This window comes from Puma concolor, chromosome C1 (assembly GCF_028749965.1).
Source record: "Puma concolor isolate L17-30 chromosome C1, mPumCon1.1.hap2, whole genome shotgun sequence".
Lineage (NCBI taxonomy): Eukaryota > Metazoa > Chordata > Mammalia > Carnivora > Felidae > Puma > Puma concolor.
Genome location: NC_141674.1, coordinates 24,581,616 through 24,824,305, shown reverse-complemented (window position 1 = coordinate 24,824,305; position 242,690 = coordinate 24,581,616). Strand labels below are relative to the sequence as shown.

At 43.7% G+C, this 242,690-nt stretch overlaps 5 protein-coding genes, 1 long non-coding RNA gene and 1 pseudogene across 15 annotated transcripts; 3 read left to right on the top strand and 4 right to left on the bottom strand.

Moving 5' to 3' along the window:
• The first annotated feature begins 26,121 nt into the window (after positions 1 to 26,121).
• On the top strand, positions 26,122 to 44,024 carry SYNC (syncoilin, intermediate filament protein). Of its 4 annotated transcripts, none has more exons than XM_086716335.1 (5): positions 26,122 to 26,223; positions 33,107 to 34,247; positions 40,572 to 40,696; positions 40,874 to 40,950; positions 42,283 to 44,024. In XM_086716335.1, the coding sequence occupies exons 2-5, from the start codon at positions 33,342 to 33,344 to the stop codon at positions 42,291 to 42,293; spliced, it is 1,119 nt and encodes a 372-aa protein (XP_086572461.1). In that variant the 5' UTR covers positions 26,122 to 26,223; positions 33,107 to 33,341; the 3' UTR covers positions 42,294 to 44,024. The 4 variants fall into 4 exon arrangements, with proteins under 4 accessions (XP_086572461.1, XP_086572460.1, XP_086572459.1 ...); XM_086716332.1 differs by lacking the exon at positions 26,122 to 26,223 and adding an exon at positions 27,556 to 27,840; XM_086716334.1 differs by lacking the exons at positions 26,122 to 26,223; positions 40,874 to 40,950 and adding an exon at positions 27,554 to 27,840.
• Positions 43,471 to 64,334, bottom strand: RBBP4 (RB binding protein 4, chromatin remodeling factor). Its single transcript, XM_025935107.2, has 12 exons — positions 64,177 to 64,334; positions 63,443 to 63,590; positions 58,647 to 58,792; positions 52,030 to 52,203; positions 51,565 to 51,680; positions 51,287 to 51,447; positions 51,064 to 51,190; positions 50,849 to 50,926; positions 48,981 to 49,057; positions 48,817 to 48,874; positions 48,616 to 48,726; positions 43,471 to 44,478 (listed from the first exon to the last, which is right to left on the bottom strand). The coding sequence occupies exons 1-12, from the start codon at positions 64,190 to 64,192 to the stop codon at positions 44,413 to 44,415; spliced, it is 1,278 nt and encodes a 425-aa protein (XP_025790892.1). The 5' UTR covers positions 64,193 to 64,334; the 3' UTR covers positions 43,471 to 44,412.
• A 218-nt stretch (positions 64,335 to 64,552) lies between these two features.
• Positions 64,553 to 87,753, top strand: TSLIG1 (tRNA splicing ligase complex subunit 1). 5 transcript variants are annotated; one of them, XM_025935116.2, is made up of 7 exons: positions 64,570 to 65,074; positions 74,956 to 74,980; positions 75,510 to 75,631; positions 75,850 to 75,932; positions 76,910 to 76,962; positions 79,189 to 79,225; positions 81,933 to 84,019. In XM_025935116.2, the coding sequence occupies exons 1-7, from the start codon at positions 64,978 to 64,980 to the stop codon at positions 82,017 to 82,019; spliced, it is 504 nt and encodes a 167-aa protein (XP_025790901.2). In that variant the 5' UTR covers positions 64,570 to 64,977; the 3' UTR covers positions 82,020 to 84,019. The 5 variants fall into 5 exon arrangements, with proteins under 5 accessions (XP_086572466.1, XP_086572464.1, XP_025790901.2 ...); XM_086716341.1 differs by having other exon boundaries at positions 64,950 to 65,078; XM_086716339.1 differs by having other exon boundaries at positions 64,960 to 65,074; positions 75,489 to 75,631.
• A 6,806-nt stretch (positions 87,754 to 94,559) lies between these two features.
• ZBTB8A (zinc finger and BTB domain containing 8A) lies at positions 94,560 to 164,395 on the bottom strand. 3 transcript variants are annotated; one of them, XM_086716336.1, is made up of 6 exons: positions 164,312 to 164,395; positions 163,950 to 164,050; positions 150,502 to 150,605; positions 108,849 to 109,672; positions 105,151 to 105,320; positions 94,560 to 98,634 (listed from the first exon to the last, which is right to left on the bottom strand). In XM_086716336.1, exons 4-6 carry the CDS (start codon positions 109,669 to 109,671, stop codon positions 98,302 to 98,304), a joined length of 1,326 nt encoding a protein of 441 aa, XP_086572462.1. In that variant the 5' UTR covers position 109,672; positions 150,502 to 150,605; positions 163,950 to 164,050; positions 164,312 to 164,395; the 3' UTR covers positions 94,560 to 98,301. The 3 variants fall into 3 exon arrangements, with proteins under 3 accessions (XP_086572462.1, XP_086572463.1, XP_025768247.1); XM_086716337.1 differs by lacking the exon at positions 150,502 to 150,605 and having other exon boundaries at positions 164,312 to 164,389; XM_025912462.2 differs by lacking the exon at positions 164,312 to 164,395 and having other exon boundaries at positions 163,950 to 164,182.
• Positions 107,515 to 233,476, top strand: LOC147577902 (uncharacterized). The gene is made up of 2 exons (XR_015254591.1): positions 107,515 to 107,552; positions 233,297 to 233,476. It is a non-coding gene; the product is annotated as an uncharacterized LOC147577902 (long non-coding RNA).
• Positions 184,209 to 185,226, bottom strand: LOC112871295 (DNA sliding clamp PCNA-like; annotated as a pseudogene).
• On the bottom strand, positions 210,743 to 236,467 carry ZBTB8B (zinc finger and BTB domain containing 8B). Its single transcript, XM_025912643.2, has 4 exons — positions 235,983 to 236,467; positions 228,911 to 229,926; positions 217,235 to 217,413; positions 210,743 to 213,784 (listed from the first exon to the last, which is right to left on the bottom strand). Exons 2-4 carry the CDS (start codon positions 229,884 to 229,886, stop codon positions 213,467 to 213,469), a joined length of 1,473 nt encoding a protein of 490 aa, XP_025768428.1. The 5' UTR covers positions 229,887 to 229,926; positions 235,983 to 236,467; the 3' UTR covers positions 210,743 to 213,466.
• Positions 236,468 to 242,690: the final 6,223 nt, after the last annotated feature.

Here is a 242,690-nt window from a genome sequence, read left to right as displayed (position 1 = left end):
CCTGGAATCAGGGGATTCTGAGAATTCTTTCCAGAACTCGGACGGTATTGACGGTTTGCTCTAGAGACTGAGGCTTCAGACGCACCTGAGACCTGTGACCGACAGTGGGCCTTCCTCGGCAGGCTGGCGATTGAGAGTCACCCCATCGCTCCTTCTCCCCAACTCTTTGCACCTTCCCCCAGTGTCAACCCTCAGCGTGGAGCTGGGATCCGTGCTTCGTGGGTTCTCGCCTCACCCTTTGTTGAGGGGAATGAGGACAGTGGTGCCTCAGTGTACCTGTGCCTAGGTTTACCCTTGGACTTCGCTGTCAGGCCCCAGAGCATCCCTGCCTGGGCCTGGATTCCCACTGAGATGCTCAGCACAGAGCAGGGCTGATCTTGGGCTTGATAAACTCACAGTTTCCAAGGTGCTTTGAGATCTGTAAGTAAGAAGTGTGACTAAGGGAGCTCTTAGGGAAGAAAGCCTTTAAGAATCGTGAAAATGCTGTGCTCATATCCTCCAGGCCCCTGGCTCTGGCTCTTTATTATAGCTGACCCAGCACTTTTAAATCATCTGATCCCATAACAAGCTATGAGGGAAGCAGCGTGGGGAGTTTTACTCCCGAAGTACAAAAGGGAAACTGAGGCCAGGAGGGGACAGTGATTGCCCAACAGCATAGAGATGGTCAGCAGCAGAGGAGTCAGAACCAGCAATCTAGGTCCTGTCTCTGCCTGGTCCCTAGGACTAGAAATTGCCTGAGGTCCAGCCATGGGTTCAGTGGTCTTGAAGTCCCTCCTTGGGCCTGAAGAAGGGCATTGTGGTGCCTCCACCAGTTAGAATTTGTCTCCATCCACCCAACCTGACTCTGAACACATAGCTTTCTCCTGATCCTAGTCTCCATGAGGGCAGAGATCCATTTGTTTGGGCCACCCACTCCAGTCAGCCCTGGCATGGTGTAGACAGCACTCACTCTAACATTGAAAATAATTAGAGTACAGAGTTTGGCCTCCCTAACCTGCCTTAGCCCCTTGAGTGACCCCAGGGGCTCAGCTGTGGCAAACGTTGAGGCAGATAACTATCATTGCTAGGCCTCAGTTTCTCAACTAGCCACCATTCATTAAGGACCAGCCCACATCCCAGAGCACCCCTTCTGGGTCAGGCACTGGGCCAGGCACAGGGATCACACTGGGCCCTGTCCTCATGTCCTCTCTGCCCAGCCCAACGCTAGCCCTAAGGACCCTTCCCCTCTCTCACTTGGTAAGAATCAAAGGAGAAGTGTTGTAAGCAAGGCTGAGACTCAGAGAAAGAGTGATGTACAGGACCTTGGCCTGTTGGATAGTCTAGAAGCATTGGGAAGCATAGGGAGGGGGGAGGAAGGCAAACATACTCTGGCTTTGGGAAGGGGCGATCAGGAGAGGAACATTGATCAGTCTTGCCCCCCACCAACCCTTTCAGCACCTCCTTCCCGGTGGCCAGGACTGGCAATATAGTTTGTAGGGGCCAGTGCAAAATGAAAATGCAAGACCTTTTGTTAAAAACATTATTAAAAATTTCAAGAAGGCAGGGCACCTGGCTAGCTCAGTAAGTGGAGCATATATGTGACTCTTGATCTCAGGATCCTAAGTGTGAGCCCCACCTTGGGCCTAGAGCTTACTTAAAAAAAATCTTTTTCAAGAAGGCAACAGCAGACCAAGTGTGGGGCCTTTCTGACATCAGGGCCAGGTAGCGGGGTGTATGAAGTTGGCCCTGCCAGTGGCTCTTATAATTCCCCAGCAAAGTCTCCCCTCAAACCACAACTTCCCCCCAGGGGCGCTGGCTGGCTTAGTTGGAAGAGCATGCAACTCTTAATCTTGGGGTCTTGACTTCAAGCCCCATGTTGAGCACAGAGTGTACTTAATTTTTTTAAAAAACTTTTTCGAGAAAAAAAAAAACTTAAAAAAATACCCACAATCCCCAGGAGTCCGCTCAGAGATTAAGTCCCCGATTTGGAGGTGGGGAAGGAGAGGGTAGGGAGAGGTCAGGGTTATTTTTCTTTCCCTGCTGTTAACTCCAACAGCCAGACATTCTCCCTTCCCAACTCCAGCCTGGGCTGCCCTCGGACCAACAGCCCCAGCTTTCCTTCTTGTCTCCTGGCCTAATGGACAGACATGCTTCCGAGACACCCAGAGAGGACTAGCCTGGGAAGGGCTAGCCTGCAACCCTGCCCTCTAGCTTCATGACTACTCAGCTCAGCTGAGTAGCCCTGTTTGCAGCTAAGGAAACAGACTTCCCAGCAGCCCCTGTCAGCAGGGCCCAAAGTCCATCCTGGAGCCAGTCTGTCATCTGACCAGGCAGGAAGCTGCAACCCCAGGGAGGAACCAGCAACAATCAGGCTTGGGCAGCTGCCCCCAAGGCCCTCCAGCTTTGCCCTCTCTGTTTTGGGAAAACCCAGAACCACCCTGATGTTGCCCTCATACCCACCGAAGACTCCCTCACCACCTCCCCACCGGGAGACCCGCCTCCCTTAGGCTCCAACTCTGTCCCCTGCTGGGCCTGGCCTTCTCACAAACTGAAGACTGGGCAGCCAGGCCAAGGTGTGGCTGAGCCTGCCTCATTTTATGGGGGACACCAGGAAGGAAAAGAGCCTGCAAATCGCACAGCCTAGAATAGGAGCACCTGTGGCTCCCCTCAATCCTTAGACCAATTGGAGGGGCTGAAATTATAGTGCAGGGAGGAGAAATTCTGCAGTCAGGATGTTGGGTGGTTCATAATATTCCTATTCCATGGACAAGACAGCCAGAGAAGAGATGGAGTCACTTGCCAACAGTCACACAGTTACCTCTGGGCAGAGGTGGAGTTTAAAACTGGCTTGCGTCCACGTGTGTTTGTTTGCGTGTGTGTTTTCCTAACTGAGCGCTTGCTTTATGTCAAGCCTCCCTATCCCATGCCAGCTGCTTGCAAGGATAGGCAGTTAAAACCCCTGGAAAAAGAAAAGTACTTATCCTGGGGCCTCCAAAATGTTCAGCTTAACTTTGAATGCCCTTGGATGCGTTTTTCAGGGGAAAGGTCCACAGCTTTAACCAGATTCCCAAAGAGGTTCCTATTTCAGAACGAACTAAGAATCCACCTTTGATGCTTTCCAGTGGGAGGATAAGATAGAAAGAGGCTCCCTGCCTGATGCCCTCATCCCCTCTCCTCCCTAACCTGGGGGTGGGGGTGGGAGGAACCAAGCAGGTCCTGTCCACTGTGGGCATTCCTGTGTCCCCTCCTCTGGCCGCTGGCACCTGAGGCAGCAGAGGTCTTCTTTGATCTTCCCAGCACCTCTTAGAATCGGGTCCTAAGCCGATTTGCACCCATTTCCCCTACTGGCTTGAGAGGCGAAATAACACCCAAGGTGCTTGTGATGGGTGGCTGGAATGAGACAGAGCCTTGTGGGATCCTCCTGGCTCTAAGTTGGTGCCAGCTCCTAGGAGGCTGAGGAGGGAAGAGGGGAGAGCGAAAGAGGAGAAGGAAAAGGAGAGTGAGCAGGGGAACAAGAGAGGAAGGAGAGGTAGCTGTTGCTGCTGCCCAGGCTCCAGTGTGGAACAAATTCTGATTCCCTTCATTCTTTCAACACACATCTCCTGAGCTCCAGCTGTGTGCTCCAGGCTCCCAGATGTGCCCAGTTAGTCTGTGATCTGATCGCCACTCTCTTTTAGCTTGTCCACAGTGTGGAAAAATGGTTTTCCAACTTTTTCTTTTAGCCTTAAATTTTTATTTTTCCCCTCAAACAAAAGCCACCTGAATTTTGTCTGAGAGATAAAATGGATAAAAGCAATGTTTTGTACGTATAAATTTAGTTTATAAATCAACTTATAACCTTTCCTTGCCACGGAGTGAATCAGCGAAAACAGTGATGACATTGTGATGGACTAAAAATTTGAAACCCTAGTTATAAGTGATGATTTTGGTTTTCACTGACAGTATTCAACTTACTCCTGTGGCAGTTTGTTTTAATAAGTAATTAGAAAGTACTGCACCTCAGGGGCACCTGGGTGGCTCAGTCGGTTAAGTGCCCAACTCTTGATCTCAGCTCAGGTCATGATCTCACAGTTCATGAGTTCAAGCCCCACATGGGGCTCTGCGTTGATGGCAGACCTGCTTGGGGTTCTGTCTCTCCTTCTCTCTGTCTTTCCCCAGCTTGTGCTCTCTCTCTCTCTGTCAAAATAAGTAAACTTTAAAAATTAAAAAAAAGTTGGGGTGCCTGGATGGCTCAGTCGGTTAAGCATCTGACTCTTTTTTTTTTTTTTTTTTTAATTTTTTTTCAACATTTATTTATTTTTGGGACAGAGAGAGACAGAGCATGAACGGGGGAGGGGCAGAGAGAGAGGGAGACACAGAATCGGAAACAGGCTCCAGGCTCTGAGCCATCAGCCCAGAGCCTGACGCGGGGCTCGAACTCACGGATCGCGAGATCGTGACCTGGCTGAAGTCGGACGCTTAACCGACTGCGCCACCCAGGCGCCCCAAGCATCTGACTCTTGATTTTGACTCAGGTCATGATCTCACAGTGCGTGGGTTTGAGCCCCACATCGGGCTCTGCGCTGACAGTGCAGAACCTGCTTGGGGTTTTCTCTCTCTCCCTCTCTTTCCGCCCCTCCCCCATGCTCTTTCTTAAAAAAAAAAAAAAAAAAAGTTACCCTAACCTTGTTCTCTTCTCAATCCCGCCACTAACTTGCTGGCAGTCCTCAGGTGAGACACTTGCCCTTTCTGGGCACCAGTTTCCCATCTGAGCGTTCTATTTCACCTAGGAAAGTAGTGCGTGTATGGAGTATTTGAGTGTGTTGGGGTGTGTGCAGGGGTGCTGTGCACATATGCGGAAACTTCATTACTCATCCTCGCTGCCTACCCCCTTCCCAGAGCTGGGCCTGAAGAAGGGTCCACAAAACCACTGAACTGCCCAAGTTCGAAGGCAGAGGCAGGTTGCCATGGAGACGTGCTTTGTTTCCCAACTGTCTGGCTGCATCTGACAAGCACAAAAAGCCAGACCAGATGGACACTGACCTAGGCCAAGAGAGCAGGGATTTCCTGACCCAAGATCCACAGGGCTCACTGCTTTCCAGGGAGAAGGGTTCAGTTCTCAGTTCTCACCCCCACAACAGGGGGGTGACCAGCGTGACCTGCCAGCTGATGAGGCTTCATGTAGGGGGCTGCTGGGTGGGGCCCTCAAGGTGTTTGCAGACACCCACTCCACCAGTCCTAGGCAGCAAGCCTGGCCCTGTGCCCCAGGGCTGGGCCAAGAGGGAAACACCCACACTTGGGGCCTTCAAGAAGCTGGGAGCAGGGTCAAGATCTGCGGGCAGAGGCTCCCTGCCCGCGATCAGAGGGAAACAGCCGGATGTGGATTCTCCGAGAAACCACCCACAATCCACAGAGGCCTGCACACACTGAGACACACTGAGACACAAACACAGGTGGACACACCCGCACGCACACCAGTTCACACCGGCATACCCAGATATATGGACGCACGTACTAAAGCACAAACCCAGACCTACATTAACCAATCATCTAGGTACCCATAAACACTCAGGTACACTGCAACAGAACTGATGTCTAAACATACACAGATACAGAGACATACTGAAACACAAATGGCTACACAGACGTATCATACACATACACACACGCACACGCACACACACACACACACACACACACCCAAACATACAGACATGCCGATTCAGACACACACGGATACACAAATACACACATTCCCAGAAGCACAGACCCTCATACACAGACATCCACTGGCACAAAAACAGAACATTCACAGATGCTCAGGGGCCCATAAACCAGAGAGAGATATCCAGAAGGCCCTGTTATACAAATACAGATGTAAAGAGATAAACAGTTACAAGTAGAAACACAGATACACAAATACCCAGCACAGATCCAGGCAAGGGGAAGAGAAGGGAACTAATACCTGGTGAGGGTCAATTCTGCACAGGCAGCATGAAAGGAGTTTTATCTGCGGGATCCTTCAAAAATCCTTCTGGGAGCACCTGGGTGGCTCAGTCGTTTAAGCGTCCAACTTCGGCTCCGGTCATGATCTCGCAGTTCATGGGTTCGAGCCCCTACATCGGGCTCTGTGCTGACCGCTCAGAGCCTGGAGCCTGCTTCAGATTCTGCGTCTCTCCCTCTCTCTCTGCCCCTCCCCCACTGGCTCTCTGTCTCTGTCTCTCAAAAAGGAATAAAAACGTTAAAAAAAATCCTTCCAACAACCGGTGAGTTTGGTAGCAGTATTCAGGCTCCTTACAAATACGATAATGTAGAATACATAAGTGTATACAAGGCCCAAACAATGCGGAAGGAAATGGGATAAAATGGGAAACTGGCTCTTCACCCACATCCCCCAGGCCACCCAAACACTGGTAATGCTAGTGGGCAGTGTATACTTTTTCTATGCACTTACCTACAAGCATGTAAAGATACTACAAGTCGGAACATTTTCCTTAAAACCAACTCAGAGAGTTTAAGAAATTTGACCAAGATCATACAGCTAACTTAGCAGCAGAATCAGGATTTGGATGTAGCTCTGCTTCACTCCAAAATGCTCTTTCTGCTGCCTCAGCCGACAGACAACCACACGTTCACAGGCAGACAGATTCACAAAGGGGAGGCCCAGGCCCAGGGGCAGGGGGAGGGGTGGCACCTCTGGACTGGGGAGGAAGGGAGGCCCTACAGGCCCTCAGCCCCGGATTGCTCTGGGTCTTATGGTCGACTCTTCGAGCTATAGGCGTTGTTCCTATAAATTTCTGTTAAGGAGCAGAGACTGGAACCTTTGATTCATTGACCTAGGTGAGCACCAGGCAGGTGACTAAGTGATACAGGGCTCCAACACCCAGCACGATCAGATCACCCCAGCTTCCTCCAGTTTCCTGACCCCTGCCTCCAACCTCAGTCCCTTCTCCACATGCCCCCAGGGGAACTTTTCTTTCTTTCTTTCTTTCTTTCTTTCTTTCTTTCTTTCTTTCTTTCTTTCTTTCTTTCTTTCTTCCTTCCTTCCTTCCTTCCTTCCTTCCTTCCTTCCTTCCTTCCTTCTTTCTTTCTTTCTTTCCTTCTTTCTTTCTTTTAATGTATATTTTATTTTTGAGAAACAGAGAGTGGGAGCAGGGGAAGGGCAGAGAGAGAGTGAGACAGAGGATCTGAAGCAGGCTCATCACCAACAGCAGAGAGCCCCCGATGGGGGGGCTGGAACTCAACAGGTGGTGAGATCTTGACCTGATGCTTAACCAGCTGAGCCACCCAGGCGCCCCCAGGGGAACCTTTTCTAAGGCTAAATCTGGACTTTGCCCTTCCTCTGCTAAATCCCTTCCTGTTGTCTCCGGGGTAAATCCCAGCCTCTTAGAAACATAGAGCCCTTCAGTCCCGGGACCCAACCTGCCTCTCCCCATTTTGCGATTTGGCAAAGCACTTCTCCTCAGGACCAGCTCAAATGCTGCTCGTGTTGAGCCTTCTCCAACGTCCCCATGCAGAATCCCTCCCTGCCTCCAGTGCCTACGCCCACCCCTACTCCCACTCCCAACCCACAGAGTTTGCCCAGCAGACATCACCTCAAGATTTAAAATCATCACCACTGGGGTGCCAGGGTGACTCAGTCTGTTAAATGACTTAATTCCTGCACATGTCATGATCTCATGGTTCGTGAGTTGAGCCCTGCATCAGGCTCTGCGCTGGAAGCCTACTTGGGATTCTCTCTCTCCCTCTCTCTCTCTCTCTCTCTGTCCGCCCCCCCCTCCCCTGCTTGCACTCTCTCTCTCTCTCTCTCTCAAAATAAATAAATAAACATTAAAAAATGTTTAAAAATCATCACTACTGGGGCGCCTGGGTGGCTCAGTCGGTTGAGCGGCCGACTTTGGCTCAGGTCATGATCTCGCAGTCTGTGAGTTCGAGCCCCGCGTCAGGCTCTGTGCTGACACTCAGAGCCTGGAGCCTGTTTCGGATTCTGTGTCTCCCTCTCTCTGACCCTCCCCTGTTCATGCTCTGTCTCTCTCTGTCTCAAAAATAAATAAACGTTAAAAAATTAAAAAAATAAAATAAAATAAAATAAAAATCATCACTACTGATAGACTGACCAGCTTCCAGGTCTTGCCCTAAGTACTTTATATAATCATCTTCCTTAAACATTACAACAGCCCTAGAGAGATGAGTATTGTCCCCATTTTATAGATGGTTAAATGGAGGCCCAGAGACGTTAAGTCCCTTCCTTCCAGTCTGATTTTCCTGAAAGTCAGTCCTTGATCAAGCCACATACAATCGCATTATGGCAAACATGTTTATCTCTGAATCTCCAGTGCCTGCACAGGCTTGGTTGGCATAGTGAGGAATGGCTCAGTGAATGGATAAGAGACGATAGGAGACAGATGCCTCAGTTGGTTAAGCATCTGACTTCAGCTCAGGTCTTGATCTCATGATTCATGAGTTCAAACCCCACATCGGGCTCACTGCTGTCAGTGCAGAGGCTGCTTCGGATCCTCTGTCCCCTTCTCTCTGCCCCTCCCCAGCTCATGATCTCTCTTTCTCTGTCAAAAATAACTAAGCATTAAAAAAGAGAGAGAAGAGACATGTTAGGGGGCTGGGACACCCAGCGAGGGCCCCTGCTAACTGGGATTCCCCAGGAAGTCACTGAAGACAAGAGTTCCCTCAGGATCTAGCAGTGTTGCCCCTGCAGTCCGGGGACATCTGCACAGACCCTGCTGGGGGAGCAGATGTCCTCAGCCTCCTCCACATGTCCCTTCAGTCAGAGTTTGGAGCCAGTGTGTTATTAAATATTTACTGTTTCCCACTCTGCTCAGCTTGGTGCCAGGCCCTGGGCGGGGGGCCAGAGAGCAGGGGATACGGAACTGTTTACAGTTAATGATCACCTACCAGGTGGCACAGAATTCTCCCAACAGCCCTGCAGGTTGGGTTCTCGGCCCTATTTCTGCAGCTGGAGAGAGAGGTGAGGCTCAGAGAGGGAAGATGCTGGTCTCCTATCACACAGCCAGTGAGAGCCAGCATCTAGAGTCAGGTGTGTGCCCATGTTCCAGGCATCCTGTACCCCACCCCCAGCAGGGAGGATGTGGGCCCAGCTCAGAGGAGACTCAAGGAGGCCATTTCTGAGGTGGGGCTGTGGCTGGAACACAGCCTGCCTGGCAGATTGTCTACAATAACAACAGCTTGTGTCTGTGCAGCACTTTCCCTTCCATTAGCTCGTTCCGCCCTCCCCAACATCCCCTTGGGTGCCTATTATTGTCTCCTTTGACGGATGAAGAATGTAAACTCAGTTAGGTCAAGTGATTTTCCCAAGGTTGCACAGCCTGTGCGTGGCAAACTTTTGAACACGAACCCTCCTCCGGGGTCTCCCTGCTACCTCCACTTCTGCCTCTTCCCAGCAGTCCTCCATGCTGCCCCAAGGGAGCTCTCGAATGCAAATGTGAGCTTCTGGCTCTAAAGACACAGCCAGTCTCTGCCCTCTCACACACCACACTGCCACACCTTGGCCAGGAACTGATTCCTGTGCTCTCTTTTGTCTACTTTTCAAGCTCTTACTCAGCCTACAAGTGCCAACTCAAGCGCTACCTTCTCTAGGAAGGCTTCCTGGATTGGTTTCCTTCATACAAACCTCTAATACAGCAATTATCTCATTATATTTAATTGCTCATCTGTCTCCCTCAGCAGACTGTGAGCTCCTCAAGGGCAAAGACAATGGTTTTTCAAGTCTCTTCATAGCATGGAGCTTTGTAGTCTTAGTAAGCACTTGTTGAATGAATGGATTGGCATCCCTGAGGGCTGGGCCTGGGGGAAGCTGGTAGAGCATTCATGGAAATAGGGACATCAAGAAGAGAACCTGACGGGATGCCTGGGTGGCTCAGGTGGTTGAGCACCAGACTCTTGGTTTGGGCTCAGGTCATGATCCCAGGGTTGTGGGATCAAGCCCCAAGTTGACCATTGAGCCTGCTTAAGATTCTCTCTCTCTTCCCTGCTCACACATTTTCTCTCTCTCTCTAAAAGAAAAAGAGAGAGAGAGAACCTGGTGTTTGGGGAGGAAAAGGAAAGGATGAGCGTTTGCTTGGAACCTGAGGTGTCACTAGGACACGCCTGGCAGTTAGGAGTTGGGAGTGAGGTGGACGAAAACTGGCCAGGAAGAAAGGATATTAACAGTAATGGAGGGGCGCCTGGCTGGCTCAGTGGGTAGTGAGTGCCTGTGACTGTTGATTTCAGGGTATTGAGTTGGAGCCCCATGTTGGGTGCGGAGATTACTTAAATAAATAAAACCTAAAACAAAACAAAACAGTTCTGAATACTTGCTATGTGCCAGACCCAGTGCTGAATGCATTATGGACATTATCCCATTTGATCCCCAAGACATAGGTAATACTAAGCCGTTTGTTGGAGGAGAAAATTGAGGCTCAGAGAATTAATTTATCGAAAGTTACACAGCTAGTAAAGGGCAGAGCCAGGAGTGGAGCACAGGTCCATATGAAGTCAAAGCCCATTCCTTCTCCATACGCTAGACTAGGAAGGACTGAGCTTATCCGACACACATGTGCATGGGGGTGGGGGTGGAGTGGGTGGGAGTAGGAAGCCCAAATGAGAGAGGGAACTGTCCAAGAGATAGGGAAACCAGCAGGGCGGTGTCTCAGGCTAAGAAAAGAGCTCCAAGAAGGGCCCCAGCCGTGCCTACTGTTGCTGAGAGATCAGGCTGCGCTGGGTGCAAGATTTGGCAACTAAGAGACAACCTTCCAGATTGCTGCTTCCACGTGCTTCGAGGAGTCAGTAAAAGGACCTGCTGAGTGGGAGGTGAGGAAGTGGAGGTGGTTGGCTGGGAAGAGGAAGAGAGAACAGGGAAGGAAGGGAGCACCCGGTGCGTATGTGGATAGGAGGGTAGGGCAAATGGGTTGGGGCTGGCTTGGAAATATTGGGGAAGGGTTGTGAGCAGGTGGAAGGAGGAGGGGGTGAGCAGATGAGCATTTCAGGCTGAGCCAGCCACTCTCCACTCAAGGGCACCCTCCACTTCTTCCTCAACATCGTCCCACCCACCCCCATGCCCCCCCCCCCCCCCCCCAGCATGGCTTGGCCATGCTATCCTCATTCCTCCTTCTGTCTCCCTCCTCCACTCTGCCCCCACTGCTCCCCTGAGTTTGCTCAGGACCAGCCACCCCGACCTCCAATCTGCTGTCTCACCCTCCCTGGCCCAGCCCGGTGAGGCAGGCAGGGAGGAGTTTCCAGGCAGGAAAGGGCTGAGTCACTGGCCACACATCTGGTCTCAGATCTTGATACCCAGCTGGAAGGGGTAGGAAGGAAGAGGCTCCTCCCTCCCCCTCCCTCCCACAAGCTCTCCTCACGTTGCCTGCTGGGAGGGGCAGGCTGGGAGAGGAGAGCCCCTGCTCTACTAATGACCAGAATTTGCTGGGCTGCTTTACTCACTCTGGATCCTTTACTTCTGTGACCACCTCTTCTGCTCAGAACAGCCCTGAAAAGTAGGGTTTGTCATCTGTGTTTCACAGGTAAGAAGATTCAGAAACAAAGCGGCTTGGGCAGGGCCACACAGATTTGGAGAGCTGGTCTAGTGGTGTCCCCTTCCCATGCTCTGGGCACACAGAAGGGGGTGGTGTTTGGAGACAGTGAAAAAAGATGCCCAGGGACTCCGGCACACTAGTGGGTGATCATTGCAAAAGCTAGGCTGGAGGAGGCACTCAGCCCATCCTCCTGCTAAAATGGCCCCTTCCCAAGGGTGCCTGGCTGGCTAACTCAGACGTGTGTGCAAATCTATATCTTTGGGTTGTGAGTTCGAGCCCCACGTTGGGTGTAGAGATTCCAAAAAAAATTTTTTTTAACTTAAAATCAAACAAATAAAATGGCCCTTTCCCAAAGTCCCAGTGGAGGGAAGACCTTCCTTTCTCCCCCACGCCCGGCTCTGTCCTTGGCTGCTGTTGGCTCAGCTCTGAGCCACCCCTACCTCATTCTTCTGTGTCTTTCCTTCTCTCCTCACTTCATGCCGAGAGGAATAGCATAGCAGGAGCCTTGGCAGGAGGTGGTACCCTGCTATCCTGCATTCTGCAAGGGCACAGTGTCCCCATTGTCCTGAGCAGAGAGGTGTCTGGGTCCTGGGGAGAGGTGGGAGAATCATGCCAGGCCTCTGCACACGTCCCAGGCCGCTCAGAAACCTTCTCTGGGGTGCAGGCTGCTTTTTCACAGCACATTTAGTGTGACCTTGGGCAAGTCATTTCCCCCTAATGGGGCTTCCCCCTTCTATTATTCAGAAGAACATGGAAATCAGCACTTCCATAGACCCAGACCATCCCTGATATTAACTTTTAATTGATTTAATTGTGTTTACTGTGGCTAGAGTCACAGCTGTGCCACTAGTTATGTGACTTTGGGGCAAATTTTTGGACCTCCCTAAGTCTTGGTTCCTTCCTCCTCTTTTTTTTTTTTTTTTTTTTTAATGTTTTTAAGAGAGAGACAGAGTGTGAGTGAGGGAGGAGCAGAGAGAGAGGGAGACACAGAATCCGAAGCAGGCTCCAGGCTCTGAGCTGTCAGCACAGAGACCAATGATATGGGGCTCGAACTCACGAACCGTGAGATCATGACCTGCACTGAAGTCGGATGCTTACCGACTGAGCCACCCAGGCGCCCCTGTTCCTTCCTCTTTAAAATGGGAATAACAGCAATAATAGTACCTCCTTCCCAGGGTGATTGTCAGGATTGACTTAGATAATGCCTAAGGCAGGAACCACATGGTGGTGTTTAGGGGAAAAAGGCTATTATTTTTTTTATTAAAATTTTTTTATATTGGGGCACCTGGGTGGCTCAGTTGCTTGGGCGTCAGATTTCAGCTCAGGTCATGACCTCGCGGTTCCTGAGTTCGAGCCCCGCATCGGGCTCTGTGCCGACAGCTCACAGCCTGGAGCCTGCTTTGGATTCTGTACCTCCCCCTCTCTCTGCCCCACCCCTGCTCATTCTCTGTCTCTCCCTCGCTCTCAAAAATAAACATTAAAAAAATTTAAAAAAAAATTTTATATTTATTTTTGAGAGAGACGATGGAGTGCAAACAGAGGAGGGGCAGAGAGAGACACACACACATGCAGAATCTGAAACGGGCTCCAGGCTCTGAGCTGTCAGCACAGAGCCCCGATGCAGGGCTCAAACTCCAGACCAGAGAGATCATGACCTAGGCCACAGTCAGACACTTAACCAACTGAGCCACCCAGAGGCCTCAAACTAGTATTATTATTAAGAGACTTCTGATTACAAAATGAATTCATGCTCAAAGAGAATCTGGGAAATGCAGAAAAGCACAAAGTCATTGATAAAAGTCACCTGCAATTCCACCCAGAGCGACCTTTTAGTCCCTCACCCTCCCAGGGGACTGACCCATGTGCTTCTAGGATGGGCAGGTAGCGTCGGGATGGATATAATCTACATTTCCTGCATCCTCTCTGGGCCTCAATTTCCCTATCTGGAAAGGAAAGGGTTGAACTACTCAGGGAAGACAAATTTATTTACTTGTTTGTTTGTTTGTTTATTCATTCACTCATTCATTCATTTATTAGATGTTTATTTATTACTGAGCCACCCAGGCACCCCAAGGGAAGACGAATTTAATTGCACATGCTAACTGCTGCTCAAATGAGTGCCATGCTCAACTAATCATGTCTGCCATGGACACAGAAGGGGGTGGTAATCTGCAGATCCTGTGTAGCCGTGGTGTAGGGTCCAAGAAATCCCTAAGAATCACTTCAGTTTGGGGGCACCTGGGTGGCTCAGTCGGTTAAGCATTCGACTCTTGGTCTTACCTTAGGTCTTGATCTCAAGGCTGTGAGTTCAAGCCCCACACTGGGTGTGAAACCTACTTAAAAAAAAAATCACTTCAGTTTTTAACATTCCAAGAACATTTCCTCTTCTGGTTCTACTCCCTGTTCTAACTCCTGGCTTCCTCTGGGGAATGGGGAGAAAATCCTGGCCTCTTCTCCCACCCCAGGCCTGGAGGTCTAGTACCCAAATAGCTCCCATGTAACATTCTGCATTGTCGTACCTTCTGTTTAGAGCCCAGCTAGGATTCTCCTCAAGTCAGACTCCGAGCAGGAGAGGGAGGAGAGTTTTGAGTTTTTCCTCACTAAAAAGGAAGTATGCAAAATAGCCATTCCTCACCAGCCCAGGCTTGGACATTTGAATATTGTAAGATCCTGGGGCGCCTGGGTGGCTCAGCTGTTAAGTGTCAGACTTAACAGCTCAGGTCATGATCTCACCGTTCACCAGCTCAGGCCCCGCGTCAGGCTCTGTGTTGATCAGAGCCTGGAGCCTGCTTTGGACTCTGTGTCTCCCTCTCTCTCTGCCCCAGCCCCTCCCCTGCTTGTGCTATGTCTCTCTGTCTCTCTCAAAAATAAACATAAAAAAATATGTATATATTAAATGATCCTTTAGCAGCCCCTTCAGGTTTTTAGACAATAGAACCTGAATGGATGGGCCCCGGGGTAATCCAGCCCTCCTTGCTGGTGAGAAATAAAGGACAGTGCCTGAAACACTCATGTGAAAGATTTAAAACTGGCTTTATTTCTGGTATGATGGCTATGTGAGGAGGACCTGAACTCAGTAAGGGGACAGAGACCCAGAAAGAGCTAGGGACTCTCTAGGGATAGGGGCTGACTCAGTCAAGGGGGAGGGCCTCTGTAAAAGGGATGGTGACTCAGGGATGAGGAGGGTGTTGGGGAGGGGGCAGAAGGGAAGGAGTTTCCTGAGAAGTCTCAGGAATCTGCTATGTGGTCCCAGTGCTCATCCTTTTCTTCCCCTCCCAGTTCTGGAAGCTTGCCAAGGGCTGTAACCTGAGGGGCAAGAAGGAGCAGTCCTCGAGGTCCCGGGATAGGGCCATCCCAGGATTCCAAATGCCTTCCTAGAAGTTGCTTCCAGCCTACAGAATCCCAGAGGTAGGAGGAAGCTCCCAGGAAGGTCTCCCTTGCCCTCCATGGCCCCAGGCCATTCCTTGCCTCTCTCTGGCTGGCTGCCCAGGGACTCACTCCCAGCCCTGGCTTCCTAGCCTCTAAGGCCTCACAGTCTGGTGCTCAGGACTGTGGTATTGCCTGTCTGGGTCCCTTCCTGGCAGACACAGGTCTCCAGCTTCCCTCCAACTGTTCGGAGGAGTGCCTGGCACCAAGGTGCCCAGCCATGTCCCTCACAGTCATGCTGACTATAGACCCTAGGGTAGGCTCGGGGGCCTGAGCCACATTAAGAAGGGATCATTGAGTTAATTTCCCTAGAGCCTTATGTACCCATTTCTTTTACCTCAAGCCCTCACTGAACTGCTGTCCTCTCACTGAACCCCCATCATCTCACTGGCCCCCACCCTCTCACTGGGCCCCACCCCCTCACCGATTCCCTATCTCCCTAACCTAACCTTATTTGTCAACCTCCAGTTCCCAGATGGGACACTGAAAGTGCAGCCCTGGGACCTGTGTCATGCCCACGTGGTCCCTGGCCATAGCCAAACCAGCCACATCCTGTCTTCATGGTCCAGGGAGCAGGTCGTGAGATGGAGGAGCTAGAGGCAAAGGGATCAGTAACAGCCTGGAAGGAGAGCCCAGCTAAGGGCCTTCTCGGTCAGCTTGCATAGCGGCTCTGGGCCTGCTCCGCCAGCGGAACGAATGCTGAGATGATGCTGCAGGCAGAGAGGCAGTTCACCCTTTGGCTGGCCAGGACCCAAGCCAGGGACTGGAACACAAGAGCAGGCATTGGTCCCTCCCTGATCCCCTGAACAAGAGCTGCACTGTGCACACCCCTCCCATTCCCCTACCCCGCCCCTCAGGCCAGGACAAGGTCAGGCAGGGCCACCCATGGAGGCCGGAAACAGGAGGACAGCCAGGCAGCAAGGAACAAGGGAGAGAGGCTTTGAGTTCCAGGATCAGGGATACACAGACAGACCTGCGGGCAGAGAGAGTCTGGGGTGGCAGGGGTGGCCACCAGGTGTTCCAAATGTGTCCAGGACACAGAGGAGCAGACCCATGTGAGAGAGACCCAAGCCCATGGGTGCAGCAGCAGGGAGATTGATTGATTCTGGAGATAAGGACGACCCTGGACAAGGACACGGGATTCACAGGCCCCACCGCACAGCCACAGCCTTCAGCAGAGCCCCAAGGCTCCTTGGCTGACCTCATTCACTTGTCCATCAACTGAGTCACTGCAACTCAACACTGCCAGCCCCGTGTTGGGCACTAGGGGGAAAGAAGTGAAAAGGCACTGTCCCCAGCTTCATGCAAGCAGCTGAACCCAGGATCTAGATTTAAGGGAGTTGTTTATGGGGCACCTGGGTGACTCAGTCGGTTAAGCGTCCGACTTTGGCTCAGGTCATGATCTCACAGCTCGTGAGTTCGAGCTCCGCATCAGGGTTTGTGCTGACAGCTCAGAGCCGGGAGTCTGCTTCCGATTCTGTGTCTCCCCCTTTCTCTGCCCCTCCCCTGCTCACACTCTGTCTCTCTCTCTCAAAAATAAATAAACATAAAAAAAAAAAAAAAAGGAAGGGAGTTGTTTATGCTCTAAGGGCCCGCCTTGCCCATAGTTCTCTCTAAGGGTCTCTTAGGTCATCATACTCTGAACCAAGTAACCTAACTGCCCTGCCAGTTAAGTGGACCAGAGGCGACCAGTGGCCCCTGAAGTGGTCTGGCTGAAACTGCCCTCCAGGAATCAGACTCACTGATTTGGGGAGTGAGGGAAAGAAGGCTGGGAACGGGATCGTTTCATCAGGAGCTCAGGAACAAGCACAGCAATGACATGAGGCAGGAAGAACATCAGTGGAGGCCCTGGACGACGGAGCCTCTGTGACCAACGGTGTCAAATGTGGGAGTATCGGGCACCTGCAGCCAAGGCAAAGACCAGGTGTCCGGGTCAGTGGACCTGTTCTGCTTCCTGAACACCCGTGGGGACACTGTGAAGCGGGGACATGAGGGGCACCCGCCCTGTCCTCCTCAATTCCCCAAATAGCCTTGCCATTGAGCTGTCTCCTCAAGCACTTGCCTAAGCATTTCTCTGGTGCTTGTCATCCAGAGGAGCCAAAGGAGCATCGTCTCTCACATCCCTGCCTCTCTGGCCTCCTCCCGGCCAAGCCAGCCCTGCGATCCAGAGGGAGCCACATCTGGTAGCAAGAGCCCTGGACTTCAGTCCACAGATGAGATTCGAGTCCCGCTTTCACCACATATGCGTCTCTCTCGGAGCGCCTGCTTCCTCATCAGAAATGGGAGTGGTGCCTGCTGCCCCAGGGGCTGTTGGGAGAATGAAAGGAGATAGTGGATGACGAGAGGCCGCTCCAGCCTCCCCAACCTTCACGCTCCCTCTGGCCCCGGGATTTCCATCCATCTGGGACCCCAAGCTCCAACCAGACTCCCTCAGGCTGGGTTGGGGGCTCTAGCCACCTCTCCTAGAGCCTGGGGTTTTGATCTAGAAGAGAAGCCTCTGGGGGACAAAGGTCAGAGGCATTGTGGCATTTCAAACACTTGTGACCAGCCAGTGGGGAGGCTGCTCAAGTCTGGGTCCACTTAGTCACATTTTCTGTCACATTTTCTGTCAACCCGGTGCCTCAGTCCAGGGGAAGAGGCCCCAGGCAGGGAGCTGGACTCTGGTTAGAACAGGAAGTCCTATCAGGCTGTTGTTGGGACTCACATGAGACTGTGTCACCTCAGCTCTCGGTGTGATGCTGCATAGGGACTGTCTCGAGCCACCTTTCCTCATTTCTACCCATATCTCATCATCTTTCTGCCTTTCTTGCGAGGACTAGTGGCCGGTCAGCCTGGTTGGCGCCCCCACCCACTAACATGAGCCCTGGAGCTAGAGAGCTAGAGAGATCTGGGTTCAAATCCTAGCTCAGCTGCTTCCTAACTGTGTGACCCCGGACAAGCTGTCTCGCCTCTCTGAGCAAGACGGGAGTGACCAACATGACAGCATGGGAAGGGCCAAGCAAGTGGCTGGAGGGTTCCCTGAATGTCAGTTCCCTTTCTCCTTCCCAGGTCCAGGGCCCTGGGCTGGGGCCATCGGTGGGGCTGGAGGAGGCCGGGGGCCCCACCCTGGGCTTTAGGAATCATGGGATTAAACACATGTGCCCACTATGTGACCTCCAGCAGGTCACTGCAGTGCTTTGAGCCTGTTCTCACGTCAAGTGAAAGATCACTAGAACATGCGTGGCTAGAACTAAGTCCCCCTTGTCTGGTCGCAGAAGGCTGCCTGGAAGAAAGGACTGAGACTCCCTTTGAGTGGGAGGAGAGCAAACTGGGCAAGAGGGGGACTGCCCTTGAAGGCAGGAGGCCTGGGGCGGGGGGGGGGGGGGGGGGGGGGGGGGGGGCAAGGATAGCAGGGAGGTGAGTCATCAGGAAGTGGGGGGCGGGGGACTGGGCTGTTCTGAAGGTTGGGCAGGCTCTGTGCTTCCATGGGTCAGGGGTCAGCTGGAGGGGTCTGCTAGATGTGGACGCAAAGGCTCACACCTATCCCAGAGGACTCTGCTAGCGACACACAGTCACACACACACTTGTCCACGTGGTCACACAAAGGCACTCTGGAAACACTCAAACAGGTCCACACACTCCTGTACACTCAGGGACACCCACAGTCACCCACAGACACGAAGACACACACAAGAGACATTCACCAACGCATCCACATGCCTTTTACACTCAAGTGTAAAAGTATATCCACAAGTATATCCACACACACGCACACATTCAGACATATTCACGCATGCTCCTGCACACAACATCCACAGACAGAAGGGCAAACGCACAGGCGCACGCACTTGGACCCCCTGGTGCACTCACACAGATGCCGAAAGGGACACACTCAGACACAATCATACTCACTCCTGCACACCCAGGACCACTCCCACAGGCGCAATGGCAGCCGCAAAGACGTGCACACCCTTCGCACATTCTTGCACACCAGCGTGTACACTTGAGTCAAAGGCACGCACCTATTGTGTACCTGCTCCTGTACACTCTGGAACATTCAGACATCCTCACAGGTACACACAGGCTAGTACCGTCGGGTAGACTCACGCGGAGCCTCCCTCACCCACCTCTCCAGCCATTCCCCCAATCGGCAGCTAACTGGGCTCAGCCCTCTCTCCCCACCCACTTCCCACCGTCCTCTGGGGCCTCCCGGGCCTCCCTCCGGAACTGGGGGAGGGGACGGGGCGGGGCTCGCCCTGCTGATGTGGCAACTCGCTCACCTGCGCCCGGGCTGCACCCTGGCCAAGAAAGGCTTGATGGAGCGGGAATCCCAAGCGCTGACCCCATCCGGTCTCTGCCCTGGTTCTCAGATGCGGAAAGTGAGACCCTCAGAGGGGGGTCAGATGGTGAACAGGACTTGAATCCTGGACTCCAGTGCCAGGAGCCCAGTGGGGAGGGGATGCTCGTGCTGGGCACCGGGACCAGGAAGACTGGGCTCCAAGGCCTTCCTCCTGCCTGCCCTGGCTGGCTGCCTGTGGATCCTGCCCCTCCTCGGTGTTCCCAGTCTCCCCAGCTGGCATTCCCGTCCTCTGGTCCTTAGGCGCTGTTTGTCTCCACAGCCAGTACCACGGTCCAAGCCAGAAACCTGGCCACGTGAGGCACGCACGGAGAGTCACTGCTTCCTGTCAAATAGATCTCCCCGGTGTTCCTCAAACCTGGACAGGAGGCTGCCTGTGCAAGGGGGAAGCCCAGCTTTGCTACGTCCCAGCTATGTGACTTAGGGCAAGTCACTTGCTGCCTGAGCCTCAGTTTCCTAGCTGTAATATAAATGGGGTGATGGTCTCCCAAGAGTGGATTGGCGAGGGAATTAAGGAACATAATAGAGGCAGCATGTGCCAGGGCCAGGCCCAGGGACTCTGGACAGGTTTGGGGAGTGAATGGAAGACTTCTGACGGGATTACCAGGACAACTGACCCAAGCCCTCTCACTCCCCGCTGGAGCCTCACTGATCCTGCTGATGTGCAGTGTGGTCTGCTGTTAGGTTTGCCGCTGCTTCCAAAGCCCCAGCAGCCCCACCCAGCCCTAATCATTGTACCCTGGTGGGAGGAAGGCCTGGCTGGTGGGCAGGTGGCAGGGGTGGAGAGGGGTCAGGGAGAGTCAGCCACGCTCCTGGGAGCCACCAGTCTGATAGGGGAGATCCAGCTCAGCTCTCCTCCTGCAGCTTAATCAGATTCCATTCTGTCTTTGGGTCTCCAAGCCTCATTAGTGGGGGAGATACTGCCCTTGCCCCAAGGATTCCCAGTTGGCCGTGGGAGACAGACTGTTCCAAGAGCTCTCAGGCTGGTGGGGAAGAGACTCCCTGGCCCAGCGCCTCAGACTAGTTGGGGAGATATAACACTTCCCTTGGGATTCCCAGTCTGATGGGGGGCAGGCTACCAGGCTGGTCAAGGAGACACGACATTGTTCTCAGGGACCTCAAGTCACAAAAGAAGAAAGTGAACACATACGTAGGATACAAAAGTACGTAAACACGGAAAAGCAGAAATGAGCAATAGACGAATTCAGCTTTGTGCATATGTCTCTTGCGTACGATTCTTTGTGACTGTGCGTGCATGTGACTCCGTGTGTGACTGTTGCCTCTGAGTATGTGCTTCTGTTGCCGTGACTGTGCACATACCTCTGAGCTGAGGCTGCTGAGGAGGCTCAGTGAGTGGACCCAGCTGGGCCGAATCACTCATTCCCTGGACATGCATTTACTGAGCGTGCACTGTGTTCCGACACTGGGCTAGGCCTTGTCGTACCATGGAGACCCCGACAGGGTTCCTGCTGAACCTTGATGGTTCCTGCTTTCAGGGCATCACTATGTAATGGGGGTAGACGGAACATTTAAACAAGCAATTCTTTTATGCTGTGACCTGTTTAGAGGAAGTACAGGGGGCAGCAGCAACATAGGGGAGGGGGATTTCCTAGAAGGTGGGATATTTAAACTGTGCCCTGAGTCACAGGCATTAGGGCTGGGGAAAGGGCTTGCAGGTAGAGGGAACAGCATATGCAAAGGGTGCTGACCTGGGGGGGAGAGAACCCAGGAAAGATTTCTTGGAAGAGATGACTGGATGGGTTTTTGGGTTTTAGAAGAGCTAGGCAGGCAAGAGGAGGGCCGTAGCTTCAGTTGGAGGGTTGGGGTGGGGTGTAGTGGGAATAGCCAGGGGACATTTTCTGGCCAGAATCTGCACCTGGGGATGGAAGGACAGTGTCCAGAGGAGCCTGGGGGTTTGAGGGGAAGGGGCAACTCCAAGGAGAGGAGATGCTGCTGGGTGGTGGGTTTAGGGATGAGCTCCTGGACTGGTCTCTAGACTGTGCGAGGAGAGAAGGAGAGAGAGAGAGCGGGGTGGCGTGGGGGGGGGGGGGGGAGGGAGAGAGAGTGCACCAGGGAGGCCAAGGGAGCCTGGTAAAAGCCCCCCTCCTCCCCGTGGACCCTCAGTTTGTAAAGGGAGTGTAACAATAGCTCCTTCACAGGGAAGAGGTAAGGATTACAGTAAATGCACTTGCCCAAGCTGCTCTCAGTGGGCTCTCCAGAAGTTCATTTATTCCTCCCAAGAACTATATTATTATACTTTCTCTTTTGGAAGCTGAGGAAGCAGGCGCAGAGAGGCCCAAGGTTGCAGAGCACAGGGTGAGAGAGAGCGGGCTGGATTGGAACCTGGTCTGAGTCTAAACCTGGCTTGTTCCCTGGAGTCCCACAGCCTCCAGCACGCAAAAACGCCTCTTAAATCGGTAACCACTAGTTACCAGTGGATCTGGTGCTATTACTATTATTGTTGTTTTTTGTTACTTATGACCTTGATGCCAAAAACATTTTGATTCAGCTGGGGTTCGGACCTCCCTGCCACCCGCGCGCCCTCATCCCCCAAAGCTCCGGGCCCAGGCGACCCGGCGCGGCCGCTGTGGGAACAGCCACCCCAGAGACCCGGGGTCGGTGTGGTGGCACCCCCTGGAGGCAGCGCTCGGAATCGCCGCAAGAACCCGACCCTTAAACGCAGGTCCCCCGTGGGCGCTCAGCACCAGACCGAAGACCCCCAGACAGCAGCTCCCGAGCAGGGAGGAAGGAGGAAATAAAGACAACATTTACCAAGCGACTCTTGTGTACTGGGCAAGGTGCTAGGCATTTCCTCTCCATTTTCTTCTGGCACACCCACTCAACCTCATTTCCCAGCAGTGGAAGCTGAGGTTTGGAGAATTTATAACAACCAGGGATGCAGAACTGGATTTGAATCCAAGTCTGTGCCACACCTGGGCTCCTCCTGGGTAAGTATGAAGAGCAAAAGGCCACCGGACACTCACTGGACTTAAGATCAGCCTCAGGAGGTCACGCATAGTGACAATGATGATGATAAAAAGTAATTCAAGTCATTAATTGAGGCAGTACACGGAATTGGACTGCCAACTTTTTCTGCCTGTGTGACTTGAGTCAACTAAGTTGCTAACCAATCTGAGCCTCAGATTTACCATTAGTAAATGAGCTTAATTACAGGCCTTCTGTTTGGGGCTGTCATTTTGAGATCCTTTGCAATAATGGAGATAAAATGTTTAGCTTAGCACCTGGCCTGTAGTAGGTGCTCAGGAAAACAACTAATATAATTTACTCATTTGGCCATTATTTACTGAAAACCTAGGGGGCTAAGGGATGCAACAACAAAGAAATATAGAGGGGTGCCTGGGTAGCTCAGTCAGTTAAGCGTCCGACTCTTGGTTTCGGCTCAGGTAATGGTCTCATGGTTTGTGAGTTCAAGCTCCACATCAGGCTCTGTGCTGATGGTGCAGAGCTTGCTTGGAATTCTCTCTCTCTCCCTCTCTCTCTGCCCCTCCTACTTTTTCTCTCTCTCTCTCAAAATAAATAAACTTTAAAAAAAAGAAAGATATTGTTTTGCTTTATTATTAAAAAAATTTTTTTTAATGTTTTATTTAGTTTTGACTGAGAGAGAGCTAGAGCATGAGCGGGGGAGGGGCAAAGAGAGAGGGAGACACAGAATCCGAAGCAGGCTCCAGGCTCTGAGCTGTCAGCACAGAGCCTGATGAGGGGCTTGAACTCACAGACCGCAAGATCATGACCTGAGCCGAAGTCGGACACTCAACCGACTGAGCCACGCAGGTGCCCCAATATTGTTTTGCTTTAATGACTTCCTTGTCTCTATGTTCCTAGGATCTAGAACATTGTCTGGCTTAATAAATGTTGGAAGGAAGGAAGGAAGGAAGGAAGGAAGGAAGGAAGGAAGGAAGGAAGGAATAAATCAATGAATGAATGACATACTGCAGTAAGTCAGTCCTTGGTTGTAGTTTTGGGGAGAGTAAGAGGGAGAAAGGAGAGTTTTTTAAGACAGAGAGAGAGCAAGAACAGGGGAGGGTCAGAGAAAGAGGGAGACACAGAATCTGAAAAGGCTCCAGGCTCTGAGCTGTCAGCACAGAGCCTGACGCGGGGCTCGAACCCACGGACCGCGAGATCATGACCTGAGCCAAAGTCGGACGCTCAACTGACTGAGCCACCCAGGTGCCCCAAAGGCGAGTTTTTTAAATAATAGTTAATATTTCTTGGACACTTAGAATGCATCCAGTACCAGACTAAATGCTTTTTGTGTTCTCAACTCATCCTCACAGCAAACACATCAGGTAAAAAATATTATCTGGTTTTACAGAGACGAAAACAATCTGTGAGGTAGAGTGGCTTTCCTAAGGTCCCACAGTGACTAACTGCAGAAGCAGGTTTTAGGCTTGGATTTGTCCCTGGGCTCCCTTGAAGCAGTGGGCTCTTCCTATCCTCCTCCCACCTCTAGATGGGAGCTCTTGGCACACAGAAACTCAGCAGAATGGCCTCTACCTGCACCAGTAATAATGGGGAATGTGCTACTCTCAGCTTTTGGAGCAAGTTCACTCCACCCGCTCGTGTGTTGAACCTCACATTTGATCGCTTTTCACAACAATCCTGTGAAGAGGATATTAACTGATCATTTCACGGACAGAGAACGGAGGTTCAGCGAGGTTGGCTTCCCAAGGTCGCAGAGGCACGTTCTGGAGTGTGGCGGAGGCTGCTGCCAAGACTCCGCCCCCTCTGCGGCCCCCTGGTGCCGCTCTCTACTTCCAAGCTCCTCCCCCTGCCAGTAATGCCTCCTCCCCTTCCTCCACTCTCAGCCCCCTCGCTGCCCCGTCCTCTTGGCCAAGGTAACCACCGGCCTAAGCCTGAGTAAGGTGAGCTAAGAGGGACCTCTTGGGTTGGGCTCCTGCCCAGGGTGGTGGCCAGGAGGTCACTGTTCACCTAGGATGGAATTTTGATCAGTTTACAACTTTTCTGATTCTGGTTTTGGTTGGGAATTTAGAAAGAAGGGCTTCCTGAATTCTCTGCCAAGGAAGGGCTCATCTTCCTTCAGTTACTTTCTTTCTTTTTTTAAATTTTTTAATGTTTATTTTTGAGGGAAAGACAGAGCATGAGCAGGGGAGGGGCAGAGAGAGAGAGAGAGAGGGAGACACAGAATCTGAAGCACGCTCCAGGCTCTGAGCCGTTAGTACAGAGCCCTATGCGAGGTTTGAACTCTTGTGAGGCAAGATCATGACCTGAACTGAAGTCAGATGCTTAACCTGGTGAGCCACCCAGGTGCCCCGGTTTAGTTCTTACCTTAGGGGTCTCAGCAGGAGAAAGGGAACACAAAGCTTCAAATGGAAGAGTGTTTAATGAAGGAACTATTCACAGAGGTGTGGGCAGGAATGGTGAAGCACCCTGGGGCTCACAACTGAGGGATGGTATCCACCCCCCCCCCCACCCACCCACCTACCCCCGCCAAGGACCTGACAGGCAAGAGGAGAGAACCTTATTAATGAACCTGGTGAGCGCGTTGTACCCATGGGTGCAGGCTGCCGCACAGGAGCTGTGGCTCTCTGTGGAGGAACACAGTAACTGGCAAAATCACAGGGGGAGGTGGATGTTAGAAATATCTCAGTCTAACTCCCCTCCTTCGCACTGATCTTAGACACTGTCAGTGTCTCCTATTAGCCAAACTCCACCTGAAACTGTAAGGCAAGGGGGCCAGGTAAGACTGTCAGCTAGAGTCAGCCCCAGAGCAGAGAGGCACGGAGGGTGGCGGTTAGGCAAAGAGCAGCCAACCCAGGGCCTTCTCTGCTCTTTCTGGACTTGGCTTTGTAGAGGGGCCGAGAAACAGAGTGGCTATGCCTGTCTTTCAAAGAAGCCTGTGCCGGACATCAGCACCCTTTCTCCTCCTTCCAGGTCCAGGTTACTCTGTTTGTGAGGTTGTCCTGCTCCTGGAGTTCATCTGTCCCATCCCTGGCTTCCCTGGTTTTCAGTGCGTAGCACTGAGTCGGCATTATTCTCTGCATGGGTCTGTCTCCCCAGACAACAGTTCTTGCATCCTCTACACTGTGAGCTCTTTGCAGGCAGGGGCCTGGGCCAAATTAGGCCGTTTGCCCTGACACAGGCCCTCGCACAGGCCGAATGCCGCCGTATGCCAAGTGAACTGAGTCCTGTGTCCTCACATACCTCTCTCAGCCTTAGTATATGCAATCTGAGCACATGTGAATGTCTGTTTCCCTAAGTACACAGGGGCTTCTTGGTGGTGAGCAGCAGAGGCTTTTTTTTTTTTTTTTTTTTGAGATCCTGTTATGTACCAGGCCCTATGCTGGGTCTTGGGGACACAGCAGGGGACAAGACAACGCAAAGTCCCTGCTCTCATGGGGCTTCCATTCTAGTGGGGAAAGCGGAAAAGGAAGGAATGGAAAAGAAACAACATTATTTCAGATGTAATCCGTGCTGTACAGAAAATAAGGCAGTGGGATAAATAGTAACTTGATGGACATTTATGCTGGGGGGCAGGGACATCAGGGAAGGGTTTTCTGAGGAGATGGCATGTAAGCAGAGACCCAAAGAAGAGTAGAAGCTGGGATGTGAAGGGTGTTCGACAAGACAAGTGGGAACAGCATAAACTAAGGTATGCAGGTGGAAGTGCTTCTGGGACCCTGAGAGATTTGGGGTTGCAGCCTAAGGAAGGCTTTAGGGAAGGTTAGAAGGGGTGAGGAATTCGGCTTTGGGGACAGCCCAGGGCCAGCTCCTGGGCTGGGCGGGGCAGGGGGGGGGTGTTGGAGGGGAAGGGATAGCCCTTCTTAAGGCCACCCTTGCGGCCTGTTGCCTAGCACCTACAGCAAATAGTGCTGCCGCAGGCCTCACCCTGGCTCCCTCAGCTCCTCTCTGAGTGGCAGCAGCTGTCAAATGACCAGCAGCTGAGGCTTTGCCAACCTCCTCCTCTGGAATATTTTAGGGGTAAGTCAGAAAATGACCAGCCGCCTCCTTAAAACCCGGCTTTTTCTAATGCATGCCTTACAAGGGTGTATTTGGCTACCCTGGGTGTTAATCTCTCACCCCCTTGCATTAGACAGAGAGATATAAATACACAGCCACAGGCGGCACCCTCAGATACACAGATTAGTGAACCTGTCGGCAAGCCCCAGGTCACACACAGAGGACACGCCAGGCATGGCCCTGTGAGCACCCACTCGCATACTAACACGCATCAGCCCTAGTCCCTCGAGGGCACACAATCACTCGCAGGCCCATACACATGCCCCACAACACAGTCCCAAGAGTCCACAACCGCGGATCCCCACCCCTAACAACCACTCTCTACCCCGCGCCCCAAGATTATACAAGCCCCCAACCCTATGCCCCCACACAGATATGTACCCCACAGTCGTCACAGAGTCACACACGGGCACACAATCCCACCATCTCCCCCTCCACATACACAACCATGTGGTGTTCACACCGCCTGCAGTGGGCACGTTGATCACAACACACAACCCACACGCATTCAACACCGCGCGGCACCATTGCCCCACCCCCGCCCCACACTCAAGGCCTCTCTGATTTAACACACATCCAGCCCCTCGCTCTTTACAGTACACAGCATTCTTGTGCGGTTGAGTCAAAGACCTCCTCAGACAGAGAGATTAAGTGGAAAAAAGGCATCGGAAGGGAGAATGCCGGAGGCCCAGGTCTGGGAAGGGGCCGGCAGCTTCTGGCTTAGGGAGAAAGACTTCAGTGTTGAAATTTGACCCTGACTCTAATGGGCTAAGGCCTTGGGGGGAGGGGGCACGCCTCGGAGTGGACAGAGGAGCGGCTGGGTCGGGGTGACAGGTGGAGCAAGCGGAGGGACCCCAGGAAACCCCGCAGCGCGGGGGGTGGACATCGGTGTTAAATGTGGACTCGACCTTATAGGCTTAAGCCCCTCCCACGCAGTCCTCCCACCGCCCTTCCCTAGCCCCCGGCAACAGGCTCCCGACTATCCCCAAACGCACCGGGTGTGGCCGTGGCCCCTCCTCCCCCAGCCCTTCGGGACAGCTGCGGGGCACCGCGCTCAGGCCTCCCCTCCCCCTCCCCCTGCGCAGGTGGGGCTCGCAGGACGCCGAGCTGCGCGCGCTGGGGTGCCTCAGTCCCCCCACCTCAACCCTCTGCCCCGAACCCAGGCAGGGGAAGTGCTCCTCTGGGGCTGCAGAGCCGCCCTCCTCCCCTGCCCCCCCCCCCCCCCCCCCCCCCCGCAGCTGGGACCCTTGGAAGGAATGAGTGGAGAGAAAGAAGGTTCGGGAAGATCTCAGGGCCCGCGGGTTTGGGAGACGCCGATCGGCCACCCCCCACCTCCGCCCCCGGCCGCGCGGCCCGCTCCCTCCTCCCGCGGGCGGGAGCTGGGGCCAAGTGGGCGCGCCCGGCCCGGGGCGGGCGGGATCCGGTGTCGGCGGCAGCTGCCAGTGCGGCGGGCGCGGGCGCGGAGCGAGCGGCCCGCGGGGCCGGCTATTAATAACGCGGCCGCCCAGCCCGGGGTCGCGCAGCCATGGCCAGCCCGGAGCCCCGGCTCGATGGGGACGGCGCCGCCCAGGCCGCGAGGTAGGACCGCGCAGGGCCCGAGTCGCCGCGCTGGGGGGAGGGGGCGCTGGACGAGCCCCCCGCGATCACCTTTCGCCTGGCTGGGGGTGGTGGGCCAGCCGGGGTGCGGCGCGGGCACTGGGCGGAGCCACCGGCCAAGGGAGATGGGGGAGGCCCGGGGTCCCGGCACCTCCGTTTGTCTGTGGCTTTTTATAGCGCCCCCCCTCCCCTCCGGGGCTGGGTGACGATTAACCCTTTCAGACTGGTGGGCATCCACCGGCAAATGCCCCTGGGCCAGAGTGGCCAAGGACGCTTCTAGCTTTCTTTCATTCCTCACCCCAAATGCGACTGGAGATGGAGGCCTCCAGTTGCTGAATTCGCTGTGTGGAAGGGACTTGGTGCAAGGTTGGGCAGCTGCCAGCTTGGAGTTAAGAGCCTGTTCGGGCAGCTTGCTGTCTCCGGTCTGAGGCCTGGAATGGGGGGTGGGGAGGGTCTTAGGAGGGCCTTGGTCTTTGGCTCCCCCCCCCGCCCCCCCCCCCCCCCCCCCCCCCGCCGAGAGAAGGCCCGCCCCCAACCATCCACTCTGTCAGCTTACCACTGGTGACCGGGAAAGAGCTGTGGCTCAGGGATTTGGGGCCAGTAGGGAGTATTTCTGCCCCAGGTCAGACCATAGCCCCGAAGAGGTGAAGGTGCAAACACACACACCCCACACCCCTCACTGTCACACACAGCACAAAGCTGAGTACAGTTTTGCACATACAGTCACCTGTGCTGCCATATGCATATACAGATACACACAGAGTCAGACACACACCAACGCATGCCTGCAGCATGTCACAGACACTCCTTGCCACAGCCTCGATGTGCAGAGTGGGAGCTGCTGGAGTCCTCTAGGGCCAGGGTCAGAGCAGCAGAGGGAGGCTGCTTGGAGTCCAAGGAAGCCTGAAGTCAGGGGCCCCAGCTGAGCTGGCTCCCTTGCCCCTCGACCTCCCATACGGTATTTTCCTCAGCCCCTTAGAGAGAGGCAGCTGTGTGAGGGCAGCACCGAGCAGAGGCCTGGCACTGTGGGGGGCAACAGAGGCAACAACAGTGTGTGATAAGGGCGCTGCCTGGGAGTCAGGTGGCCGGGGTTCTACTTCCAGCTTTGCCACTTGACTTTGGGCAAAGTTTCCTCCTTGGATCTGAGTCGGTTTCTTGCCTGCCTTCCTTCTACAGAGCCCCACCCTGGGATACACAGAGAATGAGAACTGTACTTGTCCTTAGGAAATGGACTCTCAGGGGACACGGACACGCTCACTGCTGTAATAGCACTAAGTGCAAAGATGAGCTGCACACAAAGTGCCTTGAGAACACAATAATGGGTTTGTCTGCGAAATGCTTCACAGGGGAGATGAGTGGGGCTTGAAAGACGAATAGAAATTTACGAGTAGGTAAATAAGTATATATATATATATTTTTTTTTTTTAACTTTTTATAATTAAAAATTTTTAATGTTTATTTTTGAGAGAGAGAGAGAGACAAGAGTGTGAGCAGGGAAGGGGCAGAGAGAGAGGGAGACCCAGAATCCAAAGCAGGCTGCAGGCTCCTCGCGGTCAGCACAGAGCCCAATGCGGGGCTCAAACCCACAAACTGTGAGATCATGACCTGAGCTGAAGTCAGATGCTTAACCAACTGAGCCACCCAGGCACCTCCCCCCCCCTTTTAAAGTTTATTTATTTTTACAGAGAGAAAGAGAGTAGGGAAGGGGCAGAGAGAGAGGGAGACACAGAATCTGAAGCAGGCTCCAGGCTCTGAGCTGGCAACACAGAGCCCGACGTGGGGCTCGAACTCAGGAACCGTGAGGTCATGACCTGAGCCAAAGTCGGATGCCTAACCAACTGGGGCTTAACCAACCCAGGCACCTCTAAATAAGTATATTTTGAATGCTCTGTGCCAAGCTCTGTTGGACCTGCTGTAGCTTTGTACCTGTTTTAGAACTCATGCCTGTTCTGGGAACACAGTGATAAAAGGAGCAGCGTCCAGCTTTGGAGCCAGATGCCATCTTCTCCAGCCTCTACCACTTACAAGTTGTGGAACCTTGAGTGAGTTCTTTACTCAGTGCTTTGGTTTCCTCATCCACAAAATGGGGGTAACAGATGAGCATCATATACATGAGTATTCATGTAAAATACTTGGAATACTGCCTTGAACACAGTTACGTCATTCCAGGGTGGAGAACTCAGCAGGAGCCTGTGAGGGCCGTCTGCTGGGAAAGCAGGGGCTCTGTTGAGGATCAAGGTGGGTCTGGCCGGCTGAGCAGGTGCATCCTTTCTGGTGCTACGAGCTCTACCTTTCCAGGTGGTGCAGGATTGTTCTCTCATCAGATGGTGTACAAGGAGCTGTATTTTCTGAGCTGGATTCTTTAGACATAGTGGGCTAGGAGTAGGAGGTGTAAAAGTGTTAACACATGCTCTGGGTGGGCGGGGGCGGGTAGTGTGAGATGAGCCTGGAAAGGTATGTTGGGGCCGCATCTTTAAGGGCTTTGAGTCTATGCTAAGCAGCTGGCTATTTGTGCATGAAGTGATGCGACACGGTTATGTTCCAGTGAGCTGTGGCACTGTAGGCAATAGGCTGGCATGAGAAGGAAGAATGCCCGTTACAAGGCTGGCACATGAGTGCAGGTATGCGATGACTTGGAGTAGGGCCCTGGCAAGGGGATGAGGAGGAGGTGGAGACTGGAGACTTTCTGAGATAGGTCAGTTCTCAGTGAGTTGGCGATGTGGGGGAGGAAAAGAGCTGTTTAAAGATTATTTGCCTCAAAAATAGAACTACCCTACGATGCAGCAATTGCACTGTTAGGTATTTACCCAAAGGGGACAAAATGTAGATTCAAAGGGGTACCTGTTTATTGTACAAAGATTCAAAGGGGTACATGCACCCCAATGTTTATAGCAGCATTATCAACCATAGCCAAACGATGGAGAGAGCCCAGATGTCCATCAACTGATGAATGGGCGAAGAAGATGTGGTATATATATGCAATGGAATATTACTCAGCCTTCAAAAAGAATGAAATCTTGCCATTTGCAACGACATGGATGGAGCTAGAATGTATCATGCTAAATGAAATAAGTCCATCAGAGAAAGACAAATACCATAGGATTTCACTCATGTGGAATTTAAGAAACAAAACAGATGAACATATGGGAGGCAGGGAACGAAAAGAGAGGGAACAAATCATAAGAGACTCTAAATGATAGAGGACAAACTCTGGGCTGATGGAGGGAGGGGGGATGGGCGAAGTGGGTGATGGGTATTAAGGAGGGCGCTTGTTGTGATGAGCACTGGCTGTTGTAGGTAAGTGATGAATCACTGAGTTCTACTCCAGAAACCAATAGTGCACTGTATGTTAACTAACTAAAATTTAAATTAAAAAAAAGAAGGGGGGGGTAGATTATTTGTCTCATCAACCTGCTGTATGGGGATGTGCTTCTCTGAGCTGGAGAATACAGGTATAGTAAGCCCAGGGAGAAGGATAATTTGGGGGAAGTTGAGTTTGAGGTGCTAGGTGACACCAGGTGAGAGAGATCAGTCTTTGTGGTAAAGTGATGGGAACAGACAGGGTGATGGTTGAGGCTGCCTTCAAGCTTTTAGATTTCGGTGCAGGTGCTTGGGTTGCGTGAAGCCAGTGATGTCTGGGGCCTGGTGAAGCCACACTTGTGGTTTCCAGAGGGCCACCATGAGACACAGAATGGGGAGCCAGGGACTCCTGGGGGTGCTAGAGAGGAAGATAGAGTGAGTACACAACGATTGAGAATAAAAGTAATCTGTAGGGGGAACTTGGAGCTGAGACCTAGAGCTTAAAACCTGGACACAAGTAGGCCTTTTCAAGACAGATGACTTCATTGATACATGGGGCTTTTCATTTATGCTTTCTGTCTAAAATAAGTTTCTCGTAAGCTACACTCACATTTAGATTGTTTTATAACTGGTGCTCATGGAGTATGAGTTTCCTTGAGCAAATTACTTAATCTCTTTTCACCTCAGTTTCCTGATCTGTAAAATGGGGATAATAAGTATGACTACCTCATAAAAATGTTATGAGGATTAAATGAATTGGTGTACGTAAATCATTCAGAACTGAGCCTGAATGATATTAGATTCAGATATTAGGACCTTTTTAAGTGTAATTTATTGTTATTATTTCCGTGGTATTTTATATTTTCAAAGAATTAATTGCCCAGAGATCCAAGGTAGGTAAGATGAATTGAAACAGGAAGGACCAAAGCCATTTGAAGGCCAGAGAGGCAGGAGAATATTCCTTAACAGAAACTGGTTAAATTAGCAGGCAACTGGCAGCCGGGTTAAGGAACTTCTCTGTCAGAATCACAGAATCTGAATTCAAGAGCCTTTGACAGGCCAGAGGATGGGCCAATTCTAACAAGATGAATGTTTTTACAGGAACAAGAGATGTGGTTTAAAAGCACTCAGTCGGTTAAGCATCTGACGTCAGCTCAGGTCATGATCTCGCAGTGAGTTCGAGCCCCACGTCGGGCTCTGTGCTGCCAGCTCAGAGCCTGGAGCCTGCTTTGGACTCTGTGTCTCACTCTTTCTCTGCTCCTCCCCTGTTCGTGCTCTGTCTCTCTCAAAAATAAGTAAACATTAAAAAAGTTAGGAAAATAAAAGTACTCAGTGTGAGACAGTCTTAAAGGCTTTTAGTCAAACTCAGCATTTGCCAGTATGATTGAGCTGCCCTCTATCGGCAATATTGGCCTTATCAACAGAAACATAGTGTCCAGAGCTCAGAACATACCTGGATACTGTTTCCAATACCCACCCCCAAGGGACAGTGACAGTTTGGAGCCGAGTCAGAAAGAAGTGACCCAAACGAGGAGGGCACCGGACACTTTGGCATGCATGGAATAATCGAAAGATGTTAGTTTTCTTTAGGTGTTTAAAGAACTTGGCATGGGAAAGTAGTTAGATCTGTCTGATTCCAGAAAGAGGAACCAAGTCCAGGTAAAAAATTGCAGAGAAGGTTTTACTTCAACGCTAGAATTTTCTTATGACAGTGGAACGATGTGAGCTTCCTGGCCTTAAAGGTATGTAAGCAGAGGCTAGACGCTGACGTCATGGGGATGTTGTCAGGGGATCTGAGCCATGGGTGTATGGGGGTAGGCTGACGGAGGGGGAAGGAGCAGACAAGTGCCCTCTGAGATGTGAGAGGCCGAAAAAAGCCCGATGGCTCCCGTCAGGAACCATCCCGGGATTGTGGCTGCCCTCTGACTTTAAGTCATTTCTCTTGCAGAGAAACAAGAACGGAAGCCAGTTCTTCTCTCGAAGAGAACTCTGAATCCCCGCGTGAGGTGGGGACTTTGAACCCAGAAGTTACTCTGTCTTTGGAGGGGACCTTGAACTTAGAGGACATTCTCTACCTGGGGGACACAGGTGACCTCGATGAGACACTCTATGTGGAAGAGACGGAGAAGCCTGAGGAGGCACTGTATATCGAGGAGACCAGGCAACCAGGGGAGGCCCTGGAGATGGACGAGCCTATGAAGCCAGAGGAGATACTATATGTGGACGAGCCCACGCAGCCAGAAAAGACCACAAGCCCAGAGCAGACCAGTTCCGGGGAAGAGACGGTCACGAGCGAGGAGAAACCCAGCCCTGAGGAGAGCCTCCAAGCCGGGCCTGGTCCCAGCACAGACAGCCTGAGCATAGAGGACCTGGAATTGCTAGAGGAGCGTTTCCAGCAATGTGTCCAAGCTGTGGCCCAGCTGGAAGAGGAGAGGGATCAGCTCATCCACGAGCTGGTGTTGCTCCGGGAACCAGCCCTGCAGGAGGTGCAGCAGGTCCATCAGGACATCCTGGCCGCCTACAAACTGCACGCCCAAGCAGAGCTGGAGAGGGACGGGCTGAGGGAGGAGATCCGGCTGGTCAAGCAGAAGCTGTTCAAGGTGACGAAGGAATGCGTGGCCTGCCAATACCAGCTCGAGTGCCGCCGGCAGGACGTGGCCCAGTTTGCCGATCTCCGGGAAGCGCTGACCACACGGGCAGCCCAGCTCTCGGAGGAACTGGCCCAGCTCCGGGACGCCTATCAGAAGCAGAAGGAGCAGTTACGGCAACAACTAGAAGCACCTCCCAGCCAGAGGGACGGGCACTTTCTCCAGGAGAGCCGGCGGCTCTCTGCCCAGTTTGAGAACCTCATGGCAGAGAGCCGCCAAGGCCTGGAGGAAGAGTATGAGCCTCAGCTGCTGCGGCTCCTGGAGAGGAAAGAAGCTGCGGCCAAAGCGCTGCAGAAAACCCAGGCCGAGATCCAGGGGATGAAGGAGGCTCTGAGACCCCTGCAAGCAGAGGCCCGGCAGCTCCAGCTGCAGAACAGGAACCTGGAGGACCAGATCTTGCTCGTGAGGCAGAAACGAGATGAGGAGGTTCAGCAGTACAGGGTAGGCCCCCTGGGCACGGACAGTTAGCCTGGGGCAGGAAAAGGTGACCGGAGTCACAGGTCTCGCGGCCACTTTGAAGGAGGCCCTCCTACATGCAGGAGGACCTGCTTACTCCTCGGGGCGGCCGCTCCTTTACTCCACTCTTCATCCCACCAGGTTAGGCCGGCGCTCCGGGCTGAGAGTGTAGGCGGCGCCCTGACACCGACCGTCACCCAGTCCCCTCGTTAAGCCTCCAGATCAAGTGTTCTCACTTTCATAGATGAGGAAACAGGCTCAGCGAGCTGGTGGTTTATGAACCCCGGCCTGGCCAATCGTGAATGTTTCCATGCACTTTCCACGGCACAGTTTTCCAATTCTCGGTGAATCGTGCTTGGGTGCAGGGAGCAAGAGGGGGATGAGGCGAGGTGGGATTTTCATTCTCTCCCTCCCTGCACATTCACCCTCAAGTCCCACCTAGCTGATCTCTGCCTTGGAACTTCCCAGTTTTAAAACTGGGATGAGGGGCGCCTGGCTGGCTTGGTTCAGTAGAGCGTGTGACTCTTGATCTCGAGGTCATGAGTTTGAGCCCCATGTTGGGCATAGAGATTACTTAAAACAAAACAAAGCAAAAACTGGGATGAAATCTATGAAGCTCTATTCCTCATTTTCCTTCTTTGTGCATTGTCACCATTTCACTTGTATTCCAGTTACTTCTGATTAAGTGTGAGCCAGTTCTAATCCCTTTATAGAACAGGGTGGGATATAAATACAAAGTAAAAACACAATTTTGTCTCTCTCCCACGGACTGGGAGCTTTCAGAAGGAAGGGAGCATTGCTTTCCTTTTTTCTGCCACTCGGGCTCAGAGGACATCAGTTAAATGCTGACTGAAGGGCTGCTGGCCACTATGAGGGGACCACAATGTGGTGGTTCCTTTCAGAGCAGTATTTTCATCTTTTGAAATACATGTTCCTTTGGATAAGCTTAAAAAGTTCCAGAGATTCTGATACATCCTTCAAGGAACATATCCTCTGTTGAAAATGGCTGTATTCACTTCGCTCAAAATTTTGTCAAGCTTTCTGTAGTTTGTATTATGAAAGCAGTCCCCTCCCCCACTGCAGCTTTCTAATTGGTTCAGTCTAGTGAAAGAGGATCTTTTTATTTTTTGGGCATAAAATGTATCCTTAAGTTGTACTCAGACAGACATTACATTAATAATTATAATCCAGGGGAAAGAGCAGCATGTGATTGAAGAGAGGTACAGGTAAGAGTGCTATAGGATAATGAAATTATTTTTAGTCATCCATTAAATCAGACAACACTCCATGGAAGAAGCGGTGTTATTTGAGCTAGGTATTAAAATATAGGCAAGATCTAGACCAGTGCTATCCCAAAGAAATATGCAAGACATAATATAATTTAAACCTTGCTAGTAGCCATACTAAAAAAATAAAAAAAATAGGAGAGTAATTTTAATATATATATTAACTCAACATCTGCAACCTGGCTGCATATGACAGGTGAAAAATTGAAAGGTGAGTGGAACTGTAAAGGTAGGTTGGGGCAGATCATGTTGGGCTTTTTTTTTTTTTTTTTTTTTTTTAATTAGAGAGAGTGAGTGTGTGAGCTGGGAAGGGGGGCAGAGAGGGAGAATCTTAAGCAAGCTCCACACTCAGTGTGGAGCCAGACGTGGGGCTCAATCCCACAACCCTGGGATCATGACCTGAGCCAAAATGAAGAGTTGGATACTCAATTGACTGAGCCACCCAGGCGCCCCAGGTCATGTCAGGACTCAGAAATCCAAACTAGGGAGTTTGGATTTCATTCAGTACTCAGTTGCATCAGTAAAGGTATTTAATCAAGCGAGTAACATAATTGCTTCTCTACTTTTAGAAAAAGTACGGGTGGCAGTGTGTAAAATGGGCTGGAGACCTAGAAGCTAGGGGACTAATCAGGAAGCTACTATAGGTAAGAGGAACCAATGTGGGAATACAAGGAAGGGGAAGGATGCAAGAACAAATGCAGGATAATGTGGCCACTGAATGAAGGGGGCAGGGGTGAGAAGTCACAGAGGGTGTCAAGATTTCAGACAAGGCTAACTGGGACAGTGGTACCATCAACAGGAAATCCTCTGGAGGAGTTTTTGGACATAGTGTTAGGGTTGTAGAATTGCCCCTGCCCCCCCACCCGCCCGTGATTTTCATCACTGTGCTGGATTTCAGATTTGCTGATTGGTACAGCTTTCCAAAGATCATTCTATGAAAAATACTCTTGATGGATGTCTCCTATTGCTTTGTCATAAAGTAGCAATCAAGGTCCTAGTAAGCAAATTCTGCTTTGTGAAATGGCTCCCCAGACTTGTTTGCCAAAGGTCACTTACGGCATCTACTTTTCGAGGGTGCACTTCACTCTGGCAGTTGTACACTCTGCCTCTTTCATCACCATCATCTATTCATTCAACAAATATTTTCTACGCCTGCTTACCAAGTGCCAGGCAGTGAACTGTGTGCTGGCAGAAGAGATGAGATGAGAAATGGGGGAGATGGGTAGTTCCTGACCTCAAATAGTTTATAGTCCAGGAAGGATACCAGATATAATGAACATATTGCGTAAAATCAAAGACACTTGATTTTCAGATGTACCCTGATCTGAAATGTTAAAATGCGAAAGCCATAGAATCAGTGAAATCATTAATATTCTTCAAGTGATAAACACTATAACAGTAGTAGGAATAAGGCACTGTACCAATGAAGTACGTATAATTACCCCTGCCTGGGGACACGGAGGGGAAATTTCCTAAGAGTTAACAATAGCTACCATGTACTTTTAGTTTTTTACATGTATTAATACATTTAATCCTTACCTTTCTGTGAGATAGCTATAAATTACTGTCACTGTATGAAAAATGAGAAAACAGAAACCAGACAGACAAGTCAAATCATTTGTTCAGGAAGTGACAGAAGGAGGATTCTGACCCTGTGCAATCTAGCCCGAGTTCACATTCAACTTCCACAAGGCGTTTGAACCAAGCCTTGGAGAATAAATTCGTTGGGTAGACAAGGGAAAGAGGCATTCCAGGCAGAGGGAATGACTTACACAAAAGCATGAAAACATAAAAAGGCATGTTAAGGGAAGTGCGCTCAGTGTGGCTGGATCCTAAGAATGTGACTAGATAGATGTGGCTGTAGACGTAGATTGGGACCAGACTGAAGGATTTTCCATAGTCTTCAAGTCAGTGGTTTTCAAAAAAAAGGTTTTCTCCAAAGCCACAGACCCTTTTCCCCAAACACAACTTGATATAGAATGCCAGCATGTAAAACAGGTAAAAGTGAGCTACTTTCTAACTGAGGCAAGGGCACTTCTATATGGCTTTCTCCTGGGGTTTCATGGAAAACAGTTTGAGGAGCCACTGAAGAGCTCCACAGACAAGATGGCAACAACGCAGTTGTAAAGTATGAATTTTCTAAGCCAGTGGCACATCCTGGCTTACTTCCTGTCTGGGAAACTTCAGACCAATGACTTCACCAGTGACTCTGCTCCTTCACTGTAAAATGGGATTAGTAATAATACACATCATAAGGCTGTTGGAAAGAATGAATTAATCTTTGTAAAGTACTTGCACATAGGCACGTACTTTTAAAAATGGTGGCATGTAGGATGGATTGAAGGAGCCTGGAAAGACCACTTAAGCCTTATGAGGGAGAGATCATGTGAGATATGTGAAGTAAAATATTTGGGTAGGATTTGGGGACTGGTGCAGTGGGTGGTGTGAGGAATTTGCTGAGAATGGTCTTCAAGTTTTTAGATGAAATTGGTAGGTCGTGAATGCGGGATTATAGAATGTTTACTATCTACGTGCTTCACATCCAGCATTACGTGCAGGGTGCTGGACAGGAACCTACAAGCTGGGAGTTACACAAGAAGAAAAAAGATAAATAGTAATGTAATATAGCAGATGCTGTTTAGGGGACAGAAATGGCAGGAGTAAAGACACAGAGATCTGTGAATTTGTCAGGCTAGAGCAGCAGGCTAGAACCAAGAAACGTCATGCAAGCCACAGATGTCATTTACAATTTTCTAGTAGCCACATTAAAAAAAAAAAAAAAAAAAAGGTAAGAAACAGGTGAAACTAGTATTTTATTTAACTCTGTATATAAAAATATTTCAACATTGAGTCAATATCAAAATTTGAGGAATTTTACATTGTTTTATATGCCAAGTCTTAAAAATCTGTGTAGCTTTTACTTAGGTACATGTGGATTCAGATTAGCTGCATTTCCAGTACTTATTAGCTACATGTGACTAGTCGTGGCCTCCCTGCCACACAGTGCAGGCTAGAGGAAAATGTCCATCTGAAAGCGCAGTGGAGGTTCTAATTAGAGGTAGGGGTCAGACTAAAGGGGGTCTGAATGCTAGACTGAAGAGGTGGAAAGTCTTTGAAAGACGAACACGATAAAGCAGTTTTAGAAAGTTAATCTTGTGGTGCTACATGATTAAGACCGGAGACTGTCTTTAACGCCAGTCAGGGTAGCAATATTTGTTTCATTTTGTAACGTTGCTCCTCCTGGTCAGTTTATCATTGATGGTACAGACTGTCTTCCCAAGCGTGTACTTTTAGGTCTCACCAAAATACAGCTTTGCTAGATGTCGAAGGGAGGCTTGGGGAATTGGGGCGCAGAGGTTTGCAGGTGCTTCCCTCCAGAAGACAGGCTTAGATGGCAAGGCCGCATCTCTGTGTGGCACCAAAGTATGGCTAAGGCACTAAAAAAAGGCCTTTTGACAAGGTTGACCAAAGTCGAAATTCAGCCAGAGTATCAAACGCTGCAGAATGATGTGCCATAGGTATATGAAGGATGACTTAGAGAACAAATTATTGGGATCCTTCTAATAACAGCATGTACCTAAACTGGATTCCTGGCTCATTATTCTTCAAAATCTGAGGTGAAGTCATTACCCCTTTAAAACAGGCCTTCCAGCTGCAACCTTCCCTTCCCATCTCCCTCATGCTTCCTAAGGATCCATGCCAGCTACCAACTATGCCAGAGACGGATTTGCTGACATCTTCCTTACCTCACTCCTCAGGCATTAATCCTGGGCAGAGACAGTTTACAGAATATATCCTGTTTGGTTTGGGCAGAATGGGAAATGGACAATCATCTTAAGGCTCCTGAAGGCCTCTGGGGCATATAGCTTCTTCATCTTCCAACTTAGCACTTTGGAACAAATTCAGTCTTTTTGTGTAACAAGTAAACAGTATACGGTTATAAATTAACAACTAGGATAGCCAACATCCTAATAAAGCACCTATTTGCATATGATGTTACAGAAGTACTGGGCAGAGCTATTTTGGACTTCAAGGAGGTTCAAATACAAAACTTGTGTTTAGTCTTTCCTGTAAACAACTGGACTTCCAATAGTTTTAACGCTCTTAGAACTACATTTAATAGCCAAGAATAAGTGGGGCGCCTAGGTGGCTCAGTCAGTTAAGTGTCCAACTCTTGATCTTGGCTCAGGCCATGATCTCATAGGTCGTGGATTCAAGCCCCACGTCAGGCTGTGCTGATGGTGTGAGGCCTGCTTGGGATTGTCTCACCTTCCCTCTGCCCCTCCCCTGCTTGTGCTGTATCTCTCTCAAAATTTTGGCTCAGGCCATTACCTTATGGTTTGTTGGTTTGAGCCCTGCATCAGGCTCCGTGCTGACAGTACAGAGCCCGTTTGGGATTCTCTCTCCCCTTCTCAGTCTGCTCCTCCCACACACTCTCTCTCAAAATAAACAAAAAAATAGTTAAGAATAACTGCATACAAAGACTTGATTTTTTTTCCAAAGTAGGCTCCACACCCAACGTGGGGCTTGAACTCACAACCCCAAGATCAAGAGTCGCATGCTATACCGACTGAGTCAGCCAGGCACCCCCAAGACTTGGTTTCTTTTAAATTGCTTTAAGTTGCAGGATGATGTAAAAACTGATTATCCTGATAGAAATAAACTCGCACAAAGCCAGAGGTCCATAAAACTCTCAGCACACTGACTAGAGGACCAAAATTCTCCCCAACACTTCTTAAAACTGCAAAACAAACAAACAAAAAACCATCTGAGCACCCACCCACCCATCCTTTGTAGGATTCTATTAAGCAGTAGTCTGCCAGTATAGACAAGACTCCTTTCTGGTCACCATTTTCGTAAGCAGGATTACTTTGTCCCAACATTTCTTTGAACCAGTTTCTCAAACTATACTGGCTTGAAGATTAAACAACATCTAAGAAAGTGCTTTATAAACTGTAACGGGCAATGCCAGTTTTTTTATTGTTCTGCTCACTAGAGATGTTCTTGACCCTCTCACCTGCAGGAACAGCTGGAGGAAATGGAAGAACGACAAAGGCGGTTAAGGAATGGGGTACAACTCCAGCAACAGAAGAACAAAGAGATAGAGCAGCTAAGGATCAGCCTCGCCGAAGAGCTCTCAACTTATAAGTCAGTTTTTGCTGCTATTCAGATCTTAACTGACACTGGCTGAGGGGATGGTGGGGAGGGAGATGTTGCTCAGGGGAAATTTCACTTAACATGGAAAAGCAAAAAAATGACTTGGGAAATGATTTCCAAACTGTGCTCATCCAGGACAAATGGAAAATGGCTTTCTTTTTTTTAAAGGGCTATGCTATCCAAGAGCCTGGGACAGGCTAACGCTCCCACTTCTCAGACAGGTGGAATCGAGACACAGTCTCAAGGTGATCCTTGAGGGTACAAGAGTGGTGTTTGCCTTGTTGCTGCTTTCCTAACTTAACAATACTAATGCCTGAAAAAAAAAAAAAAAAGTGTGTCAAATGACAAGTCAGTTAGGAATAACACATACCTCCAGATTGCCCGATTTAAGCATTCAGCAGTCACTTGGAATGTTTCTGTTTCTAGCAGGACTCAAAATATGCCCTAATTATCACTGGGAATTCTGTAAGAGGATGACACATCTAGGGGCTCTGTGCATCACTTTCCTTGGCCTATTCTACCCCATCAGCTATTCATAAAGTTTCCTTAGAATAGCAGAGAAGACAGTTATACTACCTAATTCAGACGACAAAGGAGGCCAGAAGGCTAAATATGGAAGTTAAAACAAAAACAAAAAACTCAAGTAGGTATTGTTTTAGCCTGAGGGACAGAATTTATTTTTAAAGTTTATTTTGAGTGACAGCAAGCAGGGGAGGGGCAGAGAGAGAGGGAGAGAGAATCCCAAGCAGACTCTGCACTGGCAGCACAGTGCTGGACACGGGGCTCAAACTCACGAACTGTTAGATCATGACCTGAGCCAAATCAAGAGTCGTATGCTTAACCGACTGAGCCACCTAGGTGCCCCAAGATTATTGCTTAATATGTGAAACAAGCAACACGCCTATCCATTGATTTTTTTATATACTAATATGTTCTTATATTCCTGATAAAATCCTAGATTCTCTTGGATGAAGACATTAAGGATAAAAAAGGTCTATGTTAAGTTGTATACTAGACAGATGCCCATAAATTTAATTTTTACTTTCTAGCTAGTCTTGTGTCTTAGATACAAACTCACAAATAACAGTTACAACCAATACTTTTCGTAACTTACTAGCATTTTCTTTTACCATGTTTTACCTAGGAGTAACTGATTACGCTTATTGTTTGGGAGATTAGAGAACCTTGTAATTGAGGAAAATGGTATGTTAAACACCTTTGTGTGGATCAGATTAAAAGTACAATAGGGAAGGAAAGGGCAACGACTCATCTTAAGAAATGAGAATTTCAGTCATTGTTAACACCCATGCAAGGTTAACCTGGGCAGAGAAAATTTCTAGCTAGTCCGTCCCATCACCACCACATAGGTTACCATTCATTCAGTTTCGCAGGTAAGAGGCACCCTAATAGGCATTTGGAGGGAAATGCATTCCTAATCATATGTAAATCACACTCTAGCAATCTCTCCCCAACTTAGCCCACACTAAGTAAACTTCGGAAGTTGTGATGAACTTCATGCTGTATTATTTCAAGTTGCACAAAATATAAACTTATTTTTTCTTTTCTCAACTTTACAGGGGCTGTTTAGAAACATATGGCCAAATCTGCAATCCAGAAACAGCAACACAAAACTTCTTAGCAAAGGATCACTAAGTACCCTCTGGACATACTTTTTTTCCAAGAGAAGGGAGTGCCAGGGACTTGGCAAGCAATTCACCCTGGGAAAGTTACAAATACTGGCTGACCTGTTTAAAAAGATTCTAAGGCTGGCTGGAGGCAGAACACCATCAGTCAAGGCTTAGGTGGAGTCTATTTCATAGGCTGCTGGTACCAAGCTAAATGCACTTAGCAACGGAAAAAGAAGCCTTCTGTTCTCCAGCAGCAACCCCCACGTGCAGAGTAAAGGATGGATGTATGGACACACTTTACTGTTGTGAAGAATGTATCTTGCCTTGTGTTGGCCCAAAACAAAAACCTTTTTTGGAGCACAGGTAGGGTCAAAAAGGCAGCCGATTTTCATTACATGGGTTTACAATTTGAATTCTTTTGTGCCATGAGTATTAGACTTTAAAATGAATCCTTTTACAAAGTTTAAGTCTGTGCAGACTCATACAGTTTACTCCTAATTCTGTGAAGATAATTTTCGCTATACTCTAAAAGAACTACTGACTTGGAAAAAAGGAACCAATCCAGATTTGAACCTAAAGGTTAAGAATACTCAGATTTTCCCAAAGACTGTGTCTCATGAAAATGATTCTGGGTCAGAGTGATCTACTCAGTTAAATTGAGTGCCTGGCAAAGAACCAGGCATTTTATCTGGTTATGGTACTTGGTGATAAAGGCTTTCAAGAGCCTATTTTTTCTAACCTCTAAGTACAGACCCCAGTGAAAAATATACTGGGGAGATTCAACCTCTCTATGGGAAAAGGTTCAAACACCTTTTCCAAATTTAAAATTTGCCTTAAATGCTCTCTGCCACATTGCCTTTGACAGTCTTGAAAGTCCATGTAGCTCTCTAGAGAGACTTCAAAAAGATGTGATTTTATCAAAGACTAATCCTGTGCCTCTCGGGTTCAGCATTTTATGTCTTGCACTTTCCCTGGGAAGGAGTGAACCTCTTTTCTCTAGCTCTGGGTCTATTATATTTAATTCTGCTCTTGATAGTCAAAGACCAGAGACAATTACTGTCCTCTGAACAACCCTTCGAGAAGCCAGACTGGTGTTTGATGAATGTTATGTACTAAATAAAACCCATCAGCATGGGGTTACGTAGAAAAGCAATTTATTCCATTATAAGCACTTACACAGTTAGTCATGGAGAGTAACAGGCCTGCTGGTGAAACAGGTCACCCAAAATAGAGATGGTACCAAACTAGTGGTCAAGGACTAACTCCTTTGGGAAAAAAAAAAAAAAAAAAAAAAAAAAAAAAAGCAACTCTTATCCAGGATTAATTTAATTTTAAAAACAAATACAAGCTATCAATTCACTCTTCTCAACTCAACTGGACAGTCTACCTGTGGTATAACTGTCAGGTAAAAACATACATCTTTACAACTTGGTGGTCCCAAGTTTTTTAAAAAAACCATTTCACAGAAAGGAAAGAAATATGAAAACAGCTCAAGAAATACACTAACAAGCAAAAATATATGGGGAAAGAGGAACACATAGGTTTGACTTAACTGAAGAAACAGGGGAGACTGGTCTACATAGGAAAATGTGCATCCTGGAAAGTCAGGTGTGAAGATTTCAGAAGAGGAATTTATAGGACTTCAATCTCCCCCATTTCCTGAATAAAAATGACATCGTGTGGTATTTATACTCCATGGCTCAGATACCTACCTCACTTGGCTCTATTCCTTCCTCACTTTAGCCTTAACTTAAAGGAGTCTGAAAAACTTGGGGATACAGCCTAAGAAGAAAAATAACCACACACAATATTCCCCTTTCTAAAGTGGCTACTTTAGACCTTTGTTACTAGAAAATTCCTGAAGAAAATTTAAATAGAAGTCTGTGGTTTTACTGAATCAAGTCCCCCAGTTAATATTTAGAAAACACCCTCTGTTTGGGCTAGTAACATTGTTGATGGTACCTATCTATCATAGAGGGATAGCCAAACAAAGTCTGTGTCTCAAAACCAGTGTTAAATCAATCTCAGGGTTGAGAGGAAAAACAGGGGAGTCTAAAATCACAAGAAGTGCAGACATATCTAGGACCCTTGTCCTTCTGGATCCACGCTTCCTTCAGGGTCTTCATCATTATAAATGTTCTCTGCCTGCCCAAAAACAAGAAACAGAGAAAGGGCATTTAGTAAACATGGAAGATATTTCTTGAAGTTAAAGTTTCAAAAACAGATCAGGCCAGAGACAGAGACTGAACCAGAGTCTCTGTAGCAACTATTCAGCTCTGCAGTTGCTGCATGAAAGCAACCATTGACCATCTGAAAATGAATGGGTATGGCTATGTTCCAATAAAAACAGGCAGCTGGCCCACAGGCCAAGTAGATTAGGACATTCCCACAAAACTGAAGTATGGTTACTGTTTGTCTTCACACTCAACCTTCAGGAGTCCTTTTATTGGACGTTAGTCACAAGAGTCAAAAAGTAAAAACGACAGGGGCGCCTGGGTGGCTCAGTTGGTTGAGCGTCAGACTTCGGCTCAGGTCATGATCTCACAGTTTGTGGGTTCAAGCCCCGCATCAGGCTCTGTGCTGACAGCTCAGAGCCTGGAGCCTGCTTCAGATTCTGTGTCTCCCTCTCTCTGTCCCTCCCCTGCTCGCACTGTCGCTCTCTCTCTCAAAAAAACATAAAACATTAAAAAAAAATTATAAAATTAAAAAAAGTAAAAACACCACAAATGCCCATCAAATGATGAATAAAAAATGGTATGTGGCAATAAAAAAAAAGGTAGTCACATATTGTATTATTTAGTTTATAGTAAGTGTCCAGAACAGGCAAATCTGTAAAGTGGACTGGGGATTGCCTACTGCTGGGTGGACTGGAGAAAAATAGGGAGTGATGGCTAATGGGTATGCAGTTTTTCTGAGGAGTAAATTACTGTGGTGACGGTTGCATGATTCTGTGATTACAGTAAAAAATAAGCGTTCATTAAGAGACCCCCCCCCGCCACCATGGGTTTCAAATCTCAATTTATGAATATTTTTAAAAGAAAATTGCTCTAGGGGCGCCTGCGTGGCTCAGTTAGTTGGGCGTCCAACTTCGGTTCAGGTCATGATCTTGCAGGTCATGGGTTCGAGCCGCACATCGGGTGCTCTGCTGTCAGCATGGAGCCTGCTTCAGATCCTGTCTCCCTCTTTCTCTCTGCCCCTCCCCTGCTTGCGCATGTGCTCGCTCTCTCTCAAAAGAAATGTAAAAAGAAAAAAGAAAACTGCTCTAGCATAAAATAAACTCTACTTCTATTATTTGATGAAAAACTTGCAGCCAAAGGCATAATCTTAAATACAGAAAATACTTTTATTTGGGGAAAGTTAACTGTTCTTACTTAGCATCTACTGTGCACAAATCACTAGGCTAGGTGCTGCAGAGGATGGGACAGTCTTATCTTTAAAAAGCCTGTGATCTGACTGCAACAGGAACGTATACGATTTTGTAATGTTTTCTGACAACGAATGTGTAACAGTCTTTTTCACCCAAAGGTGTCTAACAATTCAATTCGATCCTGACACTAACTACACCTAGAAGTAGTGTCAGACTCCATAGGTTTAAGGGCCTGGTCCCACAAGATGATAATCCTCACTTCAGAGGCCAGTGTCAAGCCGAGTGCCCAGACTAACCAGGTACTTCTGTCCAACTTGCCTATAAAACTTGGGGGTTTCCACAGGCTGCCCTCCCACCCCCTGCCATCTTAGATTTGATAATTTGCTGGAATGACTCATAAAATCATGAAAACTTTTATTTAGTATCAGCAGTTTACAACTTAAAACTCAGGAATAGTCAAATGGCAGTGATGACCAGGGCACGGTGAAAAGGGAGCACAGAGCGTCCATGCCTTCCCTAGGCAGCATCGATCTATTTAACAACTTGGAAGCTCATTGCATCGAGAAGTTTTATAGAGGCTTTTCAAGAGTCTTTACAGAGCGCAATCCCCTCTGCTTGTGGGTGGGAGGGACTGAAAAGTTTTCCAATCAACTCTTCAGTCTTTTGGGAGCCCAGACCTATCCTGAGGCTATCCAGTGGCCCTAAGTTACCTCCTTAGCCTAAACTCAGGCGTGGCCAAAAGGGGCTCTTTATAAATAGGAATAGAGACTTCTACCACTCTGACAATCCCAAAGGTTTTAGGACCTCTGTGCTAGGAACCTGGACAAAGACCAAATATTTATTTTATAATTCTCCTTTTCTTTTACCACAATTCTAAAAAAAAAACAAGTAAAGAAAATACCTGGCCTGCCTGAAGATGATGTAGTTCAACCTACCACAACAATCCCATGGGAACAACTAAAGTATTTTTAATTTAAAGGCTATCCAAGGCAGACTATTTCACTTTTCCGTCTTTAATTTTTATATTAATTTTATGTGGGTACAATACAAGGAAAAAGGTGAGCCAGATTTTCTGTTTACACATATAACACATAATTATTACTAAAAGGAATAAAAAGAAATAAAAATACTCCCTAAATATACCAACCACATTTTGACAAACAGCCTTCTAAACAGTTACACATAATTTTTAAAAAATGTTTATCTTTGAGAGTGCACGCATGCAGGCGCACCCAGGCACCCCTAATTAAACACTAGCTACAATAATTTTAACATGAGGGATTACAGCATGCCATTGTTCTACAACCTGCCCTTTTCCTACTTAAAATGTCATGGGTATCTTATAAAAACAAAGCACATTTCTTTTTGATACATAATATTCCAAAGTACAGATACACCATACAATATGTTAATCTCAGGAGCACCTGGGTGGCTCAGTCAAACATTGGACTTCCGCTCAGGTCATGATCTCATGGTTTGTGAGTTCAAGCCCTGTGTCCAGCTCTATGCGAACAGCTGACAGCCTGGAGCCTACTTTGAATTCTGTGTCTCCCTCTCCCTCTGCCCCTCCCCCACTCACACTATTTTAAAACTAAAACAAACATTTAAAAAAATCTGTGGTAAACACATAAAATTTACCATCTTGGAGCACCTGGATGGCTAAGGCAGTTAAATATCTGATTCTTAATTCTGACCCACGTCATGATCCCACAGTTTGTGGGACTGAGCGTCAGGATCAGGGCTGACACCACAGAGCCCGCTTGGGATTCTCATTCTCCCCCTCTCAGCCCCTCCCCCACTTGCACACATGCTCTCTCTCCAAAAAAACTTACGAAAAATATCTTAAATTTACCATCTTAACCACTTTTTAAAAGCATTTCATTTTTGAGACAGTGTGAGTGGGGAAGGGGCAGGGGACACAGCAGATCCAAAGTGGGCTCTGCACTGATAGCAGTGAGCCTGATGCGGGGCTTGAACTCACCTAACCAGGAGATCATGACCTGAGCTGAAGTCAGACACTTGACCGACTGAGTCACCCAGACAGCCCCCATCTGAATCATTATTAAGTGTACCGTTCAGAGGCATTAAGCCCATTCACCTTATGTCCAACTATCAACCACCATCCATCTCCAGAAGGCAAGTGTTTCTAACTCTGCTATATATTAGACATCATAGTTATCTTTTATTAAATTCCAAGCTCTCTGGAAATTCAAAGAATTCACCTCAATCACCTCCAACTGGGGTATAAAGGGCAGGGATGTTTTCAGCATCTACTAAAATTTCACGGAGAAATGATAGTATTTGATGCTGTGCCACTGTGGTAGGCATGTGCTGGGCATGTTCATAAGCCACTTCAAAGGAATGCCATTCTCAAAGATTCAACTGCCAGCAAAGACGGGAAAGCAGAAGGCAAGCCAACAGCAAGGAGGTTATTATAGTCTAGAAAGTAGTAGTAAGAATCTGACAAAAACTAGGGTGTGTAGTAGAAACAGGAAAGTAGGTATGTAAGTGTGTATTCTGTAAGAGGAGTATAGATATGACCCTGCAGACAGACAATGTTAAACCTGGTAAGTGAACTAGACTTAGAAGTCTAGTGATAATAGAAAACTCTTGAGTTTTCAAGTTGGAAGAGCTGGAGAAGACACTAGAGCCATATAGGAAACAGGAAAATCAGGAGGAAAGGGGAGTAAGGTAAAGGGGGAGAGAAGTTTGGTTTGAGTCTGAAACACCACTGGGACAAGAAGATAAAGGTAACAAGCAGACACTTGAAAATGATAATGTGCAGCTAAGTACTAAAGTCATACTCAGGAATAAACTGACCAGAGAGGCCAGTGGTATTCATTAAAGTCTATAAATATGAAGTGACACTACATCTCATTTACCTAACCTCCCCCAAATAAATGATTAACACTTACCATTTGCCAAACCTGCATGATATTATCTTCTGATACAGAACAAATCACCCAAGGTTCATTGGGATTCCAGGAGAAATCAGATATCTTGGCAGTGTGACCACCATGAATAAACTGCAAGAGGGAGAAAAACAAAGATATGAGGAACAGATAGAGGACAATAAATACAGACTATTTCAATACTACTCGGTGTGCGTAACATACCAACAATTCTGGTGGCCCATCTTCTGCATCTTCTGGGGATTGTTCCTCTCCAATTTTACTAGCACAAGAAAATTTTTATAAGTTAAAACATTTATCCTGAGTAACTAATTTGGGAAAGTATAAATAAAGTTAACTCCACAAAAAGTAACTAACACAAGATTTACCTTAAATCCCAGACGTTCAGTCTGCGATCAGTACCACTGGAAGCCAAAATAGTCTCATTGTGAGGCGACCACTGAACCTATAGTAAGAATGAAGGAAACAGAAAAGCATTTAGAAAATTCAGGGAGGGGGCACCTAGGTGGCTCAGTCAGTAAGCGTTCGACTTCAGCTCAGGTTGTGATCTCACGGTTCATGAGTTTGAGCCCCACGTCGGGCTCTGTGCTGACAGCTCAGAGCCTGGAGCCTACTTCCGATTCTGTGTCTCCTTCTCTCTCTGTTCCTCCCCCACTCACGTTCTGTCTCTCTCTCAAAACACAAATAAACATTAAAAAAAAATTTAAAAATCGAGGAGAAAATACCTAAATTATATTTAACAATTAAAACATTTTGTAAATAAAAGAAGAAATCAACGTATTTTAGATGTTATAAAACTTGACAGCTAGATAATATTGTTTCTTATATGGAAATAATCTATCACTAAACCTAGGAAGTCAGCTTTTGTTCTTTTTCACTTTACATGTATGTATTTTAAAGATTTTTAAACTTTAAAGTAGGCTCCACACCCAAAGTGGGGCTTGAACACACGACCCCAAGATCAAGAGTTGCATGCTCCACCAACTGAGCCAGCCAGGTGCTCATCTTCTATTTTTGAGGATCTGATCTTATCTATTCTTACTAATTCTGGCTTCTGGCTGAATGTAATCCAATTCTGACCTTAGAACCAAAATGCAAAACACATACACACAATCTCTATTTTCTCAAATACTTACTATAAATTCAGCACTATAAAACTGATAAAAAATGACTCCTTACAATAATGACTTTATTAAAGTTAGCTACTACACACACAACAAAATCACATATTGTTACACTGTTTGATAAGAAAGTCCTAGGTTCACGGTACGGATAAGAATGCATTAGTGACCAATACTTAGGGAGGAATTTAGACATACTCCTGGGAAGAATACCATTTTCAGGCAAGGACAAAAAGACAGAGTAAAGACAAAATGTTCACTGAAGAGTCTGAGAGTAGAAAATAAGGTTAAGTGAGACTAAGTGCATGGGAAAATGGCTCACCTAGAGACTAGTTCAGAGGCCACTTTCACACAACCAAAATTAAATTTGACCACTTTTAGGTTCTTAACACTTGACCATCTTTTATTATGGGGACTCTAAATGGGCCTTTCCTTGCTATAGAATTGTAAGCTCTTTGACGGCAAAGACTAGAACATATTCCTCACAGTTTCCCAGCAATAAGCTTTGAACATAGTGCAACATTTCTTGACTGAGTCAGTTTTTCCAGATTAAGAAAGGAGCTTAAACTCATGAGGCAGGAAACATGGGAGCTAGCACTTTAGGCTTCAACTACAAAATCAACAGACATGGCAAGTCCTGGAAATAAGGTAAGACACAAGGGTCAGAGACAAGAATAAAATCAGACCCTAATTTTCCTTCTTTTTTTGTGGTTTAATTTTTAAAGTTTATTTATTTTGAGAGAGAGAGAGAAAGAGGGAGGGAGGGAAGGGCAGACAGGGAAAGAGATGGAGAATCCCAAACAGGCGTGGAGCCTGACGCGGGGCTTGAACTCACTAACTGGGAGATCATGATCTGAGCCAAAGTCGGACACCTAAACGACTGAGCCACCCAGGCGTCCCCAGGCACTAATTTTCTTAATACCTCAAGAATATAAGTGGCCAATGACCAGTTTGAGGAAGTATAGAAATAACAATCCCAATTCCTACAGAGATTAGCATAAACATGTAGAAGGTTTTTATTATTTATAGTAATGGGATAAGCCACAAGTGTGCCTACTCACACATCCAGGTTTTCCTTAAAGAAAAAAAAAAAAAAGCACATTAGTTTCTCTTACTTGGAATATTTCATCCTTATGTGATTCAAAGGAATGCAACTTAAGTTTCAGATTTCTCAGATCCCACAAAGCAACGGTCTACATACAAAAAGGAAAGCAAGAACAATCAATTTTTTTTTAATGAGAAGAAATTCCGTAACTAAAAGATCTCTGTGCATTCAAAGGAAGCCAGAGAAATTCACCCTATGTTTTTTCTTAAAATAAAACAAACTGACCTTGTCAGCTGATCCTGTGGCAAGAATGAACTCACTGTAAGGATTGAAAGATAGGCAGTTCACTTCAGCAGTGTGAGCATCAACTGAGTGGCTTGGTTTGGAAGTATTGTTTGAACGAGTATCCCAGCTTTGATAAAAAAGAAAAAACAGGAAAAAAGCCTAAAATAGGTAACAATATAAAACTTAGATAACAAAGAAGAAATTAAAACACGATTCTACTCACATCATAAGTTTCTGATCATCAGCAACTGACCCAAACAAAGACTCATGGAGCAGATGCCAGGAAACGTCTTCTACTACTGCTGTATGCCCTGTAAAGATGGTCTTCGCATCCACAACTTTTCCTTCCTTTGGAACAGCACTGATGTCCCAGAGGCAGATGGTCTTAAATGTAAAATTAACTATTATATAAATGGAAGATTCTCACTTTCCCACACACCCCAGAAAAGAAACCAACTGATAACTAGCCCAGATTTGCTTCAAAATGGGAAGGATACGCACATGGTCATCTGAAGCACTAAGTAAGTGCCCACTGAGATTTGGGTTCCAAGAAAGCCCATAGCCTTCCTTCTGATGTCCACGGAGACGCAGGTCGGGGTTGCACTCTCCAGAAGGGTCTGCAAAGTAACCGACATATCAAGACTATCCAGAGCCCACTTCCTCCTTGGGTCTACTAAACATAATGGAATTTTGATCAAGAGTTCGAAGGCTCTTCATATCTACAGCGATACAGACCCATTATGATCAAAGAATGCTTAAAATTAAAATGAGCATCACTCTATTCTGTGTAAAAAAGCACTTTTTTTCCCCACCTGGGTAAGAAGAATGAAGAATACCCACACATACCAGTATAAATCACCAGTATAAATTATACAAAGAATAACAAGCAATTAAATTCCAATTGAGTGGAGCAATGTATTCCCACAGCGACTCATTATCTGTATTTGAACTAAAGAGGGCAGGTACCTGGTTTGGAAGGATGTTTGGTATAGTCAAAAACAAGAACATCGCTGGATGGAGTCTTTGTTGCAATGATGCAAGGGTTCTGGGGCATATAGCGTGCCCTGTTTACTTCTCCTTCATGGTTGATCTTGATCTCTATTTCAATTTTTCCACTAACTGAGCCAAAACCTCCAAATTCTGTAAATAAGAAATTGCAAATGAGGACAAAGCAAGAGATACCCTATGTCACTCAAATGATGACACAGGCCAAGTTTGCTTTTTATCAGCAAACTGATGTAAGAGAAGTAATCTAGACATTTGTCAGTAGTATAAAGTGTTTTCACACCTTTTATTGATTCTTATTGCAATACTACACAGTAGGGAACAGTTAATATCCTCAAAATTTTTACAAAGAAAAACAGAAATCTGGAGTACCTACATTAATGTGTTCCTAGTGACATGACTTTGGCAGAACCTAATGTGAATCCCCATTTTTTGATTCCCAGTCTAGTATTCTTTCAGCCATAACTACACCAACTCTGGAGAGTTGTATAATTAATAAATATATATGCTATCTAAAAGTAGGAACACTATACCAATTCCACTTCAAAAGTAGGTTCTTGGGGTGCTTTGGTGGCTCAGTTTGTTAAGCATTCAACTTCAAGTCAGGTCATGATCTCACTCACTGCTGTCAGTGCAGAGCCTGCTTCAGATTGTCTCCCCCTCTCTGTCCCTCCCCTGCTGGAGTTCTCCCTCTCCCTCTCTCAAAAATAATAAACTAAATCAAAAAGCAGATTCTCAAGCAATTAAAAAAATTTTTTTAACCTTTATTTATTATTTTTGAGAGGCAAAAAGAGACAGTGTGCGAGCAGGGGAGGGGCAGAGAGAGACAGGGAGACAGAATCCGAAGGAGGCTCCAGGCTCTCAGCACACAGCCCAACGTGGGGATCAAACCCACGAACTGTGAGATCATGACCTGTGCTGAAGTTAGACGCTTAACCGAATGAACCACCCAAACACAGGTCAATAATCAATTTTTAAATCTCACTTAAAATACCGAAAGTGCTGAATAAACAGAACCTAAGTTACTATTTTAATGAATATTAGAGTACACAGTATGCCAGGTACTAAAGAGTTCTTCCTATACCATTTATTTGAAGACCTAGTTTGGAATGTCCTTTCTGAAATACCATCACACCATTATCTTTTCCCTATACCATTTCTTTTAGTCCAGTGACAAAACACAGAGCCCAAGAGGTAGTTTCGTTTTCCTAACCCCCACTTACATATGCCAACCATGATCCTTGGCTGAAATAAACCAGGCAAAGAATAGATAAAAACATTTCTTATTCACATTTGACTACTGTATGCACTTAGTTCTCCCAAGTGTCACCATAAAATGTGTAACAATATAATTTGTGATTATGTAAATCTTGGCAAAGCAACATATAAACAAACAAAGGTAGTTAACTATCAGTTAACTATCTTAGAATAAGATATCTAAGTAAGAGTCGGATGTTGGCCTAACTGCCACTTAGCTTAGTGATTTGGGGGAAGACCTTCAATTTCTCTGAGCCTCAAATACTTTATTCATAAAGCAAAGCTGTGAAATTAACTTGTAAATGAAAATGCTGTCAAAAGTACTGTTACTAAGTGTTACACTTTGGAGGACAAAAAAAAAATTTTAAGTTTATTTGGGAGGGTGGCAGGGAGAGGGAGAATCCCCAAAAGGCTCTGTGCTGTCAGTGTTGAGCCCAACATGGGGCTTGATCTCATGAACAGTGATCACGGCCTGAGCTGAAACCAAGAGTTAGACAGTTAACCAACTGAACCACCCAGGTACCCCAGGACAAAAATCTTTTTAAAAAGCAAGGATATAGATGGGTAATATGGCTGGCAGATTAGATAACTTTCAACTTCCAAGTTAACTTTTAGACGTTGAAATGCAAATGTTTCATACAGGCTAAAAATCTAAAAATAAAAGCTCAAAATAGACACTAAAAGAGAAAAAAAAAAAACACGTTAAATGAATTTTCCCCCAGAACTCTAGACCATGAGCATCTATGATGTAAAAAAAGAAGGCATGATAGGATGTGATTGCAAGGAACTTTCAGTCCAAACACACAGAGATAAAATGTTAACTACAGATGACTATGACAAAAAAGCAGAACTACCAGAAAACAGATACCAATAACAAGGGAAGAACAACAGCTGGCACAGAGTCTGCAGAACAAGGGTATTAACTACAGAATGTGGGGTATTTTGGTGTGGGATACATACTAAACAGAGGAACTCTCTAACTGTGGATAAAGTACAGTAATAAGTCAGCTTAGAGGATTCACAATTGAGTTTTTGTAAAGATGATGGTTTATCAACTTAAAAAATAATTAGGGGTTCTCAAGTTAAAGCTGGTATATGAAAGGCCAAATCTGAAATAGGAAAGATTGAGGTATCAATGTACAATAATTAAATGGCTATCAAAGTCCAGTTATATTTCTATTTTGTTTGCTTCTCTCCATATAAAATGGTATTAAAAAAACTTGAGCTATAATGCAGTATAAGTGCCTAGTTTGACAAATTTTTACAAATGTATACCCTAGGAAAACCACCACCCAGATCAAAATACAGAAATTTCCAGCCTCCCAGAAGGTACTATTGTGTCCCTCCCAGCCAGTATTTTCCCCAACGAACTAGGTAACCGGCATTGACTTCTACCTCTAAGCCACTCTTTCAGCCCATAAAAACCTTTTCACTATAAAGAGTAAACTCTAATATCCGTTAACTATCTCATCATGATTTAATAACAGTTTATTATGTATAATTCAGACAAAAGACTAAAGATATCTTAAAAAAAAAATTCCCCAAATAAGTTGCTAGAAATGAACTTGATATTGGACGATCTTGGTAACAGAGTCATTTAAATGTAAATTTTAGAGGCACCTGGGCGGCTCAGTCAGTTGTGACTTTGGCTTAGGCCATGATCTTACAGTTAGTAGGTTCAAGCCCCAAGCCCTAAATCCCACAATGGGCTTTGCGCTGACAGAGTGGTGTCTGCTTCAGATTTTGTCTCCTTCTCTTTGCCCTTCCTCTGCTTGCTTGTGTGCACTTGCTCTCTCTCAAAAATAAGTATTAATAAAAATTTTTTACATCTAATCTGTTTTATAAGGGCTTAAAACGTGACTATAGCCAGGCTGAACCTAATATAAACACAAATTATTTTAACGTCAAAACAAGACTAAGTCAGTTTTTAGTTTTCACTTTGGAAGTTCAATTGTCTTTTGAAGCTATCTGACATCAATTACCTAAAACCAAATGGGGTCAAGTGGATGGTAACTCATTACAATAGTTCAATCTGAGAGTCCAGGACATTTCATCTGAGAGTGAGAGAGACTAGTAACTATCTACTTCACCACCACCTAAGAGACACTATGATATTATGTACTTCCATCATTGTTAAGACCATATGGAGAGAAGCCTATCCAGTGATCTGAAGATGGGGGGGTGGGGGAGGGAGAGGGAAGGGAAGTAAAGAGAAGAGGGAGAAATGGGAGATAAGCTATGTAACCTTAGGGCAAGTTACGAAACATCTATGAGTTTATCAGTTTCCTTGTGAGGATTAAATAGGATGATTTATATAGTGGTACAAATATAATTACTGGTATTTTAAGTTGTTTCTCCATAAGTAAACATTAATTAAGGGGGATGAAGCAAAAATTGGCTTGATGCTGTTCAAAAAACTCAATTACCAGAAAAAGACTTGAGTATATATGTTAAAAAATGCCACTTCTAAAACCAGTGAAGAAAATAATTTGCCAGCAAATGGTTTTTAAAAAATTGCTGGGGTGCCTGGGTGGCTCAGTTGGCTAAGTTTCCAACTCTTGATTTTGGCTCAGGTCTTGATCTCAGTGGGATTGAGCCCCTCGTGGGGCTTCGAGCTGACAGTGCAGTGTCTGCTTGGGATTCTCTTTCTCCCTCTCTCTCTGTCCCTCCCCTGCTCAGGCATGGGATCTCAAAATAAACAAACATTAAAAAAAAATTTTTTTTTTTAAATACATAAAGATAAAAAATTGCTAACCACTTAGAAAAATGCTTAGATTCCTACTCCGTACCCAAAACCAAAACAAATACCAGGAAGATTATAGTTTTAATGGTTAAAACATAAGTACCAGAAAACAACAGCTAAATATTTAAAAAATCTTGGAATGATGAAGGCATTCAAAGAATGACACAATATCTGAACGACATCAGAGAAAAGTTGGACAGGTAAATCCAATGTTGCCGAGGGCATGGAGAAACATACAAATACGATTGCTATTGGTGGGATTGAATGTTTTTTGGAGGGCAGTTTTGCTCTGATCGGCCTTCCACTTAGAAAATTTATCCTATAATGGGGCGCCTGGGTGGCTCAGTTGGTTAAGCATCTGACTTCGGCTCAGGTCATGATCTGTTTGTGAGTTAGAGCCCCACGTCGGGCTCTGTGCTGATAGCTCAGAGCCTGGAGCCTGCTTTGGATTCTGTGTCTGCCTCTCTCTCTGCTTCTGCCCCACTCATGCTGTCTCTCTCAAGAATGAATAAACATCAAAAAAAAAAAAATTAAAAAAGAAAAACAAAACTTATTCTATAGTAAAACTATAAAGGACATATGGTACAAGTACCGTTTTTGAAGTCCGAAAATTGGAAACCACCTAAATGTCAAATAAGGGATAATTATGACACACTATATAACCATCAAAAGGAAATTATGTCTAAACAAAACAAAACAAAACAAAAAAGGAGCTATGTCTTACACAAAAAGATGTTCAAGATACATCAGGCCAGAAAAGCCTATTCTATGCTGTATCCCTAGTACCAAGGAAAAACCCTGGCATTCAGTATTTGCTTTGATTTTTAAAATAATTTATTACATTACCCATCAGAATATTGCTTTGTCACTAAACCAAAAATCCTATTTCAAAACAACTTATCTTCATTTTTTTAAAGATTTTAATTAAATTTTTTAATGTTTAGAGACAGAGAGAGAACACACGCAAGTGAGGGAGGGGCAGAGAGAGAGGGAGATACAGAATTCAAAGCAGCCTCCAGGCTCTGAGCTGTCAGCACAGAGCCTGATGCAGGGCTTGAACTCCCGAACCGTGAGATCATGACCTGAGCTCCAGTCACATGCTTAACCGACTGAGCCACCCAGGCGACCCACAATTTATCTTCATTTAATAAAAAGGAAATTAATGCTCAGAGAGGCTAAATGATTTATCCAAAACCACACAGCTAGTGAGAGGCATAACAGGATCTCAAGCCAAAATCTTCGGATTCTTAGATTCAGTGCCCACCCCCCCCCCCAACACTAATGCTTATCAAGAAAATAACTTCCCAATAATCATATCACATATACTTGGGTCAGTGACACAAAATCATGTTTGCAGATCATTACCTTAAGAACTTACTACTTTGCATTCTGTATCACCTTAAGGCAAATATGGAGTAATCAAAGGATTAACTGAACAGAACGATCCTGGCAAATAACTGGAGGGAGCTCAAAAGAACTTAGATAAAAAATGGATTCTGCTAGTCAGGAGAAATCTAAGGAAAGAAACATTAAACATCCATTTTTTTTAAAAGATTGCAAATCTCAATGAGAGTATATCTTTTACCTCTTGGTACTAACTTGCGTTCAAGGGTAACAACAAAGGTAACTCACCCATTTCCACCTCTACTAAAAGGGAAAAAGTATTTAGTTAAACCCTTAGGTCATCTCCTAAAAATAGGATACAATTAAATGGCTCATTTAATTTTTATATACATATCAAGTGCCATGGTTGTCATTTCTACCACTTCAATCTGAGAAAGCGTAATTTAAGCCAGTGTTTCTTAGTCTTTTTTCCCCAAGAAACAAGATGTTTTATAAAACATCTTTTCTGACACTCTTGATGAAATTTTAATACCATAGATACCCTGTATATTTATGTACACCATGCACATCTGTGCTTTACACATTTAAAGAATTAAGATGGTTTTCACACATCCCACTCTCTGAGAACAAATTTTCATCCCCTTGGGGGCAATTATCTCCCAAGATGAGAATGCATGCACAAAAACAGAAATGGTAGACTTTTGGGGCACCTGGCTGGCTCAGTCAATAGAGCATGCAACTCTTAATCTTGGGGTTTTGAGTGTGAGCCCCACGTTGGGTGTAGAGATTACTTAAATTAAAAAACAATAAAAAGGGGCACCGGGGTGGCTCAGTTGGTTAAGTGTCCGACTCTTGATTTTGGCTCAGGTCATGATCTCATGGTTCATTAGTTCGAGCCCTGCGTTGGGCTCTGTGCTGGCAGCATGGAGCCTGCTTGGCATGTTCTCCATACCACCTCCCCCCCAAATAAATAAACATAAGGAAAACGACAACAACAACAAAAACCTCCTTAGTAGAGAGAGGTTTATAGAAAAGGCACAGAACCATGTTATGTGTTAAGTAGCTCTTCTGAGACTTAATATCTGTACTGCAAACCCAGGCTTTCCAAAGCTCAAAATCTTATTACTAACTTGACAGGCTAATTTATCAAACTTAACATTCGTTTCATGATACTTCAAAAATATAAAAAATATAACCCACACATTATTCCTTCTTTTGTTTTTAAGATTCCTACCTCCTTTCTCACTATCGTAGTGGGAAGCATCAAACTGAGCATCATCGTTAGGGAGCTGCACACTGGCTATCACAAGGTGGTTTTGTTCATCCGACGTGTGTGTTCCCAGGACAAGTCGATGAATGCTGAAGTCTTTCCCTTCTGGTCTGTTAACAGCAACATATGGTCACTATTCAAATTAGCAACGCTGATAGAGACAATGAAGTAGTGATATACATTTTCACGCAAAAAGGCACAATTATAACCAGGTTTTGAGAGGACAAAGTCATTATGAGCCACATTTCTAACTTTAAAAAAAATTTTTTAACGTTTATTTACTTTTGAGAGATAGACAGCATGAGCAAAGGAGGGGCAGAGAGAGAGGAAGACACAGAATCCAAAGCAGGCTCCAGGCTCCAAGCTGTCAGCACAGAGCCCAACGCGGGGCTTGAACTCATGAATTGTGAGATCATGACCTGAGCTGAAGTCGGACACTTAACTGACTGAGCCACCCAGGCACCCCTACACATTTCTGACTTTTAATGTATCTTCCATAGAGAAGACTACATAGCACTTAATAGGACTACATAGCACTTCATTTTCTTGACAAAATATTTATAATTACTTTGGGTAAAACATCTAACAGAATAAAATGTGAATTAATTTCTCACCCTCCACAATGGGTTGGAGGTAAACAAAGTAATCGCTGGGTACACTAACACTTCAGGTTACTTCATTAATTTCATTAAAAGGTATAGGAAAGAAAATAATTATTAGATAAACTAATTGTTCAAATATTTACTAAGTGCCTAATCAGTGACACATTGTGCCAAAAACTACAAAGTACAAAAAATGATTAAGACATGATTCATGCCCTTAAAAAACCAGGGGCAATTAATCACATATACAAATAATTAAAACACAAGTCAATAAATACATGAAACGTACATAAGAATATGAGAATTTAAAAATAAATAAATAGGGGCGCCTGGGTGGCTCAGTTGGTTAAGCAACTGACTTCGGCTCAGGTCATGATCTCGCAGTTTGTTGAGTTCGAGCCCTGCGTCGGGCTCTGTGCTGACAGCTCAGAGCCTGGAGCCTGCTTCAGATTCTGTGTCTCCCTCTCTCTGCCCCTCCCCTACTCTCGCTCTGTGACTGTCTCCCAATAATAAATAAACACTAAAAAAAATTTAAATAAATAAATAAGATTGCTTCTGGAATTATTCATGAAAGAGGTGATACTTAAGCAGATATCAAAATGAGAGATAAAACCTAGAAGAGACAAGGGTTTTGAAAGACAGTATTCCAAAGAAAGGGAACTGAGCAAAGGGCAGGTCTACAAAATGCCAGATATCATGTTAAACACTTACAAACCATGCATCAAAAGATGAAGATGAACTTGAGGTTTAGGAAAATTAGGCAACTTGCCTAAGATCACACAACTACTAGAGGGGCACCTGGCTGGCTCAGTTGGTAGAGCATATGGCTTTAGATCTTGGGGGTCCTGAGTTTTAACCTCATGTTGGGTGTAGAGATTACTTTAAAAATAAACAAAAGAACTCACACCTACTAGGACCAACATCCCAACTGACTTTGGACATGGCAAAATGGAAAGAGAAGGCTAGAAAGCAGATTCTAGGGTACTGAGTGCCACCTTAAGGAATTCAAGACTCTATACTATAGAGGGAACAAAGGACCATGGAAAATTTCTAAGGACACAGCACCATTTGAATTATCACAGGAGGATTAATCTGACAGTGTAAAGTAGAGGTTCTTCAAGTGTGTATCAGGACCACCAGCATCAGCATCTAGGAACTTCATCCAGAAAGGCAAATTAAATTCTCAGATCCACTCCAGACCTACTAAATCAGAAACCTGGAATGCAGGGCACCACAATCTATTTTACAATCCCTCCAGCTGATTACAATGCATGTTAAAGTTTGAGAACCTTTGGTCTAGACAAGAGATATTATACAAATGTAATTCACTGAGGCTTACAAATGAACCATCAAGTGGAGAAAGAGAAAAACCTAGGAAATGTCAAACCAAAGTCAAGTATGATAAAGAGAAATAGGAACAATAGGAGAAAGCCGATTGGGACCTCTATGGAAAGAATATACTCAGTTTGGAAAATGTCATGTTGGGGAACCCAGTAAGATAGTTCAGAGAAGACACCAGTAGGCTGCTGAAAATTCAGGAAGAACTCAGAAATTGGGTCTAGAGAGAACCAATAGAAATTCCTCTGCACAGAAGCAATAGGCATCTATATGCTACATAGAAAAAGTAGAGGAACGAAAAGAGAATTGTCAACACAAAACTGGGAATGTCTACATTTAGACGGCTAAACAAAGAACCACAGGAAGTGGGGGAAAAAGATACTACAGGACTATAGTAGTATTTTTTTTAAAAAAGGATATGAATAAACACCATCCCCACAAGAAAAAAAACAAGAAAAACACCAACAGACACAAAATACTAAACACTAAGCCAATAGGTATGCTTGCTTCTAAGTAATCCTCGTCTTAAAAAAATTAGCTTTGGGGCTCCTGGGTGGCTCAGTCGGTTAAGTTTACGACTTCAGCTCAGGTCATCATCTCATGGTTTGTGAGTTTGAGCCCTTGCATCGGGCTCTGCACTGACCAGGCACAACTCTCTATCCCCCCTCCCCCACTCAAAATAAAAAAACTTTAGTCTAATCCATTGCTTTCTAAATTGAGCTACTAACTACATTATATAGGAAGGTTTTTAAAAATATGGTTCCAGAATGATTTAGTAGGTATGCAGTGGCCAGTATCTGAGATCCACTGTTCCAATATGATGCATGCAGCTCATGATTGTGGAATCACCATTCAACTATTTTTCATCAATTACTCTGCCACCAGCTCCTAAATGGTTTGAACTACCATTGAGAACTCCTGACAGAAATGGCTCCACTTAACCTGAACTCAAGTAATTCTGATGATCAGTTAAACATGGGAATTCCTGGTCATGACAAAGCTTCTGACTCTAAATTTCTAGGTATTTTTTTTTCTTTTTTTTTTTTTTTTAACGTTTATTTATTTTTGAGACAGAGAGAGACAGAGCATGAACAGGGGAGGGTCAGAGAGAGAGGGAGACACAGACTCGGAAGCAGGCTCCAGGCTCTGAGCCATCAGCCCAGAGCCCAACGTGGGGCTCGAACTCACGGACTGCGAGATCGTGACCTGAGCTGAAGTCGGACGCTTAACCGACTGAGCCACCCAGGCGCCCCTCTAGGTATTTTTTTAGAAGTTCGTTAAACATCATTAGGACAGATCTCCTCATTTTTAATGCCACTGTGAAGGTAGCAGCCTTGTTCTTAAGTCATTAGTAAAATTTGTATCAAATTTTATTACTTGTTGAGCTGAAACATGGCCTAATTAACCATATTCTGCAAATATCTTGAATTCTAAAAACATGAATTTTGAAGAAATGGAGTTACTTAATACAATGTAATTTTTAAATGCTATTCTGAAAAGTGAAACAGTTTTATAATAGAAAACCCATTATTCCAACAGGCACACTGGTTTTTATAAAACCTTGTATTATTTAAATTCACCTTCATCTTTGCATTGTTATTTCCTCCTGGGAGCCTTTCAGGATACCCTAAATTGAGGTGATTTTTTCCTTCCTCTGATAATTTTATCTGTGCCACTCTCATGATAATTATTTTTCACTGTAATATAGTAGCCCCCCTCCTTCAGTTTGGTCAACTACAGTCCCATCCGGAAGCAGATGATCTTCCTTCTGACTTAACATCAGGTCAGTAGTAGCCTAATACTTCATCACAAGGCCCATGTCATTCACCTCACTTTATTTCATCACATGTGCATTTTATCTTCTCAACATCACAAGAAGGGTGAGTACAGTGAGAAATTTTGACAGCAAGAGACCAGCTTTTGTTATGGTATATTATAATCATCCTGCTTTATCATTAGTCTCTTATTGTGCCTACATTGTTTAAACTTTGTCAGTTATGCATGTATAGGAAAAAACGTAACACATAGAGTTCAGAACTATCCATGGCTCCAGGCATCCACTGGGGATCTTGGGCCATATTCCCTACAAATAAGGTTTGGGGGAGGGGAAATCTTCCATACCATATACACAAGGAGTCGAGGTAGGGAAGGTGACTTATCTCAATTTGCACACCCTGATATGTGGCACCTACCAGACCCTCAATAAATCTAAGCTAAATGAAATATTTTATCCTCTTAGAGGTAAGTTTCTCACGTGTAAGACACACAAGTGATTAATCTTTCACTATGCATAATTCCCTTATATAAAAACCATCCCATCCTCAGGTGTTAGTTCTAAATATCCTAAGTATCTCCGTAAAACTGCTCTTAGCACATGTATCTATAATTATTAGTCTACACCAGCCTCTTCAACTAACTAGACATGTGCTCCTTGAAGGCAGGTACCATGTCATACACATCTTTGTACTAACCAGCTACTACCTATACATTCAAACGTTTTCCTGAAAGTACTAGAATGACCCATCATGGCATTTTTTGAAAGCTGACACGTTTTATATTATTTGGCCAACTATAGTTCTAACAGGCTATTCATTTCATATCAGGAAAAGAAAACAAATTTTCCCTTATCAGCTAAGTTGCAAAATTATTTTTACGTTTTTATTTATTTATTTATTTATTTATTGGCCTAGAAAAAAACGTCACCAAGAGGCTTTGATCACGTGCCCTCTCCAAGAGACTGGCGGAAAATAGGGAAAATCAATGTGAGAAATCTCCACTGAGGAGGACACAACAAAATAACGTTCAAAAGATTCACGTCACCTGGTTACATCTGGAAGCCACTGTGCAGTTAGGCTAGGCCACTCCAGAGCATGGGTCATCACCAAATCGTAAAGAAAAGGGGTGTTCTTTTTCCATATTTTGTACTCTTCGTTGATCACACGTTCTTCTACTGCGTCATCAAAGGCTGCTAAAAAGTTAAAAACAAATTAAGTTAGCAAACACAAATGGAAACGGAGGAAACACTTCCAAAGCTACCGGCACAGCTCGAATCTGAAATGGAGATTTGCCTCAATCTACCCCAGGAGGTACCGACCCCCCTCCCTACCGTCGCGGGCCCGCAACCACTCTCGGGCCAGTCACTCCGTTAGGCGTTGGGGCGACGGCGTCGAGCTCGGGAGCACGCTCCGGTACGCGCTAGGTCCACGGAGCCGGCGAGGAGGCCCGAGCACCGGCCTCTGGGATAGGGAACGGCGTAGGCACTCCCGGGAGAAGCGGGCCAACCGACAGGGAGCGCGGGGAGGGACCAAACAGCCTCCGCCGCCGTCCCCCCCCCCCCCCCCCCGCCACTCCGGCAGCTCCACGCCGCGGCGACAGGCCTCCGCGCCGCTGGAACAGGCGCGCCGTTAGCCCGACTCGCGGGGCGATTTCTCCTCACGCCTTCGATGGTGGAGACAACACTCAAGAGTCGGGCTTGCCTTCACTGCTAGGCCCTGTCGAGGCTGCGGCGCCAGCCCGGCACCCCCGCCCTCCTGGGGCAGCCCCAGCACCCTCACCTTCCTTGTCGGCCATGGCGGGCAGGCAAGCCGGGGGGATCCCGGGGTCGAGCGTTGCGGGAGGGGCGGGGAGGCTACGGGCGCTCGCTCGGCGCGCGCGGCCTCTATTGTTTCCTGCTGCCCCTGCGTGAGGGCCGACTCGCGCACCTTCGCGCCAACACTGGCCAATCCGAGCGCAGCGAACCGTGGGGTGGGCGGGGAAGCCGCGTTCGCAGCCTATCCAGACGCGCAAAATCGCTTTCTGCGGGGCCCAGGAGCGCGCCCCACCCCTGCCCCCACTCGGCCGGGAGCCGACTTCCTTCGATTGCGCGCGCGCGGAGCTGGTGGGAGGGCGCCCGCCGGGTCACGTGAGATGTTTAGTCCGCACTCTACAGGGGGCAGCCATTTTCTTAAAGGCTGTTCAGCTCGCGACAATTTCAGAGCACTGACGTGAAAAATCTGGGATGCTTTCGGGTCTAGTTATCAACTCTGGGAATGAGGCAGAAAGAAAACACATCTACCACTCAGGCATAGGAGTGTCCAGCTCAAGTGTCTTACTACTTCCAGGTCCCCCAATTTACTTGTTTCCTGGGTTCTTAGAAGTGATGAAGCAAACGCAGAAAATAGGGCCTAAGCCTATTAAAGACGTTTTTCCACCGGCGGGTCCTAGGCCAGGAGTCTTAGGGTATAAGTACATCTGGGTGAATGGAGTCCTGGTCCTTTAAGGGTGTGTGCCAAGGGGCGGAGTCTAGAGCGGAAGTTGTAAATCAGGGCTGAAGTCCGGCTAATGAAGGGCGGAAGTGGAGTGTCAGGGTTGTAATTATGGCGCAGGAAGAGGAAGATATTCGAGATTACAATTTGACTGAAGAGCAGAAGGCAATCAAGGCCAAGTATCCTCCAGTCATTCGGAAATACGAGTGTGAGTAGGTGGCTCAGTTTTCTCATGCCCTCTTTCCTTGCCCAGGTCTTCTGGCCTCTCCGGCTTTACCCCATTAGGTGCTTCAGGCGTGATCCCATTTCGCCCTGTATTGTAGGTACGAGTCAGGGGGATGCTGGAGGAAAAACCCACCTGGTCTGAGAGTCGGGAACTGGGCTGCTGCGTCTACAGTCTTTTGAACTCTTTCTTCATATACCTAGTCACATTTATCTTGTGGGAATTTTATCAGTGTATTCTAAAGATAACCATATTTCTAAGCATTTGCGGTTGTCTCCCCTACGTATCTCCCAACAGTGGGATGGTTAGAGCAGTGAATATACTTGTGCATCCTTTGTTTTGCACGTGTGCAAGTGTATCTGTAAATTTCCAATGTTACGTTGCTTTGTCAAAGGATATGTGCATTTTTAAGATTTTTATTTATTTATTTATTTTGGAGGGAGGCAGAGAATCCCAGGCAGGCTCTGCCCTGTCAACCTCATGTTGGGGCTCAGTCCCATGAACCGCGAGATCATGACCTGCGCCAAAATCAGGAGTCCCACGCTCAATAGACTGAGCCACCCAGACACCCCAAGATATGTGCATTTTTAACTTTAACAGTTTTTGCTAAATTGATCTCCAGTGATGTTGTAACAGTTTATACTCTCACTGTCATTATGTGAGCGTGCTTTAGTCCTCACACTTCCGCCCATTTACTGCATTACCATACTTTGTCTTTTCCAATTTAAATATTTTGTGATATTAGTTGCATTTTAATTTTTTTTAACATTTATTTATTTTTTGAGAGACAGAATATGAGCGGTACAGGGGCAGAGAGACAGGCAGACACAGAATCCGAAGCAGGCTCCAGGCTCTGAGCTGTCAGCACAGAGCCAGACATGGGGCTCAAATTCAGGAACACAAGATCATGACCTGAGCTGAAGTCAGATGCTCAACTGACTGAACCACCCAGGCGCCCTGGCATTTTTCTTATTATAAGTGAAGTTGAACATACTTAAGTATTTTTGGAGCTATTTGTATGTCCATTTCTGGGATGTGTATATTCATATTTTGAACCCATTTTTCTATTGGATTGTTGGTCTTATTTTACTCTGCAGAAATTTATTTTTATGTAGTGAAATTTATTAACCCTTTTTATGACTTCTGGGTAGTCATACTTAGGAAGGCTTTGTCCACTCTAAGATTGTAAAACAATTCTGTGTTTTCTTGTACATTTGGAAATGAAAACTTTTTTTTTTTTTAATTTAAGTAAGCTCTGTGCTCAGTGTGGAGCTTGAACTCACCACCCTGAGTTCAAGAGTGGCATGCTCTACCAACTGAGCCAGCCAGGCGCCCTTGGAAATGCAAACTTACATTGAAGTATAATATACAGAAGAATGCACATACCATAAGTGAATGTTCACACACTGAATACACCTGTATACCTAATAACCATGTGGATAAACAATATTACAGCATCCTGTCTTATGCCCCTTTCCAATCACCACAGCCCTCCCCACTGCTCCCATTATCCTGACTTTTTTTTTAAAGATTTTATTTTTAAGAAATCTCTACACCCAACATAGGACTCGAATTCACAACCCTGAGATCAAGAGTTGCCCATGCCACCAATTGAGCCAGCCAGGTGCCCCCCATTAACCTAACTTTTAACATCATAGATTAGCTTTGCCTGTTTTTGTTTTTGTTTTTTTTTAATGTTTATTTATTTTGAGAGAGAGATAGAGAATCCCAAGTAGGCTCTACACTGGGGCTCAAACTCACAGTGAGATCATGCTGAGGCAAAATCAAGAGTCAGACGCTTAACCGACTAAGCCGCCGAGGTGCCCCTATTTTTTAATACGTTGTAGGACACTCTCCCCTCACTATTGGCCCCTTTCCTGCCATTCTTGTTTTTTTTTTTTTTTTTTAATTTTTTTTTTTTTCAACGTGTTTTATTTATTTTTGGGACAGAGAGAGACAGAGCATGAACGGGGGAGGGGCAGAGAGAGAGGGAGACACAGAATCCGAAACAGGCTCCAGGCTCCGAGCTATCAGCCCAGAGCCTGACGCGGGGCTCGAACTCACGGACCGCGAGATCGTGACCTGGCTGAAGTCGGACGCTTAACCGACTGCGCCACCCAGGCGCCCCATTCTTTTTTTTTTTTTTTTTTTCCTGTATGTAGATAAACATCAGCTATGTGTAAATATATACAAAACTAGTATGATGACTTCCATCTGCACATCACCCAGCTTCAGCAATGATCAGTTAATGGTTTACCTTTTTTTATCTGTACCCTTATACCTCTATAGGGGAGGAAAAAAATCTTTCTCCTATACCCATCATAGGTACATTGGCTGGGGCCCTACAAATCAGTTAGAAAAAACAAACTTATAAACACATGTGTTGCACATTCACCTGGAAGTATTGTTTTTTAAGTTTATTTATTTTGAGGGGTGCCTGTGTGGTTCAGTCAGTTAAGCGTCTGACTCGTGGTTTCGGCTCAGGTCATGGTCTCACGGTTCATGGGTTTGACCCTGTATCAGGCTCTGCGCTGGCAGTGCAGAGCCTGCTTCGGATTCTCTCTCTCTGCCCCCTTTGCTCTCTGTCTCTCTCAAAATAAATAAACTTAAAAAACATTTTTAAAATTATTTTGAGAGAGTGTGTGAGTGAGTGGAGGAAGGGCAGGGAGAGAGAAAGAATCCCAGGCAGGCTCTGCACGGTCAGCCCAGCCCAAAGTAGGGCTCAAACTCCCAAACAGCTGAAGTCAAGAGTCGGTTGCTTAACCAACTGAATCACCCAGGTGCCCCTCACATAGGAGTATTCAGTGATGAGTAACTCAAAGGGCTGGTTAGAACTTGAGCTTATATAGCGTCTTAACAGGAGCAGTAATTTTGTAGAGAAATGACAAGACAAAGGAAAAGCATTTTGTACTTCTGGGGCGGCCAATTGTGGGATGATAAATATATAGAAAACTAATGGAAGGTGAGGGCTAGTTAGGAAACTTTATTATGTAGATTCCTCTGGTGCTGACTGGGTGGATAAGGGTCTAGAGTTTTCTTTTTTTTTTTTTTTTTAATTTTTTTTTTTTAACATTTATTTATTTTTTTGGGACAGAGAGAGACAGAGCATGAACGGGGGAGGGGCAGAGAGAGAGGGGACACAGAATCAGAAACAGGGTCCAGGCTCTGAGCCATCAGCCCAGAGCCCGACGCGGGGCTCGAACTCACAGACCGCGAGATCGTGACCTGGCTGAAGTCAGACGCTTAACCGACTGCGCCACCCAGGCGCCCCTAGAGTTTTCTTTAATGATTGATTTCTGTCCTTGCTGATAGGCAAAGGGGAGCACCTTTATACATTTATGTTTTAGACATGTAGTGGGAGGGCAGAGAGTTTTTCTTGTATCTTCTCTCATTTGTCTTCAACTCAAAATAATCTTTATACCTGAGTGGCATATTTCTAGCTACCTTTCACCTCCTTTTCATTTATTTTAAAGTAAACTGCAGATAGGGGCACCTGGCTGGCTCAGTAGGTAGAGCATGTGACTCTTGGTCTTGGTGTTGTGAGTTCTAGCCCCACAATGGGTATAGAGATTACTTAAATAAATAAAAACTTTTAAAAATAAAATAAACCACAGATAAAAAATACTATTGGTATTTTGTCAATCATATTAATTATAAATTTAGGGAGAATTAAAACTTTAATATTTATATTAGGATTTTTTTGAGGAATGGTGTATGCCTTTCCATTTTTCAAATCTTGTGTATCCCGAGAAGGTTATTTTTAGGTATTTCATCTTTTTTGTTTCTTTTCCTTTTTAAAAAAATACTTATTTATTATGAGAGAGCGAGTGAGTGTGGGTGGGGCAGGAGAAGGAGAGAGAGAATCCCAAGGAGGCTCCATGCTGTCAGTGCAGAGCCTGACATGGGGCTCTATCTCACAAACCAGGAGATCATGACCTGAGCCAAAGTCAAGAGTTGGATGCTTAACTGAATGAGCCACCCAGGCGCCCATCTGTTGTTATTTATTTATTTATTTTTTTTACAGTAATGTCTTTGGCATTGTGGGACTCAAACTCATGACCCTGAGATCAGGAGTCACGTGCTGTACTCACTGAGTCAGCCAGGCCCCCACACCTTTTTTGTTTCTGATGTAAATGATCTTTTCTGCCCTGATATCATCTCTTGTCTATCCTGTTATTGACTATAATTGTGAAAGCTGCTGAGTTGTATAATTAATTTTTTACCCTGCATCCTTATAGTATTCCCTTATAGTTAGTATAATTTTCAGTTGATACCCAAGAGTATCCAAATTTTTTTCATCGTACACTTTGAATTTTGTGTGTTCAACTGTATTATAATAACACATGCATTATAAAACTCTGTTTTCTTTCCTCTAATACCACTTCTGACGTCAAGTGTGTGGTTTCTCCACATCAAGCAGTTTTCCAGTTCTCTGACACCAACTTGGGTATCAGTCAATTCAATTCTGTTCTGATCCTAACTCCCTGGAATTAACACAGACCCCACAGTTTAAGGGCTGAATTGCACATGAGTGCTTCCACTTCATATGGCAGCCCCAAATGGGGTACCCAAGCTACCCACACTTCTGCCTAACCAGTTGCAAATTCTGGTGTTCCCATGCATTCTCCTCCCACTCCTCCTTGGGCTCAAGTTCAGTAATTTGCTAGAACAATTCACAGAACTCAGGTAACCATGCTTTACTTAGGTTTACCAGTTTATTATAGGGGATCCAACTGAGGAACAACCAGAAGGATGCCATGCATAGAGCAAGGTATGGGGAGAGGGTCTGGAGCTTCCATGCCCCCTCTGGGCTTGTCCTCCTAGCACATGGATGAGCTCACCAATGGGATGTTCTCCAAATCTCTTTAAGAGTCTGTAACTCAGTCTCCTGCTCCACCCTCCACAGGCCAGGCACTCACACCTGGTGGTGAGGGGGTGGGGCTGGAAGTTCCCGCCCTTTAATCATGATCTTCCTGGTGACTGCCCCATTCTAAGGCTATCTAGGGACCTTACCCTGAGTCACCACCATAGCATAGATTCAGGTGTGGACAGAAGGTAATAATTAATGAATAACAAAACACTCATCACTCAGGAGAATCCAAGGGTTTTAGGAGCTTTGCCAGAAACCGGGGACAAAGACCAAATATATATCTTTATTACACCACAGAAACATTCAGTAAATATAGCAATTAAGAATGAGAGAAAAGGGGCTCCTAGGTGGCTCAGTTGGTTAAGCGTCCGACTCTTGATTTTGGTTCAGATCATGATCTCCCCATTTGTGGGATGGAGCACTGTGTTGGGCTCTGTGCTGGGAGCCTGCTTAGGATTCTCTTTCTCTCTCTCTCTGCCCCTCCCCCTGCACACGTCCTCTCTCTCAAAATAAGCATTAAAAAGAATGAGAGAAGAAAAATAGTTTAACTTTTTAATTTGTTGTACAGAAAAAACTTTTTGCTCAAAAATCCTGTTAATATTTTTATGTTTCATGATTGTATCTATGGAGAGGATCATATATGAATTACATTAATCTATTTCCTAATAACTGAATCCATGCATTCCAGGAATAAATCCCTCTTGGTCATACTGGATTCTACTTGGCAACATTTTGTACAGTCTTTGAATTGATGTCATGTGAGATTAGTCTGTATTTTCTCCCAGCTTCATTTCTTTCCATAGACCACCCCCAAATCTCTCCCCAAGCTTTTCCTGTAGCCCTGTTTTTTCCTTTAAGACTGTGTAGACAACCGTGTAGTTGTCATCTTATTCATTCAGCAATATGATTGAACACCTGTTGTGTATCATGCATTGAACAAAAATTGGAAATAAGAGAATGAGCAAACACGTACAGAGCACCCTTAGTCTTTTGGCACTTACAATGTTAAGTCTTGTTTCCTTTGGGAATTCAGTCCAAGTTAAGTTTATTTCCTAGTCTCTCCTATGTTTCAGTTCTCAAAGTGTGACCCTTGGACCCCTGGGGTTCCCCAGACCCTTTCATACGATCTGTGATGTCAAAAAACTTTTGCAATAATACTGAGATACTTGCTCTTTCGCTGTTGGTATTTGTGCTGATGGTGCAAAAGCATTGGTAGGTACACCTGCTGTCCCCTTAGCACAAATTGAGGCAACACCAAACTGTACTGGTAATCACTTTATTCCTTAACCACTACGTACCTAAGGTTAAAAGAAAAAATCATTTTCACTTAGAGATGTCCTTGATGAATCAGTAAGGACTGTCAGTTTAATTAAATCTTGACCAGTGAGTACATGCCTTTTTAATGTTCTGTGAAACAGAATGGGAAATGTGCATACAGTGTTTCTGTTGCTTGTCAAGGTATTGATGATTACCTTGAGGAAAAGAACTTGTGTAATTGAGTTGTGAGCTGGTTTTTTGTTTTGGTTTTGTTTTTCATGGAAGACCCCCCCCCCCTTTGTTTTCCTCCAAAGAAGGACTGAAAGCCAGGTCACGATCTCGCGGTCCGTGAGTTCGAGCCCCGCGTCAGGCTCTGGGCTGGTGGCTCGGAGCCTGGAGCCTGTTTCCGATTCTGTGTCTCCCTCTCTCTCTGCCCCTCCCCCATTCATGCTCTGTCTCTCTCTGTCCCAAAAATAAATAAAAACATTGAAAAAAAAATAAAACAAATAAAACAAATATACGTATATATGTAATTTCACTTCATATAATTAAATGTGTCGACATTACCTGTATAAATCAATGAACTAATATTTTTTCAAAAGACCAGTGCTTTGGTGTTATACCATCAGGCACAGATAAGATCCGTTCTAGGCACAAGATAGAGTTATGGATTTTAATGTTACAGAGTATGAAAATTCATTATAACAGCTTCAAATTCCACATTGCATGTTTCTAGTTTCGGTATAGCATCATGGAAGTTTATATATAGTTTTGTGAAAAGCTATTAAGATACTCCTCCCTTTTTCTCCTACATATATGTGAGGTTGATTTTATGTACGTGTTTCAACTAAATCAATATATTGCAACACGTTGAAAGACATTCAAAATACTTAAACGATGCCACTCTTCTCACTAAAGTTTTGGGGAAATATGGTTATTTTTTATAAAGGTATGCAATTTATGTTTAGTGAAATGGGTTTGTTTTTTATTGATTATTACTATTTTCTAAAGATTTTATTTTTAAGTAATCTCTATACCCAATGTTGGGCTAGAACTCAATCCTGAGATCAAGGGTCACATGTTCTACTGACTGAGCCAGCCATGTGCCCCAATTTTGTTGTTGTTTTTAAATGAATTAATAAGTATTTAAACGTTTTTTCGTTAAAATTTCTAGTATGGTTAACATGGACAGATACAACACATATAAATCAAACCTTTTTGGGATCTTCAATAATATTTGAGTAAAGGGTTCCTAAGACCAAAAATTTGAGAACTACTGGCCCATAGTAATCTGTCATTGTTCTTTCAAATTGTTTTTTAAAATGGAGATATAATTTACATATGGTAGAAGTGCTCAGATCTTAAGTGTAGAGTCTGATAAGTTTTGATAAACATATATATCCATTTATGATTGAAGTGTATTATACATTGGATTGTAGAACATTTCCATCACCCTAGAAAGTTCCCTTTTGCTTCTTTTCCTATAAGCCCCCCCCCCCCCCCGCCATGTCCTTACTTTGAAGCAGTTTGGATTTCTATTACCAGAGCATAATTTTGCCTAAAGTTTCACACAGTATAGATTCTTTTATGCCTGGCTTCTTCACTTAGTATCAAAGATAAACACAGCCAGACATTAAAGTGGTGAATGACTTTTTTTCAGTAATTATAGTAAAAGAAAGAATTGAGCTCCATTCCAAATTTTGCAGAGGTGATGGGGCCTTTTAAAGGGAGAATTGAGAAGAGGGGAGAGCAGGGGCCTCATAGATTCAGAGAAGTGAAAAATTACAAACAGTTAGTCTGCGTAAATTCGATTAGGCCTGCAGGATTTGGTAGCAGGCAGTTACGGAAGTTAGGATTCGATCCTCCCACTGAGACCAGGAGTCCTTTATGCTGATTACATTTCAAAGGAGTGGCTCTGGAGTCCTTGAGAAGGACCCTGCTGAGTTGTAAGAGATAAATATTCACAGTTGTAAGTCCTTTATAGTAAATGCTTTAAGAAAGGGAGGTTAAGGGCCTATTGTTAGGTTTTGGTTGGAATGAACAATAAATTCTCCTGTCTGTGTAGCTCTTTCCCCCCCAGCAGGTAATCTAATGCTTTGGGGCCTGGGTGATCCTTGGAACTAGGCTTATGCTGCTAGAAGTCCAGCTGTGCTAAAGTTTGATCACTCTTGTCACAGAGGAGTTTGGATAGAGGTGTTACATGCTGAGAGTTCTGCAGTTTTCACTTAATGTTTTTGAGATTCATGTTAATGCATGAGTCAGTAGATCACACCATTAAAAAAAAATGTTCATTTATTAATTTTTGAGAGAGAGAGAGTGCAAGCAGAGGGGGGAGGGAGGACAGAGAGAGAGGAAGGGAGAGAATCCTAAAAAGGCTTCTTGCCATGAGCGCAGGGCCTGTCGCGGGGCTCAGACCCATGAACCATGAGATCATGGCCTGACCCAAAACCAAGAGTTGGATTCTTAAGGAACTGAGCCATCCAGGTACCCCAGTAAGTCACACCATTTTATCGCTGAGTAGTATTGCATCGCATCTTTATCTGTTCTCTTATCGGTGAACTTTCGGTTTTTCATTTTGGGGAATCCACTGCTGTGAGCATTCTGGACACATGCTTTCATTACTCTAAGGTTAATACCTGTCATTTTCTTTTAACTTCTTTATCATCTCTGCTGGTCATCTCTGGTGCCTAAAACATATTAAGTCCACAGGAATATTTTTGAGTGACTTGGAGAAGAATTTGAGCCTTGAGTGTCACCAAAAAACTATGTGTTATGGTACAAAATCTACTACACTGGCACTCAGGACGTCTCAATTCTAGGCCCAACTTTGCCTCTAAACAACAGTAGTCTTTAACAAGTCCCACGATCTCTTCGGATTTCAGGTTTCTTCTTCTTTTTAAAAAAAATTTTAAAGTAATCTCTACACCCAACATGGTCTCAAACTCACAACCCAAGGTCAAGAAGTCACGCGCTCTACAGATTGAGCCAGCCAGGTGCCCCAGTTTTCTTCTTGTCCGTGAGGGAATTATATTAAATGAGCTGCAAGGCTTCCTTCTAGCCTGACTATTCAATGATCTAAGTAGGAAGAACTGACAGAAGTCATGATACCAGTGAAGAGTAGACTGAAATGTTGGGATAACAGATCCAGTGGGAGTTTGCTGTAGTAGCAGGTGTTGCTTTCAGGTGTTTCTGTGGGGATAATCAGGAAGAAGTTCATAAACGTCGTGTTGAGTTTACTTTTTTTTTAAATTTTTTAATGTTTGTTTACTTTTGAGAGAGAGAGAGAAAGCACGAATGTAGGGGCACAGAGAGGGAGACAGAGGATCTGAAGCGGGCTCTATGCTGACAGCAGAGAGTCCGACACGGGGCTCCCAACTCAGTGAACCGTGAGATCATGACCTGAGCTGAAGTCGGACACTTAACCGCCTGAGCCACCCAGGCGCCCCTACTTTTTTTTTTTTTCAATAATTTATTTATTTTTGAAAGAGAGAGCAAGAAGAGGAGGGGCAGAGAGAGAGGGAGACAGGCTCTGAAGCGTGCCTGTGCTGACAGCAGTGAGCCTGAGGGGGGCTCGAACTCTTGAACCCCGTGAGATCATGACCTGAAACAGAGTTGAATGCTCAACTGACTGAGCCATCCAGGCACCACAGAAGGATAATATTCTTAATAATGAACTAGAGTTTCTTGTGACTTGCAAGTCAAGTTCAATGACATATGTGTTTTTCCCTCTCTCCCTCAGATTTGGATCATACGGCAGATGTCCAGTGAGTATACCTGCAATTTATGTCTTTGAAATCATGTTCTTAAATAGGAAGTCCGATGTTTTAATCTCGATGTCCCTAATTTTATTTTATTATTTATCTATTTATTTTTTAAAGTTTATTTATTTTGTGAGGGAGGGAGAGAGAATGTGCACACAGATGCACACACAACCCAGGGAGGGACAGACAGCGAGGGAGAGGGAGAATCCTCTCTGTCAGCACAGAGCCTGACGTGGGGCTCAGACCCACAAACTGTGAGATCATGACCTGAGCTGAGATCAAGAGTTGGACACTTAACCAACTGAACCACCTAGATGCCCCTTGATGTCCCTAATTTTAATTTTCTCTTCCTATTTTCGTTCCTTTACAACATGAAAATGATGGTTTAAAAGAACCCAGTTTCTGTGCCATTAAATTGATTGCTGCCTTCGGTTTTGTATTTACCATGCTAATTTTGTTTTGACTTTGCTGTCAAGTTTTCTCTCTTGCTCTCTTGAATTTTATTACACAGGGCATAAATGTATTTCTTTAGGTTACATGCGTGGGGAGATACTCTGGAGGAAGCATTTGAGCAATGTGCAATGGCCATGTTTGGTTACATGACAGATACTGGGACTGTGGAGCCCCTCCAAACACTAGAAGTAGAAACCCAAGGTAACCAATTTGTTTTCAGGGAAGAAATTGTTATGCAAATGTGCAGTGTTGTACATGATTTCAGTATATTTTCACAATAAGAGCAACTAAATTATGAGCTTGTTCTTCCTCTTTTCAGCTAGCCTAAGAAATTCATTACACTTTTAAATTCAAACAAGTTTTTAGAGAGGAGAATCATTAAACATCATACTGTCATGGTTCTTCTTGATCCTGTGTAGGAGATGACTTAGAGTCTCTTCTGTTTCACTTTTTGGATGAGTGGCTTTATAAGTTCAGTGCTGACGAATTCTTCATACCCCGGGTAAGCAACGGTTTTTCTTTTTTACTGAGCAAATGGGTTCTAGTTCAGATTTTAAGAGAACAAATGATTGAGAATAGAATGTGTGATGCAAAACCAAGCCATACAGATCCTAAGATGATACTGATTTGTAGAAAACAGGGACTCCTTGGTTAATCTGCCTTTGCCTATGTATATGCATCTTGTAATATTTAGATCTCTTACCATATACTTGTCACTAATCAGGATTGTGTGATAAGAATGCACCTGCTGTCTTTACCCACACTTTTTATGTCTCCCTAGTTTGAGCTATATTTATGTCCATCCATATGTTCCTTTGTCCCATGTGAAATTTAGCAACTCTGCCATGTTGGCCTAAATTTAAAAATTGCTGTCAGTTTTCCTTAACATGAAAAAGGAAAATCCAAATGGAGATTGCCTGTTGCCATCAGCCTCTAGAAGGGAATCTATCTCAACATCACTGTTACCTAACACACAGCGCCTTGCTTCCTTGCTTCCATAATCACTCCATTTTCTCCCTTCCCAGCTATGCTACATACACTCTTCTAACTGGTCCCTGTCCTGCAGAGTTCAAGAGCCTACAGTGTTAGTTAAAAATGGGCCAAGAATGATTGAAATCCTGTATCATTCTATTCTATTTTACAGAGAAAGTTCTTGACTCCTGTTTTTAGAGTGTACATTTTTCAAGAACGTTTCTCTTCACTATATAAGAAAAAAACCTTATTTCCTTGAAATATATTTAGTTTGTTGTTCTACTTTAGTTAACATTTTAATTTTCTTTAATTCAGGGAAGTTGTACATTGTTATTTTCTAGGAAAGGGGACAACCTAGACATATTTTTGTTAATTAAAGTATAATTGACATACAATATTATGTCAGTTTCAGGTGTACAACATAGTGTTTTGACAGTTATTAGACATGTTTTAGTAGATGGTCTATTATGAACATTTTTTTTAATTAAATTTTCTTTTCCTCTTTAGGAAGTGAAGGTACTTCATATCGATCAAAGAAATTTCAAATTACGGTCAATTGGGTATGTTTTGAAGATCTTTTTAAGTAACAAGCCATGAAAGATGTTAAAATTATATTCTTCACTGAACGTACTGGGCAGGAAGAAAGAAATGTTAAGTCAGAGGTCCCATTGCAGCCCAGTGGGCCTCTGCAGATTAAGCTTTGTGAACCCTAGGAGCAAGGGCTTTGGTCCTTAGCTTTGGAAGACCAGAAATGTGTCAGAACAGAGTTAATTTTGGTTCTTAAACCTGATTCCCAATTTACTGATTTTTTTTTTTTATGTTTATTTATTATTGAGAGAGAGAGAGAGAGTGCAAGCCCAGGAGGGACAGAAAGAGAGGGAGACACAGAATCTGAAGCAGACTCCAGGCTCTGAGCTGTCAGTACAGCAGAGCCCAATGCAGGACTCGAACCCACGAACTGTGATCATGAGCTGAGCCAAAGTCAGACGCTTAACCAACTGAGCCACCCAGGCGCCCCTGGTTTGTTTTGTTTTGTTTTTAAGATTTATTTTAGAGAGAGTGTGAGTAGGGTAGAGGGGCAGAGAGAGAGAATCATAAGCAGGCTCCATGCTCAGTGTGAACCCCACTTAGGGCTCAGTCCCACAGCCGTGTGATCATGAACTGAGCTGAAATCAAGAGCCGTATACTCAACCAGCTGAGCTACCTAGGCTCCCCTCTTTTAGGTTATTTCTATGTAAAGCCTATTTTTTCCACTTCATGTTGAATTTGATTCATTTCTTTTTTCTTTTTGTAAAGTGAGGTCTTTTATTCTTCTCCCTCCTTTTTTTTTTTTTTAATGGGTATGGAATCAGCCTTATCCAAGGGTATTTAGCTAATAAATGGTTGAACAGAAATTTAAAACTGTGTTCTTTTTACTACTAATACTGCTTCTCCAACTGTGATCTCTAGCCACATTCATCTTGAAGGGAGAGAAGATACTTATCCCGGGTTCTAAGAAAGTACCCTTCTAGGGCCTTCTATGCACAGACCATGGACATTTTCTCAAAAGTTATAAAATAAGAGCATATTACAGAATGTAGTATTTTGCCTCTGTGATACTCAGGCCTACTTTCTCCAGTGGGAGATAGTATTTAAATCATTGTATAGCCTTAATGGGGCGCCTGGGTGGCGCAGTCGGTTAAGCGTCCGACTTCAGCCAGGTCACGATCTCGCGGTCCGTGAGTTCGAGCCCCGCGTCGGGCTCTGGGCTGATGGCTCAGAGCCTGGAGCCTGTTTCCAATTCTGTGTCTCCCTCTCTCTGACCCTCCCCCATTCATGCTCTGTCTCCCTCTGTCTCAAAAATAAATAAAGGTTAAAAAAATAAAAAAATAAAAAAATTTAAATCATTGTATAGCCTTGAGTACAGTGAAAATTTTGAACATGCGGCTGTATTTATTTATTAAAAACTTTTTTTTAATGTTTATTTATTTTTGAGAAAGAGACAAAGCATGAGCAGGGGAGGGGCAGAGAGAGAGGGAGACACAGAAGCTGAAGCAGGCTCCAGGCTCTGAGCTGTCAGCACAGAGCCTGATGTGGGGCTTGAACTCACTGACCGTGAGATCATGACCTGAGCCGAAGTTGGCTGCTCAACTGACTGAGCCACCCAGGTGCCCCTATTAAAAACATTTTTTAATGCTTATTTTTGAGAGAGAGTGCAAGTGCATGAGTGGGGGAGGGGCAGAGAGAGGGAGACACAGGGGCAGAGAGGGAGATGCAGAACTACAAATAGTCTCTAGGCTTCATGCTCTGTGCTGTCAGCACAGAGCCAAATGCGCGGCTCTAACTCACGAACCACGAGATCATGACCCGAGTCGAAGTTGGACGCTTAACTGACTGAGCCACCCAGGTGCCCCTCAAACTGAAATTTAAAGCCCCTTATCCCTCCCATCTCTTTTGGCCTTCTCATATCTTAACCACATTTATAAGATTTATTTTAAAATATGTAAAGGGAGGGGCGCCTGGGTGGCGCAGTCGGTTAAGCGTCCGACTTCAGCCAGGTCACGATCTCGCGGTCCGTGAGTTCGAGCCCCGCGTCGGGCTCTGGGCTGATGGCTCAGAGCCTGGAGCCTGTTTCCGATTCTGTGTCTCCCTCTCTCTCTGCCCCTCCCCCGTTCATGCTTTGTCTCTCTCTGTCCCAAAAATAAATAAAAAACGTTGAAAAAAAAAATTAAAAAAAAAAATATGTAAAGGGAGAACAGGTATTAAATCCTGGAAGTCTAAATCATGTTTTAATTTTCCTTCTCAAGGTGGGGAGAAGAATTTTCATTGTCCAAGCACCCTCAGGTATGTTTAAATCCAGCCATTAAAAACATTTTCTACTTTCTTACCATAAAGTTAGTATATGCCAGTAAACTTTAGTGAGTTCTAATAAATTGGTGTGAAGTAAGTGGTGAGTTTTCCTCAGGCTTCCCTGACCATGTTATGTTTAAGCGCTGATTCCACGCATCTGATTTGGTGGATTAGGAGTCAGCACTTGGGCTCCAGGGTCAAGTTTGTTATAGGTTTTTATGGGGTTTAAAAGTCCCTTTGCCTTTTCAAGCTTCTGTATCTCTTCCTGTGATGAAGGTTTTAGACTGAATGTTCTCTAAAGTACCTTCTACTTTCTGTGCTTCTCCGGATTCTGTATTTGCCAACCTGTATGACTCCACTCTATACCAGTCAAATCTGTATATAGGAATAGGGGGAGGCAAATTTTTTCTGTAAAGGGCTAGATAATGTTTAAAGCTTTGTGGAACAAGAGTGATAGAAGAACAATATTTAGCTCCTTTATTGTATCACTATAGCCACCATAGACAATACATAAACGAATGAATGTGGTTGTATCCCAATAAAACTTCATGGACATTGAAATATCAATTTCATATCGTTTTCAAATGTCATGAGGTATTCTTTTGTGGTTTTTTCCCCCCCAACCATTTAGACATGTAAAAACCATCCTTAGGTGGTAGGACTATACAAAACCAGGTGGCAGCCTGGGTTTGCCCTGTGATTTGCAAGTTGCTGATCCTTGTGTTTAGGCCAAAGAGACCTAAATGAGTTGAGGGTGACTGGGAAGTCCTGGTTGCTTCTAGTAACTGCAGTATCATTTCTTCAAGCACAACATAATGAAATGAAGCCTGATGAGGGAACTTTGGGAGAGAAGCTTAAAAAGAGAGAAACCGCTAGAAGGGAGCATGTGAATTACAATACAAACGACACGTGGAATTTTCTTTTGAACATCTTATGTGTGAGGTATATATTAGACATCTAAATGGAAATGTCTCATAATAGGCATTTGCCTATAGGATGTCTTATTCAGGAGATAGCTATCTCTGCAAACATAAATCTGGGAGCCACCACTGAGCAGAGGATATCTATAGCCATAGGATTAGATGAGATTATGTCGGAGGGAGTATAGATAAGAGAGAGTATAGAGGGGACTGAGCCCTGGGGTACTAAGTTTGGAAGAGACAGAGCCAAAAAGTAAAAGACAAGGAGAACCTCATGAAAGGGAGCAAAAGAAGAGGGGGTGCCCTAAAGCCAGATATCTAATGATCTTGAGACCGCTCAGAGGTTGCGTAAGATGAGGATTGAGAATTATCCATGGGTTTACTAATCAGTGGAAAGATACATGGGTCAAAGAGAGAATGAAAGATAGGAAAGTGGAGGCAGTGTATTGAGACAGTTCTTTTGAAGAGTTTGAAAAGGGGAACAAATAGAACAATACTAGCCAGAGGGGAATGCGGTTGGAAAGGGAGGAGTTTGTGTGTGTGTGTGTGTGTGTGTGTGTGTGTGTGTGTGTGTGTGTGTCTTGTTTTAGCTACAAGGTTTGTAAGCACCAGCGTAGGCTGTGTGGAAGTGATCTAGGAACTTGGGGCAAATTGATCATGCTGGAGAGGAAGAGAATAATTTCAGAACAAAGACCTTAAGTTTTGGTAAAGGGGGGTGTGGGGTGGTGTGTTCAGGTACAGGAGCTGATCTTCTGATAGGAGCAGGGACGGGCTGTTCATTGTAATAGGAGGAAAGGCTAATGTGAGTACGGATGGAGAAGATAAGTCACTTCTTACTGATTGCTCCTGTTTTCTCTAGGAGGCCTGGTGTGAGGGTGAGAATGAGGGAGGAATCCTAGAGGTGAAGATGGAAAGTAATTGTTTCAGAGACTGAGCAAGGGAATTTAGTGGCAAATGTAGGATGACTAGTCAGTGCTGAGTGCCCTTTTGAGATTGTGGATGTGATTTAAAGTGACACCACTTAGTATGGTGTGTGCTGCCGTAGGCAGAAAGTTGAATTTGATTTAGGTTGTGGTTTCACCGGGTGATTATGGCGGAGGGAAAAAAGCAAAGGTGGGTGCCATTCAGATCCATCTGGGAAACGTTCAGATTTCTTTTGTGCCATAGAGCTAGCAAATGCCAGTTGCCTATTGCTGGCTCTGTTTTGTGCTGCAAAGAATTATTGTAGATTCTTTTCTAGAATGGGAAGGAACCAAGAGAACATCTAATCCTGTGGTTTTAAACCAGGGCAGGCGAGGGGGGATTGTCATGTATCAGAAACATGTGGAGAGAGAACCCAGGAAGTAAAGTGAGTTGGCACCTGAGGAGGAGAGGAGTCTGTGTTCCTAGGCCCCAGGTTAGACTATAAGGAGGAGGTCCCGAGAAGGAGCTCTGAGCCAGACCGTAGGAAAGCTTTGGGCTCCTTGACTCAGTCCACTTGGTAAATGAAAAAGGGGATGCTGGAGAGGTCAGCCAGCCTCCTTATCCAGGTGGAAACAAAGCCAGGATTAGAGCTTCATCTCTTACCTCCCAGTCAGCGCTCTTTCCCTGTGCACATGTGGCTTCTCATTTTTACCGGATGACTGTACAATGCTGTACAAATAACTGCTTGTATCACATGAGTTTTTAGTTTTTCAGAATAATAGTAAAATTTGGCCTTTCTGCCTATTGTTGTAGAGTTACTGATCCTGAGTTTGATTTTCATTTTTTCCTATTTGTTTTTTCTCTAACCCCAACTTTAGGGCACTGAAGTCAAGGCAATAACGTACTCAGCAATGCAGGTCTATAATGAAGAGAAGTCAGAAGTTTTTGTGATCATTGACATTTAAGATACCAAAAAAACAAGAAGAACCCCCTCCTATGAAGAACTGTTTTTTCTCTTCTTTTTAAGAAGCTACCATGATATAAATTCTACAGTATCTGTTGATATATGGAGATTTGCAGAACAGAACTTTTTTTTTTTTTTTTAATGTTTGTTTATTTTCGAACCAGAGAGAGTGTGAGTGGAGAAGGGACAGAGAGAGACAGACAGAAGATCCGAAGTGGGCTCTGCACTGACAGCACAGAGCCCGACGTAGGGCTCAAATTCATGAACCGCAAGATCATGACCTGAGCCAAAGTCAGACACTTAACCAACTCAGCCACCCGGGCGCCCACAGAACAGAACTTTTTAACTTAAAGTGTGACTTTCAGAAATGGAACATCAAGGTGCAGGTTTGGTCCGTGTTACGCAAATACTCAAACTTTAAAGAATTCTTCAGGTGGCAAGTATGGCTTCTCATCTCTTAGTCCCCTGCTGTAGTAGCACCCTTCTAGTGAAACGTCCTGCCTGGTCCCCAGAGGGACCAATGGTGTCAGCAGCAGCCCAGGATACTCTTTGAACCTTCCATAGTCTTATCGAATTCAGTTTGAAAAAAAAATAATAATTTGAGAAATCCTACAACCAGGACTTTGCTTTTTTCTGAATTGGTTAACACATATATTTTCTGTATATACATTAAAGAGAAGTTTTGTTTTAGATTTCCTGTGGGACAGAGCCATCCTGTATGCCACTCGGTTTTCTTAGAAGAAATAATTATAGTTGGAACAGTTGGAAGACTTCTGTAGAAAGAGTCCTGAGTTTCTCTCTTTCTCACTGTTTTAAAGCACTAATGTCTGGACACTTTTCCTATTTTCTCGTAAGAACAAGTCAGTGCCCTTACAAATGAGCCCCTTCCAGGAGTGCCTGGGTGGCTCGGTCAGTTAAGTGTCAGACTTCAGCTCAGATCATGATTCTCACTGCAGTTCATGGGTTCGAACGTTGTATCAGGCTCTGTGCTGACAGCTTGGAGCCTGGAGCCTGCTTCAGATTGTGTCTCCCTCTGTTTCTGCTCCACCCCTAGTCTCACTCTGTTTCTTTCTCTCTCTCAAAAAATAAATAAACATTAAAAAATTTTTTAAATAAAAAAATGGGCCCTTCTAGTGTGATTTTATATTAAAGCCCATATATTTATACAGTTGGAGAAGAAAAGTATTTTACATTTCTTTGTGTTTTTCTAAGTTCTTCATTGTGGAAAAAAACCACGTTAAAAATGACCTAAACTTCTCAAAGTAGGCAATGTAATGAAACTGCTTCTGTTTGATTTGCAAGATTATTCTGTTCTCTATTCATTGATTGAGGTATTTGTTGCCACCACAAGAATTTGCAAAGTTGCTATTTATTCGCACATACAGGAGAAAAGATTGCCACTGGGTGGTGCCAGATACCATTACAGCATGCTAAACTTGACCTAAAACGAAATGGTGAGCTTCCGAAGTGTTCTCAGCACTGTATCTTTTGCTAGCTCTCTAGAAAATAGAGCTAATGGAGACTAGGCCAAGAGCCTACCATTTGAATAGTAGTTCTTGCAGTGAATACATAGCAGGATCACTGGGGTGGTGTTTCTTCCCCTTCTTTATTTTGAGGTACATTTTGTTTATTTGAATTGTGGCCCTCTAAGCAAAAACTGTCTAGAAGAACCTCTCTGCCTTTTGTCAGGGTGAATTTCCAGGCTAACCCAGGTCCCTTTTGTTCATAGACCCCTTTGTATATCATGTGCTATTTGGGACATTGATTGTGAAAATGAGCAGCGGGATATTGTGAGTCCAGTGGAAGAGCTGAATCCAGAATAAGAGCTCTTGGGATGTATTAAGCCAAGTAGGGTATAGTCTTCACTGGGAAAAAAAACGGGTAACCGCACCTCTTACCACCAGTGCTGTGTAATGGGGTTCAGTAAAAGCAAGTCAGTTTTAATTACACAATACGAATTCTATTTCCTTTTATTTATAATAAATTTATAATTTATTAACTGTTTTATGTGAATTTTAAAATGCAGTTTGTGGGGCGCCTGGGTGGCGCAGTCGGTTAAGCGTCCGACTTCAGCCGGGTCACGATCTCGCGGTCCGTGAGTTCGAGCCCCGCGTCGGGCTCTGGGCTGATGGCTCAGAGCCTGGAGCCTGTTTCCGATTCTGTGTCTCCCTCTCTCTCTGCCCCTCCCCCGTTCATGCTCTGTCTCTCTCTGTCCCAAAAATAAATAAAAAAAAAAAAAAAAAAAAACGTTTAAAATGCAGTTTGTGGGGCGCCTGGGTGGCTCAGTCGGGTAAGCATCCGGCTTCGGCTCAGGTCATGATCTCGCGGTCCGTGAGTTCGAGCCCTGCATCGGGCTCTGTGCTGACAGCTCAGAGCCTGGAGCCTATTTCAGATTCTGTGTCTCCCTCTCTCTCTGGCCCTCCCCCATTCATGCTCTGTCTCTCTCTGTTTCAAAAATAAAATAAACGTTTAAAAATAAAAAAAATAAAATAAAATGCAGTTTGTGTTAGGGGTGCTTGGGGGGCTCAGTCGGTTGAGCGTCTGACATTGGCTCAGGTTATGATCTCACAGTTTGTGAGTTTGAGCCCCATGTCGGACTCTGTGCTGACAGCTCAGGGCCTGGAGCCTGCTTCGGATTCTGTGTACCTCTCTCTCTGCTCCTTCCCTACTCACACTCTGTCTCTCTCTCAAAAATAAATATTAAAAAAACTTTTTCTTTTAAATGCAGTTTGTGTTCATTTTTATGCCAAAATGAAGATACTCAGTGGAAGGAAAATGAGTATGTTAACTTTTGTGTGTGAAGTTGGCATTCTTTTTAATTTTTTTTTTTCCAACGTTTTTAATTTATTTTTGGGACAGAGAGAGACAGAGCATGAACGGGGGAGGGGCAGAGTGAGAGGGAGACACAGAATCGGAAACAGGCTCCAGGCTCCGAGCCATCAGCCCAGAGCCGGATGCAGGGCTCGAACTCACGGACCGCGAGATCGTGACCTGGCTGAAGTCGGACGCTTAACCGACTGCGCCACCCAGGCGCCCCTGAAGTTGGCATTCTTGACCCAGCAGCAGCACACAATTTATTTGTTCATTTTTGTTTTTTTATTGAGATGGTCGTACAGTCTCCCCTGCCGCCCCCGACTCTTTTAGTTTCAGCTATGTCTTGGCCTCGGGAGCATATTTTTCTCCTACCGTATAACATTCCCACTCATTGTCACTTTTGTGTCTTATTCTCCTATCTGGGCTGTCTTGCCCCTTTCCAAAAACATGAACAGCGCATCCAGTGCCCAAGGAGTCACAGAAGTAATGAGAGTGAACTGTGGGTGTTTGGCTGAAGATTTATGCAGTAGCTACGGGGGCAGCTGCCTCACAGCTCTTGCCCTTATTGCTACTGTGAATACAGGCCTAGCGCTGCACTTTTCGTGACACTCCACAATTGGGATTTTTATGTGAAAGTCCCAAGTTTGGGGAAAGAAGAAAAAAAACTACTACAGATCATCACAATGGGAAAATGCAGGCTGAATCTCGTCCACAGGTTGCTGGTTGGAAAGTCCTGATTTAAAGCACAGCTCAAGGGGCGCCTGGGTGGCTTAGTCGGTTAAGCGTCCGTTGATTTCGGCTCAGGTCATGATCTCACAGTTTGTGAGTTCGAACCCTGCCTCAGGCTCTGCTAAGGAGCCTGCTTGGGATTCTGTCTCCTGATTTCTCTGCCCCGCCCCCATTCGCACACGATCTCTCAAAATAAAAACATAAACTTCAAAAGAAATATTAAAAAAAAAAAAAAAGCTCAAGTCCCATTTTCTTGAGGCCTTCCTAATATTCTAGCCTTCTGTGGTCTTTATGTCTCCCTAGTTAGCTTTAAAGATTTGCAGCCTTAATGTTTTAATTGTTCAGTGTTTGCTAGCCTCATCCCTCTAAACAGAAGGAGTGCTTCCCGATGGCACATAACGGATGGTCCATCACCGCCTGGTGGTCTCTGGGTTAAGCATCTTGGAACTGCATCAAACTCAAGCAGAGCTTGAGCTCTGAGAGATCAGCTCCTTGAGCAGATCTACAAAAGCGTAAGATTGCAAGTCACAAGCCTCAATTTCTAGCCCTCACTCTGCTGTCTAACCTTGGACCTGCTTCCCCATCTGCATGTTATAAGTGTTAGTGGGGCACCTGGGTGGCCCAGTTGGTTGAGCTTCTGACTTTGGCTTAGGTCATGATCTCGTAGTTCGTGAGTTTGAGGCTCACATCGGGCTTGTTGATGTCAGTGCACACACTGCTTCGGATCCTCTGTCACCCTCTGTCTCCCTCCTGCATGGGCTCTGTCAAAAATAAACATTTAAAATAAGTAAACAAAACAAATGAAATGGGAGTGTTAGTGATTCCTGAACTTCCCAGTTTTAAGTTTCTGTGATCCTGTATACTGTATTTTAAACAACCGAGCTGAGAACGAGCAGGTTTCTGCAGTTCTGTTTGTTTAGGTCCAAAGCACACCCATCAGCATCTTCTCATTCACTCTTATCAGACAGCCTTTGTTGTGAGTATGGCTGGATGTGCTCTGATGGCAGCGATTTGCCGTAATGGACATTCCATAGTGGCATGGTGACCTTTTCTCACTGGTGTCTCTCCCTCCCAAGTGGGCTAAGTGGTTATCTGTCTCTGTGACCACTTTGCCAATTCTCTTTCCACTTTGTTATTTTGCCACTTGGGCTTTGGAAGAAAATGTTCAAGAAGGGTGGAAAAAGAACAATTTATACCCTCCTCAAGGTGGGGCATGTGCACTGAGTGAACTAGAATTCTGGCCCGTCCGCACCTCTGAAGTCTGAACTTCAATCAGAAGGCTTTGAGGATTCCAGATTGAGACCAAGGATTCTGTTTCTTCATCTAAGAAACCAGGGAATTGGAAAGGATGTCCTCCAAAAGCTTTCAGAGCAAATATCCACAGAACTTAGTGACTATAGTACTTTATCAATGTTGTTGCCCATCTAATGTACTATAAATAATTTTTATTTTGTTACCTATCAAATGAACGATGTCTAATTCTGGACATGCAAGAAAGTACTCTTAGGAAAAGGGCCAACATATTTATTTTGTCATAAACGCATATCCAGGACTGGTCTGTGTGAGGTATTTTCCCAAGTGCTTTCAGTATGTTTCCCATTTGTCCTTACAGTATTTTTTTCTTTTCTTCCTTTTTTTAGAGAGCGTGCACATGAGTTGGGGAGGGGCAGAAGGAGAGAGAGAATCTTAAGCAGGCTCTATGCCCAGCGCATGGGCTTATGACCTGAGCCAAAATCAAGAGTCAGACGCTTAACCGACTGAGCCACATAGGTGTTCCATGTTCTTCCAGTATTTCTATACGTGATATCTGCATTTTACAAACATGGAAATTAGTAACACCTAGAACCACCTGGCTATATGACTCTCTTCATTGTCTTCATACCATATCCTTTAATATATAACAAATCACATTTATGTAATGATCCTCTGAAGTTAGTATAGCAGCCATCACTCACATTTTATATATAAGGAAACACTTCATGTTTGGGTGATATTTCTAAGGTACAACCCAAAAAGAGATCACTGACAAAGATTGTGCCACTTTCTCTGACATTTATTCTGAAAGTTCAAAAGTTAATGTTATTTAGCAGAGACATTTGAACTATAGAAACGTCTGGTTTCCTAGGACAAGACAGTAAAGAATGGTGGATTTCTACTGTTTCTTCCCACTGTCAAATAAATATACAACTGTGTGTGTGCGTTTTAATTTATACCTATATATTAAATTTTTTAAACATTTATTCATTTTTCAGAGACAGAGCATGAGTGGGGGAGGAGCAGAGAGAGAGGGAGACACAGAATCCGAAGCAGGCTCCAGGACTGCTATCAGCACAGAGCCTGACGTGGGGCTTGAATTCACAGACTGCAAGATCATGACTTTAGCTGAAGTTGGATGTTTAATGGACTGAGATCCCCAGGCGCCCCGATATCTATATATTTTTAAGTAGATTTCAGACCCAATGTGGGGCTCGAACTCATGACCCCAAGATCAAGAGCCGTATGCTTCACTGACTAGGCCAGCCAGGCCCCCAAGTGTGTTTTTTAAACTGCTTCCAAGTATAACTGTTAAGGTCATTAGAGTCATGGATTCTGACGCTGACTCAGTCATTCATGAATGGTATGACTTCAGGAAATTTCCTTAACCTATCTGAGGCTTAGTCTCCTCAACTCTGAAATGGTGAGGATGACTACTGACAGACCAGGTTGCTGTGCAATACCCCAGCATCACTGGGGTCATTAAGAATCTTATTTTGTAAATGAAAAAAAAAAAGAGTAATTTTGGAATTACACTTGGAGCTGTGGACTACGCTAGCGTTATTTTGAGGGTTTGGACTATGTTGTAAACAGCACAAACCAGAGCCAGATCACTGGGGTCCCTGAACAGTCCTGGTAAGCCACTTACTAACTGTCCACTTTGGACATGTTGCTTTACCTCTCTGCCTTAATTTCTTTATTTGAAGTGATGATGATAGTACTTGTAGGATTGTTAAGAAGATTAAGAAATATAAATAAAGGACGGCACATGACACATAGTAAATGCTCTGTGAGGGCTAGTATTATTACTTTGACGAGAATAATAAATGCTAACAGCTCCTTACTTTCCTCCTTACTAAAACAGTCCACAGTGTTTGGTTAGGGAGTGTCACCAGCCTAGAGACAACCCTGGTAGCCGGTGCCATTCTGCGAAGGTCTGTGTTTATGAAGAAGGGCAAAAAAGCCGCTTCTTTCTGCTTCTCCCCTCTCCTGTTTTCTCTTTCGACTTCATTTTCCTTCCTGCTTCTCTACGCCAAGTTTTTCCTGTTTTTCTTTCTTCCGTATGTCAGTTGAGCATCCATTTTCAAAAGCTGTGCCCATCTCTTTATGCCAAACCAGTTGCCCTTCTGAGGCGCTCCCTTCCGCTCGTCCCTTCTGGGTTTCCTTGTAGCTCACAGCATTAAACATTCAAGGGTGTATCACAGGAGAAGGAAGATGAGCCAGTTATTGGGTGACTTTGTTTCTGCCTTTATCATTGTTCCCCTAGGCCCTCCAGAGCCCCTCTCAGGACCAGTGCAACTCACCATCACCAACCAGCTAAGTTTACATAACTCTCCAGTTCTGCCCTTTGATTTTTTACCCAGATTGTTTTTATAACTACTTTATTGAGATATAACTCTACCATACAGTTCACCCACTGAAAATGTACAATTCAGTGGTCTTTAGTATATTTTCACAGTTGTGCAACTGTTGCCACAATCCATTTTAGAACATTTTCACCCTCCAAAAAACCCACTACTTTTTTAAGTACACTCCCCACCCTCCTGCCTCCCAGCCCTGGGCAACCACTAATCTACTTCCTGTTCTTTAGCTCTGTGTATTCTGTTGCCCAGATTCTTACCTGCCAATCCTGTCCTTTTTTGAAATAACTGGAAACTCACCTTTTAACGTTTATTTATTTATTTATTTAATTTTTGGGACAGAGAGAGACAGAGCATGAACGGGGGAGGGGCAGAGAGAGAGGGAGACACAGAATCGGAAACAGGCTCCAGGCTCTGAGCCATCAGCCCAGAGCCTGACGCGGGGCTCGAACCCACAGACCGCAAGATCGTGACCTGGCTGAAGTCGGACGCTTAACCGACTGCGCCACCCAGGCGCCCCTGGAAACTCACCTTTGAGAAGCTATTTGGACTCATCCCACCTGCTTGATCCCAACTTTCCTGGGTTCTCTGATTTCCAAAGAAATACTTAGACTGTGTTGTAAATATTTGGATACATTGCTGCATAAAGTCCCTTAAATAAATATATGTAGTCACAATTCTGCTTTATATACGTTTTTTTAAGTTTATTTATTTTGAGAGAGTGGAGGAGGGGCAGGGAGAGAGAGAATCCCAAGCAGACTCCGTGCTGTCAGCACAGAGCCTGACACAGGCCTTGATCCCATGAACAATGAGATCATGACCTGAGCTGAAATCAAGAGCCCACGCTAAACCGACTGGGCCACCCAGGTGCCCCTATACCTTTTTTAAACCTTCTTCTTCTTTTTTTTTTTTAATGCTTAAAAAAAATTTTTTTTTAACGTTAATTCATTTTTGAGAGATGGAGAGAGATAGAGTGTGAGCGGGGAGGGGCAGAGAGAAGGGGAGACACAGAATCTGAAGGAGGCTCTAGGCTCTGAGCTGTCAGCACAGAGCCCGATGTCAGGCTCCAACCCATGAACCATGAGATCATGACCTGAGCCGAAGTCAGATGCTTAGCCAACAGCCACCCAGGCACCCTTGAACCTTCTATCTTTAGTGGTCTGTTTCAGTGACACTTAATCCAGGTTTTCCTGGATTCCAAAGCTCCTGGCGCCACGCTCCTTAGGAAGAGATCCTTAATGTCATGTTTTCATATCCAAATTCCATATTTCTTATTTCTATCTTTGGCACCCTTAGCCTCCCACTCCCCAGACTGCAGCTGTCTTGGATTCCTCTTAGACTTCTATTCCCTGCACTCATTCCGTGGTTATATTGATGTCCTTTCCATTCGAGGCATAGCTCAAAGCCAGCTTTCCTTTTCTTTTTAAATCAGCACGTTATTTGTATGTTGGGATGAATGGCCATTTTTGTTATCTATATTCGTTTTTGTGTAAAAACAAGCGTAATACTCTCCCCACCCAAATAATTTGTCTCAACTCCACCTAGGGATCCGTGTGTTTGGAGGAGGCTGCAAATGGTAGATGTTCAGGTATCTGTTGAACGGACAAATTGATACGATTCTGGCAGTTGGTACTTTTCTACCTCACATCATCATTGGCCGTATGTACGCCTCCCCACCTGGAATGTAGTGTTCCTCCACCTTTTTCATTTCATTCCTCTGCCTTGCACGTGACAGGGTTCCCTGAGTCATTATAAATGCCCAATCTCCCAATATATACTTAGAAGCAGGAGCCAGAGCCTCTGCTTCCAGTTCCGTCTGGAAACTTCCCGACTGTGGTCTTCCCTAAGCCTGTTTCTTCATCTACCATAATAGCACCTACCTCACAGGGCTGGATCGTTAAAACATTTGTTGTTCAATGCTTCTCTTAAAGAGTTATGACCCTCTAAAAATTAAGGGAACGAGGGACGAGGGGCGAAGAAATAGAAAGGGCAGGTACGCCGGATAAACTGGAGAACAGCAGCGAGGTCCTGGCTGAGTCTGACCAGCAGGGCGTTCTGGAGTGGCAGGGGTTTCGGCCAACAGCGGGTCCGGCTCCGCCCCACGTGCCTTTGCCTGGCTGCGATTGGCTTAGCTGCGGAAGCCTAAGACTCTCATTGGCCGCCAAGCTCTGTCTGTCCAAGCCACCTGACCGGCGTGCGCAGCGGCCTCGGTAGACTGTTCCTGTGTGAGGGTCCCGAACTGGCAAGCGGGGAAGCGCCTGGTCGCAGACCTCGCAACAATGTAACCGGAAGTCGGTATCAAATGGACTAGCTGCCCCTGGCGTGGCCACGACTTTCGGCATGCACATGTGGGTGTGCCACCGCGTGGGCTCAAATCCCTGCTGGGACATCAGTCAGCGTGGCTTCGGAGTCAGTCATTCACCTTCTCAAGCCTCAATTTCCTCCTGAGACAGGGGAAACTGAAGGACTTGATAAAATCTGCGTTTCGTTCCTTTTCCTGCTCCTATTCTTGCTAGGACCTGCACCCCCACTTTACACATGTCTCATCGTGCAAATAGCATATGTCCTTGTAAGGGACAGGGAGTTCATGATTTCTTTAGAATAGATAGCATCTAAGGAAGGACCAGGTGAGAATAACCAGCGGAGGCTATCGTATGCGTATTCCAGACCACTGGCCTAGACAGTTCCAGGTCAAGACCCCCTGGCTCCAAAGAATAACTCCTGGGCCCTCCTCTTTGTTCTAGCTGGTTTCTGGATGCCTGCGAGGAGTATACACCAGATCACAATCCTCAGTAAAAAACCCAGACCCGCAGCAAAGACGAGGCTCTCTCCTTTCTGAGTCTCCCACTCTACCTGCACTCTCTCCATACCTTCAATAAACTCTTTCACCTCCTGCTGGCTCCTGTTTGATTTCTACCCTTGCGTGCATCCAGGGACCCTCTTGACTGGTTCCCTGGGATCCCCTCTGGGTCCTCACCAGGGCTGCCAGCATCACTTTCAGTCATAAACAGGGATGGTGCCAATGCCTACCTCAGAGGACTGGGATCCAGTAAGCACTCGGGAAATGGGGGCCCTTTAATCTGGTGCCCACTTTGCAGACCCTTACGTTTTTCCCCTAGAATGTAGTCTTGGGGTGTCTGGTAGGTCGCGGGCCTCTCCTGGGGTCTAGCTGCGGGACTCTGTGATAACTTTCCAGGAAAAGCATTTGTGGGAAAAAGCAGGACTGAAAAGGAAAAGGAAGGTTCGTACTACTCACTGCTGTACTCCTCCCTGAAAAGAAGATATAAAACCAAGCCGTTTACCCACCTGACTGCGAATAAATGTCGCTGATAGTTAGCAAGAAAAAACAGGCTTTCATTTTTTAACATGGCCCCCAAATGCTGGAGCCTTCTAGTGCTAATGCTTATAGGTGCCGCTTTTCAGGGTTGTGTTCCTCATGGATTTTTTTCCTCCAGGGAAAAAAAAAAAGTTTTAAGTCAATTCAAAAACGCAGCAAAAGGCACAGTATCTAAGCATTTAACCTTTTGAACTAAGCAAAAAAGTGCCACTTCGTTATTGGATAACATTCTTTTTTTTTTGTAGGGGACCAAGCAAGGGAGTGTGTGTATACTATACTGGTGAAGGGATATACCCATAGTGTTTGAATCGCAAACACAACCTTAAAGGTGGGAATGAGGATGATACTCTACTCAAGTCTTCTCATTAAAGAAAAAAAAAATTTAATGGTAATACTTGAAGAATAAGGAAGAAAATTACTTTTGTTTCCTAATTTGTCCTCAGCCTTCTTTAAATAACACATCTTAGTATTGAATCCTACCTTTCCAGTATGACATTTAACTTGAATAAAAAATGATTTAATTCAATTCACTGATGGAATTCTAATGTGTAGCAGTTAAGTTCCATAGTGCTTAGAGAGTGTTCTGGTTCCTTCTTCAAAAACAAGACATAATTTCAAGATACCGTATTTCAGTCACATATTCCTAATGTAGTTTTTATTAATCTGAAGTACTGTGTGAATTCCCAGAATGCAATACCCATAATCAAATAAAACCCAAATGTATCCCAAAGTAAAAATGGACTAGTTTAAGACTACCCAATAATTTAGAGTGTTATTATTTGTCCTAATAAAAACTTTAAGGAAACATATACGGTATCTTGACATTTCACAAAAATTAATATCTTCCTTTCAGATAAGGTTGAGAACCAGTAAGCTGGAAGGTCAAATGGTTCAAATGCCCATTGAGGCAACTATAAGGACAGAGGGAAACCTTGAACAGGGGTCCTATTTTGCACAAAAGACACTGGGAAGATTTTTTAAAAATACCTCATCAAGGTCCCATCTGCCAAAGATTGTGATTTGCTTAGGCATCTGTGTTTTTAAAAGCTTCAGAAGTGGAGCGCCTGGGTGGTGCAGTTGGTTAAGCATCCGACTTCAGCTCAGGTCATGATCTCACTGCTCATGAGTTCAAGCCCCGTGTTGGGCTCTGTGCTGACAGCCTGGAGCCTGCTTCAGATTTTGTGTCCCCCACTCTCTCTCTGCCCCTCCCGGCTCATATTCTGTCTCTCTTTCAAAAATAAATAAACTTAAAAAAAAAAAAAATAAAAGCTCCATAAGTGATTCTAATATGCAGCCAAGGCTGAGAACCATGGTCTAGGCAGAAATGTTCCCCTTTCTCCCCTTAAGGGTTGAATAAATATAAATGTAAATGTAAATATAAAGTTACTCTTTAATGAAGAAATTTAAGTGGTTGTAAATAACATTAGCAAGGGATTAAAAGATTTTCCCAATGGGAAAATCAAGCAACTATATAATGGATTTGTATATCTAGAAATCTGAAAGAGCAAAGCAGAGTATAATAAATTCCTAGATATACTTTATAAGCTGTATTCCATTTAACAATGTTTGTAAATGATCTATCTAATCAAGTCTAAAGGTAAAGAGATGACTGGCATTACCCTGGTCACTGGTTTCCAATCTCAAGGTGGTAAGTATCCAATGGCTTTTGAAACGGATGTGAAAAAAAATAAAGAGATGGAGAAAAGTGTTTATCCTATTTCAGTATTGAAAAGCCTCGAAAAGTTAAGAGGCCCTTGGCTTCTCTTGTGTGTGGTTTACCACTTATTAACATACTTGACTTTTTGTTGGCATCAATACAAATTCCGTAGGGAAAAGACTAACATGTTTGAAGACGAAGTGTATAGATCCTCTGTGGATTTCATTTTTCTGGTCTATTCATGGCTCCATTAGCATGAATAGTTAAGAAACTCCTATATCAAAATAAAATATTAATTATACTTCACAATATATAAAGCCACTGGCTAAACAGTGCTGTTTCTGTGATAACCTGAATTTTATCATTAAAACTCTTATAACTAAAGTCACATCCTTTACATAATATTTATTCTGTATAGGATTTATCCACATACAATGACGTCAACTTTAAGACAATTGACTATTATTTGTAAAAGGCATCTTATAAAATCGAGTAATACACAACACACCTCAGTGAATTAAGCTGATATTCTAGGATTCAGAAAATCCGATCATTCTAGTTCCTATTTTTGCCATTGTTTCACTGGGTTGTCTTAGGGAGGTTGCTTTACTGTTCTGTGCCTCAATTTCTTTACCTTTCATGTGAGAGAACTGTCCTATTTCATACATATGTAAAGAATAACATAAAAATTATTAAATACTTTGTAAATATAAAATGCTATATAAATGATAAATAGTAATACTGATCCACTCTAATATAAAATAACATAGAACTTTCCATGTATAATCTAAAGTTTGGTCCTCCAGTACCTATTATTATCAGCCTTCCCAGTTAAATAATCTTACACTATGTCACTTTTAGTGATTTTCCACAGTATTAAATTTCCATGGTATTAATTAATTTAGGATATATATGTATATATAGGATATATATGTATATATAGGATATATATATATATATATATATATCCAATATGAGTGGAAGTTTCGATATATCTTAGCATGACTTAGCAAAATAACTTTAATGAATTCAGTCTGAGCTCTTAAGTAACTGACACACCAAACTTTCTTCATCCATTAAGCAATGACTTGGTGGCATAAAAGCAGTAACGGTGCTTGTTTTGATTTCATTAGTCAAAAATACAATGTTGAAAAATTTGTTCTTCAAAAGACATGCTAACTATAGAAGGAATATTGTACAGATGAAGGCTGTGATCTGCTGCTCTAGGAGACCCTGTGATTACCAGTTTATCAGCACGGTGAGTAACAGAGGTAATGAAGTAAGACCGCAATGCTCAAAGGGAATTCAAAAAGTTCCCTGGTTCCAAGGTTTTCAGTACCGCACTCCTGAGCTCTGCAGAGCTGTCTGGTGAAAGGCTCACAGAGGGCTTTAACAAGAGCAGCTCTGATTTTAGGGTTTCGCCCACCTTAAATGGTGGGCTTCTCTCTGAAACAATTCATTTGAAGAAAGGGTTTCTTGGGTTAAAAAAAAAATCTTTTAAACCACCGATCTAGTCCATTTTGCCTCCTCCAGCCACTAGGCACGACTGCGGTATTGCTTTATTTTGCAACACTTCTTCCCATCGCCACACACTCTTGAGGACCACACAGTTAGAAAGGCATTCACCAGCTGATAAACAGCATTACTGTAAGAGCAAACTTTGTTCTAACCAACTCCCGCTATTTTGCTAATATTAAAAAAAGAAAAAACCCTTGGCATAAATTAAGCTTACATTAAGAGATTACACCCCTATGTAACATTTCCCCACATTTAAAAGCCAAAGACTTTTGTTTTCTCAGAAACCATTACTGGACAGTCTCACTCTGGGAAAGAACTGGTCTTTAAAGTCTTCGATACATATGCTATGATAACTGCAGTTATTATTTACAACTTACAAACATGTCACAAATTTTTTTCTTTTAGGATACTAAAATGGTAGGATAGATGAGCTGTCTAGTTTGATGAGCCTGATGGCTGTTTTGTGGGGATAGCTTGTTGCTTGTTATAAACAATGAGAAAGCATTATTTCAGACAAGGTGCTGGTGGCACCGTGTCCAGTGGACTTTGCTGACATTCATGCTGATGTTCGCATGCAGAAGAGAACAGCATAAAAGAACATTTAGATCACAGACTAAAGTGCATTAGAGCATACACATGCAAGCACTAATCATCCTCATGAATAAAGCTCCCATCACTCATTTTTCCTCTTGGCTCCAAGGACTAAAAAATCAGATAATAATTTTAAAAGATGCTACCATCTGGTGAGACTAGAGAATGACAAGTGTTCCCTCACTCATTTGGATATAACTTCATTGTTAAGACTCCTGATTCAGGAACAGTCATGTTGGGAGCACAATGAACTCAGTGCATACCATCCAGTCTTGAAGCGAATGGAAATTTACCGTCAGGGGAATCTTGAAAAAAGTCTCAGCATTAAGTACCATAAAACAAAAACAAATGGTTAGTCATCTATTTATAAAAAATGTCTTAGAAATTAACCATTTTAGCCCTCAACTTGTATCAAAGGACAATCACTAATGAAAGAATGAGAGAAAGAATAAAATGAAAAGGGTCATATTGACATATGTTATGACATTTAGAAATATAGTATAATTTGATAGAGAGCCTCTCTCAATCAAAATTAAATCAGATCAAGCTTAATTGTAATAACTTGCAGTGACCTTTAGTAAGGTCAGGTTTTTTTGGCATTTAGATTTTATCTTCAGAACTAAAATAATGCTTCTCCAATTTAACTGTACGTTTAGAATGTTTCCTAATTCATACAGGGGAGGAGTTGAAACTCACCTTTGTTTCCTTGGGGAAAAGTTTGTTTTGAAAAATTACATAAACAAGATAAGTAAAAATGCTTAAAGCATCTAAGAGAAGAATTGGTTCAAATAGTGTTATATATAAAATTTACATATAAATAACTTGACATTAAAAACATGTCAAAAGACACTGTAGGGACATTACTGAGCACTCTTGGATAACTCTAGTTCAAGTTATTATATGTTGTTAGAGATTATTAAATTCTTTCATGCTTTCTGATAGGCTTCTTTTTCTAATTACTGCAGATTGGTGAGGTTTGACTTTAATTCTCTGCCATTTCCAGAGACAATACAGGGAGAGACAGTTGGAAGAGGGCTGTGTAAAATCAAAACCTGTCCGTCACAAGTCCCAAAGCTTAAACTTTCTGACCTTAATTTCGTCATTTGCAAATCAGAGGCAATTAATATTTACCTTGCTGATTAAGTGAGAAAATGTGTGAGACAGCACTTTAAAAACAATAGAGCAGAAAAATAAATGTTAGAAATCATTCTTAAGAAGTGGTAACCTCCAATTTTCTTGTGTATCGTTTTTTGTTGTTTTTTTCTCCTGTAGAGAGGAAGAGGATTACATTGTCAGATCTTCACAAACTACCTTGACTTTTAGGCAGTATTAGTTCCTGCTTTAGAAAATGAGGTCTGTATGTAATCTCTAGTCTGCCTCTACTTTAGGTTTTTGTTTTTTTAAAACAACACGGACTACGTAAGAGTAATTTTTAACTTCATGACAAAACATTCAAATATGAATTGTTTCAAACATTTTTGATTTGTCTTCTGCCATGATCCTAAAACAATATGTAGCATATTGGGATAATGATAGGTTGTTTTAGATCTGAAATTAATAGAAAGACTTATCAGTTCAGTCAGATTGGGTGCCAGACCCTTAAATGTGCTCTTACCTGGTTCCCTGTGAAAATTCAGTATTCATAGTTTGTGTTTTTGCAACACCTTGAAATTCTCTTACATAAGGTTTGGTTGTGGTAAATTTATTTAAAATATTTTCTTTGAGAAAACTTTGCTAAGTAGATCTTCCAGTATTAAAAGGGGGAAAAAAAAAAGAGGATTAATTGTTCATCCATCATGCCAACTCAAGCTAGGTCTTCCTTTCCGGTGCAGCAACATGTTTTAGGGCAACAAAGTTCAGAATGGATACAATGACCTGTTTGGAAAGCATGCAAGTTATATTAGGTCATTACTTTTAAGTCAGTCTGATAAATTTGTTAACCAGACTCTGACCATGGAAAGAGAGATACAGGAAGTCAATGTAAGTTGCATACACACCACAGCTCTGTGGGGTCACACATCAGCTACCTAATGTTGGGTTTTATTTCCTTTTCTTCTTCTTCTTCACTATCATCAACCTGTTGTATGACCAGATCAGCAGACCCATCCTCTACAATCTCCACGTATGATCTATTCTCATCTTCACTCAAGTGCCATCTGGAATCCTTATCTCCATCTGATGGGGACATAAGATGCTGTTCAGCTTCCAAATCAATGGGGAGGCTGTCTATGCCAACTTCAGCAAGGCACTCGTTACAGAGTCTGTAGCGCCTGGTTCCTTCCTGGACCACTTGCCCTGTTAGATCAGTCACGTGGCGTTTGCATTTTCTGCAGATTAGTTTGCATGCCTGGTGAATCTGTGTAGAGATTTAAATAGCGATAAAAAAAAGATTTTTCAAAAGCGGCATAGTTCAAGATCTCGGTACCAGTGCATAAACTTAAGATGTCCAAAACCAAGCACTAATATTAAAATTAACGTCTAATTATTAGAAAAAGATCACAGGTTTTGATGATAAACTGACGTCACAAATAAATACCAACTTTCTCTAAATGATGGCTATAACATTTTTATGATTAATATCACATGCTTAATAATTTCACATATCCCTTAATCCAACAATATTTTGATATCTAAGGTAACAAGGGACACCTTCCAGAATAATAATAATTGCAAACACTAAATATATCACATGTACTATTCTAATGACTTTATATACCTTAATTTTGGTGAGGGAGAAACCTCTTGTTTTGTGTGTTAATTTATTATTATCAGCTAGAGAAAGAAAAATATATTGTCCCAAATTTAAGTTTATCGAAACATTTTTTTAAAAAAGATTTTATCTTTGGGGCACCTGGGTGGCTCATTTGCTTGAGCATCTAACTCTTGATTTTGGCTCAGGTCATGACCCCAGGTCATGATTTTTGGCTCAGGGTTGTGGGATTGAGCCCCACATCAGGCTCCACACTGAGCATGAAGCCTGCTTAAGATTCTTTCTCTCTCTCTCTCTCATTCTCTTTAAAATAGAATAAAAAATATACAGGGTGCCTGGTGGCTTAGTCAGTTAAATGTCTGACTCTTGATTTTGGCCTAGGTGATGATCTCACAGTTTGGGAGAGATCAAGCCCCAAGTTGGGCTCTGCACTGACAGCACGGAGCCTGCTTGGGATTCTCTCTCCCTTCCTCTCTCTCTGCCCCTCCCCTGCTTGCTCATGCTCTGTCAAAATAAATAAATAAACTTAAAACAATAAAAAAAAAAATAAAACTGGGGCACCTGGGTGACTGAGTCAGTTAAGTGTCCGATTTCAGCTCAGGTCACAATCTCAACGTTTGTGAATTCAAGCCCCTCGTCAGACTCTCTGCTATCAGTGCAGAGCCCGCTTTGGATCCTCTGTCTCTCTCTCTTTCTCTGCCCATCCCCCACACTCTCTCAAAAATAAAAAATGAGACATTAAAAAAATATATATATATACACATACATATATGTGTGTATATATGTGTGTGTGTATGTGTGTGTATATATGTACATGTATATATATATAAATTTTATCTTTAAGTAATCTCTACACCCAACGTGGGGCCCAAATCCACAACCTTGAGACCAAGAGTTGCATCCTCCACTGACTGAGCCAGCCAGGATACGTATTTTTAGATAGAAGGATCTCTTGTCACTTCTATTAATGAAAGATCCTGTAGAAAGAGGACTAGACCAGGAACTGGAAGGCTTGGGTTCTAGCCCTGCTTTTGTCATTTATTAACCATGTATCTTGAAGCAAGTAACTGAAAACAATATAAACCTGCTTCCAGGGTGATAGTCAAAATATCTAACAACTAGCAAGGTAGAAGTACCACCCAAACAGAACGGAAGCCTGAAAATCACAATGGACATGGGTTCAAACAACAACATATGTCAAAACAACACAGGCTGCTTGCTATGTGTCAGCCTATTATTATCCCTGCTTCCTTCCTTAACAACTAGTGGAAATACAACTCGGGTTGTGAGAACCAAATGAGTTAATACGTGTGAAGTTGCTTTAGAAAAAAGTTGTAAGATGAGTAATTATATAATTATACTTATTAATAAGCAGATTTCTTTCTTTTTTATTTATTTTTGAGAGAGAGAGGGTGCAAGTGAGTGGCAGAAAGAGATGGTGAGAGAATCCCACAAGAGGCAGAGAGGGAGAGAGAGAGAGAGAGGGAGAGAGAGAGAAGTGGGGCTCACCTGAAGCAGGACCTGAACTCACGAACCGTGAGATCATGACTTAAGACGAAGTCAGATGCTTAACTGACTAAGCCACCCACATGCCCTAAATAACTTTCTTTTTTTTTTTTTTAATTTTTTTTTTCAACGTTTATTTATTTTTTGGGGGGACAGAGAGAGACAGAGCATGAACGGGGGAGGGGCAGAGAGAGAGGGGACACAGAATCGGAAACAGGCTCCAGGCTCTGAGCCATCAGCCCAGAGCCTGACGCGGGGCTCGAACTCACAGACCACGAGATCGTGACCTGGCTGAAGTCGGACGCTTAACCGACTGTGCCACCCAGGCGCCCCAATAACTTTCTTTAATAGCTGTCAGAGCAGAGATTATGGGTTCTACTTTAAAAATCACTATAATTAATATCATAATGTTGAATTAATATTTATGGCATATTCATTTAGATAAAATCAGAACACTATGGAAGTACACCACCAAACACAAATGGCCAAAAACCCCAAGAAAACTAATGCAGTGTGGTAAAATATCTAAGAAAATGTATAGGACTACAACTCAGTATAGTTATTATTTTCTACTTAACTCCTGACATATTAATCAGTAAACATTGAAAGTACACAATTTGAGTGTACTTTATTTCTCCTGAAATAGTAATGTTATGGGTATCATATGTGGTACTGTTTTTGTTAGAAAGTTCTGGCACAGATACATGTTCATCCCCCATCCCTTCAATTCCAATATGATTATGAAGTCAAAGAAATTAAATAAAACATTATGTTAAAATTGAATATATCATCATGAATTAATTTTTTTTAACTTTTTTTTTTTAATGTTTTTATTTATTTTTGAGACAGAGAGAGAGAGACAGAGCACCAGCTGGGGAGGGGCAGAGAGAGGGAGACACAGAACCCGAAGCAGGCTCCAGGCTCCGAGCTGTGAGCACAGAGCCCTACGCGGGGCTCAAACCCATGAACTGTGAGATCATGACCTGAGCCAAAGTCGGACACTTAACCGACTGAGCCACCCAGGTGCCCCATGAATTCATTATTTTAAAAACATATATCTTCCAGCTCTGTCCACTGAAATAATCTTTTTTTTTTAATGTTTATTTTTTTTGAGAGAGAGAACGAGCAGAGGAGGGGCAGAGAGAGAGGGGGACAGAGGCTCCTAAGTGGGCTCTGCGCTGACAGCGGTGAGACCAATGTAGGACTCGAACTCACGTACTGGGAGATCATGACCTGAGCTGAAGTCAGACGCTCAGCCGAATGAGCCACCACAGTGCCCCTGTCCACTGAAATAATCTAAGGGGAATGACACCATAGTAACAATGAGCACCCCAGGTGTCCAAAGTTTGGTTTCTAATTTCATTCCCCATTAAAAGGACCCACAGGTCTTTTGAGAAATGGCTGATTCCAGTTTTGTGACAGGGAAAATACAAGGTGAGCGTAGGGAAATTTGGGGGCCAGAGAATAAGGCCACCTTGAATATTTAATGGACTTATGACAAAGGGACACAAGAACCAGTTTCAAGTCGTCCAACTGGACAAAACTGAAAAATTTGAGTATCAAAAAGAATAATAATTGTTGTGGTCCCAAACACAATGAACCAATGAAAATTCATGAGACTGTATGCTATTTAGAAAAAAAATAAAGCCAGAAAAAACTCATATTACCATTTGAAACTGCTATTTAATCAACTCTTTATTTTGAAAATTGATAAAGGGAAAGAATTAAATATTTATCCTGTTTCTCCTGTAGTAACTGTATGTCAAAGTAACCAAGTAGTTCCAGGTGATGAGGGAAGGTTTTACTTTATAGAATTCTAGCTAATAATGTAGAAGAAATGATAAAATCAGTAAATCATACCACAAGTAAAATTAATAATTTGGGCAGAGTTTATCAACTGCTGTTAATCTCATTAAATGAATGCTTGATGAAGAAATGGATATAGCATAATGCCAAAATAGTTCCACATAGATTCCTTTCTAATCACGTGGTGGCATCTTTAACTGCTCAACGGTGGGATCATGGTATCATTACCTAGCTTAGTGACCAATCTTTTTTTTTTTTTTTTAACGTTTATTTATTTTTGAGACAGAGAGAGACAGAGCATGAATGGGGGAGGGGCAGAGAGAGAGAGGGAGACACAGAATCGGAAACAGGCTCCAGGCTCTGAGCCATCAGCCCAGAGCCCCACACGAGGCTCGAACTCACGGACTGCAAGATCGTGACCTGAGCCGAAGTTGGACACTTAACCGACTGAGCCACCCAGGCGCCCCTCTTTTTTTTTTTAATTTTTTTTAACGTTTATTTATTTTTGAGACAGAGAGAGACAGAGCATGAATGGGGGAGGGCCAGAGAGAGAGGGAGACACAGAATGCGAAGCAGGCTCCAGGCTCCAAGCTGTCAGTACAGAGCCGGATGCGGGGCTCGAACTCGCAGACCGTGAGATCATGACCTGAGCCGAAGTCGGACGCTCAACCAACTGAGCCACCCAGGTGCCCCGGAAAGTATTTTTCTTGAATCCATTAAGACTTTAGATAAAAATTCTAGTTTATAGAAAATTCAGGGGGGAGAGAGGAACAAACTAAATGACACCATGTGGAAGCAAGCAGAGAAATCAAGAGGTAGGTTATTTTATAAAACAATTATCTTGATATCTCAAGTAAGTCAGTGTTATGGAAATAAAAAGGGTGGCTGAGAGTACTATGCTCTCTTAAAAACATATTTAAGGGACTTAACAGTGAGATCCCTGGGTCCTGAATTGGATACTGGCTTGGAAAAACCAGCTATAAAAGGTATTGGGAGACTACAGGGAAATGCGAAATTGACCTGGATGTCAAATAAAAGTTTACTGAGATGGCAAGGTAGATTATTCACGAAAGAGAGCAGGCTACAAAATATCACAAGTAGTATGATCTAATTTAGTTAGAAACAACCCATATATATGCATGTGATAAAGTGTTAAGAAAGGTATATTTCGGGGGCGCCTGGGTGGCGCAGTCGGTTAAGCGTCCGACTTCAGCCAGGTCACGATCTCGCAGTCCGTGAGTTCGAGCCCCGCGTCAGGCTCTGGGCTGATGGCTCGAGCCTGGAGCCTGTTTCCGATTCTGTGTCTCCCTCTCTCTTTGCCCCTCCCCCATTCATGCTCTGTCTCTCTCTGTCCCAAAAATAAATAAAAACGTTGAAAAAAAAAAAAAAGGTATATTTCGGTGGTGAAAATAAAGTATTTTATTTTTCTTATTTTTACTTTGTTTAATACTTTTTCATTGCTTTAAATAATAAAAGGTTGTTTTTAATTTTAAAAAACCAGCTTCATAAGGTTAATGAAGGTAGAGATTTTGTCTGTTTTGCTCACTCACTGATGGATACCTAGCACTGAGAAAAGGGGCTGGCGCATAGGTGCTCAGTATATATTTGCTGACTAACTATAAAGCAATGCATGAAGAAATTGCCTTAAGTGACCCACTGTCCTTTATTTAGTATTTATTATATTTATTTATTTGTTTGTTTATTTATTTATTTATTTTAACGTTTATTTATTTTTGAGACAGAGACAGAGCATGAATGGGGGAGGGTCAGAGAGAGAGAGGGAGACACAGAATCTGAAACAGGCTCCAGGTTCTGAGCTGTCAGCACAGAGCCCGACGCGGGGCTTGAACTCACGAACCGCGAGATCATGACCTGAGCCAAAGTCGGTATTTATTATTTTTTAAAGTTTATTTATTTATTTTGAGCTAGGGAGAGAGAGAGTGAGCACAGGGGAGAGGCAGAAAGAGAGGGAGAGAATCCCAAGCAGGGTCTGTGCTGTCAGCACAGAGCCTAATTTGGGGCTCAATCTCACAAACTGTGAGATCATGACCTGAGCCAAAATCCAGTTGGATACTTAACCAACTGAGGCACTCAGGTGCCCCAATCCACTGTCCTTTAAAGCTAAAAGGAGATCATATAAATGGAATAAAAGTATGAGTAATACAACAGATTTTGGAAAACATTCTTGCCTCAAGATGAACAGCAGAGTAATTTTCCAATGTCCTTACCTTATTAACCCACCAGAGCACTGAACAGCAAATTCCCTGAGATTTCTGACTGCTGACAATCCTGTCCCTAGCTGGAAGTGGCTCAATCTCCCACCTTGCTCCCTTCCTTGAGGAGACTACAGATAAACTAGAGAGAGACTAAAAAGGGAGTATAGTGGACAGAGGTTGAACAGTAGAAACTAGACTGAGATCCTTTCAGAAAAGGATTCGAGAACCACTAGCAGAGGCTGAGTACCTGAAGTAGTGACTCTGACCTAGACATTCAAATATCTTTGCTTTACATCGTCTTCGGCTCTTGAAAAGACCAGTATACAAAAACATATTAGATTTTAAATGAATTATAATATATATTCCAAAAAATAAATAAAAAACAAAAAAGTAAAATGGATATTCAAAAGACTATCTCTTACTTCAAGGTCTCAAAGGAGAATTAAAAAATGTATATATATTATATATTAAATTATGCATCACATGTAAAGGAAAACCATTAAGTTGGAAACATTTCCAATATGGTAGAATTGTATGAAAAGATTTCCCGCAGTAAATGAGATTTAGTAAATCCTAAAGCAGATAAATGCGCACATTTCTTAAGAAGTAAGATGATGAAAAATTATATACATACAGTTCGGAAATGGCTACTTAGATGGTCCAGCCTGCTAAATCTTTTCCCACAAGCTTGACACGGATAGGGCCTTTCTCCCGTATGGCAGCGAAGGTGGCGCTTGAGGTCTGCTTTCCGCTTCACCACGTGTGTGCAGTACGGGCACTTGAACCGCATCCTGGGCAGATCATCTGTCAGGAGACAGTCTGATTAAATTTCTGGAAAGTTCATCATAACAATTGTATAACACGAAGAATCCCAAAGGAGTTGGTGAGTCCCGTCTTCGAAAGGCAGGAGAAAAGGAGAAGGAAGAAATTGCGTTTATTTCTTTTATTTCTTTTCCCTTTTTTTTAATTTTAATTTTTTTATTTTGAGAGAGAGAGAGAGAGAGAGAGAGAGAGAGAGAGTGCAAGCAAGCAGGGGAGAGGCAGAGGGAGAGGGAGAGAGAGAATCTCAAGCAGGCTCCACACTCAGCACGGAGCTGGACTCGGGGCTCTATCCCATGACCCTGGGATCGTGACCTGAACGGAAATCAGGAGTCAGTGGGCCGCTTAATTGAACCATCCAGGCGCCCCAAGAAAGAAGTTTTATTAAGACTAGATCATTAATGTGATCCTGAGTCCAGAACTGTAACTTCAGTATTTGATATATTTACAAAGTCAGGGTTAACTGACTCTCACCCTTATCTTTCTACTCAGTGTTGTAGAGTCACTAGATTTGAAATGTCAAAAGGTGGTGCTGGATTTTAAAACTGGAGATACAATCCGAAGTAAAAGTATTTAATATGATAGCTTTTAAGTGACTTTTTTATTTACCTATTTTTATCCTCTTGCCTTTTCTTTTCATACACTTGTAGTACTTTTAAAGGTGAAAAAATGACAAGCATATTTAATTTTTTTGTTTTAAAACTCATGTATTCAAAAGAAAAACGATAAAAAAGGGCGCCTGGGTGGCTCAGTCGGTTAAGCATCTCACTTCAGCTCAGGTCATGATCTCACAGTTTGTGGGTTTGAGCCCTGTGTTGGGTTCTGTCCTGACGGCTCAGAGCCTGGAGCCTGCTTTGGATTCTGTGTCTCCCCCTCTCTGTCCCTCCCCTGCTGGCACTCTGTCTCTCTCTCTCTCTCTCTCTCTCTCTCTCTCTCTCTCTCTCTGTTAAAAAATAAATAAATATTAAAAAAAAATTTTTTTTAATAAAACTGTATTCAAGGGGTGCCTGGATGGCTTAGTCAGTAGAGCATGCAACTCTTGATCTCGGGGTCATGAGTTCAAGCCCCATGTGGGGCATAGAGATTACTAAAAGCAAAACAAAACAAAACAAAACATATATATACATATATATATAATTTAAAAAAATAAAACTCATATGTATTCAAGATGTTAGTTATGATTGGAGGCAAATTTCAATTTAATAGCTGTTAAATTCAGCTGTTCATTACTGAAGTTAGGTTAACATAGCCTAGAATTACAGAAGTACAGAGCATAAACAGAGAAAAGATCAGTCTTTTGCTGTTTTAAAACTCAATAGAGATTTCTCATTTTTGCTCTGTTACCACTATGCCTTGGTCAATGGTCAGAGCTCAGCAGGACGTTTAGTAAGCTCTGTAATAGGATATAATTTCATGTCTTTTCAGGTTAGTACTACAGAAAAATGTGGTTAGTAAAGATCAATCCGGTTGCCTATTATTTTTTTTAATGTTTCTTTTCGAGAGAAAGCGAGCGAGCAGGGGAGGGGCAGAGAGAACGGGTCAGAGGATCAGAAGCGGGCTCTGCACTGGCAGCAGTGAGCCCAATGCAGGGCTTGAACTCACGAACCTTGAGATCGTGACCTGAGCCAGTCAGACGTTCAACCAACAGAGCCACCCAGGCGCCCCTTGGTTGCCTATTATTTTAAGGTATCTTATCTACACCTGAATTGTTTGTTGTTGTTTTTTTTTAAGTTTATTTATGTATTTAGAGAAAGAATGTGCATGTGAGTGAGCACGGGGGAGAGGCAGAGACAAAGGGACAGAGAATCTCAAGCAGGCTCCGTGTTGTCAGCATTGAACCTGATGATGCAGGGCTGGAACCCACAAACCGTGAGAAAATGACCTGAGCTGAAATCAAGAGTTGGATGCTTAACCACTGAGCCACCCAAGCACCCACAACCGAATTATTTTTAAAAATTTATGTGACAACCCAGGAAATGTGAATACTGACTGGCTATTTACTGATGTTAAGAAACTGTTAATTTTGTTTAGGTACAATTATGGTATTGTAGTGGGTTTTTTTAAAAGACTGTATTTTAGGGACACTTTCTGAAATATTTACAGATGAAAACTTATGATGTGTTATATTTGCTTAAAAATAATAAAGGGAGGGATGCTTAGGTGGCTTAGTCAGTTAAGTGTCTGGCTCTTGATTTCGGCTCAGGTCATGATCTCATGGTTTGTGAGATCAAGTCCTGCATTAGAGCCTGCTTGAGATTCTCTCTCTCCCTCTCTCTCTGCCTCGCCCCCACTCAGGCTTTCTCTCTCTCTCGCTCTCAAAATAAATACACTTAAAAAAATAATACTAAAGGGAAGGGTGAGAAGTAGTGATCCAGATGAAACAAGATTGACCATGAGTCGGAAGTTGTTCAGACTGGGTAATGGGGTACATGGAGGTGAATTATGCTATTCTCTTTACTTTTTTATATGTTTGAAATTTTCCTAAATTAAAAAAAATTCTAAATATATAATCTGAATCATAATCAGTAGGAGTTTCATCTTATGATTTTCCTTTAAATTCACATGTAAACTATTAAGCAAATTTGCTACTTGATTAATTAATTTGCTGCCTGATTATGACATGCATTTCTGGGGCACCTGGGTGGCTCAGTCAGTTGAGCTTCTGACTTTGGCTCAGGTCATGATCCCACAGTTCATGGGTTCGAGCCCCACATCGGGCTCTGTGCTGACAGCTCAGAGCCTGGAACCTGCTTCTGATTCTGTGTCCCTCTCTCTGTGTCCCTCCCTTACTCACAGTCTGTCTCTCTCTCTCAAAAACAAATAAACATAAAAAAAATGACATGCATTTCTAATCCCTGTTCTCTATGGCAGGGAGGGGAGAATTACTGAAACCAACAACCTACATAATAATGTTTCTGCATTTTACTACTATCATAAAAATGAGATGTCTCATATTATTGTTGCATATAGGATTACAGTGTCAATGCTATGGGTTGTGTGTTTTTTTTTTTTTTTTAATTATGTATTTATATCTCAATAAAATCAGATATAGTTTCATTTCTGGTAGGTCTTGGGTCTGTGAACCTTTGTAAGTTCACATGGTTGCTCTGTTTAACTTTTCTCTATAAAAGTACTCCTCCTGAGTGAATATTCAGAAAAAAAATAACCTATTTAAAGTGAAGCTATGCCCCTTAGGGATTTAAACCATTTAGAAGAGAGCTTTACACACTTAACAGTGATCTAATCATCTGTTGACACAGGTTTGGAAATCTTGGCTTTGTACCTCAGAAGTCTGTTAAGTCTTGACTATTCTCAAATTTAGCCAATATTATTTTTAGTTAAAAATTTAAATTTATGTCTTATACAATAAATTTCATTAGAGAAGTAGGACTTAAAAAAAACCTCTTGGTTTAACTGCCTGTAACACTTCAAAGTAAGGGCATGTTGAGATAGGACTGATTTGGATAGGAGTCTTAGAAACTCATTGAGAGGACTGATGCTTTTTTGGGGTACCTGGAAAGCTTCTGGATGTGACATCAGATCCTGGACCATACGGATAGCCAACAGGAGTAGAGTCCATGTCAGCATCAACTTGTGCTTGTTCTTCCGACTGGGAAATGTGGCCGGAAGAATCCGATGTCCGAGCTTCTCGTTTGCTAGACTTATAATGAGCAACTTCAGAAGGCTGTGACAACCTCCAATGTTTGGACTTTTTAATGGAGTCTTTCCTTTGTTCATGCTTGGCCAAAGGTTGTTGGGTGTTCCTTTGGGAGGCTGGATGGTAATTATACTTGCTCCAAGATTTCCCACTTATTATACCTGTTCCTTGATCTGGGCTTAGGTGAGAATGTGGAGAACCGCTTTCTTCTTGCCAGCTACCACTATAAAAGGAGGAACGTTCTATACCGTTAGAATTAGCATCTTTATCGGAGAGACTGAAATAGCGATCTTTTTCTTTCTCGCTAATGTCTAGTGAAGATTTAATAAAGGTCTTACATACACTAATGACATCAGTCATCTGAAGGAAGCTAGCAGCTGACATCACTTCTATGACATTCTGACCAGTAAGAGAGAGTTTGCCGGAATAGACGAAGTCCAGGATAACCGTAAAAGTGTCGGGGGAGAAAGCCTGAAATGTAGCTGTAGTGGGTTGACTGGTCTCCTTTGAATTCTGAGAAAGAAGCATTCTGAAATAGCCACTGCTAGCAAATAATACATTTCGATGCGCTTTGAAGACCTTCCCTTCAACCAGAATGCTGCAATCACAAAAGACATCTTGCCTGCGTTGTTCGTTTAGTTGTTGCAGGAGGTGGGACTGGTGAGAGGAGATCTCCATGCTGGAGGGAAAAAGACACGTGGTTAACCGAAATGACACAGGCAACTGAAACAGCCATCAGAAACCTCTCTCTTGTTTCCACTGAAAAACACTTTCTTGGAGAATACAGTCTCCAAAACACAGGAGATTACTTAGTACTGTGCTATTAGTTACGTGATTCGGGGACAATTATTTGTTCAGTCACCAACCTTTACTGAGTATCCTCTATGAATCAGGCTTTCTGCTATGTGCTGAACTGAACAGGCTTGCTTCCTGGGTTCATGCAGTGTTCAGTCTAGAGGGGGACCAAGAACTAAGCAAACACTCACGTGAAGTCACAAATGACTTGCCAAGGGCAAAGACAGAAAGACAATGTTGTGAGTAGAAGAGTAAGTCAGTCGAGATTGGGATGGAGAGGGTTGGGAACACCTCCCTGAGAAGTAATCTTTAGGCTGGGACCTCAAAGGTGAACAGGAGGGGCGCCTGGGTGGCGCAGTCGGTTGGGCGTCCGACTTCAGCCAGGTCACTATCTCGCGGTCCGTGAGTTCGAGCCCCGCGTCAGGCTCTGGGCTGATGGCTCAGAGCCTGGAGCCTGTTTCCGATTCTGTGTCTCCCTCTCTCTCTGCCCCTCCCGTTCATGCTCTGTCTCTCTCTGTCCCAAAAATAAATAAACGTTGATAAAAAAAAAAAAAAAAAAAAGGTGAACAGGAATTAGCCAGGGGAAGAATGAGGGGAAAGATTACAGCTTCCAGCAAAATGGTGATCTATGGGCTCGGGTTTTGATAAGTAACAAGTAGGAACCCTCTAAGGACCACGACCTCAATGAAGAAAGACTAGTAAACTTTGCCCATAAATCCCTGGCAAAAAAACAAAGAAAGTTTGTCTTTGTGGGACTGGGGGGGGGGGGGGGGGCGGGGGGCGGGGGAAAGTACCTAGGTGAGATATCAAACCTTTTGCTTTTTAATTTTTTTTAATGTTTGAGAGACAGAGAGCAGGGGAAGGGAAGAGAGAAAAGAGAGACACAGAAAAGACAGACACAAAGCAGGCTCCAGGCTCTGAGGTGTCAGCACAGAGCCCGACGCAGGGCTCAAACTCACGAACCTCGAGATCATGACCTAAATCCAAGTCAGACATTTAACCGACTGAGCCACCCAGGCACCCCCAACCCTTTGCTTTTTGAGGTTCTGGAATCCAAATTGATTTTACCTGTTTGGTGTGGCAAACCACAAGGTGAAATTTTAATGTGAAAATTAGTCCTGGGCTGGTAGGGCCCGTTGGGCGCCTGGCAGAAGTAAATGCAAAACCGCTCAGGAGGGGTGCTCTCAGGAACCAAGCCAGGTGGGAAGTAAGCTCTGCTTATGCTGAACTCAAAGTCATTCCCTTCTTCATATAAAGTGGATAGTTTCCAATATTGGATCGTCATGGTGCCTAATACCTCTTATCTTAAAAAGAAACAAGCAAACAAAACCTCCCTTGGTTTCACAATCCACCTCTGGCTACTACTCATTTCTCTACAATGGTTTTAAATTTTGTTTTAAGTAAACTCTACACCACACATGGGGCTCAAACCCATGACCCTGCGATCAAGAGTCGTATGCCCTACTGGCTGAGCCGGCCAGGCGCCCCAGCTTACTACTCATTTCCCTGCTCCCTTCACACAAAATTCATTGAAAGCGTGTTTTGGTTTGCTCTTTTCACTTGCCGTCTTCACTTCTGTTCTCTATCAGGTTTCATCCCGATCCATCAAAATCATTTTTAAAAAGCTCATTAGTAACTTGCATGTCAAATCCAATGGCCATTCCTTTGTCCTCATTTTACTGAGGCAGTGGGTCCTTCTCTTCATCCTCAAACACTTTCTTCACTTGATGCTGGGACACCAACTCCTCCATGGTTTTTCTCCTATCAGCCACTCCTTCTCAGTCTCCTTTGCTGGGTGTTCATTTTCCTAATCTCTCAGTGCTGGGGGATTCCGGACACGCTACCCTAAAATATGGCACCTTGGTGTATTGAATATTTTTTTTTTTAATTTTTTTTTTTCAACGTTTATTTATTTTTGGGACAGAGAGAGACAGAGCATGAACGGGGGAGGGGCAGAGAGAGAGGGAGACACAGACTCGGAAACAGGCTCCAGGCTCTGAGCCATCAGCCCAGAGCCCGACGCGGGGCTCGAACTCACGGACCGCGAGATCGTGACCTGGCTGAAGTCGGACGCTTAACCGACTGCGCCACCCAGGCGCCCCTTGAATATTTTGAACAAAAGAAGTTTGGGAAAACAGCAGAAGCAGAAAGGTCACTCTGACACCCCCCTCCCTTCTCCCCTGCAACAAAAATAACCCTACTGTGAGAGGTGCCCTCCGTATACCCAGAAGAAAGAGATTCCTTATCTCAGAAAACAAAGGGACGCTGAAAAGAATGTGAACAAACAGGCTTTGGCGAGTTCCCCCCCCCCTTACTAAATTTATCTCCTACTCCTTGACCTACGATATTCCTCCACGACTGTCCTGTCCGCTCTTCATCCAACCTAGCATAAAAATATACTCAGTGTCTGTTTCTTCCGGTCTTCATTTCCTTATGAAGGCTTCTGGGTCATGTAAAACTTACATTAAGTAATTTGTTTGCGTTCCTCGTGTTAACTTGCTTTTGTCAGTTTAACTTCCAGACCCAGCCAGGAAGACGGTCAAGGAAAAATTTTCCTCCCCTACAGCTGGAAGGTCCCAGGCCTCAGGGCTCAGACCTCTTCTCTACTTAACACTATTCTCTGGGTGAGCCCATCTGGTCTCATAGTTTTAAATACCATCTTTGAGCTTATGACTCACAAAAAAGCCTCCAAAGGCCCCCCCACCATCCAGCCTCAAAGTTATGACCTCAAAGGCCCTGCGTGATGGGCACCTCTCGCGTCCGGGTGTCTCTCTGCCCTCATCTGCTCTGCTCTGTCCCTCACATGCCACATTCCAGCTACACAGGCCTCTGCCCATTCCTGAACATTCAAGGCATGTTCCTGCTGTGCAGCCCTTGTCTTGGCCATTCTATCTGCTTGGGGATTCTTCTCCCAGATATACACATAGCTCACATTCTCACATTTTCAGGTCTCTTTTCAAATGTCACCTTATCAGAGATCTTTCCTTTACCATCCTATATAATCACTCCCTTCTGTTCTCTGTCCCCTTGTTTACTGTTTTCTCCTACTAGAATTTAAGGTAAGAGAGCAGAGACTTGGCCTGCTTTACTTATGTATCCCTAGCTCCACACGATACGTGCTCAATCAGTGTTGCTGAATGAATGAGTCAAAAATGTTAAAACATACAAGGGAATCATTCTTTATAAAGAAGAATCAGCAGGTGGAACAAACAGGAGAATAGGAACGCCAACAATTTTAGAAAATAAAAACCCAAGAGACTATTAAATAAGCCTTTTTAAGACGGTCGAAGAGATAAAAGAGAATAAAAAGTAGCAAATAGTCATGAGCATAGACGCTAGAGCCGGGTAGCTGGATTTGGAATTCTGGCTCCACTTAATAGCTGTATGAACCCAGGCAATTTATTTAACTTCTGTATCCATTTCCTTACCTGTAAAATGGAACAAAAAAATAGCACTTCTTTCATAGGATTATTGTGAGGATTGAATGAGCTGAGGTACACAGAGCACTCCAAATTATATGTTGGGACATGTAAAAAGTACTTCATAAATGTTAGCCATTCTCCTTTTACTTTTATTATTATCCACAAAAAAAAGAAACCAGTGGGGGGAGGGGCGGGAAGAAGAGGTAGGTTTGAGGGGGAACCAAATGGATTTAATATATGAAAAATACAATCAATGAAATTAAAACACCTCATGTTGCAAGATAGCAGCTGCCCCATCTCCAGCCTGATGTCCACATTCCTGGCAGGGAGAGGAAAAGACAAAAGACAATTACCAGCCCAGTTTGTCTTCTTTTTTTAATCGGGGCGGGGGCTGTGTGGAATGGCTTTCCTGGATGCCTCACCCAGGGGACTTACACTTGCAATGCAATGGCCAGAGCCCTGTCACTCCCATTAACGGTATATATCAATTACTACTTCTCATTTCTGTCAGAACTTAGTATTATACTTTTTAATTTGTCAATCTTTCAAATATGCAATGGTATGTCATTGCTTTTATTTGTGTGGATCGTACAATTAATGTTTATTGACTGTGAGTCGGAGAATTTCTTGCTCATTACAGTGTTGTTAACTAACACTGTATAACAACTAACTAACTACAAAAAACAATGCCATACGATAAGTATTTATTTAGCTCACATGCCTATGGGTTGGCTAATTTAGGCTGGACTTGTTAGGGCAGCTCTGTGATCTTGCCTGGGTCCACTCACATACCTAGGAGTCAGCTGATTTAGGCAGCTTGTCCAGGTTAGTTGTGTTATTACATGGTCTCATACCTTCCTCCTGGAACCAGTTGGCTGGCTTGGCCAATTTCATCTCGTGATAATGGCAAAGGTACAAAAGACCAAGTGGAAATATATGAGACCTCTTATGGCTTAGGCTTGCAAGTGGCACACTGTTACATCTACCATATTCTAATAGTCTAAAGCAAATGCCATGGCCAAATCTAAAGTCAAAGGAAGAAATATCTCGTGCTGCGTGAGTGGGAAGAACTGTGAAGTCACACAGCAAAGGGTGTGAATATTGGCAGGGGATGATGAACAGGGGCAATAATGCTATCTACACAATAACCTTTCTTATTTTTCAAGTTGGGTTGTCTTTTTTTTATTTATTTATAGATATCCTTTAAATAGCCAACATACTAATCCTTCATCAGCTATATGCTTTGCAAGTATCTTCTCCCAGTCTGTGGTTTGACTTTTTAACTTCACTTAAGGTGGTTTTCATTAAAAAGAAGCTTTTAGGGGCACCTGGGTGGCTCAGTCGGTTAAGCGTCTCTTAATTTCGGCTCAGGTCATGATCTCACAGTTCATGGGTTCGAGCCCCGAGTCGGGCTCCACGCTGATAGTGCAATCCTGTGTGGGATTCTCTCTCTCTTTCCCATGCATGCTCTCTCTCAAAAAAAAAAAAAAAAAAAATGGGGCGCCTGGGTGGCGCAGTCGGTTAAGCGTCCGACTTCAACCAGGTCACGATCTCGCGGTCCGTGAGTTCGAGCCCCGCGTCGGGCTCTGGTCTGATGGCTCAGAGCCTGGAGCCTGTTTCCGATTCTGTGTCTCCCTCTCTCTCTGCCCCTCCCCCGTTCATGCTCTGTCTCTCTCTGTCCCAAAAATAAATAAACTTTGAAAAAAAAAAAAATTAAAAAAAAAAAAAAAAGAAAAAAAATTCCTGTTTCAAGGACATAAAGATATTTTTGAAAGTTCTGTTCTTCACGTTTAAGGCTTTAATCTATTTATTTTGCATGTGGTATTCTAATTTTTTTCATTCAGGTAACCAATTTTTCTGGCACTATTTATTGAATAGTCTATCCTTTCCCCATTAATTTGTAATACTATGTCTGTTATACATTTAGTTTACATAAATTCATGGATCTATTTCTGAGCCCTTTGTTCAGTTCAGTTGGTCTATTTGTCTATCTCTGCAGTAATACTTCACAGTATTAATTGCCAAAACTTTAAAATGAATTCCCCCATCTAATTCATCAAATAACATTAAAAAGAAGTGTCTCTTTCTACTTCCATATAAATATTAGGGTAAGTTTATCAAGTTTCACTAAAAAAAAAAAAAAAATCCTATAGGCATTTATTTTGGAATTGAATTTATAGATTATGGGAAAACTCACATCTTTATGATATTGAGTCTTATCATCCAGGAACATAGTATAATTCTCCATTTATTTAGGCCTTTTTTTTGTATTCTTCAGTAATGTTTCCTTCTTTTTTCTTTCTTTTTTTTTTTTTTTAATGTTTATTTATTTTTGAGAGACAGAGAAAGAGAGAGCAAGCAGGGGAGGGGAGGGGAAGAAAGAGAGGGAGACAGACACAGAATCTGAAGCAGGCTCCAGGCTCTGAGCTGTCAGCACAGAGCCCGACTCAGGGCTCGAATTCACGAACCGTGAGATTATGACCTGAGCCAAAGTCGAATGCTTAACCAATTGAGTCACCCAGGAGCTCCCCCTTATTTTCTTTATTAAGATCTTGCATATTTTTGTTAGATTTATTTATATTGACTGAATGGAAATGCTCCTAAAATTTCAGCATTAAGACTGATGTTTAGTATAGGCGTTTGATGGTTACCCTTTTGTTTCCAACTTGCTAAAAATTTTTATCATAAATGAGTGCTCAATTTTATTAAATGCGTATGTGGTATTTACATTTTTTTTCTTTCTTAATCTGTATATTAGTTTCCTGGAGCTATTGTAATAAAGTACCATAAACTGGGTGACTTAACACAACAGAAGTTTATTATCTTGCAGTCTGGATGCTGGATATCTAAAACCAGATGTCAGCAGCGCCATGCGCCCTCTGAAACCTGTGAGGGAGGAATCCTTCTTTGCTTCTTCCTAGTGTCTAGTGAAACCAGGAGTTCTTTGGTTTGTGGCAGCAAAACCCCAATCTGTTTCCATCTTCACATGGCTGTCTTCTCCCTGTGTCTCTGTGTCTTCACAAGGAGCTCTCTCCTTGTGTCTTCACAATGTCTTCTTATAAGGACATTAGTCATTTTCTACAGCCATTTTTTAAAAGTAAGCGCTAGGCTTGACATGGGGTTTGAACTCACAACCCCGAGATCAAGAGTCACACGCTCTACCGACGGAGCCAGCCAGGAGCCCCAGACATTAGTCCTTTTTTTTTTTTTTATTAAAAAAAAATTTTTTTAATGTTTATTTTTGAGAGAGAGAGAGACACACACAGAGCGGGGAGAGGGGCAGAGAATCTGAAGCAGGCTCCAGGCTCTGATCTGGAGCAAAAGGACATTAGTCATTTAGGATTAAGGGCCCATCCTACTCCAATGTGACCTCATCTTAACTGATTACCTGTGCAACAACTGTATTTCCAAATAAGGTACTGCAGGTTGGCACTTAGACATATCTTTTGGGGGGAACACAATTCAAGCCACAACAATCATTAGTATATTACATTTTCTGGGTGTTGAATTATCTTTGCATTCCTGAGATACTTTACTTTTGTTTTTCTACCGAATCAGAGACTTTTGAAAAGACAAATTTTCTGCTTTTTCAGCACAGTCTCCAATAATATTAAGTGAACTTAGTGGGTTGAATACTGTCCCCTCAAAATTCATGTCTACTTGAAAAAAAAAAAAAAAAAAAAAAAACAATTCATGTCTACCCGGAACCTCAGAATGTAACCTTGTTTGGAAATAGGGTCTTTGCAGAAATAATTGGTTAAGACAAGGTCACTGGATTAGGATCTCCTGTCCTTATAAGAAGAGGAGAGGACACATAAATACAAAGAAGAAAAAAAAAAACCCTTGTGAAATAACAGGTGGAGACTGGAGTCATGCAATACTAGTCAAGAAATACCTCCCCCAGAGGCTGGAAGGAGTCTCCTCTAGAGCCTTCAGAGGGAACACCTTGATTGATTTCTGACTTCCAGCCTCCAGAACTGAGAGAATACATTTTGGTTGTTTTAAGCAACCCAGTTTGAGGTACTTCGTTATAGCAGCCCTAGGTAACCAGCACACACTGCATGAAATTGCCAGGATTTAACCATTCTGACCAATAAAAATAGTAATTTCGTATAGTGGATCTAAACTCTTGATTTTAAATGAACTGATGAAAGGGAAAATATTTATTTCTGCATTAACAGAAGAAGCTGCAGCCCTTTAAAAGCTGTGATTTTAGGGGGGCCCGGGTCGCTCAGTTGGTTAAGCGTCTGACTTTGGCTCAGATCGTGATCTCTCAGTCCGTGGGTTCGAGCCCTGTGTCAGGCTCTGGGCCAACAGCTCAGAGCCTGGGAGCCTGCTTCGGATTCTGTGTCTCCCTCGCTCTCTGTCCCTCCCCCACTTGCACTCTCTCTCTCTCTGTCTCTCAAAAAATGAATGTTAGAAAAAAAAAATTTTAATAAAAAAAATTTAAAAATAAAAGCTGTGATTTTAATTCTTTCAGTGATGTTTTCGTTTACCAGCCTGTTATACAACTTCCCTTCCATTTACTCATTATTCTATTCTGACTTCTTCCTCTTCTCATTTTTCTGGCAATTGCTTCCCACAACTTTTCTTGAGAGGATCACCTCTTCATCTCTTTCAGTTCTTATGGTTTGGGATATACTGACTTGACTCATCACTCCAGAGGTCAACCTGTGACCTAGACCTGACAAATCGGGGCACTGCATTCCCATGGCCAGTTACTGGCTTGAGGATGGACACACCAAGCAAAGCAAGGAAAGGAGGTTCAATCAAAGTGAATCCTAGAATTTTTACTGGAGCAACTGGAAAGAAGACCACTCCCGTGAGGATGTAACCCTGGAGTTATATATTGTAGATGTTCTTTCTGCCACCATGACAGAGCCTCCATGAGAAAGGGCCAACGCTGAGGAAAGCAGAGCAGCGAAACAGAGAAAGGCCAGATCCCACTGACATCATTCTGTTTCCTAGGTTGGTAATTTTTTTTTTTTTTTCTGTAAAGGGCCAGGCAGGGAATATTTCAGGGTTTGTGGGTATGAGATTATTATTTATAATAAATATATGTTTTTGACTTTGCCAATGGTCCCTGGCTCATTGCTTCCCAAACCCTTGTAATTTCCTAAGCAATAAGAGCAATAAAAGCATCTTTTAAAAAAATGTTGATTTATTTATTTTGAGAGAGAGGGAGAGAGAGAGAGAGAGCACGTACATGAATGGGGAGGGGCAGAGACAGAGGGAGAGAGAATCCCAAGCAGGCTCCACGCTGTCAGTGCAGAGCCAGACGCAGGGCTCGATCTCACAAACCGTGATCATGACCTGAGATGAAATCAAGAGTTGGAGGCTTAACCAACTAAACCACCCAGGCGTCCCCAAGAGCATGTTTTGTTCTCATATTTGGTCTTTTATCCTCAGTTCCCGAAATCACTTCAGAGCCATAAAGGTGCCACGGGTGTCTTGCTATTCACAAAAAAAAAAAACCCTTTCAACAACAGCTGAGTTTATGTTAATGAGGTGACTCTTGGAAGTTCCCTAAGATGGTGGGGGGGTTGTGCCAGGAGAACCAACCATTACATTAGATTAATTAGACTAGAGGTTTGGAACTTTCAGTCCCTCCCCATGACTTCTGGGAAAGAGGGGAGGGGCTGGAAATTGAATCAAGCACCAACAGCCAATGATTTAATCAATCACATCTATGTAATGAAGCATCCATAAAACCCCGAAAGGACAGGGTTCTGAGAGCTTCCAGGTTGGTGAACCAGAATGCATCCACTTGTTGGCCCCAAGCTCCATGGGAAAGAAGTTCTTGCATTTGGAACCTTGCCCTATGTATCTCTTCATCTGGCTGTTCACCTGTATCCTTTAATATCTTTTGTAATAAACTGGTAATCTGGTGAGTAAACTGGTTTCCTTAGTTCTGTGAGCCACTCTAGCAAACTATTCGAACCCAAGGAGGGGGTCCTCCAGTCAGTCAGAAGCACAGGTAACAACCTGGACTAGTGATGGGCATCTGATGTGGGGGCCATCTTGCGGGACTGAGCCCTTAACCTGTGAATCTGATGCTATCTCCAGGTAGACAGTGTCAGAACGGAGTTGGATTAGTCTTGGAGAATTGCTTGATTTGGGGTGGGAAACCCACACATCATAGTGGGGCTCTCTCTCACAACTCCCCAGCTTCACCACTGTATTACTCACTTCTGCCACCGTGGCACAAAAGCAGCCATAGGCAACGGGAGAAGCAATGGGTAGAGTAGTGTTCTAATAAAGCTTTATTTACAGAAATAGCCACAGGCTGCTTTTTGCCAACCCCAGTCCTAGTCCCAGCAATGCCTTAAGCTATATCTATCCTTGGACTTTCCAGTTACCTGTCCCAATAAATGTCATTTTCCTTAAGCCAGCATGAGCTGGCTTTCCTTTTACTTGTAACCAGAGAATCTCGCTTTATAAGTTATTTCTGAAGGTTCTGAATTCTTTGATCACTTTCTTCTAATTATTAGTGCAGCTTTTCTTTTAAAAAAATGTTTTTTAACGTTTTATTTATTTTTGAGAGAGAGACAGAGACAGAGACAGAGCAGGAGCAGGGGGAGGAGCAGAGAGAGAAGGAGACACAGAATCCGAAGCAGGCTCCAAGCTCTGAGCTGTCAGCATAGAGCCCGATGTGAGGCTCAAACCCACAAACTGCAAAATCATGACCTGAGCCGAAGTCACACGCTTTAACCACCTGAGCCACCCAGGAGCCCCAGTGCAGCTTTTCTTTAAAATCTACTCCTGATTCTGAAAGGAATCAAAATTGATTTCATAGAGGAATGATTAATTGACATCCAACACATTGTCAGTTCTTTTTCAGACATGAAAGTGTTTTATACAGTTTTAGTGAAAAGTGAATTCCGTGGAGGAAAAATGTTTTGTTTGTTTTTTTAGTTTAAATTTCAGTCAGATACTGCTTTCTTTTCTAGGCAACCTGTAGACGTTCTAAGTGAGCTTCAGTATTGTCACGTGTTGCAAACGGTAGTCACTCAGGCTCCTGAGAGTTGATAGGGAGTGAGAAGATGTTTAACAGTGAAAGCAAAGTAGAAAACTGTCTCCTGACTGGAGACATCTGAGCACTGCCTTTGACAAGTGGAAGGAGTAACAGAGGACCTCTGAGGGAGAAGGCTGAGGCCTGGCAGAATGACCAGCAGCAGACTGTGTCAAAGGGCAGTCATAAGACTATTCCCTAAAGTGAAATATCCCACGTTGGCGGCTGAATTCCCATGCCATGTTCTCCCGTCTTGAAAGGAGGCTCTAATTCCAAGATAGGATTAAGAATAAGTTTAAGAGCCTTAATGAAAAGACTCCGATAGATAAAAGGGAAAAGGCAATTCACACGCATGTGTGCGCGCACACACACACACACACACACACACAGGACCACAACCAGGTAACACACATATGGCAGGGAGAGCAAGAGAACAATCAAGGGTGACCCTGAGGCCAATGGCGTGGTACTGGCAGAGTGGAGTTACCGTTTACTGAAATGGGGAAGACTAGGAAAGGAACCCGTGGGGGCTGGTCTCTGCAGCTCAAGTTTGGACATGGTAAGTTTAACATGTCCTGTTATCCATCCAACAAGAGAGAAAGGGTGGGCGGTTGGACATACGAGCAGAGGTGAGGAAATAGGTCCAGGCTGGGGATGGGAACTGGGAATCAGCATTTGAATGGTATTTAAAGTCATGAGACTAGATGTGATTACCAAAGGAGGCAGGCCACATAGAATAGAGGTGAGCCCCTGGCCCTCTGACATTTAGGGAATAGAAGGATAAGGATCAAGCAAAGAAAGATGCCAGAGAAAAACCAGAAAACCAGGAAGACATCCCGGAAGTGAAGAAAGTGCTTCAAGGAGAAGCACTGGATGGATCAGTAGTGTGTGTGTGTGTGTGTGTGTGTGTGTGTGTACACACATGCACATGTGTGCATGTGTGCATATGTGGTGTGTGTGTGTGTGTGTGTGTGTGTGTGTGATGTGCATGTTTGCATATGTTGTATGTGCCTGTGTGTGTCTATGTGTGTGCACGTGTGTATCTGTGTCCCTGTGTTGGGGTGAGTTTCACAGAGAATGGGATGGAGGAGAGAGTACATACAACTCTTTCCACAGAATTTTGCTGTGAGGTGAAAGGATAAGGCAGATAGTGATAGAAAGGGGAGGTGTCATCAAGACTGAAGAAGAATTTGAGTACTCTGGAAAGAAAAAATTCACTGAAGAAATAAATTTCCAGATAGGGCAGGGAGGAATGAGATTGAGAACACATTAAAATGGTTATTGTTGAAAAGGATTAGTGAGGGGTGCCTGGGTGGCTCAGTTGGTTGAGCGTCTGACTTCAGCTCAGGTCACGATCTCGCGGTCCGTGAGTTCAAGCCCCGCGTCAGGCTCTGGGCTGATGGCTCAGAGCCTGGAGCCTGCTTCCGATTCTGTGTCTCCCTCTCTCTCTGCCCTTCCCCCATTCATGCTCTGTCTCTCTCTGTCTCAAAAATAAATAAAGGTTAAAAAAAATTAAAAAAAAAAAAAAAGGATTAGTGAGGGGTAGGAGGACAGGATACCTTCTTCTTTGCAACAGAAAGAGATAATGAAAAAGTGTACAGATCTCTAAAGGAAGATGATATCGGGGCTCATTTCCGATGCCTTTGATCTCTAAGTAAAATAGCATTATTTGTGAAAACGATGAGGATATGGGAAATTTGGTAGAATTACAGTAGTTAACATAAAAATGTATATCTGATGTTTAATCTACTCTGATTTATACTTTCCACTTAAATCACAAATCACAAGATTAAAGTATAACAGCATGAGCCCAGCTTACAGCATAGTAATACTCAGCAAATATTTAAGGGATTTCTACTGGTGAAACTGTTCCATGGATAGACTACAGCAACTGACAGGCAGGAGAAGCTGCCATTTTTCTTTAACCTACCCATCTTTGGCTGAATACATTTGTTCTTTGCCCTTGTAAGTAAGCAGGGCCTTCATAACTAAGGCAACTGATTTTGGTTTTTGTACTGGTTATCTACCTATTGTTTTTAAGCCCCCAAACTGCCTTTTTATATTCTGCTCTGTTTTTTTTTTTTAACTTTTTTAAAATTTATTTTTCAGAAACAGAGAGAGACAGAGAATGAGCAGGGGAGGAACAGAGATAGAGGGAGACACAGAATCCGAAGCAGGCTCCAGGCTCTGAGCTGTCAGCACAGAGCCCGACGCAGGGCTCGAACCCACGAACCGTGAGATCATGACCTGAGCCAAAGTCAGTTGCTTAACTGACTGAGCCACCCAGGTGCCCCTGTTTTTTTTTTTTTTTTAATTTTTATTTATACTTGAGAGAGAGAGACAGAGCATGAGCAGGGGAAGGGCAGAGAGAGAGGGAGACACAGAATCTGAAGCAGGCTCTGCACTTGCTCTCCCTGCCATATGTCTGTGCTGATGGCTCAGTAGGTTCTGAGCCATCAGTATACAGCCTGATACAGGGCTCAAACTCACACAGCATGAGATCATGACCTGAGCCGAAGTCAGATGCTTAACTGCCTGAGCCATCCAGGCACCCCATATTCTGCTCTGTTCTGATGGGGCTGAGAGTCTGCAAACTACATTACCCAGTATCTCTCACCAGCTGGCTTCCTGCAGGATAGGTACAATGGGACTTGGAGGGCTGGAGGAAGAGGGGAACTCCCTGCTCTAGCTCTCACTGTTGCTAGTGGTTGCTGTAGTGACAGCTGGGTGGCAAGATTCTGGACTACAGCAGCTCAGGCAGATGTGGAATCTTTCTGGTGGTTCCAGCTCTCATCGAAGTGTTACCTCTCAGCGGATCCTGGACTGTGTCTCCAAAAGTGTAGCAGCAGGTATATGCTCAAGGGCTCCAGCAAGGGTATATGCTTCAAGGGACATTAGCAGCTTGTGATCCCTGAGTATTATTTCCTTCTTTTTGTTCTCCCAGCCCCCATCCTCATTTGTGCTCTCCCACACCTTCCCACACCTGTATAATTTCCAAAGTATCTTTGTCTGGAATATCTAGAATGGCATCTGTTTTCTGGATAGGACTCTTACTTTATAACCTGGGTAACAGAAAAGGTCCCAGGAAATAGAATCTCTAAAATAGGGCTTGGGGGTTGGTTTGCTGTTTTGAGCTTGAACAGAATAATGGCCTTATTGCCAATGAAAAACAGAAATACTGGTAATCCATGTCCTGTAGTGGCATTCTGATTACTTGTCATCATTTGTTTCAGGTGAAGTCCTACTGAAGCGAACACTTTGGGAGACTAAGTGGCTGCTCTATCTCACCATGACATTAGTAATGATGACTACAAGGACACATCAGGTGAGCTGCTTCTGACTGTACTGGAGCACTTACAGGAAGGAAATGACAAGCTCCAAGCTTTAAACTCAGCTTAGGGCGCCTGGGTGGGTCAGTTGGTTAAGCATCCGACTTCGGCTCAGGTCATGATCTCACGGTTTGTGGGTTTGAGCCCCACATTGGGCTCTCTGCTGTTAGCACAGAGCCCACATCAGATCCTCTGTCCCTTTCTCTCTCGCCCTCTCTCAAAAATAAATAAACATTTGATGGGGTGCCTGGGTAGCTCAGTTGGTTAAGCATCGGACTTCAGCTCAGATCATGATCAGGAGTTTGAGCCCCACGTTCGGCTCTGTGCTGACAGCTCTGAGCCTGGAGTCTGTTTTGGATTCTGTGTCTCCCTCTCTCCCTGCCCCTCTCCCTCTCTCTTTCCCTCTCTCTCTCAAAAATAAATATAAGCATTAAAAATTTTTTTAAAATAAACATTAAAAAAAATTTAAAACTCAGCTCAGGTCAACCATTAGAAAACCAGAGAACTTTGACAGGGACCTTAAAGGAACCTCTGTGAAGCCACAGGGTAGATATAGCTAAAAATCAGACACTAAATGTAATTGTGTGGGTTGTAAAATTGCAGCCTAAGTTGATTTTACATCTGACCAAGTCTCTTATATGATGGGTGCTGATTGTGAAGGAGACCCTGGGACTGGGAACATTTGAATAGATTCAGACACTCTGAAAACCTGGAACTTGTAAATTCCCATGAGCCTCCCTTGTCAGGAAGCAGCCTCTCCTTCGTCTGAGGAGACTAGCCTTCCCTTTCTCGAAGACTCTGTAATAACACACCAGAGGGAATTGCCCTGCAAGAGGATGCAATTTTCCTCCAAACACTCCTCACCACCACTTATTGCCACGGACCATAACCAGAAGCAGCATTTCTCCCGGGGAATAATGAAAAAAATATCATATGGGAGGAGATAATTTATAAAACCAAAACTATTGCAAGGTTTTTCTAATTTACCTTGGCAAACACGGGAATATGTTTAGTGACGGATTCTGAGGGTTACCATGTTGAAACAGGCTGGATTTATTCATAAGGCCGCACTGGATTTTATGTGTTAGTTCAAACACTTAGGAATGGCTCTAAAAATTCGTGTCAAGGGCAGACCACAACTTGAACTCAAGGGTGGACTATTTTCAATGAAGCTGAGATGCCAGAACTCCTGCCATAATGTGGAGGAAGAAACCCAGAGATCCAGATGACACTTCCTTCACTAAGAGAATGCAGCTGTCACCTATAGGATGGAAATGACAAAGGGAGATGTCTTCACTGAAATGAGGATGACGAGATCCCAGAGTGGCAAAGGCCAAGTGACAGTGGTTAAATGCCAGAGACAATGTGTACACAATTACCATATACACAGCAGGAGTGGGTCTTTGGTGATGGCTAGTTGACCATGTTGTCTCTAAGAATTATCCAGATGAACAGCTTCCTAAAGTGTTAAATTGACCTCTATCACCAAAAAGCCAACAAACAAAAGTAAAAACAAATAAACAGAAATTCTAGGTCTCTTGAGCAAGAATCTGAGCTGGTTTGCCTTACTGGGGGCATGACAGCCTGTCATGTATACCACAGACCTAAACCAATGTACAGAACTGGATGTGTTGAACCTTTGATCAGAGAAGGATACTACACTACCACGAGTGCGTACTGGAACATTTCCTCCCTGTCTTCCTCAAAGAGACCTGAAATAATGTCCTGGTAAATGATGTCCTACTAAATGAATGTAAGTGAAACCATGTACTAGGATGACTGAAGACTGAGAAAGAGTAATATCTAGAGCTCCGAGGGATTGCTAGATATTGGTTCTGAATTGATGTTAATCTCTGGGTACCCAGAACAGCATCGTGACCCACCAGTGTAGGCAGGGGCTTATCAAGGTCAAGCGTTGTGATCTTTCCATTGGAACAAACTGGCATAGTAGCCAGCACCTGGGATACAGCTATTGACTTGGAGAGATGTTTTCATCTCTACATGGATTAGCAAGAACATGAGCTGCAGTTTGCTCTTACCTGTCAGGGACAACAGTTCACACACTGACAATGTCGTCCTGACTGGACACAACGAGCAGAAAGCAGCAACTATCCTAGGTGTCTTAGTAGGACAAATGCATGCCAGAAGGTAGGAGACAAAGACCCTGAAGATTGAGGGTCCCGCCTCCTTGCTGAAATTTTTAGGGGTCATATGATCTGCGACAAGTTGGGATTAGCCCAATATAAAGTGAAAGACAAACTGTTCTACCTTATGCCACCCACCACAGAAAGAGAGGCAAGTTGCAGGAATCTTTTGGTTTGGGAGCAACATTACGCCTCAGTCTAGGAGCTATTCCAACCTATATCTCCTGAGTAACTCACAAGATGGACAGTTTTAATTGTGGCCCAGAGCAAGGAAAGATTCTGCAGAAGGTCCAGGCTACAGTGCAAGTTGCTCTGTTACATAGGCCTTATGACACAGCAACTCCAGTGGTGTTAGAGGATGCTTTATGGCACCAATGGCCATCCCCAGTAGAGGAATTATGGCCCTTAGAATTTGGGAGAAAATTCAATACTTCTTGTATTGAATTAAGGTTCTCCAGAAAAAGAGAACCAATAGAATGCATACCCACATACATACATACACACACACACACGTATATATAAACATACACGTACACACACATATGTATATATAAGATTTATTATAAGGAATTGGCTCAAATGAGTCTAGAGGGTAACAAGTCCAAAAATCTGCAGTTGGCAAGCTGGATGGAGTAGTTCCAGTCCAAGACTGAAGGCCTGAGAACCAGGGGAGCCAATGACGCAAGTTCCAGTTCAAAGGCTGGCAGGCTTGAGACCCAGGAAGAGCCAATGTTTCAGTTTGAGCCCAAAGGCAGGAAAAAACCCAAGTAGTCAGCTCAAAGTAGTCAGGCAGGAAGAAATACTTTCTTACGTGGGAGAAGATGAGTCCTTTGATCTATTCAGGCCTTCCACTGACTGGATGAGGCCGACTCACATTAGGGAGGGCAAACTGCTTTCCTATCAATTTCAATGTTAAGTGCATCCAAAATCATTCTCACAGAATCACCCAGAATAATGTTTGACCAAATTACTGGGTACACTGTAGACCAGTCCAGCTGACACGTAAAATTAACCATCATACCTCTCCACCAAATAACTATTCTCCTTTTGAAAAAGAGCTTTTGGAATGCCACCAGGCCCTCTTATTAGAGCTTGATGCCTGACCATGGACATCAAGTGGGTATGCCTGAGTTGCCTATCATGGGTGTTCCTGACGTACCAAATTATACATTTGGGCATGTGCAGCAGCACTTCATACCAAGGTCAAATGTTACGTACAAGATTGAACTGAATAGGTCCTGAATCCAGAAATAAGTTCATGAGCAGGGGGCCCATGCCACAGTTCCTACTCCTAGTACACTGCTGCTTTTCCACCACTCACACATATGGTTGTTGGGTTCCTAAACTAGCTGACTTAGGAAGAAAAAGTTGAAGCGTGATTTATAGATGGCTCTGTGTAATATGCTGGCACCAGCTGGAAGTGGGTGGCAGAAACATCATAACTCCAATCAGGAGTGCCCCTGAAAGACACTGGTAAGGAAAGTCTCCCCAGTGAGCATCTGGTGGTCCACTTTGCATGGCCAAAGAGATAGACACAGGCACAGGTTTTACCTTGATCCATGGACAATGGCTAACAAATTGGCCAAACAATCAAGGATTTAGAAAGAATTGGATAGAAGGATTGGTGGCCATGTGAGGAAGAGGCATGGGGAAAAGGCAGGTGGATATACCTCTTGGAGCAGGCACAGAGTATAAAGTTTTAGAGCTCAGGTGAATGTTTACTAAAGGGTACCCACTTCAGAGGAGGCTTTCAGAAATCAAGTGGACAAGGCGACCTATTCTGTGGCTGTCAGCTGGCCTCTTTCCCTGGCCGCCATGAAGCTTGCCATCTACTCTGCCACCCAGAAGCAGCTCGCCTGATAAAATGGTAGAATAACCAAGTGAATATTCCATTATGACCCCATCTGAGGGATGACAGCCTGAGAGATAGGCGTGCTATCCAAATGGATGTGGTTGGGGCGCCTGGGTGGTCCAGTCAGTTAAGCAGCTGACCCTTGATGTCAGTTCAGGTCATCATCTCATGGTTGGTGAGATCAAGCCCTAAGTCAGGCTAGGGCTCCATGCTGACAGCTCAGGGTCTGCTTCGGATTCTCTCTCTCCCTCTCTCTCTGCCTCTCCCCCATTTGTGCGTGTGCACTCGCTTTCTCTCTCAAAATAAATAAATAAACTAAAAAAAAAAAACTGCAAATGGATGTGGAATATGCTCTTAACCACTGACCAATATATAATGCTATGTTTTTCCATGGCTAGAAATCAAGGGATGGGAGTGCTTTCACTTTTATCTCTAATAACCCATTTACAGAATTTTTGCTTTCTGTCCCTGCCAAGGTCTTAGCTCCCAAGACAGGAACACTTCCAGCAGGGAAACATCACATGATTCTAATAAATTTGATTATGACTGACCTAGAAAAGGAATTAACATCACCCATTTTGGAAGTGGGTGAGGACTTTTTTTTTTTTTTTTTTTTTTTTTTTGGTATGAAGGATAGTTACATATTGTAAAACAGACTCATGAATTTATTTAGAATTTTAAAGATGGGAAGAGTGATGTATATAGATGCCAAGTTGCCCAGAGGGTGGACTGTGCTGGTCATTTACATGTTGTCTCTCAGCTCAACACGTGCCCTGCTCTACTCTACTCTCTGATGGAATTGGAATTCTGCAAATGACATTTCCTGGGCTTCCTTCCTTGCAGCTGGCTTCCGGTTCAATTCTTTCAATAGGAAGCACGATAGGAGGTCAGTAAAAGGAAAAGAAGTTTCCTGTTTTACACTTGATCTTAGCCAAAAGGCCGAGAAGCAATAGAAATGTCCTGTTTTGGGGCAGTGGAAAGGCAGCAATGGCTAGTGGCTGATGGCTGGTGTAGTGGCCTAGGGTTGGGTGATTCTGGACTCCACAGCCTTTCTATCCTTTGGTCTTTCCATCGCTGATAAAAGTGGCACCTGTTTGGCAGATCCAGAACTGACTGTGACAGCATCAACTACACAGCAGCCAGCACAGGCTCGTGGGCTCCGGGTCAGGGACACAGCAGCTTCTGATGTATGATTAGAATCCTTCTTGCTCCCTCTGGGCCCTCCTTTCCATTTTGCTGTTCTAGCCCTTCTAAGACTTTTGGAACCAATTTCATATATTAAATTCACTCTCTCTGAAATACCCAGAGTGTTTCTGTTTTCCTGAGTAGACTCTGACTGATAACATTTCTAGGACCAAAAATAGATAAATCAGCTGTCTAAGGAAAGGATCTATCCCAAGACTTTCCCTTCTGGACAAGTGACATATAATCTTTCCTCTCAGTGTCTCTCTTACCTTTTATTTCTTAGAAACAATTGTAGCCAATTAGAAACTGCATTTATTTTTGTTCTTAACTTCTTTAAGCAAAATTTTAAACGCTCTCCAAAGCAGAACAGATAATACAAGGGGAGCCTGGGTGGCTCAGTCGGTTAAGCATCCGACTTCGGCTCAGGTCATGATCTCACAGTTCGTGAGTTCGAGCCCCATGTCGGGCTCTGTGCTGACAGCTCAGAGCCTGGAGGCTGCTTCAGATTCTGTGTCTTTGTCTCTCTCTGACCCTTCCCTACTTGCACGCGTTCTGTCTCTCTCTAAAAAATAAATAAACATTAAAAAAATAAAAAAAAAAGGATAGATAATAAAAGGAGTGCTTATATATGTACTATCCATCTTTAACACTGATCAGTTTTTCTAACTTTCTGTCTTCCCTCTGCCTCCACTCCCCCCCTCCCACCAATAGTTAAAATAACATCACAGGCATTAAGTCATGTCACCCATAACTTTTCAGGTGTACTTTTTTACATGATCCTCCTTCCATGTCTGTTATTATACTCGGACTTCTGCCATCTTCTGTGTGCACAGCATGCCTCTCTTCCTCAGCGACCCCCTGAATGCATGACCAGACTGGTCAGTCTGAGTCCTCCTTTGGTTGTGTCATGGAAATTAGAGAATGAAGTTCTCACTAGAGGCCTTAAGAATCATAAAAACCTAGGATTACAAAAAGTTACCTTCAAGAAGTGAGAAACCCACCTGAGAGTGATGCTAACACAGAGGAAGGCCAGACAAAACTGTTTTGGAGACAGTCCTGGTAACATTATTCTAACTCCTAGACCCAGCTATGCCTAAAGCCAATACTCTATCTAGATTTTTAGTAACAAGAGTCAACAGATTTCCTTATCTACTGAAATTTGAGTTTTTATAATGTGACCAAGAATCATTTATTCCTAATTTGTGACACTTTCCAAGGCTGCAACTATAGCCCATTCAAGAACAGTCTATTTAGGGGTGCCTGGGTGGCTCAGTCGGGTAAGCATCCAATTTCGGTTCAGGTCATGATCTCACGGTTCATGAATTCGAGCCCCGTGTCAGGCTCTGCACTGACAGTGTGGAGCCTGGAACCTGCTTCTGGTTCTGTGTCTCCCTCTCTCTCTGTCCCTCTCCCCTCACGCTCTGTCTCTGTCTCTCAAAAATAAATAAACATTAAAAAAAAAAAAAAAAGAATAGTCTATTTAGCAGAGAGAGGGGAGCCTGGCTGGCTCAGTTGGTTAAGCATCAGATTCGGCTCAAGTCCTGATCTCAAGGTTTGTGGGATCGAGCCCTGCAGCGGGCCCTGCACTGAACATGGAGCCTACTTGGGATTCTCTCTGCCCCTCCCCCACTCACATGTTCTCTGTCTCTCTCGAAATAAATAAACATTAAAAAAAATTATCAGGGGTGCCTGGGTGGCTCAGTCGGTTAAGTGTTCAACTTCAGCTCAGGTCATGATCTCATGGTTCATGAGTTCAAGCCCCCACATCGGCTCTGTGCTGACAGCTCAGAGCCTGGAGCCTGCTTCAGATTCTATGTCTCCCTCTCTCTCTCTGCCCCTCCGCCACTCATGCTCTGTCTCTATCTCTCAAAAATGAATAAACATTAAAATTTAAAAATAAATAGATAAATAAGCATTTAAAAAATGTTTTGTTTTTCCCTTCATACCCGCTGAAGTCCTGCTATCCCTACAGACAGAGTTTCCTTCAGCTTGGTTCGTTCATAGCTGTGAATCGTTTCTTTGCAGGCCACAATAACTTTTATGATGCCTTCCATGATGTCAGAAGTCTTCCACCAATCTCTAATTAACAGCTGACAAGTTTTTTGAGGGTGTTTCCCTAACTCAAGCCACTGTAAAATATCCATTTCAAATCCCAAGTAATATTTGTGTTTAAAGGAACCTTAGCCTTAACACTTGCAGACCTGTGATAAGTCATTATGGGTCAAAATCATTCAGCAACACATGAAATAATGACAGAAGGTGAGACCATGGCCTAGGAACACAAACAGATTAGTGAGGTCTCTCAGACTCAGGAACAGTCTGTTAAATCAGCTCTCATTAGTGCTACCTGTATTGAGCAGACTGAGCAGTTATTTTAAAAACGCATTACCTACAAAAAAAAAAAAACAAATAAAAATAAAAACGCATTAACTACAATCCAGTACTGTATCAAATTTATAAATATGAATGTATTTAGAGGTGAAGAGCACTCTAAAAAATTAATGTTCAAGGAGTTATGTCTCTAATGAAGTTTCTTCCACGTTTAATGTAATCCAGATTCTAGCTAATAGTGGGCTTCAAAATCCAGAAATTACTTTATAAAAAACAATGAATCACTTGGTTAGAGATTGGGGACTTTGCAGTCTCATTATATGCCCAAAGACCCAGCTGTTTCGGAATTCTCGTATGACCGTGTCTCCAGAGCACAGGCAAACGAGAGCTACTAGGCTGGAAGAAACGGGACATACTTGGGGCTATGGCATACAACTGCCAAACCAAGACACCTGGGAATATTGCTAGAAAAGCATCAAATCAATACCCAATTTTTCACTATCATATCCTGTCGGTTAAAATCTAGTAAGTCCTCCATTCTCATCTGAAATGTGGTCATGGGGCATGACTTTACAACTTTTCGCTATTATAAATGATGCCACAGCAAATACGCTTGCACACAGATCCTTGAGCACTTGTGAAATAATTTGGTTTCCAGAAGTGGAGTCGCTGAGTGGGTACAGAGTACCTTCCCAAAATATTTTATCAATTTATATCTTCACCAACACCATTTGACAGTGTCTGTTTCCTCCAACACTTTCATTAACTCCAGATATTGTCCTTTTAAAGTCCTTTCCCATCTACCCTTGGGGAAAAATACCAGGAAAATATTAATAACATTATTTAACATTGGCCTGGAAGTACTAGCCAATGAATTCGGCAAGATAATTAAATATACAGTATGGATACTGGAAAGGATGAAACAGCTATTGATATTGCAGGTAATATTATGTATCTTCAATGCAAAAGTGGGGCACCTGGAAGGCTCAGTCCATTAAGAGTCCGACTCTTGATTTCAGCTCAGGTCATGATCTCAGGGTCATGGGATTGAGACCTGCATCAGGCTCCCCACTGACTGCAGAGCCTGCTTAGGATTCTCTCTCTTCCTCTTTCTCTGCCCCTACCCCACTCATTCTCTCTCTTTCTAAAATTAAAAAAAATTAATGCAAAAGTAAAATTAGAAAACTATTTTCATGGATTCTTTTTTTTATTTGAGAGAGAGAGAGAGAGAGAGAGAAATAACATGAGCAGAGGAGAGGGGCAGAGGGAGAGAGAGAGAATCTTAAGCAGGCTCCACATTGAATGCAGAGTCCAATGTGGGGCTTGATGCCACAGTCCTGGGATCATGACCTGAGCCAAAATCTAGAGTCAGATGCTCAACTAACTGAGTCATCTAGTTGCCTCTAGAAAACTATTTTCTAGAGTAAAATTCTTGGGCTTTTGCCATGTTGGAGTAACTGGTACTACACTTGGCATTTTGCTATAAACAATTAGAAAACTGAATGAAATACATGAGAAAAATGTTTGCAGGCAATAAAAAACGGCAAAGTGGGACTATGATCCCTGAGAGAAGGGCATCAAATGAGGTCAGCTAATCACTTTGGCTCTCTGGATTGTGATACAGGGAAGGGAAATCAAAATGGACTGAACAGAGGTGTCTTGCTGGCTCAGTTGGTAGAGCATGTGACTCCTGATCTCAGGGTTGTGAGTTGGAGCCCCATGTTGGGCATGGAGCCTGTTCAATTAAAAAAAAAAAAAGTGGGGGGGCAGGGAGGGAAGGGCAGGGCACAAAATGAACACAGTTAGTGTTCAGGAGGGCTGTGGTACCTGGAAATTATAGGGTAAAGTGACAGAGGAGGCAACTACACAGGCAAAGAGGTCAATAAATCTATACAGGAATATTCTACCTCTGTGCTGAACACTCATCCGTGCAGGTGTAGTGTGAAACTTCAGGACTCTGAGTAAAGAACTACTGTGGGCCGAAAAATTCCCAGAGCTCACGAGGAGTTAGGAAACAATTGAGTTTTGACCAGCCCAAGTAAGAATTCTCTGCTGAACACCCAGGGCATTAAGTAGAGACCCCAGAACAGTAACACCTTAGTAGAAGAAATAACTTAACAGTATTCTAGAACTGCCCCCAAAGCTCAAAAACAGGCCTCAAATCATCAGACTGATCCCTTAACAACTAAACTATCAAGTAAACCAAAATTTGTAAGTCTTTAAAGACAACGAAATTCAGACACTCAAAAAACATTTACTTCGTTCATCATTTCACCAAAAATTACTAGACATATGAGAAAGAAAAAAAGAAGAAGAAAAAAAAATCATGCTAAAATCAGAAGAAATGTATGAACAACTAATCTTTGACAAAGCAGGAAATAATGTCCAATGGAATACAGACAGTCTCTTCAGTAAGTGGTGCTGGGAAAACTGGACAGCAACATGCAGAAAAATGAACCTGGACCACTTTCTTACACCATACACAAAAATAAACTCAAAATGGATGAAAGACCTAAACGTAAGACAGGAAGCCATCAAAATCCTAGAGGAGAAAGCAGGCAAAAACCTCTTTGACCTCAGCTGCAGCAACTTCTTACTCAACACATCTCTGGAGGCAAGGGAACAAAAGCAAAAATGAACTATTGGGACCTCATCAAAATAAAAAGCTTGTGCACAGCAAAGGAAACAATCAGCAAAACTAAAAGGCAACCGACAAAATGGGAGAAGATATTTGCAAATGACGTATCAGATAAAGGGTTAATATCCAAAATCTATAAAGAACTTATCAAACTCAACACCCAAAAAACAAATAATCCAGTGAAGAAATGGGCAAAAGACATGAATAGACACTTCTCCAAAGAAGACATCCAGATGGCCAACGGACACATGAAAAAATGCTCAACCTCACTCATCATCAGGGAAATAAAATCAAAACCACAATGAGATACCACCTCATGCCTGTCAGAATGGCTAACATTAACATAACAACTCAGGCAACAATAGATGTTGGCGAGGATGCAGAGAAAGAGAATCTCTTTTGCACTGCTAGTGAGAATGCAAACTGGTGCAGCCACTCTGGAAAACAGTTATGGAGATTCCTCAAAAAATTAAAAATAGAACTATCCTACAACCCAGCAATTGCACTATTAGGTATTTACCCAAAGAATACAGGTATGCTGTTTCGCAGGGGCACATGCACCCCAATGTTCATAGCAACCCTATCAACAATAGCCAAAGTATGGAAAGAGTCCAAATGTCCATCGATGGATGAATGGATAAAGAAGATGTGGTATATATATATACAATGGAGCATTCCTTGGCAATCAAAAAGAATGAAATCTTGCCATTTGCAACTATGTGGATGGAACTAAAGGGTATTATGCTAAGCAAAATTAGTCAGAGAAAGACAAATATCATATGACTTCACTCATATGAAGACTTTAAGAGACAAAACGGATGAACATAAGGGAAGGGAAGCAAAAATAATATAAAAACAGGGAGGGGGACAAAACATAAGGGACTGTTAAATACAGCAAACAAACAGAGGGTTGCTGGAGGAGTTGTGGAAGGGGGGGATGGGCTAAATGGGTAAGGGGCATTAAGGAATTTACCCCTGAAATCATTGTTGCACTATATGCTAACTAACTTGGATGTAAATTAAAAGAAATAGTAATAGCAGGTTATGAATGGCAGAATAATCCATGAATGTGAAGACATAACAACAGGACTTATCAGATGTCTAAAAAAAAAAAGAGAGAAACTGACAAAAAATGAACAGATCCTTAGTGACATGTGGAACAATATCAAATGGTCTAATATGTAATTGAAGTTCGGAAAAAGGTGGAGGCAGAAAAAATATTTGAAGAAAAGATGAGAAACAGAAATATACTTTACTGTACATCAGAAGTTGGCAAACAAGTAAATATTTTTTGCCAAAAGGCAAAAAAGACAAGATAGTAAATATTTTAGGTTTAGAGGCTAATGGTTTTTGCTGCAACAACTGAACTCTGCCACTGTAGCACAAAATATGCCATAAACAACATGTACATGAATGGCTGTAGTTTGACTTATAAAAGGAGACAGGGATCCAAACTTGACCCTAAGGCTGCAGTTTGCCAACCCCTGCTATATACGAGGTGGTATAATATGAGATGAGTAATAAGTAAAATGCATACTGTGATGAGGGAAAATGCATATACTGTAACCCCTAGAGCAACCACTAAATGTAAAACAAAGAGATTAAGCTAATAAATTAATGTGAAGATAAAACAGAATACAAAAATTACTCAATATTCTTTATTGAGGCAGGATAAGGAAAAGTCAGGAAAATACAGGAAAGAAACAAAGACAGATCACATAAACAGAAAACAGAAGGATGGTATATTTAAATCCAACTATGTTGATAATTATATTAAATGTAAATATTCTCAACTACACTTAAAAACATTATCAGACTGGATGAAAAATGACCAAATATATGCTGTCTACAGGAAATGCACTTTAAATATAAAGATACAGATGTTAAAAGTAAATAAATGTAGGGGTGCCTGGGTGGCTCAGTCGGTTAAGCGTCTGACTTTGGCTCAGGTCATGATCTCACAGTCCATAGGTTCGAGCCCCACATCAGGCTCTGTGCTGACAGCCCAGAGCCAGAAGCCTTCTTCGGATTCTGTGTCTCCCTCTCTCCCTCTTTGCCCCTGCCTTACTTGCACTCTGTCTCTCTCTCTCTCAAAAATAAATAAACATTAAAAAAATTTTTTTAAGTAATCAACTGTTAAAAAAAAAAGTAAATAACTGTAAAAAAGTATACCATAAACACACTAATTATAAGAGAGCTGGAATGGTTATACTAATATCAGACAAAGTAGACTCAAGAAAATACCAGAGCTAAAAAGAAATTTTATAATTTAAAAAAATTAATGCATTGAGAAAATATAACCGAAAGTATGTATGCACCTAATAACAGGAGGTCAAAATATGGAAAGCAAAAACTGGCAGAAGTGAAATGTTGAAATTCATGTTTATTATTGTATATTTCAACACTACTCTCTCAGTAATTGATAGAAGGAATAGCTGGAAACACTGATAAGGATATAAAATACTTGACCAACACTATCAACCAACTTGACCAAATTGACATTTATAGAACACTCTACAGAACAGCAGCAAAATACACATTCTTTTTAAGTGCATTTTGAATATTTACCAAATAGACTACAGACTTGGCCATAAAACAATTTTTTAATATATTTAAAGATTGTAATCATACAGAGTATATTCTCTCCCAACATGGAATTAAATTAGACATCAATAGCAAATGAAAATCTCCCAAATTTTGGAAATTGAAGATTAAACTTTCAAATAACCTAGGGGTAAAAGAAATCATAAGCAATATTAGAAACTGTTTTGAACTGCATGAAAACACAACATATGAAAATTTCTCATTCATAGTTAAAGCAGTGTTTAGAGGGAAATGTATAGCTTCAAATGCTTATATTAAAAAAGAAAAAAGATCTAATACCCAATGAGTTAAGTTTCTACCTAAGAAGCTAGAAACGGGAGATCAAATTAAACCCAACATAAGGAGAAGGAAGAAAATTAAATAAAGACAAGATCAGAAATACATGAAATAGAAATTGAGTAAATGACAGAAGAAAATCAATGAAACCAAAAGCTAGTTCTCTATATCAATATCAATAAATTGATCACTAGCAATAAAACTGATACCAATATTAATTAAATTTATCAACTTCTAGTTTGACCAATTAAGAAAAAAAAGAGGGGTGCCAGGGTGGCTCAGTCAGTTAAGCATCCAGCTTTGGCCCAGGTCATGATCTCACAGTTTGTGAGTTCGAGCTCCCCATCAGGCTCTCTGATATCAGCGAAGAGCCCGGTTCAGATCCTCTCTCCCCCCTGCTCTGCTACCTCCCCACTCACATGCTTTTCCTCCCTCCCTCCGTCTCCCTCCCTCTCTCTCTCTCTCAAAAACAATTGAAAAAAAAAGAAAAAAATTACCAATAGCAGCAATAAAAAAAGGAAACACCATTAAAGATCCTACAGACATTAAAAGAGCAAAAACAAAATACTATGAACAACTCTGTCAATAAATCCAACAATTTAGATAAAATGAACATTTTTTTTTTAATGTTTATCTTTGAGAGAGAGAGCGCACACACAGGTGAGCAGGGAGGGGCAGGAGGGAGAATCTCAAGCAGGCTTTGCACTATCAGCACAGAGCCCAATGTGGGGCTCAAACTCACAAAGGGTGAGATCATGACCTGAGCTGAAATCAAGAGTAGGACACTCAACCAACTGAGCCACCTTTGTGCTCCATGAACACATTTCTTAAGAGATACAAATATTCAAAACTGATACAGGAAAAAAAAATCTGAGTAGCCATGTATCATTGAAAGAAACTGAACATATATGGGAATGCAAGCTGGTGCAGCCACTCTGGAAAACAGTATGGAGGTTCCTCAAAAAACTAAAAATAGAACTACCCTACAACCCAGCAATTGCACTACTAGGCATTTACCCAAGGGATACAGGTGTGCTGTTTCGAAGGGACACATGCACCCCCGTGTTTATAGCAGCACTATCAACAGTAGTCAAAGTATGGAAAGAGCCCCAATGTCCATCGATGGATGAATGGATAAAGAAGATGTGGTATATATATGTACGTATACACACACACACACACACACACACACACACAAAATGGAGTATTACTCGGCAATCAAAAAGAATGAAATCTTGCCATTTGCAACTACATGGATGGAACTGGAGGGTATTACGCTAAGCGAAATTAGTCAGAGAAAGACAAAAATCATATGACTTCACTCATATGAGGACTTTAAGAGACAAAACAGATGAACATAAGGGAAGGGAAACAAAAATAATATAAAACAGGGAGGGGGACAAAACAGAAGAGACTCATAAATACGGAGAACAAACTGAGGGTTACTGGAGGGGTTGTGGGAGGGGAGATGGGTTGAATAGGTAAGGGGCACTAAGAAATCTACTCCTGAAATCATTGTTGCACTATATGCTAACTAATTTGGATGTAAATTTTAAAAAATAAAAAAGGAAATTAAAAAAAAAAAGAAAAAAGTCAACACATTAAAAAAAAAAGAAACTGAACATATAATATTAAAGAAATTGAAAATGTAATTGTAAAATCTGCCTACACAAAATAAACTGCAGGCCCACATGGCTTCAATGTTAAATTCTATTAGACATTTAAGTAAGACATAATACCCATCCTATACAAACACTCAGAAAGTATGGAGAGAGGAAAACTTTCCAACTCACTTATGAGGCCAGTATTACTGGTACCTAAACCAAGACACCATAAGAAAGAAAACTAGAAAACTACAGAATAATATCCTTTGTAAACAGAGACACAAAAAATCCTTAACATTATATTAGCAAATCAAATATATAAAAAGACTGTAGCAACTAAGGGTTACTCCAGGAAGCCAATACAGTTAAACAGTTGAAAATCAATCAGCAAAATGCACCATATTAACAGAATAGATTATAAACAGCTGTAGAAAAAGCATTTGAAAAATTCAACACACGTTCATGATAAAAACTCTAGTAAAACAAGAATAAAAGGGAACTTCCCCAGCCTAGTAAAAAGCATTTACAAAAAGCTAAAGATCAAATAAATGCTTTCTCCTCTAAGATAGGGAACAGGGCAAAGATTTGTGCTCTCACCACTTCTATTCAACATTGACCTGGAGGTCTTGGTCAATGTAATAAGATGAAAAAGAAATAAAAGAAGATGAAAAGGAAGAAAAAAACTGTTAGTGTTTACTCACTGTACAAATGAGTAAATCCCAAGAGCAATAATGTACATAGAAAATCCCCAGAGATCTGGGGTGTCTGAGTGGCTCAGCTGAGCATCCAACTCTTGATTTCAGCTCAGGTCATGATCTCACTGTTCGTAAGTTCAAGACCCATGAGGGGTTCTGCACTGACAGCATGGGTCCTGTTTGGAATTCTCTCTCTCTCTGCCTCTCCCCTTCCCCTGCTTGTGCGCATGCACTCTCTCTCTCAAAATAAATAAAATAAACTTAAAAAAAAAAAAAAAGATCTACAAGAGTCTTCTAGAACTAACAACTAAATTTAACAAGGTCACTGGATATAAGGTCAACATATAAAAATCATTTCTACTTCTATAAGTTAGTAATGAACAATTAGAAACTGAAATTTAAAAAAACAATGCAGGGGCGCCTGGGTGGCGCAGTCGGTTAAGCGTCCGACTTCAACCAGGTCACGATCTCGCGGTCCGTGAGTTCGAGCCCCGCGTCAGGCTTTGGGCTGATGGCTCAGAGCCTGGAGCCTGTTTCCGATTCTGTGTCTCCCTCTCTCTCTGCCCCTCCCCCATTCATGCTCTGTCTCTCTCTGTCCCCAAAAAAATAAACGTTGAAAAAAATTTTTAAAAAAAAAATAAATAAATAAATAAATAAATAAACAATGCATTCATAAGAACATCAAAAACATGAAACACTTAGGAATCAATTTAATAAAATATATGCACACTGGAAATTACAAAATGGGTGAGAGAAATGTCAAAGATCTAAATGAATGGAGAGACAGGCTGTGCATATGAATTAGAAGACCAAAACATTAAATATGTCAATTTATTCAAATTAACCTATGGAATCAATGTAATCTCAATCAAAATCCAAAAAGGTTCTTTTTGTGGAAATTACCAAGCTCATTCTAAAACTAATAGAACATGAAATGGACCTAGAATAGCCAAAACAATGTTAAAAAGAGTGAAAGAGAACTTGCCTTACCACATTTTAAGATTTAATATAACTACCCTGTAGTTATATTAAAGAGAATTATATTAAATTTAATTAAGAAGACAGTGTAATATTAACATTAGGATACACACAAAGATCAATGGAATAGCATAGAGTACAGAAATATGCACACAAATATATTACCAATTAAGTTTTTTAGTCAAGTTCATTTTATCAAAAATTTTAAAAGGCACCACAATAATTCAATGAGGAAATAATACTTTCAAACAAATGGTGCCAGAATAGCTGAGTATACATTACAGGAAAAAATGAAACTTGACCCTTACTTAACACCAGACAAAATTTTTTTTAATGTTTATTTATTTTTGAGACAGAGTGCGAGCAGGGGAGGGGCAGAGAGAGAGAGAGGGAGACCCAGAATCCACAGCGGGCTCCAGGCTCTGAGCTGTCAGCACAGAGCCTGATGCAGGGCTTGAACCCAAGTCGGACACTTAACCGACGGAGCCAGCCAGGCGCTCCATAAATTTTAACTCAAAATGGATCACAAAACTAAATGTAAAGTTAAATTTCTAGAAGAAAACATAGGAGGAAAAGTTCAGGACCTTGGGGTAGGCAAAGATTTCTTAGCTCACAAAAAGCATGGGCCATAATGAAAAACTTGATGAATTCTGCTCTTTGAAAGTTACTATTAAGGAAATGAGAAGCCAAGCCAGGAATTAGGATAAAGTATTTGCAATACATATATCTGACAAAAGACATGTATCCAAAATATACAAAGACCTCAAAAAAAAAAAAAAAAAAAAAAGGTGGGGGGAGGCACCTGGGTGGCTCAGTCCATTGAGCTTCTGACTTTGGCTCAGGTCATGATCTCATGGTCTGTGAGTTCGAGCCCCGCGTAAGGCTCTGTGCTGACAGCTCAGAGCCTGGAGCCTGCTTCAGATTCTGTGTCTCCCTCTCTCTCTGACCCTCCCCTGTTCATGCTCTGTCTCTCTCTGTCTCAAAAATAAATAAACATTAAAAAAAAAAAAAAAGAACTCAGTAAGACAAACTACATACATTTCCTAAAAGAAGATATACAAATTAGTACATGAAAAGATGTTTAACATCACTCTTCATACAGGAAATGCAAATTAAAACCACAATTAAATATCATTATACACATACTACAATGGCTAAAACTAAAAAGATGGACAGTACCAAGTGTTGACAAGAATGTGGAGAAATTGGATCTCACCGCTGCCGGTGGGAATATGAAATGAGACAGTCACTGTTGGTTTTTGTTTTTTGTTTGTTTGTTTGTTTGTTTTAATTTTAGAGAGAGAGAGTATATGCACAAGTAGGGGAGAGGGGGAGAGGGAGAGAGAAAGAGAGAGAGAGAAACAGAATCCTAAGCAGGCTCCATACTCAGAGTGAACCCTGACTCGGGGCTCAATCCCACAGCTCTAGGGTCATAACCTGAGGCGAAATCAAGAGTCGGACACTCAACTGACTGAGCCACCCAGGCGCCTTGGGACAGTCACTTTGAAAAACTGCTTAGCAGTTCTAATAAAGTTATACCTACTTTTGAGCCAATGATTTCATTCTTAAGTATTTACCCACAAGAAATGAAAACATACATCCACAAAGAGACCTGTCCAAGAACTGTCATAGCAGCTTCATTCATACAAGTCCCCAAACTAGAAAGAAAACGTCCATCACTTGGTGAATAGCTAAATTGTGGTTCATCCGTACCATGGAATAGTACTGAGCAATAGAAAGGAACAAACCTCTGATACACACAATGGCATGAATGAATCTCAAAAGCATTAGCCTCAACAAAAGAAGCCAGACACAAAGGAGTACATATTGTGCAATTCCTGTTACATGAAAGTCTAGAACAGGCAAAACTAATCCAGAGTGACAGAATTAGGAGATTAATAGTTGTCTGGGGTTGGGAGTGAGACAGACAGGAGGGTTTAACTACAAAAAGGCATAAGGGGGGGTGGGGAAAGACATGAGGGAAATTTTGTGTGACAGAAATGTTCTTTCTCTATCTTACTTATGGGGACTGTTACACGTGAATGTATGTCAAAGCTCATTGAACTGTACCCTTCAAATGGGTGCATTTTATTGTATGTAAATTACACCTTAATAAAGTCAATTGAACACAAAATCCCAGAAACCAAAGAATTTGGTAAGATAACTAGTTATAAAATTAATACAGAAAAGTAAATAGCTAGTTTGCAGATACAATGGAAGATCCCTTTCACGAAAATAATTGAAACTAAATATTTTAATCAGAAGCATGCAGGAAGTTTTTCACAAAAATGGCAAAACCCTACCAAGGATTGTAAGTGAACACTTGAGTAAACAGACTACTGTATTCACTTCACTTCCTTGCTGGTCTCTGCTTTTTCCAAAGGGATCTACTCAAACCTAAGTCAGAGCGTAGCATTCTTCTACTCAAAACCTCCAAAGGCTTCTATCTTACTAGGAAAGGAATCCAAAATCTTTTACCCTGATCTAAAAGGGTTGCAAGATGTCTTTTCCTCCTACCTCCATCCCCACCCCCAGCACCAACCTCATTGGTTTTGATGTTTCCCAATGTGCCAGTTCACTTCTGGTGGCCCTTATCTCAGGAACACTCCTCACCTGGATCTTCACATAACTTGTTCCCCAACTTTATGCAAGTCTTTGCTTCAATGTCATGTTATCAGAGGTTATCTTAACAAGCCCATCTGCCATATGGGGAGGAGTTCTACTGTATCACTATAGCTCACCATAGCTCAGTGGCTGGTATCAGAGAAACTATGTCCTAGGAGGCATGGTTTAGAAACCAGGGGAAAGGATGCAAAGGGAACATGACGGCTGTCTTCCAATACTGAAGGCCAGTTATGTGGAAGAAGTAGAATTATTCTTTTAGTCGCTCCAATAGACAAGTCCTCTGGACCAATCGCTAGAATGCGCTCCCCTAAAGGGTGGAGACTCTGTTTTGTTCACCCGAGCATCCCTAGTACAGAGCATAATGTCTGGCACACAGGTGTTCAATCAGTGTTTATTGAGTGAACGTTCAGTGTGGTTCTGAAAGCCAAAGTGGACCAAGGATGGGACTAAAGGGAGCCAGAGTTTCGCTCAATGTGAAGAATAGCTTTTGAAAAATGAGAACTTCAGGGGCGCCTGGGTGGCGCAGTCGGTTAAGCGTCCGACTTCAGCCAGGTCACGATCTCGCGGTCCGTGAGTTCGAGCCCCGCGTCAGGCTCTGGGCTGATGGCTCAGAGCCTGGAGCCTGTTTCCGATTCTGTGTCTCCCTCTCTCTCTGCCCCTCCCCCGTTCATGCTCTGTCTCTCTCTGTCCCAAAAATAAATAAACGTTGAAAAAAAAAATTTTTTTTAAAAAAAAGAAAAATGAGAACTTCATGGGATTTGTTGAGCTCAGGTATCCTGATCTAGTGCCTTCATACCTATATGCCAGCAAACTGAGGTGTGGTTAAGTACTAAGCCAACGGTTATCATATTGCTTGTCTCAATCCATTAGTGGGTTTTGAAATCAATTTAGGATTTTAAAGAACACAGAGTAGAATTTAAAATATTAGGGCTTATTTCAAGTAGTAAGAATTCTTTCATGAGTTTTTTTGTTTCAGATAGAGAGAGAGAGTACTACGCAGAATCACAAATATGTGTGTACTGGGTCATGATGTAAAATACATTTCCTCCTGCGGGTTTGGTAAAACAAATAGAGAAGTAGTGGATTAAGCTGTTCAACAACAGAATTTGCCCCCTTGCAAAGTAATGAGTTCTATATTTCTGCTGTAGTGGAGGCTGAGTGTCCCTGATTTAGGATGAATGCACTTGGGGAGAGGTGACACTGCATAATTTCAGGAATTTATATTTTTTCTTTATATTTGTCCACATTTTCTGAAGTGATTATCTATGTTTTTTAAGGCAATTGCAAGTAGTTTTAAATAAAATATATATACAACATATTTGAAAACAGAAATTAGACATTTAAAGGAAATGAGATGATTTCTAGACACTTAAATTTAACAACATTCGTTCTGGAATCCAGGGCAAAAACAAACAACAGGGAAAACAAATGATTTATCTAGTGTTCACATCACCCCCCCAGTAAAAATGAGCATTTTTGTGCCACTGACTTCTAGGAGGAATTTGTCACATGAATCCTTATATAAGGACACTAAATGTCATCATAGAGAATATTTGGACTAATACAATAAACTTCCTAATTGGTCTCCTTGCCTTTTATCTTTCTCCCTTCAATCCACCCTGAAGTATGTTATCTTTCTGGATTCTGCTGCTTAAAATTCTTTAATAGCTCCTTCCTGCCTGCTGGATAAAATCCCTATTTCTATGAATGGATTTAATACTCTTTGGGACCCAGCTTCTGTCAATCTCGGCATGCTTATCTCCTACCACCGACCTCGCCTCCCATCCTTGAGCTACATGCCAATTCCCAGACACACAGTACCCTTCAGGCCGCCCAGCTTTTGTACATATTGTTCCTGTGCTACAATAAAACCATCCTTCTCAATCTGAGAAGCTCTCATTCCTCCTTCAGAGTCAGCTCAAACAGAGCCTCCCTTGGGGGCTTTCCTGGACTTCCCTGGGCTGATGTTAATTTCAACTTCCTCCACACTCCCTCCAATGTACCTTATACATGTACTTCGTGGCAAGTGCTGGATTGTATTGGTCTATCTTTTTTTTTTAATTTTTTTTTTTAACGTTTATTTATTTTTGAGACAGATAGAGACAGAGCATGAACAGGGGAGGGGCAGAGAGAGAGGGAGACACAGAATCTGAAACAGGCTCCAGGCTCTGAGCTGTCAGCACAGAGCCCGACACGGGGCTCGAACTCACGGGCCGTGAGATCATGACCTGAGCCGAAGTCGGATGCTTAACCAACCAAGCCACCCAGGCGCCCCTATTGGTCTATCTTAAGGTGCTTCCCTGCTACACTGTAACATCCATATGAGCAGAGATCATGTCTGTGTGTATGCCTGGCCTTAGTTTAATGTTTGTTATGTTGGAGGCATTTGATAAATATTCTCACCAGTGTCCTTACTGAACTAACAAAGATTCTTCACGCGACTTTCCCTATACGTTGCCTCCGAAGTCAAGGACATCTTATAATGAATTTAATGAAAACATTTCAATGCAAACTAAGCTAGTATGTTTTAGTACCTTGTTCTTTGGAATTTTATCTTGACATGGGGCTTAAGCTGATCAGCTATCGCCCTTTTTTGTGTCTCCACTGTATACTCTATATAACTTTGTTGTGACATCCATAACATGGATACACAGATGCTGCAGAGACCAGCAAGGAAGTTAATACAGTTAATACACTAATTTGTGTATCTGTCTTTCCCTGTAAACTCTTTGAAGCCAGGCAGAGTCATATTCATTTTCTTTTCTTTTTAATTTTTTTAAATGTTTATTTATTTTTGAGAGACAGAGCGTGAGTGGGTGAGGGGCAGAGAGAGACAGTGGGAGACCCAGAATCCAAAGCAGGCTCCAGGCTCTGAGCTGTCAGCACAGAGCCCCACACGAGGCTCAAACCCACAAGCTGTAAGACCATGACCTGAGCGGAAGTCAGACTCTCAACTGACCGAGCCACCCAGGTGCCCCCTCATTTTCTTTTTTTTTTTAAATCTCTATTTTATGGTACAGCATCTGGTCCATAATCTGTACTCAGTAAAACCTTGTGGTGATAAAATATATCTATCTGTTTCAGTCTAAAACCTAGCATCTGGATAGAACGTTCCAGTAAAGCCAGCAAAAGAACAAGGATACCCACTAATACCACTATTATTTAACACTGTTCTGAAGGTGTTAGCCAAGGCATTTAACTTGAGAAAGAAACTAGAGAAAGGACCACTGGCAAGTAGGAGGTAAAATTATCATTATTTGCAGATATTATTACTGTATACCTGGGAAATACAACAGTCTCAACTGCAAAATGATCAAAAACAAGTAGAAGGGAAAGAGATTATAAAATTAATATTAAAAATCACTAACTTTCATATATACAAAAAGACACCCACATTAGGTAAGAGATATCATGGAATAAACGACTCCCATTTACAATAGCATCAAAAATACGAAATACTAGGAATAAATTTAACAAGAAGTGCACAAGACTCATAATATGAAGAAAACACAGGGACACAAAAGAAGACTATCGAAAGCCAAGCCTTTCAAATTGGAAGATTCGACATGTTAAGATGTCAGTTCTTCCTAAGACATTTTGTAATAACATGAGCATCATAAAAACACCAGCAGGTTAGTTTGAGATCAATGCAAGTTGATGCTAAAGTTTTATGGAAAAATAAACACACAGGAATAGCTAGTTAAAATTCTGAAAAAAGAAGAACAAAGAGGGGGTGCCTGGGTGGCTCAGTTGGTTTAAGCATCCAACTTTAGCTCAGGTCATGATCTCACGGTTTGTGGATTCAAGCCCCGCATCAGGCTCTGTGCTGACAGCTCAGAACCTGGAGCCTGCTTCAGATTCTGTGTCTCCCTCTCTCTCTGCCCTTGCCCCACTCATGCTCTGTCTCTCTCTCAAAAATAAATAAACATTACAAAAAAAGAATAAAGAGAAGGAGTTAGCACCAACATCTATTCAATTATATTATACTTCCTCGGTAAAGAAAACTGTGGTGAGGGAGATAAAGCAAAAGACCAGTGGAGTATATTTGGAACTCCAGAGTGCCTGGCTGGCTCAGTAGGTGGAGTGTGACTCTGGATCTCGGGGCTGTGAGTTCGAGCCCCACATTGGGTGTGGAGATTATTAAAAGAATAAAATCTTTTTTTTTTTTTAATTTTTTTTTTAACGTTTATTTATTTTTGAGACAGAGAGAGACAGAGCATGAACAGGGGAAGGGCAGAGAGAGAGGGAGACACAGAATCTGAAACAGGCTCCAGGCTCTGAGCTGTCAGCACAGAGCCCGACGTGGGGCTCGAACTCACGGGCCGTGAGATCATGACCTGAGCCGAAGTCGGACGCTTAACCGACCAAGCCACCCAGGCGCCTCAAGAATAAAATCTTTAATGGGGCGCCTGGGTGGCGCAGTCGGTTAAGCGTCCGACTTCAGCCAGGTCACGATCTCGCGGTCCGTGAGTTCGAGCCCCGCGTCGGGCTCTGGGCTGACGGCTCAGAGCCTGGAGCCTGTTTCCAATTCTGTGTCTCCCTCTCTCTCTGCCCCTCCCCCGTTCATGCTCTGTCTCTCTCTGTCCCAAAAATAAATAAACGTTAAAAAAAAAAAAAAAATTAAAAAAAAAAAAAGAATAAAATCTTTAAAAATTAAAAAAATCCAGACATACACCCTACTTCAGGTGGGAATTTAATAGACAATAAGCCTGTCATAAAAAACAGCAATTTTGGGGCGCCTGGGTGGCGCAGTCGGTTAAGCCTCCGACTTCAGCTCAGGTCACGATCTCGCGGTCCGTGAGTTCGAGTCCCGCGTCAGGCTCTGGGCTGATGGCTCGGAGCCTGGAGCCTGTTTCCGATTCTGTGTCTCCCTCTCTCTCTGCCCCTCCCCCGTTCATGCTCTGTCTCTCTCTGTCCCAAAAATAAATAAAAAAACGTTGAAAAAAAAATTTAAAACTGAGCAATTTAATAAATGGCACTGGGGCAATTTTAGATTTCCAGAAAAAAAAATTAAAGTGGATTTACAATTCCCATCTCATACAAGGATAAGTTCCATATGGATCAAACATTTAAGTGTGAAAACAAAGCCATAAAAGTTCTAAGAGAAAATATGGAAGACTACACAGTGGGAAGGGCCTCTGACTCAAAATACAAAAGCCATAAACACTGATAAAAAAAAAAAATTTTTTTTAAGTTTTATTTATTTATTTTGAGAGACAGAGATAGCATGAGTGGGGGAGAGGTAAAGAGAGAGGAAGAGAGAGAATCTCAAGCAGGCTCTCCACTGTCAGCGCAGCGCCCAATGCAGGGCTCAAACCCATGAAACCACGAAATCATGACCTGAGCCGAAACTGAGAGTTGGACGCTTAATTGACTGAGCCACCCAGGTGTTCCCCCCGCCAAATTTTTTTTTTAAATAAAAGATTGATACATTTGATTACATAAAGATGAAACATGAATAGCAAAAAAAAAATAATAAAAAAATACCACAAGCAAAGGCATAAGGCATATGACAACATGGTAAAAGAGTCTATCAGAGAAAAGGGTCATCTCAATACACACCAAGCTTCTAAGAAATTGGCAAGTAAAAGAACAATAACCATGAGACAAAATGAGACAAAGGACAGTCCCCAGGAAAAGAAATATGAATGTCCCTTATCATATGAAAAGTATATTTAACCTTGGTCATAAAATATGAATGCACATTAAAACCACACTGATGTATCATTTTTTCCCCTCTCAAGGCAGCAATCCAATCCAAAAATGTGATAATATTTATAAAAATGTGGGAAAACAGGTACCCTCAATCATTACTGGTGGGAATGTAAATTAGTATGACCCCTTGGAGGTTAGTTTGGCAATAGCTCTCAAAATTACGAATGCGTATCTTTTCTGACCAAGCAATTTCACTTCTGGGGATTTATGCTACGGGGCCACTGGTACATAATCAGAAAGACACACGTATATGGTTATTCACTGAAGAACTAACTGTGACAGTGAAGGGTTAGAAAAATATCCATGAATAAGGGATAGCTATATGGAAAGATGGCTATGACACATAGTTAAGTTTTGTAAAAAGCATAGTTAAGTTATGTATATATGTATACATACACACACACACACACACACACACACACAGGAAAAAAATAAGCAGAGACTCTAAACAGATTAACAAGAAACGCAGAACAGTGGTTGCCAGTTGGAGTGGAAATGGGATCTGGGAGACAGGAAACAAGAATGGGAGGGAGATTTTATATGTAAGCTTTTAAATATTTTGAGGTTTGAGTATTAAAAATATATTCAAAAATAAAAAATTTTAAAGTCTGTCAAACATGGGTGAAATATTAAGCATGAGTCTTACATTTAGCCAGATCTAGGTTGTAATTCAAGATTAAGATATTTTGGAAGTTCTCAGAGTTAAGGATATTCTGTGTCTGTACTTAAGTCAAGATGCATGTGCTAAATGAACAAGCATGGAAAGTCAAGAGGCTGTATTTCTGGGGGAGAGAGAGAAAAAGAACCCAGCCATTTCCAAGTGAAAGAACAGCTACTTTATTGGCAACTGTGGATCTGGTTAATGGCTTGAACACCGTGATGATAGCAGGAATGGGAAGGAAGGAAAAGATGAAAAATTCTTCAATGGGAAATAAATCCACTGGTCTTGATGGCTGATTGAAAAATCCTACTACAAATGTTCACTGCAGCCACCCAGATATTTTGTAACTTATTCAATTTGCCAGATTGTACCAGAGGGTACCACAATTTGTCATTGGCTGTGGAAGGCTAGAAAGCTATAAAGAGAACGTGGGGATTCTTTTAATTTTTTTTTTTTAACGTTTATTTATTTTTGAGACAGAGAGAGACAGAGCATGAATGGGGGAGGGTCAGAGAGAGGGAGACACAGAATCTGAAACAGGCTCCAGGCTCTGAGCTGTCAGCACAGAGCCCGACGCGGGGCTCGAACTCACGGACCACGAGATCATGACCGGAGCCAAAGTCAGCTGCTTAACCAACTGAGCCACACAGGCGCCCCGAGAACGTGGGGATTCTTAAAGCCTGGGGGTTTGGTAGTATCACTAACAGAAATTAGGAAGTCAGGAAGAAGAACTTATTTACGGGAAAAGGAATGGCTTTGGTTTTAAGTTCATCATGTTTGAGGTGAATGGGAAATCGGGAAGCGACGGCCATGGGGCCACTGGAAATGCCGATCTGAAGCTCAGGGGGTAAGTCAGACTTGAAGACAGAGAAGTGGAAGATCTCGGCAAACAGGGATGGAGGGGCTCACAGGAAACATGGGCTGAGATGAGAGCCTGGAGGGCTGCCCTCATCTGTGGAGTAAGATGGGGAATCGAAGCCAGTGTCACAGAGAATTACAGGGGGAATCAGGACGGCATTGCAACCGTGAGCCAAGGTGTGGAGTTTCAAGAAGCAGTGAAGGGGTCAACCCAACGGGAAGTAAAAAGGGCCACAGACAATAATAGCAGAAGCACAATATATTGTCTTCTTTAATCCTCACACACAACAACCCATCAGGTAGGTGGTATTATTCTCCCCACAGAAAAGGGTATTAACCCAGACAGTGACTCCAAAGCTGCAGGATGTAATTTCTGAGCTATACTCCTGCCCAAGTGTCAGGGGAAGAGCTGAGAGATCTGACACTAGCTCTACTACTCAATTGGCTCTGTGTCTGTGGACTCACCTTCACCTTTCTAGGCTTCATTTCCTTCTCTGCAAATTGAGGGGATGGGCCTACATAATCTCCAGCTCTAATATAATATGAATCTTTGATTAAGGCAGAATGGAAGGTATACATACACAAGAGAGGCAATGGATTAAAAATTTAGCAATAAGTGAACAGGGAGACCCGGCCAAGAAAATCAGAATGCTGAATGTTTTATACAGTGACTTTTCAAGCAATAAATCCATCCTCTGACATATAAAATCTATAGTTACGAAATTCTACTTTCTGTCTATATATTTAAGTTAGATACAATATCAAGAATTAAAATTGTTCATACCTGCAAATTTATGAACGCTGCTCTTGAAACCCTGCTAAGTCAATTGAGTGGAGTAAAAAAGGGAAGGTTCCAAGTCAAAAACACTCTGTATATGAAGGTTTGTCCTGTAGAGAGAGCAAATAGCTATTTACAATGTACTTTTACATTATAAGAGACAGAAACATCTGCTAAGGTCCTTAAAAGATACTTATTGAAATAAATTACATGGCAGCCCTTATCAGGTATCACTTTTGAGCATGTAAAAATAGATAATCGGCACAGATGATTAATTAATGGAAATAAATAAATTTGTATTTCTAACGGAAACCTTAATATTCAAATCTGCAAGAAGAGAGCTCTGATATTAAAATGTATTATGGCAAATTGAAAGCAGACACACTTTTTAACTGTGACAATAAAATAAACTTCTTTAGACAACAGCTGTTCGAAGGCAGGCCAGCAGATGAGATACTAAAACAGCAACACATGTCTTATTACCCTTTGCCTCCAAGTGGCCTAATATGATTTGCAAGAAAACCAAACAGAAGAGCTTTAAAGATTCAACTTGAAAAACGCAACATTTCTGGAAAACTGTATGGTTGCGGGAAGTGGGGAAACAAAATATGTTCAGAAAGCCCTACTACAGTCACCAGATCTTTTATAACTTACTCAATTTGCCAGATTATACCAGAGTGTAACACAATTTTTTTTTCCTGCCCCTCAGGGTTCCCTGAGTGTACCGTAATTTGTAATATCAGTTGTAACAATGTTATAAAATGTTCAGTTTTTATTCTATTCCAAACCTTTTTCATTACCAAAAAAAAAAAATTTTTTTTTAATCGGTTTGATTATGTTTTTCATTGACCATGAAGTTTTGTTAATCAAAGAGAGTGTCAGGCTTGGTGTCCACAGGCAGTGGAAAATGAACTTGATGCTTTCTAAACCAATCAGTTAAGAATTCTTGCCAAAAAATTTTTGCCTAAAGTAATGGAATCACTTTTTAAGGTAATATCTTTTTTTTTTCTGATTATAAAGGTATTATATAATTACAGAAAATTTAGAAAATACAGGCCAGTAGAAAGAAGGAAACAAACTGAAATAATTTTTAAATGAGTATCCTGAAAACACCACCAGAGAAAGAAGAACCGTTCAAATATATTTAAATTAGTAAAGCGATTGCACGTCAACTACCCACTCATGAGGAGGTCTGAATTCTGGCAACTTAAACCATTCAAAACATTGCTGCCTCGAGGCTTACAAAAATCTTTGAGGAGAAAACTGTAGTTGGGGGAACAAAATTATTAATTTTTGAAAACAACTCCTTCCTACACTAAAAGCTCATCTATCACCCAGCCCAGTGAGCTAGGAGGACACTCAGTAAAGGGACTTCCTGTGAGAGCTTTACTATTTCAACAAAGGTACTTAACAGCACACGAACTAGTACTGGGTCTGTACGGTGGAAAGCAAAAGTTGATTCTGTAGCTTTTAAAGAGCGCTGATTTCCTTTTTTTCTCTTAAAAAAATTTTTTTTAGATTCTTTATGTATTTTTGAGAGACAGAGAGAGAGAGAGAGAGAGAGAGAGAAACAGCATGAGTGGAGGAAGGGCAGAAAGAGAGGGAGACACAGAATCGGAGGCAGGCTCCAGGCCCTGAGCTGACAGCACAGAGCCCGATGTGGGGCTTGAACTCACAAACCGTGGGATCACGACCTGAGCCGAGGTTGGACGCTTAACCGACTCAGCCACCCAGGCGCCCCAAAGAGCACTGATTTCTGAATATAGTCTGTGCCCGAAACAGTTTTTACATATGGATAAAATATCGTTTTTAGGGCTAACCACCACGTTCTACCCTAACAGATATATATATATATATATACATATGTATATGCCCAACATGGGGCTTGAACTCACAACCCTGATATCAAGAGTCACATGCTCTACCGACTGAGCCACCCAAATGCCCCTACCCTAGCAGATATTAGTTTGTGTATTAACCTTCAGCATCCTTTATTACTTCCTTTTGGTAAATGAAAAGTACATTTCCCAGACTCCTTTACAGTTGTTTCCCCATGTGAGATAGGGTCCATCCATCAGATGTTCTTCTACGAGATTTGGAAGGCAGAAATGAGGCGGGGACCATCTTTCTGCTGCTTAGGCATTAATGCTGGCAAGCACATTTATGGAAACACTGGATTTTCCTGCAGCAGCCTTCCAGTCTCCAGAGCGTCACTCATGGCTGTTTAGACATAAGTTGGGTGGAGACAACCGTCACCAGTTGGTGGGTGCTGAGGGGCAGTTTGGGGATAGCAATTTCTTGACCCTTGAACTGCAGCTAGCAATGTCATCTGGAACTTAGCAGTGCTGTGGCGGCCTCCTGATGCCCTCCCCTAAGGAACCTGGTTGGCAGTCTGGTTCTGGGAATGATTTCTGCAGGCCCAGCCTGGAGCCCATTCCTCCCGGCCTTTCCAGGGATTTTGTAAGCACTCAATTCCCTTTAGTAAACGAATTAAAACACTGGTGTGGTGTCTTTTTCCTGCAAAAGGGCCCAGATGGCATATTAGGACATCGCTTGCCTCAAAATTTAAGCAGAAGGGTGAGTAGTCTGTCTGTGAGCAGCAGTACTGGGTAGTGTGCTCAGGGGTACAGGCTCTGGAATCAGACCATCCAGGTGCAAATTCTGGCTCTGCCACACACAACTAGATAACACAGGAAGTTAACTTCCTAGAGCCTCAGTTTCTCATTCTATAAAATGGAATAATAATAATAATACCTTCTACAGTTACAGGACAGAGTAAATGAGAAGATCATCTAAGTAAAGTGCTTACAACAGTGCCTGGCTTATAACAAGCCCTTGGCAGATGTTAGCTATGATTATAGTAATAATAATAAAATCACTATTATTAATTACGCAGACCGCTTTAAAACACTTTTTTAACTGAGTTGAAAAAGTAAACAGTTTATAATTTTCCTACCATACATTTTCTTGTGGCCCGTAAAATGCTAACTTATACAAAGGTGGACACAGGAAAAAATGTGACTGAGTCCATCATATTTGTACCCAGAGAAAGTGATCTTCCCCAAACCCCAGGATACATGAAGATCGCAAAACTCCATTCTCACTGGGCAACTAGTTAAAGCTACTCTAACTAGCTGTTGTAGACCTCGCCCTAAGGAAGAGCTATTCTTTAAAAACAATTGTTGCCATTTTCCCTTTCAAATGTTACCTCATTAATTATGCTCTGGGAACCTGGGTGTTTGCTATTCAGATTTTCTTCGGCTTCAGTTACCAGATCATTGACAAACTAAGATATTTGAAGTTACACCGTGGTGATTTCATATACATATACACTGTGAAAGGATTCCCTCCATCTAGTTAATTAACAAATCTGTCACCTCACATATCTGTCATTGATTTTGGGGGGTGTTGGGGTTTGTTTTTGTTTTTGTTTTTGCTTTTTGGTGAGAACATTTAAGTTCTACTCTCAGAGCAAATTTCAATTAGGCAATACAGTGTTATCAAGTATAGTCACCACATTACACTACAGATCTTCAGACCTTATTCACCTTAGAGCTGAAAGTTCCTGCCCTCTTACCAACCTCTCCCTATCTCCTCCACCCTCCAGCCCCTCACAACCACTTTTCTAGTCCATTTGTACAAGTTTCACTTTTTTTTTTTTGAGATTCCACATTTAATTGATAACATGTAGGGGCGCCTGGATGGCTCAGTCGGTTGGGCATCTGACTTCAGCTCAGGTCATGATCTCATGGTCCATGAGTTCGAGCCCCGCATCGGCTCTCTGCTCAGAGCTCAGAGCCTAGAGCCTGCTTCCGATTCTGTGTCTCCCTCTCTCTGACCATCCCCCACTCACACTCTGTCTCACTGTCTCTCTCAAAAATAAATAAACATTAAAAAAAAAAAAAAAACACTTTAAGTGATAACATGGAGCATTAGTCTTTCTCTATCTGGCTTATTTTACTTACCATTAATGCCCTCTGGGTCCATCCATGCTGTTGCAAATGACAGGATTTCTTTCTTTTTCATGGCTGAATGTTATTCCATGTTACGTATCTGTATCAGTATCTATATCTATATCTACATTTATATCTCACATCTTCATACCCATACATTTGTTAACACTGAGCTTGTTTTGTCATTTAGATTTTTAAACTTATTACAGAGATTTCATGAGAATAGGATCTATACTCTCCATAAGATTTACAATCTGAAAGTTAAAATTTTAGTGTTTAGGGGCACCTGGGTGGCTCAGTCAGTGAAGCGTCTGACTTCGGCTTAGGTCATGATCTCGCAGTTCGTGGGTTCGAGCCCCACGTCAGGCTCTGTGCTCACAGCTCAGAGCCTGGAGCCTGTTTCGGATTCTGTGTCTCCCTCTCTCTACCCCTCGCCCACTCACACTGTCTCTCTCTCTCTCTCTCGAAAATAAACATTAAATTTTTTTTTTCTAATTTTAGTGTTTAGGCTTAGGATACTATTTTAATGTACATATTAAGAAAGTCTTAAAAAATAAAAAAAGGCCTTAGATAAAATTATGGCCTTGTTTGGTTTGCTAGTATCTTCTTTTTTTCAGAGAGAGAGAGAGAGAGAGTGTGTGCGAGTGGGGGAGAGGGGCAGAGAGAGAGAATCTTTTTTTTAACATATTTTTTTCAATGTTTATTTATTTTTGAGAGAGAGAGAGAGAGAGAGAGTGCAAGCAGGGCAGGGGCAGAGAGAGAGGGAGACACAGAAGCTGAAGCAGGCTCCAGGCTCTGAGCTGTCAGCACAGAGCCCCACGCGGGGCTCGAACTCACGGACTGTGAGATCATGACCTGAGCTGAAGTTGGATGCTTAACCGACTGAGTCCCCCAGGCGCCCCAAAAGATAATCTTAAGTAGGGCCCCATGCTTAGTGTGAAGCCCCACGCAGGGCTTGATGCAGTGCTCGATTCCACAACACCGCCAGGATCATGACCTGAGCCAAAATCAAGAGTCCCATGCTCAACTGACTGAACCACTCAGGCATCCCCCTCCCCACCGTTTTTTTTTTTTTTTTTTTTTTTGGTTTGCTGGTATCTTCTGTTGATGGAAACTACACTGTAGATGTAGATCTTGAAATAAAGCTTCTCCCAAATATCCTGGAACCATAAAAAACCCTATGTTGCGCCTTATCCAACAGAACCAGTGAGACAGAGGGAACTGAAGCAGACACAAAGGTATTTGCTGTACCCTCGATGGTTCAGATGCTGCTGAGATCCAAGGAAGGATTCAACAGCAGTGGAGACTTTCTGAAGGGTTAGGGGAAAAAAAAAAAAAAAAAAAAAAAAAAAAAAAAAATGGAAAGAGAGCAACTTCAACCTTTGATTGAATACTTTCACCCTGTTCTGAACTCCACATAGCTGTATATGCTTTCTTCTCTAATTTTCTTAAAGCAAAACTCTTTTATTCTATTTTTATGAGAAGGAAAGATCCTCAAACCGAAAGGATAAATGTATTTATTCAATACATATTTATTGAGCACCAACTCTTTGGCAGTCTCTCCCTGACTCTGGGAATACAAAGATGATGACACATCAAAGGTCAGTGCTCTGGAACACCACACTATCTATGGAGACAGAGAGTCAGAGAAAGAGAGAGACAGTGAGGAAGAAAGAAACTTTTTTTCATGTGTATTTATTTTTCAGAGAGACAGAGACAGAATGCGAGTGGCTTGGGGCAAAGAGAGAGGGAGGCACAGAATCTGAAGCAGGCTCCAGGCTCCGAGCTGTCCGCACAGAGCCCGACGCAGGGCTCGAACTCACAGACTGCGAGATTATGACCTGAGCCGAAGTTGGACGCTTAACTGACTGAGCCACCCAGGTGCCCCTTAAATTTTTTTTTTTTAATGTTTGTATTTATTTTTGAGACAGAGCAAGACAGAGCATTGAGCGGGGGAGGGGCAGAGAGAGAGGGAGACCCAGAATCCAAAGCAGGCTCCAGGCTCCCAGCTGTCAGCACAGAGCCAGACGCGGGGCTCTAACTCACAAGCTGTGAGATCATGACCTGAGCCAAAGTCAGACGCTCAACTGACTGAGCCACCCAGGCACCCCAAGAAAGAAACTTTTAAATAAAGTCACAACACAATGGAAAAAATACAGTAAAACCTTGGATTGCGAGTAACTTGTTCTGCCGGTGCTCTGCAAGACGAACAAACATTTCTAATAAATGTTAACTTGATAAGTGAGCAATGTCTTGCAATACAAGCAGTACCTGACGCTGAACATCTCATGATCACAACCGAATCAATGGTTCTCATCTCTCTCTTGCGCACTCTCTCTCTCTCTCACTGTGGGATTGTGGGTGATCATCTCCCATGCTCAGATGATTGGTCTCAGGCCGCAGTGTTTGACAGCAATCAGTGATTTTTCAGAACGTTGGGAGGTGTCCACAACAGGCACTCGTGTATTTTTTGTCACTTCAAAGCACCTATGGACAACAGTCCTCTGCTTTTCCATACAAAAGTAAGCTTAGGAATGCTTTGCTTCATTCTAGGTCAGGCTGCCTGCTGATATAGACCCTCTCCTCTGCTGCCTTATTGCCAGTTACATTAAATACAGTAGATGACAAGAGTTTATTAATACTGTACTGTAGTCAGCATCCGTGTGAGCGTATACAATGGCCCCCATGCAGAAGAAGGGTGAAAAGAAAGGCGGTGAGAAGAAGGAGGTGATTATGGTGGAAGTGAAGAAGGAAATCACTGAGAAGTACGAACGAGGTATGTGAGTGGCCAAAATTGCAAGATTTGATGCCTATGGCTGCATCTCCTCTGCAGAAGAGGAGGAGAAAAAGGAGGAGGAATCCCTCACTTCAAATGAGATTAGGGAGATGTGCAAAACGTGGGAAACGGTGCAAAATTTTGTAGGAAAGCACTACCTGAATAAGGCAGTAGCAGTGGCAGTGATGAATCCGTTTAAAGTCAACGCAATGTCACATTTCTGCGAAATCCTCAAACGGAGGCAAAAGCAAGTGTCACTGGATAGGTTCCTTGTTAAAGGTGCGTGAAAAGAAAAAGATTCCATTGAGCCAATAGATAGCAGTGATTCCGTCAGTGATAGTGAAAGTCGTCCTCCACAATAACCCTCCTCTCTCTTGTCTCTCTCACACCAGCCCTGAAGGTTTTCAGAGGTAAGTGCAGGTTAATTTGTTTATTTTTCTGTATATTTTGTACTTTCTTCTTTATTATTTGGAGGAGGAGTAAAAGTTCATTCATGAAAAAGAGGACACAAAGGACATTCCAGATACAGCACCAAGGGCAAAGGCACAGGCAGGTATTCAACAGCATGCCTTCTTCGGGGATGATAAGAATGTTGCTGTGGCTACAAACTTAAGGCCTGTGGAGGGATAGTGGAAGATAAAAAGAGAAAAGCATGTAAGCAACAGATCCTGAAGCGCCTCCACTTTTGCAGGTTCGGGGCACTTTTGAAGGATTTTAAGAAGAGTGACATGATTATAGGCCTACCAGTGACTGTGTGACTTAGTCAAGCTACTTTACACATCAGTTTCTTCTTTGTAAAATGAGGATATTGACTGTTAAGAGGCTCTAAGGAAGTCTGTTAAGAGGATTAAATAAGATAATAGCTAAGATAAATAAGATTCATAGAATAAGAAATCAATTAAGACAAATAGTAACAAGCACATAAAGATATGTTTAACATCATTGGCCATTAGGGAAATGCAAATCAAAATCACAGTGAGATACCACTTCACATCCACTAGGATCGCTACAATACACACACACACACACACACACACACACACACACACACGTGTTGGCCAGGATGTGGAGAAATCAGAACCTTCAGACACTAATGTGGGAATGTGAAATCATGCAGCCATTTTGGAAAGCAGTCTGGCAGTTCCTCAAATGATGAAACATAGGGTTACCATGGGACCCTGCAATCCCACGCCTAGGTATGTACCCGAGAGAAATAAAAACATATGTCCCCACAGAAATCTGTACACAAATGTTTATAGCAGCATTATTCAGAATAGCTACAAGGTGGAAACCCAAATGTCCACCAAGGGGAAAATGGAATATGCATACAATGGAATGTTATTCAGCCTTAACGAGGTTTGGAGTATGGGTACATGCTTCCAATAGGGATGAACCTTGAAAACATGGGGTGCCTGGGTGGCTCAGTTGGTTAAGCCTCCGACTTCAGCTCAGGTCATGATCTCACGCTCTGTGGGTTAGTCCTGCATAAGGCTCTGTGCTGACAGCTTGGAGCCTGGAGCCTGCTTTGAATTGTGTCTCCCTCTCTCTCTGCCCCACCCCCGCTCACATTCTGGCTCTCTATCAAAAATAAATAAACATGAATGAATGAATGAATGAATGAATGAATAAGGGGTGCCTGGGGGGCTCTGTCAGTTGAGCATCCCACTTCAGCTAAGGTCATGATCTCATAGTTCTCGTGGAACCAGGCCTTGGGCTCTGTGCTGATGACTCAGAGCCTGGAGCCTGTCTCAGGTTGTCTCCCTCCCTCCCTCCCTCTCTCTCTCTCTCTCTGTCCCTCCCCCCACTCATGCTCTCTCTCTCTCTCTCTCTCTCTCTCTCTCAAAAATAAATATAAAAAAAAAAGAAAACATTATGCTAAATTAAAGAAGCCAATCACAAAAGACCACCTTCTATAGGATTCAATTCCTATGCAAGTCCAGAATGGGAAGATCTAGAAGACAGAGAGTAGATAAGTGGTTGCCTGGGGCTAGGAGGAAGGGTTGTGGGGAGGGGGATGGGCTGAGTGGCCTTAGAGCTAAAGGGTAGAGGGTTTCCTTCTGAGGTGAAGAAAATGTTCTAAAATAGACCGTGGTGGCAGTTGTACATATCTATGAACAGACGAAAAATCGTTGAATTTTACCCTTTAAATAGGTGAATTTTATGGTATACAAATTGAATTTCAATAAAGCTATATTTAAAAATTACTTAATCCAATGACTCCACTCCTAGATATACACCCAAGATAAATACAAACATTTGTCCTCAAAAAAGCTTGTACACAGATGTTCACAGAGGCATTATTCATAATAGCTCATAGAAACAACTCATATGTCCATCAGCTGGTGAATGGATAAGCAGAACGGTCACATCCATACAATAGAACATTATTAAGCCAAGAAAAAGAACAGAAGTACTGATACTTGCTACAACATCGGTGAACCTTAAAACCCTCTAGCCAAGTGAAAGGAGCTAGTCACAAAAGACCATATATTTTATGATTGTATTTAAATGAAATGTCCAGGGGAGCCTGGGTGGCTCTATCAGCTATCCTTCGGCTGGGGTCATGATCTTGCAGTCTGAGATTGAGCCCCATGTCAGGCTCTGGGCTGACAGCTCAGAGCCTGGAACCTGCTTCGGATTCTCTATCTCCCTCTCTCTGCCCCTCCCTCTCTCCCTCTCTCTCTCTCTCAAAAATAAATAAACGTTAAAAAAAATTTAATAAATGAAACGTCCAGAATGGGCGGATAGGGACAGGCCAGGTTAGTGGTTGTCACAGGACTAGGGAGATACAGCAATGGAGAGTGATGGTTAATGGGTATGAGGTTTCTTTATATTATGGTGAAAATGTTCTGGAATTTGAGGGTGGCAACGGTTGTGCAACTCTATGAATACACTACAAACCGCTGAATTACATACACTTTAAAGGGTGAATTTTATGACCTGTAAGTTATACTTCAATAAAAATAGCTTGCGAGAGAGAGAGACAGAGATAGAGAGAGAGAGAGACTCAAGCAGGCTCTTGAGAGAGAGAGAGACAGAGAGAGAAAGAGTGAGCACAAGCAGGGGAGAGGGGCAGAGGAAGAGAGGGAATGAGGGAGGGAGGGAGGGAGGGGGGAGAGAGAGAGAGAGAGAGAGAGAGAGAGACTCAAGCAGGTTCCACGCTCAGCGCAGAGCCCAACTTGGGACTCAACCCAAGGGCTCAATCCCACTACCCTGGGATCATGACCTGAGCCAAAAGCAAGAGTCTGACGCTCAACTGACTCAGACACCCAGGCACCCCCAAATGGCTAATATTTGAATGTTTACTTGGCACTGTGCTAAACACTATACACTTATTGCAGTCCTCACAACAGCCTCAAGCTGTGATCCATGATGCACACTGTATAAAGAAACTGAGGCATGCGGAAAATTTTTAAAAACTTCCAAGATTGCACAGGATCAAGTGAACAGAGACTGGAATTCTGGCTGACTGACCCTAAACCAACAACCCTGAGTTTTGCACTCTTCTGTCCAGGGAGTATGCACAAGACCCAGCCTGCAGCTGGGGCTCAATAAATATCAGGTATTATTGTTACAATGATTCCATTTGTATTACCAGAAGAAAACTTGAGAGGGCATGGAAGAGAAAAGGTGGGAGAGGCAGGCCCAGGGAGACCAACCAATTTAAAAGCTTAACGCAATGGTCAAAGCAAGACATGGTAAAGGGGACTACACTAAGACAGGCAGTAGAGACATAGGCAGGAGCAAAAACAGCAACTTTTACAGGACAATAGGAATTGTCCTATAAATTGGGTTCAGTTACGACTTGGTAATATTTACATCCACAGGACATTAACATAACCTACATTCATAACTGTACTCACATCATTAAGAAAGCTTTAAGTTACTTTCAAAATATGTGATTCAGTCATGGAAATGGGTAATATGTTTCAAATTTTCTTCTCTTGGTAGATTGACCCTATAAATTGAAACAGCAAATTACATTAATTCATGTGGGACATCCAAAATTCAACTGGAAATATTTTAGATATCTATAAAAGAGATAGAGTTAAATATCATAAAATCCTAAGAATATTAAAGAAATCTAGATTCTCATTCAGTTGAAAGATCTTTAAACAGGTGAATGGAAAAGTCAATTACATGTTTTAAGAACCAAAGTTCAAATGTCCTTGGAATAGAAGGAAAAAAACACATATTTTATGATTGAAGATTTAGGTAACAAGTAGTGTATTAAGACTGTGGGCTAGAAGACCATCTCTTTTAAGATATATAATCATTAATCTAGAATTGAGTGTGTCCATCAGGGTCACCAAAATAAATCTCATTAGCCTCCCTAGCAAAAATTCCTGAGTCAAAGAATTTGGGCTAACTAGCACGGTAATTGTATTCTTTGGTGAATGAACATCTTTTAACCCTGGTAAGATTTAGAATGAAGTATTAAAATGTTTAAGAAAATCAAAACCATAGCTGGAAAAGTCTCATTGAGAAGTTGGCATTTAAGTCCAAAGGAGGTGAGATAGTCATGTGGTATCTAAGGGAAGAGTGTTCAGGCAGATGAAGGGCGAAGGCTCTAAGAAGGAGCAGGCAAGGAGGACTGGAGGAACATTAAGGAGGGCTGGAGAGAGCAATGAGAAATGGAGCCAGAAAGGAAGGGGAGATGGTGCGGCCAGAAAGACATCACGGGACCAATTTCTACAAGGCCTTGGCTTTTACTATGAGTAAGATGGGGAACCACTGAAAATGGGGAGGCACTGACCAATTCTGAACAAAGAAGTGACAAAAACTTCCCTCGAGAGGATCAGAAACTTACACCAAATCCTTTAAATATAAACATATAATTATATCACTGAAAGGGCTAAACCTATTAAACAGAAACCCAGTTTTATTATAGGAAATAAGACTGAAATTATATAGGATGAATCAAGTATCAAGGGGTCAGAAATTTACATGACCTGGAAAGAGCCCAGGTTTTCAGGATGCCTTCTGCTGACATCTTAGAGTCTAACCTACCCATGCCTATTTGCCCAAGGGCTGGGGGTTAGATTCTCCCTTCCCATTTACCACTGGTGTGGCCAGGGAGATTCCCAGAAATAGATACCTGATCACCGGTTATCAGTGAAGAACTCTTGCTTCAGGGGTTCCACAAACCCACCCATATTTGCAGCTTGGGGAAGATAACCCTAGAGAGGAAGTTTGAGCCTTGGTTCTTCTGCTGAGGATTTTGGAGGTTTTTTTTTCTGATAAAGATCAATTAAGGTTTTTAGAGCAGGAAAGCAAAGTGACTGACTTGCTTTCCAGAAGACTCTGGAGGTGCCTTTAGGAGGGAATGAAGAACAAGAACAGGAGGCAAGGGTGTTGGGAGGCTGCCATCGTTCACCTTCTGGTTTAACGGTTACATTCTGCACATAACGCATTTCCTCATCTGGAAAGTATAATAACCATCGACCTAACTGGGTTGCTGTTTTATGTGAAATTAAGTGAAATAATTCATATAGGTGAAGGCACTCCATTTACTAAAGTTCCACAAATAGAAACGTTTATTGAGAACAGAATACTGACGTGTGTAGTTAGAAGCCCACTAGGTGGGAATCTACTGCTTCCAAAGACATCTTAAATGAAAACTAACACAAAATGTTACATATCGATTATATCTTTTTTTTTTTTTTTAAGAGAGAACGAAAACCTAACACTTCTTGGACAGATGTGGAGTCTGCCTAGGAGCACAATCAATGCTAAACAAGCGCATTTTAAGGGGAAGGGGCCAAACCGCTAACTTACAAAAGAGGCAGTCTGCACATGGGTAGAAGGTGCGTTTGTGCGGTTCCGTCATAAGCCAATAATTATGGCTCAATATGTGTTAGGTGTAGCAAGTCTGCCTTCGGTTCTGAGCCCGGATCTGTTGCATCACGACATAAAACCAAAGGATGGAAGCTGGAGGAGAAACTCGGACTACTGCCTAGGGAGCCACCTTCCCAAGGAAGCGCCCGGGACGCGGGGGAGCAGCTCCGGGACCCCGGCCCGCCCGCCCCCCGCCGCCCCATTGGGCGGACCGCCCGTCACTCGCCCCGCAGCCAGAGTCCGGCCGGCCGCCGACCCTCCGGGAGTCCGCGGCGCCCGACGGCTCCACACACGCCGGGCACCGTCCCCGCGCCGCCTTCCCGCCGCCGCCGCCGCCGCCGCCGCCGCCAGGAGGCTCCGCGCGCCTTCCCGCCTTTCCCCGCGCCGCGGTCGGGCCGGGCCCGGGCGGGCGGGCGGCGCGGCGGGCGCGGGCGGCGACGGCGCGGCCATTGTCCCGCAGCCCCTCCCGGGCGCGCAGGAGGGGCTGGCCGGGCGGGGCGGCCGGGCGGCCGCGGAGAAGGGCGGCCTCGGGGTCCCGAGCCGGTGCGCCCCGGCGCCGCCCGCCTCTCCTCGCGGGCCGCCGTCCCGAGGCCGGGGGTCCCCGCCGCCAGCCGCCCGCGCCGCCTTTGTGACCGTCCCCAGCCCCTCGGAACCGGCGCGCCGCCGCCGCCGCCGCCGCCGCCGCCGCCGCTGCGCCCGGGGCTGCAAATGGCGCCCGCCCGCCTCTGCGCCTCCCGCCGCTCTCCCGGCCCGGGGACGTCTGGGGGCGCCGCGCCCGGGCCGCATCCCGCCGCCGCCCGCCCTCCGCCCGCAGCGAGGCTCGCGGCCCGTCCCGGCAGCCCCGACGCCCCGCCCGCCCTCCGCCCGCGCCGCGCGCAGCCACTTACCGCGGGCCGCGGCGCACCGGCGGGTCGCGCGCGCGGGCTCGGGGAGGATTCCTGGTCTTCGGCAGGGGAAATACCCACTTTCGAAGCCGCTCCTTTGCGCCCTAAAACAAGTAGCCCCAACGTGAGAGAAACAAAAGGTATTTGCTGACGTGGGCGTTGGACAGAAACGCCCGAGGGCTGGGGACACAATTAAAGGGGCAACGCACAGATTTCAGGCACCAACCAGCAGCTTCGCCCACTCCCCCTGCCCTAGCCTACACCCCGCTGCACCCTCCAGAGGCTCTGGGGTGCCCAGGTTCCCTGGCAGTTGACTACAGAACCATTATTTAGGCAGGAGCTTAAATTTTTAAATTGTACTTTACGTTGAGAAAGGCGCCTCCGGAGGGCAGAAGGGCTGGATTTCTAGGATCTGGAGAATTTGGTTTAGGAAAGAGGGAGGGATTTAGGCGTGCCCACAATTACTGTATAAGTACATGTGACATTATTGTACTTAAGTTTAGCAACGTCAAATATAAGCGATTTCCACGGAATTTTACCCTTTATTGAGGCACTCGTTTGGGTCGGGGATAACCTTTTCTAAACCTCTACAGGTCGCAAGCATTTTATTTGAAGAGGAAAACCCAGAGAGTCTGAGATATGAGAAAATCTCTCTTAAGTTCAGAGAAAATATAAAAGTAGTAAAAATAGCAGGTTTTGTGTTTTCCAATACAAAGATTCATTGGACATCAAGACTTTCCGAGGACGTATTTATGACCCTAAGTACAAACAGGTTAAATATTTGCTAAAAATCTTAAATCACTGAATTTTCACTGCAACTGCAGAAATATGATTTCTGCAGAAACATGAATTCTGTAGATTAGTTTCTAGTTCCTTATGCTGGGTCAGGTACTGAAAAGCACCATGATGTAATAAAACTGGGGGGGAAATGTCAAAACCTTTAGTTTTTCGATGGCTTCCTCTCCTAAGTGATAGTCATATCAGGCAAAGTTTATTGCCTTGGTTCCAACAACAATTAGCTATGCATTTTGAAGATCATATGTTCTATGAGAGGGATACAGAATATCCACAACCAACTCTTAACGTCACTAACCTATTACTCTAGAGGTGTTTTGCTATTTAGCTGCCTATCCTCACATTCTGAACAGGTAAACGGAAACATGTTCAAAAAGGAGGGTTGAATGTACTCAAAGTACTCTGCAAGCATCCCCATTGAGAACTCGCCAAGAAAGACCTGGGCGTTTTTATAGCAAAAGGTTTTATTTCAGCCTTCATTCATTAAAACATGCAAAGGCATTCTACAAACTTGTTCCTCAAGAGAGCACGTCAGGTGGGTGATAAACTCTTTGTTCCAAGGAAGAAGTAATGGGAATTTTTTTCCCCTCACCTTCTTTCCCCCTCCTAGCTTCTGAAACTTGTTTATATATTTGGAGAATTCCTTACGTTATGATTAATTGGTGAGAGGTAGATTCTGCCTTCTGCAATAGAATCTGGAAGTGCCAGTGTCTTGCTCTCCCAGAATCCCTGCAGCTAGGACAATGCCCATGGACTACACTTTGATAATCAGATGCATGCACCAGGGACTTTGAAGAGGGAGCTATGACACCAAGAAGCAGGAACCTCAAAGAAGCTTTCCGTGCAGTGGTAACAGCTACAGCAAGGTAGTATCTCCAGGTGTTGTCGTGGCAGGACTGTTAGTGGCAGCATCCACATTATCCAAGGTTAGTGCTCTCAGTGGTGCCAGCTTCCATGTCTCTGCTTGCTGAGAGCAGTTGTTGGTATCCTCACCAGGCCAGCCCTGTGGTATGATTTGGCTATTGTCTCTGCCTGCTTAGTGTAGACTCCAGCCCCTGTGCTCTGCTCTGCCTGGAACTCTGGGAACTTTTAATCCATTCATTTCTGCTTAAATCAGCCAAGGCCAGTCTGTGTGCAACTAAGAACCCTGACTGGTACAAAATGTTAAGAAGGCATCTGGACATAGGGCATAGAGCTTACTAGATACAATAGTTAGGGATAAAGTGTTGTCACTGATGTCACACGGATGGGAATTAGAACCATGGATCTGGATAGAGAGAGAATACAAAGTGAGAAGAGAAGAAGAAGACTTAGAACCAACCTGCAGCCGCTTCATCACCCAATGGCTGGTTAGAGGAAGATGAAATTGCAAACGACACCAAGAAGCAACTAGAAAGGAAGGAAAAGGCCTGGGATAGCGTGGTGTCATAGAAACTAGGAGAGGAGTAACTCAAAAATGAAGAACTAAACAATAGTGTTAAATACTTCTCTTAGCAGTCTAAGAGAGGGGCGCCTGGGTGGCTCAGTCGCATAGGCGTCCAACTCTTGATCTTGGCTCAGGTCGCGATCTCACGGTTTGTGAGTTTGGGCCCCAAGTCAGACTCTGCGCTGACAGTGTGGAGCCTGCTTGGAAGTCTGTCTCCTTCTTTCTCTGCCCCTACCCACCTTGTGCTCTGTTTCTCTCAAAATAAATAAATGAGCTTAAAAAAAAAAAAAAAACCCTGTCTAGGAAAGTGTCTATTAGATTTAATAACTTGGAGATCATTGACTTCAGAGACTTAAACTTGAAAGAAAGGAGTAAAATCCAGATAAGAGGAATAAGTAGGGGATTAAAAAAAAATAGGGGCGCCTGGGTGGCGCAGTCGGTTAAGCGTCCGACTTCAGCCAGGTCACGATCTCGCGGTCCATGAGTTCGAGCCCCGCGTCCGGCTCTGGGCTGATGGCTCAGAGCCTGGAGCCTGTTTCTGATTCTGTGTCTCCCTCTCTCTCTGCCCCTCCCCCGTTCATGCTCTGTCTCTCTCTGTCCCAAAAATAAATAAACATTGAAAAAAAAAATTAAAAAAAAAAAAATAGAGGTGATGAGAATAGACAACTCTAGAGAGAGCTGGGTAGAAAGGGTATGTTCCAGTGCCGTGTAACAAGCCAACCCAAAACTCAATGGAATAAAAGAAAGCTATATCATCATGCTTACGGACGGATTCCACGGATCAAGAATTGGACAAGTGACAGCAAGGATAACCGATCTGTGTTTCACGGTGTCTGGAGTCTCAGCTGGGAAGACACAAATGGCTAGGCGTGACTCGAACTGCTGGGAACTGGAATCATCTGGAGGGTTCTTCACGCACAGGCCTGGCACCAAGATTGGGATCATTTGAAAACTGGCTCTGCTAGGACTGCTACCTGGAGCACCTACGCATGGCCTCTCCATGCGGCTTGGGCTTTTCGCAGCATGGCGTCTGGGTTCTGAGAGGAAGTGTTCTCACAAGAGAGCCTACCAAGGTGGAGTATCCAAGAGAACTAGGAAGGAGCTGTGTGATCTTTTATACCTATCAACAGAAGTTACATTGCCTCACTTGCCATATTCCATTGGGAAAAGTAGTCACAACCTACCAAGATTCAAGCGGAAAGGGACCTAGCTGCTATCTCTTTAACAGGAAGAATCTCAGAGAATTTGGGGACATGTTTTGAAACTACTGCAGGCAGGGGCTCCTGGGTGGCTCAATCGGTTAAGTGTCCAACTCTTTTTTTTTTTTAAGTTTTTTAAATGTTTATTTTATTTGAGAGAGAGAGAAAGCATGAGTAGGGGAGGGGCAGAGAAAGGGAGACACAGAATCTGAAGCAGGCTCCAGGCTCTGAGCTGTCAGCACAGAGCCCGACGTGGGGCTTGAACTCACGAACTGTGAGCTCATCACCTGAGCCACCCAGGCACCCATAAGTGTCCAACTCTTGATCTTGGCTCAGGTCATGAGTTCACAGTTCATGAGATTGAGCCCTGTGTTGGGCTGTGCGCTGACAGCCCGGAGCGTGCTTCGGATTCTGTGTCTCCCTCTCTCTCTGGTCCTTCCCAGCTTGTACTCGGTCTCTCTCAAAATAAATAAACATTATAAAAAAAAATCTATTATAGGGGCACCTGGGTGGCTCAGTCAGTTAAGCATCTGCCTTCTGCCCAGATCATGCATGATCTCATGGTTCGTGACTTTGAGCCCTGCATCGGGTAAACGTGAGCCCTCATCGGATGAACATGAGCCTGCTTCAGGTGAGCAAGAGCCCCTGCTTCAGGTGAGCCCCACTTCTCCCTCTCTCTCTCTCAAATAAATTAAGTAAGTAAGTAAGCAAATAAATAAATAAATAAATAAATAAATAAATAAATAAATAAAACTATTAGCAAAGAGAGAGGGTATTAGCTAGAAGACAATATGGTAAAAGACTTAAAAATGTGTTTAAATGCTAATGGAAAGCGTGAAGACAAAAGAGATTAAATATACAAGAAGAATAACTAATAGTGGCTGAATTTGTGTAATTGAGGGAGAAAGAGATCAAAATCTCAAACAGAGGAGCAGCGCCTAGATAGGAAAAGTGAAAACTCCACTCCACTATCTCCATTGGAGCTAGAGGGCAAGGACAAGAACATGGATAGTCATGGTGGTTTTAAAAAATTTTTTTATGTTTATTTTTGAGAGAGAGAGAACAGAGCATGAGCAAGGGAGGGCAGAGAGAGAGGGAACACAGATCAGAAGCAGGTTCCAGGCTCTGAGCTGTCAGCACAGAGCCCAACACAGGACTTGAACTCACAGACGGTGAAATCATGACCTGAGCCAAAGTAAGACGCTTAACTAACTGAACCACCCAGGTGCCCCTAGTCATGGTGATTTTTTAATGCTTACATATTCTTTGGCACTGTTCCCTTCAAGACGTTAATCCTAATTCCCCTCTGCATGAGTGTGAGCTGGACTTAGTGACTCACTTCTATAGAATAGAATAAAGTAGAAATGATAGTGTGTGATTTCAGAGTCTTGGTGATAAAAGCAAAACAGCTTCCTGCTTGTTCTTTCTCTGTCTTGGATCTGTTGTTCTGGGAGAAGCCAGTATCCTCAGGTGTCCATGGAGATGAACTGAGGCTTTCTGCCAACAGCCATGAGAGTATGCCACCTTGGAATGGATTCTCCAGCCCCAGACAAGCCTTCAGCAGACTGCAGTCCCAGCTAACAACTTGAGTGAAACCTTGCAAGAGACCCTGAGCCGGACCAACCAGCTAACCTGCTTCCAGATTCCTGACCCTCAGAAATCTTGTGAAGTAATTAATATTTGTCCTTTTAAGCCATTAAGTTGTGGGGGCAATTTGTTATGCAGCAATAGATAACTTATACACATTGTCGTACCTAAAAATGCTACCATAACAAAAACCTAAAAAATGTGACTTTGGAACTGGGCATTGGGGGAAAATGGAAGGACTTTGAAAGATGAGTGTTAATGAAACTTGACTCTTTCAAAAAATATTAGAGTCCTGATGGCCTTTGAGGAAGCTGCCAGTGAGGGCTTGAAGGAAAGCCATACAAATCTGATTGGACACTGAAAGAAAAGGGGTCCTTGTGATGTGTTGGCAGAAATTTAGCAGCACTATTGCCTGCAGTAAGGTGAAAAGTGGAAAATGCACCTAATAAATCAGGTAATCTAGCTAAGGAGATTCCCAAGCAGAATGTTGAAGGGGCTGCCTGGTCTCTTCTTGCTACTTGTAGTAAAATATGGGGGCGCCTGGGTGGCGCAGTCGGTTGGGCGTCCGACTTCAGCCAGGTCACGATCTCACGGTCCGGGAGTTCGAGCCCCGCGTCAGGCTCTGGGCTGATGGCTCAGAGCCTGGAGCCTGTTTCCGATTCTGTGTCTCCCTCTCTCTCTGCCCCTCCCCCGTTCATGCTCTGTCTCTCTCTGTCCCAAAAATAAATAAACGTTGAAAAAAAAATTTTTTAAATATGAAAGGAAAGAGATAAGGTAAAGGAAGGACTATTTGACAAAAGGAAGCCAGAATTTTCTGGTTTCCAGAACTTTCTGGAAAATTCCTAGCCTCTCCAGGTGGCATATGGTGCTAAAATTAAGAAATGGCTTCTGAGCAAATATTAAATCCAGGAAAACACAGTCCAAAGGTGAAGTGAAGGGAGTAGCATTAAAATCCTTTGCCAAGATCTAAGAAAGATTGAAGGTATTACCTCAGAGTATTGTTCATTTAGATAAAAAGCCCTTTAAAGATTTAAGGATGCGACTCAGGGACCCTCACTTAAAGAGTTGGATTCCTTTTTAAGTTTATTTATTTATTTATTTATTGAGAGAGAGAGAGCAAGCAGGGTAGGGGCAGAGAGAGAGAGGGAGAGAGAGAAACCCAAGCAGGCTGTGTTGTCAGTGCAGGAGCCCAACTCAGGGCTCAGTCCCATGAACCGTGAGCTCATGACCTGAGCCCCTCAAACAGTAGAATTCTAAGAAACTTAAGCTTACTGTTCCTCAACAGAAGCTCAAGGCAGAGAAGGGTTTATCTTGAAGAGATTTGTGAGGATACCTTTTCTCTAATGGAGTGAACTTCAAGAAGATTCGCGAGAGCCCCATGTTTTTCAGAAGTGTTTGGAAGAACGCTGCCCACTTGGACTGAAAGGATCAGAGGCAATACAAAATGAAAAGACACCTTATGACCCCCAAAATTCTGCTGGTAGAATGCAATCTGTGAAAACTACATAGTTGCGGGGCGCCTGGGTGGCTCAGTCGGTTGGGCGGCCGACTTCGGCTCAGGTCATGATCTCGCGGTCGGTGAGTTCGATCCCCGCGTCGGGCTCTGTGCTGATAGCTCGGAGCCTGGAGCCTGTTTCAGATTCTGTGTCTCCCTCTCTCTGACCCTCCCCCATTCATGCTCTGTCTCTCTCTGTCTCAAAAATAAATAAACGTTAAAAAAATTTTTTTAAAGAAAACTACATAGTTGCAAATTGGAATTGTTTCCCATGCAAAAGGAAGGATGACTCAGAGGGCAGAATCAAGAGCCCAGAGAGTAGAACCAAGAGCCATGGATGATTAACCCCAGGCCTTGAGTTCTAATCAAGGAATTTCCAACATTTGTCCAGATAGATTTCAGAATTACTATGGACCAGTGATTGATTTGTGCCTGCATTTTCATCCCTTTTGAACAGGAATGTCCATAGTGCTTATCCCATATGTACCACGACTGCCAGTTGGGTAAGCATGAAACAGATAACTTTTCTCTTTAGTTCCTGGGTCTTCAGATCAAGAGGGACCATCTTCAAGGAGCTGTATTTAAGGAACTATACCCTTGGGAGTTACTGTAAGATGTGGATTCACATGAGAGACTGGATGACATGAAAATTTTACCTAATCCCTAAATATGAACAAGGGATTAATGGGCAGAAAGGAAGGGTATATATTTTCTGAATTGGGGTGATGGTTTATTGGTCATTGATTCATTGAATTAGATTTGGCTGAGAGTGACAATCTAAAATAACAATGGCTTCAACAAGACATAAGTTTATTTTTCTCTCACATAAAAAACCTGGAGGTGGATGATTCCAGGCTAGTATAGGAGCTCCATTCTATGAAGCCTTCAGGGAACCAAGCCTGTTACCAAGTTTCTGTTCCACCATACCTAGCTTGTGGCCCTAATGCTCCTATTCTAAAATGGACCGCCAACTCTCAAAGAAGATAGAGAAAAGGAGAAGAATGGGTAAAAGGCATATATTTGCTGTCACTTAAGGAAGATTGCTGGAATCTGCCACATCACACTTTCCTTTACATCCCATTGGTCAGCACTTAGTCACGTGGTCACATCTAGCTGCAAGAGAATCTGGGAAATACAGTCTTTACAATGTATAGTTAAACATTCTCTTACTAAGGAAGAAAGAGAGAAAAGATGTTGAGGGACCACTAACAGTCTCCTAGAGTCAGTATTGTTACTTGTAGAGAATAGAATCCACTCAGGGTACTTTAAACTGAAAGAGCTTTTTATTAGACAACATTGTGCGATTTATGAATATCCCGGTGGGCCAGAGAATCATGCTTAGATGCTGAAAGTTCAGGACAACATCAACCATGAGAAACTCCCAACCATACCACGTGACTATTGTCATAGGATCCCAAATGCTGCCACCACCTAATACTATGACATTAGGAACAGACATTGAAATCTCTGCCAAGCTGCCCTAGAAGAACCAGCCCCTTCAAACTAGGCTTGCAAGAATAGCTAATATACCCAGAGCCATGGCTTTTGCCTCACATTTCTCCTTTCCTCCATTTCAGTCTCACAAGGATGCATCTATTTGAAAAATAACTTCAGGGGAGTCTGGGAAATGTAGTTTTTAGCTTTCCAGCCTATGCAGTATAGGAAGGAATACAAGAGGATTGGAGAGTGTGTTAAATGAGCCAATACACAGTATATGCCACAGTCCATCATTTTGTATACTAGTTATCCGTACAAACTTACCATACTTAAATTAAAAAAAAAAAGTAACAAAATGTTCCCGCCTAATATAATTCAACTGTCATAGAAAAAAAATTCTCATTATCTCAGTGAAAGGGAATACCCAATGACTCATGAAGAACTACATCATTCTCTGAGAAATATTCATGTCTTATCCATTAAATCATAATATGATATTCTGTAACCAAGAAAGAAAATGTGTCTAGTTACTACAGTCCTTGTTTCTAAAACTGGTCACAGGGAATAGTTGGCATTTATAATTTCCTTCCTCTCCTTCCTGTGTTATGTCCCATAATATGTTTTGTCTTTTATGATTTGTTTTTTACGTTAAGTCCTATTTTATTACATATTAGGATTATTGCCTTCTAGATTCTTTTGATTTGTATATGCCTGGCATAGCTTTTTCTTTTTTAATATATTTTGGAGAGAGAGAGAGAGAGGGAGAGCAGGGGAGGGGCAGAGAGAGAGGGAGACACAGAATCCAGAGCAGGCTCCAGGCTCTGAGCTGTCAACACAGAGCCCAATGCAGGGTTTGAACTCACAAACCATGAGATCATGACCTGAGCCAAAATTGGATGCTTAACCTACTGAGCCACCCAGGCACCCCTGGCATAGCTTTTTCTATCCTATTTTCAACCTTTCCATTTCTTTTTATTTTAAGTATATGCTTTGATAAATTATATTGTTGGATTTTTAAAAGCTAGTCTGAGAATTTCAGCCTTTTAGTTTTGAATTTAATGCAATTATTGTATTTGCAGTTAAGATTTACTTCTGTCATATTTTACATTTGCTTTATGTTTTATTCCTTTTATTCTATTTTTACTGTTCTTCTCTTTAGTCTATTGGTTAGATTGAGTTTTCTTCTCCTGATTTAAAAGTTATATATTAATATTTTGTTCATGTTGTGGTTGTCTTTAATTTATTACCTATATTCATGTTTTTTACTCCTGTGAATAATTAAATGTATCAATATTTATTTCTTCACCTTAATAAGAAAGTACTTAAGCATATGCTCATCTCTCTTTTTTTTCAGAGAATTGATATTATTTGTTATAGATGTGTTTTCTCTTTTCACCTTATTTGATACAACCCCTTTTCTTTAAAAACAAAGACAAAACAAATACAAAGACAAAACAAATTTGTTCTTTAAAAACAAATACAAAAGTATTTGAATACTCTCTCTCTCTCTTTTTTTTAAATTTTTTTTTTTAACGTTTATTGATTTTTGAAACAGAGAGAGACAGAGCATGAACGGGGGAGGGGCAGAGAGAGGGAGACACAGAATCTGAAACAGGCTACAGGCTCTGAGCTGTCAGCCCAGAGCCTGACGTGGGGCTCGAACTCATGGACCGCGAGATCGTGACCTGAGCCGAAGTCGGACGCTCAACCGACTGAGCCACCCAGGCGCCCCTCTCTCTCTCTCTCTTTTTTTTTTTTTTTAATTTTTTTTTTCAACGTTTATTTATTTTTGGGACAGAGAGAGACAGAGCATGAACGGGGGAGGGGCAGAGAGAGAGGGAGACACAGAATCAGAAACAGGCTCCAGGCTCTGAGCCGTCAGCCCAGAGCCTGACGCGGGGCTCGAACTCACGAACCACGAGATCGTGACCTGGCTGAAGTCGGACGCTTAACCGACTGCGCCACCCAGGTGCCCCTCTCTCTCTTTTTTTAAGTAAACTCTAGGCCCAACATGGGGCTTGAACTCAGGACCCCAAGATCGAGAGCCACATGCTGTACCGACTGAGCCAGCCAGGCACCCCAAAGCACTTGAACACTCATATTTCTCCAATCTCTTGGAGCATCTCTGGGATTTGTATCTCATCTCAAGTTCTTTCTTCAATACTATTTTCAATGTTTGTGTGGCAAAGCTTCCAAACCATTGTGTACCGGAAAATATTTTTATCATGCTCTAACATTTGAATGACAATTTTACTGAATATAAAATTCTAGAATCAAAGTTCTCTTCCTGTGATACTATAAAACATATCGCTCTATTCTTACCTTGCATCCAGTGTTGCTGTTAGGTAGTATGATACCAACTCACTCTTTATCTTCCCATAGAATTCTTTTTTTTAAACTTTTTTAAAAGTTTATTCATTTCTAAGAGACAGAGAGTGAGTGGGGGAGGGGCAGAGAGAGGGAGACACAGAATTCAAAGCAGGCTCCAGACTCTGAGCTGTCAGCACAGAGCCTGATGCATCATGATGATTAACCAACTGAGCCACCCAGGCACCCCTCTTCCCATAGAATTCTTCTTTTACAATTCCCTTACAATTTTCTCTTGTCTTTGATATTCTTGCATTTTACATTTGATAGTCTTATATTTTGTTATAATGTGTCTGAGTGTAGATTTTTGTCTTAATGCTCCTGTTCGGCACTCTATATGGGTCCTTTTAGTCTAAGACCTTTCATCCTTCTTTAATTCTGGGAAGGTTACCTTCACTATTCAAAAAATAATTTATTCCTCTCCATGTTTTTTCACCTGCCTTCTGGAACCCCTAATTTTTCAGATGTTGGCATTTTTATTCCTGTTCTCCATGTCTCTTGACTTCTTTTTATATTCCTTATCTTTTTGTCCTTTCTTGCTATCTTATGGAAAGTTCCTCAATATGATCTTGAAATTTACTAATTTTTCTTCAGTCACATCTATCCCTCTATTTATTCTATCTTTTGTGTTCTTTCTATTTTCAATTCTCATATTTCTTCTTGGTTCTTTTTTATGATTTCTCATTACCTCATATGTTAATATAATCTGTTCTCTAAGTATTTTTATCATCCTTATTTTAAATTTTTTATTTTATTCCAATAGTTCTTACATTATATATATATGTGCTTGTGTGTGTGTGTGAAAGAGAGACAGAGACAGAGAGACAGAGAGGTTCAGTTTATTGTTTCTCTCATACTGGTTGTATATTGGCTCATGAATTCATGTCCCCTGAAAGTATTGGCTATTGTGTTGGCTAATGAAGTGCTTCTCAAACTGTGTTGAAGAACCAGATTGTTTTTGTTTGTAGGTGTCTTTATTGTATAAAACTTCTTACATTTTTTCACTTACTTTCACTTTCTGTTCTTATTACAGACTGGGACATCAGTCTGTGAACCACACATTGACCAGTATTGTCCTAATGCACAGTGGAAATGGGTATTGGTTCAGAGTGATATATTGTATTAGCCTTTCCAACTATTCCCTTCTTTCATTCTGAGAGGATTATATGTCACCACCCATTGCTGTGTGATGTTCACTGCCTCTCCGGAGACAGAGTGCAGTTCCCGGACCCATTGTCTAGTTTGGTTTTGTGACTTGCCTGGGCCAACGGAGTATGAACAGTGACAGCATGCCAGTTCTGAGCAGGAGCTTTAGGGCACATCATATGTTTCCACCAGTGCTCTTGTTCTTCTTCTCTGCCACATAAATATGTGACCCAGGGGCGCCTGGGTGTCTCAGTCAGTTGGGCGTCCGACTCTTGGTTTCAGCTCAAGTCATGATCTCACAGTTTGTGGGTTCAAGCCCTGCATCAGGCTCTGCACTAGCAGCACAAATCCTACTTGGAATTCTCTCTCTCCCTCTCTCTGCTCCTCCCCTGCTCACATGCTCTCTCTCTCTCTCTTTCTCTAAATAAATAAATAAACATTTTAAAAAATAGTGTGAGCCAAATAGGGGCTGCTTTTATAGCCCAACCTGGGTCCCAGAGTGAGGTACTTTGAGCCATGGAAGCTGACCTATAATCACCAACTTGTAAAGACAGCAAAAAATATATGTTGGTGGTTGTAAACCAAGGGTTTGCAAACTACAGCCCATGGGCCAAATCCAATCTACTGTCTGTTTCTGTAAGGTCCATAAGCTAAGAATTTTTTTCATTTTTGAAAAGTTGAAAGGTAATATATGTTCCATAAGTCATATATTAACGAGACTTCCACCAAAGGAACCAAGAACACACAATGGAGAAAGGGCCATCTCTTCAATAAATGGTATTGGGAAAACTAGACAGCAAAAGATTGAAACTGGACCATTATCTTCTATCATACACAAAAATTAACTCAAAATGAATTAAAGACTTCAATGTAAGACCTAAAACCATAACACTCCTAGATGAAACTGTAGGCTGTAAGCTCCTTGACATGGGACTTGGCAATGACTTTTTGGATTTGACCCCAAAGCCAAGGTGTCAAAAGCAAAAATAAACAACTGGGACAACATCAAACTAAAAAACTTCTGCACAGCAAAGAAAATGCTCAACAAAATAAAGACAACCTACTGAATGGGAGAAAATATTTGCAAATCATATATCTGATAAGGAATTAATATCCAAAATATATAATGAATTCATACAACTCAATAGCAAAAACAAAAACCAAAAACCGAAAATCAAAACCAGTCTGACAAAACCAAACCAATGGGCAGAGGATCTGAATAGAAATTTTTCCTAAAAAGGCACATGGGTGGCCAATGAGTACATGAAAAGGTGCTGAACATCCGTCACCACCAGAGAAATGCAAATCAAAACCACAATGAGACATCACCTCACTCCTGTTAGAATGACTGTTACCAGAAAGATAAGAAAACAGGTGTTGCTGAGGATGTGGAGACCAGGGAAAGTTTGTGCACGGCTGGTAGGAACGTAAACTGGTGCAGGCACTGTGGAAAACAGTATGGATGTTCCTCAAAAAAACTAAAAATAGAACTACCATATGATCCAGCAATTCCGCTTTAGGATATTTATCCAAGGAAAACGAAAACACTAACTTGAGGAGACATATGTACCTCACATTCATTATAGCATTATTTACGATAGCCAAGACATGGAAGCAACCTAAGTGTGTCCATGCACGGATGAATGGATAAAGAAAATGTGATGTGATACACACACACACACACACACACACACACACACACACACACACACACACTGGAATATTATTCAGCCATAAAAAAGAAGGAAGTTTTGCCATTTGCAACAATCTGGATGGGCGTTGAGGACATAATGCTAAGTGAAATAAGTCAGAGAAAGACAAATACCATATGACCTCACCTATATGTGGAATCTAACAAAACAAAACAAATTCATAGATACAGAAAACAGATCGGTGGTTGCCAGAGGTGGGAGGTGGGGTGGGGGCAAAATGGGTGAAAGGGGTCAAAGGTTATGAACTTCAAGTTATGAAATAAGTCATGGGACTGTAGTGAACATGTGGTGACTGTTGTTAATCATATTGTGTATTTAAAAGTTGCTAAAAGCATAAACCTTAAAAGTTCTCAGCATGAGGAAAAAAAATGTGTAACAGTGTGGTGATGGGTATTAACCAGACTTACGGAGGTGATCATTTTGAAATATACACAAATATCAAATCATTATGTTATACACCTGAAACTAATATAATGTTATATGTGAAGTATATCTCAATAAAACATGATCAAAAGAAGGATGAGATTTGGGACATAAAAACCATATGAAGTTCAAATTTTAGATTCATAAAGTTTCATCAGAACGTAGACACACTTACTTGTTTGCATATTGTCTACTGCTGCTTCCTTGCTCTAAGGGCATAACTGAGTCGCCGCAACAGACACCATATGTCCCACAAGGCCCAAAATATTTACTATCTGGCCCCTCACAGAAGAAGTTTGCCAGCCTCTGTTGGAAGCCACAGCGATTGTGAGGTTGGTTGTTACTGGAGCAAAAATGACTAATGTAGTCGAAATGAGTTTAAGGAGAGGGAAGGGAGTAACTTCAGAGAAGGGAGTGCCAGGCACCACCAAACTGCTCTGGATCCTTCCCATTTGCTGTCACTGTGGACCGGCAGCCCTTCTGAGCTTTTACCTTTCAACTCCTTAGCAGAAGCAGCATTGGGATAAGGTATCCTCTTAGCTTGTAATTCCTTAGCCTTGAGTATTTGGAAGAGAGGCTGGCAGAGAGAATGCTCACGTGCTGTAGTCGGTTCACCCCCATCTTTAATCCCCCAGCAGGAGTTGGCAGCGCCCCTATATTAGTCTTTCAGTACTGACAGCCTGGGTTTTTGCTCTCTGCACTGCAGCCTGAACCTGTTGGAAATATTTTTATTTCTTTGGGCCCTACTCAAAGTTGTCAATCCTTTGGATTACTTGGTAGGTGGATCAGAGCAGTTGGAGAAGGTAGAGGGGAACATATGCATTCTGCTATGTTTTCCTAAATGGAAGAGAAAGAGTTGGGGTAAGAGCCAGGAATTTTGTGTACCCCACAGCCTATTTTATCTATGCTATAGACAGTAAGGAGCAAGCATTACCAATGTTCCATTTTTGGATGCAGCAACTATAAATTACGGATGCTTTGTTACACCCTTGAACTAGGGGAGGGGTGTTGCAGCAAAAACCTGGCTCAGGTATGGAATTGTTGTGAATATGAATATTATCTGTGGTGGGTGTCTTGATGCAAACTAGGTTGAAAATCTCTGGCCTGGAACTCTAAATGCAAACTACTTAAAGTGGCTCACGATGTCTTTCATGTTCCTTACCATTCTCTCCTGCCTCCTGTTCCCCAGCTTCAGGAAGCTACCAGTATGTAATGTGCTTCCTCTTGCGTCTGGACATGCTTTCTCCCCTCCATCTGGATTATGCTACTCTGTACCTTCATTTGCCTGGAAAAGTATTTTCCTTCAAGATTCAGTTCAGACATCATCCATCCTGTGAAGCCTTATGATATATCCCATGAGGTAGGTCTTCCTTCCTCTCTGCTTCTGCATGGCCCTAACAAGCATGTCCATCATTGTTCTTATGTAATGTTTTCATAGCTTTTCCTTTGTCCATTTCTTTCAACTACTGAAAGAAGGTACTGTATCTTATCTTACTATGATCATCTTCATGTGTGTGGCCTGATATCAGCTGGTATCAATCAATGTCTCATCAGGAGACAGAAAACACACCATGAATTTAAGCATGGAAACTTTAATATAGAGAATTCTATTTTTTTTGAGAGAGAGTGAGAGAGTGGAGGAGAGAGGCAGAGGGAGAGAGAGAATCACAAGCTGGCTCCATGCCCGGTGTGGAGCCTGACACAGGGCTTGATCTCACAACTGTGAGATCATGACCTGAGCCGAAATCAAGAGTCAGACGCTTAACTGACTGAGCCAACCAGGCACCCCACTATAAAGAATTATTAATTGGGGAAAGGTATATATATATTTATTTACACACAAAAAAATTTTTTTATTTACTTATATAAAGAGATTTATTATAAGGAATTGGCTTACATGATTATGAAGGTTGTCAAGTCCAAATCTGCACTGCAGGTCAGAAGGTTCAAGACCCTGGGGCTCCTGGGTGGCTCGGTCAGTTAAGCGACCTACTCTTGATTTTGACTCAGGTCATAATCTTGCAGTTCGTGGGTTTGAGCCCCATGTTGGACTCTGTGCTGATGGTGCAGAGCCTGCTTTGGATTCTCTCTCTCTCCTCCCCCCCCACCCCTCTCAAAAATAAATAAGCCTAAAAAAAAAGAAGAAGGAGGAGGAGCAGGAGGAGGTTTGAGACCTAGAAGAGCCAATGTTCCATTTCCAGTTCAAAGGCAGTCTGCTGGTAAAATCCCTGTTACTCAGAAAGGCCAGTCTTTTTGTTCTTCAACTGATTGGATAAGCCCCACCTACATTATGGAGGGTAATCTGCTTTACCCAAAGTTCACCAATTTAAATGTTACTCTCATCAAAAACTACCCTCTAAATTGATTCAACACATAAAATTAACTATCACAGGTGATTATCTACTAAAAGGGTAAAAGAGAACTTCAAAGAAAACAGGAATAACTAGTGGCAAAACAACAGACAAACAAAAAACAAGAGCGGCTAGCAAGGAACAAAATTACAAGACCCTCCCATCTCTCCTGCCAAGAAGGAGATTTAGATGACTGATGATTTCTCTGCAGCTCACTGGATGATAAAGTTCACTGAGGTGCCACAGGCCTGAACTGGAGGGTCAGAGACCACCCACCTACAGGCCAGTATAACTTGCTGTAATGTGAGCACCACTCCCCTGGTTTAGGATCAAGAACAAAGATAAACCAGAGCCAGAGCCCCTGCCTCTGCTATTGCAGTGTCTCTCCAGTGCCCTCTATTAACAAGGACTAACATTGTTCCAGCTAACAAAGAAGACATGCTTACAGGGTCCTTCTCTTTTCACCAAAAAAGGGCAAAGAAGGGTAGATTTAGACAATAATGTGATAAATTGCTACATTTAAGGGACAAATGCGTGTTTTCCTTTTTAATTTTTTTAACGTTTATTCATTTTTGAGAGAGAGAGAGAGACAGAGCATGAGCGGGGGAGGGGCCGAGAGAGAGGGAGACACAGAATTCGAAGCAGGCTCCAGGCTCTGAGCTGACGGCACAGAGCCCCACATGAGGCTTGAACCCACAACCATGAAATCATGACCTGAGCTGAAGTCAGACGCTTAACTGACTGAGTCACCCAGGAGCCCCCAAATGAATGTTTTCATCACCAAGAACTGTAACTAAGTAGGAGGATCATGTGTTATCTGAGATAATCAAATGAGAAAAACTTATCAAAATTTAATAAGGAGGGGTGTGGGGCTTAGGGGAAATAGGCTGTAAGACTCCTGGTGACCAGGGAGATCAGAGACTAACAGAGAGCTAAGAGGACAAGATGGGCCGATTCCTGTGATGTTTTACTAACTCTTTAACAAATGTGATTATGTTACCCTTATCCCAGAAGTAGAAACCCGTACTTCGTATGCTTATTATTCCAGTGACCGTAAATCCATACCCATGCCACAATTCAGAATACATCATCACAATGAACTATTTTCCCAGTTTTGAATTTATTTCCCTAAGACTATTTACAAAGAAAATAAAAATTAAATCTCACTTTGTTTCATTTAATGTATTAGTCCACCTAAAATAATATCTTATTTAAACTTATTGGTTCAGGTAATATTAAGCTAGCATTTCCCTTTTTTATGTTTATTTATTTATTTTGAGAGAGGGAGCATGAGTGAATGAGCAGGGAGGGGCAGAGAGAGACTGAGATGGGGGGGTGGGCGGGGGGGGGGGGGGCTCGATCTCAGGAACCGTGAGATCATGACCTGAGCCGAAATCAAGAGTCGGTGGCTTAATTGGCTGAGCCACCCAGACGCCCCTAGGCTAACATTTCCATAATTCATTGTTTATCTCCCTACTATATTTGGCTACAAAATATTACACAAAGACTATCACATTTTGATTTTGTTGTTTTTTTTTAATTACACAAGCAATTTGTGAATGCAGTCTTGTAAAAGATTTAAGCAATGCAGAAGTATACATGGCTAAAAGTGAAAGTCTTCACTTACCAAGATCGGTTGTGCTGGATCCCAATTATGCATTTCCCCAGATGTGCTCAGTGGTCTTTTCTCTCACCGTTATTGAAGGCCCCTGAAACGATTGCCTGGTAGTAAGTACATTCCTCTAGTCTGCAGGGAGGAGGCCTGTCACGCTCCTAAGGCAGAGGAGAAATTGCCTTGGTGCTCTACTGGTTTATCCTGGAGGGCTTACCATGGGGACTACTCCTGGCCCGCCATGTTGCTCACAGGCATGACCCATTCTTGCCTTGGGCCTCAGAATCACCTTTGGGGCTTATCTGTTGCTGCTAAGACACAATATTCCATACAACCTACTCAACACCCATGCTTGCAGACTGGCTGGCCAGGCTGGTTCCAAAAATGTGGGGAGAGTTGATGCCTTTGGGGGTGAATGCTTTGTCTAGTGAAATACAGCAATGAGCACATAAATTCTTCTCCCTTCCTCCCCACCATGGACAGTTGAAAGATACAGTAGGTTTATACAGCATCTCTGATGACCTCTCTTGAGACCAAATAATCACTGGTGCTTGCTATAAAGCTGGGCCAGCTCAGTGATACATCTACATCTTTATTGTCTCCCTTCCCTGCCTTACTCTCTTTTGCCCCTCACTCCTGCTTCCCTAGAACTGCACTATCCCCAAAAGTGTTAGCACATAAGCTTTTGCCCTAGGCTTTGCTTTCTAGGGAACCAAGTTAAGATGCCAACCCTCTCATTCTACTTTCTTCCCCAAAGGTCACCATTGTTAATAGCTTAATATGTATCCTCTATTAATTTACTCACAGAAGTGAAGTTTTTGTTTTGCTTAGTTGTTTTACGTGCATATCATACTATACATTTCCTCTGAGGCTTGTTTTTTAACAATATGTTTTGGATATCTCTAATATTAGTATACACGTATTCAATCTCATTTTTTCCAAATGTTATAAACATTTTCAATCATACAACAAAGTTGGAAGAACTTTACAGTGAATGCCTGTGTACTCATGACCTAGACCCTACCATTAACATTTTCTTAGACTTGCTTTATTTCATATCTGTCCATCCCTCACTTCCTTCACCCATTCATTTTCCTTTTTGATGGATCCAAAGTAAATTGCAGACATCAGTACACTTTCCCCTAAAAAAAGCATCATACATATAATTAATTAGCATTTAAAGTTTGCATACACATTTTCATTCAAGGTAAAATATATGTACAATGAGATGTACAAATCTCAAAGTCTACTTTTGCTGAGATTTTAAAATTTCATACATTTGTGTAATCAAACCCTCTGTGAAGACATAGAACATTATCATCACCCCAGCAAGTTCCCTCTTGCTCCCTTCCAGGTCAATTCCTGACCCTAATCTTCTATAGGCAGATAAGAAGAAATAAAATTTCTTCCAATTTTATTCCATAAAAGTTTAGTTTTACCTGTTGTAAAATTTCATATAAGTGGAATTATAAAACATGTGTTCTTTTGTGTAAGGGTTGTTTCATTTGGCATAATGTTTTTGAGATTCACCCATATTGTTACATGTAGTAGTGATTCCTTTGTATCATTGAATGATATTCCACTGCATGAATATAGAAGAGTTTATATATTTGTTCTCCTATTGATGGGCCCTTGATCTGTCTCCAGGTTGTGGCTATTATGAATATGCACATTTTTGTATATCTTTTTATGTACATAACTTTTTTTTATCTCAGTTTTTTGTTGTTGTTTTATGTTTATTCTTGAGACAAAGAGAATGAGCAGGGGAGGAGCAGAGAGAGAGGGAGACACAGAATCCAAAGCAGACTCCAGGCTCTGAGCTGTCAGCCCAGAGCCTGACACAGGGCTTGAACCCACGACCCGTGAGATCCTGACCTGAGCCGAAGTCGGATGTTTAACTGACGGAGCCACCCAGGTGCCCCTGCACATAAGTTTTTTGATGTTTGAAATTCAAATAACTTTTATTTAAATTGAAAACAATTCTTTTTAAAAAATATTTATTCTGAGAGGGGCCCCTGGGTGGCTCAGTTGGTTAAGCGACCAACTTCGGCTCAGGTCATGATCTCGCAGTTTGTGAGTTTGAGCCCCACATCGGGCTCTGTGCTGACAGCTCAGAGCCTGGAGCCTACTTCAGATTCTGTGTTTCCCCCTCTCTCTACCCCTCCCCTGCTCATGCTCTGTGTCTCTCTGTCTCTCAATAATAAATAAACGTTAAAAAATTTTTTTTACAAATATTTATTCTGAGAGAGAGGAGAGGGAGAGCAGACACACATGTGAGTGGGGGAGAGGCAGATAGAATCCTAAGTAGGCTCTGTGCTGTCTGCACAGAGCCCCACACAGGGCTGGATCTCACGAACCCTGAGATCATGACCTGAGCTGAAATCAAGAGTTGGATACTTAACCGACTGAGCCACCCAGGTGACCCTAAATTGGAAAAAAAATTCTTAAAACTGCATTTAGAGTCAAAACCCTTTTGCTATGAAAATCATGAGTATTTCTAGGTAAGACAGAAATATCTCTAGGTTAACAAGATCAGATTTGACTTTGGACTTTCTACTGTTCTTTAAACAGATTATAAGGAATGGAGGAAAAATAGAGTATTTACAGAAAATATCTACATATGCGCTCAGCAGTACAAATTTGGTGACAGAAGAGACTTAAGTACATGTTGGCATCTAAGAAGTAATTTGCAAAGTGCTTAATTTCATTTTCTTAGATTTTAAGAATGCCTAAGATCCTTCTCCATCCTTGATCTTGGGAGCCAAATAGTACTTTAAATGTCCCATATCAGCAATTTTACATTCTACACCAAGGGATACATCTGCAGACATACTGGGTGTCACTGTAGGAGAGAGTGGAATGGCTTTGTAAAGAAGTTCAGGTACCAGTGCAAAAAGAAGTTAGCCAAACTAGCTCATTCGTCTCTATGGTAACAGCTTCCTCCTCTTTATCGACATTACTTGTGTGTGAAAACTTAGTATTTCTACCTCCTAGTACTCCATCTTTTGCACAGGAAATTACGACAGCATCTCCAATATGACTGAGATCTCCCTATATACGTGCACATTCACCAGAAGGCATATTTACTACACAGCTATACTCCTGTTCTAGAATTCCAAGTTGTTCAACACCTAAAGCCATTACCTTCGTTTCAGAATCTGAAACCTTTTCTTTTCTTTTTTAATTTTTTTAATGTCTGTTTATTTTTGAGAGAGAAAGAGAGAGACAGAGTGTGAGCCAGGGAGGGGCAGAGAGAGAGGGAGACACAGAATCCGAAGCAGGCTCCAGGCTCTCAGTGTCAGCACAGAGCCTGACGCGGGGCTGGAACTCACCAACCATGAGATCACGACCTGAGCTAAAGTCAGACGCCCAACCAACTGAACCACCCAGGCACCCCTGAAACCTTTTCTTGATTTGGAGTTTCAAATACTAGTGCCAGGGTGTCCGCATGATCTTCAGCTCTTAGTGAAATGATGTCTTCATTGCCGGCACATTTTAGTAATTTGGACATGCTGGTGAGGTTCATGTCCATGGTCAAGTTGCAGTGGCAGCGACACATGTGGAAGCCCACAGGCAGGGTGAGCTGCATCAGGGAGACGTGGGAGGAATCTGTGCTCGGCAGGTTTACGCCGCTCCTCCTTCTGTCCCAGGGGGCCTCCTTGATGAGATCCTTAAGCACCCCCAGCACCTTCTGCAGGATGGAGCCCTGAACCAGGCACTCCTGGAACATGGTGGCAGAGTCTCAAGGACATAGCTATGGGCGGAGGTAAGGGAGGAAGTCATAGCAGCCTTTGTCGTCACAGGATAGGAGTGAGCTGGCAGACACAGGAACGAAAACCTGAGACCCAGGAAGATCACTGCACATAAATTCCTATTTCTCTTTGAGTAGATACCTAAGAACAGAATTGCTGGTTCATGGGGTAGGTGTATGTTTAGTTTCATAAGCAAATACCACACTATTTTCCAAAGTGGCTGTACCATTTTACACTTCCACAAACAACGTACAGAGTGCCCATTACTACCCATTCTTGTCAACACTTAGTATTGTCAGTTTTATTCCTGTTAGGCATTGTGGTGGGTGTGTAGTGGCATGTCATTGTGGTGATCCCATTGTTTTTTACTTTTTTAGTGTTTATTTTTGAGAGAAACAGAGAGTGAGCAGAGGAGGGGCAGAGAGAGAGAGAGGGAGACACAGAATCCGAAGCAGGCTCCAGGCTCGGAGCTGTCAGCACAGAGCCCAATGTGGGCCCGAACTCATGAGCTGTGAGATCAGGACCTGAATGGAAGCCAGAGGCTTAACCAACTGAGCCACACAGACATTCCCCTCCCCGCCTTTTTTTGGTCTCATTGTTTTTAAGTGCTGCATAGTATTTCATGGTATATGTACACCATAACCTTATTGCCCATTCCCCTAACAAAGGTCATTAAAGTTGTTTCCAATTTTTCCTGATACAAACAATGATGCACCGACAGGTATCCGCTCATATGTCCAATTTGCAATGTGTCCACTTGGCTGGGCTGAATTATACTTCCCAGAATGTGCTTTCTTCTGTTTCCTTTAGAGCGGGCCATAGGGGAGATATGGGGGGATATTTGGAGGGCGGAAGGAAAGCAGCTGCCATTTTCTAGTTCATATACATAGTTGCTGATCTGCTGACTTACCTCCTTGGAGGTGAAGCAGCAGCTGGACTTGAACTTCTCAACCTTCCCCTGGGTCCTCCATCAGCTTCTGCAACCCCTGAGCCAAGCGCTTGTGTTTTGCTCTGTGACAAAGGGCCCCAGCTTCTGCAGGACACCTACATCAGCAAGACTGGAAGCAGTGAAAAGCTGGCGTGGGTTCCAGCCCATCTCCATGGGGTGCTAGCTCTTCCTTGCGGTTCAGCCTGCTTCTGATCTCCCCGTTTACATCCATCTCCCTTCCCCATGGCTTTCCCACATTCCTCTAAAAGAGATTTCCTAGAATAAGAGGTGCTAGGTCAAAGGGTGTGCATATTTAAATTGCTAACATAGTGACAAATTGCCCTCCAAAAAATTACCAATTTGCACTCTCATAAATAGTGCATGAGGGTGGTCATTTTCCTGCAACTTCATCAGAACTGGATATTATGAATCATTTTAATTGTGGCCAATCTGGTTGGTTAGAAAAATAATAACCATCTATGGTTTTGATTTGTATCCCTGTTTACCGGTGAGGCTGAACATCTTTGCATATGCCATTGGGTGTTTTATTTATTTCTTCTTCTATAAGTTCCCCCACAGCCTTTTATTTTTTATTGAGATATTTGGGCTTCTTTTAAGGAGTTCTTTATGTGTTTTTGATATTCATCTTTTCTCTTTTCTTTGCCAAATATGTGACTCCATTCATTCTTATCTTTTAACTTTGTTTATAATATCTTTCACTCTACAAAAGATTTAATTTGATGTAGTGAAACCTATCCATCCTTTTCTTTTATGGTCTCTGGGTTTTATGCTCTTCCTTAGAAAAGACTTCCTCACATCAAGATTATAAAATATCATCCTTTATTTTCCTTTAATACTTTCTTTTTTTTTTTTTTAATTTTTTTTTTCAACGTTTATTTATTTTTGGGACAGAGAGAGACAGAGCATGAACGGGCGAGGGGCAGAGAGAGAGGGAGACACAGAATCGGAAACAGGCTCCAGGCTCTGAGCCATCAGCCCAGAGCCCGACGCGGGGCTCGAACTCACGGACCGTGAGATCGTGACCTGGTTGAAGTCGGACGCTTAACCGACTGCGCCACCCAGGCGCCCCTTCCTTTAATACTTTCATAACTATCTCATTATGTTTGGAATTTTAATTCATCTACATTTTATTTTAATGTGTAGGGTCTAATTTTTTCCCAATAAGTTATCCAGTTGTCCCAATGATGTTTATACAATAAATCATCTTTACCTTCTGGGTTTAAAAAAAAAAAAAACTTTTATCATACATTAAACTTACATACAGTCAAGAGTCTTTTTCTGGTTATGGTATTCTGTTCCGTTCATCTATTATCCACTGATGTGCTAATACCATACTGCTTTTAATGACTATAGCTTTGTATTATACTTTACAGCGTTAATTTTATTTGATTTTTTTTTTTTTTTTGAGAGAGAGAGAGGGTGCAAGTGATCAAGGGGCAGAGAGAGAGAGGGAAAGAGAAAGAATCCCATGAGGGACAAAAAGGGAGAAAGAGAGAATCCTAAGAGGGCCAGAGAGAGAGACAGAGGGAGACAGAGGGAGAGAGAGAGAGAGAGAAGTGGAGCTCACCGGAAGTGGGGCTCATGTTTTTGTTTATGTTTTTGTTTTTGTTTTTTTGTTTTATCTGAAGCAGGGCTCGTGCTCACCCAAAGCAAGGCTTGGGCTCACCCAAAGCGGGGCTTGAATTCATGAACTGTGAGATCATAATCTGAGCTGAAGTCAGATGCTTAACCAACTGAGCCACCCGGGCTCCCTACAGCATTAATTTTAAATGGAATAATCTTTTTATTAAGGCTTAATAAGGTACATTTCTTTCTCTGCCCATTTTGGCACTCGTTGTTACACTGAAATTAAAATGTATCATTTCAGCGGTGCCTGGTTGGCTCAGCGGTGCCTTGGTTAAGCGTCATGATCTCACGGTCTGTGAGATTGAGCCCCGCATCCGGCTGCACGCTGGCAGCATGGATTCCCTCACTCTGTCTCTCTCAATAAATAAATAAATAAACATTTTTAAAAAATTATAATTTCAGCAAAGTAACCTTGTACAAAAGCACCCAGAAAATGTTTACTATTGTCATTACTTCTTTGCATCAACCGTCTTTGGTTTATTGCCAGAATTGCGTGTTTTCCTACCAGTCTACAGTGAATGGGCTTAGGACTAAAGTCCCTTATGGGTTGGGTTTTCTTTTTCTTTTTTTTTTTTTTTTCAACGTTTATTTATTTTTGGGGGGACAGAGAGAGACAGAGCATGAACGGGGGAGGGGCACAGAGAGAGGGAGACACAGAATCGGAAACAGGCTCCAGGCTCTGAGCCATCAGCCCAGAGCCCGACACGGGGCTCGAACTCACGGACCGCGAGATCGTGACCTGGCTGAAGTCGGACGCTTAACCGACTGCGCCACCCAGGCGCCCCGTGGGTTGGGTTTTCTAGGAAGCAGATGCTGAGACAAAATTGGGAACATAAAAGAACTGGTGGGGAGTAACGCCTGGGAAGGAAAGGAAGCAGAAGCAGAAGCAGAACCTCCAGAGCGGTCATTGCCCGGTGGAGGAGTCCCGTGTTTTGGCCAGGCTTCTGGAAAGCTGAAGCAGTTGAAGGCACTAACAATCAGAGGCTGTCAGCCAGTTCTCTCATGAAGGGGGACCTCTGTAGCACATCTCTCCCTGTCTGACATCACCTTTTTCAGCTCCGTGGTGGTGAGCTTGGGAGGCCTTGTAGTCATTCAACAAACATTGAGTAGGCACCGCCTATGTACCAGGCACTAAGCTAGATACTTAGTGCTACAGAGATGACTGGAATATTTTCAGTGAGCTCTTTTTCTCAAATGAATCTCATTCCCTGCAGAGACAGCTCACCATCCAGCAAAAGAAAAGCTAGCGCTACATGTGGAGTATTTTTTAAATTCATGAACTTTTATCCATCCATAATATAAGATGAAATATGCTAAGTGCAAAACATTCAAAAGCTCTAGAACCTAGCACCAGATCTGGCAAATAGCAGGCATTGAACAAGTATTGTTGACTGGAAAGCCTGTGAGAATTCAGAGGAGGAGAAACTCATTTTTTTTTTTTTCCTGGGGAGCAGGTGTTTGTCACCTATCAACCAGTCAACAATACAATGTTTAAAAATAAGTTACAATTGGGGCACCTGGGTGGCTCATTCAGTTGGGCATTCACTCTCAATCTCAAGCTCAGGTCATGATTTTAGGATCATGAGTTCAAGCCCTGTGTTGGGCTCTGTGCTGGGCGTAAAGCCTACTTAAACAAATAGGTAAAAATAAAAAGAAGCTAAAATCGATTTGCTGCCGCAAAGATTCAATAAAACTCAGGAAGTAGACAAAGATTGCGTGTTTTGTTTTGTTTTGTTTTCAACGTTTTTAATTTTATTTTTGGGACAGAGAGAGACAGAGCATGAAGAGGGGAGGGGCAGAGAGAGAGGGAGACACAGAATCGGAAACAGGCTCCAGGCTCCGAGCCATCAGCCCAGAGCCTGACGCGGGGCTCGAACTCACGGACCGCGAGATCGTGACCTGGCTGAAGTCGGACGCTTAACCGACTGCGCCACCCAGGCGCCCCCAAAGATTGCGTTTTTATTTTTTTTTTATTTTTTTTTTAATGTTTTTTTTTTTTTTTAAGGTTTATTTATTTTTGAGACAGAGGGAGAGAGAGCACGAGTGGGGGAGGGGCAGAGAGAGAGGGAGACACAGAATCTGAAACAGGCTGCAGGCTCTGAGCTCTCAGCACAAAGCCCGATGCGGGGCTCGAAACCACGAACCGTGAGATCATGACCCGAGCTGAAGTCGGACGCTTAACCGACTGCGCCACCCAGGCGCCCCCAAAGATTGCGTTTTTATTTTTTTTTTTTATTTTTTTTTAATGTTTTTTTTTTTTTTTAAGGTTTATTTATTTTTGAGACAGAGGGAGAGAGAGCACGAGTGGGGGAGGGGCAGAGAGAGAGGGAGACACAGAATCTGAAACAGGCTGCAGGCTCTGAGCTCTCAGCACAAAGCCCGATGCGGGGCTCGAACCCACGAACCGTGAGATCATGACCCGAGCTGAAGTCGGACGCTTAACCGACTGCGCCACCCAGGCGCCCCCAAAGATTGCGTTTTTAATAAAGTCCTCCCATTCTCCTGCCTCCTCCAAGCCCACCCACCCTTAATTTTCTTCTCTTCCTCCTAATCATCATTGAAGCTCCTTCCCTAACTCAGGGTGTCAGTCTCACTATTTCACTCTAACACTTCACAGTGATTTAAGAATGATTTTTAGAGGTGCCTGGATGGCTCGGTCCGTTATGTGTCTGACTCTTGATTTTCGCTCAGGTCATGATCTCATGGTTTGTGAGTTCGAGCGCCATGTCTGGCTGTGTGTTGACAGTGCAGAGCCTGCTTGGGATTCTCTCTCTCCCTCTCTCTCTCGTGCCCCTCACCTGCTCATGCACACGCACTCTCTCTCAAAATAAATAAATTTTTAAAAAAAGGATGACTTTTAAATTTCTTCAAATTTATCTGCACTTGAAAACAGGAGGTGTTTGGGGCGCCTGGGTGGCGCAGTCGGTTGAGCGTCCGACTTCGGCCAGGTCACGATCTCACGGTCCGTGGGTTCGAGCCCCGCATCAGGCTCTGGGCTGATGGCTCAGAGCCTGGAGCCTGTTTCCGATTCTGTGTCTCCCTCTCTCTCTGCCCCTCCCCCCCGTTCATGCTCTGTCTCTCTCTGTCCCAAAAATAAAGAAAACAGGAGGTGTTCAAACACAAATCATTCTGTGACTGGTAAAGAGGGATGGAATCAGCATCCTTGCCAACCACTGGCACTGTCACCAACACCACCTCCTCCCTCCTGCGGAAATGTCCTTTCTTCCTTAGAAGTGAGAAATAGAGTATGTGCAATTAGCCTTACATTCTCCTCTTATTGCCCTTCCCCACTGGGGGCTCGAGACAGCTGGCTTCTGTGTACATTGTTGGACGGGTGGCTCAGCCCTCAGAGGATTGGTAGATGAGGTTGCTCACCCAAGGACAAGGCCCCCTGGATTCCACTGTAGGACAATTGTTTCTTTAAAGTGGTACGTGCAGGGGTTTCCAAGGGAGGTGGCTGCTGGTGAGTTTTCACCAGGGAATGAGTCTGGTGGGAATGTATCCACATTTTAATATTAGCATAGAGACAAAGCATCTCACCTCCGTGGTCGCTCTCCCAGTGATCTCCACTGAAGTGCCCCTCCCCCCCCCAAGACTCAGCTGGCTGAGGCTGAGTAGGCATGGGGACTCATGGCAAGGCCCACCCTGTGCTGACTTCCCCAGTGACCTCTTGAAGGAAAAAGGAGAGAGACTGACTGCCTCAGAGGTTGTGCAGGAAAGGCTGGCTTCCCCACAGCACCGTGCTTTGGCACTTAGCAAACTGTAGTCGAGTCCTTTTTTAATTTGTCTGTCCTTCCCACCAGACCGCAAGATACTTGGGGGCAGGGCTGTATGTCTTTCACCCAGTATCTCCAGCACGGAGAGGGACTCAGTAAACACTGGAAGAAAGAAGAGCGTTGAGGGCCCACCGTGCAGAAAAATAAGGCATGGTTCCTGCCCTCATGGAGCAGGGATTTGGGGGACAGTCCATTGGGACTGGGCTGTAAAGGAGAAGTAAGTCTTCACCAGGGTGGAGAAGTGTATATATGGGTGTGTGGAGTGAGGAAGAGATAAGCGAGCAGAAGAAAACGTAAGCAAATGCAACATGAAAGGGAATGGCATTTTCAGGGAGTATTCCAGAAGATGCAAGTGAGAGGGCAAGGTCACTTTGAAGATGATGCCAGTTTGGCTGCATCAGCAAGACTATGACTCCCTTGAGTTAATATTTATAACTTTATGTTTACCTTTTCACTATGATTGTTTTAAGATTTTTTAAAAGTCTGACCATTTCAAGCAGCGTATGCTACTTGGTGGAAATATTCTACTATTTATTTGATGATTGCTGCTTGAGGGTGGAAACACTACCCTTACTTTTTTTTTCAGATCATGCTGTAGGGGCACCTGGTTGGCTCAGTCAGTGGAGCATGCGACTCTTGACCTTGGCGTTGTGAGTTCGAGCCCCATGTTGGGTGCAGAGATTACTTAAAAATAAAGTCTTCATAAAAAAAAAAAAAGATCATGATCTAGACCCATGCTGTCTGATTATGGTGGTCTCGAGCCACTTGTGGCTGCTGAGCACTTGAAATGTGGCTGGTCCAAACTAACGTGGCTTGTATGTTGCAACACATACCAAATCCCTGAGCCTTAGTGCAAAAAATGTAAAATATCTTATTAAGAATTTCTTATATTGATTACATATTGAGATTATATTTTTAGCCCATTGAGTTAAATAAAATGGTAAACTAATAATATTAAGTTTAATATTGATAATATCTAATCATTTTTAAATTAGTCTGCTAGAAATTTAAAATTTTTATTTTTTAATTAACATAGAATAAAATTCACTCTTTCTGGTGTACTGTTCTATGAGTTTTTTTTTTTTTTTCTTGACGTTTATTTTATTTTTGAGACAGAGAGAGGCAGAGCATGAACAAGGGAGGGTCAGAGAGAGGGAGACACAGAATCTGAAACAGGCTCCAGGCTCCGAGCTGTCAGTACAGAGTCCGACGCGGGGCTCGAACTCACGGACCGCGAGATCATGACCTGAGCCGAAGTCGGCCGCTTAACCGACTGAGCCACCCAGGCTCCCCCCGTTCCATGAGTTTTGACAAAGGTGTAGAGTCATGGAACTAGCACCACAATCAAGATACAGAACAATTCTCACACATCCCCAAGAAAACTCCCTTACGCTGAACCTTAGTAGTTAACCTTCCTCCTTCCCTGCCCCTGCCCCCTGGCAAACACTGATCTGTTTTCCATCTCTCTAGCTTTGTTTTTTTCCAGAATGGCACACAAATGGAATCCTATACTATGTAGTCTGTGTGTGTGTGTGTGTGTGTGTGTGTGTGTGTGTGTGTGAAAATATGAATATAGCATTAAATTTGCCATAAAGCCGTTGGGTGGTAACTTTTTGAGTCTGGTTTCTCTCAACATAATGAATCTCAACATAATTTGAGATTCATCCATGTTGTTGCATGTATGCGCTTCCTTTTTTACTGCTGAGCAGTATTCCATTGTATGAATATACCACCCATTTGTCTATCCATAAGACAAAGAACATTGGGATTGTTTCCAGTTTGAGGTATTTATGCAAAAACCTGCTCTAAACATTCACATATGGATGTTTGTTTAAATGTTAAGTGCTTATTTTTCTTGGGTAAATACTTAGGAGTATTTACTTGGGGTAAATACGTGGGAGGATTTCTGGGTCATATGCTAGGTGTCCTTTCTGCATTACAAAATACTGCCAAACTGTTTCCCAAAGTAGCTGTACCATGTTGCATTCCCACCAGCAACATATGAGAGTTCCAGCGCTCCGTGTCCTTGCCAGTGCATGGTATTACCAGGTTTTGTTTGGGTTTGGGTTTTTGGCTTTGATTTTAGCCTTTCTAATAAGTGTGTGGTATGGTTTTACTTTGTATTGTGGTTTTAATTTGCATTTCCCTAATGACTAATACTGTTGAGCATCTTTTCCTGTGCTTATTTGCCATCCATATGTCTTTTTAGGTGAAGTTCACATCTTTTGCTCGTCTTAAAAAATTGAATTGTTTTTTTCGGATGAGTTTCCAAGACAGCTCTAGCCCTGCCTCCAGTCTGTAGCGCCACCTCCGTGTTGAGATGTTATAGGTGTTGCCACCTTCTTTTTTGTGTGTTTTAAATCATGCAAGGGACTACCTGCAATCAACATCACAGAATTCCCGTGATCCAGTTATTCACCAGAATACACATTTTTTATTTTAAAAAAATTTTTTTTAATGTTTATTTTTAAGATGGCAGGGAGGAGGGTGAGAGAGAGAGGGAGACACAGAATCTGAAGTAGGCTCCAGGCTTTGAGCTGTGAGCACAAAGCCTGACGTGGGGTTTGAACCCACCAAATGTGAGATCATGACCCGAGCCAAAGTCCGACACTTAACCAACTGAGCCACCCAGGCGCCTCTGGAATACGTATTTGTTAATTAATTGGATGCTGACAAGCCTTGCTGAAAGCCTGGTTGATATGATTGCTCAGAAGGTCAAAAGAATGTGCTAATCACTTGTTCCTCTGGATTTTATAAGCTCTGTCTCTGAATCAAACTACACACTTAGACAATATGAGTTTATGACTTAGTGTCATGTACTTGGATTTTATTAATGGTCCATATTTGAAGCAGCCCTTGTGAATTCTATAAAATTGATGATAAAGAAGTTACCCCTTATTTTTTAAAATTTACTTATTTTGAGATAGTGAGCATGTGTGAGAGCAGGCAGGGGAGGGGCAGAGAGCAGGAGAGAGAGAGAGAATCTCAAGTCACCAACCGTGAGATCATGACCCGAGCTGAAGTCAGACGCTTAACCGACTGAGCTACCCAGGCGCCCCTAAATTTATTTTTTTAATTTTTTTTATATTTATTTTTGAGACAGAGCATGAGTGGGGGAGGGGCAGAGAGAGCGTGAGACACAGAATCTGAAGCAGACTGCAGGCTCCAAGCTGTCAGCACAGAGCCCGATGCAGGGCTTGAACTCATGGACTGTGAGATCATGATCTGAACCAAAGTTGGACGCTCAACCAACTGAGCCACCCAGGTGCCCCATTAATATTCAGTTATACTAACTACCTTTACCCTTAATTATCCCTCTGCTCTCCGTGGCTTTTGTTATTTACATTGACTTAACGATCATATGTAAGGGCCTTTACTGAGAAGGTGGTGTTCCAGTTACCACTGCTGCACAACACCCATCTCAAATGTAGTGGTATAAAACAATCACTTTATCATGCCGACTGATTCTGCGCATCAGGAATTCTGAAAGAGCACAGTAGGGGCTGCTCTTCTGCTCTCCACCCTATCCTGAGCTTCGGCTGGGAGCTAGAAGGGGTGGGGCTGCAGGAATCCTTCTAAAGTGGCTTCCTCATTCACTTGGCTGAGCCTGGGCTGGAAAGGCTGAAGGCCAAGCTCAACTCGAACTGTCATTGCAGAGCACCTGTACACAGCCTCTCCATGTGTCTGGGCTTCTCACTGCATGGTGGCTGGGTTCCACGGGGGAGCAAACCCAGAAGGCATGTCTCAGGAATCAGCATTCCTAGACCGCTAAGTGGAAGGCGCGTGGCCTCTCCTAGCCTCAGAAATCACGCATCACTCTTGCCATACCCTATAGGGTGTAGCAGTCACAAACCCACCCAGATTCAAGGACAGAGTCCAAAGACCCATCTCTCGGTGGGAGAAGGATTAAAATAATTCCTTGCCACTTTCAAAAACTACAGACATAAATAATAAAAACAACAAACTCGTGGCTGTTTTTTGGTCAAAGAGATCTACATAGGCGGTGCCTCAGCATTTATCCCTGCTCAGACCCCATGGCTGGGGGTTGGCAGGGTGTGGAGGACAATGGTAGGAGAGGTCTCTTCAGCTCCCTAGGATCTTTCCACATTTGTTATGGAGGCATTTTAAAAATTCACCAAAGTTTCTGCAAAGCTAAGGGGAAAAGCTGGCTAAAATTAGATATATTACTAATTTGGTAGCAACAAGATTATCTTGGCCCTCAATGAGTTTTTAAAAGGGCATTTAAAAAGGTATTATCAGGGGCGCCTGGGTGGCGCAGTCGGTTAAGCGTCCGACTTCAGCCAGGTCACGATCTCGCGGTCCGTGAGTTCGAGCCCCGCATCAGGCTCTGGGCTGATGGCTCGGAGCCTGGAGCCTGTTTCCGATTCTGTGTCTCCCTCTCTCTGCCCCTCCCCCGTTCATGCTCTGTCTCTCTCTGTCCCAAAAATAAATAAAAAACGTTGAAAAAAAAAATTTAAAAAAAAATAAAATAAAATAAAATAAAAAGGTATTATCTTAGCCATGAAAGACATCTTTCTTTTAAATGACTAGTGAGAAGACACCTTTTCCACTGGTTGGAATTATAAATTCTGCAGATACCTGAAAACAGACACGTCTAAAAACCGTCCCTCTTCCTCTTCCTCTTCTTCCTCCTATTCCCTTCCCTTCCTGGATTCTTTAGAGGAAATTCCTTTATTAAGGACCTAAAATATGTTAAGTATTGTCACTCCCATAACATTTCAAAGCACAGATTTAGCAGCCAATTTAATAATGTGACTAAGATGCAATATTTCAGGGGTTGGCAAACTTTTTCTGGAAAGGACCAAATAATATTTTATCCTTGGGTGGGCAATACAGTCTCTTTTACAACTATTTAACTATGCTGTTGCAGCAAAAAGTAGCTATAGGCAATATATAAATGAATATGCATGACTGTGTTCCAATGAAACTTAATTTATGGACACTTAAATTTGAATTTCATACCAGGGCGCCTGGGGGGTTCAGTGGGTTGGGGATCCAACTTCAGCTCAGGTCATGATCTTGTAGTTTGTGAGTTCGCGCCCCGCATCAGACTCTATGCTGACAGCTCAGAGCCTGGAGCCTGCTTCTGATTCTGTGTCTCCCTCTCTCTCTGCCCCTTCCCCGCTCATGCTCTGTCTCTGTCTCTCTCTCAAAAATAAATAAACATTATTAATTTAAAAACCAATTTTAGGGATGCCTGGGTGGCTCATTAGGTTGAGCATCCCACTTCGGCTCAGGTTATGATCTCACAGTTTGTTGAGTTTGAGGTCTGTGTCGAGCTCTGTGCTGACATTGCAGAGCCTGGAGCCTGCTTCAGACTCCGTCTCCCTCTCTCTCTGCCCCTCCCCTGCTTGCACCCTGTCTCTCTGTCAAAAATAAATAAACATTTTTTTAAATTAAAATAAATACAGGGGCGCCTGGGTGGCGCAGTCGGTTAAGCGTCCGACTTCAGCCAGGTCATGATCTCGCAGTCCGGGAGTTCGAGCCCCGCGTCAGGCTCCGGGCTGATGGCTCAGAGCCTGGAGCCTGTTTCTGATTCTGTGTCTCCCTCTCTCTCTGCCCCTCCCCCGTTCATGCTCTGTCTCTCTCTGTCCCAAAAATAAATAAACATTGAAAAAAAAATTTTTTAATTAAAATAAATACATAATAAAAACCAGTTTTAGGGGTGCCTGGCTGGCTCAGTCAGTAGAGCGTATGATTTCTTTATCTCAGAGTTGTGAGTTCAAGCCCCACCTTGGGGATAGAGTTTACTTAAAAAATATATTATAAATAAATAAATAAATAAATAAATAAATAAAATGTAAAAACCAATTTTAGCTTGTAGACAAAAACAAACAGTGGACCAGGTTTGGCCTGTGGCTGACTTGCCTACCCATACAAAATTGAGTGAAAAACAGGATGCAAAATTGTATTTGTAGTATGATTTCCATAACTCAAAAAAGGAGACTGACACATAAAGAAAAGACTGAGAGTAAATCTACAAAACATGGTTGTATTTTTATGCCAAATTATGGTTGATTTTCCTCTCTTTATTTTTCGGTACTTTCAAATTTTATTGAAGGGAACATTTACTTTAATAATGAATATAACAATTTTTGAAAGAAAAAAATGTGGTAGTACCGGAAATAATGAAGAAGGAGAAAATTACAGGCACACCTTGATTTATTGCATTTCCCTTTATTGCACTTTCCACGTATAGCATTTGTTACAAATTCAAGGTTTGTAGCAACCCTGCTTTGAGCAAGTCTATCCCGCCATATTTCCAACAGCATTTGCTTACTTTGTGCCCTGTGTCACATTTTGGTAATTCTTGCAATATTTCAAACTTTCATTATTATTATATTTGTTATGGTGATCTGTGATCAGTGATTAGACCTGCTGAAAGAGATGATGGTTAGCATTTCTTAGCAATAAAGTATTGTACACTTTTTAGACTTAATGCTATTGCACACTTACTAGACTACAGCATAGTATAGACATAATTTTTTAAACTTTTTTAATGTTTATTTATTTTGGAGACAGAGTATGAGCAGGGAAGGGGCAGAGAAAGAGGGAGACACAGAAACTGAAAACAGGCTCCAGGCTCAGAGCTGTCAGCACAGAACCCGATGCGGGGCTCGAACCCATGAACCGTGAGATCATGATCTGAGCCAAAGTTCAAACCCATGAACCGTGAGATCATGACCTGAGCCGAAGTTGGATGCTCAACCAACTGAGCCACTCAGGCGCCCCAGACATAATTTTTACATGCACTGGGAAACCAAAAAAAAAAAAAAAAAAAAATTCATTTAACTTGATTTATTGTGATACTTTATTGCAGTGGTTTAGAAATGAACCTGCAATATCTCTGTGGTATACCTGTAGAATGAATCCTGTGGTATTGGACTGGACCTAGAATTACTTATGTATATATCAATCTGTATCTGTGTATCTACACCTAGGTGTCAATCTAGCTATCACAGTCTCTATGTAAATGTCCACTGAGAGATCATGAAAGCAGCAACATTTCAAAAGCAATGAGCATACCCAGCATGATGATATCCATTTCTAAGTAAGAGCTCTCCACTAAAAGAACCAAAGCTACTTGGAGAAGTATCTGATTCCAGGACTGGGGCAAGGATAAAACACAAGGCGAGCCTGGAACATCTTGTGGGAGAAAGGAAGCGTTCAAGTAGACATGTCAAGTAGACACAGAAGCTGGGACATGTCAAGTAGACACAGAAGCTGGGACATGTCAAGTAGACACAGAAGCTGGCTGAATGGGCTTCCACTGGCCAAATCTGGAACTGAAGCATTAAAATAAATGACAGCAACAGATTCTAGCCCAATGGCTAAAACAGGAAACCGCGAGTCCATGTGGTATAAAAAAATAAATGAATATTAAAAGGTTTGATGAAAAATGGGTGATTGCTACAGTTTCAAATACCTCTGTATATAACACTTCATAATTTCAAAAGGGAAAAGTGTCACTGTACAGTGGGGAAGCATGTGGGACATCATCTTAATCAAGCATCCAAGTGAACAGCATCAGTAATGAGACAAATTGACGAAGCTGAAATTGAGTGCCACTTGATACGACGCGCTGAGAAGGACGCAGCATCACTTCTGTGATGGTCCTGCCAGAAATGCATAGCCTGGATGCAGGCAAGACTGGACACACAAAAGCAAACAGAGGGACAATCTCCACCTTAGCTGGGACCTCGTCACTCGCCGCGCAGCCGGAGCCCGGCCGGCCGCCGACCCTCTGGGAGTCCGCGGCGCCCGACGGCTCCACACACGCCGGGCACCGTCCCCGCGCCGCCGCCAGGAGGCTCCGCGCGCCTTTCCACCTTTCTCCGCGCCGCGGTTGGGCCGGGCCCGGGCGGCGCGGCGGGCGCGGGCGGCGACGGCGCGGCCATTGTTTCGCAGCCCCTCCCGGGCGCACAGGAGGGGCGGCCGGGCGGCCGCGGAGAAGGGCGGCCTCCGGGGTCCCGAGCCGGTGCGCCCCGGCGCTGCCCGCCTCTCCCCGCGGGCCGCCGCCCCGAGGCCAGGGCCCCCGCCGCCAGCCGCCCGCACCGCCTCTGTGACCGTCCCTAGCCCCTCGGAACCGGCGCGCCGCCACCGCCGCCGCCGCCGCGCCCGGGGCTGCAAATGGCGCCCGCCCGCCTCTGCGCCTCCCGCCGCTCTCCCGGCCCGGGGACGTTTGGGGGCGCCGCGCCCGGGCCGCATCCCGCCGCCCGCCCTCCGCCAGCAGCCAGGCGCGCGGCCGGTCCTGGCAGCCCCGACGCCCCGCCCGCCCGCCGCGCGAACACTTCCGGGAACCCCAGAAACGCTAAGTAAATGGACGTTTTAAAAAAGATTGTGGTGAAGTACCCATAAAACCTATCATTTTAAGGACAACTAACTCCTTGGTATTAAATGCATTCACAGTGTTGTGCAACTATCACCACTATTTAGTTCCAGAACTTTTCCCTCCACCTCAAAGGGAAACCTGCATTGTCTCCCGCCCAGCCCCTGGCAACCCCCACTGTTTTTTATTTTTTGTTTTTTGTTTTGTTTTGTTTTTTTTGTCTCTGTGGATTTGTCTATTCCAGCCATTTTATGTAAGTGGAATTATACAATATGATGCCCTTTGTGGCTGGTTTCTCTCACCTAGCATAATGTTTTCAAGATTCATCCATGTTGTAGACTGTATGAGAACCTCATTCCTTTTGATGGGTGAAGAATATCCCACCGCTTGCATATGCCACATTTTGTTTATCCATTCATCAGTTGATGGACATTTGGGTGTTTCCACCTTCTGGCTATCGTGAATAGAGCTGCTGTGATCGTTTGCATGTACGTACAAGTTGTTGTATGAACACCTGTTTCCAAATTCAGTTCTTCTGAGTATGTATAACTGAATTGACTTTTGCTGTCCTACTAATGGAAAAACTGTCCCGCCACCTGCAGGTTTCTCCCCATTGATTCTGGGAACTCCTGGAGGTATACAATGCCTGCTCTAGTAAAATTTCCTGTCTGCCTTGATTTTGTTCATATAGGAGACATGTGGGCCAGGAGCACCTGGATGGCTCAGTTGGTTAAGCATCCAACTTTTGCTCAGGTCATGATCTCACAGTCGGTGAGTTCAAGTCTGGCATCTGAGCTGAGCCTGGAGCTTGCTTTGGATTCTGTGTCTCCCTCTCTCTCTGCCCCTCCCCTGCTCACACTCTGGCTCACTCTCAGGAAATGAATAAAACACTAAAAAAAAAAATTTTTTTTTTTTAAAAAGGAGACACATGGGACAATATTTCTGCTCTCTCCAACGCCCCTTCCCAGAGAATCTGTCCCCTGTAGTATCACCCAGCCCCAGCTTCCAAATAACACACTCCCCATCCCACCCTAACCTCTTGATTAGAACCCCCTGCTGCCTGACCCACGGTGCCATGTGACCCCATAGAACACAGCTTTGCTGGGCAGAAATGGAGGTGTTTTCCTTTGGAGAATTTTACCTGAAGGACAGAGCAGTGGTCAGGTCAGGGCTGGGACAGCCATTTAAAGCTCAATGAATGGACAGAAGAAAGCTAATCCTCTAAGAATGGCTGGGGAACTTCACACTTGGCAGAGAGAAGCAACCAAGGAGTATAGACAAGGACCATGGGAGACCAGGAGCAGTCTCAGTCCTAACTTGCTAATTCCAGGTGATCTGCTGATTTCTTCCCCTAGGATGTTCATAAAATCCCTCATTTGAATCTTGAAACAAATCCTTTTAAAACTGCTTTCAAATTTTAGTTTACACCAGAACGCCCCTGGGATGATGCTGATGCTGATGGTTCTGGGACCACACATTGAGAAGCATTACCTTCAGCTTGCTTGAATGCCTGTTCCTTGAAGCCAAAAGCACTCTGATGTCTGCTGCTGAATCTGTAGGGGCTTGGAAAAGCTGAAATCCTGGCTGCCTGCAGTGCTCACCAATAGGGCCCATCCAGCTGGATTTAACCTCTCTTGCCTTAGCTGTGCTAAGGATACACGAGGATAGAGGATGTGCAGAGTTGCGAAATACAGGGCAGTCAGTGCCCCCACCTTCCTGCTCTGCCTCATGCTTTTGGCGGGTGTTCCAAGCAGTGCAGTCTGAGCTCCCAGCATCTCACCAAGATTTAAGATCATGCTCCTTTGTTTCTGCCTATAGCTCTCGTGCTGCAGGCTCAGGCGTACTTCCCTGGAGCTGAGCCAAGTGACCATCTTTTCTCCTGGTCAGATATTTCCAGAGACTTCCCCCCAGAAAACTTCATATGGATCAGCCGTGTCCCTTCCCTGACCCTCATACATATTAGATATGTTTAAATCTTAGTGATGTTCACAGATTGGTCCATACATACCAGATAGGTTTAATCCTAGTGATGCCCACTATCCTATATAAGGTATAATAGATCTATCTCTTGTGCCAACCAACATTTTAGATCGCTGGTAGGCACACTCTGTAAAGTACGAGAGAGTAACTATTTGGGGCTTTGCACATGAAAGATATCTGTCACAACCACTCAACTTTGCCACCATAGCACAAAAGCTGGCTTATACAATGTAGGAAGGAATGGGTGTGCCTGTGTTCCAATAAAACTTTATTTTGTTTGCAAAAAAACAGGCGGCAAGCAGGATTCGGCCCAACTTCTGTTTTAGATAGTACTTTTTTTTTCTATTATTAAATGAAGTTTAATGAGTCTTCAAACAGATGGAAAGTGTATTTACTGTTAGCAGTTATATATTGTTATGGGGACTCTTAAAAACTATAGGTTTTCTCAAGAGCTGGCAGTAAGCCCAGCCAATCTTAAATAAACCCAGCCTAAACATTTTCAAAAAATGTAAAATTATACCAATATATAGCTAAAAGTGAACCACCTTCCTATCTTTAAAGGATAAATATTTGACACTGTTGTTTAAGCAGAAATAATTTTCAAAACAAAAATATGCACGTCTTAAAGGTTTACATTAAAAATGGAATGTCGAGACAACAGAAACAAGAAGTTAGATCTATATTATATAGATTATATCCACCAATGTATTACTTTATTCTCTCTTATTTTTAGTTCTTTATATATAAAAAGTAAAAATAGCAAATCAACACATAACCCAGACAACAATGAATCATATAAACAGACTTTGTACATAGCCATTTTAACATAAAGACCAACTTGGTTCCAAAAAGCAGGTTTCCCCCTCCTTAAAAAAGATCTCAGTTGCTGTTGTTTTAATGGTCAGAATCATTTCCAACTTCATCTTCTCTCTCAATTTTTTTTTTTTTTTTGATAGCAGTTTTGACAAGTGCCTTTGTAAGACTTGACGGCCAAAGATCAAGTCAGTTTTTATTTTCTTTCTAAGAGTTGTTGCAAAGTGTGTGACTGTAGAGCTCAGGGCTTAGAATGGTTGTGTCTTCTCTGATTTTTGTGTTGCCTGCCATTAGTTTTGCCTCTTATTGCGTTCTGCATTACTCACTCATCAAACAGTGGGCAGTCTTCTGTCACAGAATCTAGGTGTCCTGGCTTGGGATTCTCTGCCCAGAAACTGTCTCTTTTAAGGAAGTAATTGGTCCTATCACCAAGGGACAGAAAGGTGTGAAAAGATGTTTGATGGGAGCTGCTTCTGTTTAGAGTTCTATTTAACAGCTTTCTTTGTTTTCTTAACTAATATCTTATTCATAGAATTCCTCATTAGAATTTCACATAAAATAATTGCACTGAGTAAAAGTTAACTAACTTTAAATTACGACGGTTTATTAACTCATTCATGTGAGGGGATCAATCCTCAATTCATTTCATTCATTCTACAACTGCCTTAACCATTTCAAACTTAGTCATTCCAACATTCCCAGTTATCTAACTTAGGTCAATTTTAAATTCTCCAAGTATAGAAAATAGTTAAATTACATTGGTTTCTGAAGACAAAATGAGCAATGAAGAAAACAAACAAACAAACAAACCTTTTTCCTGAACCAGGATAAGGCTGTTTCTATTATAAACTTGTCACTAGGGTGTCTCAATCTGATTTCACATAAATCCAAAGAAAAATTTAGTTTCAGTCTATTTCCTACTTAGTCTCAGATTGATTTAACCAAGTCACAGATGATTTGCACTAATTTTAACCCCAAACTTGATAAATATTTCATTAATAACCAAGATCACCGGTTCTACATATTTTTAGATCATAAAGTGGCTAATCTGTTTTACAAATAACTATTATATATTGTCATGGACCTTTAAATAAAATTTGCTTTTGCAGAAAGTTTATTAAAATCCACTAAATCAGGGCACCTGGGTGACTCAGTCAGTTGAACAACAGACTCTTGATCTCAGCTCAGGTCATGATCTCACAGTTCATGGGTTCAAGCCCCAAGAGGGGGCTCTGCAGTAATGTTGTAGAGCCTGCTTGGGATTCTGTTTGTCCTATTCTCTACCTCTCCCCCACTTAGTGTGTGTGTGTGTCTCTCTCTTTCTCAAAATAAATAAATAAACTTTAAAATTTTTTAATGTTTATTTATTTTTGAGAGAGAGAGGGAGAGTGTGAGCAAGGGAGGGGCAGAGAGAAAGGGAAACAGGATACAAAACGGGCTCTGCGCTGAGAGCAGAGAGCCCAATGTGGGGCTTGAACTCATGGACCATGAGATCATGACCTGAGCCAAAGTCAAGTGCTTAACCCCGACTGAGCCACCCAGGTGTCCCTAAATAAATAAACTTAAAAAAAAAATTTGGGGGGGGTGTACCCGAGTGGCTCAGTTGGTTAAGCATCTGACTTCAGCTCAGGTCATGATCTCATGGTTTGTGAGTTCAAGCCCCACATTGGGCTCTGTGTTCACAGCTCAGAGCCTGGAGCCTGCTTCAGATTCTGTGTCTCCCTCTCTCTCTCTGCCCCCACCCTCAAAAATAAATAAACATGAAAAAAATTTTTTAAAAAATTTTAATACGCTAAATCAAGAAATACCCAAATTCATTTTGTGTATACCATAATATTATATGTGCTGCTGATTTAAAATATGTGGTTTGTGGGGAGCCTGGGTGGCTCAGTCGGTTGGGCGTCCGACTTCGGCTCGTCTCACGATCTCGCGGTCCGTGGGTTCGAGCCCCGCGTCGGGTTCTGGGCTGATGGCTCAGAGCCTGGAGCCTGCTTCTGTTTCTGTGTCTCCCTCTCTCTCTGCCCCTCCCCTGTTCATGCTCTGTCTCTCTCTGTCTCAAAAATAAATAAACGTTAAAAATAAATAAATAAAATATGTGGTTTGTGTTTCAGATAAGATTGTTCTTGTGGGGGCTCCTGGGTGGCTCAGTCAGCTAAGCATCTGGCTCTTGATTTCAGCTCAGAATCGTGATCTCATGGTTTTATGAGTTTGAACCCATGCTGACAGTGCAGAACCTATTTGGGATTCTGTGTCTCCTTCTCTCTCTCTGCCCCTCCCTCACTTGTGCTGTCTCTCAAAATAAATAAATAAACTTTAAAAATATCTTTAATAAAAAACCTCTATTTAAAAAGTCAAATACATGATACATATTAAATAAGTGAGCAATAAAGATTTTGATTTGCCCTGTGTGTGTGTGTGTGTGTGCGTGTGTGTGTTGATGGTGGTTTATGTTGTTCAGATATGTGTAGGTATTACAGGCACAGAAATTAAAGTAACTTCCCCATTCTCAGCATGTGATTTGCCCTCTTCCTGTCTAAGCATTACAAGAATGTAAGCCATGATCACACAGAGTCAGAGCATTTTCCTCTTCTGTGATTTTAGTCTGATGGGCACCCAAGGAAACTAATGCTATCTATGGATGGTCTTTGCTGCCTGCCCCAACATGTTTATTATCAGCATTGGCCTGGCAGGAACTGGTCTCTGACCCTAACTAGCTGTGTGGGAACTAGGGACTAGTCATTTCATCTCTCTGTAAAATAGAGTTAGATTAGACTATCCCTAAAGTCCTTTCTATTTTTCTAATTCTTTGATTGTATTGTTCTGTTCCATAGCTATCTGGTTTCCGGGGTATTAACTAGTTAACATGGCCAGCCAAGACCCAATCCAGACACAATGGGGCTCCTCCACATCTGTCACAGTGACAATACCTTGTTCTATCTTATCACACGGGATAAGGATAATGGGAAGTTATTTAGTGGTGGTGGTGGTGGTGGTGGTGGTGGGAATGGTGGGAGTGGTGTTTGAATATGAAAACCATAGCATCTGATGCATATTTTCTGAAGAGTAGGATATTCTGAAATGCTTACAATATTTGTGCATCCCTTAATAAAACAAGTAATCTAAACATTGTTGATGTCTAAAGCCACCATGTTTGGAAAAGGCAGGAAGTGTCAGAAACTATTTAAAGTGTTGGGGTGCCTGGGGGACTCAATCGGTTCAGCATCTGACTTTGGCTCAGGTCATGATCCCATGGTTCGTGAGTTCGAGCCCCGCGTCAGGCTCTGTGCTGACAGCTCAGAGCCTGGAGCCTGCTTGGGATTCTGTGTCTCCCTCTCTCTCTGCCCCTCCCCCACTCATGCTCTGTCTTTCGGTCTCAAAAACAGGTAAACATTAAAAAAAATTTTGTAGTGCTTATAAATTATATCCCAGAGACAGAAGTTCACCGGATGAGAAGGACCACAATTACAGTTGCTTAGATGGGGCAGGTGTTCTACCCAAGCTCTCTCAGAGCCCCCATTGCATCCTTGCCCCACTGTCACACCTAGACCTATGTTGTAGCTGCTTAATTGCTAGTCCCCCTGACCACACACTGCAAAGTCCTTGAGGGCAGGGAGTTTGTTCACTGGTGTACCCCTAGTGCCTGACATACAGCAAGGACTCCATGAATAATTGTTGGATAACTATTGCATAAATAGCCAGCTATCTCCACTTACTGATCTTCCAGAAGCAACAGAAGCAAGCAAGAGTAGTACCGCGTGGCAGCAATAAGAGGCATTGTTACCAAGAGCCTAGTGTTTGTGGTTGCCCGGAGGACACAGATTCCCATCAATGTGGGACTCATGGAATCCCCACAAACGTCCATTCAATAATGTCCTTTTGGAATGTCCTACTATACCTGCCTACTATTAGTAGCACCAAAGGATGTATGGCCTTTTCGTGGGACCATTTTGACAATTTATCCAACTCTTTTTTTTTTTTTTTTTTTAATTTTTTTTTTCAACGTTTATTTATTTTTGGGGACAGAGAGAGACAGAGCATGAACGGGGGAGGGGCAGAGAGAGAGGGAGATACAGAATCGGAAACAGGCTCCAGGCTCCGAGCCATCAGCCCAGAGCCTGACGCGGGGCTCGAACTCACGGACCGCGAGATCGTGACCTGGCTGAAGTCGGCCGCTTAACCGACTGCGCCACCCAGGCGCCCCAATTTATCCAACTCTTACTCATTCCTCAGAAAACTTGCCAACTGCGTGTTCACCACAAGCTGCTAAACACAAAGAACGAATACCCTTCAAGAGAAGAAAATGAGTTGGTGTCGGCTATATTTTAATAGGACATTCCTCTGGCTGCATGTTATAGGAACTAGGTGGGGTATCTGCTGTGCAATTGCTCAGCATACTGCTTGGTAATGGATTAACAGGACCTTTTCCCCTTCCATATGAGAATCTGACCTTTCGTTAACTTTCCAGCTCTGTTCCCCTGGCAGCCTAATGAATAGTGCATCACGTGTGTTGCTGGAATCATTACATATGGTAGAGCTGACCCCTAATTGGTAAACTGCATCCAGACTGGGAGAACTATAAATGCCCGAGAGGAAGCCACAGCTCTGGGCTTCCCTGAGCACAGTGACTCTCGGAACAGACATATCTCTTGAGGGGACCCTGGAAAATATGTCTATGGAGTGGTTATAACCGACACTTGCTCCCAGGAGACAAGAGGCTTTTAGCCAGGATAGGTTCCATACATGCCTGATGTGGGTCCGTCTCCTTGCACTGAAGCTACGACACACAGAGAGTCGTAGGGACTCCCGTAGAAGAGCAACATCTAGTTCTGCCCTGCTGCTGAGCTGTGCTCCTCATCCCACATCCTTCTAAGTGACTCCGATGATACCAAGTGTAGCAGTTTCAGAGCATGAATGTTTCTAAATGCTCAGCTGAGCCTAAGTAGACCCCCGGAGGGCATCGTATGCTACTTGTTCGTGTTTTGTTTTGTTTTGTTTTGTTTTGTTTCGTAGTGGATGCTCCACAGGGACTACGAGAGATGTGACACCGTATGGCATGGTTTTCTGCTTCCAAAAGACTCGTGATCGTACCCTTCACTGTCTGCAGGATGGACAATCCACCTCCATTAGGTCACCAAGACATATATCTCAACTTGATGCCTTCCCTTAAAATCCCCGAGCTTGTTCCTACTGAACCTTCTCTACCCAAGCACACGGTCCCCACCCTAACCCCCCAATTTTTAACATGCTACTGACAAAGGTCCAAAAATCAAATGACGGATAGAAAATTGTTCCCTCAAACCAGAGTTGTCAATGAAGAATTGGGGGTAGTAAAATAATCTACCTGGAGGTCAGAGCAGGTGCTAGAAGTCCTCCAGTTATGAAGGTTCCATCTCCTCTGATCACAATAGTGTGAGTTACTGTCACTATTTATTTTTTTTTTAATTTTTTTTTCAACGTTTATTTATTTTTGGGTCAGAGAGAGACAGAGCATGAACGGGCGAGGGGCAGAGAGAGAGGGAGACACAGAATCGGAAACAGGCTCCAGGCTCTGAGCTGTCAGCACAGAGCCTAACACGGGGCTTGAACTCACGGACCGTGAGACCGTGACCTGGCTGAAGTCGGACGCCCAACCGGCTGCGCCACCCAGGCGCCCCTCTGTCACTATTTAAAACTAGGGCGTGTTAGGAACCAACCAAATTCCTCCTGCCAAAAAAAAAAAAACAACAAACAAACAAACAAAAAAAAAAAAAGAAAAAAAACACCTTTTCATTTCTCCCTCTAGAAGCATTATCTGAAGAAAAGAATTCAATTTTTCCACACTACAATGAAACATTTGAGGAGCACAGTCATATGTAGCAGAAATACTGAATAAAAATCCATGAAAACATTGTCCATCATAAGCAACTGAATCAAGTGCCCCTTTTTGGACTTGGAAGACAGCACAGCCACATGAAAGCACAAAGCAAGCTACAAGAGACGAACAACGACAGGAAGTACAGTGGTGCTGCTCAAAACAGAGTGTGCAATAGGAACTTCTCACACACCCCAACCCTTTGCCCCTCCCGCCCCATGACACTAGACTTCACAGAGGTCATTCTATTATCAATGCACAAGAAACACATAAAAAAACTTATAAGTCCAATGAACTCAGTTGACCAAAGGCCACTCCAGTCTTCCCACTGCCCTCAGAATCAGCACATGCAGCCATACACATGGCTTTTTTCCCCAAGCAGTTTATCACATCAATTAATGACAACAACAAAAACCCATCGTGTATTCTGAACCCCCAGAATACTCAATTTCACAATATTTTGCAAACCACCAGGTCAGTAGTTTTCTCAAGGAATATTCCAAATGTAGTGACCACCAAAATATTTACATCAAAATGGCATCTATCTACCAAATGACCAGAAGTCCTATTGCTCTATGTCATTTCTTAGTCTATTACAGATACAAGCCTCATTTACATTCCTTTCCAACCCTTGCTATGAAGGTCTGTCCCTTTCCCCCAAAAGAAACAACTTCCCACGGATGCCATTTTTAAATTCCATTACCAATAAGAATTCTGTTACTGTCCATGCAATGTATCTAACATAAGACAAATAATCTCTTTGTGAACTTGGATTGAATGTGCCAGAAAGACACTTGTTGGGATGAGAACTGGGTGTTGTATGGAAACCAATTTGACAATAAATTATATTTAAAAAAAAGAAGGAGGAGGAGGAGGGGGAGGAGGGGGAGGAGGGGGAGGAGGGGAAGAAGAGGGTGCCAGAAAGACGCCAGACATAAAATAAATCATTAATGGTCTGTGTTGGACCCAACTATTAATTTACTTATAGAGATGTCACCAGCCCCATTAATTACACCCCAAAGACACTGTGCAATTATAAATACTGACCGCTAACTGTGAACATAAATTTAAAACAGAGGATAGTTTATGATTCGATAGTCTAAATAAAGGGATTATCTCCATTAAAAGTGATAGAATTCAGTGGTCCAGTTAGTACTAAAGTCAGCATACAAACTCGAAACAGCCAATTGGAAATGCAACAATCTGAGACATTACAGAAAGAATAATTTAAATATTAAGCTTCATGTTCCATTTTCCTCCCAGTAATTTTGCTACTGTAAAATGTAATAAGGGGCACCTGGGTGGCTCAGTAGGTTAAGCGTTCCATTCTGGATTTCGGCTCAGGTCATGATCTCACAGTTTGTCTGTGCTGACAGTACAGAGCCTGCTTGGGATTCTCTCTACCTCTCTCTGCCCCTTCCCCGCTCATGTGCATGCGTGTACTCTATCTCAAAATAAATAAATAAACTTTAAAAAAAATAATAAAATAGGGGCACCTGGGTGGCTCAGTTGGTTAAGCGTCTGACTTCAGCTCAGGTCATGATTTCGCAGTCTGTGAGTTCAAGCCCCACATCAGGCTCTGTGATGACAGTTCAGAGCCTGGAGCCTGCTTCAGATTCTATGTCTCCCTCTCTCTCTGCCCTTCCTCTGCTCATGCTCAGTCTCTCTCTCTCTCGCAAAAAATAAATAAACATTAAAAATAATAATAATAAAATAAAATGTGCTAAAATGACAAGAACCTAGTAATGGTTCTGGGAGTATGAATCAGATCAGAGTTTCTTCCTTTCGTTCTTCCTTTTCTTCCTTCCTTCCTTCCTTCATTTCTGTTTTAATGTTTACTTTTGACAGACAGAGCTCTGTCAGCACAGAGCCTGACACGGGACTTGAACGCATGAACCATGAGATCATGACCTGAGCCAAAGTTGGACGCTTAACCAACTGAGCCTCCCAGGTGTTCCTAGAATTTCTAAGTTTCTACATCACAAACCTAATTAGAGCTTAGGCAAGTTATGAACAATTTAGCCTCAGCTCCTGATTTTACTAATTCCACTCTTTTCCAAGACTTGTGGGAGCATGAGGGCCTACTAAATATTATGAAGGTAAAAGGTAACCTAAAACATAACACAAAATTAAGTTCACTCATTAAAGGTCATTTTAAAAATCCAACTTTATCTGATGGTAAGGTTCCTCAGCCTTGGTACTCCTGACATTTTGGAGTAGAAAATCCTTTGTTATAAGGGGCCATGCTATGCGTTGTAGGATGTTGAACACCAACCTCATCCGGCTGCCGGCAGTACCCTGCCCTGAGTTGTAACAGTTGAGGATGCCTCCAGACATTGCCAAATGTCCCCTGGGGGACGAAATCACCCGCAGTTGAAAGTCACTGTCCTAAAGTGAAATTGCTAGTGTAAATGTGTTTACTTTGGACCCAGCCATGTGATTAAGTCATGGAGTCACTGAAGAGGTTGCTCTACCAAAGAAAGTGGGCACAGAAGTTGAACTGGGAGGTAGAAAAGTCACATTAAAACACCAGAGATAATTTAGGTGTGCCTGGCTGGCTCAGTTGATGAGACATGCAACTCTCGATCTCAGAGTTGTGAGTTTGAGCCCCATGTTGGGTGTGGAGATTACTTATAAATAAAATCTTTAAAAAAAAAAAAAACCACCATCAGAAATAACTTCAACAGAGCAAAAATATCAAACCTAACTCCTTGCAAAGTACACCTTCTACACAATCGATTAGGTTTCCCATTTGCGAAGATCCCTCCTTGTAAACAACAGCTAATATTTCCATTTCAGGTAAGAAAAGTGTTTCTGGTCCTTGATAATTTCTAGTCTTCAACTCTTGATCTAGAACAATAATTTTCAAACTATCTGTGGTAAAAGACCAGTTTTGAGGTTTCCAACCTACTACAGGCCAACACGTGGTCCTGCTGTGTAGTTTGGTATCGAAGAATTCACAGACCAGCTGTCTGGGGGCCACAGTTCGAGTAATACCATTCTGGAGTTCTAACCTCTATTGAGAAGATGATTTAAGCACATTTTGAACTCTTCAATGATTAACATTCACAAGCCAATTTATAATGTTTTTTATTATTATTATTATTATTATTTTTGCTCAAGAGGCAGAAAGGTGATTTCACTACCTTTGGAAACACAAGTAGACTAAAATTAAAGGAAGAAGAAGGGATTTCTTTTAAAAATCCATTTTGGAGGGCGTCTGGCTGGCTCTCAGGGTCATGAGTTCAAGCCCCACGTGGGGTGTGGAGTCTAATTAAAATAAATACATAAATAATTTTTAAAAATCTATCTTTAGGTCTTTATCTTTTTGTCTTATGTCTTTAATATAAGACAAAATCATGAAAGTGCCTTGAATATCCCTTAATCCCTAATATTTCCTGCTCTTCAGCCTTTTAAAGAAGTATAGCCTCTTCTGTTAGAATAACTGTGTTGGCTGCAAAGATTTTAAAAACATGTTCTTCTACCAATCTTCTCTTTCCCTCCAGAGGATCTTTTAAAAGGTAAAAGATGTGTCTGACTCTTGATCTCAGCGCAGGTAATGACCCCATGGTTTGTGAGATCGAGCCCTGCATCAGGCTCTGGGCTAATATCCCGGAGCCTGCTTGGGATCCTTTCTCCCCTCTTTCTCTGCCCCTTCCCTCTACTCACTCTCTCTCTCTCTCTCTCTCTCTCTCTCAAAATAAATAAATAAACTTTAAAAGGCAAACGATTTAGAAATATAACTTGTTTATACAGGCTCACACTTTCCCTCCAATTAAAGTTCTATTCATAATCGAAGTAGAAGGCCGTCAGCAGGGGCTACATTTCCACATTACACAGCAGCGGCTCTTGAAAATGGCAGGAAAACACAGGGAAGGGGTTTGAGTTTCATCCAAATGACTTGTTTTATGATCACAAAACAGGTTATCTGTGTGTGCAGACCAGTCAGATCCCAAACTAAACAGGGAAACCACCCAGACTTGGGCTCACAGTCTCCTTTCTCAGGACTAACTTAAAGTTGAACTTAGCTGGGCAAGTCAGAGTGCCCAGGAGTCTCTCAGCTCATTTCCATGCTTGCGTGCACATAAATACTCCCAGCCATTAAAACTGAAGTCTTAGAAGTATCTTTACCCTCATGGAGCCAAACAGCCCTGCCTGCCTTGTATCAGTGAAGCTTTGTCTTTGAGACTTCACCAGAGGGGCTCCTGGGTGGCTCAGTTGTTTAAGCGTCCAACTTCGGTTCATGGGTTCAAGCCCCATGTGGGGCTCTGTGCTGACAGCTCGGAGCCTGGAGCCTGCTTCGGATTCTGTGTCTACCTCTCTCTCTGCCCCTCCCCCACTCGTGCTCTGTCCTTCTGTCTCTCAAAAATAAATAAATGTTAAAAAAAAAAATACTTCACCAGAAAATTAAAATATGGAATCCATCAGGAGAAGCTTGGCAAAGGTAAGACTGATGTCAAAATATTTTTGCCTACATTTCCAGAGAAAAAAGCTGACAAAAAAAAAAAAAAAGGAATCTAGAGGAATGAGACAATTAAATGTCTCAAGCATGGGGACTTTCTTGTCTTTCTCCTAACCAGAGTTTGGGTGCACAACAGGAAAAATGGGAAGCCTTGGGGCAAGCATTAATTCACTCAGAATTAACTCAACAAAGCCCTCAGAAAGCAAGGGCATTCCACTAAGAAGTCATCAGTCCTTTGAGTCACAAAATCCAACCTTCGCCGTGTAATGTAACAAAAATGTAACGATAGTAACAGCGAAAACATGTTCCTCTCCGGTTTCCATAAAATTGGACAGATGGTGGCTTTCGAACATAGAATGAGCAACAACAAATTCTAAAACCTCTCCCCCTACCCACCCCCAGAATTTTCCGCTACGTAAGTGTCTCTTGATCTGACAAGTTGGGCCGAATCTGCTGTCTGCCATCAGAATCATCTCCAGCAGGGTCATTTTCCTCACCAGACTCCACATAGATTGGCCAGTCATTGTCTGTGTCACTCTTTTCTTGGCTTTCGGACGAGGCCTCCACCAGGCTAAGATTGATGGGCATCAAATCGTCTTCATCATCGTGTGTGTCTGTAACACAGGTGCAGCTGTCACACAGCCCGAAGCGCCGCAGTCCCTGGGACAGGTGACTCGTGAAGGTTCTTCTGCAGCCCTTGCAGATGATTGGACGGTTGGATCTATGGACCTAAAATTATAAGCAGACACAGTAAACGTTCTCCTGCTTGCTCTCTCTGCCACAGCCTCAGCCTCACGAAGGTGTTTCCACCCCAAGGCCATTGGATATGCGAGGAACGTGCCCACCCCCCATTGCCAAGGCCTCCGCTACTACTAATACCTTTGAAGGAACTCTTCGCTGATGCTCTGGGTCAGGTTAGGTCCCCAGCTATATATTCCCACCTATACTCCTTCCTTTGTTGGTTTTCTAACAAATTATTGGTAAATTCACTAGACTATAAGCTCCAAGAAGGCAGGGACCATTCTCATTCATGTTCTCTGTCACATTTGTTACTATATCCCTATGTCTAGCATATAAAGAGCATTCAGGAAACTGATGGGGATTTTAAGCATGGCTTTTTCTGTACCTGGGACTATCTAGTTATTAGGGAGGCAGACTTGTTAGATGGTATCTTCTCCATATGTGGCAGATGTCTCATTCTTAACTCTTCATTGATAAATACATTCCTTACCTAGGAGAAGCGCTTTGCATACTAGAAAAAGGAACCTGATCTCCTACCCCACGCAGCAACTCCTCAGGGCAGCAGCCCCAGGGGCCCCCTCCATATAAGGGACTGTCTAATGTGTGCGCTATTCAGGAGCTCCAGCCTAAAGGAGCTCTGTGAACCAAAGCCTCTCCTGTAGAGACTCTGGATGCAGGATGGACACAAGAGGGAGAGACAGAGAGAAATGGTGGAGGACAAGGGCCAACAGCACTATACCCAGCTTGCTGGAGCTGCCACTACATCCTGGCCAATGTCCCTGTCTTCCATGGGGTCTTCTGGGCTTCCTACACCCACCCCACAGCACTTGAGCCAACCAGAATATGTACATGACCTTTGCAACCTGATGGTGCCTTTGAATACCACGTCTTTAGGCTGCAGTAGACTCGACTTTGTATAATGTGGAAAGACAGAGGGAATAAGGATTCCAATCAATGAAACATCTTAGGGGCTCCAGGGACCTGTTGCTGCCAAGACAGACTGGAGATATAAATTGAGGAGGAAAAAAGACAAACAAAAACTTAAGACCATGGAATGAAGCTACTTTCAGACAAGTGTGCTGGGGCCAGCCCTGAGAGCAGAGGCAGTCAGTAACTTTGTACTTATCTTAAGTCTGGATTCTTTCAAACCCATAATTCACATTCTATAAAATTCACTTTTTTTTTTTTTTTTTTTTTCTGAGAGAGAGAGAGAGGAGCAGGGGAGAGGGCAGAGGGAGAGTGAAAAAGAATCTTAATCAGGCTCCATGCACAGCACGGATCCCAACGTGGGACTCGATCCTATGACCCTAGGATCATGACCTGAGTCAAAGTTAAGAGTCGGACACTCAACCAACTGAGCCACCCAGTTGCCCCGAAATTCACCTTTTTAAAGCAAACAATTCAATGGGTTTTAGTACACTCACAAGGTTGTGCAACTATCACCACCATCTAATTCCAGAACACTTTTTTAATGTTTATTTATTTTTGAGAGAGAGAGCATGAGCTGGGGAAGGGCAGGTGGGATGGGCAGAGGGATGGGGTAGGCAGAGGATCCAAACCGGGCTCTGTGCTAACAGCAGAGAGCCCAATGCGGGGCTCGAACTCACAAACCATGACCTGAACTGAAGTCAATGCCCAACTAACAGAGCCACCCAGGCACCGCTAATTCCAGAACATTTTCCTCACCCCAGAAAGAAACCGTGTGGCCATAAACTGTCACCCTGCTACCATCCGACACCCCTCTAGCCCCTACTAACCACTAATCTACTCTATATGCATGAGTCTGCACATTTTGTATATTTCATATAAATGAAATCATATAATACGTGGCCTTTTGTGACTGGCCTCTTTCAAGCAGCATAATGCTTTTAAGGTTCATCCATGTTGTAGCTGTATCAGAACTTCATTCCAGTTTATGGCTGAATAAGGGTCCATTGTATGGATAGACCACAATTTCTTTATTCATTCATCAGTTGATGGACACTTGGGTTGTTTTCACTTTTTGGCTACTGTGAATAATGCTGTTGTGAACATTTGTGGGCATGTACTTTTTTGTGTGAATGCATGCTTTCAGTTCTCTTGGGTATATACCTTGATGTAGAATTGCTGGGACCTATGGCAATTTTATGCTTAACTTTTTAAAGAACCACCAAATTGTTTTGCACATTGGTTACACCATTTTACATTCCTATCCGCAGTGTTTGAACATTCCAATTCCTCCACATCCTTGCCAACACTTTTTTTTTTTTTTTGATGATAACAATTCTAGTATATTTGAAGTGGTATCTTACTGTGGCTCTGATTTGCATTTCCCTAATGACTAATGATGTTGAGCACCTTTTCATGTTCTTATTGGCCATTTGTATCTCTTCTTTGGAGAAATGTCCCTTCACATCCATTGTTTAATCTGGTTATTTGTTTTTTATTGTTAAATTGAAAGTGTTCTTTATATATTCTGGTTACTAGATTTTTAGCAGATAAACGGTTCACAAGTATTTTCTCCCTTTCTGTGGGTTGTCACATGCTTGATAGTGTCCTTTGAAGTCCAAACCCATTTTTATGTTTGATTTCCCAAAGACTGATTGCCTTGCTCAAAGATGATCTTAAATACATGCCTTCCTAAATGGCCTGAATGCCTTTTAGCTGGTGGGAATTAACCACTCACCTGGGAGATGGGCTCCCAGGGAGTAGCCAGTGGGAAGGGAGGTCACCTTGGTCTGGAGCCCTGTTTGCTGCCCACAGGTGGCCTTATGAAGGGCAGCATGTCCTTTCCCTATGTCCAGGTACTGGCATTAGGTGGGAAACTGAGGATACAGCTTTCTCACCTTTAGTATCACACTGGTGAGAACAGACCCACAATCCCCTGTCCAAGCCCCGCTGTTCTCTGCCTTATGACAACCATCCCTAACTAGGATCTAAACTTTCTTGAGTCTAAGAAAACTGGTCTGTAATCATATAAGTTTTAACTTTCTCTAAGTGCTACCAACCCAGCTTTAATTTAGTAGAAACATATGTTTAAAATTCTCTGAAAATAGTCCAGTGGACAAAGACACAGAAGACAAACTGTTTTGTTCATTTTTTAAGGTTTTGTTTGTTTGTTTGTTGTTTTTTGTTTTTGTTTTTGTTTTTTAGAGAGAAACAGAGACAGCGCCAGCAGGGGAGGGGCAGAGAGAGAGAGAGAGAGAGAGAAAGAAAGAGAGAGAGAATCCCAAGCAGGCTCTACACTATCAGCTCAGAGCCTGATGCAGGGCTCAAACTCACGAACTGTGAGATCATGACCCGAGCCGAAATCAAGAGTTGGACACTTAACTGACTGAGCCACCTAGCCGCCCCAAAAGACAGGCTGGTTTACCCTTACTTCAGACAGATGTCGGGAACCCCCTCCCCTGTGTCCCCCGCTGCCCTCACCACAGGAGACCTGCCAGTCCAGACACTTACGCTTAGGGCATGACTCCGCAGGTGCTCCTGTCGAGTGAACCGCTTGCCGCACGTCTCGCAGGGGTAGGGCCGCTCGCCTGTGTGTGAGCGGATGTGCCGCTTAAGGATGCCCTTCTGTTTGGCAGTGTAAGGGCAGAAAGGACACTTGTGGAGCTTGATGGGGACCACCAGCACATCACCTGGGGAACCAAATGGGTTGATTTAGCTGCACTGTAAGCAACAATGACACTAGCCACCCTCCGACAGGTGATCAGGAGCTGGGGAATTCCTCCAGCCCAGATTGAGAGGGAGGACATCAACTCTACCACCAGCCAACGGCAAGACACTGCAAATTCCAAGTCTTTGTCTGGCTCCCCATCAGCCGGAGGGTAAAGGATGGCAAGGAATGCCATACAGTTCTTACTGGCTTTCAACCTCTGTGGCTCAGTTGGAGATACAGCTTACATCACCACCTCAGTGGTGTCTTCCAGTGGATAAGTGGAAAAGCTTCCCAAAATAACAGTCAATCTGTTTGGTTTCATTTTAAGACAACGCTGATTGAGACTTTGTTATGAACCGTATTGCATCCCCCCCAATTCATACATTGAAGCCCTAAACTACAGTGTGATTATATTTGGAGATAGGGAGGCAATTAAGGTTAAATGAGGTCATAAGGGTGGAGCCCTACCCTGATAGGACTGGTGTCCTTATAATTAGAGGAAGAGACACCAGAGATCTCACTCTCTCTCTGTTCATGCACAGAGGGAAGGCCACGTGAGGACCAGCAAGAAGGCAGCTGTCCGCCAGCCAGGAAGAAAAAACCCTGCCAGCACCTTGATCTTGGGCTCTGAGCCTCCAGAACTGTGAGAAAACAAATTTCTGTTGTTTAAGCCACTCAGTCTGTCGTATTCTGCTGTGGCAGCCTGAACTGACTAACACAGACCTCCTCGATTGATCTCATGACCCCCAAAAGTTTGGAAACCTCTGTTATTGATGGATCACACCCCTGGATCAGGATCCATGTTCTCTCTCTCTGTCTCTCTCTGTCTCTCTCTCCCCTAGGATCCACGCTCTCTTTGACAGGAGCTCCTAAGAACAGCTTCCAGGCATGTGCAGAAATGGTGTGCTATGACACAGACCGTAAACTAGAATTCGTATTAACTCTATCTACCTGAAATCATCAACTATCCAGGGATTCACTTAAATCGTTTTCCAACTTTTTTTCCCCATCTTACTTGTACAACCATTATGGTTGGCAACACAATTAATCCCCAGGTATAAAAACTGTTCAAGTTTCCCGAGTTACCCTTACTACAGTATTCCAAGATGTGTCCCCTCTATCCACGCCCTTCAGGACTTTTTGTAGACCTTGGCCATATCACATCACATAGGAAGGCACTAGTGACTCAAGCTTTCCAGGCACTGAAGCCTGGGTTCAGGCCCCAGCTGTACCACTTACCAGCCGTGTGACCTTGGACATCTCACGTAACTTCTCTGCGCCTTACTTTACTCGTATGTAAAATACGGATGATAATAGTTCCCACCTTAAAGGATTATGGTAAGAATGAAATGAAGTAACACCTAAAGCACGGCACCTGGGACATGGTAAGGGCTCATAAATATCAGCCATTTTTGTCACCATCGTCAATAAACACAAACACCAAGTCCTTGGTGTCCTTACTGATGAAGCAGGCCAGGCTTCTGTGGTTTCTTTCCACAGTGGAGTAACTCCTTTTCTCTGGGACCTTCTCGGGATACCTAGCTGGGCTTGGTCTCTTCCAAGGTGCTGCCAAAGGTATGGCAAGCTGAACCGCAGGTGAGAACCCGACGTCATTCTACATAAGGGTGGAGATTTTCTCTGGTTTCTAGTTCCCGTCCGATAATGCCTAACACTCTTCATAATCTATAGTGAGTCCAAAGCGGTTTCCTAGAATAAAAGCAGCAGCTCGTGGCTCATCACTATATACATATGTTAGATTATTTTAGTTCTCATTGGTCACACTGGGGCTGAGATGCCAGTTTCCTGCTCCCTCCTCAGGGGTTGTGGAACCTTCTGGCCATCTATCCTCACCGGCCTGGTGTTATACTTTACCTTTCTTCTCAATTATCTACAAAAACATTAAGTAAAATGGGTCCAGTGTTAGTCGTTGGAAAAACCAATTGTTAACTATTTCTCCACCAGAAAAGTAAGAATTAGCACACTCCCCTTCCCCTCTCATGATCCGATTTCACCAACACAGACGTTCATCTGAATGCCCAACACTGCGTTAACAAGGTCCATCATTACCAAGACACCGGTTTCCTCCCTCAAGAAGTTAAGTTTAGCAGGACAGAAAGACATGTGAACAAATTCATACAATGTAATGTAACACATGCAAATTTCAAAGTGATGAAGAAGTATAGACAGGAAAGTAATGAATTCTCTCCAGGAGTTCAGAAAAGGATTTCACAGAAGAGTGATCTTTGAGCAAGATTTAAAAGAATTTTTTTCATGTTTATTTTTGAGAGAGAGACAGACAGAGCATGAGTGAGGGAAGGGCAGAGAGAGACAGAGACACAGAATCCGAAGCAGGCTTCAGGCTTCGCGCTGTCAGCACGGAGCCTGACACGGGGCTCGAACTCACCAAACTTGAGATTGACCTGAGCCAAAGTTGGATGCTTAACCAACTAAGCCACCAAGGCATCCCTCTTGGACTTTATTCTTTAAGCAGCTAGAATCTTAAGGAGGGGGAGTACATGGTCAGATCTGACTTTTAAAAGCTCCCTCAGAGGGCAATGCAGGGGAAGGATTTAAGAGAGGCAAGATGAAAGGCAGGAAGAGAGGGGGAGAGGATGAGAGATGTCATGAATTAAAGCAGAGAAGTAAAGCTAACAGCATGCAGTGACCACATGGGGGAGGGGAGAGAAGGGAAAGAGAAGATTCAAAATGACACAGATTGTGGGTCCGTTGATTTGGTAGATGACAGTGGAATAAACTGAGGCAGGGAACACAGGAGAAAAAGCAGGTACTGGGACAATGAGGGGTTCAGTTTGGATTTTACTGTGTTTGGGGCAGTCCCATAGCATCCATGGGGGAATATCTGGGTTAGACAGATACATCTGGAACTTAGGGAAAGAAGGGAAGAATACAGTTTTGCAAATCTTCAGCAAGTTGGACCTGTTGCTTTAATTGAGACCTGGCTCTCCCCTGAACACCCTGCTTCCCTTACCCCATAACCCTGACACCTCTGGGTCGGAGGTGAGTAGGATCCTCCTTGTGCTTCACTGTCATCTCCAGACCACTGTCCCTCCCTCCATCTTCGAAAACCTTAAGATCTTTTGAAGCTCACACCATCGAATGATAGTGATGAGAGAGCATGAGGTGGGCTAAGGACAAAATGCAAGCTAGCACACCCTCCTCCCCAGGTGGGACGTGGGTGATATTCCTTAGGCACTCCTGGCTGCCTAAGGACAAAGGAAATGGCCAGCTGACAGAGATCACAGTCTTATAGGACATGGGTTTACAAATATCTTAGTAAATTGCAAGAAAAAGGCAATCTTATCCACAGCCTAATCTCCAGAAACCTATAGACTCCATTTCCTGGAGCCCCAACATCACCCCTCAATAGTGATGTGGGAAACAAAGCCAAGAAGGAAATGGCAGGTAAAATTACATTCCTTATAACCTGCAGCCCATTGACAAATACTTGAGGCAAATATAGAGTATAACATTTCTCCAGGAAACCCTTACTGTCCTAATGTTAATGCCTTACTTAGAGGGAAAGCAACCTTGGCTTGACGAGAGCAAGGCCTCAGGTATCTTAGGAGTCTGCTTTAGCATGTCAAAGTCCCTCTGGAGGCCTCCTCCCAAACTCCATACTATAAAACCAGCCATTCTTCACAACCCCAGTGCAGCTCTTTCTGCCCACGGATCCTGTCCCCAAGCTTTAATAAAATCACCTTTTGCACCAAAGACGTCTTCAAGACTTCCTTCTTGGCCATCAGCTCCAGACCACCCTACCATCACCCCAAAACCTCATCAGTAGCATACCAACCTCTCCTTATCATAGTCATCTAGGAGCCCCGACGTCACCTCATCATTCCATGGAGATTTGAGCACATTGCCTTCACAACGTAACTCCTAGCGTAATTCTTGGTGTGAATACTGAAAATGACCCAACACCCTGGCCTCTCTGTTCCATGACCTCCTTTTCTCCTTGTCTTCTACCCCATGTCAGCTACCCGGTCCTAGACCAAGAGTTCTCAACTTGACCTGCATATCAGAATCACCTGGGAAAGGGGTGCTTTGGTGGCTCAGTCAGTTAAGCATTCAACTCTTGATTTCGGCTCAGGTCACAATCTCAACAGTTTATGCATTTGAGACCCACGTCGGGCTCCACGCTGACAGTGTGGAGCCTGCTTGGGATTCTCTGTCTCTCCCTCTCTCTCTGCCCTTCCGTCACTCATGCTCTCTCTCAAATTAAATAAACTTAAAAAAAAAAAAAGAATCACCTGGGAAACTTAAAAAATACTGATGTCCAATCTCTGTCCCAAGCATATCTTTTAAGTTTTTTTAATGTTTATTTATTTTTGGGAGAGACAGAGCACGAGTTGGGGAGGGGCAGGAAGAGAGAGAGACACAGAATCCAAGCTCCAGGCTCCAGGCTCTGAGCTGTCAGCACAGAGCCAGATGTGGGCTCAAACTCACCAACCCTGAGATCATGACCTGGCCAAAGTCTGATGCTTAACTGACTGAGCTACCCAAGTGCCTCCCAAGCATATTTTTAAAGCACCCTGCTAGTGTATAGTTGGGAGCGGAATCATGGCCCCATACCAAGATATTGCCAATAACTGCATTTGCTCCACAGTCCACATTTCAAGCACTCCACTTCCCAGTCACCATCTCATATCTTTCCAGCTCACCCCCTAAGTGTCCTTTCTTGGCTGGGACCAAGCCATGGACTATGCTGCCATTTTACTGTCCTTCACCTCCTTGGATCCTCATGCCTCTCCTTCCCCAGTTTAGTACCCACAATCCATCACTGAAATCACTCCTTCGCATCCACCCTCAACTGCCTGAGTCCTGTCTCTCCCTCTATCTGTATTCCCCTGGTTAAACCTAAATTCTGGGTAAATACAAATCTATGCCTATTCCATACCTGAAACAAGGCAAGCTAACATCACTGGTGAAAAATAACACAACTGTGTGTTCTAGTCTCACTTCAAATCCATCTAACCATCACTCTCTGAGCACTAATATCAGAGCCCTTGGTTCTTCAGGGACTATTCCACACCCTCCCTCTGCTCAGCTCTCCACCCCCGCTGCCCCTTCCTTCCTTTCAGCCACCATCCTTGCTGCTTTAACTGAGGAGAAGCAATCAGAAGAGAACCTCTACATGCTCCCAGCTACCCCCAAACTCTCCTGTGAACACATGTGGTCTGCTTTCACTCCTGTTCCTACGAACGAACTGTCCTTCCTCACATGCAGAGCCAGACTGTCCCTGCCATTTGTACAGGGACCTTGTCTGCCCTCGATCTATCAACTGCCCCTCTCTTCCACCATCAATTATCCTCCCTCTCCTGGACTATTCCCATCAGCAAACGAACATGCTTTTAGATCCTCCACCTTAATAAAAACCTAGACCTCATATGGCCCTTTGGCTACTGATGTATTTCTCTGTCTCCTTCACAACAAAACTGCTTGAAAGAATCATCAATACTCATTGTCTTCCCATCTATATTCCCCAGCTCTGTTTCAGGCCGTTTGGTCTCTTGCTCCACTACTTCATCGACACTGCTCTTGTCAAACCCACCAAAGACCTCCCCAGTGATCAGTTTTCAATCCGCCTACACACAGTACTATACATAGTCAATTTCTCCTTTTTCCTGAAACGCTTTCTCCTCCTGGCATCCATCACTCTCGATTTTCCTCCTACCTCACTGCCTGCCCCCTCTCAGACTCCTTTACTGGTTTCTCCCTATTTTTCTGACCTTGACATGCTGGAGTTCCCCAGGGCTCAGTCCTTAAATCTCTTATCTGCTCCTTCTACACCTATAAGTTCACGGGATATATAGGTTTCAAATTCCATGGACCCATTAATGACTCCCAAATTTATATCTCAGCTCTGACTGCGCCCCCTAACCCGGAACTCCAGACATGCAGATGCAACTGCTTACTGAGCATCTCCACTTGGATATCTGAGAGGCGTCACAAACATAACATGCCTAAATCAACTGCTCAAGCTAAAAACCTTAGGGTCATCCTTGACTTCTGTCTTTCTCATACCACTCACATAAGCCATTAGCACATCTGGTTCGTTCTACCTTGAGACACAGTCCAGTCTTATCCAAGAAGACCACTACCCAAAGGGATCCTTTTTTAAAAAAATTTTTTAAGTGTTTATTCATTTTTGAAAGACAGAGAGACAGAGCACAAGCAGGGGTACGGCAGAGAGAGAGGGGGACACAGAATCTGAAGCAGGCTCCAGGCTCTGAGCTGTCAGCACAGAGCCTGACGCAGGGCTTGAACTCACAAACTGCGAGATCGTGACCTGAGCCGAAGTTGGACGCTCAACCGACTGAGCCACCCGAGCGCCCCGGATCCTTTTAATATATGTCATTTCAAGTCACTCTTGGCTGAGAACTTCTAGTGGTATCCCTTCTTGCAGTAAGACCCAAAGGTCTTCTCATGGCCTTCAGGGCCCTAGCTGATCCGTGCTCACCCAAATTCTCTGACCTCATCCTCCAGCACCTTCTGCCTCACCCACCCCACTCCAGCCTCCACAGCACCCTGCTGTTCACCCGACAAGTGTGACCTGCACTTTGCACCTTGCTCTTCCCTCTGCCCAGAATGTTCTTCTCCCTGATTTACCTGCACAATTTGCTCTCTTCCTCCCTCATGGCTTCTGCTCAAAAGCAACTTGTTAGAAAGGCCTTCCTTGTCAACACCAAACAAAATAGCATCCCCTTCACTCTCTGTCAACTTTTCCCCTGCTTTTGTTCTCTTCATATTATACACTTATTTATATGTTTGTTGTCTGTCTCCCTGCATTGGAACATCAGCTCCATGAGGACAAGGACTACCTTTTGTTCATGCTGATGAACAGTGTCTGGCATATAGTCAGTGCTCAATAAATATCTGTTAAATGATTGAATGAATGGACACACAGATCAGTGGGACAGAATAGAGAGCCCAGAAATAAACCTACACTTACATGGTCAATTAATCTAGGAAAAAGGAAGCAAGAATATACGAATGGGGAAAGGACAGTCTCTGCAATAAACAATGCTGGGGAAACTGGACAGCTACATGCACAAGAATGAAACCAGACCACTTTCTTATACCATACACAAATGTAAACTCAAAATGGATTGAAGACCTAAATGTAAAACCTGAAACCATAAAAATTCTAGAAGCAAGCACAAGCAGTAATTGCTCTGACATTGGCCACAGCAACATTTTTCTAGGTATGTCTCCTGAGGCAAGAGGGAAAAAAGCAAAAATACATTATTGGCACTACATAAAAATAACAAGCTTTTGCACAGCAAAGGAAACCATCAACAAAACAAAAAGGCAACCTACTGAATGGAAGAAGATATTTGCAACTGATAAATCCGAGAAGGGGTTAATATCCAAAATATATGAAGAACTTACACAATTCAACACCATAAAAACAGTATGATTTAAAAAACAGGCAGAGGACCTGAATAGACATTTTTCTACAGAAGACATACAGATGGCCAACAGACACATGAAAGATGCTTAACGTCACTAATCATCAGGGAAATGCAGATCAAAATCACAACGAGATATCACCTTTATTTATACTTGTCAGAATGGCTAGAATCAAAAAGAAATAACAAGCGCTGAAAAGGATGTGGAGAAAAAGGAACTCGTGTGCACTGTTGGTGGGAATATAAATTGGTACAGCCACTGTGGAAAACAGTATGGAGGTCTCTCAAATTCCACTACTGGGTATTTACCCAAAGGAAACAAAAACACTAATTTGAGGGCACCTGGGTGGCTCAGTCAGTTAAGCATTTGACTCTTGATTTCGGCTCAGGTCATGATCTCCCGGTTGGTGAGTTTGAGCCCTGCATCAGGTTCTATGATGACAGCACGGAGACTGCTTGGATTCGCGCTCTCTCTCTCTCTCTCTCTCTCTCTCACTCTCTCTCTCCCTGTTCCTCCCTTGCTCGTATTTTCTCTCTCTCTCAAAATAAATAAGCTTAAGAAAACCATTAATTTGAAAAGATGCATGCACCCCTATGTCTATTGCAGCATTATTTACAATAGCCAAGATATGGAAACAACCTGTGTCCATCAATAGATGAATGGATAAAGAAGATGTGACATAAACGTGGTGCATATGCACACTTGCGTGTGCACGCGCGCACGCACACACACACACACACACACACACACACACACACACTGGGATATGCCTCAGCCACAGAAAAGAATAAGATCATGTCATTTGCCACTACATGCATGGACCTAGAGAGTATAATGCTAAGTGAAATAAGTCAGACTGAGAAACACAAACACCATATTATTTTACTCATCCATGGAACCTAAAAAAACAAATAAATGAATAAGCAAACAAAAAGCAGAATCAGACCTATAAATACAGAGAACAAACTGATGAGTTAGTTAATTAATTAGTTAGCAGCAATGATAAGATGTTGAAAAAGCAAGCCAATGATGGAGAACTGGCCACACTGGCATTAAATGACCCCGTGATGAGACTGGAAAGGAATGGGCAGAGGTTAAGAGCAATGGGTACCCACAGTGTCAGAAACCAGAGGAAGAAAGAATTTCAAGAAGGAAAGAAAGGGCAGAGTCAACTACTGAGAGAGGCCAAGTAAGGTAACACTTGAAAATCGCTCACTGGGGGCGCCTGGGTGGCGCAGTCGGTTAAGCGTCCGACTTCAGCCAGGTCACGATCTCGCGGTCCGTGAGTTCGAGCCCCGCGTCGGGCTCTGGGCTGATGGCTCAGAGCCTGGAGCCTGTTTCCGATGCTGTGTCTCCCTCTCTCTCTGCCCCTCCCCCGCTCATGCTCTGTCTCTCTCTGTCCCAAAAATAAATAAACGTTGAAAAAAAAAAATTAAAAAAAAAAAAAAAAAGAAAATCGCTCACTGGATTGACTCTAGCAAATCTATGACTGACCTCATGGCAGCAGTGTCAGTGGTGTGGAGGGGGCAGAAGCCAGACCACAGTGAGCGGAGAAAAGAGTAGGAAGTAAAACAGTGGAGGTGACGAATGTAGATGAACTTTCCAAGAAGCAATGGCAGGTGCTGGAACTGGAGTTGGGAGGTCTGGGGGGAGAAGACTTTACAGGAGGACCTTATGATCTGGCAGTGTCTGCTAACGTCAGATATAAGCAATGTGGCTACAGAATTATCGCAACATCCTCCTGACTGTCTCCCTGCCCTTGTCTCCCATCTCCACACCATCGGGTGCTGGGGCCAAATTAATGTCCCACAAGCACAGATCCTGTCCACTTCCAAGCTCAGTAACTATCAAAAATTCCCCTATGCCTACAGACAAAACCTTACCTCTTAGCATTTAAGGTTTTCCATAATCTGACTCCAATCAATTTCTCCCTATGTCTCTTCTTGCCCTCAGATGCCACCTTCATAATGCCTCCCTGATTTCCCACGAGGAATCCGGTTCTCCTGCTTCTGGACTACTGTGAAAATCACACCTCCATCTGTCTTCCAGCCCTGGTGACTTTTCATCATGTGATGCCAATTACACACATCCCATCTCCTCTAAGACACCCTCAGTTCTTTGAGGGCTGGATCCATGTCTGACTTATCTTCGAATCTTCACCAGGAAGGTACTCAAAATATTTGAGCAAATAAATGAACGACCAAACAAATCAGTCCTACTCTGCGCCTTGGCATTTGGAATAAATTTACCCAGGAGCCGTGTGAATGGAATCGAAACCTGGCACACAACAGGCATGGCCAGGGCCAGGGGGGGCTGCCTTGCCACAGCACCTTGTAGTTGGAAACCTGACTTTACAGACTGAGGGACTGGACTTGAATGAAGATGGCATAGAGCTGAAGACTATTTCTTGATACTTGTGCTTATGCGCAGAGGGCTTGAAAGATAAAACCATGGCACTGACATCCGTGTGCTGCCTTCAGAGTTTGTTTCAATGAAATGAAGCCAGCCCAGGTTGCTAGGTTTAGCTCTGCCACTTACCAGCTCTGCATTCTCAGGAAATTCACCAAACCCTGTGGGTCTTGGTTTCTCCACACTCATCTGCCAAACTCATGAGGGTCTAATGGATGTGAAAGGGTGGTCACCGTCTGTGAAGTGCTATCATGCACGGAAATGAGATTTCAACCCGTTCCCATAGTGTGTTCACTGAAAACAACCACTACCTTCTAAATGCTGGTTAAGCCAGTGTCCCTGAGGATCAGAAAGAGCATTTTCAAGTTTCCAAGCCTAGTTTTAATCAGACATACAGAGAGTTCTTGCTGTAAAAAATGAAATTAAACATCTCAAGACAGCCACTTAGTAACAAATAAAAGCAGCTGATCTCCCTTATCTAAAATACTTTCACTGCTCAGTATTGAAGGGTGAATTTAAATTGGGATTCATTAATTTCTTGGCTTGAGGTTCTGGAAGCTATAGGGTACTTTCATCAGTAAGGTAGCGGCCAAATCTATTTCTCTCTCCAAGACACTTTACAACACAATTACCCAACCTGTTCAGGAGAGTTAGTCATGTTAACTCATCTCTCAGAATGTTCAGGGGAACAACCAAGTTCTCTTAAAACACAAAAGCCTACAAAAGTAAAATATTTGATATAAAAGCTAGTTTAAGGTTGATGATTTAATTAAAACACACACATCTTTAGATATATCAACATTAAATTTGTTTTAATTTGTTTTAATATTTATTTGTTTTTGAGAGAGACAGAGAGAGTGCAAGCAGGGGAGGGGCAGAGAGAGGGAGACACAGAATCTGAAACAGGCTCCAGGCTCTGAGCTGTCAGCACAGAGCCCAAGTCAGGGCTCAAACCCACAAACTGTGAGGTCATGACCTGAGCCGAAGTCGGACGCTTAACCGACTGAGCCACCCAGGCGCCCCTTAAATATTTTTTTAAAAGCCTACCAAAGGATATAAGAAATTTATTCACATAAAGCCAAATGCCGACTCATTTTAGATATTCTCAAGTAGATGCACCATCGACCAAAACTGCCTGTCCACTATGTGCCAGGCACCAAGGTTAACACAGAGAAGAATAAATTTCTTAGAATATGTTCTCGTACATGAGAAAAATTTCTGAAAACCTTCTCATTTGGTCCTCAATGCTGTGAGAAAGGCAAGGCAGGGATGATTATCTCCAGAACAAAATGGGTTCAAAGAGATTTACTGATTTAACTGAAGCCCCACTGCTGGTTAGTAAAAAACAGTAGATTTTTTCCCACGTCTTCAAACTGCCCTCAACACCCTTATACTCTAGTTGTAGAGGTAAAATAGTAACACACAGGAAGAGACAATGCCCTGCACACAGCAGGTGCTCAACTAACACCTACTGGTGGTGGTGGTGATAATGTGGTGGTGATGACGGTGGTGGAGATGGTGGTGATGACAGCAGTGACAATGGCAATGCTGACGATCATGGTGATGGGAGCCAGTAAGGCACAGGTGTGCGTGCTAAGTGACCGGCAGAGATGCTGAAGGCGAATGGAGCTCACCTGAGTCCTCTCCATACCAGTCAGTCTGGACATCCATCACGGCACTCATGGCTCCTCCCGCACCCTCTGGTCTTCCCTCCAAACTTCCAGAGAAGTGATGGTCCACGTCACCTTTGCCCTGGACGGCACCATTGCGCAGGAGTGCCTCCAGGAACTGCTTCACGTGGTAGTTACTGTAAGCCAAGTCGATGGCCTGGCCACCGGGCAAACCCTCGTCCATGTGGGCCAGGCTGAGTGGGGTGGCATACGGCTGCAGCTGTTCGCCCAACTCCACCTCCACCTCGTCGGCATCAAACTCCACCTTGGGCTCTATCTGTTTGGGCAGAATAGAGAGGTCACTGTCAGCTGGGCCACTGCCCTGGCCGTCCTTCGCCGCCAGTTCCAGGGGGTGGCAGCCTCTGCAGTCACTGCGAGGGGGCTCTCTTGGACAGTCCACCCTCTCCTCTCCCTCGGCCGGAGAGGGGACCACGCTCTTGGTGTCACAGGCGGTCCCTTCCCTGCCTGAACTGGGGCTCCCGCCGTCCACCTGATGAGCCGCCACCGCTGCCGCGGCCGCCGCCGCCACCGCTGCAGCCACGGCAGCCTCCTTCTCCATCTTCCGGCAGATATCAAGGGACGACCTGATGTAGGCCTTGCAGAAGTTCACCACGTCGTTCATCTGCAGGTAGCTGGCCGCCGACATGACTTCAATCACGTTGTCCCCGCACAAATCCAGCTTCCCAGAGTACAGGAAGTCTAAGATGGTGGAGAAGGCATCGGAGGTGACTATGTCCAGGGAGGCGGTGCTGTGCCGCCCGCTGTCCTGGATGTAGTGAATGAGCAGGGCTCGGAAGTAGCCGCTGTTGGCAAACAAAATGTTCCTGTGGGCCTTGAAGATCCGCCCTTCCACGATGATGCTGCAGTCACAGAAAAAGTCCCTCTTTCGCTGTTCATTCAACTCCCCCAAGAGCTTGGCATGATAGGACTGCATCTCCATGTCTCCACCAGCTTGTGCTGCTCTGGAGTAGCCTGAATCTCTGCCAAGATTGTTTTTTTGAAGTTAATTCACCAATTACTTTTTCCTTTTGTTTTAAAGTTTATTTTTGAGAGAGTGAGAAAGCATGAATGGGGAGGGGCAGAAAGAGAGGGAGAGAGAGAATCCCAACTGTGCTAACAGCACAGAGGGGGGCTCGATCTCATGAATCATGAGATCAGGACCTGAGCCAATATTAAGAGTCAGACACTGGGGCGCCTGGGTGGCTCAGTTGGTTAAGCGCCCGACTTCGGCCCAGGTCATGATCTTGTGGTTTGTGGGTTTGAGCCCCATGTTGTGGGTTTGAGCCCCACATCGGGCTCTATACTGACAGTTTAGAGCCTGGAGCCTGTTTCAAATTCTGTGTCCCCCATCTCTCCCTGCCCCTCCTCCCCAAAATAAAATAAACATTTAAAAAAATTTTTAAAGACTCAAAATATAGATAACACCCAAATCTAAGACTTATAGTTCAGTCCTGATACGGAACTCAGAGACCATACTTACCAGTCTGGGCACACACCTATTACTACTTTATGGAAGCATTTGGTGGGCCAGCCAGCACACATTCATCATTCTTATGGTTTTGGTAGTTTTTCTGGCTTTGATAGAACCACCCTTCCCCCATTCTTCGCCAATGTGTTTTGAATTTTTTTTAATTTTTTAATCTTTATTTATTTTTGAGAGAGAGAGCGCGCGTGCGATTGGAAGAGGGGCACAGAGAGAGGGAGACACAGAATCCAAAGCAGGCTCTAGGCTCTGAGCCATCAGCACAGAGCCTGATGTGGGGCTCAAACTCATGAGCGGTGGGATCATGATCTGAGCCAACGTCAGATGCTTAACTGACTGAGGCACCCAGGTACTCCATTGGCCAACGTGTTTTGCATCAAGCTGGCCCCGTCCTCAGGCTCTAGATATAATAGAGGCCACCACAATCAACGTGTCCCACCTTCTGACCACAGTGATTAGCTGAGAGATGGCCATGTGGCTTGGTCAGAGCAATGAAAAGCAATGAAATGTTTACTGGGGCACCCAAAGAAGAGCACTCTCTACTCGGTGGGCATGTGGGTGTCAAAGATGCTGCCTCACAGGGGTGCCTGGGTGGCTCAGTCGGTTGAGCGTCCGACTTCAGCTCAGGTCATGATCTCGCAGTTTGTGAGTTCGAGCCCCGCGTCGGGCTCTGTGCTGACAGCTCGGAGCCTGAAGCCTGCTTCCTGAGTCTGTGTCTCCCTCTCTCTCTGCCCCTCCCCTGCTCATGCTCTGTCTCTCTCTGTCTCAAAAATAAATAAGAACATTAAAAAAAATTTTTTTTAAGATGCTGCCTCACCACCAAGAGAACCGCCCAACAAAGATGACAGCTCAGTTCAGACAGGAACAACAGGTGCCCCGGGGACACCATCCGGGCCCCAACTCACGCTGTGCCAGAGGCCAGTTAAGTCCCTTTTTGCCTTAGCTGGTCTCAGCTGGGTTTTCTACTCTTGCAATTGAGAGACTCTTAACGGATTGACTCCACTATCCTTGGTCCACTCCTCCAAACTTTAGGTCCTGACCCTCATTGGTCAGGGGACTAAAAGCCTTGGAAGGTACAAGCCACATCTTACTTCATTTGCTATCCCCCATAGCACCTGGCAAAGTGCTTTGGACAAAGTAGGTTCGGTAAGTAGAAAGGAATACTCCTTTCTTAACTGCTAAGTAGAGCAGGTATAAATCAAGTTTACCATCCTTCTGCTACTGCGAAAGACAGATGCTGACCTTCCCCGAGCTCTCTCTCTTCCATCTTTTCCCATCACACAAACCACAGAGCCAACCTCCAACAGCACTCCAGCCTGGTCTTAAGGGTCAACCTACTTCAAGTTAACACACTCCTTGCTTGCTGACTTAAGGCCCTTCATCTGTAACAGAACTAATTTACTTTCTTTTAAGACTTGCGGACCACTGGCCTTGGGGAATGAAGGACCAGAACTTTCCTAGGCCACAAAGGCCAGCAAGTCTGTTTGAAGCCACCTCAGCTTTCTGATTAGCCCAGAAACATTGAGCAAAATGTTTTTCTTTTTTAAGGTCACGCAAATGACTTTGCTGACCTCCCTTTACACATCTGCAAACCTTGCCCTCCTTTGCAGAAAGATCAGAGTGCTCTTGCACAACCCCCGGGTAACCAGGAACCAGACGTTCTTGCACAACCTCTGAGCACTGAGATAATTCTGTAGCTGGCATCATCAAGTCCTCACACAATCAAGAAATGTCAAAGACCATGGTACTCCGTTAACTGATTAAATCGCTTTAAAAATCCCTGGGTCAGGCAGAAACCTCGGTGTTGGCTTTTGGACAAGAGTCCGCCTTCTCCCCAGGTCCCTGGGCTTCTGAACAAAACTCACATTCTTTTTCAATCAAAACTCATCTCTTGAGTATTGGCCTTTAGAGCGACAAGCAGCAGAACTTCGGTTTCCGTAACAATCCATTGACTACCCCTTTTCCGTATTGACCCACTGGGCACAGGGAAGTTTCTAGAACCAAGTCCATCATCCCTCTACTGGAATCACAAAAGGCCTGGTTAGAGCTGCCAACCACAACTCACAACTCCTTAGTGCTCTTCCTTTCTACAAATGCAATGCCACAATACCCTAACCAGCCAAAAACCAGGCACTTTCTCCCCACAAAAAGGGCTCTTCCATTGGCAAAATTGATTCCCCATAGTCTGTGTACTAACTACACGGACTATACTCATTAAAGACCCACAAGAACCTTATTAACTGGCAGTTCACACTTACTTTATACATATTTATAACAAGTGATGCATTTCACTTGTTTCAGTTTAGAAACTAGACAACCAATTAGGGAGAAAAGTAGAGAGGATCCTCTATAAGACGGTAAACTGACAAAAGTGAGAGTTGACAGCCAGGAAAAGGTAAAAAATGTTTCTTAAAAAAATAGACCCAGGAATTTTTTCAAAACATCAGCCTGAGGCCATTTAGCTAAGCAACATTAAATGCTCCTACATATTCAAAATGGCCTTAGGACAGCACTAAATTATAGCCCAGGGCTATAAGTGATGGGCTTAAGTCCTCAAGAAGATTCTTATCTGTTTATATTCGTTTTAAAGTCAAGGAAGTTATATCATAATTTCTGGAATTTTTTCATCCAAAGTAGTTAAAATTAACATTTGCTTCAGAAAGGAAGAAAACCGTTAGATATCTGCAAAATTCTACAATTCCCAAATAAATCAACCCTGAAAGTTGTCACAGGACTAAGGCTTCACTGTCATTCCCATCTCTTCTGACTTTTCCAACCAAGCCTTCCCAGCAGTTCCTGCTGCTGCCTTTGGCAATCAAAATACGAAGGGAGGGGCACCTGGGTGGCTCAGGTCTTGATCTCACAAGGTTCATGAGTTTGAGCCCTGAATCGGGCTCTACGCTGACAGTGCAGAGCCTGCTTTGGATCCTCTGTCTCCCTCTCTCTGTCCCTTCCTGACTCACACGCATTGGTGCACACTCTCTTTCTCTCTCTCTCAAAATAAATTAAAAAAAAAAAAAAACCTTAAAAAAAATATAAATGGGGTGCCTGGGTGGCTCAGCTCGTTAAGGGTCCAACTCTTGATCTCAGCTCAGGTCATCAGGTCATGATCTCATGGGTTCATGAGATCGAGCCCCGCCTCAGGCTCTGCCACAGCTCAGGGCCTGATTGGAATTCTCTCTCCCTCTCTCTCTCTGCTCCTTCCCTGCTCATGCTCTCTCTCTCTCTCTCTCTCTCTCTCTGTCTCTCAAAATAAATAAATCAACTTTAAAGAAAAAGAAAAAATATGAAGGGAAAATCAAGATATAGGAAAATACAACATTTCAATACCACAGTTTACTCCCTTCCTCAGAACTGAAAGAAAACCTATCAGACTGGTAACATCACATTTTTCAACTGTCATGTGCTAATATCCACTGGTGATGCAGATGTAACTTGGAACACCATTCTAGAGAGGAATTTTGCAATATTTATTAAAACTTAAAATGCACACTTCTTTTGTCCCAGAAATATCAATATAAAAATTTACCCTTTTGGATGTGTTGCCAAAAAATATCAAATTACAAGTTCAGAGATGTCCATTCACCAGGCTTTTATATGAGCACAAAAGTATAAAGAATGTCCAACAGGGGACAAGTTAAATAAATGAGGTGCAATCACACAGGGGAATACTATGCAGCCACGTTTTTAATGAGCCAGAGTTGTGTGTGTTTGTTATGGATAGGTCATCAAGGTATATTCAGAGAAAAAGACAAGAAGCAAAACAAAATGTACCATATGATTCCATCTGTATAAGCATGATTTTTTTCAATGTAGGGTTACACAAGCAAGAGTTAATAGCAGACACCCTTGAGAAGAGGGATTAAGGGTAAGAAGTATGTGAAGGGATCTCTACTTTTCATTTTCAACCTGTTAGAATGTTTCACTAAGTGCATGTACTGCTTTCATTTTTTTCTTTTTAAACAAAGGGGGTAAAGGAGGAAGGGCAGAGGAATAACGAGTTGGCCAATCAGGGAGATAAACCGGAGTAGGCCCAACACTTCTTAGCTGAAGAACAGTTTTATCGACAGGGCACTTCCATCTTTCACTGGAAGATGCTCCTTTCCAGCAACAGTACCCCAAACCCATTTCCTTTGGCTTTCTCTCTGCAAATAATCCAGATTCTGTCGGGTCATGTCAATACTCCTTAACTTGGCAAAAGTCTGTCCACAACCCTTTCCCCAACCCTGTATTTGGCATATACTGTGGAAATCCTTATTCATATCACTTGCCTTTGGTGCCCTGCAACCGTGGGACAGGCTGAGGATCACTACTTCTCCTTGGAAAGAAGCTCTCTGGATCTACTGCTGTCAGAAGTACACTTAGCCTCACCGGTTAGGGGAACCCCCAGCCCTCTGACTGTTGCAATTCAATTCAACAGTTACCGGTTACATACAAGGAAGGTGCCAGGAATAGAAAAATGAGCCAAGTACACCGTGCATGTCCTCCGGGAGAGAGCAGATGCCAACACTACTCTCTACAGCACACTCCCACGTTCCCCTAGGGAATGCTACCCAGATCACATGACTGCCTTCATGCTGGCACCAAAACCAGCCTTGAATTCCACCCGCCGACTCTGCCAAGACTCCTTCAGTCTCACCAACCTGAGAATAATGAAAACCTGCTCATCCATTGCTAGCATTTACTGAACACCACTCTTCATGAAGCACTGTAGACAGTACTTTACAAGCATTAATTAACTTTTACCTCACGATAACCCAATGCAGTAGATATCATTGTTATATCCTCTTTTTTAGGGGAGGAAATTGAAGTTCAGATTTATAGCTAACATGTGCAAGTCAGGACTGAAACCAAAATTGGTTTGATTCCAGGGTTGACATTCTTAACCGCTATGCCAACCTGACTCCCCATAGGGTTCAGGAAGTCACTCCTCTCCCAACGCATGGAGGGAAGGGGAACGACACGGGAGAAGAGTTTCCATTTTCACAGAAAAAATTTCAGGGTCAACTGCACCTTGGGTTCACCTGCTAAACTGTTCCCAAGACAAGGGGATCTCCACCCCTTCCCCACCTTCCAAAGACAGACGACCCCGCGGAGATCACCGGAACCAGTTCCTGGACCGGTCTTTGGCTCCTGAGGGTGGGAAACAGGGGCCTTACCCGTCTCGTTGCCTCCTGCAGACAAAGTGACCATCGCTGCGGTGGGCATTGCCCCAACCTGGCCGAGCCCTCGCGTCCCAGCACCATCGCAATGGGCGGGCGCCAGGACCACCCGGCTGGACGACGCGGCGAGACAGCCCAATACCACGGAAAGGGGGACAGCTGCCGCCGCGCCGACGCTCCCCACTCTGGAGGGAGGGAAGGGTCGGTCATCCAGCTCAGGTTTGGGTGGTGGGAGGTCTCGGGAGCAGCCAGGGCCCGGAGGTCCGAGGGAGGCCGACCAAGAGGGGAGCTCTCTGCCCGCTCCCTCCACCCAAGGCGGACCTCCTGGGGCGCCCCGAATGTTCCCCAAACCAATGAAAGGGGTAGCGCGAACCCGCTTCTCGACTCTCACCTTTCAGCGGGATCCAGCCTTGCGGCCGAGCTACCGCACAGCGACACGCCCCTCTTTCATTCACCTGTCGCCCCCTCCGTGAGAAGCGAGGCAGCTGACCAATCACAGGGGCTCCTAGGCTCAGGAAGGCGGACCCTTCGACCAGCGGGTTAGTCAATGGCGCCCGTGCCCCCTCCTGAGGCTGCGCTCTGATGGCGCCAGTCCTCGCGCGGTGACGGGAGTTGTGGTCTCAGCGTTCGTTTCTCCAGCAAAGATATAGTGGACAAAACTACAAGTCCCGAGATGCCAAAAGGGGCAAGAACGGACACTAGCAGAAGGCTGGAGCTCTGTTCGGTCTTCTGAGTCCCACTCGAGGGACCTGCGAAGTGTCGGCGTCTTTGTCCGGAGAGCTGAAAGCACGACGTGCATATTAAAGTCGCCCGGAGAATGAGAGCTCTGACCTATCAGTCCGCACACATTTTACTTGCCGGCGCTTCGCAGAAATTCTGGAAAGAGTGAAATGGTTTCATGTACTCAACAGGTTTTTAACGAACACCCCGACACCCTCTTCCCTTGAAAAGCTTTCAGGGTCATGTATGCAAGTGAAACAGTTAAATAGCGGTACCCGGTGCTCAGGAACAGTACTGACATGTTGTGGGACAGCTGTGAACAAGACAAACCAGCTTGCCATTCTCGCGGAGCTCAGTTCTCATAGTGGGTGTGTATCAGTTTGTGAGCGCTGCTGTGTCAAAACACTACAGGCCGCCTTAAACAGCAGAAATTCATTGTCTCGAATTTCTGGAGGCTGGAAGTCAAGGTGTGGGCAGGGTTGGTTCCTTCCGAGGGTTCTGGAGGAAGGATCTGTCCCAGGCCTCTCTCCTGGACTTGTAGCTGGCCCTCTTCATGTTCACCCACGCTCTCCCTGTATATATCTCTGTGTGTAGATTTCCCCTTTATATAAAGTCACTAGTCATAGTGAATTAGGGGTTCACTCTACCCCAGTACAACTTCGACTCAACAAACGAGTGCATTTGCAATAACCCTGTTTTCCAAATAAGGTCATATTCTGAGGTGCTGGGGGTTAGGACTTCAGCACACGAATGGGAGCAGCGGGTGGGGGGGGGGGGGGAGTGCAGGCAGAGTCCAACCCATAACAAGGGGAGATGGCTAATAAACAAAAAAACAACTAAGAAAAGGAAATATATGAAGTGCATGGCAAAGAATTAAAACAGGTAGACGATCCAACAAAGTGATTTGGTGGCTATGAGGGGCTGAAGGTCAAGGATGGCTTCTCTCAGTTGGCAACCTTCAGCTGCCGTGCTCAGGTTAAACAGATGAGCATTGCAGGCAGGGAAAGAGCTAGTAGGAAGGTTCTAAAAACAGATTGGGATGTGCCTAAGAAATAGGAGGACATGGGGCGCCTGGGTGGCGCAGTCGGTTAAGCGTCCGACTTCAGCCAGGTCACAATCTCGCGATCTCGCGGTCCGTGAGTTCGAGCCCCGCGTCAGGCTCTGGGCTGATGGCTCAGAGCCTGGAGCCTGTTTCCGATTCTGTGTCTCCCTCTCTCTCTGCCCCTCCCCCGTTCATGCTCTGTCTCTCTCTGTCCCAAAAATAAATAAACATTGAAAAAAAATTAAAAAAAAAAAAGAAATAGGAGGACAGCCACCGGGGTAAGGAAGTGAGAGATAGGCAAACCAGCTTAACCGGTGTACCAACTGTGCAGGTCACACAGAGCTCTGCACTCAGAAAGCTCTACACTTGAAACTAGAAATAGGTGGTGGTTGTACAACGTTGTGAACACACTAAATGCCACTGACTTGTATACTTTTAAATGACTGAATGTATATTGGGTGGATTTTACCTTAATTAAAAAAAAAAGTGTGGAGGGGACACCTGGGTGGCTCAGTTAGTTAAGCGTCTGACTTTGACTCTTGATCTTGGCTCAGGTCATGATCTCCTGGTTCATGGGTTCGAGCCCTGCATCAGGCTGTGCGCTCTGCACTGATAGTGGAGCCTGCTTGAGATTTTCTCTCCCCCCACCTCTCTCTGCCTTTCCCATTTTCGGACTCTCTTTCTCTCTCTCAAAATAAATCGATAAACTTTTTTTAAAAAAATGTGGAGAGAAAGTGATCATGGGGATTATCAGTTAATTCAGTAAATCAGTTAAGTGTAGGTTAATTGAGAGAAGTTCTTCTAATAAATTTAATCTAGATTATGAGACGGGATTGAATTTCTTAGCAAGAACATAGTATTGTCTGCTGAGCTCCAAGGAAGTGTTCCCTCCTCCTTTACATGAAAAATTCTATCCTTCCTTAATTGATAAGATTGAACCTTCATTGCTGAAGAAAACTTAAGTTCCTTCTTGCCCCTTGGCCAGAACCAAAGCCCAAGCATAACATGTCCTGGAGGATGAAAAGCAGACAAAAACTAGGGAAAGGGAGGCCTGCCCAAAGAAAACAATTGCAGGAATCTGCTATTTTATTTGATGAAAAAGCAAGGGACTATTTATGGAGGTGAATTTGGAGGGTACTTAAATAAGGAAAGCCTGAATATGATTTCAGATCAAAATGAATTTATTGGTTTGAATATATTCACTGGAGATTCTGCATCCAGGGAGCTTCCTCTGATGGCTGGCAGCTGTTATTCTAACAATTGAAGTGTTGGTTTATGCAAAACTGGATACAATACTGACCTGTCATTCATTTGTATGACAGTGGAAATCTTTTGCCATAAACCAGAGGAATACATTCAAAGATCTCAGGAGTCAGGATGATTTATTGAATCTGTCTGTGCATCTTGCTGATCAACCCAATAATTATATTCCTTGAAAAGACCCAGAATTCACCTCCTTTACCAAAACCAGAGGACAATTGATGAAGGAAGTGCCAAAATCATTAAAAGGCACTTTACTGACCATCCTCTCTAAGCCAGGAATGATGGCGGATGGGTCCATAATTGAAATGTACTCTCATTTCAGGAGGAGGAGTCTGGAATGATACAGCCCAAGTGGTGGCAGTTACCCAACAAATACAAAATGGGAAGTGTTACTAATAAGCAGCAGGGTTGGCATGAAATCAGAGTGGTTTGATCCACAGAGATTTTTGGAAACAACTAACGAATCAGGGACAGTCTACTAAATTCCCATTTAATTTTTATAACAGTAACAGAAAAAAAAAAATACTTCCATGCCCAGTGAACAAAGGCCTATCTTGATGCAATAAACAATTTTGTTCTAATTATTTTTTTGAGATAGAGATAAAGTGAGATAGAGAGAAGGAGAGAGAGAATCCCAAGGAGGCTCCACACTGTTAGTGCAGACCCGATGTAGGGCTCAAACTCATAAACCGTGAGATCATGACCTGAGCCAAAGTTGGACATTTAACCGGCTGAGCCACCCAGGCGCCCCAAAAGACAGTTTTGATTTTTCATCCAATGTCCATACTTGAGTAGGTTCAGGTGTGTCGACCACTGAATAAAAAGAAAGTTAGGGGCGCCTGGGTGGCTCAGTTGGTTAGGCAACTGACTTCGGCTCAGGTCATGATCTCACAGTTTGTGAGTTCGAGCCCCGCGACAGGCTCTGTGCTGACTGCTTGCTCAGAGCCTGAAGCCTACTTCGGAGTCTGTGTCTTCACCTCTCTCTACCTCTCCCCTGCTCACGCTCTGTGTTTCTGTCTCTCAATAATAAATAAACGTTAAAAAAAATTTTTTTTAAAGAAAGTTAAAGACCCTTAAGGAAAGACCCAACAATAACCTGCAGGACCATACCATGAGTCTTTCTCCAAAGAATTTGTACTCAAATATTCAAACCTTTTGGGAACAATCAGACAATGGCCACACAAATTCCTGGACACCCAGGATGCTTCTGCGCTGCACTAGAGTGTGGGCTTTACAGAAATGTATGAATCAATGTCTAATCAGGAAAACAGATACCACCCTACGTATTTAAAGCAGAGAAGACTTTAATGCAGGGGGTTGGTCACAAAGACATTGGATATACTGAAGAATGTGGGAGAGAGAGAGCATTATCCAGAGCCCAGGAAATTGCTACTGCCCTTGGGCTGTAGCCTACAACCCCACACTCCCTACCGACAATGCTGGAGGACCCAGTGCTGTCAAAGCCAAGGTACCTCCTGAAGCAGAAAGGTTTCTCCCTTCCTCCCACCTTTAAATATAACCAAGTGCCGGGGCACCTGGGTGGCTCAGTTGGTTGAGCGTCCGTATTCAGCTCAGGTCATGATCTCGCAGTTTGTGAGTTTGAGCCCCGTGTCAGGCTCTGGGCTGACAGCTCGGAACCTGGAGCCTGCTTCAGATTCTGTGTCTCCCCGTCTCTAGGTGCCTCCCCTGCTCATGCTCTGTCTCTCTCTGTCTCTCAATAATAAATAAACGTTAAAAAAAATTAAATATAACCAAGTGCCTCCCATTGGCACAACCTAACTGGGACACAGCTATCAATGGAGTTTGGGAATTTGGGAAATGTAGTTTGCAAGATTCTGGCCCTGGCAGTCCAAGGGATATCACAGTGGGACAGGTAAGAGGCTAGGCACCTAGAGAAAATATGAAGTATAGAGAGCCTGGTTATAAATGGAGTTTTGACCAAAGTCCACTCAAGGATAGATCTAGCCCCTAAATCCATCTGCTAGTTTTTCCTCATTTTTATAATTAGACTAAATATCTTAAAGGGGCACCTAGGTAGCTCAGTCAGTTGAGCGACCGACTTCAGCTCAGGTCATGATCTCACCATTTGTGAGTTCGAGCCCCACATTGGGCTTGCTGCTGTCAGGGCAGAGCCTGCTTCAGATCCTCTGTCCCTCTCTCTCTCTACCCCTCCCCCACTTGCGCTTTCTCAAGCAAATAAATAAACATTTAAAAAAAAGAATAAATATCTTAAACTACTGGCAGAATCCTGCATTGGCACTCAGGCCATAGGTTGGTTAACAGCTTTTATTATTGGAAAAACAAAGTGCAAGTCATTGAAGTTCCTGATTCCCATAAAATGTAAATTAAAATAAAAGAGCTTGAGAGCATCACAAAGATTAATGCCACCATTAAAGACTTAAAATATGCGGAGGTGATGATTTCTGTCACATTTATATCGGTGTCCTGGGGCGCCTGGGTGGCTCAGTCGGTTAAGCATCCGACTTCGGCTCAGGTCATGATCTTGTGGTCCATGAGTTCAAGTCCCGGGTCGGGCTCTGTGCTGACAGCTCAGAGCCTGGAGCCTGTTTCAGATTCTGTGTCTCCCTCTCTCTCTGACCCTCCCCCATTCATGCTCTGTCTCTCCCTGTCTCAAAAATAAATAAACATTAAAAAAATATATATATATAAAACAAAGACACAGATATATATATATATATATATAAACATTAAACATACATATATATGTTTATATATATAACAAAGACACAGATATATATATATAGAAACACATTAATATATATATATACAACAAAGACACAGATATATATATATAAACATTAAAAATATATGTATATATATAACAAAGACACAGATATATATATATATATATATATATATATATATATATATCTGTGTCTTTGGGAACTGGAAAAGTCAGATAGTCTTGAAGAAGGCAGAAGAATATTGTAAACTTAATCAAATGGTGACCCCAATTGCAAATGCTGTTTCAGATGTGGCTTTGGGGAGGACAGATATCAGTACAACCCCCAGAACTTGATCAGGCCAATGCATTTTTCTCCACTATGACAAAGAATATACGAGAAACAATTAGCTTTATAGTCCTGCCTCAGAGAAAAGCCCACCTGCTGGTCTATGCCCTAATTTAGTCTGCAGGAGCCTTGACCCTACCGTATTCAGTCAGTCCCGTGCGAAAACCAGAAGCTGCTCCTGGTCTTTCAAACAGATCTCGCTTGCCAGCAGCCACAGCTGCAGAGAGATGGTTTCTGCCTTAGTTCTGCTTTCCCAAGTCTCCTGTGGGTGCATCTACTTGAAGGAATCGGATTTACATCAGAACCTCCGCTGTAAGGGAGCCTGGGAAGTGTTTTTAGCTTTACACCTCCTCAGATAGAAGGAGGACGGAATAGAGGTCAAGATTCCATTCCAAGTTTCTGTCACTTCATCCCACAGGCTCTCATACTGGTGGCCCGATACTGATAGAACCAAAAAAAAAAAAAGAGAGAGAGAAAGTAGCAGGTGCCAAAGGGTGGAAGATAAATCCAGTGAAAATATAGTGCCCTGCCACTTCATTAAAATTCTGGGTGTCACATGTTTTGAGACACTTCAGGACATTCACCCCAAAGCAAAGGACAGGTTGCTGCACTTTGGACTTCCCACCTCTTAGACGGAGCCCTAGGGTTTGATGGGTCATTTGGGATTTTGGAAGCACCACCTGGTGCACTGACTGCTCCTACCCATTTGCCAGTCTCCAGCTGTGAGTAAGGCACAGAGGGGGAGAGGGCAGAAGAGGCCTCCCGACCTGGTCCAGGCCATGCAGTGCACATAGTTCAGGCTTTCAGCCCTGATCGTTCGGAGTGCCTGAGGCAAATCAGAGTGCTCTCTGAGGCCTACCACAGACACTGATAGAAAGTCGCTGTAAACAGGCCCTCAGGGCTTGGAGGCAAAGCCATGCTTCATTCATAAGTGAGTATTTTTCTTTTGAGAAATAGCTCCCGGGTTTTCGCTGGGCTCCGGCAGACTGCACACTTGACCAAAGGGCACCCCAGGTGACCTTGTAACCTGAGCTGCCCCCCA

Excerpts from the sequence above, each read along its gene's own strand:
- ZBTB8A (XM_086716336.1), bottom strand. The coding sequence starts at position 109,671 with ATGGAGATCTCCTCTCACCAGTCCCACCTCCTGCAACAACTAAACGAA. Across the intron at positions 105,321-108,848 it reads CACATCCAGAAGCTTTCCAG|ATGATCTGCCCAGGATGCGG; the intron begins GTACCCCAAAAA and ends GTCTCCTGACAG. Across the intron at positions 98,635-105,150 it reads TAAGTAGCCATTTCCGAACT|ATTCACCAGGCATGCAAACT; the intron begins GTATGTATATAA and ends ATCTCTACACAG.
- SYNC (XM_086716332.1), top strand. The coding sequence starts at position 27,788 with ATGGCCAGCCCGGAGCCCCGGCTCGATGGGGACGGCGCCGCCCAGGCC. Across the intron at positions 27,841-33,106 it reads GGCGCCGCCCAGGCCGCGAG|AGAAACAAGAACGGAAGCCA; the intron begins GTAGGACCGCGC and ends TTTCTCTTGCAG. Across the intron at positions 34,248-40,571 it reads AGGAGGTTCAGCAGTACAGG|GAACAGCTGGAGGAAATGGA; the intron begins GTAGGCCCCCTG and ends TCTCACCTGCAG.
- TSLIG1 (XM_025935116.2), top strand. The coding sequence starts at position 64,978 with ATGGCGCAGGAAGAGGAAGATATTCGAGATTACAATTTGACTGAAGAG. Across the intron at positions 65,075-74,955 it reads AGTCATTCGGAAATACGAGT|ATTTGGATCATACGGCAGAT; the intron begins GTGAGTAGGTGG and ends TCTCTCCCTCAG. Across the intron at positions 79,226-81,932 it reads CATTGTCCAAGCACCCTCAG|GGCACTGAAGTCAAGGCAAT; the intron begins GTATGTTTAAAT and ends CCCCAACTTTAG.
- RBBP4 (XM_025935107.2), bottom strand. Across the intron at positions 50,927-51,063 it reads CCACAGGATCAGCTGACAAG|ACCGTTGCTTTGTGGGATCT; the intron begins GTCAGTTTGTTT and ends TTTTGTATGTAG. Across the intron at positions 48,727-48,816 it reads ATGGGCCACCAGAATTGTTG|TTTATTCATGGTGGTCACAC; the intron begins GTATGTTACGCA and ends TCCCTCTTGCAG.
- ZBTB8B (XM_025912643.2), bottom strand. The coding sequence starts at position 229,886 with ATGGAGATGCAGTCCTATCATGCCAAGCTCTTGGGGGAGTTGAATGAA. Across the intron at positions 217,414-228,910 it reads CTGGTATGGAGAGGACTCAG|GTGATGTGCTGGTGGTCCCC; the intron begins GTGAGCTCCATT and ends TTGGTTCCCCAG. Across the intron at positions 213,785-217,234 it reads TGCGGAGTCATGCCCTAAGC|GTCCATAGATCCAACCGTCC; the intron begins GTAAGTGTCTGG and ends TTATAATTTTAG.